The sequence below is a fragment of the Amblyomma mixtum genome, chromosome 6 (assembly GCF_055824585.1).
Source record: "Amblyomma mixtum isolate Tamu chromosome 6, ASM5582458v1, whole genome shotgun sequence".
In the NCBI taxonomy this organism is placed as follows: Eukaryota; Metazoa; Arthropoda; class Arachnida; order Ixodida; family Ixodidae; genus Amblyomma; species Amblyomma mixtum.
In genome coordinates this window covers 110,782,096-111,070,453 of record NC_143017.1, presented here as the reverse complement: position 1 = coordinate 111,070,453, position 288,358 = coordinate 110,782,096, and the positions used below count along the sequence as shown (strand labels likewise).

Genomic DNA, 288,358 nt, shown 5'->3' with positions numbered 1-288,358 from the left:
GGTTTCATCTGCATTGTAGTTAGAACTCAAGGTCGCCGTATTACTTCAATCGCATCAAGAGAGTATGAGTTAATGGTATTTGGTCCTCATAGATTCTTTTCCTTTTTGTAGGCAACTGCCGCGCAGAATCGGGCGTGAATTCACTCACTCACATCGCGATGGCACATACAGATTCCATGCGCCTGAAGAAATGACAGTCAGACTAGTACGCATACGCTGATTTAGATTCGAAATCCTTATACAGCACTCTCTTTTCTGAACAAGGAAGAGGAAGGGAAAGAAGGAGGACCGATGCGTGATACCCAAATCATAAAAGAGTAACAAAATGCGGTGGGGGTCATTCAAGACATTATTCAGTTGTCCTTTACCCGGTTCGCCTGTTTTCATTGCTTTCGTCCAGCTTGCGTCCGTGGACAGGAACGGTCGAGCTGGCAATCGGTGATAAACGCTGACAAGCACAGTGTAAAAAAAGAGCAAAAAAAAAAACACACTGCCCTTCCAACCTTTTTGTCCCTCCTTTTCGTTGAAAAGGGTTTATCTCTTTCTTGCTTTTTGTTAACGAACGAGACACAGCCACTATTTGTGTAAACAAAGCCAGAGAGTTCGATCAGAATCACCCCCCAAAAGTAAGAAAAGACAAGGGTGCACCACGGAGAGAGAGGGCCAACAGCTCGTAAAGTCTGTCAGCTCACAAAAACCGAAGGACCGACGTGCAGTGCCCGAAGACAGCAGTGAACCTAACAGGGCGGCACTGGTTCGATTTCTTCCGCTTGATATGGGTGAACAGTGTGGTTTGAAAAAGGTCAGAGACAACAACAAAAGGGCAATAAGCAAAGCGCTCATGAGCGCACCATGAAATACTGAGTAAACAGTTTAACTCCTTACTTGGAGATACATAAAACGAAAGAAACTGGATATATATATATATATATATATATATATATATATATATATATAAAATGGAAGACGAATATGAATAATATGCGCGCCAGGAAAGATTCGATACAACAGGAACGCTTTCTCTGCTGTTTCTATTTATTTTTAATCGAAAACCATCATCAATTCTGCGAATCTGATATCTCGTCTATATACTTTCAAACATCACTGTTCTTCACGTTACTTAGACGTCGCCGAAGCAAACTCACCTAGCTGATTTAGGCATAACTCTCACATTCAGTGCTCTTGGTTCGTGCAATGGGCTCGAACAGAAAGTCTACAGGTGGTCGAATGAAAGCGCATTAAAGTTATGCACGTAGCGCCGGAGCGGAACGCCACGTGGCGGCTAGGAACTAACAGGCGTGGGTAACGTTAACCAAGTGGAAGCAGCTACCCAAACGAAGCGGAAGAAAAGCTAATAGCAGAAGGAACTAACGAGAACAGAAAAAAAATTCCAAGGGAAAAAAAGAAAGCGGCAAGGCGCTCTAGCGTCCGTGCTGGAATGGAAGCATTAAAGAGCCAAACGCGGCGGCGAGGTTGAGCGGGGTGCCGGCGCGTTCACCAGCGCGAATAAAAACTTGCGGCGGCAGAAATCGAACGCAGGAGCGGCCGCCGCGGAAAGCGCTACGCCCGAGGCGACCGCCGAAGCGGTCGGTTCTCGCATCGCCGGCACCGACAACACCGCCGCGATTCACTCCCCGGCACTCGCGTGCCGCTCACATCGGTGAATAATGTCTCCGCCAGCCGCTCAGCCGATCATCGGGCCCAGCGGGACCCAACGACGGCGGGGGCTGGGGCTCCGCTACTCGCATTCTTTCTCTTCGCTGCCGGGCACGAATCAAATTAACGATTTGTGCGCTCCCGCTATTTCTCTCTTTTCCGAGTATATTTTTTGTGCCTCGTCGCATGTTGTGCGACTTCGTGCGCTCGTCACGGCCATATACACGTAATTACGTGTCGCTCCTTGTTTTTAGTTGCCTCTCGCGCGTATTCTGGAGGTGCTGTTTTAACTAATGGGCTCTGCGCGCTTTCCTTTCTGTTTGTTGCGAGCCTTCTGAGCGATCAATTTGCTTCGGCTCACAACGAATTGCGGAAGACTAACGTGTCCCGACGACTCTTTCAGGCCTTCCCCACTTGCCCTCGCTCAGCGCCCTTCCTGCTGGTTTCCTGCCTTCTTTTGTTTTATGTTTGGAGACGTCGGTAATGACATTATTTCCACACGAGAAAACATTACTGGAGACTTGATCTATTTTGGGAGTCCAGATTGAGGCTTTACTGATTTTTCTGCTTTTTGCTCGTGTGCCGGCAAATATGATGCAGTAGGTATGAACGAAAGTCTTAGCTGAAAAATGCGTATTAACTGTCTAGTTTTGCCACCTTGCACAAGTCGCTCCTCCAGCTATTTATCGTCACGTTAGTTATACTGCAAAATATGCATCTCTGAAAGGGGTAAAAACGCAAAATTTTGTGCGCAAATAGACGATATGATTTGCGCCCTGGGCGGAAGGAGATAGATGCCTTCCAGCAAGTTTTAGTCGCAGGCGTTGAGTGGAGCATAACTGAAGATAATTTTGAATCTTGTCCGAGGAGCCGCCCGGCATTTGTACCCACATCGAGTAACATCAGAGTGTACTTGCCCCAATTATTGTGGCGTTAGCGAGCATAGTGGTTGTCGGCGACACCGATGTCATCAGCGTTTCGGTAGTGCACGTTGACCTTTGACCGTGAATTTAAAAGCGTAAAAAAAATAATTACCGAGCTATAAAGTCGGCCAAAGTAAAGCGAAATCAATTGGCGCTACATTGAGGGTATAATGTGGCAACAGGAAAAAGTATCAAGAGGAAAAGCATAAAATATAAAGGCATCAAATAGAGAAGCGTCATCCAAAAGCGTATTCAGCTTACGTTGCTCGTCGAATCAGATCATCTGAGCATGCGTCAATTTTTTTTTCCTTTCGCACTACTGTTTGCAAATAGATACCTGGTAAAGACTGCCCTGGTGCCGTTCAGCGACTTCCTATCTTCCGCGCTACTTTTCACCTTAGCGTGACAGCCAGGTTTTAACTGATGCTTTGAGAAAATTTCTTCTTTTCAGTGTGGCCTTCCATATGCCCCATGTGGACTGGAACGGCACGGGAAAGGGACGTCAGAGGGGTGGCAGCGGCGCTCTCTCTCTCCCAGCAGCCCTGACCGGCGTTACATAGTCGACAAGGTTCTAGCGACCAACTCTCTCCCGTGCCTCCTGCAGTGAATGGGCTTAGTGCACGGAAGGGTAACGGAAAGACAGGCGTGTCCAATGGCGATTCTCATGACCAAAAAGTGGAACCGCACTTGATTTATAATGTTACCGTAACCTCGCGTTTGTTTCTCGGTGATGGGAAGTTCTTCTGAGCCTAACAGTCCCTTTTTCTCAAATGTGTAATAGAATAAACGAGAGACAAGGAATAGAGGGATCGCCGTCTGGCGTTTGTAAACGACTGGTGTGAAAGTGGAGCGGTCGACGGCCGATGCACAGTTCGGAGAGAACTTAAAATCGGTGACATTGACAGTTAAGACTACTATACCACGAAAACGTTCATGACTAACCTTAATGGTGAGATATGCGATGCCAAGTGGTTTTCAATGGGTCGTCCTGCTTTGCGGAAAAGAAACTTCAAAAGTTTGTCATAAACAGTCACTTGAACTTCACTGATGACGCAGCGTCCTCTCGCGGTTTTGGTGCTCATACATTTGATTGACCTTCTGCTGCTTTAAATAACCGTATTTACATTTAGAAAGCGAGAACGAACAGGTCGCCTTTTTCGGCGTACTGCGTTCTCGCAGCATGCTTTCAGTTTACTCCTAAGTGGTGGATGAAAAAATCCAATCAGTTAACGGATCCTTTGATGCAAGTTCGATCCTATTCGATTCTTGTCACCTCACCGTTTGCCTCACTGATTCAAGAAACAGCGTGTGAATTAGGCAATGGAAATGCAAAAAGAATCAGAATGAAATGGAATTCTAATGACACCATTATGTCAACATAATCTCCTCCATAAGGATAAGAAAATTTCGTATCACCGTATATGCATGTTCTAATAAGGTCTAAATTGCAGAGGCAGGCAAGCACAAAACTCTTAGCGATTGAATTAGATATGTTTCCTTGAAAACCGTGCTTTAGGTTGACATAGACGCCCTGATCTAGTGCAGGAAAATAATCTTGCTTCAACGATAAGCTGAGCGCAGATAAGAAATGTGCTGCAAGGTCCTTCAAGCATTCCACTGCAGCGCAGAAACTTCATACTTTCATTTTTTTCTGCATTACTGGCTCCAGAAAAAGTAACGCAGTGATACTTAGCGGCTTTTCTGACTCGTTAGCGAGCAAGCAACCATATAACAGTGTTCCTAAGATATATTTTTTCTGCAGAGCTCTGAAAACAACTTATGAATGTACCGTCGAATCTCTCAGGCAACGCACCACACAACGCGGCTCCGCGCGCCGGTTCTTCTTGGGGCTGTTTCACAGCGCCCCGGCAGCATGGCATGGATTTTGCGAAGATCGTGAGTTCAAGCAAGGGCCGTGTGTTTGAAATAAGCGGCGGGTATCATTGGCGTTATGAGGCGTTCTGCCACGTCTTCTCTTGCCAAGTCACGAAGCTAAGAAACAAGAATTACGAACCAGTAATTTTACTCCTCACCATTATGTAATGCTTAATCTAGGGCTATGAGGGATAAAAGTTGATGACAAACTTTGTCCTTTGTTATTGCCCCATGCCCACACTGATTATGGAATCAGTCAGATGGGCGGATGGTAAGAATCGAATAGAATGTGACGAAAATAATTATATCGGCACAACGTTGACCACGTGCTTCTATCCGTCAAGGCCCAGTCAACTGCCCCGCGGAAAATTCGTGCCAAAAAAGGCATCCTCATTGTTCTCTCTCCACCTGTACGCATGATTAGAAATCTAACTTCATCTCTAAAGTAGTATTTTGCTAATAAAATTTATAAACACGAAAAAGGCAATATGCCGCAGGTTCATCAGTCAGAACTCAAGCCGCGTGGTTGTAAACACTTCGTTACAGACGCCGATTTTTGCTTTACCACAACCATTTTTGTTTTTCTCATTTTCCTGCTGTACGACTGTATAAAAGTCGATGTTAAGGATTGTAAATCTCCCCAATACGCGCGTCGATTGTTTATACTGCTCCGCTTGCACGCCGGAAATATTTAAAGGCAAGGCAGTCATTTCTTCCTGGCCTACCGTTTATTGTTGTCCACCCTCGAGAAACGAGACTGCTTTACGCATACAAGGCTGGAACCATCCACGAATAAGTGCTAGTTCACCGCAAAATTTTAAAATAAGCGCAATTCTGTTCAGTGTAGCCCCAGAAGGAGTCCTTCGTAACACCGCCATGTTGGATCCATTGAGATGCCCCATCTATGTGGTGAAAAACGCCCGTGAGCTGTGTATTAACAATAAACATTTTTTTAGCTCTAAATTGAGGTAGTACCATTTTTTTTCGTGTACAACACACAGGGGTTGACTTGAAATCTACACGGACGGCTCAAATGGTTCCATCTATTCTGAAGCCTTCGGTTCATCCAAAAACGTCCATCTTTTATCAACGTGACAGCTTTTTCCCATACTACACCTCCGACAGGTATGGAACTCGTTCCTCCTCGCATTGCTATTTAGTATATTAGCCAAGAGAGCCCTTATATATGGTCTATTTATTCTTATTAAGCGCCTCTCCAAGACGTACATAATGCACTTCTCCGCGGGGCGCTTAAAAAAATGCTCTCAGAAGTCATAAAAGATTACCACAGTTACATCAAAAAGGAAAAGATATGCATTTGCAATGGCAGCTTGGACACGGTAACATAACAGAAAACTACTGTGCAGGCTTGGTCGTCCGACTCCAACAGAAATATTGATGCAATCATCCATATCTCGAGGACTGGTGTAGCGGGCAGGCTGCATGCTGATACTGAAGCTCGAGCCTGCATCGTGAGGCTCGAGCTATTTTTTTTAATCTCCCTCTTTATTCGTTAGTTGCATTTGTAGCGTTTCTACAAGCTGTCTCGTCGTATTTTCTCGAGCGAGGCAGGCTACTCCTGGCTTGCACTGGTATGAACTTGTAGCGCCCTTCACGCCGCGTTCTGGTCGCAGGCCAAGGCACGGCGCCGGAAAACGAAGAACCTCAACGCTGTCGCAGCTGGTTCTTCCTCACCTTAGCTCCGACAAACCCGAGCCAGTAGAAGGAGACCGCATCAATTCTTTACAGAAAGGCACATATTGCCGCCAAGTTTGTAATGTTTGTTTTTCTATGTTCTTTGTTTCCTCGTTTCGGCGCCGGGCCTTTTCACTTTGCTTGCAGCACGAGACGCGACAGGTATCTCTGGAAGGATTTTAACCAAGCGCAGCAGTTCCCTTTACGTTCGAGACTGTTACCGGTGCTTTCCGCGCCCTACTCAAAGGTTCTTCGTCCCTTATATTGAACGCAGTTATGAGCGGCAGCGACGATACAGGGTGACGCGAGGCATCTACGGTTGAGCCTCATGTAAGGGCTTTCGTTGTAGAACGAAATATTTCCACAGGCTCCAGTCATGACACTCGAAACTCAAAGAAACACTCGCGGAAGCAACTGACAGGTTTCGGTTGGCCCCATTTGAGACACTCAGCCTTTTTTTTTTTTTGGACAAAACCTACTTCCCTTGATTTGAGTCACCGTTGACCCGATTGGCCTTTGCCACGACAGCGGAAAAAAAGAGCTCCGGGTGACTTCACAGGAAGCAGCGTCCAGCTCGAAGCTATTCGGAATCCATTATTGAGCAGGCTTCTAGCCGCGACGTCGGGGGTACTTTGGCGCCTCCGGCACTGAACTTGCTTAATGGCTCCCGTGAAAGTTCCACGAGGGGCACCTTACAGCGTCGCTCGCGGGCACTTGTCACAAAGGGAGCCAACGGACGGAGAGGAGGTGCCAGGTGGGGAGGGTCCGGCGAAGAGGCGAGAGAGAAATAAAGCAAGAAACGCGAGAAGCGCCGGGCCCGCTTTCACTCTAATGACGATGTTAAACAAGCGCTGCCGCGACAAACGAGCGCGGGGTCTTCCTCGCAGTGTGCGCGCTCCTTCATATTCCTTAAGTGAAACGTGGCGTCAAAAAGGAAGACAGAAAACAAAAACGCGGAGTGGCAGTCGCCTCTCATTAATGTTCCCACGATCAATATAAATGATCCCGCTTTCCTTGCTGGTGAACTAGCGGTAGTTGGCAGCAGCTAAAGCGGCCGCTCTTTTAAAGGGACTCCATCGCCCTTCCTCGCTCGCGCTCAGCCATTGGCGGGCTCCGCTGCTTCACTCTTTTTGTTCGCTAGATTCCCAGCTCCTCTCATTCTGCTACCGCGTCGTTACGCGCAGCTTTGGTTGCTGCGCAACTTTGTGCGGAGAGAGGCAGAGTTGCCGTCGGCTGTGTTCACCGGCGTGGGTGGAAACGCCTGGGCTGGTCACAGGGCAAGCCGGAATGAGTCATCACGCAAAGAAGCGAACGCCGAGTCCATGCCGACGCCGCGGAAGCGGGAGCGCGCGCTCAGCATGGGCTTTTTCATTCACGGGTGGAAGCAGCAGAAGATGGCGCTACGTTCGCTCACTGCGCAGGCGATGCGTAACGCACGGAAAAGGGGGGGGGGGGGGGGGGGGAAGGGTTCGAAACGAGGGCCCCGTAATTAGTCATTCCCCGTGCGCTTGCCGCACATCACCTCCCCGTCGGCGGGTCCTCCGTGGTATGGCACGCAGCCTTCCTCACCTCCACCCACAATCCCACCCATTGGCCTAACAAGTAAGTAAATTCATCCGCGATGGCCGCGTCCCTCAGCGGGGACAACCCGCTCTCATGCATTGCCGGGAGCGGGCTGCGGGCTCGATAGTCGCCTAATGCATAAATTAGAAACACGCGCCGCCAAATTTCTCTTTCTGTACTCTCCCCACCCCGCAGATTGGGGTGCAAGGATTTCAAAAGAGGCCTGAAGAAAGCGGTAATATTTCTATCTTTCATTTATTTCTTTGCCGCCGGCTTCTGTCAAAGAATTAACTGGGAACAAGGTGGGAAAGTAAATGAAAGAAGGGGATAAATTGAGCTCATGAAGAGTAGACTACGTCCCCTCAAATCAAAGAAGGGGCGCGCATCCCTAGAGACTGGGAACGAGCAAAAGATCGTTTGGAATTTATTCCACGCTGTTCATCCAAGGAAAGGAACTAAAAGTTGGAATGGAAAATAGAGGGGGGAACAACCGCCGAATACGAGTGATTCGAGCTGGCAACGAGGGCTAAGAGATCGAGAGTGTTAAACACACAGCGAAGGCACTCTCACTGGTGAACCGTTGCGCAAGGCACTCATTACGCTTGAATGGCTTGTCACGGACTGTTGAAAAAGAAGGGGGGATGTCGGACCAGCAGAATGCTGCCCCTCCACTCCGAAGAATATCGAGCGCTTTTCGTGGAACAGTTTCGGATAAATTGCCCCTTTAGGGAAGGCTGAGTTCGCGCAGTTGCCAAAATTTTGTAGCATGTTCATTATCACACACACAAGCACGAACGCACACAATCACGCAACTACATATCTACTGTCTCGGCCAAATGTAACCAGGGAGCATGATTTACTTCTCACTCATGTAATGAAGCACTTACATATTCGCTCAGAGTCAAAAGGTGTTGAAAGATCGGGGCAAGAGTTCTCCTCACCTTACAGAGATCTAGAGCTTCAAGGGTGGCATGACTGAAAATAAAACCGCGCTGCCTGGTTGCGTTTGGTAAAGGCGGTAAAGACGTGTGCACTCGCGGACAAAAATGCATGCACACGTGCACACACATACACACATCGAGCACATACATCGTGAGTGCCGGATAGCCTGGGAGTACGGTGGTGAGTTTGGAACTTTTCGAAGAGCCAGCTTGTAAGAGATGAGCCACAGGGATTCGTTTTGATTTATTTCCGACAAGTATTGAATTTGATGCAGAAACTCGCGAAAAAATCATTAAAATTAGCATTAACCTTACTTCTAAACGCTGGTATGTGTTGCTTGTTTGAAGCTGAGCTTTGGTGGCATGCCAGGGATAGTTGATCAGCACTAGGGACCGTGATTTTTAAGAATGCCAACTTTTGAGCTCGTTGGTGTTGCAGTCTTGACAAAGTTAAATGGTACTAGAACACGAAAATAGATCAGACACCACGAGTGTTATTTAGGGCTCTCAGGCGGGTGGCATGAAGCGCTCTTTTCGATTTTCTCGTTCCATGTGCGTCCGCGTTCCCATTTATTCTAAGAAGATAATGCGTACATTTCACATTCACGTTACGACCATAACAGAAAATGTAATAGGTACTCTAGTTCTTAATTGGAAGTATACCCTGATTTCTCCAACTGCAAAGTTGAAGGCATACAAAGTAGGCGGAGGACTGATCCAGCGTACCAAAGGCCAAGGTCATTCTGTGCCCCAGCCGCATTAAGTTGCAGTTACCTGAGCGGCGTATCATTGGCGAAATTCACCTTCCCAATGTGTCGCTTGTCTGTCCAGCATGTGTTTCCTACGAAACTTGAAGTCTTAACGTCATCTTCAATACGCATTGAGCGTCTTCCAACGAATTGAGAACTTTAGAAATCGCTGCGCGGTGTTGGTGTGCTATCCGCAAGAAAAAACAACACGTATGATGCAGTCGAATGGTCCATCCCCATTGTCAGCTGATGGAGCAGTTTGCCTGGTTTTCAAGGAAACGGAACGAAATAATTATATTTTTAAGCAACACCACAATTTGCACACAACAGTGCAAATTGGCTGGGTGCCTCCATCGAAACGGAGGTGAAACTCAAAGGCGACAGTGTGCTATGCGATGCAGTAGGACGAGCGAAAGCAGCTGAGGCAACACCGCTTCCAAAGAAACCACATTAAAAGACACAGCACGAGCAGTGCGCGTCCATCGCCACCGCGCGGCTGCTCACGTGATTCCGATGCCGCTGCCTCTCGTGTGTCGGGAGCGGGGACGGCGGAGCGAGCCGGCGACGCGGTGTGGGCGGAAATATCGGCAATGTGGGAGCGCTAGGAGTGCAAACGATGTTGTGAGATGGCGGCACCGTCGGCAGCGATGATGCAAACCTGCAAACATTACAAGATCTTGCCGGCGCAAACCCACAAACACCGCAAGATCTTGTCCCGGGTTTGCACATCGGAATAGTGTTTTCCACCTAAAAACACGACTAATTGAAAGGTCGTCTCGTCGTTCTGCGTAATACTCGAAGCAAGGCAATGCATGGAGCTTTAATGAGGCCCACATGTACCACGCGGAGCTGATTAGAAGCGCGACGTACGTGCGTCTTTAAATAGAGCCCTCGCCGCCAAAGGACGCATACAAGGAGAGTTACATGCGCATGTGCGGCGGCGCTGGCTTTCTTCGCCAGTTCCGCACATTGTACGCACATAAATGTGAGAAAAAAATTCTACAAGTTAGCGTACAGGTACTTTCTAACCGCACGGGATTCGAGCGCATTCTTTACAGCTTTGTTTGTTGGCACGTGGCACTCGGCAACAGAAATTTTGAAGCGGGCTTTGCAACATTTGCTTTCCTTTATTTGAATTCATGACGCTAGAGAGAACGTGCGTGAAAGAAAAAAAGAGAATTAAGCTCAATTTGTTATGCTCCGGTAGGGCACGAGCAGAGAGCAAGAGGTTTGGCAACCAACAAGGAAGCGAGCGAACAACGATGAATTCAAAGAATAGTAAACCGAAAGCGCAGTATACTCCAAGCGTCTTCAGCGAGCAACGCCTTCTGAAGTGCACTTAAAGCATGGAATGGGCGCACAATTGAACACGGCCAAGGAGCGACCTGCAGAAATTCGACAAAAGGGCGTACGTTTCAAAGAAAAAGATTGCAGTCACTGATATTTTTGCACAATGGTGCTTTCAGGTTACTTGGATGGGTTATTTATTTGTTTAGCTGCTTTGTTGCTGAGGATTGCGGGCACTTTTTAGCAATCTACAACACGCATTGAGACGCTTATTTTGATGCTGAGCACAGGACCATGAAAAAAGAGTTTTGCATGGTAGGGACCATATTTGCAACCTTCACCTAAAGAAGGCCAAAACACCGTGCTCATAAGACACTTCAAGGACCGCGCTGCCCATTTCATTTGTCACGACTCGGGGAAAATGGAAAATGTGCACCACACTAGTCGACATCACATTATTTGAAAACAGCGTAGCACATGCACAAAGAATAAACTCTTCATGGCAGCCGTCCACAGTACACCAAGGTACCTTACCGGCACACTAAGCTCCTAGTATGAAAAGCAAAGGCTAATTAGCATCCACACTACCGGTTTATATGAATAAGGTTCATGAAATATATTTATAAGGTGGTACGTAGTATTGCACGTCCTGGGCTAATATGCGAATAATTTGCAATAGGCTAGATATAGTAGTAGAAGATATAGAAGTATAGTAGCTAGATACCATTGCCTAAAGCTTAGCACAGCCGTCCATGCCATGACATCTGATCTTGACTCAGTTTCCAAGCTTCTGTGCTTCACCTCAGCATACAGGGAAGCTACGACTCTACATAGGTCTTTGAACCTGAAGGAGCACGATTAAATTAAGCATTAACATCGTGCTGTGGTTATAGGCTCGCAAACAAAAATAAATAAAATTCACCTTTTGTCATTCGAAATTGACGCGACATATTTATCACATGTAACTCCAAGCAATGAATTGAATCGTCATGAATATAATGATGGTCTCAAGAACCTAGCTGATGTTAGCATTAACAAAAAAAATAAACCTTACCATTCACATGCATATTGGGGCTCAGAGATACTGCCAAGCTTACCGGCGTTGATCGATATTTGATTACGTCCACATTAAAATATATTTTATATATCTTTTCTAAACGACCACTTGCGAAACAGGAACTCCTGAGCGTGCATTAAATGCAGCATAATTTTTCTATCACAAAAATCCTTCTTCGCAGAAAGTTCATTAAAGACACACTTAGGACCTGTCTTTGTGCGTCAGCGCGAAAGTTCAACCCATAAGCGATGAACATCCGGCATTGCGGTGAATACCCTGGTCTTAGAGTTTGGTAACGTTCAGTGCTGCAGTGCTGTATAATGATATACCCACGCGTCGTACGAAACCGTCCACTACTGGACGGCAGCTCGCAAGTGCGCTGTTCTCTCTGATTTTTGAGGCATCAGAATGAAAAATGCTGATTTTAGATCGAAGAGCCCTTCTTCCTAGTGCCAGGGCTCGCAATGTGTTCGTTCTTTTTTTTCTTAGAAGACATAAATAAATGAAAGCGATTGCGTCACGCACGAGTTGAACCAACCGACAGTTCGAAAGACATCTAGGCTTAGCGTCGGCTGCAGAATCAGTTCCAGCTTCAAGGATTCTGGCACAAAAACGGAATGGCCGGTCATTGAATCGTAGTCTTAGCAAACGTGCGCTGAGCCATTGACTCCGTGAAAAAAACTAAAAGTACTTTGTTTCATGTAGAAGCATTGAGGGCTATCAACTGGGCTTGCACAGAGCGAACTCCGGCCACATGCAGGAATAATTCTTTTCCCAGGGATGATTTCCAAGCGGGGTGCATAATATCACGTCTAGATGGCTATTTACATTCTGCTCGTCCTTCCTCGATTCAGCTGTCTTATTTCCAGAAAAATGAGACGTTGAAAATGCTGTGTAACGAAACCCTAGAATGCATAACTCGTGCATTTTTAATATAAATCAATCATCTTTACAGGGAAACCTTTTCTACGGAATGCTGAAACACGGTGCATATGAGCCTCTGAAATCCACACGCGCTCGAAGCTTTGAAAGCCTACCAAAACGGCCAAAGTATAACCTCGCTTACGCTAAAACAGAGCCCAAGGAAAAATGACACGAGCACCAACACAGTCCAATGCAGTGGGACGTACAACTGTCCACTGTGGACACGATGGACCCGTGCGGGCGTGTTGTGTCGTCTGCTCGAGCCGTTGTTAGCCATAGAGTTTCTTACTATTACCTAGAGGGAAAGCTGGCGACCCTTCTATGGGAGTTTGCATGGAGACCCCTCGAGACCACTTCAGCCACCATGGGCGCTCAAAGCACCATGGGGCGGTGAGCTACCGACTGCAGAACTACAACTTTTGGCCAAAAAATAATAGAAAAATAAAGCTGTTCGATAACTACAAATGTCCTAACATTCAATATCTTGTCTAATGATTGCAACACACGAGCAGAAAAGCATTAAAGTGCAAAGTTTGCCCAAAATAAGAGATGACTAGCTTTCCTATTGGCCAAGTGATGAACACTAAAAAAACTAATATTTCGTAATTAACCGGCGTGTTTTCAAAAGCAAATATGTTAAAAAAATGTTGTTGCTTAGATACTTTAAAAGGTTTTTTAATAGCATTTTGGAAAAGTAAAACCTTTTATTGACGTAGTGTGTCGTCGCGTTTTCACTACTATGACTTTTGCACACTGCGTTCGCGCGAAAGTCGTCTGCGTACACACGAACAGCGTTTTTGGAACGAAACATCTTAGTAATGACACTCCGTGTTCCTGAAAAACTACGACTGTTTCGCAACAAGTAGCTCACCGCCCCATGATGCTTTGAGCGTCCATGGTGGCTGAAGTGCAGCGCCGCCAGCTTTCCCTCTAGGTAATAGTAAGAAACTCTACGGTGGTTAGCATGATGACTGATAACAGACGTTAGCATGATGACTGGCAGTGTAGCGCCGCTGTGCTGGAAATGGGATGCCAGGTGCCACCTCTCGCCGCCCGGGGAAGCCCCGAGCAAGAGAGGGAAAGGAGCGAAGGCACAGAGGAGAGCGGTAGGCGCTTGAGATCACTCGAAAAGAGGGAGGAGTCAGAACGCGTATGCACGTGGCGGAGTCGCCGCTCATGTCTGCCATACTCGGTGAACCAAGATCTCGACCCAACCACCACATCTGTCTACCTCTACTATCTGTACACGCCATACTCCCATTCGCCGTTCGTTTGTTGCGCATGGCAGGTGATGGTCGTTGGAAGCGCAGGCACGCTCTGCCTGTGTTTCCTTCCTTGTCATCATACACGCGTAATAAGCAAGCCACGCTTTTAGAAGTGTAACATATAAGACGTAGACTCACTGAAGGAACAAACAGGCCAGGACAGGTGCTTCTCTTGCTGTGCATTGCCAGCAATGGAAATGTAAACTCAGGTTTTAGAGAGCCCGTGTACATTCTAGGTAACGCAAAGGAGAGGCGTGAACACGAAATAACTGCAGCTTTTTTAATTTAAAAAGGCTACTAACAATTCCGTCCCACGCCGCCATAGCTGTTGTACTAAAATTAAATCGCATTTTTGCAAAACTGCGATTAGAGTCTACGCCACAAACACTCAATGTATTTAAAAGTGCAGCACCTGGGCTTTCTTGCTTGTCCCTTCGGCGTGCCTTCAACTTATGTGTGTTGTGATTTTCCTGCACCATGGATCAGAACCGAGAAGCCGAAACCACATGCTTTTTCAAAGTGATTGTACGCTTTTTTTTTTACAACCACATATGCGAGAGAACAGGGGCTCTGAAGCCTGAAATGCACACCTGAATTTACTATAGCGGTTGCACGCCCCAAAATGCATGTCGTCCAAAGCACGGCAAGGAACATGTACACAGCAACAATCAGGTCCTAGGGTAGACAGTAACACCCAGAAATTTGTATTCGGTGCAGTGGGTGTACCAAAGTGGGCGTACTAAATTTTTGGGGTGTACCAGTGCAAAACCAACAAGTTACGTCCGCTAAGCGTCAGAAGCTTTTATAGCCCCAATAAACGCGAAGTCCAGCCCCTCCTGTGCGCACCATGTTCTCCTAGTAGTCAATTTACAAGAGAAGAAAGGAATACTGGATTACATGCTTGTTTCAACCGCCGCGGAGGCTCAGTGGTTATGGCACTCGGCTGCTGACCCGAAAGACGCGAGTTCAATCCCGGCCGCGGCGGTCGTTTTTCGATAGAGGCGAAATCCTCGGGGTCCGTGTACTGTGCGATGTCAGTGCACGCAAAAGAACCCTAGGTGGTCGAAATTTCCGGAGCCGTTCATTACTGCATCCCTCATATCCTGAGTCACTTTGGGACGGTAAACCCCCGCAAACCATAAACCACAAACCATAAACCATGAACATGCTTATTTCAAGACTGCTATAGTCTATCCGTAGCTCGTGCCGTGTGCGACTTTAGGCGCTTGATTGAAAAACGCTGCTGCGTTCCTTTGTAACCATGAAACGTTTGTTTCTCTAGTAACTAGACGAGAATGACCAAAATTATTCTACTATTTCGATAAATCTAGCTAACTTGTTTCGAAGTTTTAGCGAGATCAGTCGACACTTAACGCTATTTAAAAGGAAGCTACTTATTTCTTCACCTGACGTGGAAAAAATATTAATGGAGTCTCGCATTTACAGGAACATTAGCGAGAGAAAAACAGGACGTTTTCTTCTCACTCCTAAAAGGGGTGTCATTGTTGACCGCACGCCAATAAAGCGTCCCCTCCCAAACTGAGTCTGCATTATGGCACGACTAAAAGTGACAAGGGCGTGTGTTTGCATTTGGGCCACCGCATCCAATTCGTCTGCCCAGTCACACGCCTGTAGGTTTAAAGATCCCAGGCCTTTCTAGTCGTCTCGCGTCCACATAGCCTCCAGAAATTTCTTTCCTGGTACTGAGATTCAGAGGCAAGGTCATTACGTGGTAACCCACCACAGCATTCTTTAAAGAGCATGGTAGCATCAGGAGATAATATCAGACAAAACAGCTAAAATAACAAAGAACTTCATTGATTCACCCAACTTCGTTTATAACACCTGACATGTCATTTCTATACCGCGAAGTTTGCATGTGTCGTCTCTCTACCTTAAGTACTGTCTTCTTTGCGCTTCGTCTTTCTACAATAAAAATGCGCAAGCTAACGCCCCAGTGTGTATTATTCAGTATACATGGCTCATGTAGCATTCTTTTTCACCTACTTTGTGGTCATTTGGTTGTTGTCTTTTTGCCTTTGCACAGTTATCCTCGCCAATTTCAGGACGTCTGTGCTTATAACCCATAACAGTATACATATTTTACCTACTGTGTTCAATGACGCATAGCTGTTCATGCTATATTTTATATAAATCTCATGTGAGCAGTGATTATTTCAATAATTTATATGGATGTACTAGTTTGGCGGTTCTTACGAAAGGTATATGTAAAATAAAAAGAGATAAATATCACGCAAATGAGCCGCTTGACAAAGATGGAAACCGATTAATTGCCTTAGTGATTCATATGGCGCCTGGGGAATTTCAGGCTTAATCTAAGTCATCTCGCAATATCCCCTTAACAAAATTTAGAGAGTTTTTCGCCTCCTGGTCTTGCGGAGAAATGTCCGCTGCTCAGGCAGAGGTCCATATTGATGATGTGTAAAATTCAGTTTGTTCTGCGGCCAAAATATCTTAGTGCACCCATGCTGACTTGCGAGATTACTAGATGACTGCAGCTGTATTGTGATGTGTTTTTACTCGAAAAGAAGAAAGAAAGAATGTTGACGCCACATATTTAGAGACAGTGGTAGGTTTAGTGAGAGAAGACGCGGTAATTCTATCTTGTGACACTAAATTTTTTCCAATTTTCGTCAGCTATTTAGAGGCACAAATATAAAGAACAAAGGAGCGCTTTTGCTATAGCTTTTTTCCAAACACTGTGTGTGGGCAAGAAGTTTAATGTCAGTCCTTAGCAAAAGATTTGCCGAAGAATATTCAGAAAAGAACAGACTAAACTCGAAAGCCCTGAACTTTTATGACCAAGTATTTTCTTAATAGCACAGTACTAATACGACGTGAAGCACAATAACAAAAAACAGAATAGCGGAAAAAAGAAAACAAGAGCCCTCTTGTGCATTGGAGCAGAAACAATAGAGAGAGGGTTTGTCCTACTGCCACGCAGGCAGCATTTCATATGCTGTGCATGTGACGTAGTCAAGGCTTCGTGGAAATTCAGCGGATAGGTTTATGCCGAAATACTGTCCCCACTGAAGAAAGGTCATGTGAACGTTATGAACACTTCGATTTCCCAATGAGTGATGTTTTGAATTACGTTGTTTTGAATTTCAGCATATCTAATGCTAGCGCGAATAAGACAAGTTTTTCGCAAACGACCGCACTTGCGATGGTTTTACTGCCTAAACTCCTTGGAAAAAATCAAATGACCGGGGCTTCATCAGGCAATGCTCTGTCCTGGAAGCTGAGAGCGTTGTAGAAGCCAGAGAGGTCGTCACGAAAACAGTGGCTGAATCTTCAAAGCCGTCTGCATGCTAGAAAATGTTGATTGATCGGCAGATTGCGTATCGTTCTCCAGTCTACTGCCACGGTCGATCCGACAAACACAGGACATTCGCGAGTCGTTCTTAAGTGCGGACAGCATCGAGAATACGGCTCTAGTTTGCTCACACGCGTCGTGGACATAACAGCGAGTCGAGCTTGTAGGGAGGAGCAGTCACAGAAAGAGTTGGGGAGAAAAGAAAAAAACGCGTGGAAAAGAGTGCTAGGAAGAAACAGGTCAAAGTCTTCTCATTAGCCTCACGAAAATGGATACGAACTTCTGAGTACGTATTTGGAAACAATATTTTAAAGCATATACAACATTACGGAGAGCACTTCAAACTGCTTACGTGCACTGAATGCCAGAGCAGTGTCTCATTGTGAGCTTCGTTGCGAGATTCATTAAATATTTCTTCCTTTTCAATGACGCGCCTACTTATTAGCATACAGTCATAAGGAAACATATACACTATGTTCACCTTTATTTGCCAATAAGTTGCTCGGTTTTGTGGCCTATTGTTTCCGTGGACCCCTCGCAATCGGAAGGAATCTTTGTTCTTTCTTCTTTGCTGTAGACGTCACTATTTTATGGTCAATACTGCTGACGTCATGAGAGAGCATGGTGATGTCAGTGAAGAGTTTCGTGCGTTGGACACCAACGGATGGCGGACGGCGGCTTTTGTGCTTATGGAACATATAAGGCTTTCGCCTTAAAAATACAGAGCGCGTCACCCCAGCGTTGCCGGCGGTGGTTCGCCGGTTTGAATGTAGTTTATCAGGATGGTAGCTACTCATTGCTTAAGATGTGGTTGATTCCTGGGCGGTGGTGGTTGCTGAGAAATCTGAAAATCGAGCCAGTCTGACCCTTGAGATGGTGAGATGGACGCTTAGATCATGAAGGATGCATTCCTTTTACTTCGGCGCAATCGCGGCAAGCGTTCACTTGTCACCGTGCTCAGCCACTGGTTCATCGATAAGCACCCCTAGCCTGCACAGTGATCTCGCCTCGCGAGCAAAATATCTTATAGCGGTGATTTGATTTCAATGGGGTACAGTGAGCTTGTCGAAACAGTGCAATGGGTAAGGTGAAGTTTCTGCATGAGGGATGCTTGAACACCCTTTTTCCCAAACACTTCACGCCAAAGAAGATGATTGAGCACCAGGCCAGGGTAGTGCTGGCACCCATAGGAAAACAGGTGGGCATCCGGGGGCTCAAACCTCGAGCACACCACTGTAGCCAACGATATTCACAACATTCGTTGTCCAGGCATCGCGTTCGTCTTTTAGTTAAACTACTCTGCTGCGTGTTTTCTTTTTTGCTTTTTCAATACACACAAGCATGCACTAACTTTCATCATCCCACTTTATTGGTTATTCAACTTAGTGGGGTATTAACACGTGTTCACTCAAGAAAGTTGAAAATGAATTGATACGTGGTATATTAGTGACATGTCGTCATAAAGAGCAAAAACTCCATTCCTCGGATAACTTGCGTGTATCGCCCGCCATTTTTGCGGATGGAAACATACTTTCTGAGGAGGTATTTCATAGGGAAATTCAAGAATAGTGGTATCTTAATACAAAAGAGATATAAGCTATAACAAGCCGTCCTTTGTAAGAATTTGTGGAGCTGCAGCGGCTGCCTTATGCGAGCCATTTTTTAAAGTCTAAATTTGAACATTTTCTTAAACATTTTCATTTAGCTTTGGGCGCAGAATTTCACCCGCACACGGAACTACAGCTTCAACGCGTCATGCGCGAAATTACTGCTAGGCACTGCCTCCTTTACAACTGCACGTTTATGCCTGTAAAATCAGATTTCTCCTAAAACAAAGCACAGACAACACTGAAAAAACACGGGGTCCGTGTCGGGACGTCTACGTGGACTACTGCACAGTGGGCGACGCGTAAATAAGGATGGATTGCAAGTTCTATAATTTGTTTTTCCTTCCACGCGCTGACTGAACTCAGCTCTCCCGTGCTGAGTCACGGCGAATGATTTATGCTGCTGCAGTCTTCACCAGCCATTCTTTGCACTATAAGAAGGCTTCAGCTTCTGAACAGTTCTTCCAATTCGGCCATTTAAGGCACTCTCTGTGCTTTCTATGCGTATTTTCGCTCAGCCGAGCCCCAAGGCCTCAATCCAGCGAACTCTTTCCTCCGATACGGAAATGAGAAGACAAAAGAGAAAGAGACGGGAAATGGAGAAGGACGGCGGGCGTCCAAATGGAAAAGTGAGCAGACAGGCTGAGGCAAGCGAGCGTTCAGGTGTCTTTCGAGCAACACACTGCACGTGTTGTTAATATTCACGAGTGGTTCCGGGCGACCACGAGGCGAAATTCTCTGCCGTAAAAACAACCAGTAACAAAAGGAGAAAACAAGGAGGGTACCAGTGCGTGACAGCGTTACCGGCAAATTCGAGCCGTCGCTGGGAGCAGTCGTCGGCTTGATTTCATCCACGATGCAAGCAGGCGAGACAAATTTATTCGATCCCGCGTCGGAGTTTCTGCCCGGGCGCCTGATGCGCCTCCCGGTAGACGCAGCACGCATGGAGCACGAGGCTCAGTCTCCCTAACCGAGGAGGAGGAAAGAAGCCTACCCGCGCCTTCCTCCGCCACGATTCCTTCGTTTCCGCTGCCTGGAGGAGCGAGGAATCGCGGCTATGGTGTCTACTTTTCTTCCCCGCCCAGATTTCTTCAACGAGAGACGGGTGGAGAGAAAGCCAAAGGTGAGAATAGGGAAACTTTTTTGGAAGTCTCGAGGCATAGATTCACGGTTCAGTTCGCACAACACTCCGAAAAACGCTGCGAGACATCGGCATCACTTGCTTCGGTGCTATTGCCATTTACTCCTGTCTGACGAGGCCTTGCGCTGACGAAGGCGGGACGTGATTCCTGATACCCACGCACGCGTCACTCGCACCTTCGATCGAATGCCGCAGTGTGTGAATGGCTCTCAACGTCTCTTTGCGTGTGAGGCCATGCGTTACAATCAGTGTGCTTCCTGCCGCGGGTGAGCGCGAGAACAGGTGACGAGAGAGGGAGAGGAGGAAAGGGCGTGAACCTGACCCAGATTCTAGGCAAACTATCCGTACCAGAGCAATTACTTCGGCACAGAGCTGTCGTTTCCTGAGCACAAATGGGAGTGCTTAGTGTGCGCGTAATTACGTCACTTTTCTGTTTACAGTACCCCGGACAACTGCGAATCCTAGAAGTTTCGAATTCCAACGCAATCATGGGCTAACGATCCCTTGATTCAGCTCACTCACCGTTACATGACTATTGGTCTGAGACAACTAGCTGTGACAGTGCTGCGCGTATGTTTTCACGTGCCCGCAGTATTGTCTCACAGCCTTGTTTCCGGTTTCCAATTTTACTTTCCCCTCAGAGCAGGCCAGGTCAATAGAACCTTGTGCTAAAACCCGCTTATCTCCCACTATCATGTTCTTTCGCTCTTTACATTTGTTCAACTTAACTTGAGGTCAAGGTAGTGCGCTATGTAAAGGAAAATGATAGATGCAACGTTAAGAGACAGGAAGAGTCCAGAAGAGGTCAGGGGACAAATTCAGTGTAATGATATTCTAGTCAAAATAAAGAAGAAAAATGGGCTTCGGCAGGGCAGGTGATGCGAAGGAAAGGTAACCGACAGCCGTTAACGGAATGGATTCCAAGAGAAGGCAAGCTTAGCAGTGGGCGGCAGAATGTTAGGTGGGCGGATGAGATTAAGAAATTTGCGGGAATACGGTGGCGGCAACTGGCGAAGGACAGAGTCAATTGGGGAGCTATTGGAGAGGCCTTTGTCCTGCAATTGACGTAGTCCGGCTGATGTTGATGATGATGATGATAATAAAACTTACACAGCTGTACCTTTCTTGTGGATGTTTGCGGAACTAATTACAGAGACTATTTATTAAGTGTCTTAGTTCGGGCATATCTAATGCACTAATCCAGCAGAATGGGAAGATGGGCTAGCTGGAAGCTGTTCATGACGAAAATGGGGGCGCGAACAAAACGTATACAAAGAAAGAAGACAACAGGACGAACGCCTTTTTCTCAACTGGTTTATTTGGAAGGAAACGACTTCTTAAATACAAAACGATACCAAAGGCAGGGACAAAAAAGAGTTATAATATCAGGGTTAAAATAAAAAAAAAAATACGAAAAAACTGAAACCTGCTCAGATGGCCTATTTCCTTCTTAGATAGCGTGAGCAAAGGGTTGCTCACGCAGTTTCCATACGAGGCACTCGTCGTGTTGTCTTCTTTCTTTGTCTTCGTTTTGTTTGCGCCCCATTTTCATTAATGCAATAAGTTATGAACACATCATCAGGTGGAATTGTCTATCACGTGACGAAGGCCTATTTTAACGACGTTTTGCCTGCACTGCTCCAGATGTCACCATGCGCAATAAATTTTGTAATCTCATATCTCAGATCAAATTCCCCTCGCCCTCCCTCCTCCTCCCAGCCAGCACTTCCATTCTCTTGGAATCTAATCTGTCCGCCTTCTGTTCCTTGTAGCCTATATCCCATGAAATTGCGTTTTTTTACTCTTAATTTCCCTTAGCACATCATTAACTACACTGTTCTTCAATCCACGTTGCTGCATGTCTCAGTTCCACACAGGTACCATAATCATTTCTGCTTTCGTAGCCACCTTTGATGTCCTGAACGTATTTTCAAGGGTTTCCTCGATCCGCAAGTTTCGGGTAGGTAGGCGAGTATTGACAGGACCCAATATATTTATGCATATCCTTTGAAGAATATCGGTAATCTGTTCGCGAATTTTCAGCCCCTGCATGCTAAACGCACTCTGCCCAGTCTTTTGCTTTTGCTAATCGATTTCAACCAGGCCAGGATATACCCAATAGCCTTGATAGAGATCTACTTCCGGTACCTAGCTACTTTTAGCATTATATCTGTCGCTTCACAAGACATCTGCGCAGTATTTTTGTTTTCTTCCTATTAATATTTAACTTAAACAGTTTCGTGCAGTTGGTTCTAGCTTTTTCTGCTTAGATACCAAAATATGCGCCATATCCACAGTTCACATCCGAAGCACTGTACCAGGACTGTGTCGTCGACCTAACCTCGAACAGGTTTCTCAGGTATTATCCATTAACACTGGCGCCTAATTCTTCCTAATCAAACGTTTTGAATATTCGTTTGCCAACATGCAAAACAAAGGCTGTGTCTCTCTGCGTGACACTCTTTGTGATCGTTACTTTCTCCTTCCTGAAAAAGCTTGAAGAGAGCTTGAAAACATCTGCTTAAACATGTTTACTATGAAGGAGCGTGCCTCACTGGATAATCTGAGTGCCCACGGCATGTTCGGTATGTTTACAGCCCTGAGGAGTCTACTATGGCTCTGCCTGCACAACACGGATGCCGCTAAGCATGCAGGCGTGCAAACCGAAGGCACGAATGCCCTTTCTTCACTTGCCACCAGACAGACTGCTGAAAAGGATTCAGAGAATTGGCGGCCCCCGCACAGCCCCCATCCCTCTTTTCGCGTCGACAGGTCGTCAAGACAATGAGTCCCCGCGGTCGGAACGCGGCTCGCGTCCACGGGACCAAGGGGAGCGGTGAACCCCGCCGACGAGAGCGGCTGGCTATTGTGTCCCTGGCGCACTGCGCTCGCGAGAGATGCGTCACGGATAGAGCCGACGATGGGCGGGGGCAGCGACGGGGCCAGGCAGTAAACGCCGGGACTGCGGAAATGCGCTTTACTGTCTGCTCATGACAGACCGGGAAAAGTTAACGAATTTCAGAGTTTCTAAGTGCACCGGTTTGAGAAAAGCATGGAAGGTAGAACAAAAAAAAAAGTACAGAGAGGCGCTGATGCACAGGGACCAAAGGACCGAACGAAGGCACAGAAACACAAGCAAATTTGATAAAAAGACATTTTGAATGGTCGGAGGGGGGTAAGCAAAAAGGGTTGAGGTCGGCGTTCGAAGCGGTTCTCCCCCCGCCTCTTTCTTTCCAGCGCAAAAAACACACGCGGGAAACTGTTTCTCAGTGCAGCACGTAAACGTTTTTCTTTCCATTTAAGGCACGCACTCACCCTCGAAAAACTCCGCAATACACACGTGCTGTCGCACGCACACGCGCTCACACAGATACGAATCCACCGTACGCCTGGCAGTGCCAACGTGCTCGCTCTGAGACGCGTTCAGGCGCACCACGAAACAGTGGTAGGCAAACAAATGGGCTCCCTAGCATACCCGCAGCGTCGCGAAGAGGGCGGCGATCCTTTGGGGAGAGCCAGATCTGAGGAACGCCGCCCTGCTCCTGCCGTCTTTGGCGCGGCTTGACGAAGCGTAGGGAAAGGGCCACAAAGGACAGAATGGTCGAGGGTGTGGGGATCCGGGAAGAAGAGGAAAAGAAGGAGGGAGACATCAGCCGGGCCGGCAGGATAAATGGCACTGACAGGAACGCATGCAAAGCATATTCGGCGGATTCGGCGAGCATTTGATCAAGCTCCCCGCCGGCACACGTCGCGGGCCGTCGGTTTGGAGCACGGAGCCAGCCGCTCGGAGAGAGGATTACTTCGGGGAAGAAGCCGCGATGCGGCCACGTTTCGATGAATGAGCACGGCCGGTCTCCGTGCGTGCCCGCTCGGGGCCGCGGATGTTGGGGCTTCGTCGTGTTGGCGCCGCATTCAGGTCGCCGCAGAGCGCCAGGTCTTTCGAATCGAAAAAAGTAAAGAACTCGCGAATGAATAAACGCAAGAAACCCAAATCGACGCAGGGAAATAGGGGAGTAGACGTCATGCATTTTTTATGCGCAACCAACAGCGAGCGTTGCCTCTTCGCGGCGTCCCTGTTGTAACTGTCAGGTCGCGTGGTTGATGCGAGTGGCTCTGCATTCAACACGCTGTTTTCGTCTTTGATTTCTTGCCGCCGTTGTTGTCGTTGTAGTTGCACTCGCTCCGCGTCCCACTTCCTCCCCCTCCTCCTTTGCCCGGAACTTGACAGTTTCCTGCTGAAATGTGTCGCCCAGTCACGCGCACAGGCCCTACACGCGGCGGCCGCTGAGCGCGAAAGAGAAACGCGCATGTTGCGCAGCTTGCTTCTGAGCACGCCACACTGCCGCGCACTCGGGCTCTGAATAGCAGGCAGTGGGGGGGGGGGGGGGGGGGGGGGGGGGCGCTTGGCCAACGGAGAAAGCACGTCGCGTGTCGCTCCGGCCAACAGAGGGCGAGATCACGTCACACGGGAACGCGTGTTTCGCGCACCGCAGGGTCACGCAGGCTCGGTCGTTGACGTCGTTGCGCGAGTGATGTCAACCGAAACTACGCACCTGAGGACGATCGATAGCACTGTGTGCTCTTGTGTTTTGGCTCGCCGCAGGCCGCGAGGACGGCTATCAGAGTTCCGATTACTGCGAAGGAAATACCGGGGTGATACCGCGAATTCTGATAATAATCCATGTTCAGTCTGCACGCTAGTATACCGGGGAACTGGATGCACTGAAAAAATAAAGACTGTACAAAGTACAAATTTCACCGCATAAATGTGATGGCTCAAAATGATATCGGTCTTTAAAGCACTGCAAATCTGTTTCAACGTCGCCAAGCAGAACAAGAGAGAATAAAAAAATGTTATTTTTCATCCGCTGTAGAAAACGGACTAGTATGCGAACCCTCCGTGGTGGCTGAGAGGATTTGCAGTTCGTCGGCTAAGTTGGAAAACTGGGGAACAAATCTCGGCAGCGGGAGCCGCAAACGCATTTTGGAGGCGACGAAATGCAAAACTACTCGTGTGCTCTGCAGTGTAGATCGTATTAAAGAACCCAAGTTGGTCGAGCCCCAGACTACCTCATAGCTTACGTGTAGCTTCGGGACCTTAAACCCTACATACCGTACTACTCTATATATACACATCTCACCCGGATGTTCTGCATAAGTACAAAAATTTGACTTTCTAGCTTCTCATGTTCAATTTTTTTTATTGCGAAGGTTTTAATCCTCAGAGTTAAAGCTTTATGTTTTCACTGAAGTACAACTGCACAGTGTTTTTCAATAGGAAAAAACCCGAGGGATTTTCTTGTGAGTCATGCTACGTGGCTCGCCTTGCACCACCAACGTTCTAAATCTCTTGGCGGGGAGAGGAACACCCTTCTACCCTCGTCCAAAAATGAGAACTTCCAAAGATATTAAAAGAAATCCTAGTACAATGCTTAGAAACAAGCACCTGCTGCTCTTTGCTTTTGGCAAAGGCTGTAACTCCTGATTTTCTTCGGTCATGTAGAATTTGAGTTGTTTTTTGTAACAGCGCATTTCGCTTTCATTTCATTTGGCCATGACGTCGGTAGTGAAAAATGGGGGAGCAGCAAATGGCCGGTCTAGTCGCGGCACCGCCACCGGCCACCGTCCGGCCACCCATCCAGTCCGGCCTAACGACAAGGACTACGCCGCGCCTGTTTGTCGCGCACCCGAAACCGTTTCTTTACCAATACTGAATTAGCCCCAGTAATCGTACTCCTTCATTTGTCGGAAACGGCGCCGGACCTCTACTGCGGCACGGGCCCAGGATGCCCGTTCATGCAAGTGGCATAATGGGTGTGTTTCTGCCACGACCAGCATGATGTCTTCTCCCATGGACTACCTCATTGGGAGCACTGACCAATGCGAGAATAACAAACGAATAGAAGGTGAAAAGGAACGTTAGAAAATACGGCCATTCTAGACGCTTGTCAAGAGATCTTTTATGGCGCATTCTAATCGGCGATCTGGAGAAAGTTTTCTTGCTCCGTGAAATCGAAGAGCACGTTTCAGTCGGCGATTTTGATTCGAATCCAGACTTCTAATTGAGCCGCGACGGATATCTTGCGCTTTCGTAGATAGCAATACGCCATAAGACAGCTGATCTCTATCCAGCTACACCGATTGTTTCGGTCTTCTTTTTGCAAGAAATGCTGAGATATATTTTTGAACATTTTATTGCACATTGAGTTGAGCTTCTGTAAACAATTGATTGCTCGGCTGCTGCCTGGGAGACAGCGTTCAGGTTGGCATTACTTGTAGAAATTGCAATAGGGGTGTCGTCGACTTGAAATCCTTTGACATGCACGGGAGTTCTACATGCTTGAACTGAACTAACACAACGCCAAACTCATGCACTATCGAGCGCATCCGAGGAAAGCTATGGCCAGAAGATTACCAGTCAATCTTACGTGTCACCTTGAATTTATTTTTTCACCCAATCATTTTTTCGCCAACGCCATTATACACGGCTGAATCGGGCTACTGTTCGTCTTGGAGGACTTTTACACGTAAAGCCTTGCCAGTCGGGTACAACCCTACCTGCTCTGTGCGTTGTGATGCAACAAGTTTTCTTAAGAGCGAAATGGCGTCACGTCTTTCGCTTTTCTTCCGAATTCTCTGCTGCCTTCAAGGCCGGTGTCATGTCGACTGGTTTGATAGAGAGCTGGTGGCAATTAGACATAGACATGAAACTTTTCGGCTCTGACGACGCGACGAAGAACCGCTTCTTCAAACTGGAGTGGGCTTCTACGCTCTGCAGCAGCGACAGGAGATAAGTTTAGGCGCAAATCAGAAACTATAGCAAGGAAAAACCAATTAGTATATTAACCTTAGCAATTAAGAGAACTTTTTCGAACAAGAAACCTGCTTTTAGAGATCAGTAGACATCACAGTCAGTACGGCTGCCCAGATTAAGTTGGGAAAGACTAGCGAGAAGAGGCTCCGACAGTTTCTATCGTAATGAGTTTAAGTGCAGGCTTTATTTCCGCGCCGCTGATCCAGGGCGACGAAGACGTAGTAGAGTTGCGATCAAAAGAGACAAGAAAGCAAGGTAAATACACCGGGGCTGAGAAAAACTGGCGCCTTTAGGATACACAGCACGTCTAAATTCGTTAGCTTTGTTCGCGGTTAACGGTCGGCACTCACGCAGCAGTCGCAACTCCTTTGTCGTGGCTTCATTTCAATTAGCCGTAATTGCCCAGTGGACGAAGCTCTGAGGCGGGTGCGTATCCGGACATACCCCGAGGACAGGATGGCGCGCAGGCCACATTGAGCGACAGGCGTCATTTAACGGCCGATTAGAGACGATTAACCTCATGGGGTTCACCGCCAATGTCCAGGACCCGTGCCTGCTACGCGTGATTCCGGTCAGTGACCTCACTCATCGGTTTCCCGAACAGTCGCAAGAGTAAAGTCGGCAGAAACAGGGCTGACTACAGAAGGCCCAAAAAGCGGCAAAAGCTGCCGCAGCCGTGTCGAATCATGTTGTTTAGAAGCTCCAAAAGCCTTGAGATGAAACAGAGGTGTATATGTCTGCTTTCGAACGGCTAAATATAAATGACCCATATTTAGCACAAGCGTCCTTATATTCACATTTTCGCTAAAATTTTCGATGCAATGACGCCTGCAGTTTCAACAGAAAAGATGTAACAGGAAGACGCGTCAGGTGTCGTCACGCAGCCTCGTCCTTCACAATTTTCGCTCCATCCGACTGGCCCGGATTAATGATAGTCTAAGAGTGTTTCTGAAAGTGCCATTGATCAATGTTTATCAGCAAGCTGAGCAACTTCACTGATTTTATTCATTTTATTTTTGCTGCCATGACAACCCTTGCCACTTTTCAAAGATAAGTTAAGGTCTCGACCTCTCAGGGAGCGGTTTAAAAGGCATTCTGCACTTCAAAGGGCACCAGGATGATGATTTCACATATCGCACTTTGAGCTATGCGAAGAGCTGGTTATTCTAATCGCTACATTTAGTGCAAGAAAATAACTTTCCTACCTGCTTGGCGTCTGTGGAGAGTTTACCGGCCACGAATGAACAGGAAATGGACTCTTATACAGTTATTGTACCGTAAACACAAAACAACACTGTGGTACGACGGTACAGGTTATCAGAAGATTGCGGACACAATACTGCCCGTCTATATCGGAAGTATACCGGAGAGCATCTAACCAAGTCGAGAAGTTTAATTGATTCTGAAAAGCGTGACCGCGACCGAGGAGGACGAATTAAACGACCTCCTGTGTGTATAATTCTATGATAAGTAAGACTGTTGCTACAGCGCGTGGAGGCGTGGAGCGTTTTTGTGTTTTCGTTTTCGTATACCGGCTTAAACTGGCGGCACCTGAGCATGCAAGGCCATTACCGATATCAGCCTCCGTTGCGGTGAGGTGCGCCACGCCGCGAAGTGCCAGGCTTCTGTCACAAGTGGAAAGTGTGCTTCTGCGCCAGCAGGCGAAGTCCACCTACTGCATCAACCTTGTAGGTAAGGTCAGTATTTATATGTAGGGCCGAAACTTTTGAGCTAACAAAACTGTTCCTGGTTATATTCAGGAAAGTGCAGCGAAAAAGAAAAGTATTAGAACGAGGTTGAGATTAAGGATCAATGCGGATCTGAACAAGTGTAGTTTATGGTTGATGGTGTTTTAACGTCCCAAAGCGACTAAGGCAATAAGGGACGCCGTAGTGAAGGGCTCCGGAAATTTCGACCGCCTGGGGTTCCTTAACGTGCACTGACATCGCACAGTAGACGGGCCTCTGGAATTTCGCCTCCATCGACATTCGACCGCTGTGGCCGGGATCGAACCCGCGTCTTTCGGGGCAGCAGCCGGGCGCCATAACTACTGAGCTACCGCAGCGGCTAGGATCTGAAAACACACACGAGTAACAATATCATAGCGAAAATCGAGAGGAAGGCGAACAGTTAATAATTGGCCTCTTAAGGTACCATAGTGGATGGTGAAGGGAGGATGAGGAAACCGGGCCGCAGACAATTGGACAGGCATGTAAAATGAGCACATTACCTGGAACAATTGGTTACAGGTTGACGGAGCAAAGGGCTGATTGAAGATGAGGGGCAGGAGCAATTTTTCTGCATGGTGCAGAGCACAGAGCACTAATATTATGATGATGATTTGTGTATGCTTGTGTATCGACGTAACCCAATTATAGTACCCTCGACTGAGGCCTTTATGGTATATTTTATAAATAAATAAATAAAAAATTAGGACGGTGGTATGTTCTGTATACTGAAGAAAGTACTGTCGGGGCCAAAACACGTCCCACAGGGTGTCCAGCAGTTTCTTCAGCTAAATGTTGTAGGAAAACACACGGGAATAATTTGGAGTCAGTACAACACTCGCGAAATCGGACTCACTAATGAAAACTGCGGAGCTGTTACATGTTTTCACACAGAATTATTTTCACATTTGGTTGCTTAGAACTAGCCTGCATTTTTACTACACCCACAAACTATTTCAAGACTGTACCAAACTAAACGCAGAGGGCACTAAATGCGACAGCAAGAATTCTGACAGGACAGCTGACACAGCCCAAACAGCCATGACACGGTTCTCGGTGCGCTTTATTTTTTGTACAAGAGCCAAAGAGGGCACGACAGCCTTATTAAATAAATGCGATAGCGTTAAAAGCCCCATCGAAGAAAAAGCCCGGCGACGTTCCGCGTTGTCTGTCATAAAACTAGCTGATTAAATCTTGAAAAGTGGCTTCAAACAGGTTCTTCTGTTTGAAGCCTCCACCTACCAATTATGGAAGGTGCCAAGGGATGAGCTGGCTCAGGCTAATGAGAAATAAGAAAATAACTAGGGCAACAGTAGGCCTACGTGCAAATACACAGCCTCCCGTAAGAACTATCAGTGCGAAACGAAAGCTTGCGGAGACTCTTGCTCTGCACTGCTCGGCAAAAACGACCTGGGTTTCACAAATCCCATCAGTCACTTCCGGCAAAGGCATCAACAGCCTCGGATGCTGTCGCGCTGCCAACACATAATGTAATTAGGTATCCCTCTGTTTTGTTTTGTTTTGTTTTCTTGCGAAAGCAACACTACACAAGTCGCCAAGCCATTTGGCGGAGCTGACGAAAGGCCATACTGCGCATGCGCGAGGAGCAGTGACGTCACACGGCGCACAGCTGGCGCGCCGCCGCCGTCGCTGCGCGTGTGACTCATAGGTGCCGCCACAGCGCTCGCCAGTTGCACATGCGCTGTAGCGGCGCATAGCTCTTGTGCCGGGGCCGCCGCCGCGCGCTCTTTATCGTCTCTCTCTCGCTCCTCGTTGCTTTCGCAATCCTCCAGGTTTTCCCAGAGCTAAACCACTGCCAATTTTTTCGGCCCTTTCCAGAGCCACCTCTCATACATTGTAGAAACCCTGCTCCCAAAGTCTCGATTCTCTCCAGACTTCGAGTACCGTGGCGTTTCAGTACGCAGCGTCTATGTGAGCTCGACAAGAAGAGTCTGGTAAGCCTTTCGGGAGGCAATTAGAATACTAGGCTCGTATGGACTCCAGTAGGCCTGCATGGCGAAGTGTCTGGTCCTCCTCAGTCCGCTTTTTTGTTGTTGTTTTTTTGCGTACAAGGTTTAGCGATATCACGCAGCAAGCACCGTCTGTCTTACATGGAGAAGACGCTTGCAAGAGAAGCCTTATATTAAATGCGCCTTCTACTGGAAATCCCTAGGTTTTCGTGTCTTTTCCAGGTACTATTCCATGTTTAAGTCGGCAGCCAGCAAAGCAGGTCTTCACTCTAGTGCAGGCACACAAGAGAGCCAATAACGTTTCATTGAGGAAGTAGACTGAGCAGCACTCAAGTGACCCGGCATACAGCGTCATCTAGCCGCCCCCTCCTCTGTCTTACTTACAGGGCAAAAGTGACCCGTCCTCTTCGCACCTGTCGTTTCCGACGCAGACCAGGCGACGGCAGCTCGCGCCAATAATGGAGTGTAGCGGGAATCGGTTGAAAAGGAAACAACGAATGAAAGAAATGACAGTGGTGGCTTAAGAATCGACAGGATCCCTTTTGCCTCTTTTTTTCTTTCATCTGGTCCTCTAGTCGGATCTGTCCTCGACGCGCGCTCTTGGTCGATTTGTCGCGCTTAAGGCCGCACTGAGGTTTTATGTCTGGCAGCTAAATATTACTGCTGATAAGACAAGAACAATAAAGGGCAGAATAGAACAAAGCCGTTCTATTTGCAAAGTGAAAAACCCTTTTCACGTTTTAACATGGCCGTTGTTCTTGTAAACGACCACCTGAAAGATCCACTGCAATATGGAAGGCGTTTACGTTTTACAGAACATCCATGGAAAGGAAGACTATTCCAGTGATTCGAACGCAAAATGTGTTGCTTTTCATTCAATGCCTTTATCTCGCTTTTCTCTTTAGCTCTTATTGGTGAGAATTTCGTTCACGTGGGGTTTTTCGATTTTCAGCTGCCCAAAGATTCAATCCTAAGGTCACGCGCAGATTTTTCTAACTTTTTTTTTATGAGCGTGCATTTCTGCAAACCGGTTTATTAAGATTTTGATTTGGTGAAAGATGGACTAGGAACAAAATAGCAAATACCTTTGAACTGCAGCTTTTTTCCATCTCTCAACTTAACCTCTAAATCTCTCCAGCTGCATCCCCCTTACTAACGCTCCCAGTTCTTCCCCTGCTCTCGCAGTTCATTCTCCAGCAGCTTAAAGCGCGGTGCTTCCACTTGCGCGCATTTTTTGCTTGGATGTCATAGTGATGGCGTGCAACGCTGTGTGCGCCCAGGTTACCTTCGAGCGCACGTCCATCTTGTTTCGGAGTCCCCTAATCAGTTTTTAAAAGGAACAAGAAAGGCCCATCAAAGTCCCCCACGCGGCGCACGAGCCATCTCGGCTGCCGTCCCGCGCCCACGCCACCCTCCGCGTGAGTACGTTCACTGCGTTTCGCTTTGTGTTTCGTAGTTTGGTGCAGCGCTACTACATCGAGTGTGTGTGAATTGGTTCAGAAGCGAAATACGCGCAGCACAGCCTGGAATTCCTTGCCTGCCGTGGCAGACTCGCACATTTATTAGTTCTTACTCTTGTCGGCTCTCTGGTTTCTATTGGTTAGTTGAAGCTTCTCCACACAAGACAGGCACCGACTCGAAAGAGTCGCTGCAGTCAGAGAGAGGCGACCTAGCCTGAAATAATGCGTTGTGAACGGGCGCAGACACGGCAGATCCAGGAACACTATTTGCGTGATCGTTCGCTTGAAAATTGAGCATGCATCGGCCACTATACGATTGATGAGACATTTCCATCCAACATCTCGATCTGAGACAGTTCATGACAGAGACGAGATTAAAGAGTGTTCTTTAACTTTATGGAATGTGTACAGGGATCTACTTAGAATTAATTTGCAAAAGTACCGAGAGGTGCGTGAGGCATACCTGCCGTCGTCTTCGGTACATGCTCCAAAGGTGGTTGCATCGTGTGACACGAATCGATGCCTTGGACTGTGTCAACATACTGGGAATGATTTTTCCTGGTCCTACACAACGCGTAATAAACATTGCGGAAGCCTTTATTAAGAAACCCGGCTATATACTGCTTGAATGTCGCTGTTGTGCGCAACTGTCCGCTTTAACGTGATGTGTGATCCTGCACTTGTTCCTGTGTGCCGTCAGCTCACCCTTTCAGTCCAAGTGGGCCTCAACTAGAGTGTCAGTTAGGTCACAAGTGCTCGCACCTTGAATTCCATTGACGGCTTCATGCAAAAAGTGCAGGGGTTACCTGCCATTGCGGGAAAGCACACTCACTCACTGGTCTATCTTTTTGTCCGCTGATAACCTGAGCTAGGATCTCTTATGCCACTACGGTTTCGAAGCTGCAATCACTTTGACAGCCTCGGCCGCAGTGTCCATCGTGATGCGTGCAACTGAGTGAAGTGCCCCATAGAAAAGTGTGTGGGAGAGGCTTGTGGAAAGGGGCAGGCGAGGGGAAGGCGTCCGTTGGGACATCGCAGTGCGGCGTCCTCTTGGGGAGACCGGAATGAAGACAGACAGGTGGCGTGGGTAAGGAGGGAGGGAAAGCTGGATGCGCGAACGCGGCAGGCACTAAGAGCGGCTGGGAGTACTGCAGCCAGGGAGCGCAAAGAAGAGCCGTCTTTTTTAAAGCCCTGTAAAGTAAGCTGTCTACCGCCGAGGTTATGTGAGGAAAGGCGCAGAAAAAGCCCAGTTCTTGGGAAACTGCTCTCAGCCAGAAAAAAATAAAAAGAAACAAAGATAGCGGCAACCAGAACGCCACATCGAGAATTGTGCTGTTGAGATCGGGAAGGCTAGGCAGAGCTGCGGCACTGCGTCGCATGAAGATAACATGGGCATATAAAGGAACTTCACCGAGTCGACGCAGTGGAAGGGGAGGGCCAGAAGGAGGGCAAGCGAGAGTGAAGACCAGCGCTTTCAGTAAATTTCTCGTCTTTAGCGACGTGCGACGACTGCTTTTAGCGCAGCACATAACGAACTCTGCCTCCCTTCCCCAGCTGCTCCTCACGTTTTTCCGTGTTTTTAATTTCTGCGCAGAAACGGCCAGCCTGAAGCAGCGCTGGGTGCTGTAGCCCCCGATAACCGCGCGCACTCTGCCCTAACAAGATATAGCCGCCTCCTATACCGGCCGTGCAGTTGCTCCTGTTTCAACCTTTGAACGTTGTGGTATTCTTGGCATATCTTTTGTGCGCTATGCACCAGGTTTCGCGAGCTGCTTCAGGCGGACGCTAAACATTCTTCTCTAGGCTACAAGCCTAATGCAGAGCCCCGAGTAGAATATTAAGCATGGCTTTCATTTTCTTTTTCCAGTTTTAGAAAGACCACTGAAAAAACTTTATGAGTCGCTGCTACGATGCTTTTAGAACCGCCTAAATAACTTCATCTGGTGGTATTCCTGAAAGCTCCTGAACAGCGTGCTCTTAGCACATCCCGTTTCTTTTTTTGTTTTTTTGCTTTCATCTTATTGATGAGTAACGTAACAGGGCCTCAAGAAAACAGTGGGACTGCTTCACGCGCTTCGTGTAGTGTTCAGTCAGAGCCTGTGGTACTTGAAGTGCAGATAGATATATTATGGTATGACCCATTGTAGATAGTATCCCTGATTTAATTTAAAAGATTATAATTTTGTAAACATGCTGCAACATTTTTCAAAATACAGATGTCACTAATCGTAAACGTCGACTGATAAGAGACTAAGCCTCTGCTCAAGAGCGCCTCTCGCATTGCAATGTGACATAGAACCAGTGAAAGCAAAGCCACTAACTTCAGGTGCCTGTATTCAGAGAAAAACATCCCTACGTCAAAGTGCAACTGTCACAACAATTGCGCCTCACTGCGCCTGTCGCCACAGTGGCCGCAGGTTGTATCGTGGTGCTGCTGTCGTTGGCGCCGAGTCGAAAAACAGACAGCGACTCGGGTAAAAGGCAATGAGAGTCTTCTTGCACGTCGACACAAAAAGCGTGTCCATAACACGCCTCAGAAAGGACCGTGATCCGTGGGCTAAAAGAAGGCATAAACATAAAACGGGCGTCCCACCAAACTCATCCGAGCGTTCAGTCCCGTGGGCTGGAACGTCAATCCGCGCCGTGGTGACTCCGGGCCGCTGCCCGATGCGCCCCCTGTCGTGTGCCCGCTCTCCCTCTCTCTCTCTCTCTCTCTCTCTATTAGTGGGAGCTCCTTCTTCATATTTTCTTTTTATGCACGAACTGACAAGTCCATTTGGCCTGATTGACCGTGTGAGTGCCCAAGCGGGGACATTGCCAGAACGCGCAGATGGAGTTTACAAAAAAGAAACCGACCTTCTACTTGTTTTCGGCACGTCCATTCTGCGTTGGAATGGTGCTCTGCCACATTACTTCTCCTTTCTGTTGCTATACCTGTGTCGCGAAGGAAACTGTGCCCATTAATTGGCGGTGAATTTATACAGGCGGAACTAAGTCACGTTATACGTGACGTACCCATGGTGGCCTAATGCATGCTCTATTGAGTATGCCAAGATAACTTAACCGAGCCCATCTGCAAAGTGGCGACGCCATGTCTTCTACGCAGATTCGTTTCTGAAAACACTGGTACCATTGCAGCCGCATGCTGTCTATTCACGTCCCTTGGCTCGTGCAAATAGGACATTTGAGATCCAACAACAAACGCAATGGAAACGCAGCCGGGCAGTTTGAAAGTAAATGAACAAACCTTTTTGATGCTGGAAGCGAAAACCCTGCTGCCAGTTGTCCTCGGGCATCGTGTGCATGTTTTCCGGCAGGGCAGGCAGTTTGACATGCACACCTCGGCGCCATAGCACGCAGCCTACGGTGAGCGGAGGAAGGCGCTTTGGCCTGGAAGCGCTGTGCTTTCACGATACCACTGTCCGACTGGAGGCAAGAGCGCACGCGCACTGTCAAAGCCAGACGCAGTGTGCGTCTGCTTGATAAGCCCGCGCCGTGCACACCACAACGAGGGATGATGTAGGTCGGGCGCTTCGCTCGTAGTTCAAAATCTGCTCTGGCTTTGGTCGCGGCCAGTCGTGCTCTATCGCTTTATCAGCCCGTGCTCCGGACGTGCATTTAAAAGAAATATGATCCTATCTATACAAGGAAATAGGTGCCATTAACCGGTATTGATATCGCAATGACCTTGCATAAGCGTGTGCAATGGCTACTGCTGGTTGTGCGTTGCCTCAGCACCTGCTATATCTCGGGACGCAGGTTAAGGTGCTGTGTTTCATCCTTTGACCTCGCAGGAGCCAGTAAACTGCGGAGGGGTTCGCAAGTTCAGTGGATGTGTTATGAAACAAAGGAGCAGATATAATTCGCAATTCTGCCTTAGTGTAGTCAGAACCTTGTGGTTATCTCCACTTTCTTAGCTATACTGCATTGGCTCCCTGCCTAGTCTCGAGGCTTGGACTGATGGCTGATTAACAACCTAGCTTTCTGCCAGGCAGCCCAATTACCGCGTACAAAAAATAAGGCACAAAAAGCGGGCGGTCGCTTTCGACTACCGGCCAGATCTAGTCAGCTTGCGCAGCAGGGTTCTTCTTCCCCGCGCGTAACGCAAACACGCGAAAAGAGGCGTCCATCGGAGGCCAACTGGAACCGGGCAAGTTTATCAATTACATCCCAGGCCGAAGCAGGCCAGCCTAAGGGAATCTAGCGGAAGACCTCATTCATCACTCGCGGATAAACGTCCAAAGCGGCCAGCGCTGGCAAATCCAACGACAGCGCCGGCGCCGCCAACGGCAGCAGCAACAAACGGCACACCAGCACCGCGAGCGGCGCATCTCGGACCGGGCTGGCTGGCTCGCTTGCCGCGACACTCAAATGCTATCGCCTGCTGCCCCTGGCGAAGCGTCTTCCCCGCTCGGTCTGGCGGCGTCGTGTGCTCCGAGTTTGGCGGAGAGTCGGGCAGCCATCAGAGAAATGCCGGCGGACAGTATACTGTTCCGGAAATGGGATCATTTGTTTCTGGACGGTAATTAAGAGCCCGTGCCCGACCATGCAATGGCGTCTGTGCGCGCGAGGCGAATGGGAAAGGAGGGCCGAACGGCGGGAAAAGACGTGGGGATGGAAAGGCACGCGTGCTCTGGGCATTGAGAGGGAGGCACAAACGGCGGCTGGAGCGTGCGTCTCGGCCTCCTAATTGAGCCGACTGCTTTACCAGGCCTGTGTGTAGCCAATGCTGGGCTGCGACCCAATTGTGCGAGTCGTTTAGGCTGCATAATAGAGAATACACCTAGAGCCGATTCGAACAAAAAACGACTTCTTCCGTCTTCCGCGCTCCGTGCTCGCATTCTGCATTGTTTCAAGTTTAGGCCATTTGGATTGCTTCTTCGGGTCTGTCTTTTATTGCGAGCAGTAAGTAACCGACTGAAGTTACTTCCTTGGCAAGATGCATTAAAGCGAGAAAACAAAAAACTAAACTTTCCCTTGTTCCGTTTATTGGGCCTGTCTCTGGAAGAAATTTCAAACATCGCCTTTTTCCGGGTTTCGAACGCATGACGTCTCCCCTAGTGACCACCAGGTGGCACCACGCGCATGTTCGTACGTGCCGTGACTTGGCTTCATCCCTGCCTGCGGCCTGGCATGGCCACGAGAGGAGCAGGTGTTGAGCGCCCTCATGTGTGTGGTCACATTGCATCCGTATGTTCTCATCTCATTGCAGGTGCTCCAACAGCTTTATGCCCGATTTAGGACTTGCTATAACGTCTGCTGTTTAAGCGGGTAAAAAAATCTCTGCCTCTCCCGTAACCGAGAGTAGAGTAAGCATGAAATGTTTACGGGCCTAATGTCATCTCGGTGGACACCCGAACCGCACCGTACAGGAAGGGAGGAACGCCACCACCCGTTCAGCGCGATGCCTTGCCATTTGAACGCAAGGTTTTTAGAGGAAAGGAAATGGCGCAGTAATTCTCTGCCATCTCGGTGGACACCCGAACCACACCGTAATGGAAGGGAGGAACGCCACCACCCGTTCGGCGCGATGCCTTGCCCTTTGAACGCAGCGCTTCTCCCCCGGGCCCCTGTGCGCCTGCGCGGCTTTGCTTCGATGCGCGAAGCCCCTAAGAGATCACGTATGACAACGAAGTGTATCATGGCATTTATGTGCTTTTTGCACGCGTTATTAGAAATCGGAAATTATAATTCCGTGCATTATCAAACCCACAGCTCCACTGATATCTTCATAAACATTGAGAAGGCACTGGCAGCAGTTATTTTTTGTCTCGTTTGGAGACCAACCGGCGCTTGCATGCCGGTCGCGTAGGAGGGCTTAGAGAGTCTTGGTAAAAAAGAACAAGAAAAAAAAACATCGCTTCGGCGAGCGCGGCTTCGGCCGCTTATCTGTTTTTTGAGCAGCGTCCGCTCCGGCGGACGCAGTTGTTGCTGCGACGCGCGTCTTTCCTTTCCTCTCTCTCCTTCCTCTGATCTTTTAACTCTCCTCTATCTGCACGTGGCAGCGGTGGTGGCTTGGCTCGAGCCAGTAGCAGGCCCGTGCAATTTCCTTTTCATTCTTCTCTCAGTCACAACAACAACAACAAATCTCGTTAAGTCTCGTACGGTGCCCGGATGTTCTCGTTTCAGAGCCCGGATGACTGGAATTCAGTGCCCGGATGAGTGGATTTCAGTGCCCGGATGAATGGATTTCAGTGCCCGGATGATGGCTCTCGGTCTCGGCGTGACGTCACCACACTGCCGACAACGGGGGCTAAAAGCATTTCATGCTTAATAACGCGATGCCGTTCCTTAGTGAGAGATGAGGTACGAACTAGTAGTCTTTCTGCGTACCAGCGCGCAGCTCCGCTGCACAACCAGCTCGCACGGGATGGGGATTACGCGTTGTAGTAACCGTTCCTCTGTTCCCCATTCGGTAAGGCTATCATGCTCTTCTTGGCGCATGATAGCCTTAGCCGTTTATGCGCCATTAAACACAACACAACACACCCTATTCGCTCGAGCGGGATACCTCTACCTCGGTATGTTGTGCAGATGTCTAGCAAAGAGAGAAAGTCTACACATAAATGGCAAGCAGAACCATACCATGGTCTGGTGTGATATACACCTGGAGTAAACTGCTGGCGCTGCATATTTTTACAAGAAATGAAGAGAAGCTAGAAAAGGCTCCTGTTTTAAACCAACTAGCCCGAACACAAAGAATCATGGATATCCACCTGTACTACATCTTTATTAGCATTCGTCGTTAGCTGTGGCAGTGCACGGCTCTGAGCGTACACTTTGAATCATGACGTACGCTGTTTCGATGCCCTTTGAAGGGAAGACAGTTTGGTAACGAGCACGTGCCACATACCTTTACTAAGCCGGTTTCGTAAAGTAAAACAGTGAAACGGGTTATAATTTTGAGGGAGTTGAGAACTGTTCTCCGAACTGATTCTGGGCTCCCAGCAGTGCTATAGGCCTTTCCAATAAGGGCACCCTGGGTGTCACCATATTGCTCGCCGGGCTGTAGTGTGCACCGGCGCTACCACGTTGCCAGCGGCAGCGGAAACAGTTTGCAGCAGTCCAGAGACTCGACATCTCCCTGGCCCAACTGCAGGACCTGTTGGAGTGGCAAGGAAGTACTGCAAGTAGTTTAGGTTGAATTGTAATCAATTAAAAGCACGGTAAACAAAAAGGAAGATAGCAATGTAAACAAAATTTATCTTTAATTTTAAAGATGTACTTCCTAGCTCGTATTTAAATACGCTCTTAACATAGCGTTCTAATGTGCAGTTGTTTCGCGTACTTTCTCTACTATAGCTTTGGCTTAAATGCTCCACATGCACGCATCTCCTTATTGTGTGCTCGCTACGGGCTTTTTTTTTTCCTCTTCTGGTGTCTACTGTGCAAATTGTTCACCAAGGTGACTATCACTCCCAGCGTGCAAAGAACCAGGACTCAAATAACAGCAGCCGCGAAGGCTACAATATTTCTTCAAATATCCTCGAACAGATGTATAGTGTATTCCAGTATGGCTCTCAGGAGTGACCCAGAACGCGCTTATAGCTTTAGAGCTGGAGCTAGTAATGCGAAACTGCTGCTCATCGAGCAGTTTATAACCTATAGTGCACACTGACTAAATACCTGATCCTCGAACATGCATTATGGCATGACATCAGTTTTTTAACAGTAAAATGCATCTTTCAGAGGAGAATATGGCAACAAGGAAACGCTATGTACCTGGTGACCCATGAACCGAATAGAGCGCGACATTTAAAAGACACCGAACTCGTTGGGCGGATGCTCTGTGTTCTGGAAGTGGGCCCTCAAGTACCCCACTACACTGGCCCTCAACTTTTATGACGCCCTGCTTCACACAAAACTGCCGCAAGCAACGCAAATGGAGAAGCTGTGATCATCATCCGTAGCCTTGGGGGCAACCGCTGATCTCCGAAGAGGATTTACGTGACTCAACGCCACCATCTCGCGCCAACCACTAGGAATGCCCACGAACGGCGCAGGTTGAACAAATGCGAATGCCTGCTCGTTTTGCGCTTTCAAGCGAAGCCCCTGGTTTTAGGAGGACGAAAGGTGGGAATGCATAACAGATTAGTAAAGGATTACCCACCGCGATGTATCCTTGCGTGCAGACACCGCAGCCTGATCAGGGGAACAAGACGTCCACCCGCTACTCAAGTCTGCTTCAGACCTGTCTGAAACTGTTGGCTCATGCTAGGTTCAGAGAGCAGAGCTAAAATTGCCCAAGGACACTAACGAATGAACATGACGCGGAAAGAGCTGCCAAGTCTGCACCTACGCTTAGGCTTAATCCTGTAATGCCCCGTGCATTACCTTTAGAAGGATAGATAGCTGGGCGAGTTGGTAAAAACACTCGTCTGTGGCGTCTCTTGCTTGTGTACTTTGGTCTGTTTCGTGCTGTACCACACCCCATAATGTATTACCTGTGATACAAAGTATAAAAATCTGAACAGTTTGCATTCCTGCTCACATAGCTACATGGATTGCTCACATAATTGCAGAAATGGCCTGGTGCATCTTCATGAAAGTAAGGTGCAATTGTCAGCTTCCAGAGAGCAGGAAGTCTGCTCAAAGATAAATTCATGCGAAAACTAACACTAACAACAAAAACAGTACCCCAATATTTCTGTGGTCTGAAATCACAATGCTGCATTGGTTGGCGTGGGGCAGTATTAAATTTGGCTGTTGATTCACTGTTCGTAACCTGCATATTTATGCAAAGGTTTTACTCTTCGTACACATTCTGAAATCGAAGCTACTGGCAAAATTTAATCGTCTAGTCACCATCTATTTCAAAACAAATCGCCAAGGCATTTGTCAATAAAGGAGCCATTCGTCATGAAATCCTGGAGCTTACTTACTTTTATCCGACGTTTTCAGTGCCTAAGGCGTTTGCAACTGAAGGGTGAGTTCATTTAGCGCACATTGTAGCGAGTCATAAGCGTTTAGCATAGGCGACACGTCGCCGTTGGCGTGAGTTAGTTTGTAGAGGTTTGGACAACCTAACCTGAAAAGACGGAGCAACGACATTTCGCCGCGCAGCTGCTCGAATATAACCCGACAACAAGAGGAACACCGCGCGGCAAGGGAGTCGAGCATAGCGTCGCTCAATGTTGTGGAGGACAAAATGCTGGGGGAATTGGTTAAAATCCATACTGAAACAGCGCAAAAGACGGAGACAAAGAACGAGACAATGCAAACCGGGAGTGTCGATTGATTGTTCTCGTTCTCCTGCAGTCTATAAATACTGTTCTTTCTCAAAAAAGCATTCAGTTTTTAGCGAGCGCCATGTTTGTCTTGCTTCGTTCTTTGTCTCTGTTGGTACGTGTTCTCCTGGCTGCACAGAGTAGCTATGGTTTTTGTCAAGGCTCCGTCATTTCAGGTTAAGTTGTCCAACCCTGTACTTGTATAGAAGGATTTTCCCTTGCTGCATTTTCGAATCATTTCACCCTCCTCATCCTCTGTCGACATGATTTATTGTTCTGTGATTTGTGCGTTGTTCTCTTTGTTGCTTTTCCTGCCTTTCATCCCGTGTTTCGCTGCCTGCGAAATAAACCAAATATGTCAGTCAGCGCTCGTGCCGGGTCCCGGTTCAAGTGCTTCCTCTGTCACAAACACCTATGCCTTTCGTCTTTAGTATGCGGCTGCGGCTGAGGCGAGCCAGGACGCAGTCGAGAAGCGCACGCCCGCGGGACGCAAATTAAGGAGCAACGTCCGTGGTGGATTCTACACTGAGTGGACGCTATTGCTTTGGACGGTTCTCATGTCGTATTTTTTTTTTTTTGTTCACATCCGCTCTCCAGAACCGTCGTGTAGGAGTTCGCGGCGCCAGTCGATGAGCCCCAGTTGTCGGAGAGGGCCTGCTCGTGATGCACATCGGCCGTTACTCACGGGAACATACCCAGCCCGTAAGTGATAAAATCACGCAAGGTCTTAAAGAAGACGGAGTGGCCTATGCCTAATCTCCTAAGTTCTTATATTTATGTGTCCTTAATAAATAGCATGGAAGTGTTCAGCAAAAGTTGAGGGCCTTGGTTTCAGGAATAAAGTGTAAATTGCGAAGCTGTAGATGACTTCTTTATTGCCGGCACAAGAAAAAGCACTGAATCATATAGTTTCAGAAGCGCCGTCAACGACAGAGTTTTGCATTTGCGGTGACAGCGAGGTACGCGACAGCGCAGAAAGCGAGCGCGCGTCGCTCGCTTCTCCGTGAGGTGCCCCAAGACATACTGCTTCATTTACCCTAATTTTATTCCAGCTTGCTTGCCGTGGTGTTTGTTACTCTGGCTTATACTGATAACAAAGTCTGTTATCCTGTTCGTAATTACGACTCTGTTTTGCTCTCATGTTCTCCCCCCACCCCCCGCTCTAAGTAATGCCCTGCTGGACACCTTTGGGGTACTTCATTAAGTAATTAACTAATAGATACGTGCCGCTTATTAAACTGGGAAGTAATGCATAACGCTACAATAAAACGGTGTGTGCGGGAAATGTTGAGCAAAAAAAATTTTGTTGCTAAATAAGCGGCTGTCACTCGCACTCAACGTCGCGTCATCTATTGCTGGCGAAGGTATGTTTCGCAGCCGTCCGAAACACGTAGCCCCGTCACGGAGAGTGCTTCTGTGATAACAGAGCTGAGAATGCGCTTGGTAACAATGAAAAAGCGACGCTCTCATGCAGTAGTTTTCGCATTTCGTGGACTTTCTTTTTTGTCTGCTAAATGAACGGCGCGTAAAGTGTAACTTGTTCCGACCGCCACTTTCGGCTGTTTTCCAAGGTGGTCGATAACTTCCCAGTAAGCACTTTGTTCCTGAAATGGTTCCTTCATTCCCGTTGCTCCGCCGTTGTTATTACTGTGTTTACATGAAGTGATCGACTTTATTGAAAGAAATATAGCACGCAACTCAAGTCCTTGGGGAATACACGTTACTATTCCTATAAGAACGTTCCTCTGGAAGTTGTATTTTCACAATACTTCAACCTCTCGAAATTATAACCGATTTTTCAGAAGCATCAGATACCCAGCAGCAGATTCATGTTTTTTTGTTGATTTTGGCAAGAGCTCCGATACGCTCCCTTTGGTCAGCTTGTTTCATTGATGCCATAGAAATTAGCACGTGATCTTAAAACGCATGGAAATACATTTGGCATACAGGGCGTACGTTGCACAGCTGATAATTGTACGTCTGCTTCTTTGGATGTGTATTTTGTTGTACGATAGTTTGCCGTGCAGGGCTCTTCGCTGTCGCTGTTGTGTATAAGTCACCTCTAGACAACACCACAGCCATATGTTAAGAATAAGCTTTTGGTCGATGAGAGTTTGAATTATGCCAAATTGCTTGCGCAAAAAGAAATATTAGGGGCATTTAAAATTTGCATCTCTGGTTCGATAAGTCAAACTCATATGTAAATCGTTCTACAGCAGTTAACTTCTAACACAACCGCAATAAGAACAGTTTCTCTGTTTTTAGTACACGTGATAGGCAATAATAATCACCATGAATTCCCATGAATTCACCATGAATAATAATCACCATGAATTCCAGACAGCCGTCTAGGTCACTTGTTTCGCCAGCAGGTGGCGTATGAGAAGAAGCTAACGGGTGTATTTTTAACCCAATAGCATTATAGGACTCGTTGTCCCGAAAATCCGGCGTCGGCATTGTGAGCGAAAAATCATGAACATGGCTGTGGCAGGCGGCGTCGAGAGAGCAACCAAGGAGGCAGGTAAACTACCAATATCAGGTGACCTTGCAACGTCATCACAACCTGCTCACCGGATAGTGATCAAGCTGCCCGCCCTGGCAGGTGGCAGTGAAATTAGCTATTGGTCGCTCGGGAAGGTCAACCCTGGCCGCAAAAACCCCATCGGGGGCCGCACCTGCCATCGCAGGGCAATGGCGCATCGACTAACTATTGCGCCACTGCGCAAGAAGGGGTATGAGGACTCCCAGGGATCTGTGAATGTAAAGTAGAGAATGAGCTTCTGCAAATAAGAGAATTAAACCACTACGCTCTCGCGTCGGACCCTTAAGGCGAAGCTTAACTGTATCCTTCCTTTTTTTTTTTTTTGGAAAAACAAACACTCGACCGCAGGTTGGTTTGTTGGTAAACATTTATTAAAACAGTTAAGAGGACGAAGGCCCAGGTCTAGGGGTCGGTCAAGACTCCGTGGAATCTGGCAGCCTCTAGAGCGAGACCGATGAGCGCTCGTTGGTCGTCTAGGGTAGGGCTGCGTAGACGAGCCTCCCAGGTATGTTCTGCGGGTGTTGGCATTTGTTGTCGTGGACGAGTCCAGACCATATGAAGGAGGTCTGCTGGGATATTGCAGTGTTTACACATCGGTATATACCATTCAGGAAATATATTATGGAATCTTTTGGGATTGGGGAAAGTGTCCGTCTGGAGTTGGCGCCATATGACGGCCTCTGTCTTTGTAAGTTCTTGTTGCGGACCTGGATAGAGTTGGCGAGAAAGACGATAGTGCTGGAGTAGGTCGCGTGAAGTGATTATGGTGTCCTTCCTGACCAAGGCGGGCATGTTGGGGGCGGGATGATAAGCTGCTCGGAAAGCGAGCCCTCGAGCTAGCTCATGCACTCCCTCATTACCCTTCAGACGCATGTGGGCTGGAGCCCATATCAGGAGGGTCAGGTATTTAGGAGGATTTGATATGAGTACGCGAAACGCTTCGACTGAAATACGGCCATGAGTAAAATTCAGAATGGCGCGCTGTGAGTCACTTATGACTACTTTAGCATTAGAAGTGGTGAGCGCGAGAGCAATAGCTACTTCCTCCGCTGTAGTGATATGGAAGTGCGTACGGAGCAGGAGGCATGAAGAGTCATGTTCTCATCTGTGGCAACCGCTGTTGCAGAAGTCTGAGTAGGGTGGTCTGCCGCGTCTGTGTAAAGCACCTCAAGTTGGCCAGTATAACGCTGCCGGAGTGACGCGGCCCGAGCTTCTCTGCGATCTTGATGATGAGTTGGACGCATGTTGCGGGGAAGACTTCGCATAGCTCCCTTCCGTCCGCCATCCTCGGTGGTCAATCTCCCACCTGCTATCAGGGCCAACATCAAGACTCTTCCTCGACCGCAGCGAAAGCTCGACCAGAGAACCTCCTTACTTGTTCCGGTTGAGCGCCAGATCATTTGACTACGTCGGCACTTGTAGATGCATCTGGACAAAATTGGCTTATAGCCCGAAAACATGAGACTAGATATCCATTTTAATATATTTATTTATTCTGTTACCTGCAGCCCCCGTCGGGAGCATTAGTGTAGGGGAGACAAATGTAAGTTTTTCGACCTAGAACATGAATCTTTCGGAAAATCCCACTCCACAATTCTATCGAAACGCCATGGGCATCAAGGCTTAGCAGCGCTAGCAAGATGCTGTCCGGAATTCCTCATGGCGACTATGCTGAATACAAGAAGGCCAAAATATGTGGGACTGAAATCTGCATTTTACTTTGGCTGGCAAAGACATGTCGCAAATGCGGGCTGTTCAGTTGATAAACGATTTTCCTGTCTTAAGCCATGCTGGAAAACGCTACGAAGGATATTGAAATACGGCACTAGAGTACGCCTGCGTGTCACAAAATGATTGAAAGTATCGGAGACAGACTTACATTTTGCGAGAGTATGACAACCAATTCAGTCACTGCGATGTTAAATTCATGTAACATAAAGTTGTTAGAAAAAAGAGAAAAAGAACGATTGAAATCATCTAAAACTTAAGGGGACAATATGATCATTCTTAAGAGTATTACGCAATAGCGGTAATGGGTTAATGTTCATATATGCTTATTCGGTCACTCGCTACTTTACATTCTTAGATCCCTGAGAGTGCTCATACAACTCCTGGCGCAGTCGTGCAGCGGTTAAGCGATGCGCCGCTACTCTGCGATGACAGGTGCTTGTTCTGAGAAGCAGGTTGATCATCTGTTACGACCAATAATTAATTTGACTACCACCTGCCACGGTGGGCAGTTCGATATAAAGGTGCTCGACATACAACCGTTACCTTGAAGATTCCACGGTGGGCAGTTCGATATAAAGGTGCTCGACATACAACCGTTACCTTGAAGATTAACGCAAGACATAAGATGCGTAAAATTTGATGGGGCCTGTGCTCAAGCGCTCTAGAGGCTGCGTGAGAAATTACTCCATTTGCTTAATGTGGCACTGCACCTTGGAGCGTTCCGTACAGTGATATGGTACCTATGACCTCAACGAGTCTCTGGCTCTGTTAGCATTTCCACTGTGCGCACGGAGACCGACTGCGTTCCCAAATCTCTGCGTTATTCACGCATAAAGAGTGGTTTATACTTGCATGTCGCGCCGCGCTACAACAAATTTAACGGCAAGCTCGAAGCTTGAACTTCGCTCTCGGGGAATTTTTCGTGTCAGCGACAGTGACGCTGCGCTCGTCATCCCGCTCTTCGTGTCTGAAATATCGCAGGTAGGGAAGAAAACACTCATGCCTCTCTCATTTGTGCGCCATTTGCAGGACAAGGATTTCTGCAGACATAAATAAAAATAAAATGTGACGAGAACACAGCCAATAACGACGCAGTGGCGAATGAATCTGGTGCGAGCAGATTCTTCTTCCTCTTAAGCCGTAGAAGTTGTCACGCGAAAAAAACAAAACAAGGTAAACAGTGGGGCTGGTTGGCGCATCATTATTTTTGTTGAAAACTTGCGCAATCGTTGTTTTCATCGAAACACACAAATAATAATTTCTGCATCCAAGACAGGACTCTTTGCTTGCTGAGTCAGTAACTGAGTGACAAAGAACACTGAAGCAGGCACACAGACGACAGTGAGTGATGACTCCTTTACTAAACGTATGTACATGGCATCGCGGTATCCATCGTTGAAGTCTTAAAATTTATTGATATTCTGTTTTTCTTTCTACCGACAAAAATATGTACACAACTGCACACTTCGAAGACGCCGTTATATTACAAATCACTACAGCGCACGTCACATTCCACAACACCTTGCACTCCAAATCGCATCGTTCAAAACACATGCGTCAGCAGAAGCGAGATGTATTCGTCATTCATCGTCCCAAGCCGCGGCCTCCAGGACACGGCGCACAAAACTGAACAAGCAAGGAGCCAGTGCAGGAACACTGAGGAACTGGTAAGAAAGCATACGTATTTGTCTGCCGCAAATAAATAACCTCGAGCAACGAAAGCTATGTTGATAGCTGTACCATAAGCTTGTTTTGAATTATGGGACACCTTTTCTCAGTGTTTTTTGTTTTCAACAAAGTGTTTGGAAATTGTATCGTACATCTATGGCAAAGACTATTGCTCCTTATCATTAATCGTGTATGCACTGCTGCAGTGCGATGAAACAACTGGGATAGGTGTAAGAGTCACCAACCCCATCCCACGAGAGCACCTCCTTCATCGCACAGATTTACATTTTCGCTTATTAGGTCGATACCAACGGCGACATGGTTTTACTCGAGGGGAAATCCGTCATACAGCTGTAGCTATATTGCCGTAAAGCGCCGCTACCACTGCAAGCAATTAAGTGTGTTAAATTTCTGTCGCGCAACCACACAGAATATTGTCTTCAAATTTATATTAGCTTTAGCAACGCAGAAGGAAACGAACGCTTCTCTTCTGTCCTTGCGTCTACTTGGCGTAGTTCCAGCCAGTGCGAATTGCTCAAATTACCGTATTAATTTATTAAGATTGGAAAGAGGTAATTCCTTTCATTTCTGCCGGGCTTACACAAACGCAAGAACAATAACTGAATGTAACGCACAGGGCTCGATTATGTAGGCAAGGCATCGGGGGTTTCTCTTTTTCTTGTAACGCAAATGTTCCGGAATCCAATATTCTTTTCATGGCCGTAGCGAATAAATGTGTGGCAGTTTGTGTGATAAGCGAAGCTGTATCTGAAGAATTAAACAGCTATCTGCAATATTCTTATAAATATTAAGTATTTGGCATATAATGCTTCATAACAGTCATTCCGTAAGTCCCGCAAAACAAAGTGTACTAGAAACGGGTTGTCATGTCCAGAGCGGTATTGTATGTCTTACAGAAATTAGCACGAAAAACGGCACGCACAGAAGAGGCAGCACGAGAGCGCTCGCGTTGTCTCTTTGTAGCGCTAACTGCTACAAGACGTGGGGTAAAACCAACTAGCACACGTCGGAATATAAAGCAAACTATTAAGCTTGACGCCATGAGCAGCAGTGAAGTAAATCTCTGTATCTTGACTATTCGTTTTTGAGCTCTACGTTATCGACCTGCAAAACTGGCTCCTTTCTTTGATGCCGCTCGCGAAATTCCACAAAACCGACTTCGAACCTCCCAGTGCGCACATCTGTTTCCGGTTTGTTTCTCTTGAGCAATCAGTCGCTATTCACCTGAGTTTTTCAGGGGCAACGCGATCAAAGTCATATGCAAGCAACACAATTCGCAACTAACTTCACACACTAACGCAATATCACATCACATATCTGCAATAATGTCAACAAGTGCCAGACGCCAAACAGTTTCAACCATAGCAACTGTACACACTTCGACACGTGCCACCAATTGCGAAACTTCCAAAGCCAAGGCGCTCGCGACCGCGCTCAGCGCGGGTCCGAAAGTCGCAGTGACCACTGCAACACGCTAGTAGTGCATTCCAAGACGTCAAGTAGGAATTCTGGCGTCGGTAGTGAACTCGCACCACCTATGTAACGGAGCAGTTCTCACCGAAATATGCGTTTGACCTTGTTCTCAACACAGTGCATTAGCCTGAGAAGTTCTGCAACAGGTCAGGCACTGATAAATTGTTGTATAAGACATCGGTGTCATTGTGAGAAAAGCAAAGCCACCTGAGTAATGAGAGGTATGCAGTCCTAATTTACACGTATTGATCACCTGACGATAGGCAAGAACGCTTTGTGCGGGGCTTCATTTTTTTTTGCCGTGAGAAAGCAGCAGCAGCACCCCAGAGCTCAAGAACTACTACAAGACTCTACTGGTCATTTCAGACACGAAAATTATGTTAATGATATCAATCAACGTACAGGCCACGAAATGATGGAATAGAAAAAATAGATTAATAAAGATAATATGGTACTGCAGTTCGTTTACCTCCTTAGATTATAGCGGGCATTTACAATCAACACTTCCTCGGTTTGAAATTGAGCGCACGCACACACACACGCACACACACAACACGCGCACGCACGAATTATGAGACATTCAAGAACGCAAGTGTGCTTCTTAAGTTCACACTGGCTGCCGTCAACAAAGGAAGTAGGAGCGATGAGTCTGTAACAGCGCCGTGCGAATGCCTGCCATTAAATCGGCCAACGCTTCATCAAGGCTTCATCAACTCATCATCAAGAAATCGCCCACAGTGACCGCGAGCGCAATGGAAGGACAAATTCTCAGGAGTGCCACCTTCTATCCGAAAAGCTCACTTCGCGCTTCTAGCCAGCGCGAAGTGTATGCGTGACTACTTTCGTGCTTCGACGAAGGCTTAGCACGTTAAGCGTGTGCGACTGACAATTGCAACTGACCATCACATTCTCACATTCGTCCCTTTTCAAAGCGTGACTAGGGCTGTGCGTAGATCAGGGCAGTTACTGCGCTCGCTCCATAAAATAGCGCCGCTACCGCGCGCATTAAGTCCGTAGAGGTGCCTATCCCGTTCGGTGCTCCGTCGTCGAGACGTAATAAATGCGGTGACCGACAAAATAGTAGACGTTCTCGCGATATTATTTAAAATATTGGTTGCGTGTACTTGCAGACAGCACGAAAGGTTCTAAAACGGGTAAAGAGTGCGAAATACGACGCAGGTAAATAGCATCAGGGAACTCTCCAGCTCGTCATTTTTTAAGTTTTTGGTGCAGTTCTGTTTGATGTGTCAAATTCCCCTACTCAGCGTTCAAATCAACAAGAGAAAAGCCCTGAAACATTGCCTTTATACACTCCTGAGTTAGTACAGCGCAAGGTCCTGTGGTCGTGACAGTGTAGTAATATTGTGCGCCCGTACACATTTTACCAGCACATGGGAGGCACGTGATTAGGTTGTCTGAGTTTGTTTCTAGGGTGATAAAAAACTTTTGAAGAAGCCAAGGTCCTTTTTTCTTGCAGCGATAGGATTGTACTCCGGAAACACTTCTGTCTTTAATCCAGCCCATTTTATGAAGGTGACGTTTCATATCATAACTGCCAAGATGCCCCTTCAATACAATTTTAACTACAATTTTGAACAAGAATACTACAATTTTCAGTACCCCTACAGAGCATTTGAGAGGAAGATATCAATTGCGCAAGGTTCAATTCATTAATGCCGAACTAACAATGGCTATGACCAACTTGCAGCTACGCTTTTTGCATTTCAAGAATGCCATTACAGAATTTCGCATTAGATCGAAGCCTTTAGTACCATAATGCCTTCAGCATCTTTAGTACGCTAATGCACACTTGATTCGGAATCCATTTTATGCATGAGCACGACCTAAGGAGTCGCTTGTGCGATTTCCACTGGAGGCATGAGATTCCTTCTTGGAATATTTCAAGCGTTTATATGCGGCACTGCACTGTGACATTTGTTTGTTCACAAATAAATCTTTTATTTGCTATTGTTAATTAAAAAGCAAGAAATTAGAACTTTATAACTTTTCACACCTTCTCGGAGTAACCGAAATGTTGATCATTCAAATGCAAGATATGCACAAGCAGAATAGTAAACAATCTGAAACGATTTCCTTTATCACCAATGCAGATATATTAAGCACTACAGCGAACACTGTTTTAAACCTGGCACCTTACGTGTGGCCCTCAAGCTACAGCAAACTTCAAAATTTTGGGCGCCGTAGTTCAAGACTTGGAACCATACTAGCTGATCAGTTCCTGGCATAAACAAATCATCTGCACAAAAATTATATATCTCTTCTCTTTCCATCCCCCCCCCCCCCCCCCCCGAAAAAAAAAGACAGAACTGAACATCCACGTCCCTGGTGGAAAACTGCGATGGCAGAGCAAAGGCGCGGGGATAGAAGTAAAAAATTGCCGCTTCGGTGTTCGCATTAGGGGGCACACGTTGCAAATCGGAAATTCGCAAGTCTGGTGATTGAATGCATGTCCGGGTCGCGGGTACGACTGTGATTGAACGAGCCACTCATCTTAGTTTCTGATAGAGGAAGTGTGAGTTCTGCTTGAACAGCGGAACGTCCCCATTCAAACTGGCCTGCATGTGCTGCAAAGCGCGATGCTACGAGGCCTCAAGGTAGAGCGAACAGGCTCTCAGAGAGTCACCGCGGCTTTAAGCTATAGCAGTGGCGTGGGGTTTACTGATGACTTAACATTTATAAATGATAAGCGCACTATCTTTCAGTAATTTCAGTCTAGAAATTACGGTCACACGATCTCCTGCGGTGTACTGAGTACCCAAACACGTTCCTAACGGGCTTGTGTAACGAAACTATGGGATAACTCGATTTTCGGAAACAAAACGTTTACAGGGATAAATCTAGCGCAGTGAGCAAATTTGTTACCTCACCTCCTTGTAGAAATCACAACGAATGGCCGTACGACCACGACATTAGAGCCCTTGCAACCCGCCCACTCATATCGAGAGAGTAAGTAGTCAACCTCCCCTCTTTCTAATTTTTATTTACTGTCTGAAATGGAGCATACGAGTATAACACGAGGCAAGGTTGTTCTGTCCCGTGTTTTAGGAAGGAGCTTGCAAAATTTAGCGGACTGCATATATTACACTAAAATACTGATAATTAGCTGTGCACTTAGCTCGTGATCACGCGTTTTCAACGTTTCGGGTGAGCATTCCAGTAAGTAAAAAATAAAGTTGGCATAAATATTTTCACTCAGTGATTCCTTCAGTGCAGACGGTTCAGGGTCTCCGTTTACAGAGAAAAGCAGAATTCTGAACCGGGAGAGTGAGCGTCTCGCGTTGTGTGACTACGATTAACCGCTGAAGCACTGTGCCGCCAGCACCACCGCGCTGTAAAGTGTCACATGACTAGGCCACTGTAGGCGTTCAGGTTATGGCGATTTCCAAAGCTGCTTAACCATATTCCGTTTTCTTTCCGATAGAGAGCGCCAGCGACAAAGCACTCACGGGCCCCGGGAAAGGCGCTCAAGTCGCCATAGAAACATGTACAAAATCCCACACTCTCGCTGATGCGCTGGGAATATTGTTCCAGTCGCGGTCTTCATCAAGAGTAGCGCTTGGAGTCGTGGTTCCGTTTGGCGAGACACACTTATAGTGAGAACATGAACAAGCCAGGAGCAGATGTAAAATTTCATTCTCACTAAACTGCGTCTGAAACTATGGCATGCCCAGTTTTTTACGGTTAATAACGCCGTGTATCTCACGCATTGCAGATGCTTGGCGATCGGAGAAGGAATGTGGATTGTTTGTGTATGTTTAGAGCGCGTCTGTGGCATTGATTCTGGCATTGTGTCGCTATGTGGCAGCCCGCTGCACGTCCATTGGAAATCGCTACTCGCCACTGCTCAGTGCTGAGCGAGACTTACAGTGCAAGCGCATCGCAGTACACGGTACATAGAGTAGCAACGAACCTCGCGGGGGATAGAATTCATAGTAGACAGAACCAGAAACACGAATGAAAGCGGGAGAAGAAGGTGCACCGGTTCCGCCTGGGCACACCTCCTCGATTTCAATGCCAGCCAGATCAGTCGGCTTCAATAAACCAAGCCCTCTCGTGCTAACCTTACTTCACATTTTCTAATGGCCAGCCTTCGTGTCTTTGCTCCCGCGTTTTTTTTTTCGCGAGGTGGCTCTTGTCGACATTTAAACAAGAGTTCCATGGAGGTCGCCGCATTGTTCACAGGACAGTTGTGCGGCCCTTAAGCAGGCACGGTGCAAGCGGTTTCGCGAGATCTATGCACCAATTCGCTACAACTCGCAGAGCAGGTGTTTTCACATCTGCGTGTGCCCGATGGAAGGTTCATTATGGGAGCATACCGAAGATCATGTTGCCAACCATGAGGGCAGTTCGAGCTATGATGTAAGCGGCTGCTCCTCGTAAGCGACGCCACATTGCAGAAAAAAAAAACCAACAGAGGCCCCCTCCCAAAGAGGCAGTTCTGCGAAGTAAGCGATGTGACTGGCATTGAAACACCAGGGCGGGTGGGCGAGGCTCCGCTTCCGCCGAAGAGCACCTCCTTCTCCTAAGTCGCAGAGGCGCTCGCCGCTGAGAGCAGCCGGTGATTCCGGAGCCCGTGTGGACGCAGATGTCGTATGAGCGTGTTTGCGGCGGCGCCTCGGCCTGCGCCCGTCTGCCGACTCTAGGCTGAGATCGCACTACGTCGAAGTCGCCAGCAACCTCGGGAGGACCTGGAGCAGCACCAACGCCCAGAGGAAGCCCTGGAGCAGCCCGCCGCCATTCGCTGCGGCACACAGGGAGGTGGAGAGAGAATAGAAACAAAAAACTCACAGGACGGTTACAGCTGTGTAACGCCATATTCAGCGACAGCTGCTGAGAAATATTCTTTTCACGATATACTGAGATGAAGAATGTGAGAGCGGCATGCATACATGTATAGCTATAGAGTACTCTTTTTAACTTTCCACACACACTCGTTCTTCCTCTAGTCCTACTCTCCGGGACGCCGCTCTAGGCGCGCAACGTCAGCACCGCTGAGCCTCCCCTCGAGTGGTGCATTTCGCAGCAGCCACAGCTGGAGGAGCATGCTACATATATCCTCCGCGCTTACCGTACTCTCCTTCTCCCTTCTACGACAACCACCCTCCCGGTTCTCCCCGTGACAACTATCCTCCCGTTGCGCGTTCTTCAACTTTTGTCTCGCCTTCCTCTTTCCACGGAAACCCAACTCCAGCTAGGTCCCCTAGTAATCACGCTCCAGTTGCGCATTGCTCCGCTATTGCATACACTCTACCTTCCATGGCAACCTCCCTTAGCCTTGCCCGGTAGCAAGCCTTCGGATGGTTCTTGTGGTAACCACCTTTCAGTCACGCATTCCTATGCCCTCCTATACTTTCTTCCTTTTATAGCAACCCTCCTTCTCCTCCCATGGTAGCCACGCTCAGGTTGCGTGTTCCTCGGCTCTTGCCACAGCCTCGTCTTTCCACCGAAACTGCTCTCCTGGTGGTCCCTGTGTCAACCACCTACCGGTAATGCATTCCTCCGCAGTCGCCGCACTCTCTTTCTACAGTTATCCTCCTCCTCCATCTTTCACAGTAACCATTCTCCTAATGGCTACCGTCGCAACCACCGCCTACTTGCGCCTAACCCCGTTTTTTCCACAGTTGACCTCCTCTGCCTCCTACCGCGAAATTTACCTCCCGGTTAGGCATTCCTCCGCTCTCGCTGCACCCTCCTCCTTTCGCGGTAACCACCTTGATCAATAGTAACCGCCATACTGTTATGCCGGCTTTTACTATAACAACTATCACACTAAAGTCAGGAAACAGGCCTTTAATAGCTGCCGCTGTAAAAAAGTATACGCTAAGCAAAAAAGTCCACGTGAATGGACAGGCGGTCCTGGTACATTATAAAAGCAGGCTCCTCCGGCTGTCCCCCTCCTACCCTCGGTTACCGAACCACTTTAGGCCAAGCAAGCTTTTCGCTTGTGAATACATCAAACGACAGGAACCACTGGCAAGGATTGTTGCGGTGCATGTAACAAGCAAGATCGCCACTAATAACATAGGGAGAACGTCGTGCGCTCACTGTTGGAGAGGGAGACCTGCAGTCCCGAGCTGTGCCGCCGGTCTGCGCCTCCGACGGGCACGCGCAGCTCGCTGGCGGCCGTGAACTCGCGCAGCTGCCGGGAGACGCACTTGAGGCGCAGCTCGCCCTTGCTGAAGTGCTGCTCCGAGAGGCGGAAGTGGAGACGCAGCGAGGAGCCCGGGGAGGGGGACACGGACGAGTCCGGGGCCTGCGAAGAGGGGGGGGGGGGGGGGGGGAGAAGAGGAGAGGAGTGGACGGAAGAAGCGGATCCTGTCAGCTACAAACCAATCCGCTAGTGGTGCTACGTGTAAATGCGTTGAATGCCCACGTCTTCCAACATTTTTCCGGCTACAAAGTACCCCCGCAGGTAATAGTTATTATCCATAGTTCGGTGAGGCCGTGGTGAGGATGACTGTCCGCCCGTACTATTTCAACCCTGGCTTGCATTGTAGTGAACAAGACGCTTGAATAAATTTGGCAATCGAAAAAAAAACAGGCAGCTAACGTGACCGTTTCATGTTGCAGCCATTCGCGCAAATCTAATGCCATAAGCTATTTAGTTCTAGCGGACCCTAGTGTCACAGGCATTAGAGTGCCAAACAAACATATTTGATGTCGATAGCCATATTATGTTTTTTTTTTCACACTGATGAGTGAAAACAGAGGACACTGTGTATAGCAGGCGTTGACAAAGAAAAGTGCCCGTATTTGTAGCACATAGCACTAAGCTGCGAGACCAGCTGCAGTATTTTTGGCGTGGACAGTGGCCGGGGTCTCATTCCTCAAACCCGAAATCCGAGACGTGAAATTTATAAGTGCCTTGCAAAACCGAGTGCGAAATTTTTGGTAACACTCAGCATCAAGCATAAATAAATGCAAAAGCAACTTAGAAACGCTACATCTCCATTGGTCCTTATCATGCTTCAAACTGTGCGAGCTCACTAGGCTTACGTGGATAACAAAGAGTACACTGCATTACGAATGAATGCTTGCGCACTAGGAGAGGACGTGCATACATAAAACCTTCTGTTCTACGATGTTATGCACATATACGAACTAACTCGGTATTCAAAAAAGTAAGAGTATTAAACAGAACAGTAAGGAGCTTTACCGGATATATACATGCCGCGAAGGCAGCCGTTAGAATCATTACACGTCAGTAAATGCAGATTACACGGAATTACAGGCGGTAATAATATGTAGAGGGTGTCAAAGCAAACTGGTTTGATCTTTTCATTGCTGACAGCGATTATTTTGAAAAGAACTCATCACTAATTTCAAATCGCCGTACTGGAGGTTAATTTCGGCTTGAGTTGTATTTGGATGCCAATGTGTTAAAAGCGAGCAATCGAAATACTTCATGAACATGGCATACATAATCGTCATCATTATCGTCATCCTGGGTTGCGCCCACTGCCACAGAAAAGCCTCTTTCTGGTTGCCAATTATCCACGTATTGCCGCAGGCGTAGCGATGCTATCAGATTCAATCTTTTTTTATTTGATCAGCTAATTGTTTTTGCCTCCCTTTGGAATCCGGAATCAGGTACATTGAAGGACTGTCTGCCATCTCTGATCAACACTACATGCCATGCTTAAGTCACTGTACTTCCGCTAGAATATAAAAACGTGAAAGTACGCAATATTGCTTCATAAGTTATTACACCACATATTAAACAAAACCATTCTAAAAACGATCCCCGCTGAGCTCTAGGGAGCTGCAAAATTCGGCATTTTATTCCATCACGTCCAAACATACGCATTCAGTTAGTTCAGTAGTTGCTAAAGAAGTAAGAAAAAAAGCCATATGAGTCCTCATTAGTTAGCTTTCGCCATAGTCAATGATGACTGGCCATGTTATGCTACTTCATGCAGGAAAAAAGTGCATGCCACTCCATACCGTCTCTTGTAGTGTTGGACAAATCCACCGCTCTATTTCAATTAACTGGGGCCCCGCCGCGGTGGCTCAGTGGCTATGGTGTTCGGCTGCTGACCCGAAAGACGCGGGTTCGATCCCGGCCGCGGCGGCTGAATTTCTTTGGAGGAGAAATTCTAGAGGCCCGTGTACTGTGCGATGTCAGTGCACGTTAAAGAACCCCAGGTGGTCGAAATTTCCGGAGCCCTCCACTACGGCGTCCCTCGTAGCCTAAGTTGCTTCGTGACGTTAAACCCCAATAAACCAATAAAAATCAATGAACTGGGTACCTGGCATACTAATAAACAAAACCGATGCTGTTAACCCAAGGTGAACTCCAAGAAGAGGACGGATAAGTACGCACGTTTATGAACAAAACTGTAGACACAGCAGAAAACGAAAGACACAGTAAGCGTTATCTTCCGACAGGTTTTATTCTTCTGAGGCAGAATATTTATACGCAAGAAAATGCTTAGGTATTAGTATTAGGTATTAGGTATTATTATTATTAGGTGCTTAGGAGGAAGGAGATGCTGTGTGCGCGCGAAACTACGTACACGTGTTGTCGTCGCGTACTGTATGCGCAAGCGCACTGTTCGCCTATTGCTCATCTGATAGCCCATGCTGGGTTTAAAAGGCCGCTTGTACGGACCCATCGCGCTCGGTAATGTAACATGCTTGCGGCCTGCCAGGTAGCAGGAATAAACGCCCCTCGTTGTTTAATCTCCGCTGCCCACTTCCTGGATGCTATTGAGTGTGCTTCTCCAATGCGCTGTAAATGAAGGAACCGTCGTATAAGTTCACCACAAAAATAGCGTCGTTCTCCACGACACAACTGCACTCGAAACGTGAACCGATGATAGCGCTAACGAGAACAAAACCAAAACGCGACAGCAAGGAAAATGGCAATGCGAAAATAAAGTACCCTTATGCAGTAAAGTGGTAGGTGTTTGTTGGGAATGACGGTCGATACTGAAGTGAACGAAAGAAAGCAAAGGCGCACAAGAATTTACTTTTTGTTTGTTCTTTGTTTGTGTAGTTGTTTTTAAGGAAAATAAAAACGCAGCAAACAAAAAAAAGTATGTGCAAAGGGCACGTCATGAGGGAGAACATCAGAGGTCGGCGCAGCATTCACGGGAGAAAAAAGAAGGGTAAAGAAAGGCAGTCGCCTAGAAATAAGGCGCAACGCAAAGGTCCGCCACGCTGCGGTAATCGATAGCTTAGGTCACAATGGCCATCCATTTTTTTTCCTTCCGGTCCAGTTGCAGCCTTCGGCTCCGCGCCCCCACTATGGGCTCGTATATATTTACAGCACTCGCTCAGATGGCTTGGTCGCGACAACACGCACGAACACACGCACCACGCTCGCCTGGAGCTATCCTTGTCAAATTTCTGTCTGGGCGCAGGCAATGGGCACTGCTGCGGTCCGTGAGCTGCTTCCAAACTTTTCGGAAAAACGGGCGCCGTTAAAACGATGGTGGGTCCGCTTCAGATCGGGCCTCAGCCATGCGCCGTACGCGAAACAGATTAAATAAAGAAAACAATGTTTCTCCATGCTCTCCCTTTTGTCTCTGGCACTAGACTCATTCGTCGAGTTCGCTCTCTTTTCGCAGTCTCGTCAGTGGTTTTGTTAGCTGAGCCACGCTTGAGTCTCTTGATATCAATAAAGGCGAATCATCCGATGCCTCTCCTTTTGTAGCGCTTCTTGGACCGCGCAGAAATGGTGCCGAGGAGGCGGGTGGCGCGATGTCAAAAAACGAATCCGACTAACGTTGGTGCTTTACGGCAAGCAAAAAGAAATGCGGGACAGTTTAAGGGGCTTTGTGAGCATATTTCGGGATTGCGTTTTCTGAAGTCTTTTATCGTCTCCTTCATGAGGTACTACAGCCTGGCCTGCGATGGTAAGCCTTTCAGCTAGCAAGTAATATTGTTCGCTGGCTAGAGTTAAAGGCGGGCTTACCAATCGCAGAAGTTAAGGGAATAAATCGTAAAAAAAAACTGCTAAACAGAAACTGAGGACAAATCTATCTCATTTTTTTCTTTGCAAAAATTATGTTTATTCGGCAGCAAAATTAGCATTTATTGTTCATGGTTAACTACAGCCTGGCCTGCGATGGCAGGCCTTTCAGCTACCAAGCAATGTTGTTCGCTGACTAAAGAGTTAAAGGCGGGCTTATCAATTGCAGAAGTTAAGGGAATAAATCTTAAAAAAGAAATTGCTAAACCGAGACTGAGCAGAAATATATCTGATTTCTTTTTCTTTGCAAAAATGATGTTTGTTCGGGAACAAAATTAGTATTTATTGTTTATGGTTTATGGAGGCTTAACTCCCAAAAGCGACTCAGGCTATGAGGGGTGCCGTAGTGAAGGGCTCCGGAAATTTTGACCACCTGGGGTTCCCTAACGTGCTGTGACATCGCACTGGACATGGGCCTCTAGAATTTCACCTCCATCAAAATTCGACCGCCGCGGCTGGGATCGAACCCGTTTTTTTTGGGTCTGCAGACGAGCGCCGTAACCCATGAGCCACGGAGGCGGCTCCAAAATGAGCATTTATTAGTGAAAGTTTTTTTTGTATTTATGTCATCAATATTTTTCCCCTGCCACTAGGTTCATGCTCGTGACGTCAAAAATTACAAGGACGCCGTGATTACTGATAGAAGTGAATGGCAGGGTAGGCTAGCCTCAGAGATCTGCGACGAAAGAAGGAAGCAGTGACACTATTGTGGTTAGCTCTTGGAAGGGGCCGCTGGGGGCGCTGCCTCTATTTTGTTTTTTGTTTTCTTTTTTTGTCGTTGTTGCCCACTACAAGTTACAGAAGTAGAGAAAGTAGCCTATTTGCGATTTGAAAGCAGTCATATACCGAGTAACTTCTGTTGACGTTTACAGATTTTTATTTTAAAAGCTAGAGCTCGAGCGATACTTCCAGCGATACTTCGGTTCGGTCCGTGCAGATTCTGCACAACGGAAGACATCATATACATGATATCGCTCAATGGTTAGACGATTAACTAACTAAAATTCTGTAGTAAACTTTAAAACTCTTGATTTTATAGGTGAGGCCTATATTGGGAAATTTAAGACCGTTAACATTGGACATTGGAGTTGTCGAATTGTCCTAATCGGCAATGTGGTTCGAAAGATCCAACGCCAAGAATATGTATTTCAAAATTGGATTTAAGCCCTGCATAATCATAAAATGACGTCGCTGCGCGTGGTATCGTCGCCGAAGCAAAGTTAGTTTCTCAAATATCTAATACACAAAAGTCTCTATTTCATCAATAAAAATTGCAAAAGACGTCAATTAATTAATAAGCAATGCGGAAAACCCAACTGAACTAGCGTTTAAAAGAGACTTTTTGACACTGAATATTTCGAATCACATTGCCGTTCAAGAAAATTTACAAACTAGGCTCACATTCTACGCTTACGGTCTTTAATTTAGCAATACTATCTTTGCTCCAAAAATTACATATTAAAAGTTTAAATTAATGAACTGTGTTGAGCTCTATCACGCACAGAATGTCTGCCTTCTTGTACAATCCATCTGCACTGACGACACCGACGTATCTCTCACATTTTCTAGCAAAAAATCTGGAAACATTAAAAAAAAAAAATCACCCTGCACTGATATAGATAGACTTCAATCTGTGCTCAGTGCTTTAAAAAACAATGGCCTCCGATCGCGTCTCTCGTTGTGTTTCATGTGACAGATGCTGTTTGTAGGGATTGGAAGTACTTTGCGCAAAGGATTACAGATAGGATGAAAAGCACGTTTATACCAATAATAGAATATAATCGAGATTCAAAACAGCCCCCAAGTGCTACTGTTTATAAGCTGACAAGCTCTGACAGTTCTTCGGGCAGTGATGATGAGGAGGAGGTAGCTTGAGGGGGGAAAACGACAGAAAAGAGAAAGTGCATCGACATTCCAAGCAAAAATAGCGCTTATTCACGACTCGACTGGAACCCCCTCAACTATCACTTGTCGTCACCAGAGCGATTAACAGTACCCTTCGGAGTCCAGAAGAGGGCTTAGTCGGGCTGGTTGCTGCATGCTGATGGAAACTGACTGAACAGCGCAGCGCTAACAGGCAGGACGGAAGAGAAGAACAGGACACAAGCACTTGTGTCCGTGTTCTCTTCCGTTCTTTCTCTTAGAGCTGTTCAATCAGTTTCCACCTTTCAGACTGCTTGGCTTTTTGAGTTCATTTTGAAGAGCTCAGAAGAGACAGGAGGGTAGCCAGGCGGCGGCTGCACAATCTCAAGACGCTCGCCCTCACTTTCATTTCCCGTCTTGTGACAGTTTTCCCCACAGCCTACACTGCACTCGCATCTACACGCTTGGCCCCTGCTGTTACCGTCTACCCGAGTGCCTCCTAGGGTATGGCGCAACTGTTATCTTTCAATGACTGCAGTTGCTGTTAAAGTACGGTACCAGTATAGCACGAGCGTTTCCAGAGGCATGTCTCTTTATCACTTTTTTTTCCAGGTTATCAAAGGAATGTAGCTCCACATATCCCAATGCGCCCACTTACTTACTACAGTGGTGCGTACGCGTTAAGAGCATACTTTCGTGTGAAGAAAATAGTGGCTGCCTTGCTATGAACTTACTACATTTCACTGAAAATGGTTCTGCAGGACACTGTAAAGGAGACGGCCTGGCGAGCACTGTGCTGTCAGTGTGCTTATTAGCTGGAACGCGGAGAACCTTGGTGCACGCTCGTGGCTAAAGAGTTAAAGGCGGGCTTACCAATTGCAGAAATAAAGGGAATAAATCGTAAAAAAAAATTCCACAGCAACAATCAAATATGGGAGGACGTTCGTAGCGCTAACGAAATTATTTACTTGCAGTGGCCTTGCAGGCCGCACGTATGAACAAGAAAACGTCGCAAACGCGGGCCGTTGTTATGTCACAGCGATTCACAGAGCTCCGAAAATGAGGTCACATCCGCTGCCATGTTCGTCATTCATCGCTAACCGCTGAGCAAAAGTCGGGCTTGGTGTCAGGGTAGTTACACTGCCGAAACTTGGTCGTCTTCATTTTCGATAGTGGCTGTTAAGAATGTTCTGCCCCTGCTTCAATGCGCCTGAAGCCGACAACGACTCGGAGCACCGGTCCCGTGATAGACGCGAAGTAAAGCCGCTCTCACCCTGAACACAACACGCATCACCTGAAGGCGCTTGAAGATTCATCCGGAATCCATAAAACCAGCTGACGTTCGCGCACTTCAGTTGACGAATGCAGTAAACAATATCGGTCTCCAATTTCTCCACCATTACAATACTTGCAGATAAGGAAGGTTATATTGCATGCGCACGGGATATTCTTGAACGTGCAGTGATAGATGGATTTGCCATTAGAGGTGAATAATTCTCACCGAAATTTCACCAAGGGTATCACAGGATTGCGAAATACGCACTTACATTATCGCTCTCTCTGTGCAGTTAAACAGATAAGCAGGAAAACAAAATTGCGTGACGCGTCCAGATAAGCGGTGGCCTACTCGTTTAGTTTGGTATCATCTACGCGTAGAGAGCTCCGCTACAGTTTATCCCAGCACGAACTCCCTGCTGTATGCTATACGCCACACGCTATCAAAGAAAATGCGAGGGACAGAGAATGGGCAAAGCGAGCGGAGATAAGTTGACAATAAGCATGACTAATTACAGTTTATCTTAGGCACAGTCGCTGGAGCGAAGCTGGCAGCCCGACACAAGAAGCGAAATTCCGCACGCCCGAAGATGCATCCCCGCGCGAGATAAGCGGGTGCCAACACAATGTCGAAAGAGGAAAGGTCAACAAAACAGGGATGGGGACGCGAGTGCGGACAATGAAAAAGAATTATTCGCCCAGGAAGCAGGAAAGAAAGCCGCTATCTGGCAAAAAGCCAAGCCGTGATGACACAATACATTCAGAGGCAGGGTCCACACAGTCAGCGAGCGACCTCCGCGAGCGTCGCTCGGTGACAAGAGACAGAAATCGCTTCTCCCTGCTTGCACAGCGACGAGGGAGCCCAGAGGAAGAAAAAAAAAACGAAGAGGAAACAATGGGGAGACACGGGGAGAACGGGGAAAGGGGAAGCGACGAAGAAAAATAAAGGAGCGGCCGCTGACCGCGGACAGTGGCTCCGCGCAGACGTCGGCCGAGACCCTGCGAGCGATCCCGATAATCCCGTAACCGCCGCGTGGCAATTGCCGCTGTGGACGGCTAATGCGGGCGATAAGCGAGCGGCCGCCGCCACGGCCCATCACTCCTACGCCGAGAACAAACGACGGCACGGTCGGACGCCGCCGCCGGCCGGAGTCAGTCCGCGCCGGGACTCCTCCGACCCGCTGCGACTCCAGTGAACACGAGACACACCATGGGGCGCAGCAATGTGAAAAAAAAGCAGTTGCGCGACAATGTGATGAATAACGCGACCAGCGGCAGTATATCAGCGGACGGCGTTCTTTCCGCCGTGAGGGTGCAGGCGGTTGCAAAGTTTTCGTGACCACGGTATCCGATGTGGCGCTTGCCTCTTCGCCGATGGCGAGCGTTTCCGAGGGTTTTTTTGTTTTTTTGAGCACTACTTTGAGTTTGTTAGGCGTCTTCTCGAAGTGTGCTTGCTGCAAGGAATCTGTGGTCTTTTCACGCTCGGTTCGGTGCCTTTGAGGGCACTCACCCGAGGAGAGGGGGTGCAGGACGGGCGGAAACTCGACGAGAGGGAAGCGAGAGGGCCGAGACGGTGCTTTAAACCCGTCCCGCCGACATGACCGGGGAGTGTACTGGGTTCATCAGCATTAGCTACTGCAGCAGCAATGCCTGCGTCTACGGCAGAACAAAACCTGTTTCATTTTTCCCCTAATTCACTCCCTCCTGCACCAGTTGAAACCTTTCCATTCACCTCTAAGTTCCCTACAAAATGTGACTACTGGCAGAATACAAGTGTCATGTACGTACTTTTCTCCTGAAAGGTACTGGTCATGACCTGTCAGTGCCTGCCAAAGAAACACAACCTCTTCCTTATTATCCCAGCTACTAATGCAGAAATGCATTACGAGCTTCTGTATGCCAGGTGTTTGCCTGCTTCGGCGCCCGCACTGCGCGGCTCGCCTGTAAAGAACCCGAGAACAAGTTGACCGGGATTACGTGATAAGCACCCATGCGTTTCAAAGCGAGTCCTGTAATAATGGCCGCTAATGGCGTACTGCATACTGTAGGGTAGAGTAGGCAGCAGAACAGGTGATCCATGTCATTCGGCTAAGCTTGGATTAGTAGAAAGACAAAGATAAGGAAGTAGTGGAGCAAGGTGCAGCACCTGATTCAAGAGAGAAAACGGCGAGCGTGGTAGCACCCACTCACTGCCCCAAGCGAAAAAACTCTGGGAAAACCACGCAGGCCCCGGTGACCTACAAGGCCAACAAATGGATGCCACAGAACCTCCTGGCGCAACTGGCCCAAACATACCACGATATCTTATTGCCCTCTATGAAAATTCAGGCAAACCAACATTAAAAATTACAGACCATCTTTCAGCCCACACACGCACATATTGCATCTACACCCACTTTGTGCGCTCCTGGAAAAATCCTTTCCAACCTGGATTGCAGCATTTGCTTCGTCTTCTACTAACTTGAAAACATCATTTGTCTGTTAGATTCGCTGCTAGATTTTTGCCTTTAGTAGTAGATTCGGAAACAAGCTTAGCCAACCCACTAGTAAAATATTCGCTCTTAAACTGAACCAAAACAATGAACAAGATTTTTCTCTGGTGGATCAAAAAAATATCACTCCAAAGTAAAAAATCTGCAGCGTTACCATATGTGCTCATAATGTACTTCCGGCGATAATTACCCTACATCTGTTAATTCCATCCTGAACAATATGTCCTCCTCCATATCTGCCGAGAAATGTCGCCCTCAGTTCCCCAAACTCAGCAATCGGGTGTGGTCTTTGCCTGACATCCACGGATGACAACAATATGACGCAGCGCAAATTTCAACGTCAACCTTTAGTAGTACCTCTTGTGTTCTATTGTCGTTTACTCTTAGTCTCGGGCTACCGATAAAAAACTTAAATGATCCCACGTGAGCAACAGGGCAGTTCAGTTGCGTCTCTTGAGCAGGGCTTAATGCTCACTGCCGTCTTTTTCTTCAAGGGACTCTAAAGTGGAACGCCACATCCAACTATAGATATGGAATATTTAACGAGCGCAAAACTTGTATAGGCCCAAAAATGCTCAGCGCTTTCACGCGCAAGTCTATTTCGGCGAAAAAGGGCCGTCGAAATAGCACGGAAGCGCCATAGTGAGCGCTTCTGAGATAAGAGAACAAGACGCGTGAAGCAGTCGTGCGCAGCAACTTCAAAAGCGCAGTTCAAGCACAAGCTCTCAGGAATGTTCTTGCCTTTTCCAAACTCTGAGGCTGCCACATCTCTAGTGTGAGAAATAGCAAGCCCCATTGTGGCGCCATCTAGTGATAAATACTAAAAAAAAAAAACGGCTATACGGCTCCGTTTTCGTTCCTTTAAAAAGGTCCGGAAATTGCTCAGGGAGGGTACACGACTTAACGCAACATCGGCTGCGAGGAGCAAATTGGAGAGGCACCAGCCGATTGCTCTTGCAGTTTAGGCAGCGGTGCAGTAGCCCTTTTCACCATAAAAGAAAAGAACGTTGGTAGTGTTCTCCAAGGGCAGCTTATAAGTTGAGGGCGCAGTCATGTTGTTAATATTTCTTTTTTTCGTTGTTGCTTTAAATTTATTCCTTTCATTATTTCGCACGTTAAGAACGTGCTGCGTGGTCGAAAAGCATGTACTCGAAGGCGATGAATGAAAACTATTACTGCTTTCATAAAAAAAAATGATTACTCCGTTTTCTGCGTTTGCCATATGACTAGTTGTGGTTTATACAAAATGTACAGGCGCCTCTCAATTCCCGGCAAAGGCCGGAAGCTTACGAGTGATTTATCGCCTTTGAAGAAGTATAGAATATTCAAACTCGTAAACGCCCTATCGACCGCTTTACATTTGTACAGTTGTGTATAGTTGCGCACTGGGTTTTTTTAGATCGATTTTAGCACGGCGTTGCTGCTAGACTAATAATTGCCTCAGTACTGAATACTGAATCTGAAATCGACAGTAAGTCTTCGCGGACATGCTAGAAGGCAATAGCATAATTTACGCTTAATGTTCACATGCACTGAGAAGCTAGAGCAAATATTTCATGCTGCCGTGGCCCGTATCATTTTCGCATCCATTCTCAATTTTCTCTCTCTTTAGCACCTGTAGCTGCCGCGGTGGCTCAGTGATTATGACGCTCAGCTACTGACTTGAAAGACGCGGGTTCGACCCCGGCCACGGCGGTCGAATTTCGATGGAGGCGAAATTCTAGAGACCCGTGTACTGTGCGATGTCAGTACATATTAAAGAACCCCAGGTGGTAGAAATTTCCGGAGCCCTTCACTACGGCGTCCCTCATAGCCTGAGTCGCTTTGGGACGTTAAACCCTAATAAACCAAACCAAACCAAACCTTTAACACCGGTGGCTAGCCCACTGCGTCCACCTGATGCATGGCACGGCTGGCGGTGACTTTTGTTTTCAATTTCAGCTGAGTGTCGGAACGTCAGCGCATGCGCAAAGCACGAACGCTTCCCAGCTGTTGCGTGAAGAATTGCATGAATGGCGGCCCAGTGAGTGGAATAAAGGTTTACCTAAAAAATATTTGGAATACAACGAAAAGAAAGTTGCAAAAATTTTATATCTTTTCATATACGCTGGACGACATCGTTATCCGAGCACACCAGATAAGAGCTAGCACCGCTACTCACCACTCCATTGCGACAAGCGCTAGCGAGAGCGGCCTTCTTTAAATACTGTAACAGAGGTCTACTCAGTTACAACGCGCAGCTCTGAAGGCTACGGAAAAAGCGAGCAGAAGTTACATCTGCAAATGCACTCCCGTTCCTCTTAAATCCCGAACAGCGGCCGAGAGCTAATTTTGCTTTAAGATAAAGATCTTAATCATTCATTCAATTGCATCGAAAATTTTTCATTCATTTGAGTACATTCTTTGGGGCGAAGTGGTTCGAGGACGAAGCCAGGCAGGGAAAAGGGAACGTGGGTGCCTTGTGAGGTGAGTGCAGAGGAAGTTTAATCCGGTGGCGTTGCAAAGCGGTTTGGGTGAGGTCTGTTTTTTCGTTTTTTTTTGCATCCAGATTGCATTTATTTATTTATTTATTTATTTATTTATTTATTTATTTATTTATTTATTTATTTATTTATTTATTTATTTATTTATTTATTTATTTATTTATTTATTTATTTATTTATTTATTTATTTTACCCTCAGGGCCAAAGGCATTACAAAAGGGAGTGGGTTACATAGGATAAAACAACCCAATGAATACAACACAGTGAATCTTATTGGAACTCAACTCTCTCCTAAATATACAAAGTTAGCTAGTGGATCGCAAAAACGAAGGTTATTTTCAATGGCTGCATATCGGCGGGAAGGCGGTTCTACTCGACTCGGAGTCCGTGGTAGGAGAGACTGAAAGCAGGCGTTGCTATGGCATTTTGCAATCCCAACTTTGTGACGATGATCAATGCGACGGCAGATTTACTCAAGTGGCGAAATAAAATCTTCATGCAGCGTGACGTGGTGATATGCCTTGTGGAAATGAGTTAGGCGACTGATTATCCAACGAGATTGCAAAAATTGCAAGCTGGCTTGTGGGAGCCACCACTGCCTACCTTTTACCGTGAATGCCTTCCGAATTTCAACTGAAGGCACAATTGTTGCATTGTGGAAGAAATATACTTTGGTATTACCAAGTAGTAGAACACGTTTAGGAACGTTTCACTTAGGCTCCGTGAAAGCCCTGGGGACGCTGCGGTCGAGAGGCGATGAAGTTCTCTCATAGATAGTGGAGGGGTTTACAGACAGGAAGCATTTTCACGGTTTTATAACGCTAGCCTTCTTGTCACTTCTTTGCGCACGAACAAGTGAGCATGGTAGTCTCAGATTGTGGAAGCAGCGATCTGGCAGCTAACTGCACCCAAAGGGAGCCCAGTCTCCGTTCATTACAGCTGCTGCACGAGCGTACAGTCGGGGACAAAAGTCTCCGGACCACGTGTTCCTCAAACGAAGCTTATAGCTCTACTATAAGACAGCGGCTGGAGACCGCACTTGTGGAGATGAGTGAACAAAAATTTAACTTTTACCTCCACAAGTGTGGTCTCCAGCCGCCGACTAATAGCAGAGCTATCGGCTTCGTTAGAGGAACACGTGGTCCGGAGACTTTTGTCCCTGACTGTACATATTCGAAAACCGAGGGCTCCTGCAGTGTGCGGGCATCCAAGCCCACGAAGAACTAGAGATGAAGTTCGAACAAAGTTTTTGTGTTTAAATGCTTGAGTAAGGCATTAATAAGATCATTAAGGAAATCCTGCAAGGATTAAGAAAATTTTTACGCCACCTAACAGAAAAACGTGTGCTCTATCTGCAAAGATGTCTTATTCAGTTACCTCTATCATGTATCGACGCGAAATTATTCAGCCCCATAAATGTTAGTTTCTTACAGAAGGCCGCATTTGGTTCCTTCCTAGCCATTGTGTCCGCGAGGGTTCTTCGGTCTTCGTCGAACTGTTCCAAACCTTCAGAAGGAATGGTGGAGTGTTTACTGCCGGTGCACCATACGTCCCTGAACAGAGTTCCAAAAAAAAATTAAGCAGCAGCAACCTCTACACCGCCAACAGCTTCAGGCGTCGCCATAATGCCTAATAATGCGAGTTTATCGCAATATTGAAAAGCAACCGCGACACGGTAGACGCTAGCGACTATCTGGAATTATGGTGGTTAGCTGCAATACGTTCCAATCGATGAGTTTGGAATAAAATGACGGTCTTACGAAGAACTTTTCGCTACTTACCGACAGCCCTACATAAGGACATATTTAGGGACCTTGCCTACCTAGCTGCATATCTAGGCGTTTTATTGCACCCGAACTGACTTTCTCTTGCTCTTAATGTTTCGCATCATCATCATCCCCTCACTGATCATTATTTACTACCGATACACCCAGCGTATACTATCTATACTATCTATACACCCACACTCTAGTACATGGAAGCACGGGGGAACACTGTCTTGATAGCCCTCATAGATTCTGGGTCTGCCCCCACGTCTAATCCAGCCTCATTCAGCCTCTGCCCCCACTTCGGTTCGGAACGTCCCTAACTCGCCGGCGACTTGACTCACTTGAGTATTTTTTCCTCCTTCCCCCGCTTCAGCGCCCGTTCCGTGAACTGTGATAAAGCACATAAAATAAATCCCGGACACGTAACGCCAAACGCTGTGTATATATCGGACTTCAACTTCTCGAACTTGAGAGTGAGCCACGTACGCGGTTTCAAGGGAGAAGGCGTACAGCGCTTGAAATGTTTGTGCGAACTGTTGGGTTCGTGGCTTATCGCTTAGTTTCACTGCTTGGCACAAGCTGATAAGAAGTCTTATTCCGTGTATGTCGCTATTCTGGGCATTATTTCTAAAAAAAAGCAGTGTCCTCTCTCAATCGTCATGGCTGCAATCATATCGTTACAGAAGAATCTCCTCTCTCGAATTTTTCAAGCTCTTGTTTGCTTGAATTTTAGACGTCAGGAGAAATATGATGCGCGTTTGATTATTTATTTTATTTATTTACAAGTACTGCGGTCTCAAGGAGACCAAGCAGGTGGGCATGTGTTCAACATTTTCATTTCATTAACATCAAGTTTGGTTTGGTTTGGTTTGGTTTATGGGGTTTAACGTAGCGACTGAGGCTATGAGAGACGCCGTAGTGGAGGGCTCCGGAAATTTCGACCACCTGGGGTTCTTTAACGTGCACTGACATCGCACAGCACACGGGCCTCTAGAATCTCTCCTCCAAAGAAATTCTAGCCGCCGCGGCCGGGATCGAACCCGCGTCTTTCGGGTCAGCAGCCGAGCACCATAACCGCTGAGCCACCGCGGCGGCACCATTAACATCAAGTGATAAGTTATTCTCTTGTGTTTGACTTGAAGAAGGCGCGAAAGAAAAAAAAGTCTTTCAAGAACTTCGAAGGCAAAGAAGCTTCTTCGTGTGCGAATAAATGACAGTGATAACTTTGCAATCTTTTTTCAATATGGGCATAATGGGAGCAAGCGCAAGTAAAATTTCACTAAAATACAGATGATTCTGCTCTGTCCATGAAGGAGCGAACTTGCGGACACAATCGCTTCGCTCACCTCTCTGTCGTTGATGAGCCACCTGAGTCCGTGTGTGGGTGTCGCAGGGTCCGCGTGGCAGCTCAGGTCGACCACGCCGCCCAGCGCATACCGCTTGCGGACGCCTTCAAGCCGGGGACCGTTCATACGGGGCCCTGCATGAGAACCGCGCTCTGCAGTCGGCGCCAAGGTCAGCGAGATGTGCCCTTGATGCTGCTTACAAAACCTTGGGAAGCTCTGATCTCCCGCACTCAGAGAAACTGGAGCCTTTCTATTTGCTTTTACCACCCAATTCTGGAACCCGTAACAAAACCGTTGCTGCCCAGACCTTTTTTTTCCCCCAGTAGAATAGCTTAAAAATGTCATGCGCGTAAAAATCTGGTGCGAAAATCAAGTTAGGCCACTATCACTCTCTTGTCATCGGCATCACAGAAATGCAGGTTTGGCACTTCTTGCGCCTCGACATTGAGGATATCGCCTACCGCCGTCTTAGGTACCGATAGGCCTCACGAGCATCTGAAGTGTCCCGTCAGCAAGGCGCTGACCTGGATTTCAGTCAACATGGAAACGTGTACTGCGAAGACGCGCCGAGTTGCCTACGGCCCCTGGTTCAAAAAAAAAAAAAAGGCAAGCTTGGTGCGGAGGCTTTCTGAGCACACACTGGCGTTTCCGGGCAACACCGCGCCGAGAGCCCAAGCGTCTTGGCGATATGCCAAGTTCGCCAAGAGCACCGCCACTGCCGGAGCTCTCTTCGAACGATAAGCTAACCATGACGTCATTTGAGCGCAGCATTGGCGTGCTGCCAAAGTCTGCACTGCGGACGCCGACTAGAGCGCGAGAAACAAGCTAAGCTAGCGGTTTAAAATAAGGGGATCTTGTGAACGGAGGCAAGTGGGAATCGGGCGGCCTCACACGCGTATTTCTTTATTGAAACATCGAAATATATATGGTGCGCGTTACAAGCGAAGTCTTTGCCCCTCTCTTTTTTTTTTTAGTTCTGACCTTTAAAAGCGGGCAGGCGTTACAATGCGTGTAAATACGGTATTTGTGTATTGCGCTTAATCCCGAACTGTAGTATATTTACTTCAGCTGACGCAGCGCTAATAAATGGAGAGCCGCGAAGATTTAACTCAGCATGGCGCAGCCGTCGGCTGTGGCCTGACTTTCGTCGCAAATTTAAAATATAAATTGGTGCCACAACCGCGAGCTCTGCCTTTGCTGTTATCATGGGGAAAGATCGCAAGTATATGCCAATACTTTTATACTCGTCTCCGGCAGTAGGTTGAACATTCAAGACACAGAGGGGTAAAGGGAATACAGCTATGTTCTTTACTGGACCGTTTCTTCAACTCCCCGCAGGCAAAGCACAAGATTTTTGCCATATATTCTCGTCGTTCTCACTGCTCGATGTTTTAAAGTGCTTCTCAGGTAGTCAGGCTGGAATGGGAGCGAGGACGTACTGTCGCTCCACCTCTCGGCAGCGCCCGTGTAACGCTCGCATTAGAATCACGTGAGCCGTGGGATGCACTTGAGGTCGTTTTGTTTTTGCATTTATCGCTTTCTGGTCCTGTTTACACTAAATCTGAGGCATTAAACCGGCCTCTTATACAACAAGGCACTTACCGTGTAAGCGAGTGAGTTTCCCAGCTGTCATTCAGCGCATGTGTTCGACCGTTATGTAAAATGCTGAAGCTCCTAGCTACTATTCGGAGGCAAGCGGTCTCTAAGTTCTGGTGAAAAGGTCGTTAATGACAGGCGCGATACATATCGAAAGAGTGCAAATCAAATGTGCGCCAATCATTTCATACCGGCGGTTGCGGCCACTTTTGATGGGTCTTTTGAACTCAGCACAGTAGGCTAGTCAGGTGGTTGGTAGGATGCGGAGCAATCTCTAAATGCTTTTCCAGATTCCGACAGGCATAAACTTTCGCTGCTTTGCTGCTGGTATGTTCGCGTCCTAAAACGCGCGTCAGCTCCTTGAGCATCGGCTGCTGCTTGCCGAACAGCTGAGCGCCAACTCCACTGAGGAAACCTTTCACGCTGAAACGCTTGCTGCGCACAGCAAAGGCAGCTAAATAAGTAGACCTCTGATTGAGAGCACTGCGCACCAGGATAAATACTGTTGCTATGGGAACATTGTTCGACGTTCTGGAGAGTATTCCGGGTTCCGCTGCGTCACGATTTACAAGAGAAGTGTTACTTTACGGCACATGTTGTTGGAATAGAAATCAGCACCTCAACGAAAATAACTGTCTTGGTGTTATCACTTCATGACGCCGTTTGTTGATGAGAGAGTGACGTGGTGCCATCGGAACCCGGGAGCATGAAAGCGGCCGCTCGCTAGTTCGCCTTCAGTCAGCATAGCAGACACGAGACTACCATTCCGCTAAATTTGACACTGATGAGCGATCTGCTGTGATTGACGCGGTGCACTGATATGGCCGAGATTCGCAGTTGTGTCACTGTGGCATATGAATGTGGTGTTCCTATAAACAAGGGCTCACCGGAGACGTCAACGGTGCGTCCGTAGTCCCTAACGGTGATTTCCTCGCTGCTCACGAAGTACGGCAACGCGGCGTGCGAGGCACATCGCACCTCCATGGCTCCGTTCCACAGGTGGCTGGCCTGCGCCGTGAACCAGAGGCGAGAGTGGGCCTGCCACAGGCCCTCTTCCTCCTCGCCCTCCGCCCGGTGGCCGCCTTCTTCCAGACGCTCGCCGCTGCCAGTAGGAACCTTATGGCAGAGAAGAACCGAAGCGTCGGAAAAAGGAAGCGGGAGAACGGCTGCAATAGCAACACGCACACGAAGTGTTCCTTAATTTCCTTCCTTCCAAATGGAAGGCTGGAAATTCCTTATGGAAGTTCAATTAGTTGTGCCAGGAACAAAAATGTATTAGGTTAACTAGGCTTAGGAGTAGCTAAAACATTCGGCGAGTGCCTAACCGTAGCCTTGTTTAGAAAGCGATTTTTTTTCTCATTTCCATTACCCTCTTCATAAAGGCGTTTCTACATTTTCTGTCCCTTTTCCTCTTGTATCTTTTTCTTTCCCTCTTGTTTTCCTTCTCCTTCCCACTATCTTGTATTAGCTCGGCTCCTGATTTCGTTTGCCTCCGCTTGACGACGATCCGTTTGGGCGCCAAGCCACGGAAGAGCGAAAGGATTCGCAAATCTTAGCGCTCACGCTTCCTACACTGTCCTCCGGGTCAGCCCGCGGTCGGTGCCCTTCTGGGCACCTGCCAAATTCTGCAGCCTCATTCATGCGAAGGGCCAGGGTGGGCTTCACACAAAGGCTCTCACCGTAAAATTAAGCAGAAATGCAGCAAAGTTCCGTTAAGCCCGTATCAAGAAAATATTACATCTACAAGAAACCCATAGAGAGAATCTCATAAACGAGCACCAGGCGCACAACAATCACACTGAAGGAAAGGAATGATATTTAACACTACGCTTTCTATTACACACCAGAAGAACTGCGAAAATAATGCCCAAAGACGGATTTTAAGGCAGCACGAAGGCGTCAGTGGAGCTGGTTACTGCCTTGTTTGCTGTGGCACCACACGTGCTATGTCGTAGTAATCCATTCTCATCTAGGCGCTCACATAATTCCTTGCTGGGCCCCACATCTGCATAAAGGCATCTCCATAAAGACCTCGCGGCAAACTTAATTTGAACCAGGCGTTCATTGATGCATCGCCCACCAAGAACACATTATGTCTTTGGCGCCAACTCAGGAGAACGAAGATGAACGAAGGAGACAACCTGCTTTTGCTTGTCTGCCTTCACTAATTTGGCTGCACGCCTCAAGTAAATTATTACGCCTCATGATGCCTTCTCTCCACACACTTTCCAAGGAAAAATTTTCCTAATCAAGATTTGTGGAGTACGGCATTGAACAGAGTAGAAGAGCGGATACACTGCGCCATAGCCACCACAAAAACTTTGGCACCAGGAGTAAATGAAAAAGTGAAGCTTCTAAAGTTGTGAGCGAAGCAAAGACGTCAAAATACAAATTTAGCCGTAATTTTTTCTCGTCGCGCTGACAGTATCAGGGCTCGGCTCTGTAGTGTCTTTCGCACCATGAATTGCATATAAAAAGGGACAGAAAAGCAAATCAGCCACGCAGCCCAGGTAATCTCCAGAGTGCTTCTCACCGCACTTTGAAACTGCTTTTTTGGCGTCCTTGGGCTCGTGAGTTTGGCTTTTAAGGAGGCTGCAAATTCTGCTTACACCGTGTTCAGGGTCGGGCACACCGGTGTAAACTGAATGGCGGTGTTTCATGACGCGAACGCGGACTGAACGAATAACGCCAACTGTAATTGAGATAAATGACCGCGTGTCTTGGATATCTCCCTATACAGTGTAATACAGTTTCCACACTGTGCTTCTTTGAGTCTCTGACAGAAGAGCCATTTGGAGCGGCCGTTGAAGAGGCGGACATTGGTTAGCGGGTCAAAACAAGAGGAGAAGCGGTGTCTGCTATTGGAAAAAAAAAGAGAAAATGAGGAAGAACACAAAAAAAACAAACTGCTAATCTCAGGCATAATATTAGATGCACGCAGCAAAAAAATTTCCACCCTTAAAGGTGTAACAATGATGAAGACACTCTTTGCACAACCTTAATTTTTCTTGTTTCTTTTTTTCAAAACAAGGGTGTGCTGCGCACGTTAGCAAATTTAGTGCACCCATGCACCTTCCAAGGACCAAGGTTGCAAGGGTGCGTAAGGGTGTACTGGTGTTCTTTGACTTTTTGAATAACTTTGTATTAGTTAAATCAAGCGTGTTTTTAAAATATTGTGAGCTATTCAAGCTTTTGCATTAAGTCACAGCAACGGCCTTGATGCGAGCAGCTATGAATGCGATTTGCGCCCCCGTAATATTATAATTATCTGAATTATTCTAGCTGAAGCGTTAAGCATCCCTGACTCCAAATAGGGGCTCGTAGAAATTGGACATATAAATTTGGAGAACGTATGCGCCTCATGGCAAGTAAGGATCAAGCGCAGCAGTGGTGTCTTATGTGTTGAACTGTGTCACCTCAGTAACTTTGTACGACTCATTCCAGTTACGCTTATACCTGTTGATGGTTCTTTGGAAAAAAATACGTGGTACATACGTGGTAGCCCAAGGTAACTCAAAAGAAATATGGCGGATAATCGCTTCCATTACTAGATCCCCCGAGAAATGTAATATTTTGCCAGAGCTCAGTGCCTTCAATTCTGACCTAGCATGTCTTGCTTCAATGTTCAACCATTTTTTTCTTAACATAGGTAATAGTATAGCTGCCACATTGCAAATCAACTCTTGTTCTGCCAACTCCGTGCTCTCTCCGTGCTCTTGCCAACTCCGAAGTGGGAACTGTGTTGGTCCCACTTCGTTGTTGGTCCCACTGTTCCCACTTCGAGTTATTGATCAATTCGCTCTCGCCCTACCATAAGCTTGCCGTCCCGGGTAGCTCAGTTGGTAGAGCGACTGCACCGCTGAAGCGGTGGTCCCGGGTTCGAACCCCGGACAAGGACGAATTTTTCTTTAACTACGAAGTTTCTGAGAAAGCTGCATAGCTTTCCTTTGTAGCCGTATAGCTGCGCTCGGGTGGATGCAAATGAGTAATTACTCTCTTATTACAAATCTACTCCACCTTGGGGGATTCGCCTAAAACATTTGACCATAAACGCAAGTAATACGTCCAAGATAGGTTTTTCACAACCGGACTGCACGAAGTTACGCAAGTCAGTTTCGAGCGAGGCCAGTGTGATCCCTCACCTTCCTGTCGTTGATGTACCAGGTGAGCGAGGCGTTGGGCTTGCTCGGCCCGTAGGAGCACGTCAGGTTGACCAGGTCCCCGAGCTGGTACTGGCTCCGCAGCCCTCTAATGATCGGGTCCTCCGGGGGTAGCACTGCGGCGAGAGAGACAGGCCGCGGGGCAGCGGGGTGAGCTCTTAACGAGCGCCCGCGGCCATTGCGGGTGCCGCGCTGTGCGAAGGCTTCGCGCAGCGCGAAGAAAAAAGACAGAAAATGCAGAAGGCGAAACCGACGCCAAAAGCACCTCAAGCGCTCTCGTTCGCACAATGTGTGCTCCGTACACGCGAAAGTTTCAAGGAGGAGTAACTGCGAGCAGCCCTAGACTAAGGACCCCGCCCACGAGACAAAATATTAAACAAATATTCTTGTTCTGCGTATAACATAGGTGATGCAATCAAATAAAGGAGCCTTCCTAGGCTTCTTAAAAACAATACAAAAGAAGACGTTGTATAATTCTCTCCTAAGAAAAAAAATATCTTTTAACTCCAGAAATAGTCAAGGTGGTAGAGGGCTGTGAACAGTTTTTGTTACCCGCTCCAGAGATTCTCTCTCCACGCAGCGATTTAATCTCAGCTTTCTCAAAGATTGAGCGCTTGAGGAAAGGACAACGTTCTGTAGTGCTAGGCAAAATGTTTCGTTTCACCCCCCCCCCCCCCCTCCCCCCCCAGCTTCGACAGAAACAGTAGTGAAAGACGCAGTCCACGGTGTCCATGCTAAAAAAAAAAAAAAATTGCCGACACAAGGAAATACGTGTCATTCAATTAAACGACTAAGCTGAACCCGCTGCTCGTTGATATGGTAGCTTTTCTTATTATTAGATGTAGTATTTAATCGGTTTTTGAATGTCTCGCCGCACCCGTAGCCTCTGTTTATATCAGAAGTACACGTATTCCACACTTCACTAGGAACCCGACATTCGCGCACCTGCTTCACGCATATCTTACCGGCCCAAACACTAATTTAGAGTTGCACGAACACGCCCGTATCACAATGTTTTCAACTTTCAACGCCGTCTTTTGCAAGTAGAGGGCGGAATGGTATTAACCTACTCCACCTCCATAGCTACCACAAATCATTATGTATTCCGTGAACGTGTAGGAGCTTGGTATTTTGCTTCATAATATCCCACGCGCCACTGTTGCCATACCCTCAACGGGAGCTCTTAAAGAAATAAAACAAAAACAAACATCGTTCCTGCATTCGAAAGCTGAGGCCAAGGTACCGGAATCTTGGCCTCCGTTCGGGAGGCCTAGCGATGGAGTGTTGCCTGCAGAGATAGTCACGATGAAATTTAGAAAGCGTTTAAACGTACAGGCGCGGACAAAAGTAAACGGAGCACGCAACTGTCTTTAAATATTTTTCACGCGCCACCTAATTGAAATTTCCAGCAGTGGTACGAGCATGCTGGTAGAAGAGGTTGGTGGGTTTTCTTGTAGACAAACAACGCTTCTTCATTACCAATGGAGAAGGCGTGATTGCACTTCGAACGCAATAGTGTGCTCCGTTTACTTATGGCCGCGCCTGTACTCTAACGTAACTAGTTTTTGATTTGTGCACGACATGCGATGATTCCATCACTCTACCTATGTGCAGGCCACGCAAAAACAAACAAAACAGCGGAAAGCTGGACCTCCCATTCTTCACATCTTCCTCGTCCGTAAAAACGGTCCGTTTTCACCACACCAGTGACACCGCAGGTGCTGCTGTCTACGGCTGCTTCTTGGGAGTACGCGAATTCAGCGCTTACTATGTACTCATCTTTTCTCTACTGGTTGCCTATATTCAGCTGTAGGCGCTGTAGCTGTAGCTGTAGTCGATGAAGACGACGACGTGCAACGCCCAGCGCGAGAGTGCGTTGCAGTCGCAGTGGGTACGCGCCATTATCAAGAGGACAACAACAACAACAACAACAACAACAGTGGTTAGCACTGTGCGCTCGTGCACTGGCCAGCGAAGCTGATCTGCTCGAGCGGCCGGCGTTCGAAACCTGGTCGCGCCTATATTTACTTATTTATTTGTCAAACTTAGCAATGAAGTGACTTTATGGTCGCGAAGTAAAACTTTGGCTCTACAAAGGATTCTACTTATGTCCAAGGAAATAGGTAAATAAGGTCTATCGGCCGAATCGTGGTCGCTCACTGCAAGAAGACTGAACGCGAACTGGCACAAGCCCAGCGGCGAACCACACAGTTGAACACTGGGCATGAAGAACCGAGGCCCTGAGAAGTCGCCATAGAGTCGTGACTAGAGATGCAAAATTTCAATGAATTTTGAATGGCATGAAAAAAAAACGTTTTTTCCGCGGTGTTTTTCAGTAGAAATTGGAAATTTTGTAAAACGTAACAAAAACAGGTTTATTTGCAACAGCACAACAATCAATAATAATGCTCCTAAGTTCAGTCGAATATGCAGTTATAAGATGCCATATTGTGAAACGACCTTCTTGTTGTATTGCACCGAGGAGATAAAGAATGATTTGTACTTCAGGCGAATATGGAGATATAAATATTATATTTGTGGAACGAACTTCTTGTTCTGTTGCACCGAGAAAGGGAACATGAAATCTGATCTATAAGTCACTCCACATCGGACTGAGAGTCACTGTCGCTGGATGCCGCACTACGCGCAGCAGCATGGAGTGAAGCTGTGTCCACAGCTAGGTTCGACTGCACATACACAAGCTTTCGAACGCGTTCCCCTGAAAGCCTGTTGCGAATCCTTGTATGGACATTTTCGAAACGGTACCAGTTTCGTCCGCAGCTGGCGGATGATGGTGGTATCTGCAGCAGTCGGCGAGCCAGATGAGTTAGTGGCTGGTTGGTGCAAAGGCCTTGCCACCAGGTAGATGGGGCCACGTGCTTTGCTGAAGACCCCTGTCCTGGACCAAATTCCTGCCGATGTCCTGTACTCTGCTATGTTTGAAATCAAAAAGCTAGGCTTGTATTTGGCTAAAACCACTTACGTGCACAGCAGCCTATGTTATTTATGCCATGTGTGTAGCGCTATAGAATTTGCAGCCATTTTGTTCTACATCAGCCGTGAGTTCAAGTATTAATGTGTTTTTAAGTCAAGCCTGGACCTTATATGTGATCTGGCCTTCAACACGCGTACTCGCAGCACGAACATTTTAAAAGCACTACGTGGCACTGGCGATGACGACTGCTCTCCAATCGATCAACGATGCACGCTGTAATGATTTTCAAAGCAAAAACAAAAACCTAAACTAAAAGAAAGCAATCATAAAACCTTGAAATTGCATTGTGAAATTTTCGATGTTTCTTTCCATTTTATCTCGTCTGAAAAAAACGAAAAAAATTTTTTTTTCCCCCAAAATTGCAGTGTTTTTTTCAGGCCTTCACATCTCTAGTCGTGACCATGAGACAAAATCTAGAGGGGCGCGAAGACAACGAGGGGGTAGAACACGAAGCTGAAATGAGGAAACTACAGCGGAAGGTGCAAAAGTTGTGAGCACGGAAACGACAACGTGATTCCGACGAGAAAAGAGGCATCACAGAATGTTAGAAACTAAGCATTCGCAATGACAGACATTCTGCAAGGGAATAAAAGAGTCACTTAAGTGTTTCAAAATGTATCCTTGGCGTGAGTTTTGCCAGGCGCATACATACACAGACAACACGATCCGCTAAACACGATGCCAAAATACGCTAGCCCCAGTGGCGTGAGTACATTCGCAAATAGGGCAAAGAAACGTCATAAATTTCTGTTCCTCTTTTGCATTATGCACCCCTTACTCCGCCATGGAGCCATACTATACACCATAAAATAAATGGCCCAAGCAAAGCTCTACCGAGCTCGGTCAGAAGACGCGCAGATTAAGCTGTAACGTGTGTTTTGCAAAACAACAGCCAGCATTTCGGCCTACACGCGGCGACCCAGCGAGAGTAATTCAATTTCGGGTCGCACGTCGCCGCGACAATGAAGGGAACAACAGCGTGTGGGGTGAAGCGGGCGAGGGCGGCTCACGGCGGTCGAATGGGCCGGTGGTGCTGTAGCCGCGAGTTCACTCAGCAAAGGGTTTATTACACCCCCTCCTCTCCTCTCTCTTCCCTTCCCCCTTTCCCTCACGTTCGCAGCGCCCCAAGAACACTTTTCGCGGAAAGTACCGCAATGTGTGACAGTGGAACGCTAATGGTGCTCGGTGTTGTCGCCGGACGTGACCTTGTCCAATCGCTGGCGGGCCATCAAGCATGCCACGCACGCGTTGTTGGCCACGCGGGGCGCCACAGTGAACGGAGCTGGCGAGAGACCTTTGCTCTAGTGATTTGCGTCGACACAGTTGAAAAAGAACATCACGAAAAGTCACTCCGGGTTATCTCTTCTTAGCATGAGATCAGTTCTACAACGACAGCCGTTAAGGGCATGTTTCACGGTTTTGCGGCGCAAGCGTAACACGAAGAAGTGCTAGGAAGAAAGCGGAGGCGAAGCTGGTGCATCGCATCGGGGTGGTTGGTCAGCATGGAATGATGTCACGCATAACGTCACTGCAAAACGACAACCTGAGCGGTCAGATCCCAGTAACGCTACGAGAGAGCCAATAGTGATGTAAAGTACACTTACAAGAGGGGCACACGAATGATAACGAATAAGCGATGTTATATCCAGCCCCCCAAACGCAGCTGTCACTGAGCTTCGCGTTACACAATAGTAACCATCCTGAGAGCTTTTCCTCCGTTAGAGTTGGGAGCAAAGTGTTTCAAAGAAGAGCGCGCGTTCTATGCATCTCGTACCAACAACGAACGAAGGTGTCACGGGTGAATTGCATTTGCGAAGATTTACCGAAGGAGCCGCTGACTAAAGAGACCTGCCAGCATGTTGTTTTCTCAGTGTCACTTTGCCCACAGGTTGTCAAGATTCGCCTTTTTTTCTTTGATTGATCTGATTGGGGGCTTCTCAATAGGGCATCGTCTACTCCGTCGTGGTTGTTGGCGATAACATCTAGCATCTGCCGCACATGTCCCCAGGCCCACGGCACCGAGTCACTGCGGGAGCACAGCCACGTGCTTCGAGTCATCGGGCAGCCGCTACTCTCTGGTGGCCACAATAAAGGCGGCAACAAAAGACTTGTTTCTCGCGCCCGAGAAGGCGTGACCGGTTAAATGAAGCCGTGCATCCGAAAGACGCGCTCTTTTCCTACGCCCAATGGTACGTTCGTCTAAGAGCTCTTGCGTAAGATTACCGCGGCTCTTTTCGCGTATTGTAAGCGACCACTGCCGGTTCACGGTAACTTTCAGTTAGAACAAAAGCAGATTTAAGCATTCGTACAAATTCTCAAAGCTGTTCCACAACAAAAGCTCGACAGAGAACGTCCTTCAAGGCCTCGTAACGTAACCGAAGACTCCTATGTTCAACTCGTGGACGGTGAAAATATGCTCCAAACGATAAGCACAAATGGAATCGAGGCGCTCTCTAAAGTTTCCCATTGATCGTTACGCGATCTGTGCACGCCCAGCTGGCACAAGGGCAGGAAATGGAGTGTGGTACATGATCATCGCTGTCACTTCTCCGTACTGAGAAGCGGAGAACTTTTTGGGACAGTTCTTCTACGAGAAGCGCGCTCTAACGGAAAAACGCGCGCATAAGATCTTCGAGGTAAGTGCAACGGCCAGGGAGAATTCTGCGTGCAAATACTGTCCACTAAACTACTCAACTTAGAATGGTGTTATGCTGCAGTAGGATTCATACCTCTCCACATCCCGGCTGGAGCTCCCAGTTCATGCGGCGCGTGTTGAGATCACGTGGCGCTATCTCTTGGAGCGATCGCGGTTAACGTTATCTGGTCGCAGCCCTGCATCGCTGTCATTTATGTGTTTTATGTTCCTGTGTCCATCTTAAATAAGTCGCGGATTAGCCGTACACTCTATCTCATCTTTCTTGCATGCGATTAAGCGAGGATCGGAGTGCAGAATTAGAATTAGAAGTTTGGTTTTATGAGGCTTAGAGTCCCAAAACGACTCAGACTATGAGGGATGCCGTAGTGGAGGGCTCCGGAAAGTTTCCCCACCTGGGGTTCTTTAATGTGCACTGATATTGCAAAGAACATGAGCCTCTAGCATTTATCCTTCATCACAATGAAACCGCCGCGGCCGGGATCGAACCCACATCTTCCGGGTCAGATAATTAGGAGAATAATAAGGGAGCAATAACTCATTGAAATCCACCCGAGCACCGCCATATGGCTACAAAGGAAAGCTATACGGTTTTCTCAGAAACTTCGTAGTTAAAGAAAAATTCGTCCTGGTCCTGGGTTCGAAACCGGGACCACCGCTTCCCCGGAGCAGTCGCTCTACCAAATGAGCTAACCTGGACCTCAAGCTTATGGTAGGGCATGAATGTTCTTAGCACGAACGTTCTTCTCACGGAAGTGTGTCTCAAATCAGATGTATACTGGGAGTCGCACAGAGGGTGGTGTGACTGCGAATAGGGCGGCGCGGCCAAAACAGCAGGGCCACGCCTAGAAAGGGAATACAGAAGCATTGCGTTGCTGCATCCTCCTGCGAGATCGAAAGATGCTACCACAGAGCCGAAACAAAACTAAGAGGAGATAACTATCTTCAGTATCAACAACAAACGTGGAATCCACTGCTGAATCTGCAAAACAACGCTTTACTTACGTACATGGAAGATTTGTCTAAACCGTAGTCGCGTCCAGGTCGACACTGTATTATGAGGGTGGCCTTCCGGCTGTTCGTTCGGCAGACTACCGCTGTTTAGGTTTCCAGCATCGTTGGTTGTCACGTTGCACATACGACACGGAACAACGCAGACAAAATAGGCGTTGCGCAAACATTCATAATGATAATTTAATCAATTACATAGTCAAAAAACTTATTCGTATTGCAGCACTTTCTATTCGTTCATTTCCTGACAAGAGAACGCCAAAGGCGCGCTAAATCGGCAGCGTAACTTGAAGGGAAGTGACAAGAGCAAACCCCGCTCGTTTAGCGTCGGCCCATATCGGACGTGAAGCAAAGAAGGGCAATAAATAGACTGATCTTCGACCAACGGCTGCTCAGTTCGCGCAGAAGACGTATGCGATACGCATCCGCAGAAGGCACACTGAATGGTCGGGCCTTTCGGCGGCGTCTATTCAGGACAAATAAAGGAACCGCGTCCATTAATCCGTCAGGGGCGGCTTCCTTCGTAGTTGATTAAAAGCAGGAGGAATCAATCACAACAGGCTGCTTCGGAAGAAGGAGCGCGCGCGGTGGCGTTGTCGGCGACAGGGAGACGGATGCCGGCCGGACAGGGTTCAAGGCTGGGACCCGCGCTGCTTCCTCGTCCGGAGCCGCCGGCTCCCTTCCCACACAAAAGCGCCACGATGGCTGCTTTAGTGCAGGACTCTGCAGGCCCCTGCATCGGCGCCTGCGGGGCCGCCGCCGGAAACCCGCTGCTTTCCACAAGCGTTGTTTCTCTTTGGCTTGCATGGCCGGTCAGTACGATCTTTTTTTAAGCGCTCTGAAGCCGCCAAATGAAAGCAGACGAAGAATGTCAGCGAACAGCTTTAGCGACTGCCGGTATTTATCGTTCTTTTAATCAAGGATGCCGAATTCCTCTGATATTCCGCTCTTCCCTGGCAGCAAAATCGAGTACTCTTCATCGAAAGGCACGAAAATGAGCTATGTCATTGTATGTGAACTATGTACACGTCACGAAGTCCCAGTTGCCTTATGAAAATGCATACATGCCACTCAAAAGCAGAGTCTTTCCAGACATGAATATGAGACGGGCAACTAGGTGGTCTAGCTGGTTTTCAGACATCATGGAATAAGTAGCGCTTCCAAACGAGCACAGTGAAGGAAAAACGACGCAGCCAACTGCGTTCGACTACCAACTTTAGTGCTGAGGATGTCAATCCCCGCCTTTGATTTGCCAGAGAAACAGAGATGCGCACGCGCATCTATTTTTTTTTTTTATTCGAGATGTTTGCCATTACGCATGATGAAAAAGGGAAAGAAAGGCTTGTTTACGCGCATCTACTACCGGGGGCATCAGCAGGAGGCCTACAAAAATAGGTAAAAATAACAAAGTACGCAAAAAACAGCTGCTCATGAATTAATATCCTGAAACGTTTATCACCCCAGCAAAACAGAAATAAAAAAGTGCCACAGAAAAATCACGAGGAAGCGTGGCCACGGTCCAGTCTATAAAAGTCAACAACACGGCTATGACGAAAAGAAGGCTAAAAACATATACAAATATCATTAACAATGCACATGAGGCGACAATATAAGAGGTAAAAGATTACGACAAAAACATGATAAAAAACGTGGCCATGGCCAAGTCAATAGTCCCAATAATACCGTTATGAAGAAAACAAAGATCAGAGAATAACTCAGAAAGCAATAAAAGCGGTTAAAATCAATTAATGTGTCATATGTGAGGAAACAATTAACAAGAGAAAAAGATGACGAGTTGAGAGCAGAAATTGACTTTGTTACGCATTTAAAAGCAGTGTATAGAAACCCAGTCCAAGGTCAGGAGGCAATAACTATATTGTTCCATAGTACGTAGACAGCGTCAATGTATACTCTTTTCGAAACATATCTACATATGCCACGAGCAGACGACAAGCAGACGACGATGCACGAAGGAACACCTTCAACTCACTCTCCTGGTTGGCTGAGGAGGTCTATAGCTTCCATAGTACTGCAAGAAAGTTATGAGAGAGAGTATAAGTAGGATAACCGTCAGCCCACTGTCTTGGGAGCGAATGTAAAGAACGAGGCGCATGACCATGAGGCAGGGAACAAGAAGGCTACCCGGCGAATCTGAACCTCTCCTCTGGTCGTACCAGATGAACGCAGGATTATCGAGCGCAAGAGGAACAGCAATCCAAGTGAATGCCACCCGCGGCAGGATTCCTCTGAACGGAGAAATGGCGTTTCAGGCTACATGAGTTGCACGCTGACGGTGGTGGACGCGGGCTCCCAGGGGAGTGCGTACGACGGCGGGCTTCGGGTGGAACCGTTCGTGACATTCGCTATCGGGACGGTCGCCAACATCCCACGGGCAGCAGGCAGCAGAAGGCAGGGCTTGGGAGTAGGAGAGAAGCGTTCTTTAGAGCAGTTTCCCCTCCCGCGCCCTTTCGGTACGAATCGCCGCCACAGAAAGAGTGAACGCAAAGTTCTGCAGGGGAGAACGCTTTGGATGCTAAGAAAGAATGATGAACGAGGGGAAAGGGGAGAGGCAGCAAATAAATCGCAGCTGAAGGGACTGGTCTGGAGGCAGCGAGATGAGGAGGGGATGGAAGAGTGGCTGGGGCACGCTGGGGGCCAGCATTGCTTGATGCGAGGAAGGGCTCGCTTCTGCGGCCAACATATCTCCGGTCCCCGGCGTCGATGAAGCGTTTGACGGCGCCCCACATACGGGAAGGCTCGCCGTAAGAAGAAAAATAACCCGAGTGAAGCGCGCGGGCTCCCCGCATTGCTTGCCTTACGACTGGCGTGGGCAGAAAGAAGGAAAGCGGGGCAAACAAAGGGCCAAGGACGCGTCCCCGATGCGTCGCGTGCGCTTCACGGCGGACGGTCCCCACTGCAGCCGCACTCGGTCGCCCTCCCAACACTGCGCGCCGAGGCATTTGCGCAAGACTGCTCCACTGCGGCAGCACGCCAAGCGTGAGAGCAAGCTCTCTGCGGCTGCGTTCGCGGCGCAGAGCTGCTCCCTGTTTCCCTTTCCTCCTGTCGTTGCCTTCCCCATTGAGGGCGAGGGAAGCGAAAGAGCAAAGAATGAGCCTTCTGCCACGCTGCTGCGTTGAACAGTGATGCAAGCTAAGAAAGAATAACAAAAAAACACAACAGCAAGAAAGTGAGGGCCCTGTTCGCTGGCCGAAGCCGGGCCCCTTTGAAACCATTGAGCAATTCAAGCGTGCTGCCCGCCTAGTGGTTTTCTTCCAGAAGTTCTCGTGGTGTTTTTTCTTGCCACTGCCACTGAAGATTAGAGGCGCTTTCGATCCAAGAACCCGGAAGAATGGGCGATGAGGCGCTCAATGAAACGCAAACGGAAGACAGCAGCCCCCAACAACAGCCTCGGTGTAGTTACTCGTAAACTTGCAAATATTGCCCAGTGGCAGGCAGGTGCTAAGAACAGTTCAAGCATGCTGGCCGCCTGACATAAATTGAGAGCCTAAAGCTCTGCCACAAGATACTCTCATGAAGCCAAAACTCGAAAGGTATATGCATAGAAAACTAAACAAGGTAAGGAAAAGAATGCCAATACAGGACTCCACTCACGGAAGCCTAATAAGGAAAAAGGCAAGGCCAAGACGGGCAGTGACTACTTCCATTCGTTCTCCTGAACATCTGACCATGGGTATTAATATAGGGCGATTGAAATGAGACGGCTGAAGTCAAGCTCATACTTCTGAGCTCATACAAGCTCATACGTCGTCCTAGTACTAGTAGTAGTAGTAGTAGTACTAGCAGTAGTCATACGTCGTCCGTAGTACTAGTAGTAGTATAGTCGTAGTAGTTTGGTTTATTGGGGTTTAACGTCTCGAAGCAACTCAGGCTATGAGGGACGCCGTAGTGAAGGGCTCCGAAAATTTGGACCACCAGGGGTTCTTTAACGTGCACTGACATCGCACAGTAGACGAGCCTCTCGAATAACGCCTTCATCGAAATTCCGGCTGCCGCAGCCGGAATCGAACCTGCGTCTTTCGGGTCAGCAACCGACCGCCGTAACCACTGAGCCACCGCGGTGGGGCCGCAGTAGTAGTAGTAGTAGTAGTAGTAGTAGTAGTAGTAGTAGTAGTAGTAGTAGTAGTAGTAGTAGTAGTAGTAGTAGTGGTGGTAGTGGTGGTGGTGGTGGTGGTGGTGGTGGTGGTGGTGGTGGTGGTGGTGGTGGTGGTGGTGGTGGTGGTGGTGGTGGTAGTAGTAGTAGTAGTATCATGCCGCTGTCGTCGGCATGCGTTGCGATGGGAACCCGTCGGAGGCAGGTTACCGCGGAAGAAGGAAGGTATGAAGTTAGAGCATGAATCCGTAAGAGGGCGTGGTTACCACCCAAAATATCCGGAAAGGGGGTATCGCGAGAGCAGAGGAATATCTACCCGGAGGATGTTTACCATGGAATGAGAAGGGCATAGCGAGAGCGTAGGCGCGATCAGTGGGTGGTTGCCACGGAACCAGCCAGTGGGAAGTTACACTGGAAGGGGGAGAAGGAGTAGAGTTTCCGTGCAGTGAGGAGGGAGAGTTCGGCGAGGAAGGAGGAATGTTTCCTTAGACCGAGGCACCCTATGTAGCACGATCCATCTGCGGCAGCTGCTGCGAAACACGCCGACTGAGGAGAAGTTGATCGGTGGCGCCGTGTGCGCACAGCGGCGCACTGGAGAGGACTGCTAGTTGGAAAGCGAGTATGGCGGAAAACTAAAAAGCGCTCTAGAACTACACATATATAGTTCTATATTCTCCTATTCTATATTCTCATATTCTATAATCTCATATTATCTGCGTCAACGTATCGTAAAATAAAAATACCTTAAGAGATGTCGCTGAATCTGTCTTTACACAGTGGTAACCGTCCTGTCAATTTTTTCTTCTTCCATATAGTTGCAGCTCTTGTAGGTCCACGCCATCAGTCCAGATTAAACACTGTTACCTTGAACAAGTGACTACGCTAAGGCTGAACAGAAGCTCTTTATTACTCATTAATAACGCGTTTTTTGCTGTGCTAGAGCCGGAAAAACTCTAAGCTTATTGCAAAGCTAAAATATGTTAACAACAAGAACAACATAGTCTTTGGTATGACATGACACAGTTTCCATTTTACAAAAACAGGCCACAAGATTAGCGAAAAAAAGTTGGTACGTATTCATAGTAGGAAACAGCGAGGACTTGAAAGGAAGAAAGACGGGACAAGCGCTGATTTCAGCTGAGCTTTATTATAGAACAGAAGATTTTATACACGAAGATGCAACAAAAAAAAAAAGAGAAAACACGACAATCAAAGCCAGAAAAGAAAGAATTACTAGCAATAAGCGCAGCTTTGAGGAACCATGCACCCTTAAACTTTTTTTTATCGCTGCAAGCCGCCACAGGCACTGGCTAAGAACTCACACTCATTTCGGGAAAGGGAGTTGATGGGCGACTGATGCAGGCACCATTGGTTACCAGCTTAAATGATTACCATAGACATCGTTTGCAGAGGGGATAGCTGGCAGCTATCCCCTCTGCGCGTCACGCTGCAACTCGAGACTACCACGACTTCTTACGATGAAAAGAAAAATATTGACGGCTATCATGTCAAAGAAACTGACACGGAGGCACTAATGATAATCCCCACGAATGCTATAGCTGTTTCTTGGTGTTATAATTATGTGCTGTAATATTTATACCCAATTCCATTCTGCCGTCACCCTGTCGTAATTGTTACACGAAGTTCACCCAGTTAATTCCTACTTTGCGTCAGCAGTCTTCGTTACTTCATCTGTTTCTTGGTTGCCTTCTACCACTTGCCTTAAGCTTACACGTGCCGGTGGGATTTTCGCAGCAGAGATTTTTGAAAAGCATGCAAAATTTTTTAACTGCTAGCGTCCGCTTTCTAGCTACGTAATTCGAACGAAACCAATGCGAAGGGCACACAGCCTTCTCTGGCAGTATTCTACTCCCCACTGAAAGTAGTTCCGCCAAGGAGTTATTACCAATGCATACAGAGGACAACAGAGCGTTTGAAGTTACTCTGCAGAGGAGGCTGAAGCAGGTCATAAAGAGGGGCTTTGCTATGAGCGAATAGTTTTAATAGACATGGAACGGTGTGCAGTTCTTAGCTGACTCACAATACGTGCATTTTGTGCACTTACTTTCTGTGGGAAAAAGGGCTCGACACAAGGCGGGGACGGAAAATGATACAAATGGGTCGGTCGCTTACTTCCTGCTTTATTCAGAAAAAAAAAATGGCTCGGCAATAAATACGCAGACCGTGAGGCAGATTTTTTTACTCAAATGAGCTAAATAATTAATTTTGACATTAAACTACACCGTAAATAATTCGCGCAAAATTACTATAACTTTCGAAGTGGTTTTCGTGAAACCGCCCTTCCTGAAACAGTTAGAGGCTTGACTTTCCTGGCAAATATCGAGTGAATGAACAGAACTACACGCAATAATAAAAGTGTTAGTCTCTTTGAAATGCAGATAACGGGGAATTAGAGTTGCCGCAACGGAGACGGCCCCACCTAACGGGGCAGAAGAACGTGCAGCGTAGCACAGTTCTCGGGGCAGAAACAGAAGTCGCGAGGAGGTAATCGAATTATGCAGGTATATTTCTTTATTAACTGAAAAGTTACCACGGCAAATTTATAAATTGGTTCTGAAAACATTTAAGAGAGCTACACGATTCGTATTTCTTCGGCCTCGCCGCCTTAAAATCCGCCTTTCTTTCGTAAAACAAAATGAGTAAAGATATACATAGCTGGTTTCACTCGCGTGTAATATGATTAGACCTAACTCCACTAATGAACTATGGGAGCTCACGTCAATACGGAAAAGAACTTCGAATTAGATTATAAATACCTTCTGTACACGAAGCAAAAAGCACTTTCTTAAAACCGTAAAATGTAGATTACAACGCAGCAAAATTTTGAAAAACTCATAGACAATACAATAATTCTGACTTCCCCATCGGATATGGTTACTTTCGATCGTTATCAAGAATTTGAGAAAGCTCGCAGCTGGTGCCACTAAGCCTTGCGGCTTAAGGAGTCTCAGTGAGAAAAGTCCCGTTGTTTGGTGTAACTAATGGTGCAGAAAACGCACTAGATTTTACCACACGATGTAGTTTGTAGGTGACCTCACGCACACGCCAAAGACAGCTACGACTCCATGTCTCACCGGACATTTGTTCCAAAACCATTCAAAGTCCAAACAATGGACGTGTAGAGTAACGAGGAACATTCAGAGCAATTTTAATGTATAGCAGAGAGTGACTATCCATTCCTAAATCCCGTGCTGGCGGATACATACAAAAAAAGGCGATTCCTCATCTCTCGCAGTAGAGTTGTAATTGAGAGATTAGACTTTTCAGTTCTGATTTTTTTTTTAATTCGGTGCCCTAATTTTGGTGTTTACTGCAGAACATAATTCGTTTTTTTTTTTTTTTTGGTGGATATTTCTTTTACCTACGAGTTTGCTTTTCTTTGGTAAAAAAATATGATGTGCCTGTGCGGTCAAATGGGACGCAGAGTTTATCTTGGCCTTCATTTTTTACCAAGAACAGCTCATGCAGTAGCAGTTAATACACGAATGCCTGCGTGAAGAGTTCTCTTTAGAGAAAGAAGTTGTAGTGTTGTAAAAAAAAACGAAAGTAAAAACGTCCAAGGTACATCCTCGGTCATTAAGACAAAAACATAAGTGGAAAATTGCTCTGAAAAACTTAGCTGTCATGTTCTAGTTGCAGTCTGGGTTGAACGAGAGAACCGCACGTCATTGGTCTGTTCGCTGACGGCAGCGACAGAGCAGCCGCTCAGCCTTTGCGGAAGACAGAACACGACATTTTCTTGCTGTTTGCGCGTAGCTTCGCTTGACGGTAGCTTGTTACTATTCTAAGTGTTGTCACTGTTCTTACATGAAGTGTGTAAAAAGGCACTTAATTCAAGCGACGGCCCTAATCCTGTGATAAGTCTGAGCAGACGGCGCTATGCGCTAGCCAACAGTGCTTGGCTAGGATGTGCAACGATTTCCCGATCTTCACCGGCGTGCCTGAGTTCATTAATGAATTCTTCAAAATGCACAACAGCGTTACTGAATATCAAGAATGCCTTTGTTTCATCGCGTTCCTTGTCGCAGAATTTCCTCATAGCCAGCAATTCTGCAATAGTGCACTTGTGAAATTTATGCCAGAAATTCATGCCTGAAATAGAAAAAAAAGTAATTTGACGCAATTTCATTGGTGTTTTTTGGTCTAAACCGAAAGGTCCATCCTCTAATTATCAGCTGATGCGTTCACAAGCATGTAACATCGTAGCCGACTGATATAACGCTACACCGCACACAACAGGAAATTCTTAAATCGAACTCTCATTACCACCATGTAATTTTTTGTTCCAGCAAAAAATAAAAATAAAAACAGCCGTCAGTTTTTTGTCACACGCCACGCGGTGGCAAATCAACTGAAGTTGACCGCTGTCCCGACTTCCCGGTAACGTCGAGAAGCCAGTAGCTCACTACAAAAAGTAATGCTTGTTGCTAATGTGCAGCAACAGAATGGTGTAGCTCATATAAAGCACAGCATGTTGTTCTTTAGAAGTTCCGGGCGTGAAATGCTTAGAGTTCCGACCCCCGGTGATCTGCAGCGAATTCGACACGCGAACTGAAACGGAAGCTGAGAACGAAACCGACGCCGAAAGCAACGCTTATCTCCATCCGATATGATTTCATATATGAAAAAAAAAAAAGAAGTTTGTTTCGTGCTGCACTCAAACACACCGGCTTGAAGCTACTGGCTGAGTAGCACCACTTAGCCACCACATATTTACTTTATGTCACTTGGTGTTCGTTAAAAACGGTTAATGTTATGTAAAAAGATAATAACAAATACAGTAAAGTATACCCAGGCTACTTCCAAAGCCGGGAGGAAATGGCGCACCCTGCTCTAGAGTAACAGATTGTGGTGCCCCACAGGCGGAGCAGTCCAGATATAAACGAGCGTCTTCACGTTCTTCAAAACCAAAAAAAAAAGTGGAAAAAAGAGAATACATCAACAATGGTAACCAGTCCAGTGTAAAGTCGTAGTCGTCATAAATGTCAGATTACTACTATAAAAAAAAGAGGATTGAAAAAAAAAACTGACGCACTCGATTCCTTTATATCATCTGTCCTGTTCTGTTTTTTTTTTCTTATGAGAAAAGCTATATGTGATATTGTGCGTTATTTTATTTTCTTAAACAAAGGTCCTTGCTTCGCTTATTATTTCTGTTTTTTTTTTCTTCCAGGAGTCTTCTTTTCTTTCAGCAGAAATCAGTTGGTAATGGGGGCTGAAATTTAAATTTCAAGAAGCCACCTAATCAGAAATCTCATCAGAACTGTCCTGGTATCAGTGTGGCCTTTTCTTTTTTTCACATAAACAAAAATAGTGACTTAACCAATAACAAAGCGAGTTGAATCCAATACAAAACGAAGCATGGAAGACTACAAAAGCGTCATTCCTGGTTTTGATTACACTATGCTGTAATTACAGGGATCGTTATCATTCGAGCTCAGTACCCTTCACTAAACTGCACACCTGACAAGGGCAGTCTGTGGCGTGAACTCGCGATGGTGAAGTTTGCAAGCGATTTAATTTTGTCTCTAGAACAACTGGCACAAGTTAAGCTGCATAGGATTGTGCGGGGGGCTCACCGTAGACGACCATCTCCTTCTGGGCGCGCTCTGTCTGGAAGGAGGGCGACTCTGCCGACACCTCGCAGCGGTACTTGCCCTCCGAGTGCAGGTCCACCCCGGTCAGGTAGAGGTCGCTGGTGTTCGACCGAGACAACTATTCGCAAAGGCAGATATGGGGGGGGAGAAACAATAGAGAGAGTTTAGGTATACTACAGTACCCGTGGAGCAGACGGCATAAATTAGAAGGATACTTAAGAGGTACGACGCGACAGCGTGAATGGTTATTGGCTACTTACTTTCTTGTTACCTCTTTCTAATTGCTCACGATCATTAGCATACATCAGCAGGCATAGTAGATCTACGTGGTACACCACAAGGAACTCAAGGTCACTCTTTAACACATTCGAATGAACGTACCTCAATGGTGTGTCTTTCTCGCTGCCCAAGAGTCGTGGTTTTGATTCCCAACTAATTATCCGGGGTTTCGTTTATCGTAATATAGGTCAAAATTTTATTTGAGACAGGCTAAAACCTCATAACCACAATTTAAACTCAAGTTTTAATAATTTGCAATCCATAGCTGAACGTGCAACGCTACGGCCCTCTCGACCGATCGAGATTTTCTCGACATGCCAACGCGAACAACTACAGTTGATTCTCTACTGAACGGGATGCAAACGCTGTCGTGTAACACTTTCAACTATTTGCACTGTGTGGGAACTTCGCTAAATTGCACTGCTTTGCAATTTGGAGTGACGAATACAGCTTAGCCAATATTCTTGGCGGTCAGCTAACAAGAAAGGTAGTGTGCCTTACTTAACCTGGTACCGCGTGGTTACTGCGTCCTTAAAAATCAGGCGACATACACTTCGGCTCTGCGGTCGGGAGCTAGAAGTGTGGATGAGTTGTCTTACGTCGATGTGGATGCCGGGCATGTTGTAGACCTTGGTGCGGGGCGTCTCGCTGGGCAGGTAGCGGTATATCTCGACGTTGTTCTTGTACCACTTGATGGAGTACAGCTGGTCCCGCTCCAGGTCGTAGCTGCAGTTGAGCCACGCCGGCTGCCCGTGGCGAGCCACCGAGGGAACGTCCAGCCGCAGGAGACGCAGCCCGCTGCCCGCTGCGAAGAGAAAGGCGTAGACGATGAGTGGGGTCCGTGGTGTTTTTAAGGACAGAATACTGAACTATAGCTGGTGACATTTATACTAAGGAAAACTGCGCGCGGAAGTCAAACCGATAGCGATAGTTCGGAGAAGGCCTGTGGTATCCGCTCTGCATTGTACACGCCTAGCAGTGCGCATCGAACAGAAAACCAGGTCCATTCTCAGCAGTCCCGAGCGTGCACGTGACAAAAAGGACATATGTTGGAACGAAGCTCTAATAGTCAAAACAGGGCTCGCGCCGAAAACGGCAGCTTTCTTAAGAACACAGAAAGAAAGCCTGAGAGAAAGGTGTTTTACTGAAGATTGTAACAACGAGTCAGGCCCATTGTGGCACTGATTAATGCTCCTTGTAAAGCAGAAAAACTCGAAGCGACGCAACGAATGAGTGGGAGATGCCAGCACGCGGGTACTATTTTGAGAGGAGTGAACATGCAGATTACGAACAATATTAGACTGCGACATTGTAAGACTGCTGCTTCAATGCACACTGACACTCCGCTGATGGCATCCGCAAAATGTTGAAGCGTGCGAGCGCGAGGAAGTACAGGACACACAAACAAGAAAGAACACTATTCAAGCCTAGAAGTTGTGGCTTTTATGTGAGCAGTATCCTCTCTCCTGCATTTGCCTCGTTTTGTATCTGTTGGCCAGCCGACTCTGTTGAGAAATATCTGTCTCCGCATAACGGATTTGACTTATATGTGACCTAATACTAAACATTCATTCCCAGTGAACATTCGTTCACAGACGGTTGCTGTTCTTTTCTGTTCTGCTCCCGAGTGGATAGTAAATACGCACAATGGTTTACGGTTTATGGAGGTTTAACGTCCCAAAGCGACTCAGGCTATGAGGGACGCCGTAGTGGAGGGCTCCAGAAATTTCGACCGCCTGGGGTTCTTTAACGTACACTGACATCGCACAATACATGGGCCTCTAGAATTTTGGCTCCATCCAAATTCGACCGCCACGGCCGGAATCGAACTCGCGTGTTTCGGGTCAGCAGGCGAGCGCCGTAACCCCTCAACCAGCGCGGAAGAAAATATCCACAATGCGGCTGCTCCACAATTATACCTGCTGTCCAAGTATGATATCAACCTCATTGGGTTTCCTAAGGCTACCAGTGGTTGCATTTTTAAAGCGGTCACTGAGTTTCCCGACGAAGCTATAGCTTATGCTAACGTATTATTTAGTGCTGGCTACCAGTATTTCTTCAAATACTTAGTAATGTTCGACTTGAGTAAATACAGCCAAAAAATTCACTAAATATATTCCCGGGAAAACAATGCTTGATTTGCTCCAGGCGACGATCAGTTACTTAGAGAACGTAATAGGTTGTGCGGCCACGTATCATGGCCGTGGTCTTAGGAAGAGATCGTGAGCATTCATCACGAATGGTTCTCTCTTACGTATTAAGGATTCTTTGCATGTCCGCGAGCAACAAGAAAGAAAGACTAAATTCGCTGCTCGAAGGGACGCAGACATTATCTACGCTTGTTTAGGCTCCTGGGTGAGTCATGCACCTCTATACACGAGAGCTATGCGGGAAGTCATGATCGTAGCTTGTGCAGAATGGCACCGCCTTGCTGATTTCAGGGAATCGCAGCCGTCGCACCAGACAGGGCTCCCCACTTCTAATTTCCCTATGCACGAGGCTTTTTGTTGCCGCTCGGTGAGACGGCGACCATCTATTAGAGCCGGCGGCGGGCCCTAATGGTTCCGGGTCGGCGGAGGCGGGACGGGTTGCCGCCGAGAGAGGGTCGGGGAGAGTTCGCCTTTCTCGGAAGAGATGACACGGCCTCAAACGCCAGTGTCCGCACCAATTAGGCCGCGCAACCTATTACGGCCAGCGTATTAGTGGGGGCGGTATCTTCTCCCCTCAGTCCCGAAACTGCGTATTCGTGCTAGGCGAGAGTCGGTGGCCTCTCGCGGAGTTCGGAGCGGAGTCGGGGGAAGAGGGTGGAGAAGAGATCCGAACAAGAGGCTGAAAAAGTGTGCGCCACTCCGGCGCGCATGTCGCCAAGTGTTCACTGCTGGTCGGATCGAGAGGGGACCCGACATGGAAAGACAAGATAATCCAACGGCCGCGCGCAAGTATGAAACGGAGAGCGCGCGAGCATCGCGAAACTTTATCGGTATGGACAGGCGTTTTCCCGCTAACGCACAACTTCGCGCTCATCGCCTGCTCCCAGCACGCAGACACCGGCTTTCTTCTGCGCAGCACAAACGCTGCTGTTGTTTCGAAAAATTTTCGAGTATTGTCTTAGCAAGAAAAAATAATTCAGTTATAATGAGTTGGTGCAAGGACATATTTCTTCTCCACCTGGTCGCGGTGGTCCAAAATTAAATAGAGAAAAAGAATTCTGTCAAACTCTTTTATCTTCTTCTGTCGAATGAAGCGTCTGAAAATATACGACGTTTTTTCAGAAGCTGAGTCAGTAGCCTTTTTCGCAGGTACTGATGTATTCTATTTACTGCAAGTGCAACCTGTGTCTCAGCAGCTCCAAAATAAATCCTGTTTATCTGTAATCCCGCGCCTTAACAGCGAGCACGGTGCGCTAAATAGGTTAGCGTCAAATTTCATTTATTTTATTTATTATGCAATTCATAGAGCGCCCATATTGGGACATATTGTAAGGAGGACATACTTATGTAGTGTTGTAGAAACAGGTTGGACAATCATCAGTGCACAAGGTACGCATATTTACACAGCCAAGTCGAAATCAAGAAAAACAAATGGGTATGGACAGGGCATGTGATGCAAAGCACCGCAGGGGGCGGCAGAAAGTCAGGTGGGCGTCCTGCAGTGCACGTATTTAGGCCGCTGTTGCTGCTGATGAGGATGAACACTTAGAAAACTGAACTAAGCAAAACAGCGACACCAGTAGAAAATTTCCCATCAGCAGCCGAAACTAAAGCAATATATATTATGTTAATAACAGTTCAACAAGGAAAGTAAAAGAACGGGGTCATATAAACAAGTCTTCGCCGCAGCTGAAGACCCACACATTTAATGAATGGCCTATGCGGGGGGGAGGCGTAAAATAGATGTTGTATGTATAAACATTTGTTGATGCCATTTCTTCAATAATATAGGGTATATGAAAGGAAAGTCCGGTATATTTCCTACGTTTTGCTGTAGCAAAGCGAAATAGCAAAACTCCTCTGCTATAGCACAGGAGCTGTGGGCGAAATGATAACCGGCACGTCTTTAGATGCTTTCAAGTCGTCAATGGAAATCTTGGTGGGAAGGCCCCTAGCGGAGCGCGCATATTCAAAAAAGGCCGCAGATTGTTCATGTGCAACTACTTCTTAAGTTTTCTTGGTGCACTGTTATAATTTAGACCAAGACGTTAAAGGACGGGGCATACTTTAGCAATAAGTAAAAGATATAGCCATTACAACATGTATTACTAAAAATGAAAACTTATAAACATCTACAATTAGGAACACGAAAGGTTGCGAGAGAAGTGGTTGAATTTCATTAGGAAATCGGACTAGAATACATCATTAGGGATTGAAGATCATGTTTAATATCTGGCATCAAGATAAAACGAAATTAAGGTCGTTGTGAAGTATTCAGGAATCGTCTTCGACGCATACATTGCAAGAGATTCAAGAATCATCACCGTGTGAGCTTGATATTACTAGATACGGTGTCAGCCAGGCGACTGATAAATATTTTTTTGAAAATTCACAAGATGGTTACTGGTTTCCAGCGCGAGTGATCCAGGGTTAGCAGGATTTTTATTGTGAAAAATTGAGACATATTAGATGGTATTATGCGTGGCATTTATCGTCTGCAGGTGACACGTTGGTTGTGAGGGACACCGTGGTTGAGGGCTCCGGATTAATTTAATCCACCGTGGGGTTGCTTAACGTGCACTAACATCACACAGCACACGGGCGCATTCTACGTTAAGCCTCCATTGAAACGCGGCCGATACGGAAGGGATTGAACCCGCGTCCTCGGGATCAGTAGCCTAGCGCTCTAACCAATGCGCCTCCGCGGCGCGATGGAGATATATTGGAGTTGATGTTTATTTTAAGATAGCGATAACGGCTATCTGGTCACTGAAATGCGCTGTCATTCGTTGCATGCCTTAACAAATATCTCTTGTGAAAAACATGGTCGATACACGTTTTGCTGAATGTGGAACGAGACTTCTTTGCAGTCGGTTGTTACGAGTTGTAACATTAGTGGCTGTGGAAGATCATTGATGAAACAGGCGTTGTAGTAGGCGGTCCGTGCTGCCGATGCCGCCGCCAGCAACAATGAAATACAAATACAACCTCCGAAACTGTGTTGCAAAGCGTAGGTGTTGCATAACTGTACACCGCAGCGGTGGGCTAGTTGTTAGAGAATCCGCCTAAATGGGCGGAGGGGGTGGATGGGGGGTGCTTCGTAGATGGGAGAAGAAATTTTACCGGTGGGTGTATGACGGTGGGCTTTCTGACGCCGACCCCAACGGCGCAAAACTGATGAAAGAGCTAAGGACAGCAAAGCTCTAAAAAGGAGAAGGTCCAAAGCAGACCTCTGTAGGACATCGAATGGCACTGATATGTGCGATGAACATACCCGCCCACCACAACTCGTTGCTTCCTATCAAGAAGACAAGGTTCAGTCCACATTAGTAGCTAAGGAGCGTACGTTGGGGATGAGGTAGCACGACATTATTTCAAAAATAAAAACTGCAAAAGAAAGGAGACAAGTCCTGTCCGCATCTCTTCTCTGCCTCAACCCTTGCGCAGTTTTTTCGATCTGAACCACTTTAATAGAGAGGGCGAAATGTTAAGTATGGATATATTTGCAAGTAAAAAAGCATGGGACCAGAAACCAAAAGCCTTGCAAAAGACTAAAAGTAGGCTGTTAGCTTACTCACCTTGATTTAGAGAAGCGGCGATATCATGCGCATTCATTAGCAACTGGAATTAGCACGCAACGTAGCAATAAAACCGTTATAGAACGTGGTGTAAGATGTGCTCGGGCTAAATGACACTCATTATGGGCTCACTCATGAGCACTGTTATCACCTGATTGTAGTCAATTCGAATCAAGCTGTATTCCATTTAATCGTTGCATATATCGTAACTGCCGTTATGCCTGGCAAACATTGCAAACTTTCGCCTTCGCTGCTGCCACACGTTTTACCTTCGTTAACGAGAAACGATACTCATCTAACAAGAGAAAGACGGGAGACTGGGGGCCATTATTTTAACACGTCGACCATCGCACACAACAATGAACTAACTCCATAAGCTGCTGTTATAAGTCCGAAACAAAAAAGTAGCCTGCAAAAAAAAAGAAGAGGAGCTTCAGAACCAGCGTTTCCAGCAGACTGGCATAACTGTTCCTTCCTTGGCTCGAATCTCCAGTTTGGAGCTGCAGATGACGACTGAAACAAAATAAAGCCTGGATGGGAGCGCTCTGCTGATTAACTTGAGCAGAACCTGTTGCCATTCCGCTTCAAGACGGGCTGAAGCGGAGGCACAGAATTCCGAAGTAAATACTCAAGGTATAGCATAAACGGGAAGAGGTAAAAGCACGTCCCGGAACGAAACCGGGTACAATGTACGCTCCTCCGCGCGTCAAAAATGCCCCGGGTAACCTTCGTAAGGGGCTAATTATTCGCGCGGGAGGCTTCATTAAAACTTTCCTGAGCGCGTTCTGTTAAAGACCGGCTTCGGCAGAGCGGAAGCTTGAAAAGCTTCATGGGAAAGAGCAAGAACGCTCTCTCAGCGTACAGCAGTCCGAGAACTGACGGGGACAGCGGTTAAATTAAAGAAAAAAAAACATTGCCATGATCTCTCTTTCTTTTTTTTTCTTTAAGTTAGGGGTGCTCAGACGGTGTTCGCCGCGCATAGCAGTTAAGTTGCCATCAGTGATTTCAAGGTATTTAGTTCGCAGTCTTTGCTCGAACACTGCGATTTCATAGGCAACTTCAAGACGTCGTGTACAAGATTTTACGGGATAAGGTACTGCGCAAAAAAAAAAAAAAACTGAACTGACTAAACTGAGTTACTTCTTGGTTAAAACACCGGCGAGCGCCCTCTATTTTCTCCCCCTTCTTCTGCTCTTATTTCCCTCGTCTTCTTCTTTGGTCTTCTCTTTTTCTTATTCTCTCTATCTCTTGTTAGCTCGCAGCGGTGCCAGAAATTACAATGGGCTTTAATTACAGGACGGCTGACGGTAGATCTCAATAACGGTTGTCGCTGTAAAAATACTTGCGCGTTGTCAGACAGACCAGTGCACTGAAAAAAGCCCGGAATCATGAGTGGACATGCAAGTTCCGTTTTGCTGCATAGCGAGGAGAGGAAGGAATTCCTGATTTCCATTTTTCGCAGCTGTATCCTCTAGAACTGTATCCTTGGCTACACGCTTTTCTTTAACCCTTTTGAAGGGACATGCCAAACATTTACCCAGGTCAGCGCGAAAGGAAGGTAAAATGGACAGCTGACAAACACATCATGTCTGCCCGGCGACAATGAAAATTCTGATAACGCAATCTCAACACTGCTGTCTTCAAAGCGCTTCGTCCAGACTATCAGTTGCTCGGAATGATAGGACCGCTTGTAGGAGCAGCAAGGTAGGCGAGCTTTGCGATGAGCAGTGCACTTTCTGTACTACAGCGTCCTCTTTTCAGATCCCTTGAGAACAATATTTGGGTTTGCTTTATGAGGTTTATGGGGCTACTGTTTCTTTAGTTTCTTGTTTAAAATCTCTTTGCTCATCGGACATCACACCATCTGTTTACCCCTCTTTTTTCCGAGACCCTGCTGCTCGTGCTCTTCTCCTTCAAATGGTTCACCTCATAAGAAGCACAATTCCTAATTATTCACGCTGATTTCTCTCTTTCCTTTAATTTCTCTTCCCCAAGCTCTGCACAGCGGAGAGCCCCGTGCTCCTTTATTGGGCATAGGCGGTTTCGTAGTGGCCTGTTTATTATGCTTGACTGTGTGACTGTGACTGTGTCCTTAACTGTGTTGTGACTTTGGTTTTGTCTCGTTTTGTTTTGATTACGTTTTTACTTTTCTGATTTTCTTTGTGGCCGGCACTCGGTGTTTTGTTTAGACTGTAACTGTGGCCATGACTGTTAGAGATATTAGATTGCGCTGGTGTCGTCTCTTGTTTCTTCCACTCCGCCTCATTCGGGTCAGCCGCCGATTGCCATAACCACTGAGGCACCGCGGCGGCAGAACAATATTTAGGACCAACAGGGAAACCACACAGATCTTTCGTTGAGAAACAAGGTGCAAAAAAAAAATTTGCAAGCTCGTCAAGAAGGCATAGCATTGCACGTTGACTTTAAAAACATTTCGCCACCTCCGACGCCATTCATGAACACAGTGCAAGCTTCAAACGCCTATGTAATAGTAGCGGTGAAACATTAACAAAATGTGTGCAAAAAATTTGAGACAGGCTTAAGAACAAATTAAAGAACGGCTTAATCAAGATATAGCTAAGAACGCAAAGCTGTCCTCGCTACTGAAATGGAAACACAGCAACTTGATGACAGAATTCCTAGGAAAGGTACTTCGACGACAAACCAGAGCGAAATGTCTGTTGATAGAGATACCGGTTATTCATTGCGCCATACTACCTTACTGACAGAAAGGCCAAGAACAAATTATGGTACTCAAACTATCGAACATCAAATTTCAAAGTTCTGCAATTCCTATCCAGATATAATAGCTACTGCAAAAAATGTTACATCTGTACATCAGTTTAGGCAAAGAGCACGTGCCTTATTGTGTCATTGATGTTCTGGTTTGTCTTTGTTTTGTTTTTGTTAAATATTCCTATGTTTCTTCATGTCGCTATTAAGCAAAGTGCCATTTATTTCTCGCAGCTTGTGCATATGTATATTGCATGTAGAATTATATAATCATCTGATCTGATCGTGATTAGGATGTATGATTATGGCGATATGCTATGTACTACTGCCTCTGCTGCGCCCGGCGAGGCCAAGACCTAGTCAGGAGACCAATAGTCTCCTTTTGTCTTGCCTCGTGGGCAATACTTGTATTGCCTAAAAATGAATAAATAATAACATGGGTTTCGTTGCAAAGGCAAGGCGAGGGCTGTTTCGCTGCTGAAAGTTGGCGAAGAACTTATTTGTGGCCTGTTTGGATCAGTGTGCTACAGAGCGCATATATTCGTATTGTTCTCAAGTTCAATTGATTTCAGGGCGTATTCCCCCTTCATGGAACGCTCAACTTACTTCTTTGTATCACTTGTCGCCTGGAGGCGGTTTGCTACAACTTATTTTGTAAGTCCCGACGTCTCACTTTTTGCTTCAGAAGAGGTTCTTTATCAGAGGTGAACAAAAAAAAGAAACTGAGCAGTGCTACTCAAATGTGCTTTTTATTGTCAATTTTTTTTTTCGTTTTTCAGCCATGCCCTAAAATGAAACAAACAAAAAAAAACAGTGCAACAAAGGAGGGGCAAGTACGCGATAGCACATTATGCGCCTACCTTCCGCGGTATGTTATAAAAATACCTGCCTTAAGTTTACGTAAAGGCTACCACAGAAGAAAAATCATTCTTTTTTATATAATAGCGTGTTAAACGTTTTGTCTTTCACATTTTGAATTAATACAAACCCTTATACTTATTCACTGAAAATAACACACGTAGTGTGTATTTATTGCGTGTTCTGTGCAATCAAAGATATAAATGCAGTTTGTTGGAAAAGTTGCTTGTACTGACTGTAGTTTAGACCAAATATTTTTAGGGGAATCCCTCAAGGTGGAGTAGATTTGTAATAAGGGAGTAATTACTCATTGACGTCCACCCGAGCACAGCCATACGGCCACAAAGGAAAGCTATACAGCTTTCACAGAAACTTCGTAGTTAAAGAAAAATTCGTCCTGGTCCGGGGTTCGAACCCGGGACCACCGCCACACCGGAGCAGTCGCCCTACCAATTGAGCTAACCGGGACGGCAAGCTTATGGTAGGGCGAGAGCGAATTGATCTATAACTCGAAGTGGGAACAGTGTTGACCAAATATTTTTAGGGGAATCCCCCAAGGTGGAGTAGATTTGTAATAAGGGAGTAATTACTCATTGACGTCCACCCGAGCGCAGCCATACGGCCACAAAGGAAAGCTATACAGCTTTCACAGAAACTTCGTAGTTAAAGAAAAATTCGTCCTGGTCTGGGGTTCGAACCCGGGACCACCGCCACACCGGAGCAGTGTAGTTTATCGGCTTCCTCACAGGAATACAGCAGAAAGTTTGCGTGATATTTTTGAAGGTAAGTCTGGCACGAAGTGGGCTTTAACATCTCAGCCAATTACACCCACCGTAGTAGAGGGTTCCTGATTAACTTCGCCCACTTGAGGTCTTTAAATTACACTGGCATCTCATAACGCACATATGCTTTTGCATTTTACCTCCACCGAAATGCGACCGCCGCTGCCGGGATGAAGGTGAGCATATCATACAATGGCACGGGTGGCAGTTTTGGTAAAATACCGGTCACTGTAAAGTTTCAGTAGCTACTAAAATGAAAGCGCATCACTCTAAGTTAACTCCTGAGAAGCATGAATACATGGTGCAAATATGCAAACAATAGGAAATTACACTGTTAAGAGTTTGACCACCAAATGAGTATGTATGTAGTGTGGGTCAAAAGTTCGAAGGCCAGATGGTCTGCTTTTCAGAGGTATATTCAAGCATTTATGACGCCTCTGAAGTTCTCAAGGTTCTCAGAGGTGACAGTGATATTTCTCCTACCCCTTTCAGAGATTTCTAGGAGCGGGAGTTTCGTCAATCCCCTACTACACCGCTGAAAAACAATGCCTGTGGCCTGGGAACTTTTGACGCACCCTATACGTATAATAGGGGAGTAATTATTCATTGGCATCCACTCGAGTGTAGCCGTACGGCTACAAGGCAAAGCTATACAACTTTCTCAGAATCTTCGTAGATAAGAAAAACTCGTCCTGGTCCGGGGTTCGAACCGGGAGGGCCGCTTCACTGGAGCAGTCGCACAACCAAGTGAGCTAACCGGAACGGCAAGTTCAGGGCAAGGCGAGAGCGAATTGATCAATAAATCGAAGTGGGAACTGCGTTGGTGGAATGTTTAGGGGAGTCCCCCAGGTGGAGTAGATTTGTAATAAGAGAGTAATTACTCATTGGCATCCACAGCGCAGTTGGCAGAGCGACAGCCCCGGAGAAGCGGTGATCCCGGATTCGAACCCCTCACCAGGACGATTTTTTTCTTTAACTACGAAGATTCTGAGAAAGCTGCATAGCTTTCCTTTGTAGCTGTATCGCTGGGCTCGGGTAGATGCCAAAGAGTACTTAGTCCCTCATTACAAATTTACTCGACCTTGAGGGATTTCCCTAAACATTTGACCAACCCTACACACTCACTGTCAAACGCTACATCATTAGTATGCGCATAGTACAAAAACGCTACATCATTAGAATGCACACAGTGCAGTTCCAGCAATACTAGTTGCATACTCGTGTGAAGAGTATTTAACTAAGAAAGTAAGTCGCAATGTCCCGGAAAAATTTCATTTAGTCTCTGGTGTAACTTCAAACAATTTTTTTTGCACTAAAACCAGTATGGAAAATTAGTCGTTCTTCTGCTTAGCGAGGACAATGAAGCAGTAGGCGGCAACTATTTTTTCCTTCGTGTTCGTGGCCGCTAGCTGAAATCGCGAGAGTAGCGAAATCGGTAGCACACAAGTTTTTCGTATTTTCGAACGACTCAGGCGGAGGAGATACAGAAATCCTAAGCCGGTTTTTAAAAGGCTCAGCACCCAGAAAATCACAAAGAATGACAAAGCTTAGTTGGGGCTTTGCAAGGCTATTTCCTGTACCTTCATTTCGTTTAGCATCAGAGCATAAATTGTTTAGTTTGTACAACCTAAATTGTGCCTCATAAGCCATATCGTTTCCGAAACTTGCTTGATCGGACCCTGACAATAATTGGAAGATCGATTCCGTACAGACTTCGGCATAGTTTTTTTTTTATTTTTTAAGTTTGAATTTGTGCTCACCTGCCGAGGAATGAGCACTTGAATCGGACCAGCCATGGGTATTTCTGTGCATTCAAGGCGCTGTACCTGCTTAGGACTAAGCTGACTTCGGCGGCAGATACTTAAATCGGATAAAAATCACTATGAAGTTTTTATGTCATGAAGCTATCTGAGGCTAGAACACCTAAATAAACGTGTAAACGGGTTGTAAGTAACTCACTGATGTGGACTAAAAAATAATTCGAAATTAAAAAGCTAAAACGTATACCCCCTGATGTATCTTATGCATTTTTGCAGACAACCTTGTTCAGTTACCATGCAACGCGATCACATTTTCTGACATTCTGACGGGTAATGCTTTCTTAATAACAATTAAGCAAGGTTTCCTTATTTGATATTAAGGAATAACCATTAAGCTAGATTTGCTTAATTGTTAGCCTGACAGGCTGCGATTAAACAATATTCACTTATTTAATACTATACTATGTTCGGAATTTAGTTCTTCCTTCGTTAAAATGAATGACTCGCAGTGCATCGCAGTAGCAGTTCTCGCTATCAGCATGATATAACATCACCCTTATATTCACTGATACCCGATAACGCTTTCAAAGAAAGTGCATGAAAGCAGCGCAAACGAAGAGAGTGAAACCGCTGAGTGAGACCTGACTCACTGTGGAGCGCCTATTTTAATCCTATCGCTACAGTGTGGGCAAAAAGTGTCCGATGACAATAGCTATTCACTCTCGACCTCTCACAATGTCGGCGCAAGCAAGGAAACTCAACCCACATCGCGGACGAGTACTTGAAAACGAATCGCGAGCGACCCAACATTCTCATCAGCTATGCTCAAAGACCAGGAAGCCCGACCAAATGAACGAACGCCGGAAAACAAGAAAAGAAGTAAAAAGCACCGCGATGGAAATGCCGACCCGCCCTTAAAAAGACCCGTAGTCAGAAATGACAATCGACTTAATTTCCTGTAAACCTGGGAGCGCGCCCTGAATGGAAGTTTGTGATTGCGATCACGGAGGCACGACAATGAGCGCTCAATAAGTCCTATGCGCTCGTCATTGGGAACGAACACCTTCGGCGCTCCCGGACAGAACAGCGCTTACCCATTCTTTCACCTCCGGAATATTTTTTTTCTTCCATTGTGCCCTTCGCTGCGCTGCATCGTTTTTTAGAGTTCTAGATTCCCACTCTTCTCTGAATTTTTCAGGCTTCTCTTTGAAATCGCCGATTCCGTGACCCGAGAATCGGCGTCAAAATTTCCGGTCACGTCTAGCACTCGAGAAGAACTGCTGCCACGGAAACAGAATTCGCTCGTGCGGCTTCTCATGCAATAGAAGAGTGCTGCAGAGGCACGTACTATCGGGTTAAGGGGAATAGCGGCGACAAAAGTGGAGGGTCAAACGTGTAAAAAAAAAAAATCCCGGAAGGACAGCAAAGTGCTTTCGCGCAGCACGGAGGACAGAGCAAGACAAAACATGGTCTGGGAGACTGATGCAGCGTGCGCAGGAACGCACGAAGAGCGCACGGACGAGCGGGGCGCACGAAAGTCAAATTCTGTCATTGCTTCGGCCGAAGCTTGTACCGCTACTCTGCAGCTGAGTAGGAAAAGGAGGTGCGCGCATGAGCCACTCGAGATCACCGCGGAGCAAACAAACTGGTGGAAGGCAATCGAAGCGTAGCACTATTTTGTCTCGTCGTTCGGACTTTTGCCATTTGACTGGTGCCCGCCAGTGCGGCTGGAAGTACACAAAGTGTACGCTGACGCGAAGTAATCAGTCTTCGGCGAAAATCTCTCCTTCTACAGACGCGAAGAGTTTCAGTCAGGATTATTTTACTCGGGACGACTTTTTCGTTCCCTTTAATACAGCACTGCCTCGATGTTGCAAATACTGCGCGCTGAATTGTAGTACATGTAGACACGATGCATTCTTCACGTTCGTTTTGTGCTGACCTGAAGCGGATGTGTTCAGGAGGGAGGATGCTAAGGTGGAAAGTTCTAACGCTGAAGTGAGGACGTTCGCTCCTCGAAGCCCACGGCTGCTATGCAGTTTTTCCGTTGCGGCCGGCGTTTTCCACGCGCGACTATATGATGCATTACTTGCTAATTTACTGATTTATGCCTTTCGCAATTTAGTCCCAAAGTCTTCAAGCAGAACAGTGTAACTGATATGCTTGTTGCTAAAAGCAACCATAGTGCATGGCGGTAAGTATAGCTCGGAAAAAACTAATTGAAAGATACTGTGTAACCATGTGGCTTCCGACGTAAAGCCATGAAAAAGCTAACCTGAAATGACGGAGTGGACAGCAAAGTCTACTGGCGACTCCGTCATTTTAAGTTAGCTTGTCCACGGCTGTACGCCTGTAGGCCACGTGGTTACCCACTATCTTTAATTTAGTTTTTTTTTTTTTTTTTTTTTACAAGCTGCGCTTGCCGACGCGAACTAAAAGTCTACTGGCGACTCCGTGCAGGTACGAGACCATGAGCAAATTTTTTTGCCAAACACCGGTAGGAGAGTGCTGCCTGCACGACCTTGCTACCAATCCCGCATATAGGGGCAGTAACCCATTAATTCTAGTGCGTCCTACCCTTAAGGTGGAGCTGAAGTCCCCTCTAATTTTCTTCTCCTATTCATTGACCTTTATTCGATATTTTCATATTTTCGCATCCGTTTCTATTGCCATCTAAACATATGAATTAAGTAGTTCTATGCAAGATCGAAGCGGCCGGAAAGCTGAGCATGAAAAGCATCATGAGATGGCACGTCCGCTTTACTACAGTTGCTTCCGGAGCTCAAGCCTACTTGTTAAATCCGTATTTTAAAACCTGACTTACCGGTTACGCCGACTACAACTACTACCACTACTTCACGGATGCGACACCCAGGTACAGGTGCTCAATAGCTATAGCTGTCAAACACTTCTCATCCTTGACCCGAGCGAAGAAGGGTAAGCGGTGTTCCTGAGCCTTATCGGCACGAGGCTCCCACCTCGAGCCCGTGCCTGCAGGAGACGCACGTTGAAGATCGCCCACACCCCGCGTCTCTTGTGTATCAAGCACATCTGGGTAACAATTTTCCTCCGCAAGCACGTGAAAGCGAGAGCTTCCGCCCACGACATACTACCTTGTTTTGTTCGGGAGAAAATCCATTCTGCCGTCGTTGTAATCAAGCACCAGTAACGACCGGTTTCAGTGCCGGTTAAATCAGCGGTTAAATGCTCAGATACGGCGTACAGCGGCGCTCGGCTACTTCAGCGCGCTAACCTGGGCAGCACACTGTCATGCCGTTCTCTGCCGGGAAGCCTCCCGGCCACTAGCATCACATTTCGCAAGAGCGAATTTTCTATCAAGCCCTGCGAAATGATAAGGCACGACGGTCCTATAAGAGACCAGTAATGAAGCGGTGGCACGAGAAGAAGAAAATTTGTCTCATTTGAAAGGCACTTAGAATGTCGAGAGGCAACAACAGCCCTCGTCTATGACGTCCCAGAAAAAAGTTGAAAAAACGAAAGTTCGGCCTCAAGCTCACCGCCTTCTTGCGTGCCGACATGTTGCCCAACCCTGAGCGGAACGGCGTCCTAGCGGTGGTCCTCGGATTCAAGTTTTACCGATAAATACATGTACGTCGAGAGAAATAGTCTTTAGCATAGCCTTCAGAGAGAAATAGTCGCTAGATTAGAACTGTAATGTCATAGTGCGGGTAGAATAAAATGAGCTCGTTTTTTTTTTTAAAAAAAAGAACTAAAAAAGCCCACAAAATATATGCGACTATATGAGCTAAGATGTTTTCTTTGTGAAATTCGTCAGTTAATGTTTTCTATGCTCAATTTTTTGCTGTATTCAAGTAAACTTCAAAACGTTGAAGCCGTGTCCAAATGTTGAGTGTTTAAACATTTCGGTTCCCTTCATCAGCGATAATCTACTTGAGGTTTTTGAAAAACGACTTTCGTTACGGAAGTTATTTCCTTTTTAAATTTTTACTTCGTCATTCCGATTCGCCTCATTAAACCTTTTCCGTATTTTACGAAATAGAACCAAACTGAACGAAGTAAACTACGCCTCCAGAGCTTCTTAGTATTAGAAGAGCACGGTTTTATCGCCGCTATTCTTTCCAGCCATTCCATCGTTGCACACAGTTATGCACCCTCCCGTTCTTGCACCTTTCTGCCCCAATCAACTGACCAATACGCTGCGGCCACTGCTGTCGTGATCACGTCCGTTGGCACCGAAAAAGAAAGAGAAAGAAAAAAATGGTCTGGCTGTGGCTATTTGAGGAGTGACTTAAGGTGGGCACACTCGTTTATGAAAACGCATCTGCCGGGTACCCGAAGGGTGAATAAGGGACACACAAAGCTGTCTTATGATAAAACAACTGATATTTAGCTCTGCAATCAAAATGCTTTTGCGGCTTGTTGAGCAAAAGAAATATTCTTCAGCGCGTGTATCGATTTCGGCCCTTCGTCTAGGCTAATTCGAGCGACGCCCTTTTGTCGGTGTTTGGAAATATCTTTTCTCCGCCTGTGCATGTTTTGCACTATAATAAGCCACAGAGCATGCACATTTAGCGGTCGTTATATGCTGTACAGACCGGTTTTAATGGGAGTTCGCCCGTTGCAAAATAAGACGGTAGTTGCATCATGCTCAACCTTCGAGCTCAGTTTACGGCTGCATGCCCACGAGGGGAAGAAACACGACAGGAAGAGGAACGCTCATTAAAAACTACGTCTGCCGGGAACACTCCTCGCTTCCTGCGGTCAGTCTAGCCATACGCGGCCAGCCGTCTTACGACAAACGCTACGAAGCGAAGGCAGCGAATGCCAACGGTGCAAAGTATCCTATTCCTGCAGTGGCTCCTTAATTGCACAGCGGCTGTCCCGAAAACACGGACGTAGCCAGACCTCCGCGAATCAGCTCCCTCTTCAGGCATCGCTGTGGCGGCGAGGATTTGAATACGATTAAGCGTCTCAGCGGTTTGACAAAGGTTCTCTAATTGTGTGCGCGTAATGATGTCCCGGCGTGTCCCCACTCCCTTCCCGCGTCACGTTGGCTCATCAGAGCCGGCTAGGACGACGCAGGAGCAGCATGCAGTCATGCGTCAGGGCAGCCGCTGGGCGCTCTGCGAGCACTTGGACGGAGTCGCTGCGCCGCACGGACCTGAAGGCCCTTCACTCCCGCGCATACACGCGTGTATATTCATTCTTTATTTTGCGCTAAGATATTTGAAACACACACGAGAAAAAGAGAAAATTCGGGGGACACTTAAGCTCCTCCTTAAGGGTATGACGCGGTACCGTTAATGGTTTCATTCAGCGGCCTGGGGTCCTCTTTGCATACCGCTTCGCAGACACAGACACTTTTCTTTATTTTATTTCATTTTTATTTCTGTTTTATTTTTTTTTATTCCATTTCTTTTTATTAGCCATAACACACAGAGGACCTATTTCAACCAAGTCGAAACGAACATTCCTCAGTGGTCGTTGGGTAGCGCGCCCTGCTCACGGCTCAAAGGGCAGCGGTTCGAGTACTCCACTTTTCTTTCCACCGCTCGACCACTCTTCTTTTCGGCGCAGTTGCTTTTCATTCATCACCGACACTTGTATTAGAGGCATCAGAGGTGGTGAAATAACGTCACGAGCTTGTACACAAATGAGGAATTGTGTAGTGCATCACTGTCGTACTGTGCGATCGTTGTGCATTGTTTGAATTACCCGCGCGAGGTCATGTGGTTGTGACGTAATGACTATCTCGACCAATCTCGATTTTCTCGACGCACTAAAGCCAACAGCCACGAGGTTCCTGCGCTGAACGGGACTCTTAACGCCGTCGCTTTAAAAAGAAACTAGCTTGCAACTGTCATCACAACAAGCATAAGGAATGCCAGTTTGAGAAAGGAGAAGGAAGAATAATGATGTGAAAGAGAGAGTAAGTAAACTAAAAAGTTATGCAAAGATGCACAAAACGTCGAACAGCGAAGAGAACAAGGCCACAAACGAAAATATAAGGTCGCAACATAAAAAAAAAGAAGAAAGGAGTGGTCCATAATGCGCACGAATCATAACGCCCAAGAAAAACTTAACAAAATGTCAGAAACTTTAAACAGAAGCACGCAGCTACTTCCTTTTATGTTGAAGCAGGCATAGCGCATGCGTGGTCAAAATATTTAAAAAGGAAACGACCACGGTTACGGCAATCCAACATCAAATTTAGCCACAACTGTTGAACAACCGGAATCCAGTGGTGGTGGTGGTGAAAAGTTTTATTTGGTAAAATAGTGTTTGGGAGCCACAGAGTGGCCCCGCGGCATGGTTGGCGTCCCTAGTTCGGGACACCGCATGGCAAGGCCCCGTCTCTCGCCCGTTTCACCAGAGCCCTTTGGGACTCAAGCGAGGAGCAGTTGAGGAGGGCAGTCTCCCGTGCCTCTCTGGAAAGGGTAGGGGAAGGGTGGAGGTGGGGATTTTGAGTACATGCCCACACCATGTGGAAGATATCACAGGTCTCCCCACAGTGCGGGCATCGCCCATCCGTGTTAGGATCATAATGTTTTATGATTGCAGGACAGAGTAGAGTGCCTGTCTGCAGGCGCTTTAAAGTTCGCTCCTCCGTCTTACTCAGGCCCTTCGGTAACGCCTTGAGCACAGTGAGGAACCACCGGCGATCACACTCACTGGGTTGACCCGGAGTTGCTTGCCAAACGGCCTCGTTGCTCCTCTGGCTTTCGCTTGCTTCCGACTCCACTTAGCTTCGACTTGCGTGGCACGCACTGCGGAGTTGACGCCGAAGCCTCCTTGCTTCAGTTTCGAACTGTATGCAGCTCCATGCCTGCCACATTACCATATTTGCTGGCGCACCACAGTGCGCTACGCACTCCTATGACACTGGCCTATGACACTGGCATAGGCCGCCGGCCGCCGAGCGTGGCGCGTTGCACAAGTCAGCAGTGCATAGAAACAGAAAGAGCCTCTCGCTTGCCGGCGCCTAGCGCTGATCATTTTCCCTGTTCATTTTATACGTAGCTGTCGCGAAGAGAGCGACGAAGAGGCTCGTCCTAGCTAGCACCTAGCTGCGACAAAAAAAATAAAAAACAGTAATTTTTCCACCTTTCCACTTGCTCCTTCCCTCTTTCCTCACCCTGTCCACTCTGCGAACGCCGACACCAACGAAGACGAGAGCATGCTCTCGGAAATGAACGTATCCACAGCTGCCGCTGTAAAAAAGCTCGCAGCAGAAACCGAAACAACTACCCCTTGACACTGGTTGCGATATCCTGCGCTTGAGGTGTGCAAGCTAAATAGACGCAAACTACAAAGATGAAATAGCTTTTGGAAAACAAGAAGCTACTAGATGCGTCTATTGCGAACTTTCATAATGCGCATTTTTTTTTTGCTCATTATGCTCCCGTCGTTCATACATATACCTGTATCAGTTATGTTGCTGAAGGTGATCGGCACTGCACGTTTCCTACTTTCTTGTCGCCGGTGGCACAAAATTCTTGCCCGCACTATGTACAGCCTTTGTCAAAAGTTTGGAGCCCAGGGAGTTCACTTCTGAAGCACACTATCTGGTTCGTAATGCATCTCCAGCGCTCCAAATTTGCTGAAGGTAAGAAGATTTCCGGTCCTGCCTCCTCCAATGGGTAGGACTACCACGAATGTTACAGGAGTCCCACTGCGAGGCTTAGAAGCAAACCACCTGGGCTCTAAACTTTTGACAAAGACTGTACGTTCTGAGCACATAACCAAAAGATAAAAAAACGGACAGCTCAACTAAAGACAGAAAATGACACTAACGTTAACAAGTGGCCTTCGTTTTCCGGTAAAGCCTAGTTTTGTCCGATTCTACCACGTCAAGAACATACTGCAACTCTTTCTTAAGCGTGCAATCTCCCGTTCTCAGTAAACTCGGGCGAACATATCTGGGAACCGCGGCGGACTTGAGGAAGAACAGGACGCTGACCCGGAGGACGGACATGAAGGGAATTTTCCGAAGCTTCCCGTCCGAATAGCATATGCAGCTTGGTTTACTCTAAAGAAGCCGGTACTGTGCTGCAGAGATTCTACCCCCTCACCTCTCTTAAGCTGCGACGTCCGAAGGTTTTATTTGTGTGCGCCCCAGTGTGGGGCTAAACAACCAAGAGACGCGGGACCTCTGTGAAAAAAGTCAAGTGAGGGTGGAGGAAAATGGATATGCCAAGAGGCGCGCTCTCACGCCCAGGTTGCGCTGCCGGTGATGTGCTGTGTTCGGCAGGGACGACGCCTTGAAACAAGGTTCAGTTCAATTCGGGACATAGGCAGTAAGGTTGTAGGCCTGTGTCGTTGACTCGTGAATGCGTGCTTCTCTGCCTCGTTACGCTTCGGTGAGGTCGGCGGCCGAAGTGTTTTGTGGTGTGGTGCTGCGTGGCATGACCTAGACTAGGCGCATGTCAAGAATGCGGCTTGCCCTACTATAACCCTCTCTTGAGAGTAATAAGCTGGTACTGCAAAGAATTTCATGCATTCATCTACTTCAGCCGACGAGAAAGACTGCCACTTCTTTTCTCTTCTGAGGCCGTCATGGTTTGATGTCCCGTGGCAATTATTTTATAGCTTTGCATAAAAACAAAAGGCGATGTGAATCCGTGCAATTTCTGTCAAGAAAAAGTACCTTGCTTTCAGGCCTCAGCTACGTTAGCGTGCGCCGTGTGATAAATTTTGTATAGTGCAGCTGAATTAGGGTACCGATAATGGGCCGAATAAAAATGCATGTGAACTTTATGTAATGCTTTTTCTGATAAAAAGCGCCGCAAAAGTATTTTTTTCCTCTCTTTGATTAGAATCGGTATTTCATACGTAGTATACAGCGCCTCGATAATATGTCCCGACCGATCTGCGTTGTATGTACAACACGCGCCTGAAACCAGAAGGAAGAAACAAACCTAAAGCAAAGAAGATAAAGAAAAGACAACATCAAACATCTCCTAATGTTGAGCGGACTAAGGATATTCGATATGTAGATACGCCGAAGTCGAAACTGAGAGCCACCGGATCTTCTCTGTAGCTTTACGGCCAAGTAGGGCGTGATGGCGTCCTTATCCTATTTAGCTGTTGTGTAACCGAAATAAACCGCTGTTACAAAACTACGCTCGAAAAAGCAAGGACTGAAAATGAAGTAAACTTCCTTCTAGCACACTCCCTTACTCCCTTTTTAGTCCCATATAGGGGTGTTCTTGGTTAGAGTGTAGTGTTTCTTGCACGTTCCGCTGACATGCTGGGTCAAGCAGGTTCGTGCGATGCCTGCAGAGTGACTTGACCCCAGCCATGTACGGCCATTACCGTCATACCTCCGTCTCCTCCTTTGTTCTGCATGGAAGCTCTTGCTCCGACCGGGCGCGCCGGAAGCAGGAACAAAAAGCGGAAGAGCGGGGAGCAGCGAAAGGAATGCTCCCGACGCGCGCCGGTCGTGCCGCACCGGCCCCCCTGGGAGAGTGAGGAGCTCATTGCGTTTTCCACCAATGTGCTCTGAATGTCGCGTTTTTTTTGGGGGGGACGCGGGATGTTCCGGTGCAGCGGCACCGTGGCCGCATTTCGCGTCTCGCTCGCTTTCCATGTACACGTGCATGTTTTTCGCTTCTAACTCATCACTCTACGAGCAGGATTCCTCCCGATATAGGAACATCGGCCCGACAAAATCGAGTCGCTCCATACTTTCGAAGCAAGTTTACTCGCCAAAACATTCCTGCGCTTTTTAAATCTTTTTTTTTTTTCAGAGCATTGATGTTTACTCTCAGTGTGGATGTTATGCTATCGATTTTAGTCAACGCCAGAATTTCAGCCAAATTGGGTGAGATGAAACGAGCGTGCTCCATGAGAAACACGGCGGCGGGGATAATTCTTTTCTTTTAAAAGCAAGAAGTGCATTTCGCTCAATCCTCAGTAAACTCGAGCCAGCGTTGTCGCATTACAACGGCGAATGCAATATAGAAAACCAAACCGAAACTTCCCGAAACCCTACGAAATATTCCATCCCAGCAGGAAAGCAATGTCCAAATTAATGCACGCTGCGCCTCGACTACACTACAATAAAAAAACGAAATGAGTAAAAAAAAGCTGTCCTCTAGCGCACACTCTTTAAATAAAGGTGTGCGCTAGAGGGTAGTTTACTTCTTCTTTACTCCCATATAAGCCTGTTCGTGTTTAGAGTGTACAACAAGAATTCACGCGCACCCCTCCGTGTTTTGTAGCTTGCGGTGCCGTTCCTACTCTAGCTGCTAGTCCGTAAAGTCGAAGCTTTCACGTGGTCGCATGCGAATCAAGCCGGCCCCCTTCCCGCCAATCAGCCGGGATAGTAGGGCAATCTTCCAGCGCTGTGACACGTATCACTGCTTCAGCTAAGTCTAGTACGTTTGCAGACCCAGCCGGCCAGCGTCGTCTTCACAGATAAGTCACAATCAACTTCTCTCATCGAGCGCCGGGTGAAATCTGCCCCGCGAACCCCTCCTCTAGACCATTTCTTCTTTAAACGGTTTCTCCTGTTTCCTCTTCCCATATCGGCGCTGACTTTTTGTTGTTGGCGCCGCTGACACGTAAGAGCTCACCGTGTATGTTATCTTGTCATTCGTACCGAGCTGGCCCACACGTGCTCAAACAATCTACCGTCGGGGTTTACTGGCGGCTTAAAGCAATTCAAGAGCACGAGGCAGACGCAATTCTCAGTCGTCCAATACCGGGTCGCTCTTTCTCTCCTCCTCTCGGGTCTTGTTCCAACTCTTATCTGCGCCATTCACTCGCCACCGCACTGACCTTCTGTGTGCTTTCAACGTGCCACTTTGAAAGTGGCCTTTTCTGCTTGAGCACTTTCCTGGGTGACACCGGAGGCTCATTAGGGGCGGTGATATGGAAAGCCTGTTCTGCATAATTTTTTTTTCGCAATCGCCGGCAAAGCACACTCTGCCACGCGCCGCAGGTCAGGACGTCGGTGGCGAAACAGGTGCATAATGTCTGGGGCAAGCGGGGCGGATTCCGCTGCGGCCATCAATTGTTGGCGCTCGGCAGAACCAGGAGGGATTCAACGGAAAATCTGGCCGCGGCCCAAATCAGTCGACTCGATCATGAAAGCAAAATGCCAGCCGAGGAAACCGGCCGAAGAGGGGAGAAAATGTCGGCCGCTCAGAAAATGTCTCCATTCTTTAGAAAGCAGGCGTGGCAGATGAAGTCGGCAAGACTGGAAAGACAGATGCAAAGAAGCAGGGTGCGATGGTGTCGAGGAGGGAAGTCAAAGTAAGTGAAAAAGCAGAGAAATGGATAGAGACAGAGGGAGTGTAGGCGAGCAGGGAAAGAAAATGTTTCAGAGCGCGTTGGGCTTCGAGACGTGGGACGTGGTGAGGCTGGCCGTCGGGTGCGGCTGGAAGTTTCTGGCCGGGGCCTTAGAGCGCCTTCCGTCGTTTTCATAACCAAACGCTTTTTCCGAGCGAACCTGGCAGCGCAGCATCGGGCTTTCACACTCAGCGATAAATGGCTTTTGGTCAGCCAAAGCCCCCCACCCATCCTCTAAGAAAGGCCTGCACCACAGGAACCACGGTGCGGCTTCAGTGAAAATCCTCGACTCAAATCAAAGCTCTCTTGACGTCTCGCAGTTTCCATGAGACGCCCTCCCCCGCCCCGCCCTTTTCGTACTTTTCTTTGCGTCCGACTCCTCTTTCCGCGACCACCACACGGCGGCCATGGCCGGGTGTTCATTTCTTCCTTTCTGCCGCTGCTAAAGGAACAGTGAAATAGAATAAATACTGCGGCAAACGAGCGGAAGGCTTTTCGACACCACGTTTTCTTTTTTTCTTCCCTTTTGCCCGCCCGCCACCGTTTTTGACGTATGAGAAGCATTTGAGACGGTTCCAGGGAACGGAGCGACGCCCTCGCAGATCCGCCTTCCACACATGCCGCTTAGCGCCCAACTTTCGATGCGATGGCGCCGAGCTTACGCCCCTTTTATACTTATGTTTGATATTTACGTGAAACGAACATATCCAGCCCGAAAAATGGAAACGAGCCATGGTGGCATGGTCATGAAAGGCGATCAGAGCTATGTCTGTCCTCTTCTGTCTACGTCCTCGTCCTTTGTGCTCTTTCATCAAACATAATCAGCCAACCAGCCCGCACCTCAACTTTTGCAAATCTATATGATAACTCGTGCCGAATCCTTGAAAATACAATATGACTATTCCAAACGCAATCGTGCCTCCGCAACAGTTGCCCGAAGTTTCCGTTCGCTTTCTTTTTTATTAAAGGTGCTTGCTTTCTCAGTCCCAGTCCAAATGCTGGCACTTTACAGTGTGAGTGTCGTGCCATTTCATTATTAAAAAAAGTGGGATTCGAACTGACCTTGAGGCTTTATAATCAGCCAAAGGGCTGTCTGTCGTTTGCCAAATACTAAAGCATCGTTTTCACTTTCAAATCGATAATTACGCTATCCCAGTGAACGAGAAAAAAAAAGTGAAAACTATCTGTGCGTTCATACGTGCTGTGATTACGTTTTAAGTCTTCAATCTACTGCTGTGCTCTCATAGGATCTATTCACTTAAAACGCTAGAACGTCGCCTTGACTTCCGCTCTGACGTCTATTGAAGTGGAACAGCGAACACCATTAACTGTTCGCTTTGAAATAGCCAGTGAATATTAGTGATCTTGTTCCTACGCATGTACATGGTTCGTCAAAAGTTCCCAGGCCACTGGATCTGCTTCTCAGCGGTATATCCCGCAATTTACGATAGCAATAAACATATCAAGTTTCTCAGAGTAGCGATTGACATTTCTCCTATCCTCTAGAGAGATTTTGAGATTCAGGGGTGTCCTAACTGCCTGACTACAGCACTCGAAAGCAGACCCTGTGGTCTGAGAACTTTTACGGACCTTGTATCTTTACGCGTTTAATAAATGTCATGTGAGAGAAGAAGGCTGCGGCGATGGTCGAATTGTCTGAGGCATCAGCCCGCAAGGATACTCAATCTAAAGCAAAGCAGGTGCCGGTTCGAATCTCGCTCGGAACGCGGGCATGTCAAAGTTTTTTGTGCTACATACCATTCGGAGGACAACTTAGTCTTTGGAACCGGTTGGTTTCGGCGGAAGATTCACCACAGTTTGGGGACGATATTCGGCGAAGACAAGAGCTCTGCATATGCCTAAAATTCTCTTTGTACTTACAAAGACTGCAGTGTGCCATGCCCTCGCACTTGTAACCTGTGGTGTATAGTTACATTAGTTATAGCGCAGTTTTTCATTAATGCAATGACTCCACTGATGGTAGGCCCTGCCGCATACCAGCGATATGCTGCATGGAATATTATTAATATTTTCCGAGTTCAAAAAAAAAAAATTCGCTGTGGCTTAGCTTGGTTAAGCCCGGTAATTGCGAAAGCAATATCCGTACCTACACCATGGTACAGCTGGTAGTGTAGCTGGTGGTGGTGCTTGTGGTTAGACTTGTGGTGCATCGGTTATACAATTCAATCCAATCCAATCCAATCAAATCTAAAACAATCCAATCCAATGCAGTCCACTCCAATCCAATCCAATGCAATCCAGTCCAATCCAATGCAATCAAATCCAATCCACTGCAATCCAATCAAATCTAATGCAATCTAATATAATCCAAATCAATCCAATCCAATCCAATCAAATGCAATACAGTCCTATCCAATGCAATCCAGTCAAAACCAATCCAATCCAATGCAATCCAATCAACTCCAATCCAATGCAATCGAATCCAATCCAATGCAATGCAATCCAATGTAATGTAATCCGAAACAATCCAATGCAATGCAATCCGATGCAATCCAATCCCCTCCAATACAATCCAATGTAATTTAATGTAATGTAATGTAAGCTAATCTAATCTGATGTAATTTAATCCAATCCAATTCAGTCCAGTCCAATCCACTCCTATCGAATCCAATCAAATGTAATCTAATCTAATGTAATCTAATCTGATATAATCCAATCCAGTCCAATCCAATGCAATCTAATGCAATCTAATCCAATCTAATGCAATCAAGGTCAAATGAAGATCAATGGTGGTCACCGCCGCGGCACGATGGTGGTCACCGGCCGCGGCACGGCAAAGGCGTGAAAGTGCAAGTAGTATTGCTTTCGAAATAAAACTTTACGTGTCGAGTCCCATATGTGCTACGTTTCTGTGGGCTCTTCTCTGTGGCTCGCCTTCACGCAGATGTAGCTGAACTTTTCAGACGCCGAGAAACGTCCTGACCGTATTTACGCGTAATAAGCGCAGTAGCACAATGAGCGGACACGAATATTTTGGCGTGCAATCTGCTGCTGATGGCAGTGAATGCCGCCAGGCTAGCACGCGCCCTTTTGTGAAAGGCGAAACAAATAGGCAGCAAAGTGTGAGTTGTGGAATGTTACGACTACTACGGGATGAAAAGCCAACCAAAATATTGCGCAAGGAATCCGAGAACCAAGTGAAACCACATTTGATTACAAAGGGTTTCTCGGCTGAAACTGACACATTAGGGATTGCATCAACTTGTTTCGGTTGGGCTTCAGGCCTAATGCTGTGAGTTGTTCTATAGTGAACGCTAATATAACTGGCTTTGGATAGCATAACAGGCCGCTACACGAGTTATACGGGTTGATATCGAATAAAGGTTGTTGGCTATGCTTTTGAGCAAAACACTGCTGAGAGTGCGTTTTGTTTTATCTAGGAGGTGAATCGCAGCGCAAGAAGTACTCACTCCAGTCAATTTTTAGTGTCGTTTGTGCAGCTTCAGATTTTTTCTGAATATTTTATCCCGCGTAATGAACTTGCCTTCCATATTTTTATTGACATTTGGAAATAATTGCGCCTATTTTTCAAGTAAATATGGTGTTCAGCTTGCTTGTGGCTAAGCTAGTGGTCTTTGTTCGGCCGCCATCAATTTGGGCAATAGATACCACACTACTTTCTTCACGTCATTTATGCTAAGATCCTGCTGCAGTGACCTATTATCTTCCTGCAGCAACAGTGAGCATTGGTAACATAAGTAACTTTCGTTCAGTTCTGTTCAATAAAACTGAGCACGCTGGTATTGTAAAACTGTTTGATTGATCACCTACTGTGTTTTCGTTCCATTGTATAACACACTCCCCTCTATCCCCTCTATAAGGTTCCGACCTTGAGGGTATATTTAAATGACCAAATAAATGAAAATAACTACATGGCACTAGGGGCCAGCGCACCGCCTCGTGTTCAAAAAAATGAAAGGTTAGTGCCTCATACCGCCAATGACTAGAAGACCTGCGTTCTTTAAAATGTTTACAAGCAGCGCACATACTGCGGGCCCTAGGGTACCACGCGGTGTCTGTCGGCTCCCAGACGACACAAATTGCCCCAGCCCACAGCCTCAAGGGGCACAGTGAGTTTTGGCGGTAGTCTAGAGACCACGAGTGCACTAGAAGGAAATAGTAAACAGCGCACAGATCACGCTATGTCAAATGCCTCCCGTCATGCCATGGTGGAGGACCAGGTTTCGCGTTGGCAAGATGGAGACTAAGAATCGGCTTCTCCTCACGGAAAACCACGCGTTACACAATGAAGATGCGCCATTAGAAGCAGCTCTGAGAAATAATGTGCCGCCATCTGCTTTGCGAGTTTTTCTGTTGTTCAAAATGACTATTGACCCTTGAAATGACCAGACTTCTTGCGTGAGGCCATCCTCTCTAGTTTTGCCTGTCGTTTCGATGTGAAAAGGGTTCACTTAAAAACACATGCCAATATTTTAAACTGAAGTCTAGCCCTCTAACAAGACTGACTGAATACGAATGCAAAAGCTTTCAAAAGGTAATGGACAATGAAGACTCTGTTCGGCCTCGAGGCATCTTATGAACAGGGCGCTGGTGAAGCTGTTTGATTGCCGCTGAGCACTGAACAATGGTTGGGCATCGCATGTCGCTGGGCGCCAAAGGAAGCAAGCAAAACCAGAAAACAGGCGCAGTTAAGAAGAACAAGAAGCTCAGGCAGTTTCCGCCAAAACTTATCAGCGCTCATATGCTTACTCTAGTATGGAACGCATAAATTATCACGAGAATGAAAAAAAACGTCACGTTCTCAGTGCTCTCGTTTTGCCACATCTTCGTGTCTAGTGCACAAAGATTAAAGCGAATTTTTCTAGCTTTTGCTCATTATACGACAAACGAAGGTCCGGCCCCAGCTTCATCTTCTAAAAATGTTGCGAGTTCACTTGCAATGTTCAGGAAATTTGAACATCTGGAGGCCACCCATTCACCGCAGGCAGGTTATGTGGCTCTGAAATGCACTGTGCACAATAAAACTGTGCTAAAACATTCAAAACTACCTGTGAAGAAAGACAGCAAATGTCTCTTCCGCAATGTATAAAGAAGCACATCTATTTTAAGCTTACTTCTTTACATTGCTCCTTCTAGTTATGATATATTTGCGGGAAAATACACCATTGGGTTGAGATGCAGCCCGAGGTCGCTCGCATTTGCTAGCACAAGCAGACTTGCTGCAGGCCTCTTCCACTGCAGCGCGTTGCGTCCGAGAGAAGCACTCGTGGGGCCCCCGATAGGCTGACCAAGGCGAATGAAAACAAGACGATGGGCGCGAATTAAGAGAGCAGCGGGTGCAACAAACCTCGTATGCCGGATGAGAAGATCGATAAACATGCGGAACCATCCGCGCAGAGATGGCTTAGCGTCCAATCCAAAGCCGCCCGCCCGTCGTGCAAGCCGTGCAGGGATAGTGCGACACCATCTTTTCCGGCCGTTGTCCGGCGGTTGAATATGTATGAGGTTTTAAAAGTCATTACGTCCAGTCGCGATCGCCGGACCTCGGCATGACGTCGTTTCCAGAGCGTATGTCTGCCGGAAAAGGCCGACGGCTTGAGACGGTAAAGACGCGGCTATTTGAGGAGGGTACCATTGATGGAAGACGGGGAGCGAGGCGGGCGGTGGAAAGGCGGCAAGATGAGTGCACCGCGGGCGGGAGGAGGTCGAGTTCTCGGGAAAAAGGGAATCGAGATCCCGGGGAAGGAGTCCTTCCTCCCCGCGAGGCCCCCCCGCGAGCAGGCGGCTCAGTGACGCGGGCAGCTCGTGGAAGGAATGGCCCCGCTGAGCCCGGCCGGATGACGTTTTCGCGTCCGTTTTCGAGGGGCGCGCCTTTTCATTTATGCAGGGCTGCTGCTTTATTTATCCGCCGATATTGCGAAGACCTCTTTCCTTACTCATCGGCTCAGCAGTCTCTAGTATAGAGCGCAATCCGATTCTTGGCCAGAACGGCTCTGTCACTTTTGGCAAAAACGCGGCGACGAAGACGAGAGAGCGACACTTTTCTCGGCGATTTGAGAAAGACTGATTTCATTGCGTCTCTTTTCAGGTGCCAGATGCAAAACCACTGCCAGAAACATTGCGAAAGCAAGCAAATCTAGGTATATAATAAAGGAGCCCGGATAAGTTCGACAATCCGTCAGCCGAACATCATGCAAAAACAGACTCGATGTAAAGTCACAGCCTGCCGCTCAATGATAAAGTCAAAATAAGTTTCTCTTTCAGAGCTCTATGCTGGGGACTTTACCACGTTTTAAACTAACTATGCTTTTCAAGCAGCTCTCATTAGTCAACTGGTCAATTTTTCATGAGTTCCACAGCTTTTGAATATGATGTCCTCTCTAAGTGTAACCTATAAACGTACATAGCAAACAAAAAACTCTCAAATATGAGTAAACGGCTTGTCCTCTAACGCACACCCATAATGAGGTTTTGTTTACTCTGCATGTATGAAATATTTTATTTGCTACCCTTAACAAGGAAATACTACTTCCAGCCCCTGGCTACACACTGCGAACTACTGTTCCTTTCCTAGACGATTTAAGATTACTTTGGTTTTCTGCATGTTAATTTTTAGACCCACCGTTCAGCTCTGCCTGTCTAAGTCATTGATCACACTTTGCAGTTCACGTCCTGAGTGACTCAGCAAGGGAGTAATTTTTTTTTACACACAGTTGTGGAACGCAAATATGACGTCATGTCATGAATCCTCATTCAGGCTCATTTTTTCAACAGAGCGAGCAACGTAAACGGACGGGCTTATGTGACCTCACGTAACGCGTTCTTTTTGCCGTCTGCAAAGCCAGCGACAGCGTAGCCGTAGGTGGCAGGAGTCGTCTACTTGTCGTCTCCCTGTACTGTGCGAGCTAGTTTAGTTGCCTGTTATCGCAGACAAAATGTTTTATAGAACAACAAATACTTCCGAGCTGCTGAGGGGCTTCAGATCAGTTTTCTTCGCTATGCACCACACCTTATTTAACTAAAAACCAGAGCAGAATAAGTAGAAAATGAAAACTACACCGGAGGTAGGGTGACCACCTTCCTACTAGCGAAATGCGGAACGCACTGACCGGAGGAGCGGAATTTGCAGAGCACCAGAGAGAGTAAACAGAGTCATGTCAGATAACCTCCGGTCCGGAGGTGATCTAACATGAATCTGTTTGCTTTTATTTTCTTGTCTTTAAAGCCTCGTTTCTGAATATATTTGAGGCACAACACAGCCTCAGTAGGTGTATACCAATAGCTCGGCTTTGCAACTCTATTCCAACGCAGTTTCATATTGATGTACCACACTATAGTCTGCTGCGATACATCGCGCGAACCACACACAGACAGAAAAAAACTGTAAGACTGAGGCCTAGATGGGGGTTTTAACGGGATGACGAAACTAATAAAGAAAGATCAGGTATGTTGGCAGCGCGCTGGACGCTTCAGAGGAGCAGTTAGATGTAGCTTACTGTACTGAAAAACAGAGACAATCTGACAGCTTGTATCGCGGCAGGCGCCAGTGCACCAGACGAAGCGAGCATCGAACCTACGATAGTAACCAATGCGACGTCACTCGTCGTTATTATTACATCCCTGACCAGAAGAAGACCAGACGCCAGGTGGCGTTGCTGACGGCGCAAAATGTTTTTTTTTTTTACTTCACTGGGGATGTAGGGCGCACTGAGTCCAAGAAACTCCATTTCAAAACGCTAGTTATAAAGCGAAGAATCCTCTTTTATGCATCAATATTCAGCAGAGGGACTAAAATAGCTTATTTGACACAGTTTATAGCACATATCGAGTTTAAAAGGAAGCGCCAACTATTCAGCGCAGAAATTTTCGACTTCATAATTTTTCATTTAGTTTTCATACCATAATATATTTTATATGCTGGGCCTGTTTATGACGGGCGTACCAGAAGTTCAGATAGAATTACTTCCTAGCCAATCACGTCTCGTATGCGAGGATTTCCCCGTTGACTGCTATGTTTGGAATAAAAACATATCCCTGACAGCGCTCCACTTTTCCAGTGGGAAGTGAACGAAACAAAAGCTCGTTCCGGATTACGTAATGCAGAGCCAAAATGAGTCTCGTTCTAGCGTACACCTACGACCCGCAACCCTGACATGGGCCGGGCTGGCTTCATGATCGGGAGAACAAGTCAGCCCACGAGCAGTGAACCAGCAACGGGACGTCGGGGGAGGGACAGCGACAGCCGGTGAGCGATGGTCGCGGAAGAACCCCGGCAGCCCGCGGTGGAAGCACCCTTTCATGGGACGGCACAAGCTGGGAGATGAACCGGAATCGCCGCCAGTGGGGAAGGGGGAAAGCTCATCATTCTTGCCGCTGCGGAGCCTGCTATTAGTGAGCGAAGCCCTCCGCTGGATGAAGGGACGCGCGACTCACCACTGCGCGGATGACACGGTGAGATAAACAAGGCGGGATACCCTGTAAACACGCAGGGAAACGCCCAAAGGCACCCATGTCTGCAATACGCACAAAAGCCTTCGTCGGGCAGAGGGGGAGGAAACTATACAAGAAATTAATGCCAGCGCTAAGCGTAGAATCATACAGCGGTACAGGACTTGCGGCGAGATGGCTGACAACGAAATGCGCCACCGGCAATGAGAAACACCATACGAATGGCAAAGGCGTGCGAGAAAAGCAAAAATGAGGGCGAACGTGGAGTACAGAAATTCAATATATATATATATATATATATATATATATATATATATATATATATATGTGACAGACGAGGTATGCGGGAAAAAAAACCAGTAGTATGTGGAGAAGCAGAGCCTATACAATGAGACAGCAGACTCTGGGAGGCGTCGCTTTTCGTGGTCGTCGGTTGATTACCGTTGTCATAATCTGAGACTGAGGCGACGACAGGCGGAAAAGAGCCGGTGAGACACCGGCAGGAAGTTAATGAGACCTTTGGAATGGTCGGTCATAACGGCGGCTCATCAGGTGTGCACTGGATCACCCACGATGCGACCACTAAGCAACCACGACAGAGCAAACGAACTATCGGTGCTGCTCGAATACTGGCGATGCTCCCACGCTTCGTTCCACTGAGAGTGAACGGTCCACGCGCAGTGAAGTGAACTGCGAGTTTTCTTGTCTCAGACTTTTGGATGGAGGTTCGCCTACACACCCGCGCCACGCTTCTTGGCTCGACAGAGAAAAGCAAGTTCGTGCGTGAAAACTGTCAACGGCAGCTTTTCCGGTCGCGTTTTGCACAAAAGGCGGCTACGAGGAAACCGATGAGCAAAGAGAGAACCTCGCAGTAAGCACTAATGCAATGCACGATAAAGCGCGTTTTTAAGGCATAGCAAACTGCGACATACTGCAGCAAACTGTCACGTAGTTAGAAAATCCGGGAAGACTATATTAAGATGAAACAACGTTAAAAACAAGAATCAAGTGGAGTACATACACCACGTTTAAAGTGCTTTGCCTAAGTCCTAACGTCGCCAAAGTATCAGAGTGCTTGCCGGCGAGGGCCGCAGACGGCCTAGCAAACGTGCGCATTACTCCGGAAACGGAGAAAGGCAACAAATTCTGAGCGGGGACTAAATGAGTACGAATAAAGGTAGGCACCTGTAGCCTTCTGAGCAGTTTTGAAGGTGCTCAACGTGCAGCTCCCCCTCCACCTACGCTCTCTTCGGCGCCGTTCTGACTTTTTTCTTTAAGGAAACACTGCAAACATCAAGATACAATAGTAGAACGCCGAGTGGACTGCTTGGAACACTGTTGCATTGTTCATTCAAAGCAGAGCACACGCATGGGTGGCACGGGTGGATTGTATTTTCTTTGTGTGGTTCGGTTCAAACAATAAATGAAAAAAGATAAAAAGGAAGCCCAATTATTTTTGGATCTTCGGTTCCACTTTTTAAAAAAATGGAGAGACACTTCCGATCAGGCTTAAGAGAATATCTTAGACAAACTTTTTCGTAACATATTTCACTCTCGCACAGGTACAGACCCCCAGGTATTTTTACAAATCTGAGTACGTTTCACTACGGCTGGATCAGGAAAATAAGATTAGAGAAATACCACGTAAAACTAAAACATTTAAAATCTAATTTTTTCCCAAAATCTAGGCGATTGAAACAAGTTTCCATCCAATGTCGCAACGATTCCCTCAAATGAGGTATTTTCTAAATCAATAGGCCTTCTTAAGTAAAATGGTTAATTTTTACGGAAATGTTCAGGCAAAGTTGTTTTTTTCACCGCAAACGATGCGTTGATGGTACATGATGCGTGATATGTTCCATTACCTGCGTTATTTATTGGTTTTTGTTGCTTTCTCCCCCCTTCCTTGCTGTAATCCCCACGTGCGCTTGGGTATTGTGAAAAATAAGTAAATAAATAAATGACGTGATAGCTTTAGTGGGCTAATGCACATATATGCACAATTGGTCCTTCAGTCCTTAACATTCATACGTCCCTGGGAGTCCTCGTACCACTTTTGACGCAGTGGTGCAGCTAACGCTCCACTGTCCTGCAAATGCAATAGCCGGTGCTGCAACCTCGGGTCTGTGAGACCCACGTTGCTATTCCCGAGCAACCTCTCGTCTTCAGACGTCGGATTATTGCCAGAATGTCGAGAAAATGCGAGAATGTCGACAAAATGATGGTCGATTTGGTCAAATCCAGTGTTTACGGATGGCAGTTGTCCGAATAGAGATAATGGGTTTATGTCCATATATGCGGAATTTGTCATTCTCTCCATTCATAAATAAGAGAGTGTTCTTACCACTCCTGGGGCAGTGGTGCAGCAGTCAAACTATGCGCCACTACCCTTCAATGACAGGTGCTGCCATCGGTGAGACATGGGTAGCTTGTGTTGGGTAGAGATTCAGGTTACTCTTCCCTCTTCCGGAGTAGCCTTCCACCATTAAATGAGCTGCCGCCTGTCACGGTGGGCAGGTTGCTAGGTATATACTATATATACCTGGGCAGGTTGCCCATTACCCGAAGGGCACGTGAGCAGACAGACAGACAGACAAACAGACGGACGCACGGACGGACGGACGGACGGACGGACGGACGGACTGCGGGTGCGACTTAGTTAAATAACCTAGCGATACATTAGTGCATTAATTTTAACATGGTAAAGCGATTCCGACGCAGAGACGCCGTTAATAAAGCCTGATTACACTTGCCTATGTATGCCCACAATACATGCTTGTAGCTCGCCTACATGCTGCTTTCGAGTATGTTTTTCTCTTAGGTTTGCTCCTGTTTTAAGCACACCAATTTATGTGTTGTTCAGTGCTACATTGACTGTACGTGCTGTAAAGAACCCAAGATGAACTGTACTTTATTTTTTACCGCGCACGGAGAACACATAAGTCGCCGATCGAAAACGGCAATTCTTCCTTGCGAAATATTCAAGGAAAGATGAACCGCTTTTTTTTTGAGCATTGCACGTTATATAGCTGTAGGTAAAGCGCACCAAGTATTTTTGTTCTAGCATTTAAAATGGCGACGTAATCGAAGATTACAGGCCAGGCTTCTCGTCACAACAGCGTTTATTTGCTTCCTTCAAAGTATGCGATTCTGCGTCATAAATCCAACGGCCCCGTAGATTTATCCAACGGCTCCTTCAGTGGGAGCGGCGGTACGGCATCGGTCATGTCGCTCAAACATGTGTGGATTACCTTGCAGATGCTGCCGCTTGTGATTGCCTATCAAGGAATGAGCTATAGACTACCCGCCTTACCTGAATCATCGTTCATCATGCAAAGTGACGTCACCGAGGAAAGCTTTTGGAAACAACCCGCCAGGGGCACGTCGTCTGAAACTGGGCTTATAAAGGCGTCCCTGCATGGCTCCGTCTTCAGTGGGAGCGGCGGTACGGCATCGGTCATGTCGCTCAAACATGTGTGGATTACCTTGCAGATGCTGCCGCTTGTGATTGCCTATCAAGGAATGAGCTATAGACTACCCGCCTTACCTGAATCATCGTTCATCATGCAAAGTGACGTCACCGAGGAAAGCTTTTGGAAACAACCCGCCAGGGGCACGTCGTCTGAAACTGGGCTTATAAAGGCGTCCCTGCATGGCTCCGTCTTCAGTGGGAGCGGCGGTACGGCATCGGTCATGTCGCTCAAACATGTGTGGATTACCTTGCAGGTTGGATATTATACTTCTGTATCACATTTTCGCACAAGTGATCCTTTTCTTGTAGTACTGCCGCTCCCAGTGAACGTTTTTGAAATGCTCAGTGTGGTATTGTCGCATCTTTCTCATATTTCTCTTTTGCTATCCGGGGACATCGAAACCAATCCGGGGCCAACAACAGAGGAGTTATTGCAGCTAATCCTGGATAAGCAGACGGATATGGAAGCTAGACTAACTGGAATTGAAAAAAAACTGGAATCCTTTTCTGAGCTATGCGTTAAGCTAACTACTCTTGAAAGTACTGTTGAACACCTATACCGCACAGTCGACCAGCAACAACAAAGACTAATTGAATTGGAAGATAGAGCGCGTAGAAATAATCTGATAGTTTATGGTGTTCCGGAGGGAAATACGGAAACAAGACAGGATATTGAACATAAAGTGTTGAAAGGAATATTCTCTGACACTCTTGGTGTTACTGTTTCTTCGGTGGAGCGAATTCACAGGATTGGTCATAAGAAAAAAGATGAACACAGGCCCGTAATTATGAGGCTATATGACTATAATGAAAAAGCAGCTATATTTAAACAATGTAGCAAACTGAAAGGGTCCGGCTATAGTGTCTCTGACGACTACTCTCGCGAAACGTCACAAAAAAGGTCATTGCTTTGGCGTTCGGCAAAAAATGATAAGCGCGAAGGTGCGAAGATTAATGATAAACTTTTTATCGATGGTACCGCTTACACGTGGGATTCGCGAACTGGCATGCGTGTCCGGCTCACGAACAACCAAGACGGTAAATCGCCCAGCCTTGAATGACGGGGGAAGGGCGAGCCGAGAATGCCGTATGCAAAATCCCGAAGCGAAGTACCTTGCATCACGGTTTTAAATGTGAATTCTCGCAGTTTACTGAACAAAATCGTTAACTTCAACTGGCTTATTGAAACGCACCACCCTTCCATTATTTGTGTGACAGAAACATGGCTCAACAACTCAATCTTGGACGAAGAATTTGCTCCGCCTGGTTATTGCGTCTTACGAAAAGACAGATCGTCCAGTCGCGGAGGCGGTGTGGCCTTATTTCTTAAAAGTAGCATCAACTTTTCCTCGCTACCCGATGTTCCAGAGACTGAGTCCGTCTGGTGCAAAATTCATTCTTCCTTCTCGACGTTGGTTATAGGTGTTATTTATCGTCCTCCAAATGCTGATTACAATGTGTTTCCAGCTCTGAATGATTATATTGCAACCCATAGATTACATAACCACAAAATGGTTTTGTGTGGTGACTTCAATTTGCCTTACATAAATTGGGCCTCACTTGTGTCGACTGGTCGGGACAAGGCACAATGTGACTCGCTCATCGACATAGCCGTATCTTTCGATTTGTCACAAGTTGTCCAATCTCCTACGCGTGGTGACTCTATACTCGATCTTGTGCTTTTGAACGAGCAGTTGTTACAGTGTGGGTTCAAATGCGAGGTCACTGATGGCCTTTCCGATCACAAAGCAGTCGTTCTTAATTTGAACATCGCACCTGAACCCAAAAGACCTGAATACAAGATGGTTACTGACTTCTCTCGTGCCGATGATAACATGATACTTGGCTTTTGGCGTCAAATTTTGATGATTTTTTCTTTAGTAGTGATCAATGCAATGTTGATACGCTGGTCGAACAATTTTATAAAGTTGTGCATGACTGTCTGTGTAAGTTCGTCCCCAAGAAATGTGTCAAGAGAAACCCCACGCATATATGGTACAACAGGGAAATCATCCAACTTATACGCCGCATAAAGAGGCTTCGCAACCGGTGTAAATCACGGCATAAAAGTGATGCTGGGCTTCTTGTTTCCTTGAAAACGACTCTGCGAACTAAAATGCACGACGCTAAGAAATTTTATTATGAGAACACGCTAACAACATTTATGAAATCCAACCCATCCAAATTCTGGAAAACAATTACTCCGTCCGGTCGCTGTTCTTCATCATTTGTTGTTAATGATAAACCATGTTCTAACCCTTCAGTTATCTCCGAAGCTTTTAATAATTACTTTAGATCGGTATTTGAGAGTGACAATGGCACTACACCAACATTTAGTTTAGTCACTGAATTGCCGTCCTTCCCGAAGTTGGATATAACATACAATGGAGTTCTTAATCTACTGTTACAAATTGACGCGACGAAAAGCGCTGGAGCCGATGGTATACCCAATATGTTTCTAAAAAAGTATCCTGAGTGGTGTGCCCGCTACCTGACTGTGATTTTCCGAAAGTCCCTTCTATCCGAAACCGTTCCACAAGTCTGGAAAATAGCTAATGTAGTACCAGTATTTAAGTCCGGTAATAAACAATGCCTCTCCAATTATAGACCAATTTCCTTATTGTGTACTTGTTGCAAGGTATTAGAGCACATTATTCATAAACATATTGTGTCGTACTTGTCTAACAACAATCTTCTCTGTAATAATCAGCATGGTTTCCGGGCTGGGTTCTCCACACTCACGCAGTTAATTGAATTCTCACACGACATTGCATCATGCTTAAATAACCGCGGTCAGCTGGACGCCATTTTTATTGACTACTCCAAAGCTTTCGATTTGGTTTCTCATAGTAAACTCATTACTAAACTTGGCGCTTTTCTCAAAGGAACTCACGGCGTTCCACTACTAGGCTTGATCAAGGACTATTTACGGTTAAGATCCCAGTTTGTCACCTTCAATCACTCTCAATCAGCGTCTGTCTCTGTAACATCTGGCGTCCCGCAGGGATCAGTTCTAGGGCCACTTCTATTTCTCATCTACATTAATGACGTCGTCCAGATAACTGCTAACACACCTGTTAAAATTCGTCTATATGCAGATGACTGCGTTCTGTATTCAAACATAAGTAATGCATGCGACCAGCTAATTTTAAATAATGTGTTTTCTTCATTCTGTGCTTGGAGCAACACATGGCAGATGAAGATAAATTTCAGTAAAACTGTGTCGATGACATTCACTAACAAGAAGAATCCTTTGCGTTTTTCGTACACTAACAGCACTCATCAACTAACGCACGTAAACGAGTTCAAGTACCTAGGAGTAACCTTTTCTTCTAACTTAAATTGGTCAAAACACGTCGATTTAACTTGCTCCAAGGCACTGAAGAAACTCGGATTTTTAAAACGCACCTTAAAGGATTCCACTAAAAACTGTAAGTTGACGGCGTACAAATCTCTGGTAAGGCCTGTGCTTGAATACGCCTCGGCAGTCTGGTCACCGCACTTCGCTAAAGACATCACTAAACTAGAAAATGTGCAGAATAAAGCAATAAGATTTATATATAAACGTTATGACCGCCAGTTCTCTCCCACAGCTCATGCCCGCACCTTATCACTTGACACACTTCAACACAGACGCATATGTGATCGCCTTATCACTATTCACAAGATCATCAACAAATGCATTTATGTTGACGCTCCGCTTTTCTTTTCTTTCGCCAGTTCTTCAGCACGTGTCACTCGCCGTACTAACCCGCTTAACATTGTGCCGTTTATGCCGTTTTTGGACTCTTTCAAATATTCATTTTTTCCTTCGACAGTGGAGCTATGGAATAATTTGGATATTACATTACGTCAGATGTCTGTTGACCGCTTTGCGCAAGAATTGTCTAATCATGTATTTTCTTATTAATAGCACACTTTTGTTTATGTAAATGTTTATGTTTGTTTGTTTGTTTATGTTTATGCACTATCCTACTGTTTTATCTGTTTTCCATCCTATGTACCACTCCTGCAATGTCCCAACTGGGATAGCAGTATTTGTAAATAAAAATAAAATGACGTCACAATGCGCACCCCACATGGCACTGTGCGCTGTGGAGAACCCTGAAAACCGTCGCGGTTTTAATGAGCGATGAGGTGACCATTTCAAATGCTAGCCCACAAAGACTTCACATATTTTACGTGAACGTTTCACGCACCAAACACCTTTCAGGTAGTCGAATTTTAAAACTTCTTTGCTCCCCTTTTTAATATTCACCGGAGGAAAAAAAAGCTACTCAATTTTCGTTTTGAAATTAACCCACAAAAAAGATCACAAAATTTTAAAAAATAAAACTGATAATCTAACTCCAAAATATATGCCCATTCGCCAACGCACCGTCAAAAGAAATCAGACACCCGAGAAAGGGACAGGAAAGGGCAGAGGGCGCTTCCAGATTGCAGCCTGCGGCCCAGGCGGCTTCGTCAAAGGTCAAAACTGCGAGTTAGTCTCTTCCCTGTCGTCTCTGCTTTATTGTTTTTGTATTCTAATTAAGAGCGAAAATTCCCGAACAGCTTTTCAGAACGCCCACGCGCCGTGTTTCCGGGTTAGCGAGTGTGCTGGCGCCGGTGGGCCGCTGGCTATAGTTAAATTTTGAACGCACACCAGCACGCTCTGCTCTAAAAGGATCATTTCCGACTGAGAAAGATGATGGTGCTCAGGATGCTGCAGATGCATATTTTAGAAGCCTTCTTTCAAAGTAGGGGGGGGGGGGGGGGGGGTAAAGGGGGAGGACGGTAGAGTGAGAGCTTCATAGTTTAACAGTGGAACCTGTATTGAGCCCCGCTTAGTCACCCTACTTTTTTTTTCTTTTTGCTCTCTTGCTTTCTATCTCTGAGCTTAACGTTATTGAAGCCCGCGAAACATCCTATCGGTCCTCTTTGATATTGCCCGTTGTATGAAGCTAGTACATACTCGTAAGTTGAATCGTTGAAAGCTTTGTCAACGTTTTCCCCTTGAATAAGAGAAAAAAACAAAAGTAAAATAGCTGAAAAGAAGGCACGTGACGAGTTTTTAGGTGGTTTTTCAAATATTAGCTGAGCAGTGGTAAGCAAAACTACTTATTCCACAGAAGACGTCAAGCTTCTTGTACCGGTATCTTAAAAATCAATATTGAAGAAAAAAATATCTGCCCTAAAGATCTGCTAACTAAAATAGCTGGCTTATAGATCAATGCCATGTTTGCAAATGTAGATTAGGGGCGCTCATGGACGCCGGAAGAAGCTTGGGTACTGTATGCGTCGTCGTCTGTTACGCTGAACGGTTCCTTTCGTTCGCTTACAATGCCATTTGAGAATTCATTTTCGTATACTGCTGTGTAGCTTGATCGACCTCACGAGGCAGCAATTCGGACTCCACAAGAAGCTTGTGCGATTCGGAGTTACATCAAACCGATAGAGCGCCTTTTGGAGGTAAGTCCGGATTCACTAGACACATTTATCATGAGTTGTTAAAAAATATTGCTTTAAAATGACGTTGCATACTGGGTCACACTCTTCTTCAAAGAACTCGCCATCTTTTAACGAGACTGTAGCTTCTGTGGGTGCACTGTGAAGCGAAAAAATTATTTCTGCTAGCCTTGTTTACCTGTGTTTCTATGGGCCGCACTCCCGTCCACTGTCCCCAGCCGGGGGTGACTCTCACGCAGTATGCAGGTGCCTTAAAAACACATCGCTTTTGAAATGACGTTTCATACTTTCACAATCTGTTCTAGGTTGAACAGGTGTGGCCTAAACACTACGGAGCACACTTCGGCGTTTGAATCTCTCTCACGCATTCCGTAAAGAAGATATGATTGTTTCAAGGATTCATATGCAAGCGGACCAGTGGCATGCGCTAACTAATGCATAAAGTTCTTCCTAATGCTCTCCAGATAAGGCATGAGGAGAGTTTGATCGCCGAAGTGTGCTACTCATTGTTATCACCGACACTGGACACGGCTTTCCTTCACGAAGGGACAACATCATAGGAGCACTGTGATATCGGACAGCTGCTTTGAAAGATATTGTTTACACGTATTCCTTTGGGGTATATCCACAGCCATCCGTTGCGAGCAGCGCCATCACATCCTGTTACGTCACAGACTGGTGTTCGTCTTTAGAGAACTATTGGGATGCGAATAAAAGAAAATACAAAAGCTTTTATTTCGGCTTTAGTGAGATATATTTGTGATACTGTAATAGCGTCCGGTGTTTCTTCAAATCTGTGAGCCCCTGCGAAATCTCGCTTTGCATCACTTTCCATTACTACCCAGTTAGACGGCGGGCAGCCTGTAGCGAATGCGTTGTATAATGCTGTCTTTGCCAAATACTCTGTCTTTGTGATAGATGCAAACATGCTCCAGTGCGAGCACATCGATGTTTTACACGATGAAATACCCGGAGGGGCGGGGCTAACAGAGACGTGATGAATACAGACTCTATGAGCAAGGAAGGCCATTAACTAGAAGGAAGGCCATCAACTAATCACTATCACCTGGGATGGTGATTAGCGTTACTTTATATTGCCGCAACGCATTACTGGCGCCGCCTAGTAGTCGCGCTCAGGAGGCTGGCACGCGCTCTTCTTCGCCCGAGAGCTCGCGCGCTAGTCGGTTCGCCGGCCGGGCCGTTTCCGCTGGCGCTTGGACGTTGTGGCAAAATATAACCCTGCCTACCTGCTTCTGTGACAATATGCGTTTTCCTACGCTCATGCAGACACTGCAGAATAAATAAGGAGTTACAATGCATAGTTCATTTTTGCATTAAATAGTTTATCTCCATGTAGCGCAGGAATTCTGGATATGCAATGCACCCCACGCCGTGCTCTTATCTAAATGTGGGCTTTTACATGAAGCAACTCTTGAAGCAGCTTTTGTCTCAGAACTTGCGTTGTAACAAAGTCAAATACGTTAGCGATAAAAATTCCATTCACTGCAATGCAACCAGGAGACATTGCACTGCTGCATGCGTGAGGTTTACTGTAGATGAACAGCAGCACAGCTGTGGATTCTCGGAGCAGATCGCCCTGGCAACGCAAACGCTGAACCGAACTCTTTGGGAATAGGATTGAAAATAGCATCACTGCACGGAAATTATGCAGCAAAGCGGCGTTTACTAACACGAGGCTCCGATGAACTGCCACTACTTCTCCTGTGACACCAACAGCCTGCACTAACTGCTGAGGCTAGACAAACTTCGAAGCCCATCCAGAGGAAGGGCGCTTCCAGCCGGGCCAAGGCAAAACCAGAACGAATCCGCACACACGCTGAGTTCACCTTCGCAGCAAATGCGTTTTCGCCCGTCACTTGGCGATTTTCTCCACCACATCTCATTGCTCTCGCGTCCTTTTCTTTTCTTCCGTTTGTTGCAGCGTATTCGTCGTCCTAGCGCATTTATGTTTTACTTCTTTTTCCCACAGACGACCTTTTTTTGCTGCCGGAATAAACGGTTTTAGCGCTCGCTCCTAATGGCCCGTCCGCCCTGACTGACAGCTCGGCGAGAAGCGGCCAGGTTTCCAAGTTCTTGACAGCTCCACTCCTCCTCTTTTGCCCCTCTTCGAGTGCTTCTTTTCCCAGGCTACCCTTTCTAACGAAAAAATAAAAATAAAACAGAAAATCCATCAGCAAGGAACTTGCTCGTACCGTGGTCTTCCCTCTGCAACCTAAACGAACCTGTCCCTCTCGTTACGAAGCGCCGTGGAAGAGGGGCCGCACCGATGAGATTATAAGCAGCATCTCGTTAATCGCGATGTTAAAGACCGGAAATGTGCAGATGTAGAGGTGTCTAGAAATCCCGTATTTCCAACTAGTGCTTGTTTTAAGCTTACAACGAGCGTTACGTTAGTGTTTAGTGTGAGCAAAATAAATTCATTTACTGATTAAAGCGGTGGAAGCTAAACGCGCACCCCCCCCCCCCCCTCCTTCCCAATGGTTGCAGTATGAAATAATGCAATCGCTGATGCTCGCAATAAAATCGGTACTCTCCAGCGGCTCTTTCGGTTCAGCATGCAAACGGACGTCAAAATGAGAGTATCTTTTCAGAGCCGCCACTGGCGTTGTTTTTGGCATTTGTGCTTGTCACTCCTTCGGGACGCTGTATATAATCTTCATGGAACTATATCGTTTACAAATTACTCCATCACTCATTTACTTGCTTTTTCTTATAACGACATGGTCAGCGTGAGTCGTCCTGGAGTTGCTAAGTTTTCATACGTTCAAGAAATAGATCACAGCCATGTTTCTAGTAGGCTACAATAGGAACTGGCACAAATCGAATCCCATGCTGCTCAGCCCATCATCTTGTCGCAGGTGTTTTTTGCAGCGAAAGTTGTTAAGGCGATGGTTCCCATTTATGCAGCATCGTTGTCGTCGTAGTAACACCAGGTTTAACGCATGACGTTGATTGACCAGAATAGAGTGACGTCACTCCGGACGCCATGAAGACGCACCACGCTGATTGGTCAGTCTGAAGCGACGTCAATGACCTCATGTCATCGCGCCGCGCTGAGTGGCTAGAACGGAGGACGTGACGCATGACGTCATGACAGCCAGCCGCCCTGATACGCCATAAGCGCAGGCACTAATTGGTCCGAACACAATGCGTTCACTCGTGACGTAGCGAGTTCCCTTTTCTAACGTTCCTTTCTCCTCTCCCTCGCTGTATCTGTGACGCCGGACGCACGCCTTGTAGAGCGTTTACAGAGGGCAGTTCGCTTTGCGCACACCAGGTGACGCCACTAGGACTGCCGCCATCTGAGGCCTCTGAGCTGCGAACCATTGCTCCGCTGCATGTGCCGCACGTCAAGTGCGTTTTAGGTAGGTGGCTGTTTATGACAAGGCATGGAGGAAAGAAGGAAAAGAGGAGAGGCTGCTACGTCACATTTTTTGAAGCCGGAAGCGAGGGCTCCGCCATGACACTTGGCTTCTGTCTCAGCCAATGGCATGCTAGCGCCGCGAAGATCAACGCGAGCAGCGCGAGCAGACGATTTCGCGCCGCGCCTGGCTGTCGGCAGCTGTCACACACGGCGGAAAGTGAGGCTTCTGCTCCGATTGACAACAAAGACGCTGCGATGCCCAGCAGCTGCGTTCCTGGGTGTCGGTCGCGCACGCCAGGACAAGAACCGGGCGTCACTTTCCACTCGTAAGTATACTGCATTTTGTTTTCGTATTTAATCGACTGCGTAATGAGTAAAATGCATGCTCGCAGAACATAACGCGCGACACAGCGTGAACGTGTTATTCGTACCGCCCCGGACTTATTCGTGGCTCTTTGTCCGAGTGCAGTGAATAGTATTGTTTTCAAACAGGTTTCCGAAAGATCCAGAGCGAAGGAGGCAGTGGACTGAGGCCATTAGACGAGGCCAAAGCGACTGGGAAGCAGCAAAATGGACCTTCAAAACATTTTCTGGCCGAGCACTTCGATCGGATGTCGCCGCTCGTAGTTCGTATACGTGCGGATGCCGTCCCCCTTCAGGTGAGGAACCACCTCGATACATTCTCAAGAGATTGGAAAGAAATGCTCTTATTTAGAAGGTGCTTTATTATAGCATTGACTGCATGTATGCTTTCAATATGACGTTTTAGGTGTTCATGAAAGAAATAGAATGAATAGTTTTAGCTAGACGTTATGATCGAGTAGCGCGGCTACAGTATTCCCGCACTGATAAAAAGTAATCATTACTGCTAAACTGCATGCTGCGGTTTGTATATATGGCTCTGATGAAACTCTGCTTACTGTACATGATTATTTATTTATCAGCTTACGCACTCCTTCATTAGAAGAAAATAAAAAGAGATCCTTGTCATCTATAGCATCGAGCACACCACAGTTTCTTTGGGGCATCATTTCCACTTGATATTATTACTTGTAGTGTGCAAATGTTTGCGCCTAGCAGTAATCTGTATGGCGGTGCATTTTTTCTTGTTATCTCGGCCATAGCGCCTGGGAAGTGTCACTCTTTTATAACTGGGAGCACTGTGATTCCTTAAAACCATAGTTCGTTTGCAAAATAAATCAGAAAGAAGTTCCTTAAGGCACAGAGCACCGTACGTATTTGCTCGCGTAATTTGAGCACGTTTTTTCTTTAATTAGGGCTCCAAAAAGCGGGTGCGCAATTTACGCGCAAGCGAGTTATCCGAACACATCCTAAAAAAAAAAAAAAAAGGTTGGCACCCCTCGCTGGCAAAACGAAAAGGTTGACTCGTCCTCCCCACCCACGCTATGTAGTAGTGCACTGCACGGGCTCGGGCCGGCTCGAAAGCCCGGGCCCGACCCGGCCCGCGGGCCGGGCCGGGACATGATCTGTTTTGCCGGGCCTGGGCCGGGCCCGGGCCTGAAGTTGCGGGCCCGGGCCGGGCTCGGGCTTAAACCTGCGGACCCGAGCCGGGCTTCGGTCCGTACAGAAACGGCTGGTGTCCGACTATTCATTCACTATTGCAGAGTGAAGTACACGATTGCGGCATTGGAGCAGCGGCACAGGTGAGCTATGGGTTATAGTACGCGCTGAGAAAACAACTAAGCTTTATTGATTGAATTATTTATTTCCTTGTTTCCGCACCGCGGTGCCTTAGTGGATAAGGTGTTGATTACTGAGCCGGGGAACCAGGATTTGCTCCTAGCCTCGGCGGCCGCATTTCTATTTAGGAGGCAAGCATGACAGCCATGTACTTTGTATTATCATTGCTATTTGAAGAAACCTATGTGGTCGAAATGATCCGGAGCTCTCTGCTTCGCTGTCTCTCACAGCCTGACTCCCCTTGGGCCCTTATGCCCCAAAAACATCGCTTTCATTTTATAGCTATATTTTTCTCGTGTGAGAAAATTCACAAACTAAAGCGCGTTTGGTTTTCTTTTTGATCAGCTGACCGGAACGTCTCGTAAATGAAATAGTCACAAAAGCTCGCGAGAGTTTGTAAATCTCATCTGATAACCACATCTATCCCTCCTTGCTTCTTCAGCCTGGCTGACATGACAAGTGTTTTGCCCTGTAAGTTATCACGTGGTTCGCGCGTTATCTTCTGCTCCACCAACGAGAGTAAAATTTAACCGGTATTAATCGCCCATTGATCGTTCGTCATCCCAAAACATACCTATACACTATTAGAATTGCATTCGGGAAGGACATATTAGTTTAGGACGCTTATAGTCTTCAAAACACACACCGTGAAATACTCAAGCCTTTTAGCTTTTCGTTTCTGCTGAAAAGCGACTAGTTCGGCTAAGAGTTAAACCTGTGAGATCGCGTTCACTAAAAAAATGTCACCCCACTGCTGGCTAGGCAGCCTTAATGTTTATACTTCGCGGGCGGCAAAATATAACTGATTAAAATCATAGGGGAATGCAAAGTAGTCTATTACGCGCGTATGCAGCCCTTTTCATTTGGTTCTCGGAACTTCCGAGTTTACCTTTGCGCACGTACACGAGATCAGTGTCCAGAAGAGGGCCTGGCGAGCACTACTCTTAATCACTTCCTTCTGGGTCAAAAAGAACCAAGTTTCTGCAAGCCAAACTCAGAACCTTTGTCGGCCAGTTTCTTAACGGTCTAGTAGCAGTCTACTTGCTCAGAGTGAGCAGTATACCTCAAGCGGTACTGTGAAGCGGGCCGGGCCCGGGCTGGGCTTCACTCCGGGATTCACGGGCCGGGCCGGGCTCACTAGAGCGATAATTTAGCGGGCCTGGGCCGGGCCCGGGCTTGAAGCCGCGGGCCTGGGCCGGGCTCAGGCTTCAGGTCGCGGGCCCGGGCCGGGCTCGGGCCTCAAATTCAGGCCCGTGCAGTGCTCTACTATGCAGTGCAGTGCTCTACTACCGCGGGGTGGCATGACGGCACGTGCTTAGCTCAAAGCAATAAACGCGCAAAGATTCAATCGCGAAGTAAGCAGTGGGAGGAGATAACGGGCAATAAAACGGGGCCCTTGCGTGTGGCCCGGCTGACTAGCGGCAAACCGTATAGCAAACGCGGTACGGTAGAGTTTTGGATTTGGGCGCGCGCGCAACTGTTCGTCCGGGATAGCGACCGCCAGCGTGAGCAAGCCGGGTAAAGGGCGCAAAGTTCGCACCCGCGTATACATGCTAGTGGTGTGGCTCAGCATAGTGCGCAAAATGTGCGAGTATTTTTTTTTTTAATCCGGTTAAATGTTTGAACTTTTTGGGGAGCACAATCTAAGTGCGGGCGCAAATTACACGAGTAAATACGGTAAATGTCTGACTTTGTCAAGATAAAATTTTATTCAAACGGCCGCTCACAATTTAGAGCACATTACAACCTGCCATACTGAGTATTGAAAAGAATAGCTTTGTAATGTGAATGCGTCATGTACGGTCGCCGTCAAAAGTAAATGGAAGGCGACTTTGTCAAAAAAAAATTAATTTCTTTAAATCTAAAGCATAATGGTCCATGTTTGTTGGTGCTCAGTGCAATTCGCACAATCCCAATTAGTCTGCACATATGTATTCAAGGATGCATGAATTGAGCGGGCAATGATTAAATTTTTTGTGTTAATGTTGCCTTCCATTTACTTTTGACGGCACCTGTACACCACCGACTTAGGCTCATGCTTGATGGTAGCCACTGTCAGTTTTTTCAGGAGTAATTAGGGGTTTGATTTAGCTTGATTGCTACTGAATCAACCAGAAATTACCTGTTTCCTAAAATCAGATTTTTGTCTTTTGTGGTAAATGACCAATACGCACATTTTCAAAAATAAGTCAGTTAAGTAGCATCAGCAGTACATGTCCAGAGTGCAAATGCTAGTTCTTGTTCATGAATCTACATGCTGTAGCTTCACACATGGCCATGTACTATTGGTCACTGATGTTCAAGAATAGGGGTTGCAGTTAGCAGTCTCCCAGAGCTTTCTTTAGCATGCCTGCACTACTGTCCTTTAGGGTACAGGGTGACTGAAGTATCGTATTTTGTAAAAATGTGGAGTGCATGGTTTTCATACTATAGAAGCCGGAATAATCAGGAGAGTAATTAGTGTACCATACTTACAATTTTAGTTCTAGATATTCAACACAACTGAAGGAGATTTTGGCCTTTCAAACTAGTAGTGTCAAAAGGGGGTGATAATCCCACTGCACGCAGCAACAGAGTAAGCACTAGCATATAAGTTCTAGCATATAAGGGAATTCTTTACCACGCAACACTTTTAAGAGCAAAGATTTTGTGAAAGGACTAGAAAGCCATATTTTGCATACTTAACATATCCTGTTTTCCTTCCAGAAGAGTTATTTGTCATGCGTTTCACATTCTTATCATACATGAGACGTGTTGTTGCCATTTATTACCCAATATTAGTTTTATCATATAGTTTTTCTTTTAAGAAATGTGTTGTTTCCCATGTGTTCTTCCTCGCATTCTATATGTTCTTCTTGTTGTATTCTGCATTTGTATGCCCATCCTGCTTGGGCCAAAACTGCCTGCAGTATATGTAAATAAATAAAATATATAAGTTTTGCAACCTGCAACAAATTCATGTTCTTAAATGATGAAAACACTTTTCTACGTGCACTTGGTACATATGCATACAGAGCAAAACCTTATCATTCTACCAGCCACAATTTGTACACTATATTAATCATTCTTTAGCTGTCATCATGCCTTAGTTGTGCACAGCTCAAATGCCCGTCTTATGTGCCGACTATGTTGGTTGGCTCGTGGTTTTGACAAATATAGAACAGCATGTGCACACAAGTACGACATACCACACAACAAACAGAACAGAAAATTGGACAGAAAACTATGCTATTTCTATACTGTTCCAGGCTAGGCAGATAAGAGTGGAATACAACAATGCAACAATAGAAATAGTGTCAGCAGGGTACTCTCTTTCTTTACATATATTACAGAAAGGAATACATGAAGCAGAAGGGAGGGAAATTATTCATTTCTTCCACCAGCTGTGACAACTGTTACCAATTTCTCAAGTCACTTAATTCCACACAGTGCTCCAATTACTTTGCATTTACATTGCTTAAATTTTATCAACTTTGTGATACAGAAACAACTACCGAGAAATGAAAGATTTCACACAATTTGGCAAGATCGGTCCACAAATAATTTTCTGTCTCAAAGCCCTCATGTACTGCCTTCCTATATGTTTTTACTCTCTCTGTTCGAATAGTTCATGGTTACAAAGTGATCTAATTCAGTTGTGCATTTCTTCTTCTTTCTAGTCTTTTTGTTGAATCCTTTTTATGTGTGTTCTCATTCCATACACGAGTGTTATCACTTTTGTTAAAAGATTTTGCTGGCTTCAGGTAGCAAGCTATGTTTTGTAATAAGTGTCATGCTGTATCAAGCCTTTTCAAGGCTCATATTTTGATTTTCCAATAAACTACAAATTTTGGACTTCACTAATGCGTTTAATCAACTGAATGCAAGAAAGTGCAACTCGGCGAAGTGGTCGCAGGTCGACTCGGCATCTCGGTAAACGGTAAGTTGCGAGGTACACTCAATCTTACAATGGCATGGCCTTACACTTCACCACCCTTAAGAGCAAATGTTTTAAACCTAACACTCCGCCTCCTAAACCCGGCTTTGTGTCCTTACGCTCGCACAACAGCACTCGATCGAGACAGCAGCGCGGGTCGGTCGATCCAGTGGGTCCATATCGGAGAAAATTTGCACGCAGTTGACATATCGCTCGCACAGCGTACCGTAAACATATGGTACGCTTCAGACTGCTTCGCGTATCGCTTTGCTGACGGATACCATCGGATGCGGAGCGGCTTTCTTGGCACTGCACGCTTCGGTGAGCACACCGCGGCCCACGCATATCGGTCGCCAACAATTCCGTCATGCATAGGGGAATGTAGACGCAACGGGTATACTTGGACACAGTCTGGACGAGTTTGTATTTATTCGTGGTTAAAACAGCGCGGGAAACATACACAAAAATGAAGGAACACGTATACGTACACCAAACAAGCGCCGACTCGCAAATGGCTTTTTCTTCCCGCGCTGCTGTAACCATAAACCAGCGTGTCACCGTCGTCTATCGCTTTATGAGCCGTCGGCACTGTCAATTTCTCCTTGGAACAAGACTAGCAGCGTTGAGGGACACAACCGCACAAAGCCGAAAGAGAATAGCGAAGCTGCAGCGCCAAGCCTTTTCAGAGAAAGCTGTCGCGGGCTTCCAAAACAACCGCTTTCGTCGAGACGGCATCCTGAATGAACTAAGCACACAGCAGTGAAGACCAGCACCGACTGCAGGCCTCTGGAACTTTGTGCCTCCCGCGGACCACAACGATTGAATAAAAATGCGGATTTCGAACTCTACTCGACCGGCTCTGCCGACAGGGGTGATGCGTGAAGCAGACGACGCCGCTGTGCCCAACGCTGCTAATGGCTGCGCCGTCGGCCAAGGAATCCCAGTAAGCCTTGCAAAACCACGTGACTTCCTCCACGTTTTTTGTCAAGCGGCTCGGATAGCGAGGGCCTCTCCTATGGTTTCCTTCCTCCATGTGACAAGGTGTCTGGTGATATCGTGTGTTGTGGCCATCGCCCATATGACCATCGGATTATGTGTAACGTCTTGTGTGCATATGGCCATAGGAAGCGATTCTCAAGCCTAGGCTGAGGCATTGCATAAATGTGGACGTGGCAATGCCTTCGCGGCAGGCCTTGATTTCAACGCATTCGGATTAGTCCGCTTATGGCTGTCGTGACAGGGCGTCTGGAAGTTCACAACTACACTTTCGTAATCATTGCTTCGGCTAGACGGGCCCCAACCTGGTCTCCAGCCCGCATCGGAGCCCCGCCTCCCGATAAAAAGCTTGGATGCCGCTGGCGCAGTAGGCCGAAAGATGGCGCCAGCACCGCGATGTGTGCAAACGCTTGATTGGACTGTGGATGGCGCAGCAGCAGTGGACGGGAAAGTTGAATTTTCCGCTCGTCCGCGTCACCTGGCTCTCGCAAAGAGCAAGGGTGAACGGGTCAGGCAAGGCGCACGCTTTGCGGGTAGACAGAGAGCGACACAGGGGTGGAGGGACGCGTGTGTGGAGGGGGTAGGAATGAAGGTGTGGCGCGCGTCGTGTTATTAATGGGCGCCACGGGAGCGTGAAGAATGTGCCCAAAGCGTTGCGCTTGGAAGGACACGTAGGTCTCAGTGCACTTCGCGCTGATCCCTGCCGGTCGAAAGGTTGCTAAAGAAGAAATGAGAAAGATATGAAGTGAAGACAGGCACTCGCTTTTTGGCGGGTCATCGCGCGCTCCGCCTGTGTAGGCATCGCACTGTGAGCAGCATTCCCTGCTGCTGACGATGGCGAGGAGAGTTGAGTCACTCCTACGCACGAAGTCTCTCTCCAGCAACATGTCCTTCCGCCTATAGGCGTCACCGTTCACTGAACAGATATGCCTTGAGGAGGCACTGTTATGCGTGCCTCTGCAGCAGCGTTCATGACTTCTGCTTGGTGTGTGGCTTATTTTTAATTCACGATTTGTGCTTTCAGAAGGCGAGGCTGGGTAACAAGAAGGTACCTTGGCCGTGAAACGTCGTCGCTGATATCGTCTCGGCTTGTGAAAGGGCTTAGTCGAATGGTCCAATGTTTATCTGCCACTTTGCTTGAACGAATATCGTAGTATTGGTGCTGTCTTCCTGTCTTTGCAGGAATGAGAGTATCACTGCCTCAAATTCCGAAGGTCGCAGCAAAAATGGTTGCAACCTCTTGCGTAGTAAGCGTGGCATAACCAGAATGCAGAAGAAACCCCTAACGCCATTTTATGAAACAAGGAGCGGAGTTACAATAGAAAAATGCAAAGAAAACAGATATTTTCCACCGCATGAACGTTCCAAAGCGGAGAATTGATGAGACATTTTTCCTAAACGTTTTCTGTGCAAACATCGCTTCCTCCCCCCCACCCCCCGGGTTTCTTTTTTTTTTACTGCGTTAGCAGTCCAGTCCTCGTTCGGGGTGGTGATAGTGAAAGTTTTATTCGTATTCGTAATTACAGTGGAGCAGCCCGGGCCCAGCTAAGTTTGGGAAAAGTTCGTTGTCTGTGCACAACCCCCCCCCCCCCCCCTCCCCGCCCAGCACCCCAGTGGATCGGAGCGGATCGGGGCACATTCGTAGTAACCTCCGGGAGAGAAAATGCCTCTTTCGGAGCACCTCCGGAGGGTGGGTGGAAACGCATCTCGCAACGACAGCCCTCACCAACCACCCGCCCTCCCAGAGCCTCCATCCACCAGAAGCTGCGGGGACGTGGCCCCACCAGGCGCTACGGCGCCTTCACCTCCCCCCCCGCCCCTTGCTTCCTACAGGATGTGCTTCAAGAAATAACAAAAAAAAAATATACAGCATATCACACCACACGCTACTCGCTGCTTTGAGCTCTTACCTGATAGCGCATGAGTTAAAAACAAATAATCTATCAGAAATATGCCCCCCCCCCCCCCCCCCTGCTTGCAGAACGAACAGTTTTCTCCTAATGTATGGTTCTTTCAAACACAAAGTTCTGCCGGGTGAATTCGCTGATAATCACTTCTGGTGATAGTGGTAACAAGTTTTTGTTAAGTTCACTTTTTAAAGCAGTGTCTTGGTTTCTTGCCGCTGGTCACGGCCTTACTTTCCACTCGCTGGGCGGGGTGAATTATTCCAGCTGATTTACAGACACGAATGCGGCACTAAAGGGTCCGCGAAAGATTCCGCCTGATTTCATACGATGTTGGCGCAGACCGCGACGATATAAGGGTGATATCTAGAAAGTTTCGAGTCATGTTGAACTAGGGCACGTCCAAGAACCTCTGTCCTTTTTTGGCAGCCGTCCGAGAGTCGCTGACCTGGCATAAGCCGGAATTCAGATCTCGACGACTACCACTTAGTGTGCGCGTCACTGCCGCCTCTACTGAGTTTCCCTCTTTTATGAGCACAAGTTCAGCAAAACAACTGGTTGTTCCAGCTCTACGGCAGCCTGCCCGGCTCTCTTCTGAGCTTGCTTCTCTGCCTGTCATCGCCCCCACAGCAGAATAAGAACAATGAAGAACGGCATTCAAGAAACTGCGCAGCGAGGTTACAATAAGTGGCTGTAAATGAGCCGATGCGAAACGTTTCTTCTTGAACAGCCTATGCACATAAGCAACTGTGCCGGCTGTGTTGTGCGTGTTTTGTCAGATTTTTTCAAAGTGCGACATTGGATATTTTCGGAGGTTCACTTCGGACGGCGACAAGCTTTGATCGGCACCTAGTCATCGCAGTCTTCCGAATCCAGCTACATAGCCCAATCGACGTTCTAAAGAAGAAGAGTACCGGTATCTCAAATTACTGCATAGAAGTGTAGTACTGTGTCCAGCTGTGGTTAACTTTTTCGTCATCATGAGGATGTTTTATGCGTTTTCTGATATTCGAGGACTACAAAATAGGCATACACTTACATACTGTCGTCTCAACCAATACAATATCTCCTCAAATTTAATGACCACCGGTACCAGCATTTATAAATGTTCACATCTATGCCAACAAAGGTCTTCGAGTCATCCCAACAATTTGCAAAATAAGAGCGAGTGAACAAGTCTCAGTGCGACCGGGTTTTCAATAAAACGAAGAGGGCACGTTTCGCAAAAAACTCTGTAACGAAAATGCTTTGCGATCTTTGAGATTTCACTGTCTCCTGCTCTGGTGCAACATCAGCAGCACAACGAGCAAAATGCCCGAATGTAGAAGCATTCCTCCGGGGAAACCATTAAAAGCGAGCGTCGAAGCAAACGAGAGGACAACACTGCGCACAGAATCGGCCCGCCGGGGGAAGGGAGAGGCGCCTCGGGGGAGACATTAGACGCCAAGCAAAAAGCGGGCGCAAACAACGGCGCAAGGATCGGGACAGAGGCTGGAAGGGAGAAACGCCAGAAAGCAAACAGCGCCCAGCCCAGCCGTGCCGTGTTAACGACGAGGATCATAATCGCCCGCTCTCTCTCGCACGCGCGAGGATGTCCCTTGGCTTCTCCGCTTTATTCGCAGCTTCGGGAAAATAAAAAAGACAGCGACCAGCACAAGCAATAAAAACGCTAGAAAGAAAGGGTGGGGCGAAGTTAAATGCCAGCCCGACGTTGGCACATATACAAGTTAAGCGACTGAAAGGAAGAAAACCATGAAGCGCAGGGAAATAAAAAGAGTAGATTGAGAAGTGGGAGGGCGGGGTGAACTAATGTAGGAGCAGAGCACGCACATAAGCGGACACAATAACTGCCACTGTCCGCGAAAATGACGGCCCGCAAGAAACGAACTCCGACTCGCTTCTTGGCTCGCAATGCTCGCGCTCGCCATCTCAGCGACGACCTGCGAAGCGAAGCTGACGATTTCATCACTCGCTCTCACCCTTCCGCATTTGGGATGCAGCAATCTTTTTTTTTTTTTCTCGCATTTCCGTGTAAACGCGGGGAGTAATGTCAACGGGATGCCGCCGACCGCTTCCCGACCGCGAGGCCTCTGCGTGCCATTGGCTAGCTGCCCGAAGAAGATGACGGCCGCTCGTTGTGCGAGACAGCGTGCACTTCCGCCTACCTCTGTCTTCTCCAACCGGAGGCGGTGGTGAGAGGCAGCCTGCGTGAGCTTACCTGGAACGAGAAGAAATTCGGAGGGAACGCCGTTAGCACGACTAATGAGGCTACCCTCGTCTAAGAAAGCTTTAAACAGTAATTGCAAAAAAAAGACACCACATTGCAGAAGAAAACAAACAATTCTGCTGGGGGACGATTATTACGCTCACTTTTAAATGTTCAGATTATTTTCATAAAGACTTTAGTCTCCCAGTCATTTCCTTCAAGCACATTGCGAGCCGTCGGTCGGCGGCTTTAAAATAAAGCATCAATTACGGTTAATGGCTGGCTTCCCGAAGTTGTGGTGTCCGCGGTCTTTCGTCCAAACGGAATGGTAATATGCACGGTGGAAAGCAAGAGGCAGGCGAGGCGATGGGGGGGGGGCATCGCTTATTGATGCAGCACCTGTGAGCGCCGCACCAACGAGCGCTAGCGGGAAGCTGAGCTAATGTGCCACACAAAGCACATCGTCTGATACTGAGCGCACCATTCTTATTTCCTGTGCGCAGCTAAATAAGTCACATATTACTGTTTTCTCATTGCCATCGCATATCGATAAATTCTCAACTGACAGATCTTTTCTCACCGCAAGATAGGCGTGAACAAAAATTAATAACGGCTAAATTTTTTACTCAGAAGAAAATATCTCCTTAAGATATGGTAGTGCCTTTCGAACAAGCAGTTCTTGTCTGATTGCTTTAAGTACACGAGTGACCAGGCTTGTCTAGAGCTCTCGAGCTGTGGTAGACTGAGCAAAAAGAGCCAACTTTTAATACATGTCGCGGTTTTCTCAGGTAACCCTTTATCTCAAGCGCAGCTGCACAGCTACACGGATGATAAAAGCAGCGTCCGCAACACATCAGTTGGGATAAAATTTTTCGTTATTTCTCCCGCAGAACATCACTCCAGTGCTCTAGACAAGCGTGCTCACCTCTGTACTGCTGTCTGTTGGTCAGAAATCGCCTGAGCTCGCTAAGCTCTGTCCACAGGGAATCTCAGTTGTTGAGCGTATTATATCGGTTGTTTCATTGAAACACCTCATTAATTTTCAAAAGTAGGTTTTGTGACGTTTTCGTACATGATTCTACCACCTTTGGCGGACGTCAGATAACAGGAGAACAAAGTTAACTGTAACCAGGTGAACTAAATTATACTAGACTAATTTAAGCTACTGCACTTATGTAACTTGTTGCAGTTGGAGATTTATAAATGGACCTTAGAAATTTCCACGCCAACTAGGTTTTATACGTTTGAAAATGCAATTACACGAGGCGCTGTGGCTTAACAAATCTTGCCCTTTTCGCACGCGATTCGAAAACGACGGGGCTCTAGATTAAGCACAGCAACGTCCGCGAACACACATCGCTCTGCGGCGCATTCCGCGGCCCACTTGCCACCTGAACTTTGCTCTGCCCTGCCTAAAGCAGTAGGCAGAAACCTCCCAGAGCCGCAATCAAGGTGCATGTAGTGGCCCGTGCGGCATTCCTTGACACTTCCGCTGAACCTTTCTTCCATGCCCACACCGGTACAGCCAACTTTTAGAACACATTTCTAATCTCAGAAGCGGAAAATGGCGCCACTGTTTAGAATTCTTCTGAAATAAAATTTATTGCTACACACTAATCCATCCGCTACGCCAGGGTTACATCGGTGAAGAACATTTTTCAAGCATTCGGACATCTCCTTCCGCAGTAAGTGCTTTTGACTTCGTCTTATTCATAAAAGTTATTTATTTAACCTCGCTTTAACATAGACTTTGTGATCACCACTTACACGTATTTTATGTTTCGATTACACGTTTAAAGTCATCACTCCGCTTTCCAGGCCGCCGCGGTGGCTCAGTGGTTATGGTGCTCGCCTGCTGACCCGAAAGACGCGGGTTCGATCCCGGCCGCGGCGGTCGAATTTCTTTGGAGGAGAAATTCTAGAGGCCCGTGTACTGTGCGATGTCAGTGCACGTTAAAGAACCCCAGGTGGTCGAAATTTCCGGAGCCCTCCACTACGGCGTCTCTCATAGCCTTAGTCGCTTTGGGACGTTAAACCCCATAAACCATAAACCAAACCGCTTTCCAGAAATAATGCGTCTAATAATTTTCTTATTAAAAGCACTAACCCTGAATGGAACAACCTTACTAATTCTACGACTGCCATTTCAGATTACACGACCTAAGACTGCTGTATTTTTCACCGTTTTTGTAGACACTTTCCTATTATTCTGCCCAATCTTGTGTTTCCTTCTAACGCCTCTTTACATTTAATTTCTTCAGCCTACAAAATATGTGAAACTAAAAAGAGTATTATTCTGTACATTCTCGAAACTCAGCCCCCCCCCAATGTAACTGCATCAAAAGAGAAACCAACTGATGCATATACAGTCACCAGCTTATCATGAAATGCCATAAGGTCGTCTGCTTAGGGCTCAGCACTGGCCGGAGGATAATCCCGTTCAGCTGGAGGGTGGGATAAGCTGAAGCTTGCACTGAGCGTTATCAGCCTTCCCCATGTTTGGTGGCCGCCTAGTAGAGCAACACAGATGAATGCACAGAGGAGGACGAGAAGAAGGAAAGGCCGGTTAGCCTCCATGGCTAACCGGGTGGCGAAACCGGTTCTCTACCCTGCCTTGGGAGAAAGGGACGACGGGATATAAAGTTCAAGAGAAAAGGTAGTTACCAGAAAATTAAGTTCATTAGCAAAAAACTACAAAGAATGTTTACTACATTCGAATCGGAGCGAAAGCACGGATTTGTGCTATGTACAAGACGACGTCACGTCAGCAGGCAGTGCCACAGGGAACAGGCATACTACCTGCCGCGGATGGCGCTAAGAACAGCCAGCTGCGACCTGCCACGGGTAGCAGGTGGAAAAATGAATAGAGGGAAATCCCCCTCTTCACTTATAGAGGACAGGAAGGTGGCTGCCGCGGCAACGAACCCTTCACCTGCCATGGCTGCTACACGAAAGAGTTATGGCAGCTCACAACGAGGTTCTTATGCCATCGTCACAACTAATGGTAATTAGGTGTCCAAGTTTCTTCGTTCCCTTGCCTCGTGCAATTCTACTGAGTGGAGGCCTTGTGGAAGGTGGATGTAGTTGAGCTGGTGGGGCTTCTGGTTCGAGTGCGGTGGTCGGTGGTAGTTACCAGGGGCGGGGGCTTCACTCTCCCAGGCTACAAACAGGCGCCTGGTTTTCGCGTTGGCACACTGGTGCTGCATGCGCAGTAAAAGCTCATCTACGGGAGAGATGCTGTCCTGACAGCAAATTTGCTTGCTTCTGTCAAACGCTTTGCAATGACCTGGACGGTATTAATAATACCGGCGTGCGCTCGTGAACTGTTGTATGTGTTTCTTTCTGTGTCCTGTCTAAGTTGTTGCGCAATTCACTTATATACTATGCAGAACCAACTAGCCCGACAACACGCTCTTCTAATAATACCTTCTTGACTAATCTTGACTAAGTCGGAGGAAAGAAGTGTTTTAGCCTGGTTGGAAAAATCAGATTTTCAAACGTGCTCCACCGTTGCGTTCTTATACCGAACGTTTCACATATGGTGTCCTGAAATTTTTAAAATACACTTTTTTTTAATTGCAAGAATGCTTTTTTCGCCGTAGCATTGTCAGCGATGTAGAGCATAAGAACGCAGCTAAGAAGTGCGAATTAGAAGTCCGGTTAACTGATACTGCTTAGTTAAATTTTGAACTATTACGCTTCGTACCCTTGTTTACTGAGAGGCGTGTAGCCTATCGCACCTGATATCCATATAATTTTTAGAATTTCTAAAATGTCATAACCCTCCCAGCTCTTCAGGGGGCCTTGCTCGGGAGCTTTCAGCGCTGCATTCTGTCCCTTCCTTGTTTGGTTTAGAGCCGTTGCGCTGTTTTGAAAGAGCAGTTAACCCCGTCGCTGTCGCTCAATTAATTTTGACAATTTCGACGAGGTCCATGCACTGGAGAGGTTGCTTTGCCAGCAAGCTTCTAGAAAGCGCATGTACTTCGGCACGATGTGGGTAAAATTTGTTGAGCCATGGCACTGAGGGTAACTGCGTTTTCGAAATTCTAAAAACTGATATGAGTATTACTTACGGTGAGCTACACGCCTGTGAATAAATAAGGGCACTAACTCTAATATTTAGCGAACTCTATCAGTATTAGCTCACCGCACTACTAGTTAGTACGTCTTAGGTGAAATATGACGCGCTGCCCCGCTGACAGTGCTCTGCCAAAAAAAAACGCTCTTCTAAATTAAAAAGCCTATTTTTAAAACTTGCAAAACATATTAGGTGCAACACCGGTGTAGCTGTCTAAACAGTTTAAAGACGCATGTTAATAAGAAATAATTGCAGCGCCAAAACAACAGTTATTACCGAGGGCATAAATTCGATTAAGACATTTTTTTCACTCCTACAGGAATTAGGCATGTCAATGCCCTGACACGAACTTTCCGAGTTTCAGCTCCTGGGCCCAAGGACGCGGGATTGGATCCCGCCCGCCGCGGCCGCATTTCGATGCGCTGCGCATGGCAAACGTCCCCCGAGAGGAAGAAAAATAAACGCTTTTCGAAAATCTGTAGGCGACCAGTTGACTCATTCTCGCTCTCCTTCAGCTCTACGCACTTTTCTTGCTTATTCCGTCGTGTATCTCAATTGCTTTAAAAGGCAGATTATTAATCTTATATCATTTATTTCTTTGCGCGAAGTAAATAACACTCGTGTTTCCCGTAGGGGCTCCTAGTACAAATGTTTGTGCTTAGTTCTGGAACGGGTAGCAGTTTGTTTTTTGTTGAACCTTGCTTCGTGCAAGGTGTGACCACGTGTTCATGTTGCATATATCCCCACCTTCGATTTGCAAGCACCCAGTAAGAGGAAAAGGCGGACACCCTACGCATTCTCGCCGGCCAGCAAGAACAAGGAGCGCATGCTTTCGAGAGGGGCGCCTTGTTCCGCCGTGGATCGCCAGAACAAGTGCTCTGCAGCGGGAGATTGTCCGCCCCGATAATGGGCGTCCGTGAGAGAGCGCCGACAGCCACGGAGGGGTAGATTAGGAAGAGCGTTTCTCTTCCCGAGTCGGCCTATGTGCGAGGCGTGCGCTGCAAAGCCGGGCCAGGCTGCGTTGCGAGTGAGGCATGGCGATGAGGGGAGGGCCGACGGGAGTTCTTTGTCAGCGTCTTTTGCTGCCGATGCTAACGCCATCGCCAGCGGGCTTAAAGCGAGCACTTGACGGCGTGACGCGGCCGGCTGGCAGCGGGTAGGCCGCTAAGCCTCCCGGTTTCGGGGGTATTTGCCCTGTCAGCAGCCTCTGCGGCGATTACCCGAGTCATGTCTCGAAGCAGCAGTAGCAGCCGCGGGAGTTTGCGCCAGTCTGGGGCAGGTGGCGCGCACTGGCGCTCTCGTGTCTCATCCCGTTGTGTTGCACAACGAATTGCGTTTATTAACAGGATATCATGCGCTTAGTGCATGCTGCGCAGGCAACACAACTCTCTCAACAGTACCAATACTGCCACAGCATTGCTGCGGGGAAAAAAAGCTTTACTAACCACGAATGTGTGCTTACAAATTAAGAAGTTTGATCCAAGCGACATTAAAGAAATTAATTTTACTCGTACTACGTGCGACGCCCTTTGTTTGCGGACTCGTGACCTATTATATTATCTGGCTGAAATGGAAAAAAAATAATCTAAGAGTGTTGTAGCCTTCGGAGCAAGGTACTGTGGCAGTGATCAATAACGTGTGTCGAGCTCAGATATGTGAAAAAGAACACGTTTGAACATTGTGAAATGCACAGTATAATCAAGACAGTGAAAACCACGCGAATTCAAATGGCCAGTATTTGGTTGCTCTACTCAATTGAGAAGCAGTTCATGCGCGCATGAGTCCACGTCCCACTTAGAACGTGCTACTTAACCACATTGTAACAGCGAACCAGCCATAAATAACAGCTGAAAAGTTACGATAAGCGCGAAGTCCTCCTTGAGAAACTGCTGTCGACTTTCGGTAAAAAACAACGATGTTCTGGGCGATTTCGTAAGCGGTTGTGTTCTTCCGTTGAAAGTTGAGTGAGTTGAGGTTGAGTGAGGTTTGAATGTTTGCACATTCCTTTTCTTGTGTTTGTTTTCGTTCACCTTCATCTTCCTTCATTTCACAAAACGGTGCGAGCTTTGCCCAGCGACTGCGTGAGCACAGGTAATATACGACATACGCCTTGTGATTCTGACGTGCGGCAACTATCATAGTGGAACCCTGTACTCGCGTCTCAGTATATTCCTCGCGTCTGTTCTTCAGTAGGTCTTCCATCTGAGTGAACGCTTAAAGATATGTGCAGTACTGTAGACACTAAACAAGCGCCAGCCAGCCCAGAATAATTCTAAAAAACTTAGCGAAACAGGAGCGTGACAAAGAAATACAAAGGAAGTTCATACCTTGTCTTTGTGCTGCCTCTTTTGCAGTTTTTGATTGCGCAGTACCCAGACACCCCGTAACATGCTTTAACGTTGCTCTGAAGCCTCCTCATGGAGGTTAGGTCCCCAAAACAGTTCAGTGCGTCGAATAAGAACACGTCTGCTCCATACGCGTTAGGCACCTTCGCGGCTTACCGGCGGCAACTGCTTTTCGAAGAGCAAATCTGAGCCAGCTTCCAAAGAAGAGGGGTCACTCGACGAGCCGAGAGCAAACAGTGGAGAAACGACGCGACCCCCGGAGGTGGGGGGTACAAAAAGAGTGCGGGAGAGCTTGCGAAGAGGGTACATAACGCGGGGCTATGGGTGACGACCCAGCATCACCCTCTCTTCGTTCGCCCTCTGAGGACGCTGGATGTGCGGCGCACGTGACCAGACTTCCACAGAAGACGGCGCACGCGAGCGCAAGGACCCAGGGAGACAAGGAAATCGAAAAGACGAGGATTTGACCGGAGTCTGAGAGCCAAAAAAAAAAAAAAGAAATCAGGAGAGAGGGGGGAAGGCGACGAGGGGACACGAAAGTGAAGAAAAAAAGGCGGGGGTAGCGACAGTGTCCCACAAGTTTTTTCCTCAGGTTCGCACCGTGCGTCCAGAAGAAGACGGCGTGCACTGACAGGCAACGTACACGCGCAATTCCGCGTCGCAAACGCTGGGTGAGCCTCGTAATAACGCCTCTCGTGGTATGGACGTGAGGCTTTCCTTCAGCAGTGCGGGCTCCCGAAAGAAAGTCAACCACTCGAGACAAAAGGCGGCCTGCCTCGACTGCAGCTCCTGCCAGCGTCGGCGGCGATCATGAACACACGCGGAGCGGGCGGCGCCCCAGACAATGCGCGGCGCTGGTAAACAATGCGTCCTCCCTTCATTAGGCTTCGCGGTGCGCATCCTTTGTCTCCCTCCGCCACAGCTTTGCTCTGACCCAGAGCACTTGTTTTTGTTTTTCCCCTTACGGAGCTCCGTTCCTCTTGTCCGCTCTTTATGCTGTGGCGGGTAAAAAAAAAAGAAGCCGAAGGTTTCGCTGAACTGCAGATAACTGCATTAACCTAATTTTCGACGCTGATAAAGTGTCCCTGCCAAGCTTCCCAGAATTTGAAATTATTGTTTCCGCCATAACAGAGGTCTTTATTAACAACCCCTGTTAGAGCCCCCCGTATTACTATGTAAATACACTGAATGTATAAAAACAGAAACTATAAATTAAAGCACGGTAATGCAGCCTCTATCAGATTGTACACTTAGAGCTTTCAGGTCACTAGATCAATATAGCTTTTGCGAGTTGTAGACACGTACGTAATTGTTAAAGATGTCAAGAATTTTACGTAAATTGGCGCCGCAAGGTAGACGCTAGCGCGATAATTTACCGACTAATCTCGTTTTGGTGCCCTTCATTCTTAATGACTTAGCATTTAGCTGCTGGACTGCCGGTGACATGCTTTGCCAGTTGGACCTCCCGCACAATCCTTAGATTCGCGTTGCCTTCAAACCATTGCCCAAGGACACACGTATGCACTAAGAAGGCGACTGCGTTCGATTTGTGACTGCTCTCTCTAGCGCAGTCACCTATGCGGCTGCGTTTTTCGTTACTCTGTCTCTGTCGTGTGGTGTCAAGGCTGTCCTGGTCTAGTTCAGAATTATACCTCCGTGCGACCATTCGAGCCTGTTGGAACCATTGCTTCTCTTATGCAACAATGCTAGGCATTGAGCATTCAGGTACAGACCAAATCAATCAATCAATCAATCAATCAATAAAAAAACCAATCAATTAGTCAATAAACTGCTCCGTCAGCCACTTAACAAAAATGTGTGCTGTCCCCACAACAGAATAGGCAGATAAAAATGCAGAAATACCCAGGACATATTTTCATAGAAATGGGCTTGCTTGCATAAACTGGGGACTTCCGTCTGGTGAAATAAAAAAAGCAAGAATGCAAACATAATGAAACCACAACACAATGAAACCATGTTACGCGTTACTGATGTGCGGGGACCTGCTTTCACTTTCACAGGTAAAAAGTATAATGCAGTACTTCAATCCCCCTTTGCCGCTCTTCGCAGTGCTCGTATAGTGGCTTAGTGAACTGCGAAATACACCGTTTTTGACAACAATCTCCTGAATCCTCAGCAATGTTAAAATCACTGTCAGTTTCCCAATTGAGGGCACGCAGAAAGAATTTAGAAGGAAATAAGGCAGCAGTCGGAATACCAACAGAACCAGAATACAATTGAGAGGGAGCAAACTTAAAGGGAGACCGCCTCCCAGAGAGCCGAAAACTCTGAGAGCAAAAGGCAACATATCATTCATTCTTGGTTTTCAATGAAGCAGTATGTTGCAGATTTTGGCTCATATTGCGCACGAGCCTATGTTGACTGATAGTAAATGTGCACGTCAGGTGTGCCAGCTAAGTGTAGCAGGGCTATTAAAAAACACGGAGTGTCCTAGCACATTGAAACCAACTGAGAACTGTTGAGAGTCGTCTGGCCTGGTCTGCAGTCCTTTTTTTTTCTCAAAAGTTTATTATTAGTAACGAGTAAAAGATAACTTTTTTAATTATTGGCTCCATGAACAAAGTGTCAACCCAGAAGCTGAAGATCATCATGAAAAGCAGCTGACTAAATTGTTCGCATCAATATATCATTTTCGAAAAGTAGTTTTTTTACCGGTGTTAACCCATAATTCGAGCAACAAAAAAAAAAACTTCCGTATGAAAATGGTGCAACTTCAACACCCAAAAGGCGCCATAGAGAACAAAATCTGCTTTTCTTCGGAGTGTTGTCCCTGATAAGGCTCTGCGTGCACACTGCGACAGAAATGTGAGCCAGCAGTGGGCCACGTGATAGGTTTCCCTGAAGGACGATGAATAAAGCTACGTAAAGCGTACATTGATGGAAACAACCCTGCTAGTTGTTTTTCGGGATGATTTACAACTCCTGCATTGAGACTTTATTCCACAAGGCAATAATTACAAAATTGGGTAATTAGTATTAACCAATTAATTAACTTTGAAGAACGAGAAAATACTGCACACTAGGCCACTTTACTCTGAACAGCCATCAGTTCGTTTCACAAGGCTACGGGAATCCGTTTCTTTAAAAGCTTGGTTACATTTAGCTTGGACAGCTGGTATATAAACATGATATCGTTATGGCTCCAGTTGTGCAGAAAGAAAAAGGGAAAATCTCCGGAGAAGCTACCTAAGGGGGCCACCCAGGTCACGTGACCTTGTGGTGCCATCACAACCTGCCTACCGGATTGTGAGCAAACTGACCACCGTGGCAGGTGGCAGTTAGTGACTGGTCTCGAGTGGCTGTTCAGGAAGGGCCCCTTTTGTCTCACCAGCCCTACCGGTGGCAGCACCTTCCATGGAAGGGTAGTGGTGCATCGCTTAACCGCTGCCCCAAACTGTGCCAGGAGTGATTTGAGGACTCTAAACGATCTATGAACGTAAGCTTGAGAATAACCAATTCTACACATATGAGCATTGACGCATTAACTCTATCGCGTCATACCCTTAAGGTGGAGCTTGAGCGTCGCCACAAATCTTTTAGAGCGCAGCTCTTATGCGACCATTCGTGGCTTGCGCCGCGTCGCCGTCGGTGTAACCGAGCGCGAGGAGAGTGGAGGAGAGCGCCCCTCGGGACCGGTTGTGCCGAGCAAACGAAAGTAACGCCGCTCGTTCATAGATGGCGCCAGAGTGGTGCGCACCGTCGTCCATCACCACTGCATGTACGGAGGTAGGGTGGCTAGGAGAGGGGAGGCCCCTCTGCGGCGGCATGCGCGCCCACACGTTACCTCCTCGCAGTAGCGCCACGTTCCGCTCCGTTGGCGGGCGGTGCTGTGAAATGTTCTGCACGTGATAGATTGTAAGCGTCGGCCGCGCCACTCACAGCGTTGTCTTCCTAGTATAAACCGTCTGCTTATGGTGCAAGCATTGGTGAAGGGTAGAGAATCTGATCTCGCTTCGGCGAGCGCGGCTTCGGCCGCTTATCTGTTTTTTTCAGCAGCGTCCGCTCCGGCGGACGCAGTTGTTGCTGCGACGCGCGTCCTTTCTTGCCTTTTTCTCTTTCCTCTGATCTCTTACCTCTCCTCTATCTGCACGTTGGCAGCGGTGGTGGCTTGGCTAGAGCCAGTAGCAGGCCCGTGCAATTTCCTTTTCATCCTTCTCTCAGTCACAACAACAACAACAACAAGCATTGGTGCAGAAGGTTGAACATATCTCCATCTATTTCTCCGACCACAAAGCTACCTTCATGACAATCAGACTGGGAGAGGAGTGTTACTTGAAGAAAGAACGTCCGTGGAAAATAAAGAGTGCTTTTTAACTGTACAGTCTTTGTCAAAAGTTTAGAGCCCAGGGGGTTTGCTTCTAAGCCTCGCATTGGGACTCCTGTAGCATTCGTGGTAGTCCTACCCATTGGAGGAGGCAGGACCAGAAATCTTCTTACCTTCAGCAAATTTGGAGCGCTGGAGATGCATTACGAACCAGACAGTGTGCTTCAGAAGCAAACCCCCTGGGCTCCAAACTTTTGACAAAGGCTGTACATACACACATACACGTATCACTAAAATTTTTTACCTTAAAATGATGCAAAACCAAAATGCCTACAGAGCAGCGCTCAAATTTCGCATTTCGGAGTATCGTAATTGTCCTTAGAATTTTTTTTGTTCATTCAATATGTAACGATCATCCATCTTTCCTTCACACCTTGCCTGTCGCCGCTCTTTGTTTCCGATATGTTCGCGCACTAAGTCGCTCCATATTGGGTTTTGTTCTATATTTAAGACCCCCTCCCTTATTTGTTGTGAAAATCATAGCTCCTGCCGCGTCGAGTAGTTATGGGAAATTTTCCCTGAGGGGGAACAGAACTGAAACCAAGGAATCAGTATAAACCAATATCCATTCGCGTGTAGCCATGCAACGCCTAAGAACGACTATGCACCTTTCCCAAACTGTCGCAGTTCAATAAAACTTCGTCCTGGTAGGAACTCAAATTCGAGACCGCAGACGCAACTCGGCAACTTACTCTGCCAACAAAGGAAGCCAGCAGAGCCAGAAAATTGAAGGCGAATGGTATTCCTTCCCCGCCGCTATTCCTTCCCGTAGGCAGCTATAATAGTTAAGTGGTGGGGACAATGTCACGCGTTGAATACCACGCAGGGACGGCTGCATTTAAATGGATGCCTAATGCGAAAATGACCAGGCACTAAGAGTTCGCTATAAGTATAGGAGCACCAATTGGTCAAAATATATCTGATATCCTTTATGTAGCCTCCTCATACAGAGAAAGTAAGCAGTTGCATTTTAAAAACTATGCATTGTTATTTTACCACGACGAACAAACTGCAAGGAGAAACGACTTAAATTTCAATGTTTCAATTAATGTTTTTTTTCTCTCATTACAGTCAACCACGACATGCTAGACGCCCGTATGCTTGGTTACCCAAAGATAAATCAACGCTAGTTCCAGATTTTCAACTTCAGTCATTCTAACTGCTACTAAACAGAGCATATCAAAAGAGCACCAAACTACAGAACGATATCTGTCTTCAAATTTCTGTGAAAGACGTCTTGTCGGAGATCCGTGCTTGAAGCTACTAAAGTCTGTCGTTACCTGCCAGAAGTGCCCTAATACTCTGCACATGCTGACCCCATAACTAACGCTTGGAAATAGCAAAACAAAACAAAAACGCGTACCCTTGTCGATAAAAAAAAAAATTCGCTACCGACTAGAAGCCCCTAAAAGCAGTTAATCTAAAAACACCAGGAAAGCTGTCATTCGAAAAGATATCAGAGCAATGGTCGCGCGTGAGCAAGTACTAATAGGTGCGAGTGGTGCGTCGAACAACACGGAAAGAAGGGCAGCACATATCACACGCCAACGAAGCAAAGCCGACGCGTCGTAAAGCGCTGCGTGCCCTCACGCCGCTGTGGCCACCGGAGCCGAGATATCGGGCTCCTGGGAGACACTGTCCACGCAAGCAACGCAACGGCGCTTCGCTTGGGCCGATTTCCTTCGAAGCGGCCGGAAGGAGCCTGGGAAGCCATTTCGGAAGGAACGACAAGCTTAGGCACACACTAAGGACAAGAACGAAGAAAATAAGAAACCTTAGTGTGGGAGGCGCTATTTAGGTGATGAAGGTAGGCAGCGACATGGGTTTCTTGAAGTGAAACAAGATTGCTGTCAGTATGCCTTCTTTACAGTAAAGATCACTCAAGCAGTGCGGTGAGCTCACGCTACATCGTGCACCTATCTTCCTCTACAGAACATTGTCCGATTCTGCGAACACTTACAACGTAATCATGTATCTTGCCTCGAGTAAAAGAACGCATGGTTGTAAGGGCACAGCAGCCTTCGTAAGCACGTAATTCCCATCTTCGCATTAGGCAATGGCCCGCAGCTATCGGCACTTCTTCGCCCTAAAAGAGACCGAAATTCCAAGTGATTCGATACTATTCTTCGTAAAATATTTTTCTTGCTTCGAGTGCATTGCCATTTTGCTAGCGCGCTATATAGGCTGTACGTTCTGATGCTGATAGCTGCCGGATTTCACACACTGAAGCTGAAGCTAGCATTTGTGAAAGCTGATTTTGGGTCTTTTTCTCCAGTGAATTTCCTCCTCTGTCCTGATATTGGCACAATTTTTATCCCGAAGGGTAGTCCAGAAAACCTGGCAGTCTTCTGTCGACAACATTTGGTAACCGGCATGGTACACGTGCGCTGTATTCATTTTATATGAAATGAAATCGGCCAAAATTCTGACACTCGTAAAGATCTCAAGTAGCGAAAATTTTTATCTTCTCCTGAAACCTTCATTTCAGTTTTCTGCGGTATTTACGGAGTTCCAAACACATGCAGTCTGCAGCTTGTGCACTCGGAGCATGGGGTAAACAGCATGGTAGGCACACTAGGTATAACGGCCCAGTTGGACAAGCACCCTATTTTTATGGAATATTTTTACTCTTCTGTGCGATTATAATGAAAGCAGCGTCACGAACGATGTGTAAATATCAAAAGTTACACAAAGTAGGCACACCAGCGATAAGGTTCTTGCTTCTAAAAAATGTTCAAAAGCACCAAAGACAAATGCAACACAGAACTACCTACCTTGCCTTGGCTTTACCACACGCTCTGTTCTACAGTGGGAAAGCGCGCTTTAACGAAGATGAAGCAGATGTGCCACTGCTGGGATTAGATCGCTTCTGACACACGTGCGTGTGCGCGCGTGCTTGTGCGCGTGTGCGTGCGTGTGCGTGCGTGCGCGTGTGCGTGCGCGTGTGCGTGCGCGTGTGCGTGCGTGTATGTGTGTGCATGTGTGTGCGCCGGCGTGCGTGCGAGCGCGCGTATGTGACCGCAGTGACAATGACGGACAGATAAAAGTGTCTGAATGTGCAAGTGGATGGAAACCTCCTATGTACCAGCGCACAGTTATTAAAGAGAATTTTTAGAAATAAAACGAATAAATCTGGGATGAATATCCTGATGTCAATAATACGAAGTCGATTAATTGGTAAAAAGTAAAAAAAAAATGAAATTAAAGCGTACATTCGCAAATATATCGTTTAAAAAGTCACGCATATGCCAAAGAAAAATTTCGGGAAGCCTGAGGTCCCACATGATACATATTCAAGCCACGCACATCGATTGTGCGCTGCGCTTCCACCTTCAGGACTAAAAAAATGGCTGTGGTTCAACCCGGCTGAACCTAATAAGACGAGCGAAAAGCATGGCTACGCCTGGTTTTTAGCTGTAACACAGCTTGTCTCTGAGCTATATCAGCCGGATGATCCGACTCTGACTGCCTTCGATTGCAAATCGTTTGCCGCGAGGGCCCGGCACGCTGTTCAGCCGTGATGTCGTCTAACGAGGCTTTGACAAAGAGCCACTTTTTATCTTGTCCCTCTCCACTCTGAGCACGTGATTAGGCGAGGGGTGACACACGTGTTACTCAAGGCGAGGAGGCAACGTCGAGGAGCGAGCATAGCTTCGGTGCGACGGCGAGCGAGGCACGTGATCTGACGTCACAGCCACACCTCCTCTTCTCCTCCTGATTGAAGGTCATTGTCAAGCGGTTGTCACCTTCAGCTTTGCTTGCGGAGAGTAGAGCTTTTCGCTCTAATAAATCTCAGTGGCTTTGTGAACAGATGGAGACATGAGTGTATGCTTCAATCTCGCTACATATCTGCAATTTCAATCTAGTCGAGAATTTCAATCGCAATTTCAACCTGTCTTTATTTCACAAATTCTTCCACAGCCCTATGCACATCGCACCTTATATTCTTCCCCCAGCACGCATATCTCATCACATCAGCCATCACCTACAAGTTGCCCGTCCACGCTCAAGCGCCGTCACTTTTCCCAATTACTTCGTTCCTCGTGCACCTACAGACTGGAACGGCCTTCCAAACAACGTTGCCATCATCACTCGCCCAAGTCTTTTCGCTGATAATGTAAAAACTTTCCTGTTATTGTGAATTGGTACTCTTAATTCTTGCCACTATGTAATCCCCCTTTTTGGGGTCTTTAAGGCAGTAAAATAGAATTAAATCAAATGAAATTTCGTCAGTTTGGTTTATTAACATGATGTTTGGCACTCTGTTAGATGAGGGTGACTCCCAACAACTTATTTCCCTGCTTAGTGGCAGGAGAGGCAAGTAACACTGGCATTCGTTAATACGAAGACAAGAAAATTTTTGTCTGAAGAGCTGGTTTATTAAGAATGTTCTATCAAACACCTGTGCAAAGAGCTGCGCCGTGAACAGGAGTATCTATGCGAAAGCCGAAATAAACGGCAGGCAAGCAAGAAAGCAAGCAAGCTAACAAGCGAGCTAGCAAGCAAGCAAAGAGGGACGCCGTAGTGGAGGGCGTCAGATAATTTCGACCACTTGTTGGGGCTCTTTAACCTGCACTGACATCGCATTGTACACGAGCCCCTAGAATTTCGCCTACATCGAAAGGCCGGGATTGTACCTGCATCTTTCGGGTCAGCAGCCCCGAGTAATATAACCACTGAGGCACCGCTGCGGCTTAGGAGTGCCTTGAGGGAGTGTACAGGATCGTCAACTCTTAGTTAGAACCCGCTAGCGCATGGCCGCACTCTTCCGAGGGCCACCGCGTGCGACACAGTCGCTCATCGCAGCAAAGTGGCGCACGAGAAGTTGTACCTGGACGTGGTGCTTCGCGGCAACTACCACTTCGCTTCGATGCGGAGCCGTTTCGGACGCAGTAACTCTCCAAAGAGCACGGCCATGCGCTAGCGCATTCTAACTAAGCGTGGACGACCCTGTACTTATATGGCGGAAAATCATGCGAGCGTACTTATATGCCGCCTAAACGTTGACCTGAAGCATGTAAAAGAAACGGCGCTTTTGTAAGAGGCGTTTTTTTTTTAATTATCTTAAATCTAAGTTTCAGACTGACACAACACGTATATTTCAGCTTCAGCGAGTGTTTTCTTGAAAAAACTACAATAAATGACAGATTTGAATTCTCCTGCATGCCTGTGCCCAATCATTTCTACTTAGCTACAACCTGCGGTACTCTCAGGTGACGAATAACAGTTCAAGAGGTAAGTGCAAAAAATAATATCTTGCCAGTTCCCACATATGGGGCAGCAAATTGGAGTCTAAAGAAAAGGCTTGAGATTAGATCGAAGACGGCTCAGTGAGCTATGTAAAAGAAAATGATAGTCGTAACGTTGAGAGACAGTAAGAGGGTGGAGTTGGTGAGGGATCATATCTTCAGCAGCGCGAGCACAGTCAAGGAAGGAAGAGGTGGACAGGAAAGAGCACTGAGTGCCTTGGAGAGTGCCTTGAGAGAGTGCAACTTGCGTGAGAGTTAGCCTAAGATGACACTCATACCGCGGCAAATCATGCTAACGTAGTTCCTTCCTTGAATGTGCTCGCATTGCTCAAAACATGATCAAACACGAACTAGCCCGACAGCTTGTGTTAGTGAGAAAGCTGTGGTCGAAGTTGCCGCAGGACGGCGTCAATTGAAAGTTAGTTAGGCAGGCCTTTATCTTGCAGTGAACGAAGTTGTACTGATGATGATTTGTTTTGTCTTGTAGTGTCCTTGCTCAATTAGAATGGTTCCACAGTAGAATAAGTACGTTCATGTAAAGAGATTATTGATAAGAGCGCTGGCGTGCACCTTGAGGACCTTTTAGGGGTGGTTTGTACTTGCGGAAAGCAGTTTGAAGAATGAAGGAAACCTCTCTGCTCGAAACAGCACTGTTCAAAGCGGAAAAGAAAATATGTTCACCATAGTGGACGCGCTAAATACTGGCCCCACCGGCAGCAGTCCACCGCTGAGTGCTCGACTCTACGCTGGAAGCGGTAAAGCGGTGAGCGATCGAACCCGCAGCCCCGGGACGAGAGCCGCGCGAGAGAAGGTGCGCGCATGATGTGCGGCCGCTGCAACGCGGCGTTCGCGGATCCGGTTTAACGAAGTACTGCGAGCGATTCCTTTTTTTTTCCGCTAGAAGGGAAAACACCGGTCCGCTCATGAAGCACTCGCGCTAGCCGACAGGCCAGAAAGGAGGCGGCAAAAAAAGTTGGTACGCGAGCGGATATTGGCTCCGGAGCGCCACACTCTCCTGGCTCACCCGGTCTCTTCTTCCCTTGGGGCATCCCAGCCAAACGGGTCGGAGGAAGGAAGGAACCGGGAAAGAAGAGGCAAGAGCCGACGGGAAGAAGGGCTGAAGGGGGGAAGAAGCGAGAGCTGGAAAAAGCCGGAAGTGACTAAGTAGAGCTCGCCGATGAAGGGGTTGGCGCAGCGTCAGGGAAATGGAGGGCGCGCAATGAAAGCACGATGAAGAGGTTAAAGGAAAGCGCTGAAGTTAAGGGTTCAGTTGTAAGAGGAAGATGCAGGAGAGCTCCGTCAGTCCAGAGGTAGTAAGCCGTGGAGATTGCTTGAAAACATCAAGCAAATAAACAAACGAACCGAGACGTTTTCAAAGATGCATCTGCTTTTTGAAGCGCCTCATTGCAGCCAGATAAGGTAACACTATGCTTTAAGCTTATATTGGTTGGTTGGTTTATGGGGTTTGCTTGAATGAACCGTGTGAATTCTTGTTCCACCGCCATTGGTAGTCAAAATTGCATTTCGTTTATTCGTGTTACAGATGCCCTTTATCCGACATACACTGTATTAGAAAGTGTCACTCGAATACAGTGCTTCGATACTTTCTCCGCATATCTGAGCACTTGAATGCATTTACTGGAAGCTGTAGCTGCCTATGGGATGCATTTGCCTTTAGCCGGCAAGCACGCAATTTCGGACATCTGGCGTAGGGCAAGTACAGCTCGTTTGGGGATAAAAAGCAATCAAACAGAGTTCAGCGGCACCATGTGCAAAGGCCCCTTCTACACCGAGGGAATGTTTGGGATGCGTGTAAATGTCTATAAATAGAAAAACCACACTAGTAAAGAGACAATAATTACTCGTGCGAGGACGTAAAATTGGAAGCTTTTGAGGGAAAAGAGACCAAGCCTCGCTGGCTCACTCGGCGGAAGCAGCGACAGTCCGTGCGAGGGACGAGCAAGGGCGAGGCGAGGGATCAGGCACAAACCGGTCCCCGCACTTCATAGCCACGGTTCAGGAAGCGATCACTTTCCCCGCCGCCGCTCCACCGCGAGCGCGGGCTTCGACGCTCAGGACCACTCGTCGGCGCTCATATTGCGCGCGGTAATTGCTCCCCGACGAGGCAGCCCCGCGCGCACTCCTGCCGCGTAAACATTGGCCTCGCGTTGCCCTCGCCTTAATTTTTTTATTTTTTTTGTAGCCGCGGAGGAGAGAGGCTCGGCAGGAATAAGCTGTCCCTACGCAAAGAGAACGACCGACGTCACGCCGACGACCGCATAGTGTGTTCAGATACAAACTCAGAGTATACGTATAACCAAAGGAGCCCGGGAACAATCTGCTCGCAGCAACGCCTGTGGGGCGCGGTTCTGCATGTAGCAGTCGCGCGGCTGCGTTCGACGGATTTGGCGCTGGCGCGTCGTTCGAACAAGCGAGACGCATTCTTTCTCCCTTCATTCTCTCGCGAGAACTGTCTGAGACAAGAGAGATGATTTCCCTTTCCCTCCTTCCAAAGCTTTCTAATAACTGAACAGCGGTGTCTGATGGTGACATGGCAGCTTACGAGCACTGTTTCTAGCCTCGCGCTCAAAGCCAGTCAACTGTAAGGAAGCGAAAACGATATCCTCAGACACAGGGGAAAAAACGCAATAAAGGCGTCTCTCAATGACAGCAAACTATGCTGCCACGAAGCTCGGGCAGCAACTGTCATGACATATCTAGTATTGTTCGGTAGTGTGCCGTAATATTAACACAGTCTCCGGTAAACAAAAATAAATAGACCCGACAGAGTCGTGCCTAGTACAACAAAATGTTTTGTCGTCCCGTCATAAAGACAGACGTTCCTGCATGACCAGGAAGTCGCTTGTTGTCACAGTAGAACTGGTCTGTCACTGAAACAAGGACCAGCACAATAGTATAGAGTATAAAATTTGGCGTATGGAAGACTTCACGGGCTATACCAGCCAGTTTTCTTTAAACCTGGCCCGTTTATCGCAGGGGCCTGAAGGTGGGCGTTCAGAAATTCAGAAATTAATTCAATGAGAACTGAAAATATTTTAAGTGCTGTATGTGTAAGGCCTGGTCATTCGTCACGCAAGTGTTAGTTACTTAAGGCTAAATAACCTGTTCGTTTTAAAGCTTATCCAAAAGCACACTTTGAAACTGATTTTAAAGAGCTATTGCAAATCTAAATTCAGATTTGCCTTCGAAGTTTTGAAAACTGAGTGCTCGCTTCTTAAACTTCTGAACCAAAAATAATAGATTTTTTTCTTTGGTCATAGAGATCTAGATAAGGGGTGCGTCTAATATCCAACTGTGAGTAATGCAAGCTGAAATACGGTATCTCGGCAGTGCAGCGTCACTCCCAAGCACAAGTATATTTTACCTACACACACGTACTACGGCTTCGACCATCCGTGGCGAGCTCGTTCTTTTCATCTGCTCTCGACCTCTAAGCACTCTTCGCTCACTTTCTCGCGGCGCAGTTAGATAGATAGATAGATAGATAGATACATCTTTATTTAGACAACAAGGTCTCGGATGCAGGGGCAAAAGGCAGATGCACTCTGCCTGACGGGGCCCAAGCACCCGACACAATGCTCACGACAAGCGGCAAAAGAAGCAAGAGCTTCATACACTCTCATTACAAAAAACAACACATAATTATACAAGGTAAAAGTAGGAGGAAGGTGCATACTTTTGCAATGACATAATTAAAGTAAATATTTACAAGACACATCACAACAAGCAAAACACGAGAATTCAAAGAGTTGACGGAAAAACAGGGACATCAAGAATTTTAATCATTCGGGCGAGAAAGGAGGTAAGCTTTAGCATTTCTATTGAATGACTTTTGGGAAACAGATTTCTGAATAATTTCTATGGCCTGTGTATGTTTATTTAGAAGACTGGGAATTAAATATGAAAGCATTTCGGTTCCATAGTTAGTCCTTACGAATGGTACTCTGTAACTGACGTGCCTTAATTTATAAGGCGCGTCACTACTAGAGTTTAATTGAACATATTTAGTGGGATGATGTTTGAAATCGTTAAACACATAAACACATAAGAAGTTCCGGTGTTCACTTCGAGTAAATCAACAACACCTTCTTTTACTTTCCACAAAGCTTGCTCGTTCTTTCCGCTCTTTCTTTCCCAAAACTGGCAAAATGCTCAATCCTCAAAGTGTCGTATCAAAACTAGAACGTTATTTGTCCTGTTAAGACTGTGTTTACTGCTGTGCCCTTTATTACGAAGCTGCGTTTTTTGTTTTTTGTTTTCTTTTTTTGCAGAATAATTAAGCAGTGAAACAGGTATTCCTTCAGTTGCGCCTTCGCACATCGGCGTGTGTCATGTCGTTTGAATAAAAATACGTTTATACCTTTTTTTCCCGTTAGCTTCTGCTCCCAAGCCTTATTTGGCCATATCATTCGCTTCATGCATTTTCAAACGACTAAATAAATTATTCTTTACCAGCTGTAATCCGCTACAGAGCGATTATTTTCTCCTATAGGCAAACTGTGTTCGGCAATGTCATTGCGGCAAGCGCTTTTCGTGAAGTTTTACGCGGAACAATTTCGGAGAACAGCGATTACAACACTTACGGTCTTCAATATCACTTGTAAGCGCCCATGATAAAAATATAAGCCGACAGGTAACAAATAAATCGTAAGCAGCGAAGACTGATTAAATGGGAGTGCGCAAGCGCAGCATACAAAGTGCACTGGTGAGATGACGCAATTCCGGCGTAGCTTCCTGCGCTTTTCCCTCTTTCAGCTCCTGGACGTGTGAGTCCAGGAAGCGAAGCAATAGTTGAATTTTATTACCCTGTCTCCATTTTGTTGTTCGTTGTTTGTCGAACTTGCGCTATGCTTTCTAGGACGTCGGCTGTCGACCAACCATCCGACACCAGAACTTTTTTTGCATATTCAAGTACACTGGCTGGTTACACACTGCGGTATGGCCGCAGCTTGTTTCGGAAGCGCTTTTGAGCTGAGAACTTGAGTTGCTGTAGGCAAGAAAAAATAATTGTGGGGCAAAACAAGGAGGAGAGAAAAGTGGCTTAGTTAGTTGGAATTATGCCCGGCTGCAGCGGGGAAAATGGTTAAGCATAAAAGCAAAGGCAAGAAACCAGACCTGCGCTGTCATGCCTGATGTCTCGTCCATCGTCTTTGAAATGCAATGCGCCGTCTCTGAAGGTAATGAAATGCACGAAATGGCAGCAAACTTGATGGGTTTCGAACCCGAGAAAACGTCAATTTCCATTATAAGGGCAGCCATTGCTCATAGGCTCATAAGCATCATGTGGGCTTTCTCGCAAGCATTTATTTTTTCATGCTTAAGGTGACTTTATTCTGTGCTGCAGTTTTTCAAGCACCAACCAGCACAGTACGCTCAAATAGGGTACACTGCGCGTAAGCGTCAACTTTTGTGGATGCAAAACGATCTGCTCCGAATGGCTGAACTCGCATAACAGTCCTACGATTAATTCTGAAAAAGACAATCGCTCCCTGCATCCCACCGATGCGCTTTGTAGGCAAGGTTTCCTTCCATTTTTTTTTTTTAAATGCCCTTCGTCGCTCGCCACACGAGCCGGGTGCAACCAGCTCACCTTGACCGGACGACGGCGGAGCAGCTCGGGACGCAGTGGCGCCCGCCCCCTTTCGGGGCGTCGCTCGGCAGCGCCCCGCAGCGAGCCATGGCCGGATCACGCACGGGCTTGCTGCAGACGGGAATGAGTCAGGCGTCCGGCGACACGCAGCCGATGGGCTCACGTGGCACGAGACACGTGTCCGGAGGCCGCCTGTCGTTAATTACCCGGGCTCCCACCCCACCCAGCTTTCTTTTTTCTCTTTTTTGCGTTCACTTTGTTCTTCGCTCGCTCCCCTAGAGTGGGCCTCCATCGGACACGCGTAGCTGCAAAGAGCAAGCGGCGGCGAGGTGCAGTGCTCTACGCGATTTCCACGCATCGCGACCGAATCTGGAAAGGACGCTCAGCACGACTCCAGCCAATTTTTGTTCCGGGGAATAAAACAATTCCATGCCTATCTATGGGTGTTATGATCTTTATCCGGCAGAAAAATATGTTATCACTGCTGAGTAAATTGGATCTGAAAGATTTGATACCAACTGGCTGAAGCTCACGACGTCAGGATAAAAAAAGGACTCCGAGATAACCATCAGGGGAAGTGAATGGCGGTGTAGCTTTCCCTCAGTGATCTGCGCAGAGAATGCTGCATTGACTAGCCGCAGTCAGCTTGAGAAAATGTCCGGTAGTGGGGATGACTGTATTGCCTTTTTTTGAATATTTCTTGCCGATAACAGCTCCGTTGTCAGCGAATAAAGCGTTCTGGTCGTTACAAGTTGGCAATTAAACTTGGTTTGAAATCAGCGTCCCTTTGAGGTGCGATGCAGCGCTCAACGTGTACCGCGTGTGCGTCCCGCCACAACTCACGCCTCTCCTAGTCGAAAACAGCTTTGCTATCGCAAGAACGAGGGGAGGGGTTGGCAGACCATTCGCGGCGCCTGCCATGCATTCTCCTCGGCAGATGAGCTTGTGCACGGCTGGAGTTCTCTCGGTGGCGTGCGAAAGGTATGGCCTGCTGCGGCCCGCCTTCCCAGTGAGCGTCGTGTCGTTCGCACGGTCCGCTGTTGCGGTTGACGCACGCTGCTACCCCTGCAACGTTGTCCTTCGACGTGGCGCGACCTGACGTGACCGCACCTTCGTCGATCCCGCAGCGGGAGGCGAACCAGCAGATGACGCGGTCCAGCGAGCCAGGATTTCGTTCAGTCGTTTGGCCGCCAGCAGCAGGGCGTGAACTATACGACGGAGCCGCAGTCTGTTTAGGTTAAGAATATCATGACGAAAAGAACGTTACTGCGCTGCAAGACATTAACACAACTTACTAACTCAGTTGTTAAGTTAGAGTCTAGCTCGTGGCAGGGATTCGAACCGGTGACCTATGTTAGGCGTGTTAACGCTCGATATTCGATCACTACCTCAGCGTCGGCTCATTTTTCGGTGACACAGCCACTACATAGCAATGGCGCGCCTACAGCGATCTCCTCCAATGCCCCACCCCCAGCGCCATACAATACGGTCGCTGTTACCCCTTCGCTCCGAGAAAACGCTAAAAGTCAGGGAGCTGTCCGCTGCCACAGTTGATTCTCTGCTTTACTTCCGTAATCTCAAGCACAAAAACTGAGCACTGTTACGCTGTGTTGCGCCAATCGTGAGGCTCATAGAGCGGGACCGAGTTTCGGGACCGATTTGGTCCCGAAACATTGGGCAAAATTAAAATATTGGTTGGCGTCAGTTTTCTCTCAACTCAACTCTCGTGTTTTTTTTTTTTTTTTAAATCGCTGCCCCTTAGACTCGTTCGTGAACCCTTTCTTTCATGGTACGGCCCAGGTGTCCAACCACTGTAAGCCTACTACCGCACCTTTCCTTATAGCTGTTTATAATTCCTACACAGACGCCCACAGAGGCATTTCAAAGTGGTTTGCGGCGTGCTACGACTGCGCCTCCAACCCACTTACTAGAACTTCTACACAGACGCACATAAAGCATACCAGAGCCGTTTCGTAGCCGTTACGCCTTACGACCGCTCGTCCTCCTCTTGTCTCCTCCCGCACTATCCACAACTTCATGTACTATCTCAAGTAGAAAGTCCCGCCAGCACCTCCTCACCCACGCGATGCTGTGTGTGGAGGAACTAGTTACGCAACTCACGCGCCAACTCAGCCATCAAATCCGCCCCGAGTCGGGTCACTAAGCTTCGATACGACTCGAGTGTCAACACCGCCACCCCTCGGGTGCGCTGCGAACTCATACTGAGCACAGCGCACCCCCGAGAGGCATTGCGAATTTTTCAAGAGTTTCATGTGTGTCCGCGGTGGATGCCCTCCCAGAAACAGCTCCCTCTAAGGCGTACACAGAGGGTGTATTATTTGGATTAGGCGTCGGTTTCCAAGCTGGCTGTCGCACAGACGCTAAGCACTTGAGTTTGTGCCTGCTAATGAGAGCCTCCATTAACTAGTCAACAAAGACTTTTGCAAACCATTATCTGTAGGGTGTTCACTCAAACATCAAAAAGTCCACCAGTGATGCCAAGGTCAACGAGACGGGAACGTTTCGTTCCTGACGCAGCAATAGCTAATGGAAAGGTAACATAGAGCCAGCACGACGTTCCTGCTGACAGCAGTGTGTTCGCAAGAGTCGTCCTTCCCGCATCCTTCCCTACTGCTTTGGTAAACTTAATGATACCATGATTTCTTTACTTCCAGGGAAATTCGGGAGCCCCATTGTGCTCGTTGGTTCCTTGTTCTGCACAGATTTCCTCTCTTGTTTCTGTGTTCCTGTGCAAACAGTATTTGTTTAAAGCTTTCAAAATTCTCCGTACTGAATCTCTGCTGGTACTATCTTTGCTTTGATTGCAGTGGTGCGCCCCTGCCCCCTTACAATGATGCCCCAGGGTGATGTCTGTAGACGTCAGTATAAATCAACAGGTAAAAAAAGAAAAAGACTTCTCGCAGATCTCCCTTCTTGAGCAGCCTGTCCGCCTTCCAGGTACCGCCCCGCGCGTTATGAGGCGCTCAGCCGAGCAACTGGGTGCCCGTCCTAGCGAAGTGAACAACGTTGCACGTTTCCGCCCCCAGAGCGTACGTGCCCTCCGGCCGGCGGACTAGCTCTGCGGCGTGGAAACCGAACGCCACCGCTTCGCTAGGCGGCGGGGTTGGGCCAACCACGCAGGTCTCGCCGGCCAAAAGTCGGCGACCGCGCGAAAGGCGATACTTCCGCGGGACGCCCGCTCGGATGCGGTTCGCCAAAACGTGTGCCCTCTCTTTCTTTCTCCCTTCCTCTCGGCCAGCGGACTCCACTGGAAGCGTCTCCTTCTCATCCTTTTCCGCGGTACGCCGCAAGATGGACGGAGAGTTCATGACGGCATCCCATTTCCGTGAAGCCGGGAGCGTTCTTAATCTTTTTTTCTGCGGAAAGAAAAAGTGTTCATGTATATTTATGCCAGCCTTCAGAAGGATTTAGGAGCGTCTGCGAGTAAATGTACCGACTCTACATTATGATTTCTCACCGTTCGGGTTCACAAACACGAAATAAATAAAAGCGTCGCACGAAAAGATGCGAAGGCGGATGGGGTGAGACAAAATTTAAAAAAAAAAAAACGAAAGTAAAAAGCACGACGACCACGCTGTGCTAAGAAAAAAGATCCTACTCTCAGCTAAAGCAAGCGACGCACTGCATAATAACAAATAGAGAGGAAAGCTCCGAAAGTTTAAATTTGTTACCAGGCATATCATTCAGTGGTCGGGCGGAGAATTATTAAGAAGAGCTGAAATGCGAAAAAGTGCGAGAAGCTTGTACAGCGTGCTCTTAATCTGGTACACTTGTCATCAGATGCGTGGAATCTGGGATCATCTATAACCTGCCAAAACAAATAAAACACGAAAGAAAAAGAACAAGAGTTGAGTGGGGCGGGAGGGGACCGTCGGTCTGCTAGCCAACGTTTCGAGAAGAGGGACAAGTTATCTTGTCGAAACTTTGGCCAGCAGACTAAGGCTCCCTCGTTTGCTGCTCTTTCTCTGCTGCTGTAAAACAAAATACAGACATTAGTGTAAGCCGTAAGTTATCAAGGATAGATGTTTGGTTATATCGAAACTCCATGACATACGTGCAGCGGGAAAGAGGCGGGTAAAACAGCGGGTAAGAGGCGCAGCTCTCGTTCTAACACACTTTTCTTGAAAGAAGTCGCACTGCGGGAATAACTATGAGTCGATGATACCATGCCTTAGAACTGACTCACCGCCATTCATTGTGTACTAACAGACAACAGCGAGAGAAGGAGAACGCAAGGAGAGAGACAAGCGTGGAATAAAAAGCTTCAAGGATTTCTTCGGATATCTTTCCCGCAGCTATTGCCGGATTACGACATACGGAGAAACATTTGTTCTGCAGATGAAAAATGATAATTTACGGTTACAAATGACCAACTACCTTCAGAAGTTCTACGCGCTACAAAAATTCATGTTCGCAGTTTGAGCCAAGCGTTAACTTCGCCTTTCTCGCCTCCTCGCATGACGGTCGCCGAAAGTGCTCGGTCCTCGGCGACTTCAAAGGTGCTCGCTCAGTGGAAACATCAGCTCTACGTTGTAGCTGGACCGAGCGGTTTTCAGCAACTCTGACCCGGCGTACCTCGCCTCGCTCCAAGTTGTCTCAAGGAGAGCACCTCGAACGCCTAAAGAAGAGGAAACTACAGCTATAGCGAAAGCTGTTTTCGCGATTTAGCCAATATCTTCTTAGTGTCATGTTCAACCACTCCCTTGCAGGGTCTTCTTCATTGACCACCTCGAAAAAAGCTTTAATTCACCTTGCGCCAACATGTTACGCTGCGGTCGATGCATACCGCATCATCATCAGCATCATCATCAGTCGAACTACGCCCAGTGTGGAGCAAAGGCCTCTCGCATGTCCCTCTAATTATCCCTGTCTTTTGCCAGCTGCAGCCACCGTATCCCCGCAAACTTCTTAATCTAATCTGCCCACGTAACTTTCTGCCGCCCCTTGCTACGTTGTTTGCCTTCTCTTGGAATCCACTCTCTCTTGCCTTCGCATTACATGACCTGCCCAAGCCCATTTCTTCATCTTGATTTCAACAAGGATGTCATTAACCCACGTTTGTTCCCTCACCCACTCTGCCCGATTCCTATCTGTTAACGTTACGCTAGCGTTTTGCTTTCCATAGCTCGCTGCGTTGTCCTTAGCTTAAGCTGACACCTTTTCGTTAGCCTCCGCGTTTCTGCCCCGTAGGTGAGTACCGGTAAGGTACAGCTGTTGTATACCTTTCTCTTGAGAGATATTGGCAAACTGCCATTGATGATCTGAGAGACCCTGCCATGTGCGCTCCACCGCATTCTTTTCTTCTAGTTATTTCCCTTTCATGATCCGGATCAGCGGCCACTACCTGCCCTAAATACCGTATTCCCTTACCACTTCCAACACCTCGTTACCAATTGTGATCTGCTGTTCCATTGCGGGACTCTTCAACACTACTTCGGTTTTCTGCGTGTTAATTTTTTTTTTGTTTTTGGTGCATGATAGCCTTAGATGATAATGCGCCACTAAACACAACACAACAAAAACACAACACAGATGTTAATTTTAAGACCTACCGCTCTGCTTCGTCTGTCTAACTCAGGGGTTCTCAAACTGGGTTCCGCGGAACACAGGGGTTCCGCGGGCTGTCTTCTCGTGTTCCGCGAGAACCCTCACTGACCCTGACCCGGCAGCTGATATGAGACTGGCTCTGAGTGCTGCTGAGCCACGCTTTGACTTGCTCTCAAAAGGGAAGCAGTACCACCCATCACATTAGTATTTGTATTAATCGGTGCAATAAACATTTAACTTTTGCGACTCTCTCTTTGCAAAAATGCACTCGACAACATGGCTGGTAAGTGAAAGCGGGGTGGGGGGGTCCCTGGAACTTATTGAAGGCTTTTGGGGTTCCTCCAAGCAAAAAAGTTTGAGAACCCCTGGTCTAACTCATTGATCATGCTTTGCAGTTCATCTCAGTGAGTGACTTAGCAAGGCAATGCCATCAGCGAATCGCAAATTACTTAGGTGTTCTTCATTCTCTCTTATCACCAACTGTTCCCAACTGATTCTAAGCTTATTTTGCTAATAAAAAAATTATTGGTTTAATCAGCTGAGTGTTGGTGTCGGAGCTGTGGGTCGCCGCGCCGAATTCCTGTGCACATTACAATTTTTTTTTACATCTTTTGTCGTCACCCGAAGCGCCCGTTTCTTTTTTTGTTTTTTGTTTTGTTTTTTTTTACTATTAGCGGGGTGAATAAACAGGTGACCTCGGATATAGGAATCTGTGCAACGAAACCGCATTTAGTAGGAATTCATACTGGATGCACCGCGAAGCTGAGTTATTTTTTGGCTTTGCTTGTTTTAAGTCTTGTAACTGCATACAGAGCAATTGTCGACTAACTAACCAACAGCTTTCTTTGTCTCTCACGCTTTCATCTACACGCTAAAGAGAAAGCAACCATGTTAGGATAACAGTAATGTCTCTAACACTTGAAGTGGGCGTATTTGACGACATAACGGAAGGTTCACTCCTATCTGTTTTAGAACATTCAAGTCTCCGTTAGGTCCTTTTTGGCTTGTTCGTCTCGTGCACTGTCGCTGATGCTGAGAGACGACGACAGAGCGAGCAGATCGCGCGGCTCACTTAAACAGTGCGCGGAGGTGGTTGGCCGGGTCGGGGGCCAGACGTGCTGCGTGATGGATGCACCGCGCAGGGAGGCCCGAGCGGAAGACGAGCAGCAAAAGTGGTCTCGAAACAAAGACGGAGGGAGAGGGAGAGAGAAGGATGTGCGAGCGGGAAATAGAGGAGGAAAAATCCACCGCCGTCATAAAGGGGCCGTACAAGCCATTTTCCGGCGGCCGCGGGGAGACCGCTGTTTTACCGCCGTTCCTGTCTTCCCCCGCTTTGATCGATGGAGCGGCGCGACTTACTAACGATGGCTCATTTGACTCCCGCACCGCCTCCTCGCTGCGGGTTTATGCTCGAAGCCGCAGATATCTTGCTTTTGGGCTTCCGCTGCGACGAACCAACCAGCGCTTTCATTTGCTCTGTTTATATTTTAGTGAACGAAATATTCGGGGCTCTTCGTGAGTCACTTAGAGCGAAATCAGACACAAGTAACTGACACGCTAAAGTGGGAACCTCACGGCAAAGTAAGGATGTGGAGCACGGAATTTCCAACTTACCGACCTTTGGAAAAGTTTTCGTGCCACTGAGTTTCGTGTTGGTCATTGCTGTGCGGCCCACGTGTGATTTGAAATGCTGCAAATCTGTGCTGTGGTGTAGTAAGTTTTCTCTTTACTCCATTGAAGGAGGAGGAGGCGCCAGCGGGGCCGTTAAACCTCCGCTTACTGGCCCAGTAGCGAATTAGGTGACGGTACCCGGCCAAAAGGGAAGTGCTTAGCAAAGTTAACCTTGGCTGTACACGTCCTCGATCATGTCCTGCTGTGGTGGTTGTTTCTCTGATCCAGAGAAATTAACCACAGGATTGAGCAAGACGGGCTGAAAACAACTACTCTAAGTCCCCACAGAAGCCTTACGTTACCTTTTGACTGCTGGGCTGCCAGTGCGCGAGTTTCAGAAAAAAAGCCTTCAGAAGATGTCGCGGTGACAGCTTCCCAGTGTCATAAGCTCATTTGCATGCACGCGCACAAGCTCACTCTTTCAGAAGGCCGGGAAATTCGCACTGAAAATGGCAGCGCCAACCAGAGCCAACGACATGGCTAGCGAGGCACCTTCGACACGACACTATCGTGAATGTGACGACTAGCTCATCAATCTTCTGCGGATGATGCGGCGCGCTTTATGCCGCTGTTCTATTATCCTCTGGGCCAATAAACTAGTTAAATTATTAAAGTAAAAGCGTCGTCATGCAGCTGGCAAAAGCATACGTAACTGCTTACTAAGCGATGCAGAGGTAATTTTGTTCAACGCGAAAAGAAGAAAAAGAGTTCATTGTTGCAAACGCACCCAAAAACAAAGCCCTCTCAGCAGTAAGACAGAGAATGCCTTGGAGGCCATTTAATGGATCAAAAGAATTGCCAGGAGAGTGAGCGAAAAAACAATTTCGGGGGTACTATTATACATTAAAAAGATGTTACATAAAGTTGCGCATACTCTCGGAGCTCTGAAAGCGCTGTGAAATATATTAAAGCCGACGGCGATGAACACGACTGTGCTGGCTGCTTTTTACCTGTTTTGCAGAAGAGTGTTAATTGTACTTAGAGGACTTCTTTCGGGGTTAGCGGCATCGCTATCAGTGTGCCCTGCGTGGCCGTACACCCCACAGTACAGGGACTGAATGCCCTAGCGCGCATTCTTGGTGGGCTTATCCCATGGCGCCCTTGAAGTGGGCATTGTATGGTGCTGGGGATCGGAGGCCCCGGGAAGAAAACAGCTATAGCTTTCACTACAAAACGTGAAAAGAGAACGATAAATCCGTTAGTCAGAAATTTTTGATGGACTGTCGATAGACGGAGTTTGACAGAACGATGAAATACCAAACATCGACGTCACACAACTCCTGGGAGCGACTGGTTGACGGTTGACTGCACTTGTCCACATCAATATTGCGTCATCCCCGTCACCACCAGGTCCCACCACTTCTCCAATATCCTCCTCGTCCATCCTGGCGTCATTGTCACGCATCGCAATAATGGGACGACCCCTTAGCTTTGATGGGTTAAGCAACGTACGTTCTATATGCTTGTTACGCGCCCAAAATAAAGTGGTCCCTCCTCATTCTTTGAACTATGTCGGAAGGAAAGATGTGGGTACCACGAAAACAACTCTGGCGTTATCTATGTCCGTCTGGAATAAAATGAATATGAACGCAATGTCTTATTCTACGCCCTGAAAGTAACGGTGGTCAGCAACGTCCATGAACATCATTCGAAGCTGCAAGCAAAGCTAAAGCATTTTGACGCCTCCCTGCGTCACGTGGTCCGTTTAACCTCTCGAGGGTTGCTGCCCTTGAGGGACTAAATCGTCTGTTGACAGACAGCTCATGTGCACTTCCTCGCGTTGCACTGGTTCCGTGCAGAGCAGTGCCGAACGAAGAGGTGTTCCGTTGCACCGCGACAGGGGGACGCACAGGCCATCGCGGCACCGCTCCTCAGGCAGGAGGGTTCGCGACGCGAGTCAACAGAAATAATCTTTCAACCCTTACGCGGCTGATTCGGCGAGTTACGGCAGCGAGAGGCTCTCTTCACGACGTCCGACGTGCGAGTCTTCGCATGTTCCCAACTTCAGCACTGCTGCGCCGAATAGCGGCTTCGTGAAACGATTCAGGTAGCGAGAGAGCTGAACAGCGAAGCAGCGTTAGCGCCAGCACGCGCAGGGCTGAACTCGCTCCCCAGCTTCTCCGCGCTTGACCGGAGCCAGGGAGCTCTAAGCGTGCGTGACTCATCGTCCTCGGCTCCCCTTTCTGCAGCACAGCCGCGGCTACCGCGGTGACGAAGGCCATGCATATTTATTGAACCCCTCGGTGAGGGGAGCGCGCGGCGCGCTCATGTGGGCGCGCTGTCGTGCCGTTTGCTGGTTCAGCGAGGGCAGCCTAAACAGGCCATAGAGAGGGGTGACTCGTGGCTCTCCCTCCCTCCAATTTCGGGTGTTCACAACCGCGGTGCGCTGGGCTGCGGGCGAGGGATGCGGCAAGCGGGAGTAGGAGGGTGAATCTGCATAATATGCGCTAGATTAATCGTTAATCGCCTTCGCTGACATGTCGAGGGGAAACGCAGGTTTGCCGACAGCTTCTGGGGGAGGTTGACAAGTTCGTAGTTATAGAGCCCAGCAATGTGTTGCGGGGTTCTCCGTGGGTGCACACTGTCGCCTCACTGCAGGTCGCCACAACCAGGCGGCCAGAAAGCGCAGGATGAAATCGCGCGGTTTTCCTGGACTGTCTTGCGGCAACGCGAAACACTTGGAAAAAGTGCCTTTTTAATGTAACGCCGGGTGATAAAAACAAGCGTTCAGAATAAGAGGCACACATCCCACGAAAAAATTATTCCCACTTAATACGTTCGCTGCTACGTTTCCTTCGCGTCTACCGTTATGCCCGTTCCTTTATTCAGGTATTTCAGCACTGCTTCCGAGATGCGACGGCGATAAAATCAGGAGTCCGAGACACTTTGAGGACATGATGGCAACGAGAGCAAACGTCTCCGCTCGCGATCGGCAGTCTGCTCGCTTATTCTGTGCTGCCACTCCTCGTTCATTTTAAAAACGCTCTCGAGCACTATCGCGACCACGAGGAGCGCTGGCTCCGCAGCAGGGACTGCACCCGGTCGGTGAATTAATTACGCTCATATTCTCTCTGTGCGCGTAGACCCCGCGGCCAGCGGTGTCCGAAGTGGGAGCGCTTCTGTGGCCCATGGGCTCGCGAGCGCGGCTCCCTTTTCCCTCTCCTCCGCAGAGCACCGCAATGAGGCCACGTAAGCAAAATGAGGAAAGTAATCTCTAATACACAGTCGCAGACGACGTTGTTATAGCTTTGGCGCCGTCGTACGATCCCTTAAGCCTATTCTCATGCGAGCGTTTAAAAAGCCCGTTAGCCTCGTTATAAATCCAAGCCGGTCGTGGTATATGCACTGACTTTCTGCTCACGCACTCGTGTTGATTGCTTGAGAGGTTCCCTCTTTGCCCTAGGGAGAACATAAATCTAAACGAACTAGAGCGAGAAGGTACTTTTTATTTCATTGGCCATGCGAGGGAAGAATAGGGAAAGTGGAAAACTGGGTCAAAATAGCTCCGCGCTGAAACTGTCTACCTTATTAGGTTCGCTCAAGAATATTCACAAACAGCCCATGGCTTGGTTTGCGTTTCATTTTCCCCAAGAAAAGAAAGGCAGTCTGGTGGGGCTGTTACTGCACATTTATGAAGTATGTCGAGGAACGCAAGGTTAAATTGCGAAGCTGGATAGGAATAATGAAGTATGCGCTGTAGCTACGGGCATGTTAAAGACCACCGTAGTAACATTTGCATACGGCTTGGATTTGGCGCACAGGAAGGCCATGTTAATAATTGAATAAATTACACTGTCAGCAACAAAAGCAGCTTCTTAACGGCAAGATAGTGAGAAATGGCAAATGCCAACCAAGAAAGGAAACAGAAAAGTCCTACCCGTTGTTTTGCAGTTTCATGGACATCAACAGCGTAGGCTGCATTCATAGTAGCTCCTCCTCGACTCCGCACCTTTGTTCACTAAAATGAAGAGTGTGCTTTATTCAGGTTTTCCCAGTAGTTTGATTGAAATCTTTTATAGATATTTCAGAAGAGCATTTAATCTTCAAAGTTAACGGTTGATATACGCGACAGGGCGCTCTTGTGCTTTCTGGCAAATAAGCCTTCGAAACATTCAACAAATATGATCGCTTATAACGTTTTAATACAGATACTAACAAAGTAACCCGGTACGATCTCCTGCGAGACAATTTTATTGCTGAATTTACTTAAGCATGAGCAACAGGCGCTCAACGTGCAAAGCCACGCTTGACTGCTATGAATGAAATTTTTAGAGCACGGAAGGTTGTTTTTCCAACACCTACGCTTTAGGGCTGAAAGGAGATGCCACACAGCTGGAATATTTGGCATAAAATGAAAAAAAAAATAATCAGGATATATAGTAAGCGTTTCGTTAAAGCTCGTGAACAAGGAAAAAAAACTCTCGGAGGGGCACAATATGAACACGGCTACCGGTAGCTCTCGTGGGGTTAACTATTCAAAATGGGCACGACCTAATTTAGCGATATTTTCAATGACGTCAATGTTAACTGCCGCAAAGCACTGCCTTAAGCTGCACTGACCATCTTTAGTTCCCGTTTCTTGCTTCTCACTTCTCAAAATTTATTTCGGGAGTATTTTATGAAACCGATAACTGTGTTTGAAAAACGGGGACGGGGGGTTAAAGAATCTCGTATTTCTTATAATTGAAAATGTTCGTGACAATTCCTGACGTTGCCCTCCATGAGTGAGTATGCCGTTATAAAATACATCTGCGCCTTTAAATTACCTTAGTCTCCTCAAGCATTTAGCGGTTTACTTTTTCATGATAAACACATTTTTCTTTTATAAAACAGAGCCTTCGTAGCGTTACGGCCCCTTGTACGGCGGAAGAATGTGCGAACTATAGGTACAGGTGACAGTTATGAAGTGGTGAAACAGGTAGTCGTCAGGCTGAAAGTACAGGTGCAGTTAGCGCAAGATTGTTGCCCGGTGGGCGGGTCAGAAGCAGCCACGTGAGGTACGCGTGCAGAGGACGGCAACGCAAGGAAAAGTGCCCGTAACCGTACGACTCTCACCGTCACCTGCCGGAAAAAAAGTGAAAAATACCGCTCAGCTTTGCCATTTTTGCCCAGGGCTACCGACGACGCAATGACTGAAATTTTTTCCTCCTCCTTGGCAACGCGACGTTCCCAGCCAAGAGCAGAGATAGCTGCTGGGGCGCCCGATTCCTGCTGGCGAAACGTGCGCGGCTCCCTGCTGGTATTGATTGCCAACCCCGCTTCAGTCCAGGAAGCCCTTTCCTCGGAGCCAACTGCTAAGAGCTCCGGCGTCGCTCGTTTCCCTCGAGTTCCCGGTGTTCGTGCAGCTGCTGCTGTCGCTGCTCGGGCCTGCCTGTTTGGTTCCTCTGCTTGGCTGACTACTGGGCCGCGACGTTCGCGGCCGGAAAAAGGCTAAACGGTTGCGGCAATGCGCTGTGAGTGCACGCTGTCTGCGGCCAGTGTGCCCACCATTAGTGCGTGAGGGCACGCTCACACGCGTGACACACTTAAGCGGGACATGGCGTACGGATAGCTGCTGCTCGCGCAGCGGATTAGGAGGCAGCGAAGAAAACCGTGCTTAAACGCAATAAAGACACACCGATGGGCCATAGAAGAAACCGCGTACAGGAAACGGAGCGAGCTCCGGTGCCATGCCCACCCCCACCCGAGAGGCATGGGAGACTGCCCTCCTCAACTGCTCCACACTGGAGTCTCAAAGGGGTCTAGTAAAGCGGGCGCGATACGGGGCCTCGTCGTGCGGTGTCCCGGACTAAGGATACCGACCATGTAGCAGGGTTTTTTGACCCTCAAACTCTCTTTGCATATTAAAGTTTTTCACCACCACCGGTGCGCCAAGCTATCGTTGCTCGCAGTTGGGAAGGACGGCGCCCAGTGCAATCCCACGGGGCGCATGGCATGAAGACTCCGCACAATAGAGCGCCCTTATAGGGCTATGGCTAAAAAAATAATAGCGCGGACTCAAAATATCAAGTTTCGACATCAGACCGATGGCGACGTGGCTTGCAGGGAAGAAACGACAGACAGCGAGGGGTGGTAGTCTTCAAGACGGTAATGTGTTCGATAGTAGATGTGCCGAAAGAAAGCGATCTGCGACTCCGGTCTCTCGAAGGTCTCATCTAGCAACCAAATCGCCACCATCATTGCGCGCCATCAAACGGCCGCTCGATATGCACGTACAGGAGAAAAAAGGCATGACAGCTGGCTGTAACCTTCGCCACTGCAAGACGGAGTACCTTATGGCTCGTGAAGTGTTATGTAACAGCTAGGTATGTTTCTGCTTATGCAGTCCTTGCTTTATGTGGCCGCCGCGGTGGTTGAGTGGTTATAGCACTCGGCTGCTGACCCGAAAGACGCGGGTTGCATCCCAGCCACAGCGGCTGAATTTCGATGGAGGCGAAATTCTAGAGGCCCGTGTGCTCTGCGATATCAGTGCACGTTAAAGAACACCAGGAGGTAGAAATTCCCGGAGCCCTCCACTACGGCGTAACTTATAGCCAGAGTCGCTTTGGGACGTTAAACCCCCATAAACCAAACCAAACCTTAATTTATGCCCAAAAACTATCAGTGCCGTTTCGCGACTAAGGCGTTTCAAATAAAGCGCGTAATTTAGCTATAACGAGCGCACAACAGCGGCTTCCTTAATTCGACCGCTACTCGTGCTCTTGCGAGTGGTGCCAGCAAGCTAAGTGTCCTGGCGCCAGGAATCTGGAAATCAAAAGTTGGACGTTCAAATTTTAATCGCTCACTTGTAACACAGCAGCTATAGGTGTAACGCAAAACACCACTCAATAAATTCTGTATGCGGAGCTAAAATACGATGACAGAGCGTAATTTTTATCATACTTCCTTTTAGTCACCTTTAAGATGTTTTGGTGTCTGTGTGATACACTGAAAATGTGCCAATTAAGAAGGCACTAGCCATCGGAGTGCGCCACAATGGAAGTTTGCAATGGAACATAGTTTCAGAACATACTAAACCAACGCTGGGGAATTCCCTGAGCCACGGCGTTCGTGAGGGTAAATGCGCTTTCGAAATTGTAAAAACTGATATACCAACGGCCGGTTGGAGGTCTTTTACTGCAATCAGTCGCCTATCGGTACTAGTCATAAATTAAATATTAGAATTTAAACACTGTGCAACTTAACATAATTCGCCTGTTTATAATTATAAAGTGCGCAAACACTGGTATTACTGTGCCGCAAAAAGCTCCTCTTCGCCTCAAAAACCCTCTCTTTAATGATTAGTGGCGGTCTTCCGTGAAACATGTGATTCATTTCATGTGAGCTCAAATGCATGACTGTCGGCCTAGCTGTGGACACAGAATAACAATAAAAGCTAAGACACGCGAAGTTGTTACTGCCGGAAAATTGCCCGCCTAAAAGGAAACTGCTGTTCCGGCGGAGCGATACCGGTATCCCGACATCAGCTGAACAAAGAGTGATGCTTCTTAGAATTCGGACCACCAGGAAAGGGTCCTCGCAAAACGAGTGAAGACGGTGCATGGTACTTTATTTGATTGCTCTTTTTTTTTTTTGAAGGGGGATGGGGGGGGGGGGGGGGGGGGCTTTTTGTGTTCGGGATCGTAGCGTAAGGCAGCCGTCATTTCTCTTTCTGCATTTCCTTGTTTCAAAGAGACACCAAGAAAAAGCGGATGAAAGAGTTTTCCAGGAATCCGATTGATAGCAACAGATTGAATCCTAGATCCGAAACCAGAGCAGTGGGAGAGAGTGCCGACCTGCTCTGACCGAGACCGGCAGATACAGCTGGTCGAAAGGATTCAAAGGTCTACAACAACCAATGTAACGGGGTCCAGAACTGAAGACACCATCCACATATCTTCATCGTATAAATAAAGTCCCTCCTCCTCCTCCGCTTGGCATAAGACTGACAGTGGGCACTTCAACTCAGGTCATCAACGCTTCTCGAAACAGGTGAAAAATATAGACAAGACGGTGAGAAGGAAAAAAAAAAACACCGCATACAGAACTTTTCACCCAAGATGCTCTGCAGTTCTTAAAAGTAGACTTTTTGGCTTAGAAGAGCGCTTCTCGGCATAGCATCGCCAGAAGTTTAGCGCATAAGAACTTCTAAGGCTGGTTAACAAATACTGAATACTTAACTCTTTACCTATTACTGCTAGTGTCATTATTTATTGAGATGCATGTAGCCCACCGTAAGTAATATTCATATGAGTTTTCGGAATTTCGAAAACGCGGTTACCCTAGGCGCTCTCGAACCTACCAAATTTTGGCTACATCGTGCCAAAATACATGCTCTTTCGAGAAGCTTGTAGATAAGGCAACCCCTGCAGTGCGCGGAACTCGTCGAAACATCCAATATTTGATAAGCCACAGCGCCGAAGGTAACTGCGTTTTTGAAATACAAAAACTGATATTGATATTACTTATGGTGAGCTACAGGACTCTCAATCAATAAGAAGTAATATAAAAAGGTAATTATTTTATATCAGCTAACCAGCCTACTAGTTAGCACGTTTTAGCTGTTCTGTGATGGGCAACATTGCTGACAATGCTATGTCGAAAAATTGCCCTTTTAACACAAAAAGCCTGTTTTAAAAATTTCAGAGCATTTTGGGTGAAACACGCCGCAAATCTCGAGGTTTCTGACGTTTTTTTTTTTTTTTTTGTGCGTGTGTGTGTGTGTGACATGGAAAAAACCCCTATAATGCCCCAACGTCGCAGGAGATAAGCGAAAGCTTTATTTATACATTGTGCATCATTCCGGTTACTCAGTAATATTACGGAGCGTCGACTGTTTACCTGATACAGGAGATATTATGCACGTGCGGAACACAGAGCGCGACAAAAGACTCACTAACCTTGAGACTCATGCCTCCATATATAGTTGGGCTGCCGAAGCCTGACGTCCCTCCACCTCTCTTTACTCAGAACGTCGACCTTTAACGGGACCTCGTTCCTCGACCTTTCTTTACTACCTTTACTCGGGAAGGCAGCGACCCAGTGACGGGCGTTAAGGTATTTCAATGAATTCGTTTGAACCATTTGCACACCGAACGCCCATTATTTACGTGTTCGTGCTGTGATTGTGTCAATGCCGTGAATCTGGCCTCCTAACGCTAATCTAGGTCGGTATTTCGTATCTGTACGTTATGACGCTTACCTTGAACCTGAAAGGTTACCCTCAAGTGTTTTCTCGGAATTATATAACCTTGCATTGCTCAACAGCGTCGAATGCCTGTACTTCCGTCCGTTCGTCAGTATTCAGCAGGGAGCCCTGATCCTCGCCAGTCGGACCACCTTGTCGATCCGTCAGGGCTTCCTCTTTTCCTCACGCCTTCCGACATCCATGCATACAAACTGGCTGCGTGTCTGTCATGCGAGGGCTGTCGTCGATAGAATGGGAAGGACATAACGATCGCTGTCATCGCCCTGGCTCTCGTTGTTTTGACCGCGGTCCCTCAAACGCCACATCCGGAGTGAGCAGCTGCGACTGGTTCCCAGCTGCGGTGTCAAGGTGACAGATCATCGAAGGGTCCCGATTCGCCAATACTGCTATTACAACACTCGCGCAAAAAGAAAGAAATGTAAGAAATAAACTGCGAATGAGCTGCACCAAACACTTGCAGCCTTTTATTATTTGGCCATTTCTGTTTGCAGTTCAGCTTTTATCTCGGCTGCCCGGTGTAGTTGTCTTCTTTCCTTGTTACCTTTAATGATTGGTTCGTTTTTCTCCTTTCTTGCCTTCCTTTTCCAGCTGCCTATTTCTGCCTTCACGTGGAACATGCTTACGAAGCATGGGAGGCCTCTCCCGTGGCTCGACCGTTTGTCGCTTGCCCGGTGGCTCGACGGACTTGACACCTCGCGTCTAATGTTGAGAGATTTCTTCGGAAGAAGACGAGTGTCAGGTTGACGCAGAGGGTGCTGGAGTTCTTTCGTTCGTTTGTTCGCCGTCGAAATAACGGCGTTACCTTTTACATAGTTTCACTACAACACTTCCTTTCTTTTGCTTGCACTGTGAAAGTAAAAGCCAGTGTTGCTGACGACCAGAAGAAAGTACAGCAGCTCTGCCAGCTTAACTCTGCCAACGTTCACTACAAACACGTAAATAGTGTTTTTTGTCAAGCCTTCTTCAGCTATTTCCGAATATCAGTTTCGGCTCTGGAACCGACCCTCCTTAGCTGCTCTCAGCCTACGACCGCTGTCTTCTTTCTCTGGCGGTTACAGCCATCACGTTTCTTCATATAACTTGCCGCGCTGTCCACATTTTACCTCCCAGCGCTTTTGTCACGCTCCAAGTTTGAGCTCAATGTACGTAAGTACACAGAGCGTGTAATCGGGGTGTGTTATGGAGCAAAAAGTTTAGTTAATATATATCAGAAAAAAATCGTAAAGACGACATTGACTTCGGTGGGACATGCGACGCGAAAAACTGTTAAGCGATGTCTTGTTGGGCAATAGGGGAGTTATTCAGAGAATAGAAACGTGGGCGAGGTCGACAAGGAGCCAGGTGGGGATATGCCACAAAGCTGGTGGCGTTCTGCGCGTGAGTGCCTGTAAGGTGAATGAAGAGACTATCCGGTTGCACACAAAACTAATCATTTTATGCCACGTATATTTCACGGATCACAGCCCTACAACACGCACGAATCAGCCCTAAGAATATAAAAACTTATTAGTTTATAAATAAACCTCTTCCTATTGCGCCACTAAACAGGTACCAATGTAGTAAGCATGTCAGAAACGGACATTCGCCCCAACTTTAGGCAGGTTCTTGAAGCTTCTGATGGCAGAAGTGAGGAGCAGCGACCGGGGCAGCAGGTCTGCGACACGTCAGGAGTAGCTCGTAGCCGGACCACCGGAGCCCTGGCAGCGGAGGCAAAGGTCGCGTGGGCAGCAAGTCGCCCCGTCGACGTCCGGAGACGCTAAGTAGGGGGCCCTGGGTCCGCTGACCGTCGGTGGTCACGCCTACAAGTTAGGCCTCGGGAGGCGATTAAGCCTACTCGCTGCCTTACGCCACCACGAATGAAAGCTTATGCCCCAATCCGACGTAATATCTTCCCTTTTTATACCCCCTGCCTCATCTTCCTCTTCTGCATTTAGTTTCAACTTCGTCTGTCTCTTCTGTCTTAATTCAAATTAGCCTTCAACCTTCATTTTCCTTTTATGACAGGGTTGTACGAGCCCTTCTATTTTTCTCCTCTTTCATATTCTCCTTTCTCTTATTGTGGTTGCTGTTGCCCTAGTGACAGGCTCCCCTAGTCAATAAACCTCCTTTCAATCTTGTCATTATAATCGTTCTCTTCTTTTTCCAGCCGCCGTGGTGGCTCAGTGGCTATGGTGCTCGGCTGCTGGCCCGAAAGACGCGGGTTCGATCCCGGTCGCGGCGGCTGAATTTCTTTGGAGGAGAAATTCGAGGCCTGTGTACTGTGCGATGTCAGTGCACGTTAAAGAACCCGAGGTGGTCGAAATTTCCGGAGCCCTCCACTACGGCGTCTCTCATAGCCTTAGTCGCTTTGGGACGTTAAACCCCATAAACCAAACTAAACCATCTCCTTTTTCCCTACATAAACCACCCCCTTTCTGTAACTTGTTACGGGGCACGAGAGGAGAAATCTGCCGGCATCTACTGGGCGCGGCTCTCGAGAGGCGGTGCTAATTGTAGGTCAGTGACAGAGGCGTCAGCCTAGACGACGATGCCGTTCAGGCAACAATCGTGGAAGACAGATTATTGCTCGAAACAGTGGAAACAGGTGTGTCCTTTTATGCATGCTACTGCCAACTTAAAACAAGACAGAACATAGAGATGAAGCAGTACAGATAATGCTAGCAGCCGACCATGCGACAACAAACTGAGAGCATTGCTTTTTATTTCCCTCAACCAGAGGATATCCTTTGAGTACTTTTTACCAGCTGTCATTTCCTTCACTGTGCCGTCACTTGGACACGATAGTGGCGAGATCGACGACATTATTAAGCGTTATCGTATTGCGCTTATTCGGCAGCTAAAATAATTCTAGTCAATATTTAGTAATGTTCGTCAAAACTAGTTCTGACAAAAATAGGAGCGGTGTACGAAGCATAACACATTCGTCACAACGACATCCATCTGCACCCTTTCGACACCCCCGGCGCGCATAAAAGATTCGGGCTTAACGAAGCTTCGAATGAGTTCTCAATTTTACGCTGCTCTCCCGGCAAACAAGCCGATGTTTGAGAAGCAAGTTGCCTTCGAATAGAGAAGCAAGTTTGCAAGTTGCCTCTGAATAGACTGACCGAAGTGATCAGGACGTTTGCCATTCCTCGATCGATGCCACCCGGCCCATCGCGGCGGCATTTCCTTCACGCATTCAGCGAATATACAGGTGCACAGGCATAAGTCATGCGGTGTGTGTGGAGGGTGGGTCGAAAGGCTTCAGGCAGTCGTTCATTGTTGCACGCAGACGCTGCAGCATCGAGGAATCCTGAACGGACTCCCCGATAAGGCGTTGCATTGTGCCGAAAACAAAGGCACGGACTGAGGGAGCGGAGTGCAAATGTTTGCTCCGGGCCAAACTAACGGCACCAGAAAGGCGGTGCTGCGGTTTAGAACTTCCACAGAATGTGAACTAAACTTCCCCTTTACACTAAAACGCTCCATGTTTCTTCAATCTAGAGTACGTGCTTCTAAAAAAAATTCTATTTCCCTATTTATGTCTAACAAATATGGCCAGTGCACATTCATTCATTCATTCATTCATTCATTCATTCATTCATTCATTCATTCATTCATTCATTCATTCATTCATTCATTCATTCATTCATTCATTCATTCATTCATTCATTCATTCATTCATTCATTCATTCATTATTTAATGTACCTAGCACCACAAAAAGGTGTCCACCTTATGAGAAAATAATGCGCAGTCTCAACGAGCCCTTTCTATGTTGCCCTTCTTTATGTAGACAAATTTTGTTATTATAGCTGTGCATTCTACCACGGACGCAATTTCTGTATCATCAGGAGTAGCCTTTGAAATGGCTTCTTGAAAACAACATAATAGGGCGTCGAGAAAAAGGCATCGGATGTGGGCTCCATTTTTACCAGTCAACTCCCGCAGCAGAGGCCAACAACAACAACAGTTCCTAAGAGCGAGTGGTCATTAAAGCAGGGATGCATTTAACGTCTACATCTTCACCTCGACATGTCCGCAAATTTTTGTCCGTCTGTCTGGCCGTCCACGCTACTAGGAAACTCCAGCAAATAAAATGTCCACGAAATAATTTCATTTCTCACCAGGTTTTAAACAATCTCCCCTTAGATGCCCAGCCGGAGTCCATGTGAAGCTGTAAACAGCTCAGCTATTACCTTAACGAACGTGTCCATGTTTCGAAGATGCATTTTCGGTAGCAAAAAGGAGTTGTCTACGTTGAGGTTTGAGAAGCGACGGCTTCACGGGAGAACAGTGGGGTAGCGGTCAGACACGAAAAAAGAGCAAAGAGAAACGTAGCATCGACGCTGCAGGAACAAGAATAAAAAACAATAGACACGTGGGTAAAAGAAGAAAAAGGGCTCAGCAAAACGGGAAAGAGGTTTGAGGGGAAATTTAGCCCGCAGTCACAAAAGCCAGGACGAATTAACAGCAGGCCAGATCTTATGCCGCGAGGAAGCGACAGCACGATCGCCTCGCAAGCAGCGACCGAGAGCCGAGGACCATCGACCATCTTACAAAGTGGAGTGTCCAGCAAGTATAGTCCAGCCGAACTCCAAGGACACTCTTGGAGACAGCAGCGGAGGAGGCTTAGCGAGGGACTAGGTTTTGCATGAAGTTGCGATGATCAGCTGGTTGTTGTCCTGGACGACAGCACGAAAGTCAATTGTGACGAAACGAGTGCATAACGGTGTATTTATTAACAAAGCTCAGTGTGTAGGCATGCAACTATATATACACGGTGCAGCACACGTGCATTCTTGCAGCGGGGAACGCGAAATTTTACGCGAAAGCTCTTTATGTGAGCCTCTCCATGCTGATGCTCCGCTGAAGCCGGTAACAGATGCATCCCATTGGCTTCTCTGAGGTACAGCCTTTGTCAAAAGTTTGGAGCCCAAGGGGTTCGCTTCTGAACCACACTGTCTGGTTCGTAATGCATCTGCAGCGCTCCAAATTTGCTGAAGGTAAGAAGATTTCTGGTCCTGCTTCCTCCAATGGGTAGGGCTGCCACGAATGTTACAGGAGTCCCACTGCGAGGCTTAGAAGCGTACCCCCTCGGCTCTAAACTTTTGACAAAGACTGTACGGAGCGGTGCGCGGAGCGGAGGCCGGGCTAAAACTATGCGGATGGGTGCGTGCGAATTACAGTCCGTGCGTGACAGCAGCGCTCCGCGGCACTCGCTGCTGTCTTGATGGGTAACTGCGAGAGAGCAAAAAGAGCCAACGTGAGAAAGCTTGAGCGAAGTACGTCTCACGTCAGAACCGAGCACCCGAGCTCGACATGGACAGCATAGCGCGCGGTTTAGAAGCGCTCGCTGAATAATGCGCTAAGCAGCAATAAGCTTAGCACTACTGAATGTTTTTGCGCCTGTGTCTATTACCTATCAATTTTCTTCTGAATAGCACAGAACAGTGTGAGGCAGCGAGAATGTAGAGCTACTGTGCAGGTATGAGCAAGCGCAACAGGGTGCTGCGAAGACTCATAAGCGCCACTTGTCTACTTTCATGCAAGGGCTAGATTTACAACCTCCCCCCCCCCCCCCCCCCCCCCCCACACACACACACACACTTTTTTTTATTAGCCGTTTTCTACCGTTGTTACACTGAAGAATGGACGAACTTTGCTTGTGATCTTTCGCATTTGCGCGGAAAAACACAATTGTCCTGCTCCCTCGTGCGGGTCGGCTCGTCCCATGCGAAGACCGCTTTGGAGAAGTCGCAGAGTTAGCGCTCCTTACAAGTTTCCAGCTCAAATCGTAAATCCAAGCTCCCGCCTTCACTCCAAAACAACTCCGTCTTTCTTCGTCCTGCCAATTTCTAACTGCAGCCGACTGCGACGTCACCTCCGCAGTATCAAAGACACGCTCTGCCCCCACACTCTGAGCTTTTTTTTTCTTATTGTCATTTTTCTAGGAGGAATGTAGACATACTTATGCCCGCGGACATGTTTATGCCAGCCAGGGCCGCTTGTAGAGGGTCTCGCTGGCCCTTCCCACTTCAATGCTTCAACGAGACTGTCGACGTCGCATAGGAATGCTCTTATGCGTCTCCTGAGCGGCGGCTTTGCCTCGTTAGAACGGAGCAGGAGACCGTGACACCCTGAATCTAAGAAAGCAGAAACGAGCCCAGAAAATACCGTACAATATGAGACGACTGTCAGCGGTGTCGACGCGAAAGCCGACTTCCTTAGCGTATACCTTTGGGGAGGAGAAAACCGGTGGCTTTGAATTCAGATCTAATCGCTTCGTTCTTTTTGTAGCAGCGACTAGCGAGTTATTTTCCCTTCCGTTACCTTTGTACAACAGCTGATATGCTTTCTTTTCTGTGCAGTGCCAGTGCTTTTAAGTGGCTTCATCCACGTTTTTGGACAAATATGATAGAGTATAAAGAAATTTCATGTCGGCCTCAGGTATTCAACATACCGCGCTTACCTTCTTTCCATAGCGCGGTTAATGAGCGCTCGTTGAAGCTCTCCATGAAATCTGTGCAAATCCTCTAGTCAGCGACACGAGGATTTGCAGTATTAGCTTCGATTCATTGTACCTGTCTTCGCTGTCTGGTTGTGTGGGGGCTCTTGGTCGTACGAGCCACAGTCACTGATCAACCCCAGGCGCAAGCTTAAAAAAAATTAAAAGCGAGACTTCACAGACCAGTACACTGAGATAAAGGATATCCAAAAAAATTTTCTCAAAGACTGGATAGCTGAACTTCGAAAAACATACGATTTCCTACGGTCAAGGTGCAGACGTATTACTTCTTGTCAATTCCATTAAGTATTCAGTCTACCTTCATATGCATGAAGACAGCCGCAGTGCAGTTGAAACGAAAGCTCGCTACCAACGCAACACAAGCTTCAGACACTTTGCCACTCAAGCCAGCGACAAATATGGCACTGAATTTTATTCATACATAATATAGCACTCCAAGGCTTTCAGGTTCTTTACGTAGGCGTCGGGCAACAAGGCGCGCAGTCGGGGGACAAACCGAGCCAGCTCGAGATCCCCAGCCATGCTGAGCCCTGAACCGAGCGGGCGCGCACGCACCGGGTCCATTAGGCGCCGCAGTCTAACGCTCCTGCCAACAGCTTGAGCTCGTTAGCGGCATGCTCTATTAGGGATGGACGGGCGCCGCCGGAGGCTGGTCACCACTTTCGACGGCTAGAAACGATTGCTTTGAGCGCTATCGACGCCACATGCTCGGGCGGTCTTTGGGGCGCGCCCAAATTGCCGCCTACGTAGCAGCAACAGTTCGCACATTACTTCCAACCCCTCTCGCTTTGCTTGCATCTTTCGTCGCTATGCACTCGATGCGCTGTCTATCCTTTTTCGTGCGTTGCACTCCGCGGGGTGTGTGGGCGCACAGAAGGGCAACGCCAGCGTGGCACCGTCGTTACTCACTCCGCGGTCCCGAGGCGGCGTCATAGCCGCGTCCCGCGTTAAGCCTCCTCTCGCTGTAAGACGCCATTAGAAGGTAGCCGACTCAAGCCGTAAGAAGACCGGACAGACACGGAAAAAGATAGGCTGTGTTACGCTGCATCAAGGAAGCTGCAGGGGTCCCTGTGGAAGGTAACAAGCTGCAGACACTACTGATATCTCTGGTTTAATTTGGGCGATGACTTGACGCAAACTAACTCAGAAAGCTGGTTGTCAGCAGCACCTACCTGAGCGCCGCCATTTAGTTACCTAGAAAAGCAGCTAAGCTTTCCCACCTATTTCGTAGTTGAAGCGAAATTCGCCATCGACAGCAGTGCAGAAAAGTTGCTCAGTCAAAGAAAAAAACGAAAAAAGGGAAGTCGTTCAGCATTTGGAAAAGGTGCACAACGTTATTTTGCAGTATTATGGCTTGACTCATATGTGCAATACGGTAATTACTTTTCAAATTAAACTGAGTTCATGATTACAGCTTACGACGGGGTAATAATAAGGTTAAACTGAGTTTAATGCAGGGAACGAAGGCTACCGAACATAAGGTCGCATGCGCACAGAGGACTAGGCGGGTGGTACAGCCTTGAGCACTGAAATGCGCGTGCATGTCCATGTGCATGCTATGTACCGCGCCAACTCGTATGCTTGGCTTGGCGCGTGCGTGTTGCACGCACACGCACAAGTATTGCTGTCGTACACGAACACCCACGGTGACGATATCATCCTTAGCCAAGCTGCACATGGGGGCGAAACAATGCGATGGCACAGGAGGATGAATATCGTCCCCATACGTTAGCCCTACAGCTCGCCGGCATTGGCGCACCGGCAGAAAGGAAGAGGGAAGCCCAGTTTCCGCGTGAAGGTGGGACCCGCGCCCGAGCGGCTCTACGCGGCGCCAGCAGTCCGCGACCAGGTGGTGACGCTCACCTCGGTTACCCGTGCCCGTAGCCCCGTCTCCGCCATCTGCCAAGCGGAGCCCCCGTCAACTCGTTACTCCTATGACGGCGACGTCTGTTCTCTTTCTCTCTCTCGTCCCCCCCTCCCACTCGCCGGCTCACGGGGCAGCCGTCTGGGTTTGTTTACGACCATACGATGCCCCGGCCGACGCAGTTCTCTTTGTTTTCTTCAACTGGAGGTCGACATCTCTCAGCCTATTACGCGCGATGTCAACGATACGATGCGTACATGCGGGTTCATACGAGTCTGCTTTTTCATTAGCGCGTTCGATCTCATCCGTCTGTTGAAAACGCGGGTATAAAAGGGGCAATAATGCAATCGGATATCTTATTGATGGCTTCGATAGTCTGCCGGCAGTGTTGGAAAAAAAAGGCAGACATGGCCATAAAAATTTTAGCGGGAGTTTTCTCTCCATTGCCCTTAACTTTTGTCTACCTGCTTGGAGGTAGATGCTAATAGGGGACGCGAGCATGAACACGGCATGACGGCGTGCCACCTAGCTTCATTTAACTGGTCGATGAATGCAAACAAAAGCTCTAAAGGGTGTCAACCGGACAAAATGAAACAATTAGAAACGACTGCGACTTACCGAGCCCTTCGTCACGAATGTGGAAAGTGGCAGACCCCCAACTATAGATGCTCTCTTTATTGCATGTTAGCGCAATCTTGTTCTCATCGACCGGTGGAGAGGACCTTGTTCTGCAGCACATACTGTAGATGCTTACTGTATTATATCTGCACTAGCACTAACTATCGGCGCCCGCAGTAAAGAGCTTGCCGTTGTTTGTTGAACCATGTAGCCTGGGGCCCCTCCGGCACGGAGTGCGATATAAATAACGCTGTTTAATAAAGACTCATTTACAGCTTACTGTGGCCTCCACCCTCCAATCACACGGCAGGTTTCCAGCACAACGCTTCTTTTTTTTTTTTTTTAACACAAAACGAGCCACCTTCGGCAAGGATAGGAGTGTCCTAGCTTGCTGTTCTATTTAGTACACCCCTGCTGCGGCAGGATGGAAAGAAAACAGACGCCAGAGATCAGACGACGCCCGCAGAGGAGTCCTTACTTCCCAGCAGCGCGTTAATTAAGCGCGTGGCCCACAAGAGCTGCTTCACTCGTAAGAAACAATAATAAACTTTGCACAACATCTTCTTAAAAATGTGCTAGCTTGTTTAAGTACAAGTTCTTTCCATGTGTCATCATCCACCGATAGAAGTGGTGCCTGTTACGGTTCGTTTGCTTGCATTGAATTAGTGTTTCTTACGAAGCGAAAAGCGCGAGAGCACGTTATTATTTTGCCCCTTTGTTAGAGTGCTTTTTGAGATTTCAGGTGTGTTCACTGTTACATTTTTCGTTCAGTAATCATGCCCGTGAAAAGTGTGTCGTCTTGCTAATCTTGCTGCTTGCATTTCTTTGCTTAGTTATTCGTCCGCCCCGTTTTCTGTACCCTCTGTACAAAATTTCGGCGGTATTCCTTGTCTAACTTTGAATGTTGCCTTTGCATGCATTCCGGATTTTCCCCATATGTTGGCTGCCTTTTTGTATCAGCTAGTTGCTGATTTGCCCCACTCCTGGTAAAGCGCCTACAGGATGCCTAGGATCTGCAAAACCAAAAAAATTACCGATGATTACGTTACTTCCTAATGCGAAATTTGAGCGCAGCAAATAAGCTGTTTCACCTTTTCGATAGTGAGTCAACCCCAGCTGCGGAGTTGGTTTCAGGGACAACGCCGCCGATGCCGACACAAACAATATGATACCCTCGCTTCCGCAGCGCTAAGAACCAGGTCTAGCCGTGGGAAGGTGGTCACGTATTCGTCGACGTGCCGGGGCCTACGTGAAATAACCGGCGCGTCGGCAACTGAAGAGCACCCTATCCGCCACACAAGAACAGGGGGGGGGGGGGGGGGGGGGGGGCGGGGGGGACCCTTTCTTCCTCTTTCTGCATGGCGGCGACGGTGTTCTATGCAGTCACGTTATCTTGACTCTCTAGCGGCGTCAGCGGCATCCAGCGGTATCAGTCGGTCGCTGCTAGCGCTGGGGGGATGAAAGGGGGGCGGAGCTGGTTACGAGGCCGACGACGACGCGAAACCCAGGAACGGACGCCAAAGAGCTGCGCTCTAAAATAAATTAACCCCCACGGTTGGCGCGACCCAGAAGGGACGAACTCTGCAGCTTCCGGCGGAGTGCGGAAGTCGCTTCCGCGTGGTGGCGCAGCGCGTAAAGTAGAAACATTCCCCTCATTGCCGAGTACCACCTGGCTTGCCGCCGCAGTCACAGCGAGCGTAGATGTGAGAGGAGGAAAACGGCAAGTTAAAAAAAGAATGCCCCAGCATGCCACATTTCGATCTCGAAAAATACGGCTATAGCTGTGCACGTATGCAGAAATTTTTAGTTATTCATTAAATAGAACTCTTGTCTACAAATATACGGTAAGAGAAGATAGAGAGAGCATAGATCGAAAGTAATCTCGAAGAAAATGCGCAAATTTTTTGTTATAGCATAAAATTACGCTTCAATTGAGTCAAATTAGGGTAAGAAAATGGAGGGGATGTGACGTCTGCCTTTCCTGTATTACTAGTCCCACTACGAAAAAAGTCGACGGCACGCATGCGTGCGTGCGTGCGTGCGTGCGTGCGTGCGTGCGTGCGTGCGTGCGTGCGTGCGTGCGTGCGTGCGTGCCAGCAAGCAAGCAAGCGCGCGTGTACTCGCAGATCACATCACATCTCTTTATTACCTTAAGGACCCCCAGTTTGTGGGGCATTACATAAGGGGTGACTGTAGGCATAAACAAACGCATGTACAAAAATATCTGTTAAATATGGCGCTTAAACAGTTCAAAAATGTGGATGGGCAGGTGGTTGCACTGACCTCCTCTGGAAGGCCGTTCCAGTCTGTAGCTGAGCGAGGAAGGAATGATGCAGCAAACGTAGTAGTATGAGTACGTGGACGGGCAACATGCGGAGTGATACGGCACAGAAAATCTCAGCGATGTCAAGCAAAAAATGTGACGTCAGTAAGCGGCCGTACGATCCACACAACAAGCCGAGCACCGCCATTTCAGACAATCATATGCATGTCGTTCGTCTATTTATACTCCCCACTGGCTGACCTACATGACGCAACCGTTTGTCGTACAACGTTCCGAGTGGTGTTGTGCCCGCGTTTGTGAGGTTGATGTCAATGCACCCAGGGAGAGTAAAGCTTTCGCATTCCCACACGCTGGCTGGCTGACCCGGTCTTCGATTACGACCATATTTTCCATTCCCATGCGAAACATATGCCAGCAACCAAATCCGCAACCGAATCGAATACGAATACTGTAGCTTTGCTACCGAATCGAATACAAATAGTTTGGCTAAAAACCGAATGGAATACAAATCGTTTACTGAGAGAACGAAATAGGAGTGGAATATTTTTACCAATATTTATTGGCTACGTGTTCAATTCTGGAATGAGCAACAGTGAGAACAAGAAAAACGGTGCTTTCGCAGTTATAGCTGTATCTATTAAAAGACACAACACTGATCTCAGTTTGGGGGGTCGCAATACGAAGTCAGTGCATTATTATTGTCATTTTAAGCGCATAGTAAAAGTACACTTTGCTGTTGATAATGGAAGTTGACAAATTAGCGCCACATATCAGTGCATGAGATGGGAGAGAGCTGCGTATGATTCATGGACTCCGACTTCAAGCATAAAGGCCAGTTACAATGCCTTTATGCTCATACATGGCCAATCTCTGAGGTCATGTATTAGAATTGTGAAGACCGCCACGCGAATGGGCCGTGTACCGATCGCGACAGCATGATACGGGGCGTGTATGCATAGTTCCTGTTTTTCGAACAGCCGCGGAAGAAAAATACTGTAGGCCTTATACGATCTTCGAGCCAAATAAATATTGGAAACGTATTCGAAAACTTGAGGACATATTCGATTGTTTTCGAATAATTATGAACATACAATTTTTGATTGACTCGAATTATCGAATAAGAGGATATCTGATTCAGTTTTCAAAATTTTCGAATTTTCGTACACCCTTAGTACGCAATCTTAAGTGTCTCTGCCGAATTTTTTTCGCCTGGCTCGCAATACTCTGTTCGTTATTTTTTTTTTAATTTTATAGCGGGCATCATTATTTTTTGTTTTTCTTTTACCATGCGCAACTACAGCAGATGTGTCCATTTAGCTGGAACGCAGCCGCTATTAGGAGAAGAAACCTTGCCCTACTCATTCATCCTGTGCCGCAATGTGCAGCGTAAAACATGAAATATGGTTCGTTACCCTACGAAACTATTGGAATGACAACTGAAGCAGGACTGAGTTTCTCGTTGGGCGCAGTACAATTTTCAGTGAGCACATCGAGACACGCAACCTGAAACCAAGAACTTCTTTCTCACTTGGTTTGTACCCGCGAAGAGGAGCAATTATGGCTGGGTACGCAGGCCTCATTCTCTTCTACATCTTTTCATGACCAAGCCGGTAATGGCGGACGACGAGAAAGAAGGAGCATAGGAAAAAGAAGAAGAAGAAGAAGAAGGAGAAGGAGAAGGAGAAGGAGAAGAAGAAGAAGAAGTACTCAGGAGTAGGCGAAAACGATTAGGAATTGTAGGACATGAAGAAGAAAGAAAGTTTGCTGGCGGAATTGTGCGCCCTTTCGCTGTCGAAATTACACTTCCTTTTCCCTCTTTGTTTGCGGGCGAGTAGAGCAGTGATGTACGTAGGCGAGTGGCAAACAGCTGCTGTGATTGACACAGCATAAAGCGAATTCAGCTTCTTGTATAGCAACGACAACGGTGCATGGGGATGAAATCGCTTGCTTCTGCAGCGGCACAAAAGAGAGAGAGAGAGAGAGAGAGAGAGAGAAAGAAGCGTTCGGTGCATTGGTGCTCGCTTGAACGCGACCCAAAGGAGAAACGAGATGGATGAAAGCGGCGACGACGTAGGACATGGAATGGCAGCAGCAAAGAAACCGCCGAATGCATTGGGCGGACGAGAGTGGAAGCAGACACAGCCGGCCCGAACGGCAGAGCAGCGCGCGTCGAGATGGAAGCGGAACTCTTTGAAGTTCCGCCTTCGGCGCGGATCAGAAGCTCGGCTCCTTGCAAACCCGCCTCCTCTCTACATGGACAGAAATGTGCAGTGCTGCTCTAAGGCGAATACACGCGAAGGCACGCTCGCTTGGCGTGGGGGGCCGTGCGAGACTTCTACACCTTCCGCGCCAACCCGGCCTCGCCCTACTGGCGAGAAACCTGTGATCAGTGACTTTAAATGTTTCTCTGGCCAACTCCTTCTGAGCAGAGCGCGAACGCCGAGTGACACAGACTGATACAACCGAGACAAGAACCAGAGTGTGATGCAAAGCGTTCGAATGACTGCCCTCTCCGAAGTGGATGAGCCGCCCCTCAAACATCCAGCACGCTGCCTAGAATTAGAAGAGCGGTGTACACATTCACCCGTTTCTCACCAAATGCGCTATGAAGAAAAATAGGGTATTGGGATAAAAATACCACCGGGGCAACGTTATCAGGTTAGGGAAGCGGTATTGGGGACTCTCATCACGGGAAGCCCTTTTGCTCGGAGACGGGAAGAAAGCGAGCAGTGATAAAACGCGCACAATTTGTATCCATCTTGTTTGTAGGGCTTACCGCGCAATGGAGTACAGGAAACCACACCACCAAGATTGCGCCACGTGAGAAACTCTTTCCTAACACAAAAAGAGCGTTTATTTTGTCTGCGCAAATGTTGGATTACGGCTGTTTAGTTTTACTAGGCGCATGCAAGATAACGCCTACTAACATCTGAATGGCTTCATTTCTCTGTGCACTTTTGTTTATGCTGGAGGTGTACTCGGGTCATTTTAGAGGTACAGTCAGGCCGGAATGAAACGCGAACAGCGCATCTCAAGAAAATAAAATATTTTACCTGCCTACTTTCAGCTGTAGTGTGCAGTTAGCCTGATTCATGTGTCTGGATAAAGCGTCTGCCGAACAGCATAATCGTAAATGGGTTGTAAAGGAATATTTCGCTGCAAAGTAGAAATGTATGACATATGCGTGTTCGCGTTTCATTCCGGCCTGACTGTACAGCTGGGTGTATGAGGGCAGCAGCTGCTATAGCTATGCCGCCCAAGGTCGAAGCGTGCCAGCACAGGTCTTGCTGCGGGTTCAGTAAGGTCGACACACCCGATAGAATGCGGAAGTGCGTGTGAAGCACAGTGGCTCACATTCGATGAGGGTAGACGAGCAATAAACTTCTGGACGAAAGTCGTTTGTTATGTACGCGATGGTTACTTTCACTGACCTGAAGCGAAGCGCACAACGCAGGAGACGAAAAAAAAAAAGGTATCCTGTCCGATTCGCTTTTGATGGCTCTCTCTTCTGCAGTATGTATTTCGTTCAAGCGAGCGGCCAACGACGACTGCGACGATGCCTATGGTGATAGATGACCCATTGCCTATTGGGTTGCTAACGCGCACTTTCGCTATGAGTCGCTTGGGTTAAAGAGTCGCTAAAAGTAATTAAAGTGCAATTAGAGGATAACTAACTAAGTCTCCAAACAGTGACACGATTAAAACTTTTGGAAGTGTTCAAAAAAAGTCGGCATATTTATTTCTCCTATTTTTATGACGACTAAAAGCGCGGACATTTTTGTTTAAATTCTCCCGTCGAGAACTCCAGTCCTGAGACAAGCCCTCGGCAGTTCATTAAGAAAGCGAAAAACGTTCGTTCGGACGCTCTTGATATAGATAACACAGCGTGACGCGCCTCACAACGGTCGCGTTTCACGTCATCGGCGCTAATTGCACCAGTATCCACCTTTGGCCTCTTTGTGAAGAACCTCCACGTCGGTAAAATTTCGGGAGAATGGCAAGTTGTGCCAGTTGGCAATGTTCTTCTTCATAAAAAAGCAGCGCGTACAGATAAGGACCAACTGGAAATGGACGGAGAAGCGAGAAACTCGCACCTAAGTTTGTTTGAACGTGTTAAGCGCTTGTAAATATGTAAAGCGTATCAGCAGGGAAAAACAGCACTTGCATGGAACACGCATTAGTGGCTCTCCATTAACATAACAGAGTCAACTTTTATATCTCCGTATCACAAGGGAGATTGAGTCGTGTTTTCGGCCGTGTTTCACGCTTCTCGGCCGGCAGCTTTACCGCAGTTTTCTTTCTCATATGTCTACTTCTTCTTTTTTATAACTTGTTAATTCGAGAGAGCAAATGTATCTCCCGGCACGTTCAGCTAAATTTAGTTACCAGTTGAGCGATTATGCGGACATGCGTGTCTTTTCCTCCTGTCATTGCCTGTGCGCACTGCTTTCCCTGTGAAGATGAGAGGTTTATTGCTGCAAAGGATAAAGGAATGCGACTTCCCACGCTGCATGTCGTAGTTGGACACTATCCAGATTTTGTTACTTCTTTCGAGCGTTTCAGCCGTCCGAGGAAGGCGGGCACCCAGCGTGATTCTCCCATACAAAAGCGGCCTATGCGCGCCTGTCGGAAAAGCTATCGTCGTCTATTACGCCCAAAGCAGTGCCTATTGCCAGCTATTGAAAAATCTATACCACTAGAGCTATAGCTTCGGAACTATACAACTGTTTCCGGCTGTCTAGAAAAAATTGTATCCTGAAACTACAGCTATAGGTGGCCACAGAAAAGGTTTTTAGCCATTTGGTCCAATTACTTATAGCCGGCCAACTACAGTCTCAGGTAGCTACTGTGAAAGGCGTTAATTCTGCACGGTGCAACCCTGGTGCTAACCTATGTCATATGGTTCATTTTGTGATACACATAATAAAACAAGCATTATAGCTGTTTTCAGGAACCACAGGCCTCACAAAGAAGCTAATACATTGCAAATCGCGCTTTCAGATTGGGCGGTGATTTTCTGATAATAAACTAGCTCACGTAATGTAGTGCATTATAGAACTGCTAAGACAGAGTAAAACACTATTACCGAAAGCTTAATTCTGCCACAACAGAAGTCACAGAATTAAGTCGGAATGGCATGTAGACATAATTCCTCAATTTCTATTCACTACACGTTCACTATACTTATTCAGAAATTCGGGCTGAGAAAAAAACAGGCACTGACGCTAAGTAACCTGTCATTTCTTGAGGGTATTTCCCTTCAAACGACAATGAGTTTATTTTGACGAAGTATAAAATATCGCACTCCGGCCGCAGGGATCAGCAGCCATGAAAAAATATTGGAGGGGCCACTCAAGCTCCGCCTTGAGGGTATGACACTCTAGCGTTCGTCGGCACATCGTTCCCGACAAACCCGATGCCACAAACGCCAGCATAGCTTCCGCGCCGAAAGAACGGGCAGCCAGCCGCAAGCTACGTGGTGAACGCACCCTGGATCGGCGCTGCGCTATTCGCCTCTCACCGCGTGATTCCTGCTTCCCCGCGCGGCCCCACTGCACCCGAACGAGACGTGCGGGAGACGCTGCTGTCGCGCGCTATCAGTTGGGGCAGTGGGGTTCATTTCGAGGAGGAGGCGGAGGAAGCGGTTTTAGTGGGCGCCGCCTGATGGCGCTACGCACGTTCCAAGCGAAGAGAAAAAGTAGCGGAAACGTACTTTGCTACTCGCTTAATTGCGACTTCTGTAATTTCCATGCTCATAATTACTAATATACACCATAGTACATGTCTCTAAAGCACCCTTCTATGACAACACCACATGTTCATTCCAAACCATCGAGCTGGTGTCGCGGAGTGGTTAGCGCGCTCGTCTCGCACTCCGGAGGCCCTGATTCGATTCCCCAAATCAACCAATTTTCTACTCGGTTTCATTTATTAATGCTTCTGAGATTTTTCGCTCGCGGCTAACGCCGCCGACGCTGACGACGACGCCGGCTTTTCTGTGACACGGGGCCCTTAACGCAATCGCGTTAACGTATAAACCACGAGCTCTCTCGGTTCCTGAGGGCGTCGTGTTTGTGACGGAGGTTGTGCTTTGACAGCACGCATGTCTTCTCTTGATGTCATTGCTACTCACCTCGTTCCTTTCTTTCCCTTTTACATCCCCTCTCTCCCTTTTCCCAATGCAGGAAAGCAAACCGGAACACTCCCCTGGTTAACTCCTCTGCCTTCCGTCGTCCACTTTCTCTCTCTCTCTCTAGAAAGGAACTTCAGCGCACGCCTGAGGATCAAACGCACAAGCCATATGATAAGGATAAAAACTGGAGGGGGGTAAATTAAGTGCCGCCCTAAGGATGTGACGAAACAGCGATAATGGATTAATGTGCATTTAACCGGAACTTTTCATTCGTAGATCGCTGGGAGTCCTCATGCCCCTCCTGGCGCAGTGGTGCAGCGATTAAGCGATGTGCCACTGCCCTGCGATGGCAGGTGCTGCCACCGGTAGGTCTTGTGAGACTCACGTTGCTCTTTTTTTTATTATTCGAGCTGTTTGCCATTAGGCATAATGAAAAAGGGAAAGAAAGTTATAAAAAGGAGTGCAAACAAGCCTAAATTATCCCGATCATGCGTTCGCGACTAATCATTAATTTAACTGCTACCTCCAACACTGGTCTGTTTGCTCAGAATCCGATGGGCAGGTAGTGATGACGCCACAGAGTCACGTGACCTAGGTGGCCTACCTAGGTTGCTTCTCCAGGAATGTTTCGCTCACACCTCCGACAACGACGACGAATTTTCTGCAGAACGGAGCCTTAAAATGTTCAAACGAAGGGAGCTAAAACGATGCCCATCAATCTTTGAAGGAAAGCATAGTTTACGACAGGCAGTGAGGTAACTGAAGAGGAAGAGTCCAAGCAGCGACCTCAGATGAGGACCGTGAAAAAGAAATAACTATGAGAATGCGGGCTGATTAAGCAAGCTATTTAAAGACCGATACTTCCAGTCTTCCAGCCGCTGGCTCTGACGGGGAATTATACGAGTATGCGAGGTATATAACTATCGAAAAAAATAAAATTCTTCCTGTGACTGAGAGAGAGAGAAATTTAGAGGTGGGTGGTGGGGAGGGGGCGTGGATAAATTTTTGGATGTTCCTCAGTATTTATATATAAAATCGAAACTTCTTCCAACGTCCAAATGCAAACAAATGTGACACTGCTCTGTTCCGTTGTACCTCAACTGACGTCAGTGTGATTTTACCGAAAATGTGAATAAAGAAAACTCCAAACCCTTTCGTTTTTACAGCCAAACTTCGACGTAGCATTGAACTTCCTATCACCGATCTCAAAAGAAAACGTGCAACGCTGTTGGCGCCAGGTGGTGGTGGTGAAAAACATTTATCTTTAAGTTTTTACACAGAGGTAATTGGGGTAGGGCCCTATTGGCCCTTTCACCTCACAATACTATGTGGAGCCCCTATTCCGGGGCCCCATTGGCAAGCAACGCCGCCCGCGTCCGTTGAACCAAGGCCTTTTGGGTCTTTAGGTCTTGACAGCCGAGCAGGACCGCCTCCCAGTCCTCTCTGGTGGGGCTGGGGGGGATAGATGGGTTTGATTGACACGCCCAAACCATGTGGAAGATGTCAGCCACCTCCCCACAGAACTGGCACGCGCCATCAAAGGATGTGTTGAAATCTTTAAGCACCACCGGGCACAGTACAGTGTTAGTGAGAATTTCGATGAGGAGGCGCTCTTCAGCGCGATCCAGTCCCTTACAAGGGGCCGGGTAGCGTCGGTGCTCCTCCTTGCAGTAATCGGCGATGTGTTTGAATGTAAGGACCAGAGGTGACACCATATGATCAGGGGTTGCAATCGCAGAGCTCTTTCATCGCAAGAGTAAACAGCCACTGGCGGCCATACATACAAAGAACTCGAACCCCCCCCTCCAACAACCACTGACTACTCTTGCATGGAAGGAGCTTCGCGAATCCCGCCCCCAACTGGACGATACCTACTCCACAACGCCGCCCAATTTCGATGAAAAGGTGCGCAAAAGAGCAGACATGTTCACTGACACAGCCGCTGCAAGAAGCGTGCGATAGGAATTGCGCAGGTCATTCGGGTTGTCCGAACCAACCAGATCTCTAAGCAAGGCATTGTTCAAGCGGAACCTACAGCACTGGTGCCTAGTGAAATCGCCTCCTGTCCTGTACGCCGTGACTGGCCGTCGCACTGCGCCACTCTACTCGTTTTTCGAGGTGACATCTTGTGCGAATGCAATGTTTCGTGCGGCACTCTGTAATCACACCACTCATGGTACTTCAAAGAGTTTTCTCCACAATCGTTGCAGCACTGGATTTGTCTATATACGTGCACGGGTTTCTCGGAAAAGCTGCTTCGCTGTCGGTGTTGCAAGTTAAGCCTCCCTTGAGAGTTTCGGGAGCATTTATTCGGCCGCCGGGTGAGCTCCAATTTTCCGAGCCGACAGCGCGAAACAGATGCACGCAGCCGTGTAAGTATCGCTAACAGGCTTGGACCAGCTCTGCGCTTAAGCTGTGCGGCCATCAGGGTTTTAGGCGAAATCGGGGACGCGAGCATCATGCACGCGAACAACCGATCTGTTACGCCACTCGTGCAGTGGATAGACGTTTTACCCCGCGAACCGGAGTCGCACTTTAGTGAGTGCGTTGAATGGCATGTTGGCACAGGTCTGATGTCGTTATTCTAAACACGAATTTCGTCCATTTTTTTAACGCTGCCGCGGTGGAAAATTGCAGGTAAGCTAGTGGCAGCCAACTCGCAATCATAGAAAAAATAAATACAGCTCCACGCCAAGCCATCGATTCGGCCCTTAATCTGCTCGAGGAACTAAAATACATTTAACATCAGTTTATAAGCTCGGATCAGAAATCCTCACATAAAGAAAGTGTTGTGATTGCTCAGTATGACTGGCCCACCGAATCCTCCAACCCCCCCCCCCTCTAGCACTTAAAGTAGAGAGCTAGTGGAAGAGTACGGGCTGCATAGCGCAAAGCTCTCTGTTTTGGCTATCTGCATGCTGCGCAAGCTAACGGCTACGAACCAATATTACGGCTTGTTTCTAGATCACGCGATTTGATATTGGTACATCATGGTCGCTATCGGCGGGCTGAAACTCACAGTAATTTTGTTGTGTAGTTTTTCGCAACGTTTGTGGTGCAATGCATTTTGGCTAATGACACACAGACGTTGCTTTTTGTGGTGAATGTGGACGTGGAGGTTTTAATAGAAAGAGCTTCGGTTAAGAAGCTTCTCGGCGGTCTGGTCGTTCCTGACGAAATCTACGTCATGAGTCACGCTTCCTAAAAACAACGCCGAAAAGACATGCGCAAGCTTGCGCGCACTTCGCTACGTCTCTCAGTAGTCTCGACCAACTTGGTGGAGCTCACAGAGTTCAAGATGCTGATGGAAGCACGTGCGTCTTCGCACTTGCATCGCTGCTTCTCCCAGTGACCCCGAACCCTCCGCTCTGAATCCTAGTGGTCGCCATTATTGCGCACATGGAGCACGGCGAACGGCAGCACGCGTTTCTTCTGAGCTTAATGGCACCTGCTCTGGCTTGCACTCCTGACGCTGGGTTCTGTACACAAAATGATGATTGTGACGTAAGGTGAATACCTTTTGGAATGAGAGAAAGGCGACCGCTTTCCCGCAGCCAACTTGGTTTGCGCGACGCGGCGTTAAGGTTACGACGGGTGGGCCGATGCTGGCCAGAACACCGGATGATGGAGCAGCCCCTCGAGGGCGAGCCACAGTTCTGACCTCATTACTAGGCAATAAATTAAGGTGGCGCTGAGAGGTTGGCCTGTATATAAAGATCACCGCATCGTAAACACAGGTATATATGACTGGTATATAACGGAACTTAGTTAGCAGAAACAAAAAAAAATAGAGATGTCGCCACCACCAGCCTGTTTAGCAAGTAAACTACAGTTGTTTGCCTGCTCCGCTGAAAACCTGGCGTGGTTTTCGAAAAATCTCCGGAGAAGCCTCCTAGGTGTACCGTCTAGTTCATATGACCATGCGGCGTCATCACAACCTGACCATCGGATTTTGAGCAAACTGCGCACTGTAGCAGGTGGCAGTTAAATTAATGATTGGTCGCCAGCTTTTACTTGGACAGACCAACCAGGGTTATTCAAGCCCCACCGGCGGCAGCACCTGTCATCGCAAGGCAGTGGCGGATCGCTTACACACTGGGCCACTGCGCAGGTGTGGTGTTAGAACTCCCAAGTATCTATATGTATGAAAGCAGAGAAAGAACAATTCTGCATATATAGGCATTATCTACCGCGTCATACCCTTAAGGCAGAGCGCAGGTCGCGGTATGGTGGCGACTGCCTTCAAGAAGTTAGCGCGCAGATCAGAATCGGTCTGGCAGCGTCGCGGCGGCGGCTACGTAGAGCCATGGAGAGGTGGAATTGCTAGCTGTGTGTCATCTGGTTACATCACGCGGCAGCGCGCGGCGTCTGCGTTCACAAAGTGAGCGGGCAGGGCAGGCTTACACCTTCTGACGTCTAAGTAGTCGTAGGAGTCTCTGCGGACTTTCTGTCTCCTCACCAGACCGCCCCTCAAGGCGCGCGGCGCCACCGATGACCCACCTCGGACAGCGCGTTTCCCACCAACGGTGCCAGATGGACTGTACTACAAGTAAGTTTCCCACAACCAGGTGAGCAGGTTACCGCCTGCTTTTTCGTGGCAAAGAAGGACGGACGCCAGCTTTTCTAGAGAGCGGGGCCACTAATGATATCGAATTAATATGGACTGACGCTGAAACTGGGAACGCTTCAAATCAAGGTTTCTGTAATTTCTGTCTTGCTGCAGACTTCTCGCCAAACGACCGCGAAGTCCTTCACTGTATTCTGGACAGTATATCAGACCACCAGGCCAGTAGCGGGATTAATGATAGTAAATAATATATATATATATATATATATATATATATATATATATATATATATATATATATATATATGTGCGCGTGTGTGTGTGTGTGTGTGTGTGTGTGTGTGTGTGTGTGTGTGCGTGTGTGTGTGTGTGTGTGTGTGTGTGTGTGTGTGTGTGTGTGTGTGTGTGTGTGTGTGTGTGTGTGTGTGTGTGTGTGTGTGTGTGTGTGTGTGTGTGTGTGCGTGTGCGTGCGTGCGTGCGTGTGGGGGGGGGGTCAGAAGGAGGAATAGAATCTGTGTTTCACAAAGAACAAATATTTTATGTTCTGAGTGTCTACAACCACACGGCCGCCGCTAGAGAATGCGTAAGCACTCTCCACGCGGTAAATTGGTAAATTGGTAAATTGGTTTTTTGAGGAAAGGAAATGGCGCAGTATCTGTCTCACATATATCGGCGGACACCTGAACCGCGCCGTAAGGGAGGAGAGGAAGGTAGGAGTGAAAGAAGAAAGAGAGAAAGAGGTGCCGTAGTGGAGGTCTCCGGAATAATTTCGACCACCTGGGGATCTTTAACGTGCACTGACATCGCACAGCACACGGGCGCCTCTTGCGTTTAGCCTCCATCGAAACGCGGCTGCCGCGGTCGGGTTCAAATTCGGGTACTGCGGCTCGGTAGACGAGCGCCTTACCGCTGAGCCACCGCGGCCGTTGGCATTTTCCAAGCACCTTGCGGACAGCAAGCGACGCGCCCTCCTCACTGCTCCCCTCCCCACCTCCGCCTCCCGCCCTCCGCGCAGAAGTGCAGGTCTGGCGGCGGCGATTCAGGTTTCCGCAACAAGTGTGCCCGTTGTTCGCGACGTGCGCGAACGACCGCGCCGGCGAAGCGAAATGTGCTCCGCGGCTATCGCCTTTTCTCATCGATGCAGCGCGGCCGAAGCCGCCAGAGGAGCCGCCGCGGTGGGGAGGTGGAGGTGGAAATAAAACGGAGGGAAGAAAAGGCCCTGCCAGACGCGACACAGAAGGAACGCCGCTAGACACGGCGGGGCTACTTTCTTTCGCTCTCCTACATAGATACACGTGAAGGACAAGAACGGTGACGAACCCCAGAGGTGCTGGCAAGGAGTGCTTCGGTTCCGCGCCTCAAAGCAGCGCTCGTTCTCACCGTCGCATCCGATTCACGGCAGGTGCGTCAGAAACAATCGCGGCCATTCACATGGATTTCGTAAGGTTTGCTGCGCCGGTCGGGAAGAGGTGCCGACAGGGACCCTCTCCTTCCCGACGCTGCTTTTGTGTTACGAAAGAGCTGTACTCTACGCTGCGCGCTATTCTTTGGCGACCGCGTCGGAAATATCTTCAAACAGACTTCCACTAAGGAATGAATGAATGAAAAACTTTATTGTACAACAAGTGTTCTTTATCGAAGAGTAGGTGGAGCCCTCAGTCCAGGGCCCCAGCGGCCTTTGCAGTCTTGCAAACCCTGTCGATCAGCTTGAGCTGCTCTTCAGGCTTCGAGCTGGACAGCGCAGCCTCCCACTGCTCCGGTGTTGGTGTGTTGTTTATCGGCACTGCCTGCATTTTCTGACAGGCCCATGTAACGTGGTAAAGCGTTGGGTGTTCACCGCATAGCGGGCATTTGTTGGCATATGTGGAAGGATAAATTTTGCTGAGTAAACTCAGATTGGGGTATGTATTAGTCTGCAGTTGTCTCCAGGCAACCGACTGCTCTCTACTAAGGTCTTTGTGGGGAGGAGGGTAGGCCCTACGGAGGGCTCGTTGGTGTTCTAAGATGGCTCCATACCGTCTAGTGACTGCGTCCAGTTCCCCTTCGGTGCGCGCCTCCCGGTTGGCGTATCCTCGGGCATTGGCGTCCGCACATTGGTTCCCTTTGACAGCCTCATGGCCTGGTCTCCACGTGATGAAGCAACTCGTAAAAGTGATCGTCCTCGCCTTGAGTATGTGAATGGCTGCAGTGGATATGCGTCCAACAGTCCGCCTCTATGTGCGGGCAGGTCACGGTACACAGAGCGTCGCCGTGCTACGATAACCACGCATGAGAAGCGTCGCACACTGCGCTGAAGCCGCTTATGTTTTGGCAGGAAAATCCGCGCGCCACCATAGCATAAATTCGCACATTATAGGCAGCAGACACGAAAGAGATAATGGCTCGCTTCGTCGAGGTGAATTCTCTTCAATGAAACTATTCGCTCGTCGGATTAAAGCGGCGGTAACTAAATCAAAGTGATTTCTCTCCCTGTTATCCAGTAGTGGCTGTGTAGCACAGCAGAAAACTATGGACGCGCTGGCTGACATTTCTTTGCAGGAGTCATCAGTCGGCCGCATATCGCTCCATGCGATGGCGGGTGTCGCGAGTAAGGCCCATCCCTGCAGTGATTATTCAGCGCAGTCGTCATCAGCATCACCGCAAGCATTGAGAATAGCGGGGCCCGAGGTTTTACAGCGGCAGGCGTATACAAAGTGCCTGCAAACTGAAGGTATGAAAGTTAAGTGGCAAACAGCCAGAGAATTCCAGTTATGGGCTGCAATATTCTAGCTTTTCTCTTGCTCCTGTTGAATATGTAAAATAAGAACTTCGCTCGCGTTGTTCCTCGAGCTATGACTGGCAGTCGCCATCTTGTTAAGCAGCATTCACTAACGATACTTGAGCTTATAGAGGCTAACAGAAACATGAAAATATTTCACCTTGGATCGGAAGCTCAAAATTGGTGCGTTCTGAAATGGAGAAAACTTATAAGAAGTTTCTGAAAAATTAGGGCAGCCACTTCCTGCGAACTTCCGCATCTATATATGATTTACTGCGTCTCCGGTGAAGTTCCCACACACAACCTACCGATGCCGAAGAGCTGTGAGTAAATTTTGGGTATGAACCCAGCTTGGTGCTAAAATATGCACAGCGCGAACTGAAATCATAAAACTTATTTCTAATATGGAAAGTCTGCTCGAGTTCTAGCTCTCTCTGCGCTTCGCTCTTTCAAAGGTGTCCCTCGATGGCCTGAACCAGCGACCCAGCGGATGGCAGTTTAGGGGCGCGAGACTTTGTCATGTGGTCTTGTTTAAGCCAATACAATGCTAATGCCTGCGCATATGTGGGAGTTTATTTGCCGGACCTTTATTGTTGCATCAGCCGCCAAATGGGCTGGGTTTCGAACAAGTAACTTATCCTATGCGCTTAGCGCTTAAAGTGATTAATTGCATAAGAACCTGTCCAGTGACAACAAACCACCTAACATACCTGCCGCGCTAGCCAGTACGCGCCAAAGCACTCGCTAAAGGATTACGTAAGCCTCGACGGTTCCCACTTGTTTCAGTTTAGCAGAGCGGTGTAAAGCGAAAGCTCCTTTGTAACAGCGGCGTTGAGACGCGGCGATTTTTTTTTCGTATTTTCATTCTTTTTGCGGAACTTTCTTTCACCGTAATTACAGCCGAGCGTGGAGCGAAAATCCGCCAAGTGCAGACGGCTCGTCACCCGTTCGTTACAGCGATGCCCGACGGAAGATCCGATTCTAAAATTAATTAATGCAGTCCTTGAGAGCGCGCTGCACACCACTCCTTTCTGCTGCTGCTAGACTATCCCCTTTGCACGTAGCCGGCAAGAAAACTTGCTTCGTCTTTACCAAAGTGCACGCCACTATGCATTTGGCTGGGAACAGTAAAGTAAGCTAGATGCCATAGTAGAGAACAAAACGCAAAAAAGGCGAAATCGCTGCCGACGAGTGTAGGGGCTCTACTCACTAAATTATAGTTGTTTTTTTTTTTTTGTTCAGTCATAGTTGTCCGTTTGCCAGATGTGGACGTTTGATTTTTTTTCTTTAGATATTGACGTCGGCACACATTATCGCGTGACGAAAGTGAATCGAAACAGAGAGAAAAGGAACAAAAAAAAAAACTGGCCACCATGCGTATTCTTTCTTCCTTGAAACCTTGCGCTACCTAATTATTAAAAGGCACCTGAAGCGCTGGCGGACAAAACATCTTCGCGCAAAACACAGAGCTCGCACGCGAAAACAATTTGGTCTACATCTGTTGCCTGTTTCTCAAGTCTAGGGCCCAAGGGGTTTACTTCTAAGCCTTACACTTCGACATCGAAGCACGCATGAAAGTAACTTTCGCATTTATGATGACGAGAATTCTTCTTACCTCCAAGAGACTGCTCCAAGAGAATGCTGGCGGCGCATAACGAACGACACGGCATGGTCCACAAGCCAACCCTTTGGGCTCTATACTTTTGATGAAGGCCGTATACATGACACAATTCATTTTAAAAAAAAAATGCGCGCAAAGACGAGGACAGAGTAAGGATAAAAGACAAAACATACAGCGTAGGTTTCGAACGCGCGAAAACTGAAATATACAAAGCACTCTTTCTCTATGCTCGGGAACCAGCCAATTTACACAGCACTGCAATCTAATAGCAAAGTAACACCACGAGTCACAATTCACGCCCAGAAGCAAGCATATAGCGCTAGGTTGCATTCAATTACCTTGCATTCAGGTGACACATAACACATTTACTAAAATGATTAACTTAACGGGGAGAGAAAATTTCTCTCGCAGCATTTGGCCGTTTGGCACTCCCTCAGTATACCGTGGACATGATAAAGAAGGACGGCGCCAATCTTCATCTTGTAAGAGTAATGTTTTTGAGGGAAAGCGGGTGTGATCTTGTCGAGAAGTTGATCCATTTCTTAAATAAAAATCAAACGCGAAAGTTGTCCTGCTTTCAGTGCGTTCTCCTAGTTTCCGGCATGCACTGTTGTGACGAGAGGGACATTAGCGTTCTGTATCCGGACGAATGGCACAAAACAAATTGAGGTTAGCCGGTAACGATAGATGCCCACATTCTAACGACAAAGATTCTACTTTCGTCGAGGACGGAGCTTTTATAGCTTTTAAAAAGCTAAAGAGTGAGGTATCAGCATCGCCAGCAAGGACTGATTTCGCACGTAGACTGCGCTGCGAGGACATTTTAATGTATACGCGAATCCCGGAGGCTATGCTACTTCGATATTCGCTCAAAAGCGGCAATCGCGGAGTGATTTTCGCGGTAGGCGTCACGGGTTTAAACAGAGTGGCGGGAGAATTCTTAAATGACAGTTTCTCAGCAATGAATACATTTTTTTCCCTTCCAGACAAACACCAACATACTCGGAAATAGTTCGACAAGGATTAGGTGAAAACTGTGGACATAGCGACGAAAACATCAGGGCTTGTTGCTACCTTCAGCTTTGAACATCCCGCAGTTTGATTGAGCCTTTGTAAGCGTAATCGCTAGCACTTAAATTGCGCCTGAAAAGCATTCCGCAAAACCAATGCGACCACATCAAGGCTCTGTATTAGCCGCGACAAAAAATCGAATTAGAGAAAGAACAAATTGAGAAACCTTCCACATAAGAATACTTTTCAGTTCGCAACTTTTCATGATTGAAAAGTGATCAAAGCTTTTAATAACCAAGACTTCAAACTACAACAATCTCTCATTCACAATGGCTTTAAAATTATTGAATTAAGCGCTGCGTACAAGCCATCGCATTCATCTACTTCAAGCGCTCGAAATTCAGTCAAGACACAGATTCTACGAACATTAGTTCCGTGCAAGAAACATGCTGCCAAATCTTGCATTTCGATATGGAGTCAAAAGAGCCTGCTATTTTGTTTGGCGCACATTGTGTTCAGCGAGAGGAGCCTTCCAAGATTGAGACGAACTCTCCGCGGTGGGTTCCTCTTCTAGGCCGGACGCCAGGTAACCGACCGACGATGTCGTTCGGCGACCTCTCCGGCCCGCTCCGTGACTCAGAGTTGAACCTCCGGGCCCGAGCTGAGCAGCGCGGCCCTCCACTGCGATTGGGTAGAGAGTTGCAGACTCTTCGATGGCTTGTCTTGAACAGATGGAGCTTAACAGACGGAAAACAGACGGAGCTTAAATGCTCTGGGAACCAAATGGAGTAGATGTACGGATTAAAGAAAGTGTCTGATTTGGAGCTGCCCAAAGAACTTTTGTTTTACTTAGAGCTCTATGGGGTTCTGAGAAGATTTGTCTTTCTTTAATTGGGTGTTAATTTCTTTGTAGGATATCACTCGCTCCTTGGCCGACCTGAGCTCGAGGTAGCGCACCTCCCGGTTAACTATGAATCCTAGGGAAAATTGGTGCTCCACCTCGTTTCTAGGATGATGCGAATGGACGGGGACCCAGATCAATGTGATCTGGAGGGTATTGGAGATTTTTTTTAATACTTGATGGCTGAGAAGTGGGCTCTTCCTTTGGCAAATTTCGAACTGCGGTTTTAGAGTCGCTGATGCTATATTTGGCAGTGGTGGAGGCAATGGCTAAAGGTACGGCAGCTTTTTCGGCCTTCTCCGGGAATTTTGTTTTATCGATCGTCGCCGATGCAAGGGGAGAACCTCGGCGATCGACAAGTGGCAGGGAAAAGGCGTCTATCTCCGCATGTTCTGGCACGTCCACCTACGAATGTCTATATATGGCTCGTCTGCGCGCTTCTCTGTTCAAGGTGGGCGTCCAGGCTGAGAGGCGTTTGCAGCGCCCTCTAAGCCTTTGCCGACGACAGAATGTGCGTTGGTGCGTTTACGCACGGCCGGAGAATGCACTAGTAATCCCCGCGCGCCACGCAGTTTACGCGTAACTGCAGGCAGCGTCGGAGAGCGCGACAGCATCATTGGAACCCTTTAACATCGCTCGCTTTACATGTGCAGGCTTCCGAAACGCGATCAGTTGAAATGAATCTGGGCGTGACGCACCGCCAGCATTTCTCCCGTTCTCGATCGATAAACAGAGTTATCACGCTCGTTAACGCTGCAGGCGAGCACACGCTAGCCCGCCTGCTCTCTGCCCTCACTCATTCTCGGCTTGCTGTTCGCGGCCGGGGGGAACTCTTTCGACAGTTTCACCAAGAAAAGCTGGGCTACAACTGGGGCACCAACATTTTAGGAACAAGTCGCACAAATCTGCCACACGACCATGAATATGACAGTGAAATAGAGGAAGCAAACAAACTCAACGACACAATTAAATTGAAAATGAACTGAACAAGTGTCGCGTCGTTAGAGCAAGAAATTAGAAGCTTGAAGCTAAAAGACGGGACAGCGAGAACGCGATTTTGAGAGGGAAGAGAGGTTAGAGTTCGATTTCCATTACGCATTCCACGTTGTAATTTGCGCGTCGAAACGACTGCGGAGCGCGAAGCGGGGTGACTGCGTACAGTGCATCGATTTGCGTTTCAAGCTCGTGCGGACAATCTTCGCCGGACGAGAGTCGCCAAAGGCCACGCGGCTTTGATGCGACGCTCGCTGCGGAGGCGCCTCACTCCGAGCGAAGCAGAGGCATGGCCGCATGCGCGGCCGCCATGCGGCCTTTGACTACAACAATGTCGACTTGAAGGCTAGCTGGTGATCAATGAGTGTGAGCAATCAGGACGATAAAAATAAGGAACATGGAAAGATATGCACAAAACAGGCGCCGCTTTAGAACGGCTCGTTTATTTCACGGAAAACTGCTATTTCCGCATTTCGATAGAGGAGAAGTTGAGAGGCGCCCGTGTTCGCTTTGAAAGAGCTAAAATAGGTTGAAATGAATCCGATCCCTGCGCTATTACGTCTATCATAGTTCAAGAGTAAATGTGGGACGCCAAACTTCAGTCGGTCGCACCCGCCCAGTAGCTGTCATGCTGACAGGCAAGAAGTCAGCACTCCAACCGATGCAGTAGAAACAAGTGCTGCCCACGTTTCCTGCGCCTAGAAAGTTGTTGAGTGCACACTTTCTGTGGCTGCTCTGAAATGTACCAGCTCAAGAGAGCAGGAAACCCATAGTTTATCCCGTGGAACAAACCTCATACCTTTCATCGTGAGGTCCCCAATACGCCCCGGGCTGCCGAAGAGAAGTCGTCGCGACCCACTATTCAACCGTGCGGGCTCCGCATCATCGGCAGTCCGTGAGCAAGGATCTCAACAAGAATAAGAAAGGGGTATGATTTTAACCAAGAAGACATGCAAAACACGTGTTAGGCTGATTAACTCATGACTTGGCTTTGCTAGGTCGTCGGCACGTCTGGCGACGATATCAGACTCAGTTTAAGCTCTGATCGAGGTTAAGCCTATATGATCTGTTCGCGCCGCAGATGGAAGTTGATGAAGACGACGATGTGCAATGCACAGCACGAAAGTGTTGTTGTTTAACACCAGGCGTCATCGGCTGCGGCGATAGCGCAGTGCTCTCGTGCAGTGGCCAGCGAAGCTGACCTGTTCGCACCACCGAGGGTTCGAATCCTTGTCGCCGTAATATTTATTTATGCCATGCTCTTAAAACGAGCCCACAAATATCAAAAGGTCTTTCTCGTGGTTTACTAATCGGAATAGTGCTTTCGCACTAATAGGAGCCTCCATAGACAACGCGTAGCGTTCGAAGTTACGCCTCATGACGTCACCGTTGCGCCCGCCTTGCCGGTGGCATAGTTAACGGGTGCCTTACTTGTCTTCAGAGCTCACAGTTTTCCTTGATGGTTTGAAGCCTGTATTGGCCACAGGCTGTTATGTGCACGACGAAGTTCACACACTGCCACGCATACGTACGGTGTTAAGGATCTGACTACATATACCTTTCAGCGAATTATCGCTATAGAACCACTGACACCCAACGTCATGACTCGAAAGCACAGCCCTGGGCTGGCGGCTGATGACGGGGCACAACCTAGTTTGTACGTGTGTCCAAACTGCTTTGTTTCTGCCGGTCTCGGTCGCCTACTCCGCCTCCTGGTTACAGGAGAGATGTGATGCAGACGTCATTTGTTCTCCATGCAGTATATCCTTAGTTCCTTGAAACTGACAGCGCATGCCTTCCTAGGCTAGAACTACCTGAAGTAAACCACTTGTTATTTTCCTATCAGGTCCAAAGTGCAGATTGGCTTTGCGAATTAGTGGAATTAGTTCAGCGTCAAGGATGGTTTGCGTGTAACCAGCACAGGAAACACGTTTTTATCAGCGCCAAGAAAATAATCTTTCCCTCAACCGCCAGGCGCGTGATGCACGGGTGCTCGACGCCCGTAGCTTTTTTCTTTCTTTTAAAGGGGCTTCATACGTTATTGGAGTGACTCGCCTTAACGTCCTACTCTGCAATAAAAACACTATTATCGTTCAATGTTCCCTTCTGCTTTAGGCCCACTGGACATGTCCTGATAATTTTGACATCACTGAACACTCCAAGAAATCGCTATGAACTGGCTTGCTCGTTTCTTGGCATTCCGGCCTTCAAGCTCAGAAAACAGGTGGCGCTATAATCCTCTGCAATGAAAAATCGAAGACCGAAGTCTTTCTGAAGAGGCCACGGCTAAACTTATACTTTCCCCTTTCTTTCAGAATAAGCCCGGATTGCGGATGTTGTGTAGCCCGAATACCGCAAAGATGTCGATACCATACCATGCTGTGAATCTTATTTCCCGCTTTTTTCTTCTCCAGTCTAGGAGCCCTTAGTTCCGCGTGCACACAGGCGAACGAGTCTGGGCTACCCGCCGTTCCCATAGAGCTCGCATACACCTCGTTGCCTCGGGCTTAGAATCTCATCAAAATGTAAATGCACTTCCTCGTGAGAACCGAGACACATTAAATCGAGTCCAGGCAAGGAAACAGGCGCGCCTCTGATAATGCTACAGATTTTTGCATTCCTTCTGCTTTCTTGCGCCTCGCTCTCGCACGCTCCGTGTTTGGTGTCAGAGTGGTGGCTGTGTATTAGAAAAGATAGTTGCGGAGCATTTACTGAAGACGTCCTTCTTGTATGCTCTACCATAAGCTCACGAAGCTTACTCATTGTTCCATATTCCATAGGAAAACACCGGAACAGCAGAGATCGCGAAATAACTGCGAATAGCGTACAAGAAAGGCAGCCTGGTGAGGGCACTTTCGTCTTTCCATTATATGGTTCATTGACACCGAAATCTGGCGGCGATGACCAACAGCAGTGGTTCGGAAAGCCCCCAGTGATGTCACCTTCATCTTGCATGACGTCAGCAATAGAGCCTAAGATAGTGACGTCTACAGCAAAGAAAAATAAAATTTCACCCGAAGGTGCGGGGAATTGAAACAGGCACCTTCAGACTGTGAGGCTAGCGCACAACCCATAGGCAACAAGACCGCGTTGCTTCTCGGCGAATAAACGCGAACCTAGTGCATGCGTAGATGAACTTACGACTGTATGCTAATGACTAGGCGCGTCGTTAGAAAGGAAAAAAATCTTTATGAACCTCGCAACGGAATTTTCGATAAAAAAATGCTTTCACATCCAATGCACGTAAGTAATTTTAAGTGCCCTCCGTAATATTTATTTCCCATTAATTTCTGAGTGCCCTTGTTTTGCTAGATACCGTGTCAGTAATAAGACATATCGCAATGCCCCGCGTAATTTCAGAACCTTCCCATCGCTACATGCGCATTGGACGATGCACTTTGAAACGCAACATTACAGGTTGCGTTTCAAAGTCATCATATAAGTCATCAAAAATTCAAGGAACGCAGAAAGCGAACTGTTAAAAATATCATGTCAGTGGCCCAGATGTGAAATAAGGAATGCAAGGAAAATGCCAGTAATTACCACAAAACAATGTTAATATCAAGAAAAACTGCAGGAATAACCACTGTGAGGAATCAAAACCCACCGCAAAGGTCAGAACAACACTCCTCACCAGAATAATTCTCTTCAACTGCGGATATCGGGGCCCATTTCGCTCTTCCTACTGTCTGCAGATCCCGAGAAATACAGAGCACATTCTATACACGCGACGCGGCCTTGTCCGCCTTCCTGCAGCTGTGCATGGCTTCTTGAGAACTTGGCGCATGCACCAACCGGCCGTATACATATGTATGTATTGACCTCAAATAAACTGAGTTTACTCCTCCTCCTCACGACACAATATCCTGTCATCGCTTTTGCGACGTGCTCGGTTATTGAGCGCTGCTTGTTTCACAGATAACGCGAGAATTCAAGCTGCTTCTGCTTCGTGATTACATGCTTCATGTTTCCTCCCGACCCACACTCCACAGCAAACTTCGCGCAGGTGAAGTCTATGAGATTGGTATTCTAGAGGCTCAACCAAAACCAAATCTACATCAATGCTACAATCTGAATTCTAGAATTTTATTCTTGCTCAAGCAGCCGTTCAAAACACCTGAATGCCCTTGCGCATGACGTTTTAGGGTTATGAACGCGGACCCACTGACTGCAAGGCCCCGCATCTCACACTCAAAGTGGCACGGGGACAGGTGTAACTGCTTCCTCGTCCATCTGGATGCACAGCCGAGCTTCTGCTTCGATCCAGCGCCTCCTGCCAGGGCCCGTAAGCGCCTTCCTTTTGTTTTCAAGCTGTTCTCGCATCGTAACTCTTCCGTAATAAAACCTCTCTCATCTCGTCTACCTCCATCTCTCTGCCCATACGCAGAGCACCTGTCTTCCCGGCTGCTCCGCAAAGGTAATCGCCAGCAGCAACGTTTCATAAAGCGTCCCTCCGCGAACGGGCTGTTCACAAAGAGGCCCGTCGAGGCGCCTCAGCGGCGTTTATGCGGCGGCCGCTTTTATGAGCGGCTGAGCATTCCGGCCGTCAGGCGCGCACATAGCTGGCGAAGGAGCAGCGGAGACCGGCCAAGGGCGCAAAACAGTAGGTGCGTTGCACGACACTTTATGCCGCCGGTGATGGCGCGCCGACGGACGCGTTGCCAGATGAATGCGTTCGTATACAACACGGCGGCGATGCTGTCTGCTCCTGCGGCTCGCGCGTTAGAAGCAAGGATATTAAAAATGGGCACAGCGCTTGGGATGGCGAGGTTTGTGCACGGACGGCATTTAAAGGATATTCATTTCATCACTGAATAGTGCACTCTCCACAAATGCATCGCGGCCACCGCTTGTGACGTCAGCGTTGGTAACCAGCAAAGTCGCCGACCGAAGTTTGCTGATAACCAGCTAACAGAGTTACCTTTTGCGTGAATCGCGAAATTCAGACACAGCTATAGCTAGATACGACTCAAGAACGAAGCGGCTTTTCTCCTTCAAAAGACTCCCACTCATTGGCGCCGGCCGATTATCATGATCCTGCTAGCCTGACGATGCAGGGAGCATGGCACATGGGAAGACTACCTTCAGTGCAAACGCATCGTAAACATCCACTATGACAACCTCGGGGAGGTACTCCAGACACTGTCTATCCCCTACCCAGCGCTACCAACACGAACACCATCACTCGGCATACTCCGCAAAATAGAGCCACACATCATACGCTGTACTGGACCATTGCCCTCAGCCTTGCTCAGTAACTATATAGTCTCCCATCTTTCTTACCCACGCCCCACCCCCATACTTGAGTGCCTGGTTAGCCTCGGAGAAGTTTGAGAATCAACTGGTCCTAGTGAAACAAGCTTGTTGCATCCTCAGCGACTAAAGCGAACTTGCCAAATAGAGTTTCATGTCACTCTCTTCCTATAACTGCCTACAGTGTCTTCCCTAGTTATAGAGAGCAATATTTAGAGAAAACCACTCTGCTTGAGTAATGTTTGATTTCATCGTGCGGGCTGTGTCGCATTCAGCTTCGGAAGCTGTGGTAGGCAGGAAATCATTTCTTGAGCTATGAACAGCATAGCTATGATGAGCACGTTCCACCACCAGCCACGCGTGGCTCCGTTCTGGGATCATGCGAACACTGGGCCGCTTCGGAGCCATACGTCTCACTCACTCGACTGCAACGAGACGTCTGGCGAAGGAGCGACGGTGTAGCTGCCACCGCCGATGCGCGCGCGCTCGTTCTAACGCTACTGTGTGACGTCACGGTTGCTATGCACAGCTGCGCCCCCACCGGCGCGTCGGTTGCTAAGGAGGGGAGGGGGTTACGCCGCTGCGCGGAGGAGAGGCCACAGTTGGCACGATTCCAGCGCACGGACGGACACGACCGCGAGCATGAGCCATTAAAGGCTTTCGCCCTAAAACCCTTAGCACGTGCCTTGTGCCGACTGCTGTCTTTAGGTGGGCTGCGCGGTAGGATTTGACACAGAATGCGGCCTCGTTTACGAGAGCCAGCGAATGCGCGAAACTTTAATCTCTAAGAAAGAAGTATTGTCTGCCTTTCAGTTTTGCTACTTCCCAACGCCAAAGCTCCATAAAAGGAACACGTGCAGTAAACTCACTGCCAGTGAAAGACAGACTAGCTTTAGTTCTTTAATAACAACAAAAATTGCCAACCGCCTACCCTTAGCGCCTGACATGTGATCAGCGCCATCTAGTTGGCAAAAGCATTACCACAACGATGGCATCAAGCACGACTGCAGTTGAACTACCATTGAACGAACACATATAACCGCAGTAGCCTATCAATGACTGAACAGATTAGACGCTGAGGAGAAGTGCACTCTGCATCACAGTCTAGGTTGGTGTCCGGTTAGAATTCGCTCGTCCTAGGTGACCATCGCCGAAGGGTAGAGGCGACCAGGGCAAACCGGTCGTGCACCCGAGCCTGCAGCTTTCTGTCCAAGTATATTGTTGTCTCTCTTTTTTACAGTAGAATGGGCCTTGCACTCGAATCACAGAGACAACAACACCCACGAGGACGACGCCGTTAAACAGGAGAACTAGGCTAACATAGACAGCGCCGTAACACAAAAGCGGCTCTCATGGTGAAAGTTATTCAGTTGAGGCATCATTGAATGCAAGGCAAAAACGAGCCTAGGTAGCCAAAATGAGCCAAGGTAGCTTAATCATATTTCAGCATTCATGTATTCGTTTTTAGTTGTTATTAATGTTGTTCATACTTCTCGTATTCTACACTCTACAGTGTTCTACAGTGTTCTCATATTTCTAAAGTCTGCAACAAGACATCGAGGACGTTACGTTTCATACGCCGGAATCTTCGTAACTCACCTAGCTTCGTTCGAAAACTAGCATATTTTACATTTGTCTGCCCACAGTTGGAATTCGCCTCACCTATATTGTACATGGTCTCCCCATCAAAAATATCTCATAGAAATGCTCGAGTCCATTCAAAGCAGAGCTGCCCGGTACATTTTTAGTAATTATAGCCCCCTCGCAAGTGCCTCCCAGCTTAAAAACTTGAATGGCATGAAGATGCTTGAAATTCGTCGGTTCATTTCACTTCTTTGTTTATTTCATAAATATGTTTACACCTGTCCTGCGTTGTTGCCTCTGAAATCACCTTTCCGCTCTTCACAACGCTTACATAATCAACTCAGCTTCAACCGGATAGCAATTAAGCTCTGGAATGATCTTCCTGACAACATAATCTCTTTCACTGGAGAGTTTAAAAAACATCTATGTATACATTTATTGCCCTAGTAATCTTCAAATGTATCACAGTTTCATTTGCCCTTAACGTTCTTTTCTGATTTACCACTGCTTCTGTTGCCCCTGGTTACTTTTTTTTTTTCACATGTTCGTGTCTGGACCTTTTCTTTCTTTCTATTTTCGTGTTTGTTGTTATTTTAGCTCTATTTTGTATCACTTCATGTTCCTTTCGTGCATTTGTCTTGTACCGCGTTCGTTGTACCATTGTTATGGTTTTTTACCTCCGAATATTCCTTTTTCGATACGCCCCCCTCACCCAATGCTCTTTGGGGCCTGTGAGGTACAAATAAATAAAGAATTAAAAATAAATACTATTAAAAGCCTCACGGGGCCAAAATGCATAGTCGGTCGCAAAACTCGCCCACTGGCTGAAGGGATGTGACGCCCCCCGATCGGGAGTGACGTCACTTTTGGTAAACGCAGCCAACGCATCGTTAAATTAGGTATCCCTGCGAGTTTTCTTTTTTAATCCTTAGTGAAATTATTAACCCAGTGTTCAAATCAATAGCTGTATAAACATCAGCGCCACCTAGCAGACGACAAAAAATGGGCACACACGGACACATTAAAGGGGCCCAGAAACACAATCTTAGTTGACTGTTTTGCCTGTTGATCGCATACTGTGAGTTATAATGGTGTTATTAGCGTCGGTAATACCGCGTATATTCCGTTTTTTTTTTTAACATTTTAATGTCCTTCCAAAAACAAACTCATGGCTTTGATGGTGCCGCCACACAGTGGCGGGTTTTAACAGCGGATATGACATCACCTGGCGCGAGCTTGATGATCGGACAAACAGTAAATATACTGCAAATTGTGTGAATAAATAGAGCCACATTTTGTCACCTGTCTGCGTTTTATATTAGATCAACAAAAAACAATTTGTATGTCTTAGATAAAAGCCCTGCAAAGCAAGTAAAATAAAAATACACCACCAGGGGCGCTCTGGCATGGAAACGACGCTGCCAGTCTCAGCAAGAACGAGTTACAGAGAGCAGGCAACCATGGAGTACAAACTTCTGCGACGTGCTCTGGCAGGCTGTTTTGATTGGTTGCGCCAGGTGCCGTCATCGGGAGAGCGAAATAGGAGTGGGAAGCCCCGCCACAATCGAGTTGAGAGCAGCGTTTTGTTTGCTTGTATTTTGAAATTTCTTCATTGAATAACTCCTGTTCCTGTGCATCGATTCCTGTAATTCTTTTTAAGTCAGCATCTGTGTGACATAAAGAACCCACCTGAAGTATAGCCGGTATCCCGCCAAGCAGTGTTTCGCAGCCCCTTTAAGGCCGAAAGTGTCCTTTTCTTCTTTGTCCTATGCTAGGTAGCGCTGATTTTTAAAAACTATGGAAAACTACAGACTCGCCTAATCTGCCATTGGTTCATAAAGGTCTCGGTTTCCATGCGTTGCGCCTTTGCTAATAAAGGTTTATTCAGTAGAATAGTGAATATTTAATTTTAATCCCTGCGGTGGCATGGGGCGCAGTCTCCATTCTTTCCAGATGGTGGTTTACAGTTTGCGAAGCGGTAGCTGATTTCCGGCACGTGTATGGCCGGGAATTTTTGGAGTTCTTGTAATTTTATCTCTTCTTTGGTCACTAATGTTCCTGTCGAATGTCATTTTAGAAAACAAGTGCCCGCTGTGTTAAAAAGTTCCTTGGTAGCACACGGTGGACACAGCTCCCTGAAAAAAAGATAAAACTGCCAAGCTTTGCCACGCTCATATCTATACCATGAGGAAAACTTCTACATGCTATCAAAAAGCAAAAAGAAATAGTACGAATGCATTGGCTGCATGCGAATGGTTTTTAGACATGAACCTTCAAAAGAGAAACAAGGGGTCTGGTTTCTATGAGGACAGTCCACAAAAAACGAACTCAACAACTGATCGACATTATACGCAGAAGCGAAAACGAAAGCGAATGATGTCAAAAAGCCGTCGATGCTTTAACTTGAGTTCGACAGCTTGCTTAACATATCACATCTACAAATAGCTCTGAGTCATCAGGCAAAATACTCGTCTTCTGCGGTCACGGCGTTCCATCATAACGAAAACTGTACCTTTTCAATTCGTAACATGAAACAATGATAGTATATCATGGCAAGGTTAGCATTTTAAATCTATGCTAATGTGGGCCATTAGCTTGTCACCATAGTCACGTAGTTGTAGCTGTTCCTGTAGTTTCAGATTTTAAGGCCTTGAAACATACATTTGCTTGACATTCGTATGCAATCACGAAGTTTAACCAGCAAGGCGAAAAAAAAAATGGTTGCAAACTTTTTCTGCCTGTCACTTCAAGTCGCACACAGTTTTGCGTTTGCTCCTGCTGAATTTTAATCTAACGTAACATTCTAAAGCTGCTGGTCTCGCGCAAATTCAGCGTGCTTACATGAGATTAAGTTAAGTGAAAGGAAAAGAACTGTTCAGGGAGTGTGGTTTAGTAAGAACGCAAAGTTTGTTTTGCAGCCGAAATCGAAGGTCTGGTACACGTACCCCTTCAATTTTCCTTCCTCAGGGGGAGCCGTCCGCCGGTTCCCGTGCATTGCGCCGAGTTGCAGATGGGGCAGCGCACGCCACGGCGCGGTAAACGGGTCTCGGAGCGCGTGCGTAAGAGCGATGCAGCCGCGCAAACAATACACGAACGCGAGCGCGCTCATTTTCCCAGCGAGGCTTGGAAGCGAGGCTTGAAGTGAGGCGCACGCCATAGTTGCAGGCAGGTAGCCGTCTGGGTTCCCAGAGAACGAGGGGGGGGGGGGGGGGGGGGGGGCCCGCCTGCACTTGAATTCGCGCCGCCCACGGTGCTCGCTATCTATTTTCTGCATTCTTAAGAACTTTCTTCGTCCGATTCGGATGCTTTCTGGCGATGGATCTTCCTTGTGGAACTCCCTACCTGTTTCGAAAATCAGCGGTTGCCAGAATAACGGCTTTAGGGAAAAATAATTCGCCGCGAGTTCGCATCTGGGTCTTTCTGTCTCAAATGTCCGAGGTGTGGAGCGGAACCATCTCCGATTTGTCTAAAAACAAATAGTGGGAATTGTGCGTGTAGAGAACAGTATTCTCCGGCATTATTTCTGGTAAAAAAAAATGTTGCTTAAAGCAGCTCTAAGACTATGAGGCTTGGTGCGATTATGGATATCAGAAAAATTTTCTTTCAAAAAACATACATATTGCATACGACTGGATTTAAATTTTTTCTGACAATTACACGTTTCTTCACACTGCAGTGTAGGCCACAAAATAAATTTTTTTCTGTTTATTTGTATATTTCTTTCGATACTTAGAAAACGATCAAATTTTATAATTTTTTTTCAAAACATCATTTCTTTTCGGGCTCATTAATCATTTTTGTAACATTGGCAAGACGCTATACTATTCAGTAAAAAAACTTTTTGTTCATGAGCTCTATTCATATTGGCAGCAAAAAAAAATAATATACGCGAAAAACATCTTTCTCATGTTTCGCTGCAGATTGCGTGCGCTGGAGTTCCACGTAAAAACACCAATCATGACTCAATTGATAAACTAATCTTCAGTCCTGGAAACAATTTTATTGCGAAAGCAATATTACGACCGGTTTCAGCCCTTCGCGTTGGGGCGGCCGCGAGGCACGTTTGACCTTGAAGGGCGGCGCGAGGCGCTCCCCTCGCCGCGCTCTCGCCAGCTGCGGAGTGTGGAGAGGAGGCTGGAGAGCGAGGGGAGAGGGGGGGTATAAGATGCGTTCGCTCGCTTGCCGGCTCCATCGTTATGCCGCCCGATAAAAAGAAAGGGAGGCTACGTAGGCTTGCCGAAGCCAGGAAACGACAACGGGCTTCGGAGACAGATGAAGAACGCGAACAGCGCCTTGCTAAGCGGCGCGCTCAAGACGCTTCTAGACGGGCGCACCGCGCCACGATCGAAACCGAATCGTCTACAATCGGTGATGATCCCCAATAGAACGCTATGGATGCTTACGCAACCTACCAGCTTTAACCAAAGCTAAACCTTAACAACTTTTTTGATTTAAGGCGGGAAATTTTATTTGAAGTTGCGCTGTCGACGCGAAGTGTGCCACTCTGCATGTGCACTTCAACGCATAACTAGTCGTTGCGACGACGTTGCAATTCCATTGGTGAGACTCTACCTAATCCTCCCAAAGTAAGAAATGCTGCCTTTGCCCACTTGAACGCTGACCCGCGAGGTGGCGCTCGGGTGAGTGGAGTAGAAGGTGAAAAGAGGTCGCAGGAGAGGGCGCTTGCACGTGTGCCTGCACACCAGAAGCGGGGACGACATCAGCCCAACGCCAGAGCGAGTTTTCAACGCTTGGAGCTGGTGGCATGCAACCCATGCGAGTTGTCCGTAGCTATCTTTCCTCTATTCATTTTTGTATCCTTTTCATTTCAGAGCACCTTTGCGGCAAGATCCGGTGACATACATCGCTTTCCGGCTATGAGCCGTGACGTCACAGTAGGTAATGGTGGAAGAGCAAATTAGCGAATCGGGACACGAATCGTTGTAAAGTACTACTTCGGACCGCCGGCAATACATTCATTGCCTCAGCAAAGGAGTTTGAAGGTTTGTTAAAAGAAAACTGCTTGAAATTATGCGCAACAAATTATAAACAATAAAAGCTAGGTGTTTTCGCTAGGGGTGTGCGAATATCAAATTTTTCGAATACGAATCGAATGCGAATACTTGATTCCGAATATCGAATCGAATATCGAATAATCCAGGACAGACACATTTAACCACTACAAAACATTTATTCGAGTACCCAAGAACATCACAGTTCAACTATCGATGATTAAATGAACACAAAAGGTGTGTGTGGCCGCACAAAAAGTATCAAAGTCTCGAACATTATTATTAAAAGAGTGGAAATATCAGAGAGGATGGCTAGTACACAGCATTTATTAAGGCTAGTTGCCATCAGCACCAAAGCACGTTGCTGGGATGAACATTAAAGGTTGTCGTGAAAAAAAACCAGCTGCTCCACATGGTAAGGCAGAAGTAGTTCCCTTCTAGCTGAAACGACCCCTCCAGCCACAGAAAATTCCCTCTCACTTGGCACTGACCTGGCACGTATTGCGAGGTTCTTCGTGCACAGCTCTGAGACCTTTTCAAAAAGAGGTCCATGGGCGCCGCCATATTGTGCGCTGGGCTGTGCTCGTAGTACAGAAAAGAGTTGGGCACGAAGCTCCCCCACGTCCCCGGCACAACCCAGAAAACCGGTTTTGCCGGGGGTCCTGAAAATGTCTATAAGGTACATCCACAAAAAAGCTCACCAGCGCAGTCAGCTACGACATGGCCCTTACAGGAAGGAAAAATTTTCCTCCCTCGAAGGAAAAATACGAAGGAAAAATTTTCCTTCATCCATGCGCATTGCTCTGGGCGCCGCCATGTTGTTACGTCTCTGTCGATAGAGCTTGCAGACCGAAATGAACGCCGGTGCTCACAATAAATATTCGGCTAGATACGAATATTCGCGTCGGGTCGAATATTCGAAAGAATACGAATACTTGGATTTCGAATCGAATACGAATACTGAAAATATAGTATTCGAAATATATTCGAAAATTTCGAATATTCGCACACCCCTAGTTTTCGCACAGGGCCTTCATGAGGCACAGACTCAAGGTACTGGAAATATTTTCTTTCAATTTTTGAGATTTATTCCCTGCTTCCTTAAAATATGAAGACATATTGCAGTATTAGCCGCAAGGTTACTTCTTAACACTTTAGTGACCCGTGCGAACACTACTGCAAGAACGCACAGTCAGGAGTTCCACAATGCAGAAAGTGGGCAAGGTTTAGCTTAGAGGACAGTCCGTGGTGATCGAGATAGTAACTCCTGCTCAAGTGTCGGTTTTGTAGGTCCTTTCATTGTTTACAAATGGACCGAGCACTCGTTCATTTTGTACTTTTCCGCGAAAGTATAGTAAGCTGCTTCCGTGAAATTAGTCGGCACGCCACTGTTACAATCCAGTGAGAGTATGACAGCGACAGGAAGGGTCCATTTAAAAAGGTGTAGAAATCATTTACGTCTCGCTGAAAGTTGAGGACTTAATCTAAAGATACTAGAGTTGTTCAGAGTTAAATATTTTGGGCTGCCCCTGCCATAGATTGCGTGTAACAGCAGAATTGTGAATTTTAAACACTGAGCTTTAACCCTTCGAAGCGAGACATTAGGCATGAGGGACGCCGTTGTGGTGAGGGTTCCTTATTAATTACGAGCACCTGGAGATCTTTAAAGTGCTCTGACATCGCATTGCACACGGACGCCTTTTGCATTTCGTTTACATCGAAATGCGCCCGCCGTGGCCGGAATCGAACCCGCAACCTTGGGATCAGAAGCCGAGCGCCAAAATCACTGAACCATCGAGGCGGGTCTCTTAGAATGTGTATGGGGAGGGGGCTGAAATAAAATTTGAGCTTGAAAGTAGAGCTGGCCGAATAGGGAAAACTGTGTCCCTGCATCAGTGTCCTCGAGGGAGACGAATGGCGAAGGCGTGCCTCCAACGTTCTTGTTCCCGTAAAAAGTCCCCTCTTTTGAGTCTGCGCGATGTCCAGGCGGGTAGAGTGCAGAAGTATCTCATTCGTCGTCTCTTTACATCTCTAACGGCCACAGGTAGCATAAATAGCTATTGCTTTCAGAATCTAAAACAAGCCATTATTCCCCCATCAAAAATGTTCTGCAAGTTAAGCGCGACATAAGATTTCAGTGGGCACTTAATGCGTCTCAAAAGAGCTGCAAAAAGAGCTGAGAAAATCAAAGGTGCGAAGACAACAGAAAGAAAAAGACGACGTGAAAAGAGGCTCAAAGCTAATGCATGTAATCGCAACTTATCCCCTAGTGTTCCGGCTTTTCTTATATATTCTCCTCGTGTATGTATTAAAGCGATAGCAGGAGATCGTGAACAACTGACTGCTCAAAGGAAGCTAGGAATGAAAAACTTACATCTGTCTACAGTAAAGGCATGTTTCCTTGGAGGTTTCAAAAGGTTGCGATAGGCATAGCCCCCTTTTTATCCGCAGCTCAAAGAGAGTTTTCGTTAAACCAGAACCAGAAGGGCGATATCTATATGTGGTGGCTCTGAACAAGACTCGGCCGTGCAAGCCATTTCAAGCACCCGGCAATTCTCTCCAGTTCTGCCACTTGGCCTACGCCCCCATTTACTTGGACGGGACTGAATTTGCTTTTCTCGTGAACAGCCGTAAAATGCTTTCCACCGAGTTCCTGCAATTACAACAGCTTTCCGAGTAAATCCACGCTTGTGATACACCATCCTAGAAGATTTGAGGTAGTGAAAGAGTAAGAACAGTACAATATTTTCAAAAAAGCAAAAATGGCGGGTTATATATCGCCAACCGCAGAATGCCATTTCGCCCTTCTCCTTTCCAAGCGTCAAAAGCCGCTTTCCTTTTGGAGAGCTCAGCACACAATCACCGGCATACTCGAGCCCCATTAAACCCTTCTCTATACGATAGCCCTTGCAGCAACGCCCTTTCTGTTGCCAACGGCTCTGGCATGGAGAGCGTCGTCGTGTCGTCCATTCTGTCGCCCGAGTGAAGAGTGTTTGCCAAGCTCCCGCCCCAACCTACCAGATCCTTAGTTTCCGCTCTTCTATATATGGCCAGTGCCTCTCAGTTAAACCGGAAGCGCAAATCGTCATCTGTTTCCGGCGGCCACAAGGCACCAATCTCTAGCTACGCAACGCAAGAGTTCTCGTGGTTCGTGGTTCTTTTTTTTTTTTTTTTTCTGCGAAGAGTGAAAACTCGCGACGTTCTTGTTTGGCGGGAGGCTTAAGGTACAGGCCGGCGTTGACTGGATGGTAGGCGATTGTGCGCTGCGCTTAAGTAGAATGAATTGCAGCACTGTGCTTTGACTTTGAATTTTCCGTCGTGCAGGAATTACAAAAAGCAAGCGCCGGCAGGCCGCGATTGTCTGAAAAGAAAAGCAAAACACAGGCCTCCTCTCAGCTCCTCTCAGCGTATGCCGATATGTTCGTGGGGAAACTACTTGTTCCATTTTTTTGCTAGCAGTAAAGCAATTCGATAGAATCTACACTGAAAGGCGCATTGTGATTTTTGATTCCAAGATCTTTTATGGAGCTTTTTACGTATCTGCGGAAAGAATGTACGGTTCTGGAATGTAGCAGTTCTGGAATTAATCCTTGTCAATAAAGTGCACACTAGAGGTCGCTGGCACGTTTCCAGAGCCAAGACGCATGAAGGATACTTTTTTTCTAACTTCTACGCACATACTCTAATCGCCACATGCTCATCAGAATGCAAGCCTTTCCAGGAACGTGAGCACAACGCCGTTTGCCACGCTCGATATCAGGGCACCACCAGCGTCCGAGCTGCGATGCTCATCGCGCGAGTAATTGCGTCCAAATTAGGGTTAACGTGTTCCCTCCGTATGACGAGTCTAGGTTGCGTTTGACCGCGCGTGGTGGCACGATGTTCCCGCATAATTACGACGATTCGAAGGAAACTAGGTCACCCCTGGGACAGTGTAGCCGTTCCTCTCGAACGGAAGGCATCGCAGCGCCCTCCTGTCAGCACAGCCGGCCCGGCGCGCGCTCACTGCTGGCGGCTGGCGCAGCGGGTCCGATCGACTCCCTGCTCCGGTGGACCCGCCGCAGACCTGTCGCCCCCGGAGCAAATTAAGCTGCCCTGTCGACCCACAGAGGGCGCGATCTGCGAACACCACGCATGCACGCACCGCGGGGAAGAGGAGACGTCAGACCGCGCAGCGGGGATGCAGCGACTCTGAGCGGCCGCCATTCATTACAAGCCCAGTGTCGCACGCCGGCGAGCGAAAATCTACGGTCATCAATTGCTCATTACGGGCAAAAGCTGCCGGGATGGGAGGAGGCGGCGTGCGCTCTGGAGTCCCGGCGATGAGCGGCCAATTGGTCCGCAGAAAATCGTTACACGAGGACCAGTTCGGCCGTCGAAACTGCGCTTCGACTAGGAGGGTGCGCGCGCCACGGGCTCGGCAGAGAAGCACCTCGTTGGAGATTCCGAAAAACCAGGACGTTAGTGTGTCGATCATGAGCCGATCGGGTCCGGTTCGCACTTGGCTTTTGTCTCCTTGAAAAATTAGCTCCGTTGATTGCTTTCCGAAAGAACCGCATAAAAGAAGGCAATTGCACAACAGTGCGTCCGCAGGTGCGTCCGCATTGTAGACGTTTTCTGTGTGACGCGTGCTCTAACGATGGTTAAACGAGCTCATGCACTGGGCTTCTGTTGGCATGAACGCACTTCGTGGACTGACTCACCCAGGCTTGACTCGCAAGGGGAAATCGGCCTCTCTACACATTGCGCCCCTCTGACTACTAATTGCCCCAGTTATCACTTTTTCTCGGGCGATGCCTTGATAGGTTGCCAGCTTGTTCTAGACAGCCATTCTTTTCCTTTATTCCCTCCTCTCTCTCTCTCTCTCTAATACACACGCGCACACGCACTCACACAGTATGAAGAGCGCGTACACGTGCGCATACGGTCGCGTAAATTTCAAGTACTAAAATACAGTGCTGAACCTAGTCAGAGGAGTGCAAACATGTTAAATGCTGTTTTTCTCATAAATTCTTCCCGTAAAGTTATGTATTCGAAAGCCAGCGAGCAAAATAATCTGACAATGGCTCTTTGGTTTTGTTTCATGCTGCAAGAGGTCAAAAAATAAAGAACTTGACTTTGAGTGCGAAGACCAAAAATTTATTTTAGACAGTACTGCGAGCAAGCCGCCAAAATGCGACGCATTATGTGTACTTGGTAACCTCAGAATATGTCTGGATAAAGACAAGATTGGTTTGCGCTACCTCAAAATGTTGCTACATAAACACAAATAGCGCGGAGAGGCCCGAAGACTCTGCCTGGCAGCACACGAGCCCACCAACACTACCACTCACTCTACAGACGTACCGCACATCCAGGTGGCTGTCATATGCAACATGAATTCTCAAGCTAAGAAACGAACGGGAATATCTTTTCTTACTGACCCAAAAATTTTACCCACTGCTGAACCCATAACATTCCAGACCAAGTTAATCATACGCACCTAGAGCAAATTCGACTTCACACATCCACTCCACCACACGAGCCTCCAAACTCCAGGTTATTCTGCATTAACTTCCCCGCCAGGAGGGCCTGGGAGTGGGTCTAAAAGAGGAGTGCGCACTTCTGCATTGATATTCAGGAACCTACATTCTTCTAGCCAGAGGGCTACGACCCATGGCACCATAGGAACCGTCTTCACAGAGAGCGCACGCAAACACACAAAAAACTAAGCCATTGAGAAAGAGCACTATCCTGCACACACATACACGTGACACATGACGACGGCAGCGTCATTCGCCGCGCTCAGACAGCAGCTGATGCCGCAATGCTACAATCACTACATCCATGATCTACCCGGAAGGAATATCCGGCGTGGAATGCATGCCGGTTTCCGGGCATCACTTACACCTTTCGCCACCTGATATCAGTATATGGTCGATTCCGCTGAATTAACTAGCTGGTCAGGAAAATATTCTAGCTGCTAGCTTGTACAGCGTACTTTCCTAGGCTGGCCTATCTCTTGCTCTCTTAAAGCGGTGATTCATTTTTGCTGTTGCTGATATGGTTTCGGAATTTCAAACACAAATGATTCGTCTGGAAATTGTGCAAAAACAGGGATATAGAAATCGGAGTGTCTAGCGTTCTGTCCAGACGGAACATTTGCTGCTGCTGCAGTTCCGTCCAGACGGAATATTTACTGCAGCTAGAGTTCCGTCCATACAATAGATAGTTTTAGTCTCACGTACGTGGAAGCTTCATGTATGGAGAGCGCTTACGGGTCACCAGTGCGCATGCGCAGAACGTGAAGTGTCTGCGTGGGTCGCACGGACGTACGTAAGATTCGGATCTTTGCGTTGCGGTCTTCACATTGCTTGCGTACGTGTCGTGGGCAAGATGGCGGCGCCCTGCCTGCCCGCTTCACAACGATAACAGCTTCGTCGCTGGTCCCTCGACGTGGTATCGTGCTGTAAACTGCTTTATTTGCCTTCAATAGGTCCATTCTTGCTCTCGCATGAAGTTTTAGGTGAGAACTAGCTTTGTTTACCAGACAGAAATCTGTTTCAGCAGCTCCTAAGCCTGACGAAGAAGCGTTTGTGGTCGTCATAGCAACGAGTGTGCCGATGGTCTCGCGAGACCGCGCGAAGCTCAAAACCTCGCGGGATATCGCGAGACCCTCGGCACAGTCAGCGGGAAAAGCAAAACGGTGCACGTTTTGGCTCCATACGCACACGTCGTCAACATGAGTGGGACACCTTCGCCTCTCGAAAAACGATGATTTAAATATGCTGCGGGACGTGAGGGAAAGAAATCCCTTTGAAGACAACGTGCAACATGCAGGGCGGTGGAACGAAATCGCTCAACGTTTGTCAGAAGAAAGGGGGAAAGTATTTGCCGCCCGCAATGTGGCTTGGCCTGGCTGCGCTCCAAGCAGCTCGACTAAACCACGGCCACGTGGATCGAGCGCGCGGTGGTTACTAAACAAAATTAGTTTTCTTTATCATTACTAGATGGCACGGCACAACATGCTAGCGCATTTTTTAGGTTCTATGGCAGATGTACACAGTTTGCGTCCCGTACGTGTAGCTAAAACTGTACGAAGCGACACGAGCGTACGCTACGTAGACTGCTCACGTTTACGTGCGTGAAGGTTCTAAGTACGTGAAACTAAAACTGTCGAATGTCCGTACTGTCCATACTGTCCATACTATACAAAATGGGTGATTTCTACACACATAAATCATTTCTTTGCCTCTGGAGTAACAACTTGACAAAGCAGTATTCAGATGTTCTCTCTACGCAGGTATACGGCACCAAAATATCTGTCCGCGTACTGCGTTTAGTTACATCCTCGAAGGTATAACTTCCGTGCATGCATGCAGGATCGGGAAAATGACAGTTAGAAGAAGAGTGCAGAAACTCTTCGCGAAGTGATGTGAAACCCTGTCGTAGTTTGTGCTGCAAGATGACGCAGCGCGAAAAAGTCTAAGACGAACACAAACGGTCAACAAGCATTATGTAAACGTACCGTCTTTGTCAAAAGTAACCAGGCTGCATGATTTGCTTCTAGCTTGTATACTGGAGCCCTTGTGACTTTCCTAAAGACCGAAAGTTGTTGGTATGTAAGAAGACCGCCATTCCTTACCTTTAACGACCATTTCAGCTTCAGGGAAGCAGTAAGGGCTCCATTGTACGAGCTAGAAGCAAACCATGCAGCCTGGTTACTTTTGACAAAGGCTGTACCAACAAACCCAAGCCAAAACTCATTCTATTCCCATTTCTCATTGACTGCTTGGAAAATAAAATGATGCAGCAGAATATCCTGTCACACATTAGGCCGAACAGGATTGCCACTTTTTTAAATGGACATGCGAAAGTCTGCAAGCAAATTGGTTTCCCAAACACTAACGCCAGCTTTAATTCCGTCTTGACCTAATTCTTGTGGCAGAATATAATGCTGGACGGAACTGTATGGTGTCAGATACAGTTCCGTCTGGATGGAACCCCATCGCTTCATGCAGTTCCGTCTGGACGGAACTTTAGCGCAAATTGTAGTTCCGTCTAGACGGAACTCTAGCGTAAATTGTAGTTCCGTCTGGACGGAACTCTAGCCACAGCCTATAGAAATATTTGTACGAGCGCCGCTTATCTGAAAGCTGCTGTAGACCCGCCTAATTCTCTTGATAAAGCAAAGAGAGGAAAAAGAAGACAGAATACGTTCATGCCCAACACCGCCAAGTCGCCTCCTCGCGGTTCTACTCATCGCCGCTGAGCGAGCGCGACCGCAATGCCGTTTGTCACTTCGCAACCTGATAAAACGGGTTTGTACGTGCTGCTGCCTTTTCGTTCATTATTCCGCAGCACGGCTTGCCTGAATTTGGCGTGCCGTTTTTCATGCGCCGTTCAGCGAAGCAGGAAGGGGGAAAACGGGAGAGAGAGAGAGCCAAACATGGACAACTCCTGCAGGGTCGCTTTATCAAAAAGGTCCTTTCTTATGGACAGGCTACTTCGGTAGATTGATTCCGAGCGAAGGCGGCTGCCATCGTCGCGCCCCCAACGCACCCGCGAGTGGAAGCCTGAGGCAACGCAGAGAAAAAAAAAGATGAGAAAAACCCGCCTGCTCCTCATTTAGCTTGCAGTACGCCACGCACCATTACTCACGTCTACATTACTCTCGTCACCGCGGAGAAAACAATGGAAAGAGGAACCTGGCAACTGCAAGCAGAAAAGGGAAACTCCGCGAGTACGAAAATGCCGCCCGATTCCCTGCAATGCAGCGCCGGGGCATCCATACACGTGTGCAACGATAATGTTTCGCGTTCATTGCAGGGAACACTGGGAAGGGGGAAGCAGTGCGGGAGTCTGCTCCCTTCAATTGTTAATGGCTGCGGCGGGCGGGCGAGGAGGGCACGCGTGCACAGGCCTGCTGTGCTCTGCTTGCATGCGTATATACCTGAGCGTGAGATGGAGGAGGACAAATTTCGGGTTTGGCGGCCGCGCGGGGCACGGATAGCGCGGGCTTCCACTCACACGTGCGAGCAAGGAGAACGCGGCCTTCCTTTGGGCGCTTTTCTCGGCCCGTGCTGAGCACCAGCCGCTGTTTCACGCGTGTCGCACAGTGCTGCAATTTTCATACGTACGCAGCGCCAATTCGGCACTTATTTTCAGAATCTACATTTGTTTCAGCATGAATCTCGTGTTTCGGACCGCCTTAGTTAGGGGTGCCATTGAATATTTCTTCTCGCTATCAAGCTTCATATTGCTCATCCAGAGACAGCGTCTGTACTGTATCCTCTAGACTGTTGCAGAGTTCACGGCTCTCTCTTTTTTTGTTTTTGTTTTTGTTTCAATGCTGTCTCGTCATTGCTCTACCAGCGATCTCCTGGAGTAGTTTGTAGAAGCTGTCAAGAGGCTGCCTTCAATGTTACTGAGCCATTCGGCGGAACTGGTATGACAAAATCAAAAACATTCGGTGCGTCCTTATAAGGGTGCCGATGTTATGCATGGGTCGTGCTGAATCTTGGATGCATAACCAACTGCATACGTATCAACACCTTACACCTCATCGAAGTAAAATAATTATACGTCGATGGCACATATAAACTTGTGAAAAAATGAAGCTATAGTGAATGCGTACTGCTGCATGCATGCGTGTACAAAAGCACACAGTGAGTGTGTTTATTTTTCAAGGGCGTGTAACAAACTAAAGGAACCCAGTCATCTCCTCTCAACCGCACCCTCTTCGCAACGTTAAACATAGTCGAAGCGAGGACGTGGTGGCTTTCACGCAACAGTTACTCGTTTCCAGCGCTTCTAGCAACCCTTTGCGCGAGCGAGACAGCGTTCCCGAATGCTGCTGGACTTTCTTTTCACAAACGCCGCCGAGTGACCCTTTACCCGGTGTTTTATAGGAGCTTTCGGACGTCGAAGCGGACGACAGCGACCGGTTTTTCCACTCAAACAGAAAACCGTGTTTGCTCTTTCTTTGTTCCCTATTTTCTGTATGTGTGAAAAAATTAAATTACGTAGGCCGTTTCTCTGCAGTAGCTGTACTGCAAAGTTGAATAAGACGGCAGAACTTCTGTCAAGTAAGGTTTTGATCCTGTCCCTTCTACTGTAAAGAAAATAAAAGACCGACTGACCCGACCCGACCCGACCCGACCCGACCCGACCCGACCGACCGACCGACCGACCGACCGACCGACCGACCGACCGACCGACCGACAGACCGACTGTCGCAAATGAATGCACAGTTAAGCTTCTGTCTTTCGAAGGAGGTAATGCAGACTCCAAGTGTGTGCGGCCGGACATTTCAAGGAAAAGGAGGCGGATTAATGGCATCGGAGCAATGGCTCTAGAGTGCGACATGTGCAGACAGCTAAACACAATTTTCCGCGTTCTGGCGATGCCTCGGCGCGCTTTCCGGGGCCAGCGCATGCTGTATGTGCACCCTGGTAACGACCGGTATGAGCCCGATACGCGTCGCTTAGCTTCAGGAATCTTGGACTGTTTGCTTGTATACGCCGCAGCCTGAGTATGCAACGCCGGCTGCTTTGGGTGGAAATGCTAACGATCGCAGCGTTGTCAGGGAGGCGGCGACTACCAGATGAAAACACAGCTCTTCGAATGCGCGATCACTGATTTGTGAACTCTTTCTAGAATCTTCAGAAGTCGACTTAATAGAATGTTAAAACCCAGCACTCGAAGAACATGCCAGCCGGGGAAGGGTTCAAGCAGTTGATTAATCTTGGCGAAGGTCCTCTATACTGATCCTATTTTTCTAACTTTTAGCTGTAAGGGACCGAACCATATGCGGCCTAACAGCGCTCCCGTATCGATTGGCTGAACCAGCGAAATCGGCTTTGCAGTGCTGCAGCTACATCGTCCCTACGGTTGGTATAGAGAACCCGAATTTCGTTCCAGTTGCGCAAACCACTTTATCGAGCCGACATTACGACAGACTTAAAACAAAATTGTACGCTATAATAAGCCACCCATGGTGCAGTACAGGGCGTTGGAATACATTCATTTGTTCTAGAAATGGCACGCTCCAAGATAGACTCTGCTTTTGCCCCGTCTTCACTGCCGTGGGCAGTGCAGCAAAAAACGGAGTCGTAGTATAGAGACGTTTGATAGCGATGCGCGTGCGTCACTATCTTGACTTCTGGTACAATGAATCTTCGCGTCGCAGCTAAGCATCGCATCCGTTTCCTCTGACTCAGTCGATCGGTGAACCTTTCGAGGGATCAGTTCCTCGAGATGCAGAGGTTAGAACAATGGCACTGATTTGCTTCTTAGCAGCCTCACGTCCTGCTTTGTTCTTTAGGAATTTAGCGATTTATATATAGCATGGTTTCCCTGAAGATGCACGATGAAGTAATTCGGTTGTATTGAGGCAAAAGCAGAACGCACAACGTTATGCCTTGCTCGTTGAGCAAGTCGGTGCAAGAGACTTGCTGATGCAGTGGCAAAAGAAGGAAACGCGATTACATCGACTAATGCAGTTTTTTCTGTTCCTACCCTGACCGGAATAAGGTTCCCCTGCTAGGCCATGAATGTTCTCAGTTTCGCAGCAACGAGTAGGCGAAGAGATGTGCGGAACAGAAAGCCCAAATGGACTGCCGCAGGAGCGAGGCGCGAGTCCCGAGCAACGGGAATCAGCACCTCTTGCCGTATTCTCGTTGCGAATGCATCGCTGCATCAGGCACCTACCTACACACCGCGGTCCAACAGGCACCGAATGCAAACTGGACGTGACTTACGCAAAAACGGCAAAAATAAAAAGAAAGAAACCGGCAGAAAGCCTAGTCGCTCTTACTGAGGCACTAGCGGCACCAGTCAGCTCCTTTTTCGCCAGCGGAACTTTTCAGGGGAAGCCAAGTTTCGTAATGCTCAGGGCAGATGGACCACCGCGCGTAGAATTCGGGACAAACGAGGGAAACAAAAGACAACTGGAACGAAGGTAGCGAACGGCCATCGGCACAGCCTCAATCCAGACGGAACGCCGCGCCTTGGAACAAGCTGCCAATTCGATGTTTACGCCTTTAGAGCTGGAGCAGCTTGCCGCGAGCAGGGAGCTATAGCTCGTCCCGAAACTCCCGAATGCATTATGCATTGCTTTGCCTCCGCGCTCTCCGCGGTACGTACCAAAAGAACAAAAACACGGCAACCTGAATCTGGGACACAGAAAGGAAGGAGAAAGAAAGGCGAGCCCAAGGAGGAGAAGCTTGCATCGGCAAACTACACACGAGCCGAGGAGGGAATCCACTGCGTTGACCAGAGACGAGCCCAGTCTTCCCCTCTCGGCCGCTCCAAACAATGCAAGGGCTGAGCGAAAACGGCCAAATAAAGCCGTCGCGAGCTGCTCGCCGAGCCCGGATGGAGCAGCAGCATTGTGCCGGCAGAGGAGCCGAGCACTTCTTCCTCGCATTGGCCATGCAGAGCTCCGGGGTCCTCTCAGTGCGCGCCCACAACAACACGTGCGCGAGCACACACACACACGCACGCACTGGTTGGCCAGTCGGGCGGGCCACTGGACAATGTTTTATTCAGAGTGACCGCTCCGGTCGAGAGAACAAGGAGCGAATAGCAATTGATGCTTCGACTCGACTGCCAGCTGCGCGAACCATTCCCAACATCCTTTGCCGCTTCGTTCATTGTCGCCGCCACGTTTGCCGAAAGCAGAAACTCTCCGCCGCCGTCCGTTACGTGGTGCGTGCAACTTCAAGTTGCTGCGTTCCCACGCACACTCTCGAAGAAACCGGCGCCGTCAGGGAGAGAATTCGTGTTCGAAACTCGCCCGTTAGTCGGGTTCAGTCGCTGATCCTCGAATACCTTTCGTTGAGGGGCCCTGCATGTATACAGGCGAGCACTAGAGATGCAAGATCAGAACAAAGGCGGAGACCTCACGCTTCCTTAGAAACTCGTTGCACATGCATTGCACATATAACGGACTGCCACATGCGCAAACGCCGCATCGAAGAAGGAACTCGTTACGGGCCACGCAGAGGGAGCGTTCCTATTGAGGAGAAAACAAAGAAACGGAGGTGCCCGCAGAATACGTATAGGCTTTAATGCCTTTTGGCAGACGATGACGCTTTTATTGAAGGAGAAAAATTGCATTCAGTGTTCCTTTGTCGCTGTACGTAGGGAAGCAGCAGTGGAATGACCGCACTCAACTGTGCAGCAAGATCGCTGTGCAACAGATCGCCGGAGAACATAGCCATAGAAAATGTCGCACTGTTGCCGACACCATGCTCATAAAAAATATCCAGGCGTCGAACCATACCAGTCAAGATAGTCTCTCGAGTCCTCGATCTCTCTTGCATTTTTTTTTCATGGGTTATGTACAAACTAAAAGAAAAAAAGAGTGCCACGAATTCCGCTTGCGGAAGGGAAGGCATTTCTCTTATTTCATTCTCTTTTCAAGATCCTGCTGCACTCCTGCTAAGCAAAATTAAATCGGGGAAGGTAATAAACTCAGCGGAGATTGGAATACACTCCCAACACAAGCCTCAAAAAAAAAATCGCAGTCTTTGTCATCGTAACGGCACTAAATGTAAGCATGAAATGAAGTGCAGGCAAAGCGCAACGCATTTTGTGCCGGCTCATAAATGGTGGTGTGTACTCGTGTCTTGAGGAGTCTCCGTCATCGGTAATTGTTCTTTTCTCAGCTTTTAAGAACGTTAGCTCTTAATACTTACGTTTGTAAAGGACGCGGCGGTCAGCACTGAGGGTCAAGTTGACCAAAACAGTAACCACGTGACCACACTATATCACATAGCAACAGTGGGCGCGTATGGCCTCAGTTGATACCTATACTTTTGAGTCTCTTTATTGATTTTTTATTTCTTTTATTTCTTTTATTTTTTATTCTTTATTTTTGTTTCTTTTCTTATTTTTATATTTATTTCCTTAGTTTTCATTTTTCGATTCCTTTTATTTTTTTTATGAAACCTATGCATTCACTAGATGCGCCTTTATTCATGCCCAAACTTCGATCGTTCGTGGCGGAATGGTAGCGCCTCCGCTTCAAACTCCAAAGGCCTGGTTCGATTCCTAGCCTCGACAGAGTTTCTATTTAAGTAGTGTCGCCGAAACGCGGACAAATCTGCCGACACGGCTGCTAACGACAGTATGAGGCATTAAAGGTTTTCGCCTAAAAAAAGCGATGGCTGAGTGGGCTATACGGCTGTGAAAAACAAAGCTGATCTATTTCGGCCCCTGCAGGTTTGAACCATGCTCGAGGCTGAAAGTTTTTATGCGTAGCATATTGCAATCACTCAGTTCAGCCCTTGGGCGCGGCCGGGCAGCCACCAAACCACGTGACGTGACGTCACGTGGTGACGTGACATCACCAAACCACGTGAAAAAAAGAAAAAAAAAGAAAGAAAAAAAAGACAGCTGTGCATGGTAGCGGTTGCCACCGCCCCGTTTCAAAGGGGGCGCTCCTATCCATCCATCCATCCATCCATACGCCACGAAGGAAAAGCTTCTGAGAAAATCGAGTGCCGCCAAGCAATACCTCGCGCAAAAAGACCGCACAATATGCAACGCATTCTTGGCTTAACCAAGCTAAGCCTGGGCATCTTTTTTTTTCTTTGTTCTGTTTGATATCATTCGGGCGGACAGTTTTGCCGCCAACCAAATCGTTAACGCAACGAATCTCGAGCAGCACATTGCTCTGCTGTAAAACTCTCTACCATCCTTCACTCTGTCAAGGTGCTTGGCCTCTTCTCCGCCGCCGCCTGATGCATCCTGATCGTGTACAGTCGCGTCGGTCCGCCATCGCACCGGGGCCAGCGCACTTGTTCGGCGAGACGGACGCAGGGTCACCGCGCGGCTCCGTGGGCGACGCAGGCTCAGACTCGTTGTCCCGTTCCAACATTGCGCGAGGCAAGCGCCGCAAGCCGCTCTGCTCCGGCGAGCGCTGGTCGGCCAGCGCTGCTCGTCGAGCCGTGAGGGAGATACAAACGGCGCGCGCAGCCGTCCCGTCCAGACCGGCACGCGATCTGGCCAGCGCGGGGACCGCTGCCGCCCAATGATGATCGATAGTCGCGGAAAGCGGAGCTGACAGGCTGCGCTCGGGCTAAGTGCTGCTGCGGCGCCCACTGAGCGCTCGCACGCTGGGCCGTATAGGCAGCGCGCGAACCGTGACGGCGCCGCCACTGAAAACAGCGCCGAGCTCTTTTCTTTGCCTCAGTAAACGCCGTCGCTAACTTTGCGATGAGTTCTGCCGCGTGTTTCTTTTCTGTGTGAATGTTTGTGCGTCTGTAAACAGTTGAGTGAGTGATGTAAGGCATGCCGACGGCAACCATAATCGCGCGCTCTTTTTCGCACACTCCTGACGCATCCTAGGACTGCAGCAGACGTCAAGTGAAAGCGCGAGCAAAAATGTGGTAGGGTTTGATGTAGTTAAACCGAGTAGACGTGCGAAAGCATGTGTTTAGCCTGATTGGCTCATGGTTTTGCTTTGCTGGGTAGTCGGCCCGTCTGGCGACTGTAGACTCAAGTTAAGCTCTGACAGCTGATCTGATCGACTCGTGCAGCAGATGGAAGTTGATGAAGACAACGATGTGCGATGAGCAGCGCGATAGCGTGTTGCCATTTAACACGAGGAGTGATCGGCTTTGTGGATAACATAGCATAGCACAGCATGGGGGACCTTAATGGGGGCCGAAAGCGAGCAAGCTATGCTATGCTATGCTATGCTATGCTATGCTATGCTATGCTATGCTATGCATAGCATAGCATAGCATAGCATAGCATAGCATAGCATAGCATAGCATAGCATAGCATAGCATAGCATAGCGAAGCTAATCTGTTCCCTCCGCCGAGGGCTCGAAACGCAGTCGCGGCAATATTTATTTTATTTCTGCACCCTGAAGGTCCGGGACGCCCCAAGATTCTTGGTGTAGCAGGGACGCCACAAGATTCTTGGTTGGTTTTGATCCCGTGGTCTTTTCGCACTAAAGTTACGAGGTCGCTTGAGCTTCTCCTTAGGAGTAGACGCGGTAGCGCCTTCTCCTCCTTTTCCTCTCTTTTTATTCCTTCTATTTCTAATTTCCCACAGATTACTAATCTACAATCACATTAATGATCACGGTCATGAATTACAATCACCGTTACCGATCACATTACCGATAATCAATCAAAATTATCTATTACCAATCACTATCTAGGTAACACTGCACGACATACTACACCACTACATACTCATACATACATACCATCTGTTTCGGTGCAATGCAATGAAGCCCTATAACCCCGTCTTTTCATTCCGCCCAATTTCTGACGCCTCATTAGCATATTTATATTTGTTTTTATTTAATTACTGTAACTCCAGACACATCACAAGTACACATTACTAAGTCATACACACAACGGTAATAGTTATAAAGTTAACTATTCAATTTTAGCTAATCAGCCTGCTAGTTTGCACGTGTTAGATGTATTCTGATGTACTACACGGCTGATAATGTTATGGCGAAAAAAAAAGCGCTATTGTGATTTAAAAAGCCTATTTTTAAAAATGATGTAAAGTCTTAGGTAAAACATCGTGGGAGGGAACAGCGCGAACAAGACGACAGACGAAGCAAGAGGACACGAAGACGAGCGCTGTCTCGAAACAGTTTCGAGACGGCGCTCGTCTTCGTGTCCTCTTGCTTCGTCTGTCGTCTTGTTCGCGCTGTTCCCTCCCACGATGTATTATTACAAACTCGCCCAGCTATTCATCCTTCTTAGGTGAAACAACCTGTATATGATTCTGCGCGGGTTGCCCCAGAGGGTTACAAAATAAAACTTCAGCCATTCTTGCACACTACACCCCGGCACTAAGAGAAACCAGCAGGAAACATGCGGTGCGAATGTGTGAAGAAATCGTGACCACAAAGCTTAAATATGCTATAAAATGAACGATTCCTTTTCGGCCACAAAAAACAAAAGGGGGGTGGGGGGAGCCTTGCGAGCAATGTCGACCCAAAATAATGTTTTTCCGAAACAGCAACAGCGGGGTACCAAATGTACAGCATATGTCATACTTAGAGGGGGCACAAGAAAATGTTACACCAGTTCTTAGCGCTGAGAAAAGTGCGTTTCATAGCTAAGCAGGAGCACGGCTTCAGGGTCCTGCTCTCGAGCTCTCCGTGCTTTTTTTTTTCACTTGACTTCTCAAATTAAGAGCCGGTCTAACTATTTCTCGCCTTCCCTCTAAGTATGACACATACTGCACACTGTGTAGCTTTTGCCCTTTTCTTGAACTCGAATCCTCCACATGGCTTTCTCAAGTGAGCATCGCCTCGCCGATACAAGCCGGTTGGCAGCGTTGTTCCCCGTGGCAAAAGAGGACTTTGAAAAGCACCTTGAGCAGTGGCGATGTGCAGTATGGCGGTGGTATTTTTTTCCTCCCACACACAACTCCGCCTGCAGCATTGCGTTGTGAATACGTCACAGAGGGGCAGTAAGAAAGGATAGAACCATGCACTGTTCAGGACCGTGTAACTTAGTGAGCTGTTTACGGTCGCGAAGTCTACCAGCTGCATATAACTGCTCGCCAAGCTCATCAACGCGGAAGAAGGAGGGGAGAGCCATCCTTAAGTCTTCTTCTGGGAGTCCAGGCGCACAACCTTCTACTCAACAATTTTAACCAGCAGGGTACACGCGCGGTATCAATTTTGAGGTCTTCGAGTGGCACTTCTGATCCGCGACTGTGGCTTTTGTGCGAGCAAAGTGGTTGATGTGAACTTCTATAAATCAGAGAACATGTTTTCCACCTGGCATCGTTCAACTCAGAACGTCCATTTTTATACGTAAATCTGGCTGTTGTCCGCACCATATCTGACATAGTTTTTACAGATTATACTCGCATGATTGCCAAAGTGTTCGGCAGCCTGAAAGGCTACGTGAACCAACCTCAGGCATAAACGTTTAACGTCAACGCAGCGCATAACTGCTGAGGGTACGCCAGAATAACAAGAGATTGAAAATCCTCGACCTTGCATTTTTTTTTTGCCTGCTAGCACTGGATGGGTCACTAGCAAAAAAGCCTCGTCATGTTGAAGCTCGTCATGTTGAAGCCTCGGATCAACTCCGGTAAGCTTGGCAAGCTTGGCGAAACTCGGGTAAGCTTGGAGTAGCGTGATGCCAGTTGCAACCAATGGGAAGAAGCTCGGGTAAGCTTGGAGGAGCGTCGCGCCACCTGTAGCCAATGAGAACAGGGTCATCTACAGACGACTGCAGAGAGGATGTGAAGATGAAGTGCGCAGCTCCGAATAGACGTGGCAGCCCTATATCATTTAAGCAGCGGTTGCGGGGCTTCAAGTGCCGTCCAACGCAAATCGCCGGACGGCGTACAACCACTCAGTAAATGCGCCGACGGACAGCACTCCAGACCGATTTTCATCTTCTGGAACAGGCTAGCCGCTGCGTTCCCCAACGCCCAATAACCAGCGAGCCACAAATGTAGAAGCGCGTCCCTTATTCAGGCGACGAGCTCATCTTCCGCAAGAATCGCACGCAGCAGGCGCCGACAACCAGCGGCACTTGTTTCTCTGCACGGAGGGATTACTAGCGGCATGCTGCAGGTGTAGAAGCGCTGCCATTAGCCATAGTTGCATTTAGTGACGCCACAGAATATCTACGTCTAATTTGCCGATGGCCAAGCTGTCATTTTAGTGCAATATCGTTAAGGCTCTCGTTTTTTACAAAATCTGGCGGTGTCGCCGGGGTTGTGAGCGAAACGTTCTTGGAGAAGCAATCTAGGTGGGCTACCTTGGTCACGTGACCAGTGGAAAATTACAACCTGCCCACCGGACTGTGAACGAAGCCACCACCGTGGCAGGTGTCAGTTAAATTAATGGTTGGTTGCTCGTGAAGAGCAACCTGAGTCGCACAAGCCCCACCGGTGGCAGCACCTGTCATCGCAGGGCTGTGGCGCATCGCTTAACCGACGCACCACTGCGCCTGGAGGGGTATGAGGACTCTCCCAGGGACCTGTGAATGTAAAGTCGAGAATGGCCAATTCTTATATACTGGCATTTATCTATTAATGCTATCCTCTCATAACACTAAGGCGGAGAGCTTAAGTGTCTCCTCTAATTTTATTCTCACAGCAGTAGGTCCACAGGCAGCTCCCTAACAGGGTAAAAGGAGTTGACGAAGTTCGTCATAGCCGGAAACTCGAGTGTTCACTGGCTCACCGCTAAGGTGGTATGGTGTTAGTTACCAGTCTTTCGGATCATGAACAGCTACACGAAACGAACGAGCACAACATAAAGCCCGCGCTCTCTCATTATCCTCAAATTACACATTAATAATCAGGAAGCTCTCACTTAACGAGATACTTGCATCTTTAAAAGAGAGTTCTTTAAAATCGAATTTTCTTCGCTCCACTTCGGTAAAAAAAAAGAAGCAAATCTGAGATACTCCTTCCTTTAATCACCCCAACTAGACTAGTAACCTACTCGGAGCTGAGAAATTCGCCAATTTCTTGCCCACCGAAGCACTCCATGACTGGCAGCGAAACATAAATATAAAAATGCGTTCTTCACTCCAAGCGAGGATCTCGCACATGACAGAGCACAGAAAAGAAAAAAAAAATGGCCTAAGCGGCCAAATTACTTCCGCCCGTGCCAGCCCCGCTGCTTGCCGAGCGCGGACTAAAATTGATATCCCAGTCTCCCCTCGAGCAAACTACTCCGCTACCTAGTGCGCCTCACGGGAGAAGCGTTTAAGTAGCCCGCGTGAATTTTACTTTTTTTTCCCATCCACGACGGCGCCCTGGCACGCCTGAACTAAAAACGAAACATATACAATAAAACCACACTGCGGCAAGCTTCGCGCGACACCTGGAAGACACGACGATGAAGTCGTCTCTGCGCTCAGCACTTAGCACCGCGCGGCGCGAGGGCATTCAATAAAAGCAGGTAAGAAAGCAGCGCTTTTCACATAACCTTGATTAGGTCATCATATAGCGCCTCCACATCGGGCCTCTGCCTATTTAAAACTTCCAGAAGACCGTGGCGGTGAAGAGGGGGGAGGGGGGGGAGGGGGAGGTCTCTGTGGGTGGCGCAAGGGGAGACACGTGAGCGGAGCGGATGCCGCGGAGGAAAAAAAAAAAAGAAAACGGGTGAACGTTGCGCACGCAGGCCGCCGAGGCGAAAATGCGCATCCAATTTTTTAGCTGGGCGCGATTAAGGCCCGCTTTCAGCGGTCGCGAGTAGCAGCGTCTTCACCGAGCGATTAAGCGTCCGGTCTCCGAGATGGCGGCGGCCGGGTCGTCCCATTTGCCTCACTATAAGCGCGCACCAGTGAGATTGGTAGCCGCAAATAGGCCCACGCACCTCTCGCAGGATCTGCTCCGTCGGCGGCTTAGCTCGTCTACGAACGTAGCGGCGCAGCCATTAATCCGCCTCCCGCGCTTCGAGCTTTGGGGTCATGATTAGGAGTTGCCGAGAACTTGCGCGCATCCGCTGTCTCTGCTTGTGTTATTTATTTACGAATACTGTCGGTGGCGAGGCCGTTACAGCGATGGGGTATATCATAAAATGAGTGATACGATCATTTCCACATATTACACAAAAGATACAGTAGTCATCAAAATTAGGGCCCTTCATTTTCGGGTAAAGCCCTATTTTTACCCAGTTCTTGCACACTGAACAAATTTTCTTAAAGTTCAGTTTAATCCAATTTTTAACCCAAAATTCTCTGTCTAGAGAACATGGTTTTCAATTACGCAAACCTGTACGCACTGCACGAAGATTAACGGCTATTTTGTGTTTATTCTAAAGGGAAGTTTTCAGTTGACTGATCGTTTTAAACCTCCTTAACGCTTGTCTTCATGATGCGGCATAATCTGAGGATAACTTCAATAGCTGCGTTTAGGAAGCGGCTGGTCAGAATACAGGCACTGACTAGATGTCGCTTTGGAATCATAGATCAAGTGCCACCCACGTTTACGACGTTTTACTCCAAGGCTTTTGTGAGTCCAAATGATCCCTGTTATCACGAATTAAATGTTTTCGGAAGAGCAGCGAAGGAGAATATAACATGCGATTAAATAGCTTCCATAAGTAAGTAAAGAGCAAAAAAATTTTCAAATCTTACTTATGCAGTAAGATTTTTAGTTCCGCGTCAATTTCCACACTGTTTATAAAAATTATGGGCAACGAACTACTAAATTTCATGCCCCGCACAAAAGCAAGCGCTGACAGTAAATTGTCTTTTGATTGAAAATGACATGAAATAACTAGAAATTACAGTTATAAAGTTTCTTCTGAAAATTCCGATCTGTACCCGAATCGGAGCTCGAAAAAATGTCGCCAAATTTTTGCCTCCCGAATTCCAGAAAGAATGACGACCGATAATGTAGGGTCCTAATCTTATTTCGCGCACAAATATCGTTTCAAGTAAGCACCACGTAGTAAAAATTGTAACACTTAACAAAAGAATGCACAGCACATAAAATCCAAGCAAAAGGTCTTTTTTTCCCTTTTGTACTTTTAAGCGAACTCATTCAAATATTGCGAATGTGTCGCCTTGGTTCGGCCTCCATGCGCGAGTCAAAATGTGATGCAGTCAAGTATTAACGTGCGGTGTTCAACAGTGGCATGTCGATAAATTTTTTTTGGTGCGCATTTGACTGAAATACTCGTATTTATGGCAAAACAGAATTTTACTCACGATGTTCTCTCCGGCTTTCCGAAACTTGAGAGATTTATAGACCAGAGCCATTTGAATTGCCCACACTTCCTTGGCAACTTTCAGGCTTTCTTGCCTGCTATTCCATCTCTGTCCTAAGCAAAAAGTATGCAACTGAGATAAGTGTACAAGCTCAGTACCCAGCTGTTTGAGCTCTTAATTTCAGCAACACAAACAGCGGAAAGAAAAGGAGAAAGAAAACCAATCTGCTTGAATCAGTTGTCTGTTTATAGAGGCTTGGAAATCATTAGAAATAAAGCACCCGTACTGTAACGGCCTCCATATTGTAATAAAGTTACGTTACATGATGGTGGACCGCTGCAACAATCATGAGACATTGTGCACCATGCAATAGAAATGTTGTGTTCGCTTTCTTTTCCGATGCTTTAAAAGGTTATATTAGGCGCGTCTTGGAAATAGAAAAGCAGCCGTTAGTACTCGGAACTTCTCTTGTGTTTCCGCTTTTCCATGAAACACCAATTCCTGTGCTCGAAAGATAATCCATGAAGTACATTAAAAGAGGGAAGCCACTCCCTCTCTGAAGGCGCTACGTCGGGCGGGTCAGCAGCATGACGAATTCAGTCTCAAAATACAAAGAGACGAAAAAAAAGCGCGATCGTACCACAAAAGAAAATTTCTCAAAGGTAACCTTCTCACCCGTCGGCAAAAACACTCGCGAACTCCCAAAGGTGGAGACATTGCATCCAGCGGTGTCAGTTTGGCGCACATCGGAGACCGTTTCTGGGCCGAATTCGCAGAGCAGGGGTGCTGTAAAGCGTAGCGATACACAATGGCGCGCACTTACGGAGACAAGAGCACACCTGCTCCTAACAGTGGAGCGAGCAGGGCGGGCGTGAAAGGGGCCGGACGCGGCAGAAAACAAGAGTCGGCGCTAAACACGAGGCCGGTCGTTAGGGGAGCCTTGTCGCGTTGCGAAGAGCGGAGGCTGTACGAACGGCGCTTCGATATCATTGGCAGGCGACGTTGCTTGGCGCAATGGCTGTCGTTTGCCTAATGGCCTCGAGCGGCATCTTGCGTGGCCGCCAGGGGCCGGCGACGGCGATCCTGCATGCTCCGGCGAACGGCGGAGGGATGGGGAGACGAGGCATGCGTGCGAGAGAGGAACTGTTGCTGCCCCCAGAGAGCGACTAACCTGTCTGGGAGAGATACACCTTACAGTGATAGGGACAGAGAGAACAACTTCGTTTACGGCCCGTTAGAGCGCTTATGGCCAGCTCGGTATATACCCTGTGGAGTCTGCCGGGCGTAGCGGTGTATTTTTCAGGATTAATTTATTCACCCGCTCTCAGTACTGAATGTGTCCATGGGGACTCACTGTGGCGCTCGCTCTCTGTTTTTTGTGCACATGTGTTCCAGAACAGCAAGAGAAAGTATGACGCGACGAGTGTGGTTCACAAATTGCCTCTGTGTCCAAAAATAGATACTCTTCTAGTTCACCGTACGCAGACATACGCAAGAGATATCTATGACACAAACATAACGCACTTCATAGTGCGCATGCGCCAATCGCTCTGTGTCATAACGTACGCTAGGATTGCGGCCGATATTGCAGCAACAGCTGTATGGTTAACGTTGCGCGAAATCATGACGGCGCCGTCGTCCGCGCAACTCATCCCCCTTCCCCCTCGCACACACACCAACAGCCCCACATTCCATGACTGTTTACAGCGCCCGGCTATTCCAACACTGTCAGGAAAAAAAATTCACTAGAGCTTGCTTGTGGCGCCAATATGAATACAGCGGCAGCAGCTCCGAAGGCATTCCACACGCTGTTCACATTTATTAAACGCTCCAACAGCCATCAGTGTTTTGCACCATTCCAGGTGTGAACGAATTTTGCATTGACACAACAATAAACGACCAGTGAATTAGTATTCCTGTTAAGTTAAACGTACGTGGTTTTTGTGTTGTCAAGAAGACATAGCATAGTCATCCAGCGGAGTGATGTCCTTTGAAGCGAGAGCACCTCGCTACGAATGAATTCACCATCGTTACTGCGGTTATCGGGAGGTTCACAAGATTTAAATGTCACATAGAGAGACTGCGCGCCTTATCTAAACTATAAAAAAATAAATGAGCCATGAATTGTCCTCATTCTTCATTTCATTTGCCAAATAGTCTTCTCCTAGGCCTATCGAGGTGCAAAAAATTGTTCACATGGCGCCATATTGGCTTAAGTTGTCACCGCGTCCACGTCTGCACACGTTGAACTGATTAAGTGCTGATGTTACATTGTAAGAAGTGAAGAACTCCTGATGTTATATTGTAAGAACTGAAGAAGTGTTGATGTTATATTGTAAGAACTGAAGAATTGCCGATGTTATATTGTAAGATCCGGCAAACACAGCGCATGTGTCTGTGTTCTTCTCTTACGTCCTCTCTGTTAGCGCTGTTGAACTGGTTTTCATCAAACAGCACCAACCATCCACAGTAAGCCCTCATCTTAAAATACTTCCGTTTAGCGCACTTAATCTCTCGTGCGCTATTCGAGACTCTCTATTGGTCCGTGAAGTTATAGGCTTAGTATTGTACGATAGTTCGCACCAGAATATTTGTCCGGTTATAGGGTTATTGCCACAACGCGAGCACACAGGCTGCACCTGAATGTAATACGCACGAGAGCAGATCAGGGGACCTGTATGTGCAGTGCTCAGCCTGCATTGTGAAATTCTTGGGCCGCCGCGGTGGCTCAGTGGTTACCGGTGCTCGGCTGCTAACCCGAAAGACGCGGGTTCGATCCCGGCCGCAGGCGGTTGAATTTCTTTGGAGGAGAAATTCAAGAGACCCGTGTACTGTGCGATGTCAGTGCACGTTAAAGAACCCTAGGGGGTCAAAATTTCCGGAGCCCTCCACTACGGCGTCTCTCATAGCCTGAGTCGCTTTGGGACGTTAAACCCCAATAAACCAACCAAACCAACCAGCATTGTGAAATGCCGCAGTTGATGACGCCGTTTAGGTATGCTGATGTGCGGGGCTTGTAATATGAGCCCCGAAGCAAGAGCTGAGGATGAATTTCATGCCGCATTCTTCCTGCCTGTTTCTGGTTTCATTTATGCGGCCGGCCGGAAAATACAGGTGGTGAAAAACACCCAAAGGGCGCACGTTTAATAGGCTCGAGAAAAAAAAAGATATAAAAAGGTGCTTAAAAATTAAAAATCAACGTATGAAGCGTTGTTGCTACAGACCACCGACAAACTGCAACTGCAATAAAAATTCACTAAACTCGATCTCTTGATACTGATAGTACAAGTGAACGGTGCAGAAATGCCCATTTTAATTGTGCACAGACTCCTAATACTCCAGGGAGCACTTCAGAGAGATGACTCTTATATCTTGACCCCCATGGTTTCAATGTAATTCTGGGTTGTCTACTGTCGAGAGTTTTGTGTTGGATCCGATGCCCTGTACATTACGTGATGCCCTTGAACACATAGACATTCCGCGTCCTGAATAAAGGATCCCGATATTAAATCTCTTCTCCTGCATTCAACTTGCCTTGGGTAGTCACCGCAACGAAATCGAATTCGACATCACGGCGTATTGGGCAAAGCACAAAGTAAAAGAAAGAATATCTATTCTTCCCTGGCCTTCGTTTTGGTTGCACTAAATCTGAAAGACAATGAAATCCTCTTGTTCATAAACATGAAGCTTCTTCTTTGCTCCACAAGTATATAACATCCCGTGTCAAAGCCATCGCGGTGGCTCAGTGGTCATGGCGCTCGGCTGCTTATCCGAAAGACCCGGAGTTCGATCCCGGCCACGGCGGTCGAATTTCAATGCAGGCGAAATTCTAGAGGCCCGTGTACTGTGCGATGTCAGTGTAGGTTAAAGAACCCTAGGTGGCCGAAATTTTCCGGAGTCCTCCACTACGGCGTCCTTCATAGCCTGGGTCGCTTTGGGACGTTAAACCCCCATAAACCAAAGGTAAACCATCCCGTGCAAAAACTTTGTTGGAAGCGTGTGCAAGCGCACGGATATGGCTTGTTTCCGGTGCGCTGACACGTCCAGGTCTTCCTCAAGCCGCGCTTGCGCAGCTCAAGCGTTCATGAGAGACGCCGGCTTCGCTGCCTAGAAGCAATAGAGGAGTCGCTTTCTGCTGAGTCGTCTACTTCGCTGGCCGGTGTCAGAATCGCTCGGGCGCAGTTTTTCGATTTCCCCGTCGTTGATAGTCTAGAAACAGTTTTAAGAAGTTTGGTTGCGATGGCAGTACTTGTTTAGAGCCAGACAACACGAAGGCAAATTCTTAAGTGCCAAATGTAAGCGGTTATAGGCATATGAAGCCGAATTTCATAGGTTACCGTTTGATGCGTCCTATTACGCACTGCAGCAGAAACCGTAGTACCGGTTTTCCGGTCTTCAAAGGAAAGAAAGGTGGCCGCATTTCCTGGTGTTTGGCGGGGAGCAGACTATCTAAAGAATGCAGCAATTTATGTCAGCTGTCACGGAAAAAAAATGCAATATTTCCTAAAAAAAGAAGTCGTATTGAAAAGTATTTCACAAGTCGTATTTCACAAGTTCTACCATACGCCACTCAATGTTTCAGCAATCTTACCACTTCATCGACAGTCAAGCCGCACCAGCCATCCTAAAGCCGTCTATCCACCCCCAGCACAGACCACAGCCCATCTTCGTTCGTTTTTTGTTCAGACCGCTCGGGACTGGAACAAACTGCCTGTCGACGTTGTGCACCACTCCGACCCACATTCCTTCAAGACTGCCATCGAACCACTCCTCACTTGAACATTATGCCCATCCCTCATGTAATACCCCACACCAAGGGGCATTTGAGGTACTAATAATAATAATAAATATAAAAAACTTTAGGGGGCGTACAGAATAAAAAAAAAGAGGCTTCGGATTCCTTAGAGGACTAGCGTCTGTCCTGTGTATTTGTTCTTGTCCCGTGTGTTCACTAAGCGCTAGCAATTATTAATCCAAACGCTTTCCAACTAGCCCAAGTTTCCGCCTTAATAAGGCTGCACATGGCTTTCCAAGAGAAACGGTATTTGCTGTTTTTATATACATAAGAGATTAAGTTAAACGAAGAAAAGAAAAGCCTGTAAAGCCGCGCAGCGTATCTGAGAAAAGATGGATGCATTCGCATGGGCGGCAAAACAGTAAGGCTGATTCTTTACCCGTGAGAAGATTAACTATTAAAGAGAAGATGTACAAGTGTATAAAAGGCGTAAAATAAAGCAACAGAAAAGGATCGCTTCTAACACGACGGCTTATGAATTGCTCTTGAAGCAATGAAGCGGTAAGCAATTCCAGCGCCTTGCTGCGTACAAGAGAGTGCTAACGGTGCGTGAGCAATGTTCTTCCTTCCTCATTCACGCCAAGCGTTGGAGCAGTACAAAACCCCATTCACGTGTGGCTGTGGAAATATCAGTGACCAGAGAAGCAAACCAAGGATCATTTTCGAAACATTAAAAAGAACACAATTGAGGAGTCAATCCTTTTCTCGTGACCGCCTAAGGATGCTTCATAAGCGTTGCTATAAATGTCTGTGCAAGACATGACTGCGTGTTATGGGCGCTTAGGCAAGGAACAGGTGTGTACCAAAAGCTTGCGCACAACCGACAGCGATTCCAGCGGGTCGCAGGGGCCTATGGGTTCACATGAGCCAACCTGCCCCACTGCAAAATACATGTGGATCAAGATGCACAGCAGCAGGTCCCTCACCGGACACAAGATTAAAAATCCGCTCAGTGTACAGCTGGGCAATGGATGGCAGACACAACCTTTTTTGTACGCTTCTTTAAATCTTCCATGCACGCGTCTAAGGACGAAAAAAGCTGTTAGACCTTCCATTCCACGCACAGAGCTATACAGGGTGTTTCACCTAAGACTTTCTGCAATTTTTTAAAATAAACTATTTGAATTAGATGCGCGCTTTTTCTGGCATAGCATTGTCAGTGGTGTAGTACATCATAATGCAGCTAAGACGTGCTAACTAGCACGCTTGTTAACCAATATTTAATAGTTAACTTTTAAACTATTACCGTTGGGCTCCTTAATTATTGAGAGGCATGTAGCCCACCGTAAGTAATGTCCATATCCGTTTTTAGAATTTCGAGAACGCGATTATCCTCGGCGCTGTGGCCCAACAAATTTTGGCTATCTCGACGAGTTAGATTCACTGGAGAGGTTGCTTTGCCTGCAAGCTTCTCAAACCGCATGTATTTTGGGGCGATGTAGGCAAAATTTGTTGAGCCACAGAGTGGAGGATAATCGCGTTCTCGAAATTCTAAAAACGGATATGGACATTACTTACGGTGGGCTACATGCCTCTCAGTAATTAAGGAGCCCAACGGTAATAGTTTAAAAGTTAACTATTAAATATTGGTTAACAAGCCTGCTGGTTACACGTCTTAGCTGCATTATGATGTACTACATCGCTGACAATGCTATACCAGAAAAAGCGCACATCTAATACAAATAGCTTATTTTTAAAAATTGCAGAAAGTCTTAGGTGAAACACGCTGTATAGGGATCTCTGCATGGATTTATTCATTGCTAGCCCAGACGTTAACTACCATTTGAGGCCTGAAATCGCAAGAGTCGAAGACAGCCTGTGGCTCCATATTGTAACAAATCTTTTTCGTGCATTCAATCCGCAGCCGCCACGTAGTTCCTCAGCCCATTATTTAATCCTAGACCGAGTAATGAGTTTCCTCTATGATGTCAGTCCTTAGGTACATACCAAACAATTCTGGACAAAAGCATTTTTGAACGCGAAAGATTTTATGGGCGCAATTTTTATATAATGTAAGATTTCACTATAACAATCAAAGTATCCGCAGATCTCCCGTCGGCGGGCTAGCATTCTTTTGCTATTAACGTTTACCTCTCCTCAAAAGCATTCCCCATTGGTTTCCTACTACAGTCTTAACTGCTCAAGGCAAGCGATGGAAGCGCTATAGAAGAAAGATTTTGCTACATACCGGAAGAATGTACCATTACCCCCAACATTTCTATTCCAGTACCTTACAGTTTTGCAGCATTCAAAATTTTTGTCCAAGATTGTTGGATATGTGAACTGCCGAGAATGGAAAGAATTGGCAAATAGGGAGAGGTTTAACTTTTTCTCGCTGAATATCCCTTCACGATTACGAAGATTACGAAGGAAAGTGCGGCAGAAGGAAGCTCCTGGGATTCCACAGCGAGCTTCCAGAGAACAGCGCACACCTAAAATGTCTCGACGGTACGCGCGAGGTCGAAGAAGCAGATGAGCACGCACCAGATACAGGTCGCGAGGTGAACCCAACGGCTGAATCTTAGCAGCCCGCATATTTAGAGTGTACCAAGCCTCGCCTTTCCGCCCGTACATAATCGTACCTGCCGCCGTTTCCTACGCCCCACCATGCTACGCGAAGGGGCAAAATTGGAAACAGGAGGGGGTGCGCGACACTGATGTCCCAGGGGCGGGCGCTGCGCGTGGCGGGAACTCCACCGCCGCCTGCCGGGAGATAAGGGCAGCGCTGCGCGGTTCTCGACGGTGGCTGAAGGAACGGAACGGTGACTATCGGGAACAGGACAGGGGTGAGGGAAGAAGAAGGGGCGAGGGCTGCAGCTGTCGCCGCTTTAATGAGGCCCCAGACCCCGCCGCGTTCGCGCCTGCCGACGTCCCGTCTCCGAATTCGACCCTTCTGCTTCCAGACGAGCGTGCCGTACCGTTGAGCGAACACCTGGACTTCACGCAGTACAGCGGATGCTCAACCCAGTGCGGCGCTGGCGACAACCAGGGATCATTCTGCCACTCAGCTCTGGTTCATTGCCATGCACATTTCGTGCGAAGCCACACAGGGAGATTGCACCGATTGTGCCCTGCCGGGCAAATAGTTTTGAGCTGAGAGTCGGGCCAGAATACAGGTTTTACAGCTGCTCTACGAGTAATAATTTCTTGATCTCGGCAATGCAAGTAGAGCACTTGTAAAAAATTTTCGCCCTGTCGCGGGGTGGAGAAGAGGCACTGTAGGCGGACGTCCCTTTCCCTGAGCGTGGAGAAGCAGGCCAGGACGTCAAGTCTCCACCAGCGGATATTTCCGCCTTGAGATTTTCTCTGATGAGATTTTCTCTCTCTTTAATCGAGCGAAAAAACTGTTCCTCTGTGGCGTTCATTAAGGTCTTCTTGTGGGGTCGACAAATAAGCAGCAAACAGCGAAAAATTGCACTGCGTCTAATAAGAATAGCATTAGTGTGATGAGAATAAATGATAACATTAAATAACGAACAAGGGAGCAAATGCCGTGGACCTGGTGCGCACGATGACATCGCCTTCATAACTGGGCTTAAAGAGGGGCACGCCATGCCGAATAACTTACGTTTTGCTTACATACCAAGCGGGAACACCAGGGCGACTAGCCGTAAACTGTTAAACTGGCCGTGCTTAACTGGGGATGACGCATGGGCTCTCGCATAACGCCGGACAGCGCATTCGCAGACGCTCATGCACCCACGGCACGCGAGCGGCATTTGCACCGCGGGTCAACAATGAGGATTTCTCTCGGTCCCAACCAAAGGGAAACTGCATTTTCCCACCGGAACAGCGCACGGATGGTAGCGGGTGCTGCGCACACAATGCCACCGTGCCCCCAGATTCCATCCGCCCGAAAACAAAAGGCAGAACATCGGGGCCTCGCGCTCGCGAATGCGTCCCTGTGGCAGGCTCTTACAACTCCGATTTGTGTGTCTCTCCGCCTGCGGCGAGCATGCAGGTCTGCTTAGACCACAGCGCACGTCTTCGAGGAATTCCACGCTCGTCTTTTAGAGTTCGCGCGAGTTTTCCGTGGCGCGTCGAAAGAGGAAACAGACGCGCAGAATACGCGCGGCAGCGGCCGAAGGAGGGAAAGGGCGATGCTTCTGGGCGTGCGGGGAAAGGACCGCACGCTGAGATATTCCGGCGCGCGCGCACGAACATTGCGGCGAATGCTGGAGCTGTGACATGGGAAAATTGCACCTGGCCCAGATAAATGCCGGCTCTGTCAAGACCGCTGCGGAGAGCCCCACTGCGCGCACGCCGTCTGGCGGTGGCGCAACGCAACCCCTGCGATTGCGAGCGATGCACAGCGCGAAGTACGTAAGGCTTCTAGAAGAACAAATAAGGGGCAGAAGTATATCCAGGCACTATATATTAGTACGCACTTTGGAAAAACTGCCTGGTAACAAATTTTCCGCCCCTTCCTTTTCTCCCTCCAGACGCCCATTCTACAGTACTTTTTTTTTTTTTTCGAGTTAGTCGGGTTTCGTGCGTTCGAGCTTGGCCGAAGACGCATCCTGGCAGAGAATTCTAATTTCGAGGTGAGTTAAAACTCAGTGGGTCCGCAGAAAATTTCGCAAGATGATACCACATTAAGCCGCGTGGCCGCGTTTTTCATCATTTTCCTTACTCTCGGGAAAAGAACCTTAGTAAACCAAGTGGAACGCGCGTTATCTTGCTCGGACCATACCGTCCGGAAAGTTCACGATGCAGCGCGGTATATCTGTCATAGTTAGAGCAAAAACATACTTCGCGACAGAGCGACGATGAATGAAAAGAGAAGAGAATAGTTTCAAACTCATGGAATTCTTTAAGGGTAGTTGTAATGTTTTCATGACGTATCTATAGTACAGTAGTGTTCCACAGTTTCGTTACGCTTAAGCTGTGATAGGAAACGTCGCAAAGTGCGTGGGCTGTGGGTTTCCGTGGCTGGTGCCTTGCGTACAGGGTCAATCACACTTAAAGTGAACATGGCTCCGCGTGGCTGCGCACACGCAGAACACTATTGCGGCCAAGCCGGTGGCGAACTCGTGCAAAGAGGCAGATGACACGAAGCACCACGTCGAGTTCCCTCTTCTCGTGCGCCACTCTGCATTGATTCATGAACGGGTTAGATGCAATGGCACTCCTCAGGTACGTGGCCACGCAGAGCCATGTTCCCTCCAAGTGTGGTTGATCCTGTACATGCCAGGGACAATGCAAACAGGGCGCATATTGCGCCCTTTTCAGCGCCGTCAAGTCGCGTCATCCCGTCACCGGGTCGGTGCTCTTGCTCTTGCACACTTCCCGTCTTGTGAGGCCGGCTCGACAAACGCTAATTGCAAGCGTGGCGCCCCAATTGCTTGATTGACCGTTCATGTGGGGCTCTGCTGTCATTTCAGCTCGTTTGGGAACCCCGTGAGCGACAGACGTCGCTCCCCGAAAGCCCCTCCGCTGCCAGTAATGGCGTCCTGTTCGATGGGCGTTGTCTGGCTACAGTCTTCCACTCAGCCTCTCCGCAAGTCCCTCGTTCACAGAGACCGCTTGAACGTCATGCTCTGAGAACTAGCAGAGGAGACACTTACTCGACGGCGAGTAATTATGCGACGCCCTGCATAAGAGATGTTGCAGCGGTCGTCGAAGTGACCTCGACAGTACAGAGAAACAAGGAACTCTGATTGACTGTGCAACCTTTCGGGGTAAACTTTAGCATGGTTCTCGTCTGTCACGATTAATCACTGTACAAATGTGATGAAATGGGACACAGCGTGTTTAGCGTCTGGATGTATTATCTGTGCTAATAATACAAATACAGTGAGTCAAATTCGACTGTTCCTAATGTGCTTTCTTTTAGTGGAAAACAGAATAACAAGTTGCAGAAGTACACTTCAGAAGGTTCGCTAATTAAAGCCTACCAACATATGATATTCTCCTTGCGAAGCTCTTTTCCACGTAAAAAAAAAAAATAATGTCACCCGGCAATCCAGCGGACACTAAATTGTTACATGGCTGTGACCACAAGAAAATAAGATGCACGAACAGTTTAAGGCTAATTGTTCATTGGAGAACATTAACTGTCTCTTTAAACCATCCCATAAATTAATTATCGGTGTTTTTCATGAGGCATGTAAAGAGGCATATTAATCGATACAGTATACACCAAATATATTGGCGTCGAACGAGATATCGAAATGGTTCGATATATCGATAATTTGGTATATAAAACATGGCAGTAGTTATGGTTAACTTAAAACTAGAAGCAAGAATTAGTTGCTGAGGCACTTCTTGCCGCATCGTGTCGCCCACCGCTCACCGCTCGCTGGGCGTTGTTAAGGCCAACCTACTTCGCATTGAAGCAGCAGCTGACGGTGCATCGAAATTAGCCATTGCCTATCAGAAGATGTCTAATCCTGCAACGAATGCACTATAGACAGTTTAATTCCGCAACGCCTTCGGCAGTGCAACAATAGAAGCACGCCAGGCGAGGACCGCCGCTAGCCTTTTTTCGGTCGGTTGGCTTCACCTCATGCTTAGATGTGGCGTGGAAAATCAGTAGCAGAGATCGAAGGCTACCCTCCAGCATATGCCAAGTTCACCTCACCACACCGTATAATACTACTAGAGCTGCCAGCACGGGCCCAAGATGGCGCAGGCTACCACTCTCTGTGAGCGAAAAGTGATCGACGAGCGCCATTATATAGAAAAGTGCCACTCGTATGGGCGCGAGGTTCAGCTCGATATATCGAACGACAGAGAAAATTGGTGTTCGATATACTGCGCAACTTTCCTATACTTTCAAGGGGGATTTTCAAGGGGATAATGATGGAAAAGGACTCGCACAAAAGAACGAGAAGCTAATCTTGCAAGCTGTATTTTCGACAAACGCTTAATGTTGAGCCCTTCTTGGAGTATAGTCGGCTAGCAATGACGAATTACCTCTCCCTTCTGCTATCCTCCCAATCACAATCAGCTGCAGCAGCATTCAGTAGCGTCCAAGGGCTTAAGCATCTGAAAACAGCCATTCGTAAATGCATAACAGTATTTCAGTTGGCTGCCAACCTTTAGAACATCTTGAGCAGACTTATGCAAATGAGGGGCGGATTATGACATGCTTATTAGCATGTTCACAGCGGCAATGATTTTGAGAGCCCTAAACCCTGTGCTTTGAGCCCATCAAGGGTGGGCTACCCTTAAATTTTCTTGGGTGTGGCGTAGCCACGTGTGAACCATCGGTAAACCAAGTTCTTTAGACTTTGAGCGACCCAGCATGTGCGCTTTTCGAAGTCCCCTTGAGAAATCTGTGCTATCCCGCGGTTTCATCGCGTGCCTCAGTACACGTGCCGCACATTAAAATCGCACGAAGTGATCCACCGGTGTCCCACGAAGCAGTGAAGGAAGGTAACGGTCATCAATACAAAGGACAGCATAAATATTGCTTCTATGTTGTTGTTTTCTACTTGTGGTATTTATCAATAGGAAATTAGTAGCGTAATTATTTTATGGTTGAAAGATTATTGATTAAAAAGTAGAAGGAAAAGCGACCACATGCCATCAGTGGGTTCAGAACCCTCGACCTCGGTGCGTCACCTACGCTGGTCTACCAACTGGTGGCGGCTTAAAGAGGGCCTCGGTTCTGGCAGCCTTGATGCCATAGGTAGCATAAGAAGGCTCTCGAAGAGCTGCCGTCCTCACTGTTCTATCACGTTCCACGTGACACTCGCGGTAATGCGGTACGTTCTATGGTGAGTGACGAGTTTTATGCCGCAAGGCCATCTGTGGGCAAACAGCGCCATCACACAAGGTGTTTTTGAATCTATTCACAAGGTTGGGTCAGAGACCCATTTTGCAATCGTTTCATCCGCGGACTCAAACTCTCATTCCCGAAGTAAAATTTGCGATAGAACAGCGCAGAACCACGGGACTGGACAGAAGACAGGCGATGACACAACTCAGTTTATTTCGAAGAAACACGGCTTCTTATACCATATGTACAAACACATGCGTCCCACACATATCGTTCATGCACTCTAAAAAGACAAAATAAGTTTTGTAATCATGGAGGTGAATCAATATTTAACATGTGAAGTTCTTTCTTTGTTAACGCGGCGGACGGCGTGCTGATGCAATGGTCACTCAGCCTCGCTACCGAAGCTGCCTCGATGATTCCCCGGATCAGCTGCTCTTTGTGTTTCGCAAGTACTTCGCATCTTCCGAGTTCAGGCGCACATGCTTTTGAGGGGCAGTCTCTGCAATTAATCCCTAAATTTCTGCACGCTTGCTTAAAATTTGCGCGCATAGCTGGCAGCGCAAACACCAAGACAGCATGCGCATGGATGAATACAGGCCAGCGCCCGCCTCTCACTACCCCCCCCCCCCCCCCCCCCCCCCAGAAGAGCAGCGCTGCTGCCACAGCTTGCTAGGAAGAAGCAGAGAATGCGCGGCTCCCTCCCCTGACTTCGGCCTTGCCGTCTTCACGCCACCGCCGAGGCTACAAGCTACTCTCGCAGAATGCTCAGACGCACACATGCCAGCGCGTACAGCGCATGCGTACGTCTTCACTTCCCCACTCCAATCTCCTCCTCTCTGTGAACCTACGCACCTAACTACACGATCTCGGCAGTTGAGCTACTAACGGCTTTCGCTACAAAAACCATATATGTACAGTCTTGGTCAAAAGTCTTAAGGCCGCAGCGTTCAACTTCAGCGGTTCCTTCAAAACACAAGTCAAGCAGGAAGCTTCTCTACAGCAAGAAGAAACCATCTGCTGGCATTTCAAGGTCATTCGGTCTTTAATAGTGCCGTAATGGCTCTGTTATGCGGCTGAAGCGGAAAGCATTTGGCCTTAAGACTTTTGACCAAGACTGTACATAATGGCACCGCAATACGAGAGTATTCAACAGAGATACAATAACTATGCGAAAACAGTTGTGAACAATGAGGAAAAGCATTAACGTAAGCAACACAGTAATCTGGAGCTAACCAGGTCAGGTCTGAGACATTTCCTCTAGATTGCATGGCTAGGGTAATTCTTGCTTTTTTCCAGTATGTCTCTGGCCTCGTAAAAATTTCTAACGTAATATATGAACAATTTTGAAACAACACGCTATCCAACTTAAAAGCCTTAGAATAAGGCAATACCATCTAAGGCCGGTTAAACCACACGTCTCTCGGGCCCTACAAGTAACATGTTGTGGTCATTTCATTAGAAAACGTCTTCTTCGCCTTTCGCGCACGATAATAGAAGTCTGTGAGCTCGAAGCCCGTTATTTCATAGATACGAAAACTCATCGACTACTGAAGACGGCGCTTTCCACGTCGCGAGATTGGCAGTCATTATTTCGACTTAAAGGCAAACGAGGATGCTTTCACAAGAGGATCTTCTATTGCCACTTAATTAACATCTGTAGACTTCAACTGCCGCTCCATTCACTAAACATAGCCTGTTTACAAAACTAAGACTATTCTGAAAAATCAAGGCCGTGAGCACTTCGTGCGGAAAACGCAAAGCGGGGCGTTTGATGTACGCTCTGACAGAACTATATGCCTTTTTAATTACGGGTGGTGAGAGCCTATAGGGTTTTTATACAAGATTCGTTTTCTGAAAGTTCTCGTTTCAATGAAATAAGAACACATGTACCGCACATTCGGAAAGAAAAGTTGAGTAGAAAAATGAAGAAGCTGTTACTGATAGGCATGCGACAGTGGTCGAACAACGAAGATTAAAGGAGAGGTGAATGACAAAAAGACAAAATTTGGACTTTCGCGTGTTTCTATAGCGACTTCTGTGTTGGTTTAGCGACGTATCGTAATTTAATGAAACCGAAGCAATGTGATGCTTGCTGCGGTGTCTTTAACTGAAAATGCCTGAAAAATTAAAATGTCGGGCTTTAAAGGTCTTCATATTGAGTAGGGCATTTTTTCCTTCTGTGCCAAAAAAGCGACCATTTGAAAGAGAAAATAGCCTAAATGTCAAGTGCATCTGAAAGCCCACTGTGCGGTTTTTAGCGATGTCGTAGGCGACGTTGTAGTCCGTAACTAATTTGCTGAGGGCGGTTATTTAATGCCTTCAGTTGACGAGCTTCTCTTATCGAACTAAGAGCACGGTCTGGCCAACGCTAGAATTCCACCGTAGGCTACATCGCTCGCAAATTTTATTTAATATCGCAAATAATCAGACAAAAATTGCATTCGCTACCTGCATAAGCTTCAGTAAATCGAGAGAAGGGAGGGAGTTCATCCCCGGAGCTATAGCATGGAATGCCATAGAGCAAGAAATCGCCAACGTGACTTCGGTCGAATGTATTGTATCTGCTTTGAAGATTTTACTGCAGCGAATCGTGTTATTGCTGCTACAATTCTCGGTACTTATGCGCATTTTTTCACTCCTATTTGTTTTGTTTTGTAGTGAAAGTATTTTTTTTTTCACGAACTCATTCCTGCCTAAATTTTCAGGAGGCACTTGTCAGTATCAAATAAACAAATAGCAACACGGATAGCTTTCAAAACCAAGATATGTGCTCGCATAAAGAGTTGTTTAGAATGTTCAAAACTGAAGCATAAAAATTAACAGGGAACAAAAGTGTTTGCAAACTATCTCGTCTCCGGCAGTTGGCGTCAGCATGCAATCCTTTGCTTGTTGGGTGTAGGATAGTTTGGTGGCTACAGGCTGCTAGCCTCTTTGTATCAGCCCCGGCCAGGTGTTCAGGGCCATATAAACGGAGGAAACTTTTTCCGTTTTGTTTTTATCTTCAGCCTCTTCGTCAGCCGCCTGTGGCCGCCATCTTTCTTTTGCGTGAAACCGCAAAATGCTGCTGTCGCCGACCAGCAAACACTTTTTTTTTATTGAGGCATCAAACATGCAACGCATTCCATATTCTGAAGGTGTTTGCTGGTTCTTGAACTACCCAGCCCCTTCAACAATTTTTCGTGCTATGGCCGCCGAGCACGGACGTTGTACAGAGATGAAGGAATGCGTAAAACGTGGAACCAGACGTACGGTCACGCAAGACAAAAACAATTATGTCAGCGCGATAGGCGTCTTTACCTGTTGTGTCCCGCAGTCACTACGTGCATGGAGGCATCCTACCAGCGCGGTTTAAACAGTGTCACCTGTCATCACTGTGGCCACCCGTCCTGTCGCTCAGTGCCATACAAGCATAAAAACGCCAGATAAACACATTGTCCACTTTTACGCACTATATATGTATGAGCTGGATCTTGAGGTCTTGCTTGCAAAAATATGTCTTGAGAAAAAAGTATTCGGAACGTCTGCAAATTGTTGTCTTTTCAACGCTCCTGAAACTAGTGACCACTGCTTCAGCAGTTGCCAAAATGCGATATTCTTCCGGGATCTTTCCCAAAACACGAGTCAGATTCCTATACGGAGCCTCACTTTACTTCGCTAGACTCCTTTTATGCACCCATAGATATGTTCTTTCTCGTAGGGCCCCACAGCACGCGCAAGGCCCGTGTGATGAAACGCTATTGTAAGTCAGTTCTTTTGTCAACGCCACACTTTCGACAACTGATTGCTATCTAAGAGACGCGTATGGCCACACTGCCCGCAAACCAGACTTTTACCTTCCTTTAGTCATCCACTCGACCTTGCCTGTTATCTAGTGCGCCGTTCTGAGGCGTATTGTGCTGCTAGGCCGGCTTCGTATCACTGGTTTATATACCTTTTGCAAAACTCCGAAAGTCTGCTTGCTTCCAGAAGAAAAAATCCCTCACCATGGCGGCTAGGCGACTTTTGGGAGAACGAATCGGGTGCAGCGTTGAAGATGTTAACAGAAACAATAACGCCGCGCGCCTTTCCTACCTATTTCTGCTGTGTCTTGCTGCGGCGATAAAGGAATTAAGAGCAGCCTGCCACGCGCTGAAATCACAATGGGAGGGCGAAACGCAGCTGTGCCGAGTTGCTGCTCGCAAGGCGCTTTGAGAGCATAAGGCTTGGAATAGGTGTCTTCAGCGCTGCGCCCACCTTCTCCCACAGGGACAATCCCTTGCCATGGTAAAGGAATTATGGTTTTAAGGTGTGTAACGTCCCAAAGCGGGATCAGAATATGAGGGACGCCATAGTGAAAGGCTCCGGATAATTTCGACCACCTGGAGTTCTTTAACATGCACTGACATCGCACAGTACAGGGTCGTCCACTCTTAGTTAGAACACGCTAGCGCATGGCCGCACTCTTCAGAGGGCCACCGCGTGCGACACAGTCGCTCATCGCAGCAAAGTGGCGCAGGAGAAGGTGTACCTGGACGTGGTGCTTCGCGTCATCTGCCACTTCGCTTCGATGCGCAGCCGTTTCAGACGCAGTGACCCTCCAAAGAGCACGGCCATGCGCTAGCGCAGTCTAACTAAGAGTGGACGACCCTGTACATGAGCCTCTAGTACGAGTATAAGCTGACCTACTCCACATCCTGGAAAAACAACACAGTAGTAAAAAGCATAAAAGAACCGACGACTAAGCGATGGGAGGAAGTACTGTCTAGCTCAGACCAGAAAGTTCAGCAGGAGCTGATTGAAAGGGCTAGAGCGGCTGCAAGGTCCAATGGACTTCTGGAATAGGGGGATCAACAAAAAATATGAATTCCAATTAAAATGGTTTCACCATAATCATCATAGCCTTCAGCGGTGGCCACTGAGTGACGGTAAGTAATTTTCGAGAAGAACACCTGCTGGTTGTTTCGCAGATGCACGTATACCGACGAGTTTGTCGGACGGCTGACATGAATATTTCTCGCTGCAACTAGACGCAATCTTAAACGACCTTTTTGATTAACAGGAAAATAGAAACTTTTGCTACCGTATAAGACGAATTTTGTAATCGAGCCTCGCAATGAGAATGCGGGTGTTGGGTAACAGCAACCGGATCAAATGAACGGTGCGAATAAATTAACTCCTGACCTTGCGCTTTTATTTATTTTCTTCCCGCTCTCCCCCTACTGTGCGCATCGGCAGTGAGCTGCAAGAAGTGACTGGGGCAGTGCAACTCGCGCGCCGCCTCTTGTGCAGCAAGTGAGGCGCGCCCTCGACGGTGGCAACAGTGCAGCGCGTTTGTCGACTTTTTCTTGAAAACGTGCCCTCTGTGCGCTCATGAACAGGTTCTGCTCTATTTCTGGCTGATACACATCCGCGCCGCATAGCGCTATGGATGAGATGGAGCTTCTTGTCGCCTGCACAGAAAAGCATTTAGTGAAGATGCAGACACCACAGATATTTCTCCATTTTCTTCAAAAACTAAATTTCAATTTTCAATTTAACCAGATCGATCCTTTTCGCATTTTACACCCACCGAGACCTTATGTGCTATTTGGACGCAATACCTGTAAATCCATTATTACTTGCAGTACGAGTTTCAAACTTTTACTCCTGGGTTATGGGGCTTTAGACCCTGTAAAAACAGAGAGCACAAAGATCTGCGAGCAAAAAAAAAAAGACCCACACGCGAAAGGGTTAACTTAACTGGCACCTGCCACCGCACGGAGTTCGCTCGCAATCCAGTGGGCAGTTCGCTACTTCCCACGATGGACAGGTTGTGATGACCCCTGACGCCACAAGGTTGCGTGACCTGGTGATGGGTGTGATACCTGATTTTCTCGACACACCGCTAATGCACGGTCCTCGCTCCAGCAAAATGTCTACCACTTAGAATAGGTGCTTTGACGGATACACGCCGCTGTCTCAAGGAAACTGGCTTTCAGGAACGCTGATTAAATATGTTGGATATTAGCGGCCTTGTGTAGAAGTGCTACCATATAAGTTATTTTAGTTAGGAGTGGTATGAGGACTGGTACATATGAGTAAGGTCTGGATGAGGAGTGGTATACATGGCGGGTTGTCCGCACTTCGGTCGGCAGGTAGAAAATTCCCCACAAAGCAGACTTCGGAGAAACAAAGAAGCAAACAAACAAACACACAGCGGCTAAATGCGGGGAATTCCCACTGTAAGTGTTATCGCACTGAAAGCAAACAAAAAGAGTACAGAAACATCCAAAGTTAACTGATCAAAGTTAACAGATAGAAAATCTCCCTTTCACACGGCCAGGCGTCGCTTATGATTCATTCATCTATCGCTCGTTGCTCTACTTATAGCGTTTTCGTAGATTTGCTGCTGTTAGATACTAGTGCTACTAGTCACCCGCTAACCATTTACTCGTGTTAGAGAACTTTCGGCGCCCAAATATTATAATGCACATTGCGAACCTATTTTTCTCAAGCTCGATCTCACACTCAGCCTCGTTCCCACCCATCTTTCGCTGTTAATTAACTGGGTCATTACCTGCAATGTACTTTAAGCTGCCACATCATTCACTGCAAATCACAATGTTTGAAGTTTTTTTTTGTTTGTTTTTTACCACCACAAGGAAATCTCCACTATCCAGAGGCGATGTCCTATGCTGCACCTCCTCTATGAGAATGATGCGCTAATGACAACGCATGTGTTGAATAAGCAAGCGAAGTAAACAAAAATTCGAGTAAGAACTCTGCTTCTCTGTACATCATCTTAGACACAAACTACGGGTTCCAAAAACTAAGTAGAGTAAAGAATAAAAAAATGGCTGAGGCTTAGCTAAGGTTAAGCCTAGTCAGATGCGAAGCTATTCAGGGGCATTCGAGGTGTACAAGAAATAAATAAATAAATAAATATTGATGGCTAGGCTTGGTAATACAGGGCTTTCCTTGGTTGACGTTCATCCCGCTCTTCATCGGTCTCTGTGGCACGCTGAAGCTTTCGCTTCTCGTTCAAATCAGCCCTGCTTCTAGGCGGCATCCCAACACCTGGCCGCCTCGTAAGTGCCCGGAGAGCGAGGCAAGCTCAGCTTTATACCGCCGCTGTAGCGTCACGTGGTCAGCTGCAGCGCCTCTGATGTGGAGCCTCCACCACCGCGGCCGACCGCGAGAGCCGGCAGCCCATTTCTCCTCTGCTGTGACGTCATGTTGTCACGTGGTGTCACGTGGTCACGCTAAAGGTCAATGGTAGCTCCACCGCCGCGCTCGACGGGCTGTAGTGTAGCTCTAGTAATATGCTTCGCATAAAATTGATATTTTACCTGTCTCTCAAAGAGCCGTGTCCACCTCCCCCGATGCGCCTGCATCCGCCGAACTTCCTAGTGATTCTCGCACAAATTTATTCCCTCTTTCGACGGCGTAAAGACGGAATCCCAGTGACGTTGAACAACATGCGCGGAAAGCGTTTTTCATTCCTTTTTGGGCGCCGCGCCATCTGTCCCTCGAAGTGAACGTCAGCCAGGAGGCTCCACTAACGAGACTAAGTAGAGAAATACACCAACTCACGCCGTGACAGCCATCTCGCTTATAGGCGGCGACTTCTGATAAGCTAAACCGTAATGACAGTTAGGAAGTGCTGCTCAGTCGCGCAAAACGCGAGCAATCGCTTCCTAGTTGAGTCACCAAGTTTTCAAACTTTTTTTATTGATTATTATTCTGATTGCAGTTCTTGAAGGAACTTTACAAGATGCACAGCTACCCTTTGGTGTCTTTTTTTTTTCTCTTGTAGCCTGGCAGAGGGACGGAACTCGTAACATTATATTCCGTATCTGGATTTTGACCTCAAAGACTAAAATAAAAATAGAAAGCTAATAGGGCACGAGGGTTCGTAAAGAAAGCTTCTTTCTGCGTCAAATATCGTCGTAGAGCACGCATCAATAAAATATAGATTTATCCACATTGCGTGCCTTCGGTAATCACCGATCAGACTTTACACCGAGGGGAGCGTGATAAGAATCTGACCGCCATTGGTAATTGCGCCTAGAAATGTTCACTGTAAATATTTTATCAGCAGGAGCTTAGCCGAACTCTCTGACGAGCTGTAGAGCGTTGAATAGGCTATCGTTGAGCTTATCTAGACCTGGGGATGAAGAAGGGCATCTATTGTAATAATGTGTCATAAAAAAGGAGGGAAAATAGTTTCGAATGCTTGGCTACTAAGTACATAGCTGGCTGCCAATGGCACGCGGGCACGCCCGACTTCTTCTGAGCTTGCACTCACTCGCATTTATGCTATAAATTATGACGCGAAACGCAAAACCAGAAACTTTTTCCTGAGCTGAGCTGATTGTCTAACAGCTGTTAGGCAAGGAAAAAAATGTACAACGTACGTTTTATCGAACAGAAGCACGCCTTGTTGCGCGCCTTTCTCGCCTTGTGTGAGTCACGGGATTTTTTCACTGTCGAGTGGATATTTCTAAAGTTACCTATTAGTTTAGGTTCGAGGCTTAGGAACATCCGCTAGGTTGTTTTGACCACGTATTTCCACATGTCTGCGACCGAAGGCGAAGCCTGTCGTGTGCTGCATTCGAAAAACCACGGCACTTGGTGTGCGGACAAGACCCACATGATGAAAGCCTTTCGTGCATGAATATATAGTCGCCCACACAATTTCTTGGCGCCGTAAAACATGGTTTCCAGCAACTGCATAGCCAGATCTACTCAAGAAGTGTCACGGCATGAGAACACGAAATGTCTTCGAGTTGACTTAGCGTGTTATCTAGGAGCGCAAAAAAAAAAAAAAAACGTCTTGCAATAGACATGTCCGAATTACCATCTTAGGCGTAGCGCTGACACTCAGCGATGGCAACATCACTTCAATGATTTTGTGATATTCAAGGAGGAGGAATAAGAGGAAAGGCAGGGAAGTTAACGTGAATATAATCGGTTTGCTACCCTACGCGGGGGGAAGGGGTTGATGGAATTAAAAAAAAAGCAGAGAAAGGAGAGTAGCAGAAAACTGAAGTCACAAGAAATTGAGCATTCGTGAAGTCACAGCCTGTGATGCAGGCCAGAAGTCCGCAAGAAGCGGAGCAGTGCCTTTGAGGCCTTCACCGCCGATGATCGCCGCGGCCAGTGACCGAGAATCTTCATTTCCATCAGTGGGCGTGGATCTAGACGCTCCAGCGCACGGCTGAGAGACTGCCTTTCGGCGCTATAGGCAGGGCAGTCACAGAGAATGTGGGATATAGCCTCGTCATACCCGCAGATGGCACATGCAGGGCTATCAGCCATGCCGATCAAGAAAGAGTAATGATTGATAAAAGCTACACCAAGCCACAGGCCACCAAGCCACGTCGTGGTAGGCCGTATGAAAGCCGAAGCTTCAGATTTGGGTGCAAGGATTTTTAACGTGAATTGGAAAATTGGCCGGAATTAGACGCGGCAAGCGTGATGTCCCGGGCAAGCGCGTGAAGCCTGCCCGCTGCGTCTGATCTCGAAAGGGGGATCGACACAAAATCGCCGTCCTGGCCAGTCAGCAGTTCGCGCGACCTCATCAGCGCGGTGATTCCCTGCTATGCTTAGTGATATTCAAGGCGACAGCCCTTGGCATTAGGGTTACGATTGGAGTGCTACACTGTAATATGGCGGCATGAAGTGGACTGTCATTGAAAGTATTTTAACTACAGAGGGTCAGAATGGACCGCGAAGGACGCTACAGAAGCGACATCACAAGCAAAGAAGCGTCAAACTAGCACTCGTACTAAGTATAGAGCCAGTGGCTACTAATCAGAAGTTCCAGTGAACGTTGTTTCTGCGAAATGATTTAAGTAAACATGTTTTTCTCTTTGATCTTGAATATGCCAAAAATGTCGTTTTTTTATTACATTTGACCCATTTTTAAGGAAACAAGAGAAGAAATACACCTGATTCGTTCTCCTGCATAATCGGTATACCGATGTAAAACTAGTGAACTATAATTGTAGCCATCTGCGAAGTAAGTCATTTTCTGGGAGATATCGTCCCTAAGAAACAAAAAAAAAATTATTTTAGGAAAAGATCTCATAACTGCAAACATTCGCTGCAAAAGAAAATTATCGCAGAGGTAAACCCAAAAAGACACAGAATAGGGAATAAAATGAAACAAAGGCAATCATCTAGGGGGGGGGGGGGGGAGGAATTTTTTTAGAAAATTCTCTACGTACATAGAAAGTATAGGATCCACTGCAAGGCGCTGTGGTGGCGTATCTGGAGGGTGGAGAAGCGCCAGCTCTGCCCTTATAAAAATGGCCTACATGACATCTTATAAACTCTATTGGTTTCCTATAGATATTTCTTTTTGTCTAATCATAGTCTATAGAGTGTCCATAGACAAAAGTCTACTAAAAGTGTATAGCCATAAATCTATAGATTGTCTGTAGACTGCCTATAGCATTTGTACTGCCTACAGACTGTTCTCTAGGATTTTTCTATAGTCCATAGACATCATAGACAGAGGTCTATGGGCAGTCTACAGACTGTCTAAGAATATTTTGTAAGGATGTAGTTATGGGGCTGACCGGTGGCGCTTCTGGAGGCTTCATACACCGCCGTTTTTGGAGAGAGTTGTTAATAAAGCCAACGCAGTAAGAGGTTCAATGCCTGGGCTCACGTTAAGTAAAGTATGGCACTCCGGCACTGATATTTTAGCGTGATGTCCGATGTTGATGCGGTAGCTTCGGACGGGAGTAGCGGGACTGAGTGCCCGCCGCAGCGGCCACATTCAGATGACGATAAACGTTAAAGACGCCCGAGTGCTGTGCGATCTTAGCGCACGTTAAAAAACACCAGATGGTGGAAATTAGTCCGGAGCCCTCTTCTCCGGCGAATATTTCTGTCTCCTTCCTTAAAGGGCAACTGAAGCGGTATTAGAATTCGATGAGTTTAAGGTTGCCGAATGTGCGAAGTGTGCTGGTAAAGCCTGCGAAATCGTTTTGCTCTAGCATTTGAAATGGTGGCGTAATCGCCGAATAAGGTCGCCGTCGGTGTTCAGTCTTCTCTGAAGTGCACAGCGACGGGCAGAGGCCCCTATAATGACGTCACGTCATTATAGCGATGACGTGACGTCATTGCATGCTGCTGGCGCCATCTAACGACGCACAGCAGCATGCAGGCGTAAGCAGCGGACATCTGAAATTTCGGCAACAATGACGTCACTGCCAATTTTCCTCGCACTACTCCACCGTAGTGAGGAGAAGCCTAAGCCTCGTCGCGGTTTTGTTCGACGATTATGTCACCACTTTAAATGCTAGTGCAAAAATACTTTGCATGGTTTATGTAGAAGCTTGATAGATTAGAATTCTTGAATAACCCCGAATTCTCAAAAAACCGTTTCAGCCTCCCTTTAAACTCCATTTTCATCCTTTCACTCATGGCGCGGTGCGGGTGTCTACGGTGACCGGAACAGTTACTCAGCCTTTCATTCGCTCACAACCTTGCTATTATTATTATTTAAAAAAGGGTCTTCTTTAAACATGGCTAGTCGTCTTCAAGGGAATTACTTTAAAGAGACAACGCGTAGACGGAAAGTGGGAAGAAACTCATACAAACCAAACGCTGAATAACTAGTTATGTTTATTTAGAATGCCCTGAAATATAATAAGAGAGAATGCAAGAAGTTCGCAAGTTCTACAAAAACAAGCAAATAGAGGGCAAACATGATTCAAGAGAAACAAAAAGCCCTCCTTTACAGCCTTCGTGGCAAGGAACCGTGAAGAACGTGCACAAAAACACCGCCGTCTGAAGTGCGTCGTCTCCCCGAAGAGTTAAAAAGAGCTCAAAAACCAAGCACATCATGCACTCCAACCGGTGGTTTGGGTAAATTAACACCATGCCGCGAAGGTTACATGTACGCGAACGAAACATGTTTTAGGTACTTAGAGGCAGATACTGAACTAATCTGAAGAACCGCTGCAGCTGTGCGGGGCGAACAAGGTGGAATGAACGTCCAGTAAGCTGGTGGGATTAAGAAACCTGGTTCCAGGTGGCAAGGCAGGAAAACTGAACGAGAGGGTGGTAAGTCAGAGGGTTGGCGCCACAGCTGAAATAGAGGAAATAGCAAGAAAGGAGGCTGAGGCAGGAAGAAAGAAGGGGTGCAGGAAAATAAAAAAAAAGCCAAGAACAAAACAAGAAAACAGCTGCAACCGAGAGGCAGGAAAGAGGTCGAAAACCTATACGACGTGCTTTCTTTGGAAAGAAAAAAAAATGGTAGACGGACGTATAACACTCAGGAAGGGACATTTTTCCCCGGTTCTGCGCAAGCGTCGATAGTCCAGCTGGTCGGGCTATCCCAGTAGCGCTTCCTAACGGCAACTTCATAAAACGCAGGCGACCACTCATATGACAAGCATTGTGAAGCCAAGTTACGGTGATGTCTTTGTTGCTACTTTTTTCGCGTGCATCTGTGCCATTCACAGGGCCTTAGTGACCACGACGGAGCAGCACACTCGCGCACTTACTAACAATGTTCATAAGATCGATTATAGGAATAATTTATTGTTACAGAGACAGCGGTTAATGGTTTTTGGCTCCGCAGCGTAGGCGCAACATCACGCCACGTCACTGGTCAGTGTGTTGTGACGTCAGACATGACGTCACTGCAACGTGCCACGCTGGATGGTCCGAACAGAGTGACTTTCCGAGCGATCGGATAGTGACGTCACGTGCTCTTCGAGAAGACAAACAGTAACGAATAAATAGGATTATACTAACCACCGCAAACAACTGTCGCCGGATCTCGCATTAGACGGCGGCATCGTTCCGGTAAATTTTTTTTCTTTTTTAATTCTTTCCTCTAAGCGCCTAATTTCATCTCATTCTTCGACTACTAGCTGCCAAAAGATACAAACGCACCTCATTTTCTTTTTCTTTACTTCTTTTCTTCGCTACCAGAAACAAGGTAGCATTATATCTCAAGTCTGCAAGCATCCTTATTGCGAATGATAGATTTCCGTACGATGATGTGTCAACACGAGCCAATAAAAGAAAAACACAAAAGAAAGTATGAAACTTCGCCTAAGAAATCTTATGCGGAAGGTGTGTTGCAAAGTTCACGCTCTGCGCTCCGCACAGTAAAAGCAGGCAAAATAGGTGATTCGTAAACCTATTATCGGGAACCGAGACAGAAAAAAAGAAGAAAACAATTCTTATCAAAGCAATGAATCGTATAGGCAATGAATAGGGCCCCAACGACTCTTACCATCCTGCCGTCTTGCAAAAAAAAAAAAAAAGAATTCATGAAAACGCTCTCCGCAGCTGATACAAAACTTGCTGCAAAATGCACTGAAGCAAAAGTAAAAATTCCGAACTTCAAAACAGCGGAGAAAGTTTGTAAACAGGCATACTGCGATACCGTACAAGCGCCACCGCACAATAGCCCTATCCGCTTCGATTCTAGAGCGGTGTAAACGCAATTCGCCCAGGACACAGAAGAAAATGGGCACAACAGCGTTGGGCGCGAGACTTCTGGAAGTCTCTTTCCAAGCGGAAGCACCGTGGAAGTAGAAGTGTGGAACGGAAGAATGCCGTAGTATAAAATTTATGCCGCGATCTCTCTACCGCGTAGGCTGCCCTAAAGCTGGAGTGATATCTGTCGAAAACGACTCTATTCAGTCTATAGTTCCGCTTTAGCAAGGCGTACAGACTGTGGAGCGTAACACGGAATGACAAATCTCCGCGGGAACTGCTTTCTCGAAAGCGTCAGCCGACAGCACTCTTTTGAGGCGTATAGAGACTGTTTACACATATAGCGACACCGGATAAGCTTTGTGGCGAGACAGCGGAGTGCGGAGGACCCGTGCGTCCGTCCCGTGCGGGTCCCCTGGCTTGTGCTTCCAAAACCGCCCATTGTCAGACAAGGCAATGTTGCACGAGCATTTCCGACAAGGCCACCAGATGTATGGAAAAAAAGGAAACTATGTTAATTATTTGATCGCGACAAAAATCTGACTTTATTGGCGAGCTGCGCGGTAATTTCGAGTGGCAATATTTCTGTTACCTTTTAGGTCATCGACGTGTTGATGTATAAGCGTTGCTAGCCATCAAAAACGACGCATGACAAAGGGTTTGCGTATCTGTAGCCGCGACGGACGACGTCTCGTCGAAAGAAATACCGACTTTCGAACGAGTTTCTGCAGTTCTACAAGAAAGGTATCATCAGTAAAGTTTGGTTCCATCGTGATGGCAAGATAAGGTTCGTGGTATTTGTAGGTTTTCGAAATCTCCACCTCCTGCAGGAAAAATACGATAGAAACAATCAAAATTTTACCAGGGCAGACCGGCGCGAACAGAAAATGAGGGATATAATCTTAACGCTGTGGGGCACGGTTCTATCTGTGGACTTCAGAAATTCTAAGGACATGAATGGCATGCCAGCACAACCAGAAAATCATCCATCGCGTGGGAAAAGCTTATTCTAACGCAGCGACGCGAAGGGTTCCTCCAAAGCCTCAATTCAGCTTATCGAAGGCTGGCGCGCATCAACTGTTACTTCCAGAAGTAACTTTATCAGTGAATGATGTCAGCAATTGCGCTTGAGGCCGTCATTCTTAAAGCGGAATGCTCGAGAGATTCGCTCGTGGTACAATGCAACGTCATATCCCCGATCGCCAGAGCTGGCAACAGCCGTTCCCTACGTCTCTTTTCCAACTTTTTTTTTTGTTCTTTTACCACGTGACTTGGACAGGAGTTGACGGCGACGCGTCATCGCATGACGCTCGCTCGCACCAGAATCCGTGGCGCCAAATGTATCGCCTACCGAGAACTGAAAGTATCGTGCTGACCGACGGTTGTTCTGTCAGTGCCCTCTGCCCAAGCTCTCACGCCCAGCGGTACGTTCTAATCGCGGCATCGTGGTCAGCAGAGTGGAAGAGCATGCCGCCTGGCGCTTGACTCGTGTCAAATGCGCGCACGCGCTGAACGCGCCCCGGCCGCACGTTTGCCGCATCTTTCGCCGCGTCGCGGCTGCATGCTAATCGTTTCCGTCGGAGCTCACCTTTGGCGAGCAGTGCCAGCGTTGTCACGAGTGCGAAGAACATCCCGGAATCCATCCGCCGAGCCGCCGGCGTAACACAAGCACGTCCACGCGCGGGCCCAGCCAACCATTGACTCCGCGCGTGGCTTTAGCCGCGGCCGGCTGTGAGCGGAGCAGCCGCAGAAGGAGGAGGGGAATGGCAAAAAAAAAAATGCGTCCAGAAAGAAATCGACGATAAAAGCGGGGGCCGCGGCAGCGGCGCCGCCTTTAGGCCACGCGGCGAACCGAGACCGGCGGCCTCCCGCAGACGCCCCTCCGACGCCGAAAGCGGGCTCGGCTCGCGCGCGTGGACGCGAGAGGCGGTACGCGCAGACACGGAGAGGGTGCATTGCGCAACCGTCACCTGGCCCACGCACGTTCCACAGCAGGCGGGCGAGCAGATTGATTGATTGATTGATTGATTGATTGATTGATTGATTGATTGATTGATTGATTGATTGATTGATTGATTGATAACAAAGGATCATCTCCTACTGCCGTCGTGTAAGCATAAGTGCACATGCTCGTGTATGCATGGAGCGCACGTGCCATCAGGAACGAAGCGGATATAACAGCGGTCACAACACTCACCGTTCAGACAGCTGCTCCATAACTTCGCAAACGCACGGGTAGAGAACGAGGGAAAGAAAACATAGTCGAGAAGCCCGCTGCAAGTGTTTAGGCTTCATCGTTCAGTGAAAGACGGTCGTAATTAATGATAAATCACTTGCACTTACAAACGCATAAAGCTCTTCGTGCCTCGCGCTTAGGCCGGAACTGCGCCGACACTTGACAGCGAACCTCACAACCACTCCCGCCAGATAACAAGGTGGCGCATTGCTGTCTTCAGTTCAGCGCTACTTCGTACATAATTATGGCGTGCTCTCCGGTTATCGCTTCCATTCATGCCACCCTCCCTGTGAATTCCCAGTTCTAAAGATGCCGTTTATTGTCAAAATGCCGGAGAAGCACACATCTTGCGCATTTCTCTTTCACTTGTTATTTGCCTATTCAAGTTTTATTAAGTAACAGAAAAAATATCGCGCCATCACAGCTGTACACAAGCCGTCCCCGTGTTGATAAAAGCTCTAGCACACGCGCCGTAGTCAGGCGACCGACTAGGAAAGAAACCAGTTGTGAGAAAGGTTTCAGGTTTTAGTGGAGAATGCATAAACGCATATTTTTTTCAGCGCATGCTGTTTGCGGAAAGCTTTAAAGAATCCTAGGAGGTCTTAAAAGTCTTCTCTGCCCCCCATCCCCCTTAGAATCATTTTGCTTGCTTTGCTTGCGTTGAAGCGAGTTATGTCATGCTGTACTTCGTTACCGATATGTAATGATCGTCTCAGGGCAGAGAACAAAAAAAAAAACAGGTTTCTTGGACAAACTAAAAATTAATCCGATTTATCTCGCAGCGCCAAGAAAAAGTACACGCCATCGTGATTTAATGCTCAATTTAATTTCAATTCACTTGAGGGATGCACTTTTTAAAAATCACTTGCAGAAAGCGCTTAAATTCGCCAAGATCATCCGGAATGGAGCCCACACTCTTAGGATCATCGCTGCTCGTTCACACGTGATAGGCGTCATTGACCGCTGTGACGTACGCGCCGAGAATTCTTGGCATGGGCGGCGATGTTTCGTGTCGGTGCTGGGGCGTTGCTAGGAAGACAGTCTCCGCAACACGAACACGACATGGGCACGCCTACGGTGGCGGCAAAGGTGCGTCGTTGAACCAGTTGAAGAAGTTGGCGCCACTTGGTCATAGCCTCTTCCATTCTGGATAAGAAAATCTAATTATGATGCATTTCCGCCTACTGAGTGATATCATTTTTCCACAAAGCAGCAAATACTAAGTGCCCAAAGTTTTCATCGTCGGCAAGCGGCAGTTTGAAAATAAATAGTTTGAATAAATATTTCATTCATTCATTCATTCATTCATCGGATCTTCGATAGTCACTGCGCTCACGATGAACAGCTGCACTAGCACTAGCTGATTAGCACTAGCTGATTCGCACCAGCGAATCAAAACGGCCTGTTTGCTTTGTACGTAGGACAGATGTGGTTCATTCGCAGCGCACGAATTTCTCTGCAAGTGTGAAAAAAAGTGAGGTTTCTCCCGGTTTGAAGAGAATCTGGACGCAACCCAGAATGATGCGGACTGTTTGTTGTTTATGGCGCATCGTTATCAGTGAAGGATGCGATGAACACTACACGATTACAGAGCCGCCATGTAATGCAGCTGAAAATGGGCATAGATTAGAAGGAGGGGGAAGTTTCTCTTTTTTGTTTATCGCGGGTCTACGTTGTTAATTTGTCCGAAAGGCTTGCTCTCCCGATTGGCTTTATTTTGCATTCATTTTTACTCACCCCGACGCGGTGGCTTAGGGGTTACGGCGCTCGGCTGCTGGCCCGAAAGACGCGGGTTCGAACCCGGCCACGGCTGCCGAATTTCGATGAAGGGGAAATTCTAGAGGCCCGTGTACTGTGTGATGTCAATGCACGTTAAAGAACCCCAGGTGGTCGAAATTTCCGGGGCCCTTCACTGCGGCGTCCCTCATAGCCTGAGTTGCTTTGGGACGTTAGACACCCATAAAGCACAAAACACCATTTTTACTCACTGCATATAGCTTCCAGCGTTGTGTTGGGGCTGAATTTCAGGTTGAGTGGTTTCATAAGCGAACGTGTGCACAAAAATAACAAGTGAAGAAGAGCAAGATTGCGCACCGTAAGCCATTAACGGCCAGTCCGCTCGAGCGCTTTGTCAATAGCTCGAAGTTTGTGCCCTCCCAGAAGCGGTCAGCGGGGACCATTTGTAGATTTTTTTTTTTTGCTTTAGTCAAACTTCCTTTGGCGCCACCCAATGTCGTTTGACCACAGCGGGAAACGGGGACCCAAGAACGAATAACCCGTGTGATCACAACAGTAAGATACGCGACCGAACAGCGTAGTGAGAACACCTCGCAGATAGGCAGATAGCAAGAGGACAACGAAGGTCTCCAGCTATTGCTAAAAAAGAAAAAAAAGGAAACGACGCCTATTTTATTCTTGCTTTCTTCTTAACGCTCCATCAGCTAAAAATCAGTCACCGAGGAGTTTGATCATTTGTTCATACTGCATGCCTGTTTATTTATCTGGCGGAGTGAGGAGCAAAATCCACTTCAGTCATTCGCAAAGCACTTTGGCTTTCGTGCTCTCTCAGAAAGGGTATTGCGGTTTGGAGTCGCTTTTCTCTTGATCGAGCCTTATAAATGGGTCCTTAGTTCGGCATCCTTTTTTTGCTCCCGAATGCTGAAGTCAGCTTACTGTTTTGATATGTTCTTCAATATTAAGAATCTTTGTAGCACTGATAGCATTGCTTTTGGTCCGCAGTATTTTTTACCAGTTCTCGGCGCAATCCCGAACAGTGGTTAGTCTTCCGTTTCTCTTACTGGTCAGTGCGTTGCAGTAGTGACTTCCACGCTTTGAAACCCGCCGTTATCAGGCAGGGTCAGCGCCGTGGACTGCACAGTCACTGCTTACGTGTTGTGTCACACTGCTCACTTGTGATGCATTTTGGGAGCGTACAGAAAACGCTATGAAACACTGTAGTCTATCTCATCGGCAAGAGCAGGTGTAAGCATGAAATGAAACGAATTGCAGGAAAGGCGTGGCGCATTCTTGGACGCCTCATAAATGGCGGTAGCCGCACTTGGCAAATGAAGAGGCGTTCTGGCTTTTTGTCGTGCCACCGGCTTCGCTCATTTCTATTCTTTAACCCGGGATGCGTGCATGTTCTCGTTATCTTCCTTATCGGCTTAAAGAGACGCTGCTATCAGCCGCAGCAATTCCAGCTGAACAGTGCATTCGGCATTCCTGCCATCGAGAGTTTGGAAGGGCAGAGCGGATTTAAAGAACCGTAGGCGGTCTATGTTAATCCGGAGCCCTCCACCATGGCGTCCTTCATAGCTCATAGGTCGCCTCCGGACGTTATACCCCACAATTCACGATTCACTTCCTTACGCTGACGGTGGTTTGAATCCCGCTCAGGACTCTTGTACGGACAATCTTTTTTTTTTCTTCTGCTGGATACGAACCCGTAGAAGAATGCTTCTATACAGGCGGAAAGTTTCGCAATGCGTCCGAGATCTTCGGCCTCAGGTTCGGCAACATGTCCGGCCTCAGGAGCGACCTCGGGTTCGCTGCGTTTCTCGGATGGTGGTCACATCTATTCGCCGAGAATGGGAGCTAAAATCATTTTCAGCTTAAAACTGCGGCTTTGCGAGTGTTTATACGCCTCTCTGCGTTGAAATCAAGGGTGTACTTTCCAGGTTTCCCGAGCTTAAAGTGAAAATAAAAATAGATCACCACCACTCCTCTTTTAACCTTGTGTATCTTGTTGGCATGATCCTTCTGCTTTGTATGCTGGGAGTAATGTAGCCACAAATAGAAAAGCACTGCCCCGGTGCATGCAGCCGTTAAACCCGGTCAGTAGAAGCTAAAGCTGCCGTGCCCTTCAACGAATAGAAACAATGTTGCTGTTGATCCTGTATGCATGCCTTCATGAGAAAGGTAATAACTTCATAAACAAGAAAACAAAAACTTCAGGGATACTAAATCGCTTTCACAGATGTGCCCTGCCCTGTCCGCAGGACAGATTTTTTTTCAACTACAAAGTTTAAGTGCAAGCTTCTTTCGTTTGTAGCCGTAAGACTGTGCTTGGGTGGGTGCTAATGAGTAATTAATCCCTTACTACAAATCTACTCCATCTGGCGGGATTCCCCTAAACTTTGTACCAACGCTGCTCCCTCTTCCAGTTGTTGATCAATTCGCTTTCCGCTTACCATCTGCTAGCCGCCCCGGTTAGCTCAGTTCGTAGAGCGAGTTACCCGGACTGACCGGACTGACGATAATCCCAGGTTCAAAACCCGCATCAAGAGAAATTTTTCATCAACTAAGAATTTTCCGTGAATTAAAGCTACCTTCATTTCTAGCCGTATGGTTGAGCTTGGGTGGATGCTAGTCAGTATTTACTCAGATATTACAGATCCACTCCACCTTGGAGGATTCCCCTAAACATTGAATCAGCCGCCGCGGTGGCTAAGTGGTTATGGTGCTCGGCTGCTGACCCGAAAAACGCGGGTTCGATCCCGGCCGCGGCTGTTGAATTTCTTTGGAGGAGAAATTCTAGAGGCCCGTGTACTGTGCGATGTCAGTGCACGTTAAAGAACCCCAGGTGGTCGAAATTTCCGGAGCCCTTCACTACGGCGTCTCTCATAGCCTCAGTCGCTTTGGGACGTTTAAACCCCATAAAACCAAAACCAAACTAAACATTGAATCAATGACGAAAGGTGCCGTATCCTTTTATACTTCTTGTTCTCCACCTACTTTGTTGTTTTTTCTTCCTTCAAGGATATGTATATTGCTATCAACATATAAAGAAAAATATAAAGAACCTACCAGAGTTCACACTCATTCCCGCTATGTGGATGAACCCAAGCCCAAGTGTATACACTCGGATAGTATGAGCCTAGATTAGGTCGGTCCAGCTTGATAGCGTCCTTTTCGGTTGGCAGGAGAACATTTGAGCTTTCTGTTATTAAATTCGGCTTTGACACAAAATTCTGCGCTCTCTAACTCAGAGAAGTCTCTAATGCTGCTCTTACTGTGAGGGAAAGACTGAATTCTGAATATTCCTTCAAAACTTACAAAAATGCTTTAATCATACCACAGCTAGCTCATACAGCGCGTTAAGTTTTTACTTTCAATAAGACTCTGAAGCGGAGGCTCATGTCAATGGGGCTAGATTACTCGGCTGATAAAAAAATATACGATTTTCAGCGGGAACCCAGCCTCGGAGTGCTAGAGAGTTACGGAGAAGTGAGAGAAAGGAAAAGAGAGAGCGAAAAGATTCTTGATTCCTTGCAGCAGTACTTGTTGACCTTCCCCACTCTCCGCAAGGAATGTACGACCGATGGTCCTACATCTGTTTTTAGCAGCGCTGCTTCGTCGAACACACACCCGTCGCACTGCCAGCGAGTACTGACACAACAAGATGGAAGCAGTGCAACGAACACCTGTTACTAATAAAAAAGAAAGAGTGCTTAAATGTACGCTGTTGAACCTCAACCACACTGGGTTCACGTGTATACATTTTTTTTTTTCTCGCAACATAAGGCCTGAATTTTGACACGATTGCGCTGCACGTAACCTGGATAGTTCCGAACTACAATATCGGGTGTTTAAGCCGGAAAATTTTACAGCCAGTTGACAACAGGTCTGAATACGCTAAACGCAATGCTGACGCTGAGTAATGTGAACCTCCTTCTTCAGGCATGACAGCTCATTCATTTTTTATGACAACGCAGCGCACGCCGACATTGCCGAAGGCGGTAAACCCCGTGGGTCTGTCGAAAACGACGCGATGCCTGTGTGGTAAGTGAATGAGTAATTCTTTATTAAAATGGGGCTGGCACGAAGGCCTATTTATGGGAGAGGGGAAGATGGGGCAGGGGGATTACATATTGTGCCGATTCGGCCCGCAGGGAGCAGTCGTACGCAGCAGGCGCAAAGGCACCAACTCTCAGGAGCATCTGGCGTTGTTCCGCCCCAATCGTTGAAGGACGATCCAGGAGGGCTGTGTAAGGTTTCATTGGCGGGTGCGGCAACAGAGTCCATTACGTCGAGAACGCCATCGCGTGGTAGCAGCGCTGTCGGGGGTACTGCCCGTTATTTTCATCATCGGTCAGTGGGGTTGGTCTCCAGGCTCTTGCACATCCCCCAAAAAATTGTAAAGCTACGAATACCGACGTAGCACATTAATCAGCTCAAGCTGTTATAGCTTTGGTTTCGCCATTTAGACCTGCATTTGGCCGACAAATCTACATCGCCAGCCGTAAGAGAAAGCCTAGCCATGCTCATGAGAATCAGTGAAACCTGATCTCGCCAGCCGTCTCTTACCACTCTCCTTTTCTCTTCCCTGTTGTACTTGCCCTCTCCCTCCTCTATCCTAAACGTGAAGAAGCAGTTTCGCTCTCTCCACTTTGGTACCTGCCAATAGTGGCCGCCACCTGCAACGGTTGAAAGGCGACAACTGAACTGATTTAAATTAAATTCCCATAATTAGGTTAAACTACATTAATTCACTATGTAATTTGGGTTTTACGGCTGACGCTGTAGATTCCGCGATCGAATGCAGGCCTATATAGTTGAACCAAAACTCTAGCAGTTTTCGTTGTAATATTGTGTCACTGACAGACTCTGTAAATGACCTCAAGATGTAAATGAAAGAGAGGCCTTTTTCAACTGGTTTTCGCCGCCGCTCAGTCCTCCAAACACTGGATTACCTGCCTAGGAACGAACTTCTCAAATCACGATACATACAACCAGTACCATTATGGTCATCACAGGCAGCACAGTTGCGCCGTTTTTACGAGATCGCGTTGCTCAAAAGTACGAAAATGTGTTGTACTAAGGAAGTAATTACTCATTAGAATCCTCCCAAGCGCTGCAATCGGCTACGAATGAATGCTATACAGCTTTCAGAAAATCTTCGTAGTTAAAGACAAGATCGTCCTGATCCAAGGTTCCACACTGGGACCACCATTCATCGGAGCAGTCGCTCTACCAACTGAGCAAACCGGGACGGCAAGCTTATGGTACGACGAAAGCGAATTGATCCGCACCTCGAAGTGGCAATGGCGTTGGTCTAATGTCAAGGGGAATCCCCCAATGTAATTACTCCCTTATTACAATTATACTCCACCCTGGGGGATTCCTCTGAACATCGAACAGAAAATATTTATTTTAAAGAAATGTCAAGGTTTGTTGGATCCGCGCTCTGTTTATTTTGAGACTTTTTTTTTTGGTGCCAACCTTCCTATCAGTGCCACGAGGGCACTGCAGATTCCAACACGACCTCCTCAAGTAATCTGCCTTCCTGGTATTGGAGGACGAGGAGCTTAGAGCACGCACCCCCCTAGCATGAACACTTGGCCAACCGGAGAAGTGCACGGGTTGCAGTTGTTTGCACCGTGAAACTCGAAAAGTAAACGCCATCAAGAAAACGCGCTAAAAGAAGGAGGTGGTTAAGGAAGACACTGAGCAGGAACACAAGGCGCAAACCTGGATGTGCCAGGCAGTTCCATCCTAGGCACTACTGCCGCCAACAGCAATTCTGCCGCTACACCTCCACTATCCACAGTTTTTCGCCCCGAGAAGAGCCAGCATAGCCACTGCGTAAGCGGGTCACTTGTGCTGTCACTTTGTTCGGCGCTAGCACAGAGGCGCACCGGAATGCTGATGAGGTGTCTTGCGTGGGGTGGAAACTGAGAAGGGAACTGGCCACTCCGATCACATCTCTACAGAAATCGCCTCGCCTTGCCGGTGGATGTGAATATAAGCCAAGGGCAAGTTGCAGTGGTATGCGGGGGCCATCGGCTAATAAATGTGGCGGCCCTGGAGGATGGGCGATAGGATACATAAAGAGGCGACCCGGATCATTTGTGAAGCGTGTCTGTAGACAAACACGTAGGAAAAGGAGGCTATTTAGGGCTGACTTAAATGCTTTTTTCCACTGCGTAGCTGGAATGAACGAAAGCTGCATGACGGCAGTAAAATAGCAAAGCACCTTTTGCCGAGTGGGCAAACTAGAAACGCACGTGGCAGCTACAGCCGCTCGCGGCTCGTTTTATAGGACACCCTAACGAACCTCCGCTTCACAGCGTTCTACAGGTGCTGATGAGAGCGAGTGATATCTCCGTCTGTCGGGTATTCATCCGTTGCGCCGACACGGCTGCCCACGTGGCTCGTAACTCCGTTGTTCAAGATTGAGCGTTATGTAAGCGCTAAACTTAGGCCTAAATGGTCAAGTCAAACCCAGACGGGGGCATACGCCGCATATGTCTTTCCGTCCGCCGCACCTGGTTCGGTGCAGGAGGCGGCAATCAGCGCGTTGTTTGACAAAGCCTGTCTTCAGGGGCTGGAACTCGCGTCTTAGCAGCTATCGGCAATGTTCACAATGCGAAAGCTCGTCCATTTGACATGGACTGATGACAGGTTTCGGAAACCCGGGCATGAAATATGGCAGCGCGGAAAAATCACTTATTTTTATTGCGAAAGCAATACTACTCGCACTTTCAAGCCATCGCGGGACCCGGCCGCAGTTACGTTTAACCTTTAGCGGAGTGAATATGGGCGACCAACTCGCTCCTTCAGATAGCCCGGCTGCAGTTACGCCGCGCACCTGTGGCGCTACTGCCGCTGTGACGTCATACCAGCTGTAGATTATGTTTTCTTTCTCTCAGTCGCAACAGCATCAAAAGCAAAATATAAAAAAAAATTACGGAAAACACTTTCAGTCGTCGCGCAGCGGCGGCCGGTAGCCACGCATGACCTGTAGACGCGGCGCACTGCGTTCCTTCATTTGGAGGCTTTTGCTTTCGCAACCTACCAGGCTTAACCAAAGCTAAGACCCCGCCAATTTTTTTTTTATAACATCGCATTAACCTTAGTAAAAGCAGTCATTCAAACGAAAGAAAGGTGAAGTTTAATAGTATATCTCGACGAATAAAAGCGCCCTCTTAAACGCAGTCCTAAAGTGGCAAGTAAGGACCGTAAATAGAATATTCATTATGGCGTTCATATTTTAATGTATGAAGGAATGAATTTAAGAATAATTAATTGTAATGTCTGCAATGGTTGTCGCGATTGTCTAAAAAAGGCACATTGTTATGTAATCAATAAAAGTGTCAATACAATGCTTATCACTTAAGTAATCAATGAATGACATTCCAAGTCGTGATGAAGCCCTCACGGCACCCAAGCTCCCGCACAGAAATGCTTGAAACAATGGAACGAACGGCAGTTTTTTCCTTCAAGTTATGGGCGTGCATACGAAAGTTTCAGTTATACGCCGCTTAACAGCATTGCATGTACACTATGGTAGCCAGTCGACTTATAATTCAGAATAATGATGCAGTGGAACGAAATAAAAATAATATGCAAAAGCACCAGGTGCCAAAACCCATATACATTATCAGTGTCATTTGGGGAAATTATAATCTTCAGAGCCATCGCATGCAATCCTCGCAATGAAACCCAAAGATTTTACCGCGATTAAAGGACGTTTGTCGTGGCAGTTCAGTGTCTGAGGCTGAGTCTAATCACTTAGAAGGGCAGTGAGCAAGCTTCGTCATGGAAGTTGAGATGCAAAGCTATTGTAAACGGCAACTTTCAATTCAATGTCATGAACAAAGGTGTAACAATCGGTGCTCCAGTCTCACCTATATTCCAAGACTTTACTTATTTGACCCAAACTCGCAGCGCCATGCCAGTGTTTTTGGTGGCCTCGAACCGACGCAATGCAGGACTGTGACTTGAACGAATATTGACACGAAGTTTTGTAATGTTTGTTTGTTATATGTAAAGCCTTCCGCAAGCAGTTTTATCGCTTTATTTGTAACGCAAGATTCGACCAGATTTGTCTAGAATGATTGCAGCCGTGTGCAAATACTTCCACGCTATTCGAGATTGTAGTAGGTGATTCTCGCGCTTTAGCTCTAAAGTTCTCCGCCAGCTTTAGGTTGAGTAGGGCCGAGAGCGGAGTTATTCTATTCTTCGAAGACCGCCGAGCACGCTTGTTGCTACCGACGCCGTTCAGTTCTTCGTAGGCGCAAGTCAGCACAATAAAGACTGAATCCGGTGGTGACGCCGTTACGTTTTTCTTGAATGTCTTTATTTCCCTAAACAAAATACACACTGCGCGAATCTAAAGGGAGAAAATGCGGCCATAGCGTAGTGCTCTCTTGCAGTGGCCAGCGAAGCTGATATGTTCGCGCCGTCGCGGGTTCGAAACCTGTCTCCGCCGCAAAATGCTTGCTTCAAACAAACATTGGCGAAATCGGTGAATGGAGGCCTGAATTCCAGCGCAATAAAACTAGCTTACAATGGCAGGGGTCCTCCTCTTCCGTTTCGACGGCATCACGATTGGTTGCACACAGCGAAGCAACAGCATTCTTAAAAATGCCCTGAGCCCCACTTCGATTACGACAATAATCTTGAACAATTTTAAGTAGCATTGAGTAACATGCCGTCTCGAAATAATTTTTCCTAAACATGCAACCAAAGCGCAATAATTGAACGCACTATCAGGTTCTAAAGCCTACCTGGCCCCCGAAAAGCGAACAGGCACAACGACGCTATATCTGCCAACGAAAACCTCATTTAGCTGCTAGACAGTAGGGCAAGAGAGTCCGAAGAGAGACATTACGGAGGCGAACTGTGTGACGTGGGTCTTGAAGTCCAGTCTGATAGCAGAGCTATCATCTTTGGATGGCGCACGAGCATCCTGTAGACTTTCCTTAACAATAGTGCAATACTTATCTTTTGCTGCTTAATGGGCTTGAAATTCCTACCCTGTTTTCACTCACGTTCAGGTGCGCTACTGCCTCCACCGAGGGAACGGCATGGAAAGTGCTGTTGGCAAAGGCTAGCATGGTCTATTTACTGCCTTGGGCGGCGAAGCTTTCAGCAACGAGGTAAGTGTGGGAGATCACCTTTCAACAAACGACTATAGTGTTACTTCAGACAGCACCCGCAAGAGAGCACGAAAACCTCATTAGCAGGGTCTCAAGCACCGCTAAAGATTGTACATTTTAGCTGTGAGGTTCACAGCGGTCCAGCGAGGTTCACAGCGGTCCAGCGAGGTTCACAGCGGTCCATAGCGGTGAGGTCCAGCCTGTATAAATGTGATAACTAGGAGTTTCCGAATACTGCTTTTTCCAAACATAATCGAATAGCAAAAGTACAGCTCCAGACTGAAACAAATACTAAGAAAACGGAACAAGAAAACTGAAATTTTTCCCCACTATAGCACAATACTGCGAAGCGCGATACTGCGATAGCGATACTGCGAAGCGCTAGTAGTGGCGCTGCGGTACAGAGCTATAACTTAGGGAGTTACGTATAACTGCCAAAAGATGTAACGCAGGTCTCAATCAGGAGGTTACAACTCTGTCAGTACATTAAATGTTTGACTATCAAGCTAAACCTGTAGGAAGACTACCTTTTTCTCTGGGTGACAAAATAGATTAAACTAGCGTTACATTTTAGTACATGGTATAGGCGCGAACTATGTATGAGCCATGGCCTCCGAGATCGGTTATCAAGGCAGCGTTTGCAGAACCTTCCTTAGCGCTGTCGCGCCGTCCAGCCTGGGAGGCCATGTATGATCGTTATGAACATCTCCAGGGAAAAAGAAGCAGGGAAGTGCTGTGCTCCGAGAGGAAGAATTCAGCGATGGCGTTGCGCGCAGTGCATGCAGACTCTCGCACAATTTGTTAAAATCTGACGCTTAGTAGGCTTACGGCTGCCCTTGTATAGTCTTGAGAATGTAAGTGGCTCTTAGACGTGGTCGGAGACGGCGAGTTGAACTTCGCGCTGCCTCCCAAGTGTGCTTCTCTGCCTCGTTACTTCTTTTGCTGTGAAGCACCACTTTTTATGCCAAGTTTTATACCTTATCTTATAACTTATATCAAATCTGAATAAATTACTCTCAGTCTTATTTCTTTTGTAGTTTCTCTAGGCTTACTATTTGTTTCACCCCGTTCTGTGCGTGTGTGTATGCTCTGTATAGAAGCCTGGGCGAAAATGCATCTATATACGGTCCTCGCCAAAACATCCAGGCTGCATGGATTGCTTCTCAGTGCTACAACAGAGACCTTACGGCTGCCGTGAGGCTTAAAATGTCTTGAAAAGTGGGGCTAGTGGTCTCGTTACCTTAGAGAGATTTACAGCTTGAGCACTTCGCGGAAGAGGCGCTCCACTATGCGACTAAGAAGCAAACCACGCAGCCTGGTTACCTTTGGCAAATACGCTACCATGCAGCCTACTTGATACCCATGCAGAATACGTATTCATATGTTTCACGGTAATGCTTCGTTTCACAATAATGAAAAGAGATGAACAGAGCGTTCACGTGCGATTTGAGTCGCTTATTTTTCACAGCTCAGCTTGCTTCATTGTAGAATGAACTGTCCGAGGGTGAGTTAGCAGTTAGCTTTTTTTCTAGTGAAAATCTTCCTGTACTCCAAGGTGCGCGTCAACAGAA

The 288,358-nt window shown here is 47.5% G+C and overlaps 1 protein-coding gene across 1 annotated transcript; it reads right to left on the bottom strand.

The window, feature by feature from the left end:
- Positions 1-50,995: 50,995 nt before the first annotated feature.
- LOC149340037 (uncharacterized) lies at positions 50,996-275,390 on the bottom strand. Its single transcript, XM_089548779.1, has 8 exons — positions 275,257-275,390; positions 92,901-93,106; positions 92,005-92,140; positions 75,617-75,750; positions 72,362-72,590; positions 69,879-70,012; positions 54,720-54,927; positions 50,996-53,415 (listed from the first exon to the last, which is right to left on the bottom strand). The coding sequence occupies exons 1-8, from the start codon at positions 275,309-275,311 to the stop codon at positions 53,330-53,332; spliced, it is 1,188 nt and encodes a 395-aa protein (XP_089404905.1). The 5' UTR covers positions 275,312-275,390; the 3' UTR covers positions 50,996-53,329.
- Positions 275,391-288,358: the final 12,968 nt, after the last annotated feature.

Coding starts and splice junctions, on each gene's coding strand:
- LOC149340037 (XM_089548779.1), bottom strand. CDS start 275,311: ATGGATTCCGGGATGTTCTTCGCACTCGTGACAACGCTGGCACTGCTC. Junction 93,107..275,256: donor GCTGGCACTGCTCGCCAAAG/GTGAGCTCCGAC, acceptor TTCTCTTCGCAG/CGGGCAGCGGGCTGCGTCTC. Junction 72,591..75,616: donor GGTACATCAACGACAGGAAG/GTGAGGGATCAC, acceptor CTCTGCCATAAG/GTTCCTACTGGCAGCGGCGA.